Here is a 247,668-nt window from a genome sequence, read left to right on the forward strand (position 1 = left end):
TCCCCTCCCCTCCCCTTTCTTTTTTTGAGATGGAGTTTCGATCTTGTTGCCCAGGCTGGAGTTCAATGGTGCAATCTCAGCTCACCGCCTCCTGGGTTCAAGCAATTCTCCTGCCTCAGCCTCCTGAGTAGCTGGGATTACAGGTATCTGCCACCACACCCAGCTACTTTTTGTATGCAGAGATGTTGGCCAGGCTGGTCTCAAACTCCCAACCTTGTGATCTGCCCACCTTGCCCTTCCAAAGTGCTGGAATTACAGGCGTAAATAAGGCACTGCACCAGTCACAGTTTCCTTAAAAAGAAGGGCTACAGCTGTGCGCGGTGGCTCACATCTGTAATCCCAGCTCTTTGGGAGGCCAAGGCGGGTGGATCACCTGAGATCAGAAGTTCAAGACCAGCCTGGGCAACACAGTGAAACCCTGTCTCTACTAAAACTATAAAAAATTAGCCAGGTGTGGTGGCGGGCGCCTGTCATCCCAGCTACTCAGGAGACTGAGGCAGGAGGATCGCCTGAACCTGGGAGGCAGAGGTTGCAGTGAGCCAAGATCGTACCACTGCACTCCAGCCTAGGCAACAGAGGAGATTCAATCTCAAAAAAAAAAAAAAAAAAAAAAGAAGAAGGGTTATGGCTAGGTGTGATGGCTCATGCCTGTAATCCCAGCACTTTAGGAGGATGAGTTGGGTGGATCACCTGAGGTCAGGAGTTCAAGACCAGCCTGGGCAACATGGTGAAACCCCGTCTCTACTGCAAATATAAAAATTAGCCAGGTGTGCTGACGCATGCCTGTAATCCCAGCTACTCAGGAGGTTAAGGCAGGAGAATTGCTTGAACCCGGGAGGTGGAGGTTGCAGTGAGCCAAGATCACACCACTGCACTCTGGCCTGGGTGACAGAGCGAGACTCCATCTCAAAAAGACAAAAAACAAAAAAAGGGCTAGAATATCTCATCTCCTAAGAATGCTATTAAGATAGGATGGGGGTTGGAGGAAAGGGGGTAATGATGGACAAAGGGTACAAAATCTCAGTTAGACAGGAGGAATGCGTTTTGGAGAACTATTGCACAGCTTGGTGAATGTAATTAACAACAGTGTATAGTACATTTCTTTTTTTTTTTTTTTGAGACGGAGTTTCACTCTTGTTACCCAGGCTGGAGTTCAATGGTGCAATCTCAGCTCACTGCAACCTCCGCCTCCTGGGTTCAAGCAATTCTCCTGCCTCAGCCTCCTGAGGCAGGTGATCCACCTGCCTTGGCCTCCCAAAGTGCTGGGATTACAGGCGTGAGCCTCTTTTCGTGATGAATTTAAATGATGTATAGAAAACGTCTGCTGCAGTGGTCCCTGTATTTAGGAAGTCTTATATTTTGTAGAGACAGGGTCTCTGTCTTCCTCGCTGGAGTGCAGTGGCACAATCACAGCTCACTGCAGCCTCAACTTCCCAGGCTCAAGTGATTCTCCCCACCTAAGCCTCCTGAGTAGCCAGGACCACAGTTGGGCACACCACACCCAGCTAATTTTTAAAATTACTTGTAGAAATGGGGGGGGGAGCGGGTCTCAAGATATTGCTCAGGCTGGCCACAAACTCCTGGCCTCAAGCAGTCCTCCCACCTCAGCCTTTCAACGTGCTGGGATTACAGGCATGAGCCACCACGCCCCGCCCAGGAAGTCTTAATGAATAAAAACTCCTTTTACTTTGCTTCTGCTCATCATGCTTGTTATGGTCTATCCTGGGAAATCTCAGGATGGAAGACTTATCTGGAGAGATTAAATAACCAGTGGGAAACAGGAGAAGAAAACGCAGGGATCTGGGTGGCAGAGGCATGTAATAGACAAGCACCACCTCCTGGCTTCTGTGATTCTGAGACCCTGGATGCCCATTTCCAGCCCCCGTCTCCCTTTTCCCTTTCTCAGTCCCCTGAGCCCCAGCCCCAACTCTTCCTCCATGCTTTCCTGGACAGTGACTCGGAGACACTGACATGGCCCCCAACTTCCCTGGCAATAGCCCTGTATTCCCTCTCAGTACTGATGGGATTGAGATAACGGGATTAAAAACAGCAATGATTACTGCTGTTGTTATTACTGTTATTATTGAGACAAACCCTTACTCTTGTTGCCCAGGCTGGAGTGCAATGGTGTGATCTCGGCTCACTGCAACCTTTGCCTCCTGGGTTCAAGTGATTCTTGTGTCTCAGCCTCCTGAGTAGCTGGGATTACAGATGTGCACCACCACGCCCGACTAATTATTGTATTTTTAGTAGAGACAAGGCTTTACTATGTTGGCCAGGCTGGTCTAGAACTCCTGACCTCAGGCGATCCACCTGCCTCAGCCTCCCAAAGTGTTGGGATTACAGACTTGAGCCACTGCACCCAGCCTCAGTTGGTGAATTCTATCAAGAGCTTTGAACTCAGTCCCCAGCACCCACAGCCCAAAAGGAACCATCCCTGAAGGGAGAACATCAGAGTATGTAAGATTCATTTAAAAGAGATGTTCACACCAGACATGGTGACTCACTCCTGTAAACCCAACATTTTGACAGGCCAAGGTGGGAAAAGAGCTTAAGGCCAGGAATTCGAGACCAGCCTGGGAAACACAGCAAGATCTCCTCTTCACTAAAGTATTTTTTCTTTTTTTTTTGAGACGGAGTTTCACTCTTGTTACCCAGGCTGGAGTGCAATGGCACAATCTCAGCTCACCGCAACCTCCGCCTCCCGGGTTCAACCAATTCTCTTGCCTCTGCCTCCCAAGTAGCTGGGACCACAGGCCCCCTATACCAGGCTAATTTTTGTACTTTTACTAGAAAAAGGCTGGTCTTGAACCCCTGACCTCAGGAGATCCGCCTGCCTCGGCCTCCCAAAGTGCTGAGATCAATGGCATGAGCCACTGCACCCAGCCAACTATTTCAATAAGGTGTTTGCCCATCTTCCTTATTATACTGTAACCCACAAGAGCACTTACGTTGCCTGCAGTGTCCCGGGGTCCTAAGGCAACCCAGGGGGTATTTCTGGGAGGAACCAGCAGGTGTTGGCGATACAGTTCTGAGTGCGACCACCAGGAGGCAGGGCTCCTCACACTTGTCCTGGAGACAGAGGCAGGACCCTCACCTTGAGGACTTTTCCCTTGGGTGGGTTTGGATGTGCACCTGGGAATACTGTCCTCTCTCCCTGAGGTGTGAGTGAGGATGCTTCCAGCTCTGGGAGACACAGCTGTGGTGTCGCTGGCCAGGGTACAGCTTTCTAGAGAGGAACCATTTTCAGCACCTCAAAGTTCAGACCTTTCCTTTCCCTCTTCCAGGCTGGGGTGAGCGACCACCCAGCCCACAGTGTAGAGAGGGGTCTCATGTTTTATGCTCTTCATTTGGACTTTTTTTCTTTCTTTTTTGAGACAGAGTCTGGCTCTTTCGCCCAAGCCTAAGAGTGGCACAACCTCGGCTCCCTGCAACATCTGCTTCCTGAGTTCGAGCCACTCTCCTGCTTCAGGCTCCTGAGTAGCTGGGATTGGAGATGCACACCACTATGCCCAGCTAATTTTTGTATTTTTAGTAAAGAGGGGGTTTCACCATATTGTTCAGCCTGGTCTCGAACTCCTGGCCTCATGTGATCTGCCTGCCTTAGCCTTCCAAAGTGTTGGGATTACAGGCGTGAGCCACCACACCCGGCCCATTTGGACTTTAAAAACAAGCAAACATAGGATCTGGCCCAGGTCCCCAGGCTGGAGTCCAGTGGTGCCATCATAACTCACTGCAGCCTCCAGCTCCTGGGCTCAAGCAATCCTCCCACCCCAGCCTCCTGAGTAGCTAGAACTACAGGTTTGCTCTACCACACCCAGCTAATTTTCCTATTTTTATTTTTTGTAGAGGTGGGGTTCTCACTACATGGCCCAGGCTGGTCTTGAACTCCTGGGCTCAAGAGAGTCTCCTGCCTTGGCTTCCCCAAGTGCTGTGGTTACAGGCATCAGCCACTGTGCCCAGCCTTTACTCTGACTTTGAATGGGTCCTGTTTGCAGCCTGCTCCGCGTCTTCACCCTCTGGGGTGCATGTTTCCTCCAATCCCAGAGCCTTTTCCTCCTTGACTCCTCTCCCGAGGCGTGTCTGTCTATGCAGGAGGTGGGCTCAGTTTTGCTCTGCCAAGCTTTGCCATTAGTAATGTTTCTCCTGACACTGTGTGGGCATCTCTCTTCTACATTCAACTATATTCATGTTCCCTTTATCTTGGTGGGGTTAAGCCAAAAAGGGAGAGGTAGGGGGCTGAATGCAACAACTCATGCCTGTAATCCCAGCCAAGGCAGGAGGATCGCTTGAGCCCAGGAGCTTGAGACCAGCCTGAGCAATATAGCAAGATCTCATCTCTACACAATAAAACAAAACACAAAAAAATTAGCTTGGTGTGGTGGTGTGTGCCTGTAGTCTCCACTACTCAGGAGAATGGCTTCAGCCCAGGAGTTCAAGACCAGTCTGGGTGACAATGAGACTTTGCCTCGAAAAAAAAAAACCAAAAAAATCTCATTGTGGGTTGAGATAAGATGCAGTGGGGACCATGTGTGTGCCAAATCAGTTTCTTACAAGCTCCTCAGTAGGTTTCAGGAGAAGCTTCAATGTCACATCAGATTCTGGGGACAGTTGCAGCTTTGGCATAATGATTATTGTGAAGCAGCGGGATGGAGACAGAAGCAAAGGTGGTGCAGCTGGTCCACATCCTTGCAAGTGCAAGCGCACAAACCATGCCAGACACACATCGTGCCTGTAATCCAGCACTCTGGGAGGCGGAGGCGGGCGGATCACCAGAGGTCCGGAGTTTGAGACCCACCTGACCACTGTAGAGATGGGAGAAAGCCATCTCTACCAAAAATACAAATTTAGGCCGGGCGCGGTGGCTCAAGCCTGTAATCCCAGCACTTTGGGAGGCCGAGGCGGGTGGATCACGAGGTCAACAGATCGAGACCATCTTGGTCAACATGGTGAAACCCCGTCTCTACTAAAATTACAAAATATTAGCTGGGCACGGTGGTGCATGCCTGTAATCCCAGCTGCTCGGGAGGCTGAGGCAGGAGAATTGCCTGAACCCAGGAGGCGGAGGTTGCGGTGAGCTGAGATCGCACCATTGCAGTCCAGCCTGGGTAACAAGAACGAAACTCCGTCTCAAAAAAAAAAAAATACAAATTTAGCTGGGCGTGGGGGAGGGTGCCTGTAATCCCGACTACTTGGGAGGCTGAGGCAAGAGAATTGCTTGAACCCAGGAGGCAGAGGTTGCAGTGAGCAAAGATCATGCCATTGCACTCCAGCCTGGGCAATAAGAGCCAAACTCCGGAGAGGGAAAGAGAGAGAAATAAAGCTTTTGTGTAAGTCAACTGGCAAGAACACAGGAGATGCATAAATCTCCCTTTCCCAGCTGGGGGGGCTGTGTGAGATTTTATAAGTTTAGGATTTGATTGGATCTTGCAATGAAGAATGATAAGAGGTGTGATCTGACTGGATCCTGCCATGGGGTGATACCAAAACTCAATCTGATTGGTTCCTGGCTCCTGCCGTGGGGAGTCCGCTTCTTAAAGGGATCCCGTCGCGTCTCCTCAGCCCGAGCTCTTAGGTTCCAGTCCGTGGTTGTATGCTTGGTTAATCTGGGCATGCTCAGGGTATGTGACCTTCAACCTGGGAGTCCATGGCAATTGAAAAGCAACTGACAACTTTATTACATCAAAGTTGAACTGAGGCCTGGAGCGGTGCCTCACGCCTGTAATCCCGGCACTGTGGGAGGCTGAGGCTGGTGGTTCACCTGAGGTCCAGGGTTCAAGAACCTGAGGTAAGGAGAGACGGGGTTTTGCTAAAAACGGTGAAATCCCATCTCTATTAAAAATACAAAAATTACCCATGCGTGGTGGCGCATGCCTGTAATTCCAGCTACTCCGGAGACTGAGGCAGGAGAATCTCCTGAACCCGGGAGGCTGAGGTTGCGGTGTGTCGAGATCGCGCCATTGCCTTCAGGTTTCGCTCCGTGGTTGCACGCTTGGTTAATCTGGGCATGCTCAGGGTACCGGGAGATTGCAGTGAGCTGAGATCTCGCCATGGCACTCCAGTCTGGGCGACAAGAGTAAAACTCCATAAAAAAAAACCAACAAAAAACACCGGTTGCGGCCGGGCGCGGTGGCTCACGCCTGTAATCCCAGCACTTTGGGAGGCAGAGGCGGGTGGATCACGAGGTCAAGAGATGGAGACCATCCTAGTCAACATGGTGAAACCCCATCTCTACTAAAAATACAAAAAAATATTAGCTGGGCATGGTGGCGCGTGCCTGTAATCCCAGCTACTCAGGAGGCTGAGGCAGGAGAATTGCCTGAACCCAGGAGGTGGAGGTTGCGGTGAGCCGAGATGGCGCCATTGCACTCCAGCCTGGGTAACAAGAGCGAAACTCCGTCTCAGAACAAACAAACAAAAAACGCCAGTTGAACTAGATTTGGTCTGATAGAGTTACCCATTTACAAACTGTGCCCCCAACCCCCTGCCAACGTATTCCACTCCTCATTCATGAGGGAAGAGGGGTGGAGGTCATGTTTCTGTATCTACTTCATGCTGACCAGGGGCACTGAGTCCCCTAAAATTAGAGGAATGAACTCTTGGGCTACTGAGTCCAGGCGAGTTTTGGAGTCCCCCGGAGTTGCTGGAAGGGCTGGTATTGTAATACAAACTGAAGATGGAAGTGTTGGCACCTGGAGGAAAAACAGCTTACCATCAGTTTAATATATAGGACTGAAAAGTGAAAGGAGAGGCCGGGGAGGCCGGGCGCAGTGGCTCACGCCTCTAATCCTGGCACTTTGTGAGGTCGGGGCAAGCGGATCACCTGAGGTCAGGAGTTTGAGACCAGCCTTACCAACATGTAGAAACCCTGTCTCTACTAAAAAATTAAAATTAGCAGGGCGTAGTGGTGCATGTCTGTAATCCCAGGTACTCAGGAGGCTGAGGCAGAAGGAATGGCTTGAGCCCGGAAGGTGGAGGTCACAGTGAGCCGAGATCGCGCCATTGTACTCCAGACTGGGCAACAAGAGCAAATCACTGTTTCAAAGAAAGAAAGAGAGAAAGAAAGAAAGAAGGAAGGAAGGTAAGAAAAGAAAAGAGAAAAAAGGTAAAGTAACAGGAGAACAGTGGCCACAAGGGGCCCCAGCATAGGAAGAAACCAGGTAATCTCAGTGGTTGGCTGGACGTGGTGGCTCATGCCTGTAATGCCAGCACTTTGGGAGGCCAAGGCAGGCAGATCACCTGAGCTCAGGAGTTCCAGACCACCTTGGCCAACATGATGAAGCCCCATTTCTACTAAAAGTACAAAAATTAGCCAGGCCTGGTGGTGGCATGTGCTATAGTCCTAGCTATTCAGGAGGCTGAGGCAGGACAATTGCTTGAATCTGGGAGGTAGAGGTTGCAGAGAGCTGAGATTGCACCACTGCATTCCAGCCTGGGCGACAGAGCGAGACTTCATCTCTAAATAAATAAATCAGTCTCAGTGGATGAACTACCTTTGATATGGTTTGTCTCTGTGTCTCCACCCAAATCTCATGTGAAATTGTAATTTCCGATATTGAGGGAGAAACCTGGTGGGAGGTGATTGGCTTGTGGGGGCCGACTTCCCCCTTGCTGTTCTTGTGATAGTGAGTGAGCGCTCATGGGATCTTGTTTAAAAGTGTGTGGCCCCTCCCCCTTCACTCTCTCTCCTGCTCTACCATGGCAAGACGTGCCTGCTTCCCCTTTGCCTTCTGCCATGATTGTCTGTTTCCTGAGGCCTCCTGGGCCACGCTTCCTGTACAGTCCCCAGAACTGTGAGTCAGTCAAATCTCTTTTCTTCATAAATTACCCAGTTTCAGGTAGTTCTTTATTGCAGTGTGAAAAAAGAGGAACGGAGGCTTCTGGTTGAAGGAATGCAGCCATTCTGCTTGTTTGAACATTTCCTTTACATGAACCTCTATTTCCCGGGAGGTGTTTCTCCAAGTGCAATGGGAGGTATTGGTGACCGCACACACCCCTGTGTTCTGCTAGTGAAGAGTAAGGTTGATCAGCGATCTCCTGCTTTTTCAGTCTGGCCTGGAAAAGCGCCTGTGTAACTGGTGACGGTATCAGTAAGCACCAGGGGGTATGGAAATCCTCCAGGAGCCGCAGGCATCACACTGAAGGCCATTTGCCAGTATTCCCTGGCGTGGTTCTTCTGAAGTGTACTGCCTTGGCCAAAAGAGATGTGGGAGAGGCTGGAGACAGTGGCTCATGCCTTTAATCCCAACACTTTGAGAGGCCAGGGTGGGTGGATCATTTGAGGTCAGGTAACAGTCTGGCCAACATGGTAAAACCTCGTCTCTATTAAACTACAAAAATTAGACGGGTGTGGTGGTGTGTGCCTGTAATCCCAGCTATTCAGGAGGCTGAGACAGGAGAATCACTTGAACCGAAGAGGTGGAGTTTGCAGTGAGCCAAGATGGCACCACTGCATTCCAGCCTGGGTGGGGGGGGGAAGAGAGAGAGAGAGAGAGAGAGAGAGAGAGAGAGAGAGAGAGTGAGAGTGAGGGGGAGAGGGAGGGAGGGAGGGAGGGAGAGAGAGAGAGAGAGAGAGAGAGAGAGAGAGAGAGAGAGAGAGAGAGAGATTCTGATGATAGACACAGTGGTCAGCCGCTTTATCTATTACATTGTTTCCTTTCATCATGGGGTGCTTATAATGCCGACAGCAAGCTGTGTCCTGCCGCCTTCCCGTAGTGTAAGGAGTCATGGGCATCTTTTACAATAACCCGTTTCACATTTGCAGGCACTCATATCCTGCCTCTTCTATTTAGGGGCCACCTTATGGAACTCAGGTGATGTCTATCTCCAGTGGCTTTTAAAATGCCCCAGGCAGGGACAGGTGCAGTGGTTCACACCTGTAATACCAGCAATTTGGGAGACTACAGTGAGTGGATCACTTGAGGTCATGAGTTAAAGACCAGCCTGGCCAACATGGTGACACCCATCTTTACTAAAAATCCAAAAAGTTATCGGGGTGTAGTGGCAGGCGCCTGCAATCCCAGCTACTTGAGAGTTCCAGGCAGGAGAATCACTTGAACCTGGGAGGCAGCCATTGTAGTGAGCTGCGATACCCCATCCCACTCCAGCCCGGGGAACAAGAGTGAAATTTTGTCTCAAAAGAGAAAAAAAAGAAAGAAAAAAGAAATTGGTCAGTGGAGTACCTTGCCTTATTTTATAAAGAGCTACTGAAGGACGCAGAGACATTTGGAGGACTTCCCCACCCGTGCAGCTGTCTTGGCCATGGCTACTGAAATTTGCTATTTCAGTCACCCCGCTGATGACCTTGGCAATGGACTGCAGTTACCTGTTTAGGCCTTTCCGCGGCCCAAATCAGTGCCAGTATTTCTGTTGCACCTTTGATTCCATGTTATTTGCATTTAGAAGGCTCCCCCATCCTTTTTTTTTTTGAGACAGAATTTTGCTCTTGTTGCCCAGGCTGGAGCCCAATGGCACGATTGTGGTTCATGGCAACCTCCACCTCCTGGATTCTAGGGATTCTCCTGCCTAAGCCTCCCAAGTAGCTGGGTTGACAGGCATGTGCCATCATGCCTGGCTTATTTTGTATTTTTAGTACAGATGGGGTTTCTCCACGTTGGTCAGGCTGGTCTCAAACTCCCAACCTCAGGTGATCGGCCCTGCTCAGACTCCCAAAGTGCTGGGATTACAGGCATGAGGTCCCCTTTATTCCAGATCGTCCCATGGGCATGGACCACAGAGATTGCATCTTGTGAGTCTGCAGAAACAGTAAAGGCCTTGTCCTGTCTTAGGTTCAGGGCTCGGGTTCATGCAGATTTTCCCGGCCCTCTGTACTGAAGTCCCTGTGGGAGGCTCTGGGCTGGTTTCCTGTAGGTAGAGAGCTTCACGTCCTGCCCTTCACTGGCCTCTTTTCACGAAGCTCCTGCCGTCTACAGACCATGGCTTCCTTTTCTTCTTCAGCCACATGTCTGTTATTAAAACTCTGGAAGTCAGCCGGGCGCCGTGGCTCATGCCTCTAATCCCAGCACTTTGGGAGGTCGAGGCAGATGGATCACTTAAGGTCTGAAGTTTGAGACCAGCCTGGCCAACATGGCGAAACCCTGTCTGTAATATTTACAAAAATTAGTCAGGCATACAGATGGGCACTGGTAGTCCCAGCTACTCGGGAGGCTGAGGCAGGATAATCGCTTGAACCCGGGAGGCAGAGGTTGCAGTAAGCTGAGATCACAATACTGTACTCCACCCTGGGCAAGAGAGCAAGTCTCTGTCTCTACAAACCAAACCAAAGCAAAACCCTAATTTGGGATTAGCCTTCTCTTCTAATTTTTAAAAAAAATTAGGAAAAAAGTAGACGTAGCTGCTATGTTGCCCAGGCTGGTCTTAAACCCCTGGCCTCAAGTGATCCTCCCTCCATAACCTCCAAAAGTGCTGGATTATAGGTGTGAGCACTGTTTCCAGACTTATGTTATTTCTATATAAAAAAAATACAGAATTATCTTCCAGAGCCAATAAATATATTCAAATAACCAAAACCTCATTAAGGAAAAATGTCACTTGATGGCAAATAAGCAATCTGGAGCAATCTGATCGCACTCACTGTGAAGACGAGAAAACTTCATGTTTACTAGATTTCCCAGGAGATGCACAGGTTCCCTTGAAAACACACAGCTCATGGCCTCCTTCAAAACACACATCCTCTTCAAGGTAATTTACAAACAGGTCAATAGAAGGTAAAAAATTACATCTGAATTCTCACATTTCAAATCATACACTAAACATAAAATCCAAATTTATTTTTACAAGCATTTAGGGGAACTACCACTTAGCTATACAGGTAATAGATATATTAAGTAAGTATCATAGATAAAAAGAGGGCCCACGTCAGGAGCACGTGTAATAACAGATAAAAATGTTGGCAGATAAAAGCTTTAGGATAGAAAGAATCCTCTCTTAAAAAGGAAAACAAAATTGTATTTATATATACGTAATGGCTATAACACCCATCACACAACTTTATAGAAACAGCATCTATTCAAAAACAGTATTTCCAAACTCTTTAAATAAATGTAGTAATAATTCTATGCCCATCTTTTTCAAAATAAACCAATAAAATGTATAGTATATATTAAACATATTACAATATATCTAAGACATGTTAAAAATCACCACTGAATTCTCACAATTCAGTAACTAACACTAAACAGGAAATAAAAATTTCTATTAGAAGATTTACGCGAACAACCACATAGCTATAAATATAATAGACTATCATGTAAGTATCATAGATAAAGAGTGCTCGCTTCAGGAGCACATATCATAATAGATAAAACAATTTAATAAAAGATTTAGGATAAACAGAATTCTTTCTTAAAAAAAGAAAACTATATTTCTGTATATGTAACAGCTATAATTCTCATCAAAAACTCTACAGGAACAGCAAGCTTTCAAAAGTAAAACAATTTCCAAACTATTTGAAATAAACATAGGAATAATTCAATGGCCAACACTTCCAAAACCACAAAAATGCATAGTATGCATGAAGCTACCTGTTACAATCCGACGGCACTCATACTTTACAAATAATTCTGTGCCAATCTGAGCGCCTGTACTGTGCCCTCAGATGCTCCTGGAGAGGCTGGAATTCAGCAATATAAAAAGGGAGGTGGTGCCGCAGGAAGGGGTGGAACCAGAAACACCCCTGGTTTCTCACTGTCCTCCACAGACTCCTAGAAGTACCGTCTCCCCGCCCCTCCACCCCTAGGAGGACAGCGTGGTCACGCTATTGAGGTCTTTCTAGAACAGTCCAGGTTCTTCTAGATGATTTGCACAAATGGCTCCTCTCCTCCTTCCTGGTGTCTGTCTGTCATTAGCATTGGAATAAACTTCGTGCTGAAAATCCGCATCTCCCCGGGCCCGGTGTTCTGGAAGTGAGAGAGAGGAGGTCAGGCTTCAAGGAAGCAGTTCTCTAGGAAGGTCATTTGTGTCTCATGTCAATTCTAACTAGAGTTCAGAGTGATTGATCAATCCAGTTTCATCTCCTGCCCTTCATTCTCTAGCCTGCTGTTCAATTGTGATATGCACACTTTGGTGACCCCGACTCCAAAACTCACTTAATACACCCAAGGCCATCCCCAGTTATCTATTTCCTTGCTGGGACTTTGTGTGGGTCTGCCCAGGGAGTACAGCACCCTCAGACAATGAGGCTTTAGACTTCATCACATGTGGGCCTTTCATGTCACTTAAGATCTAAACTGGTAACCAGGCTTAGTTCTAATGTGACAACATCACGAACCACGAGTCCCGGAGCCTAATCCATAATCCTACTTCGTAATGTTGAAGTCTCATGCTGAGTCCTCAACGTGGTTAGCTGCACAAGATGTAAACCGAATCTTCACTGAATCCTCAACCCAAATAGGTCATTCAAGTGTGTCAGTCCTAATGAACTTCCTGGAACTCAGTATTTCTGATGAATTTTGAGACAGGGTCTCACTGTGTCGACCAGGCTGGAGTACAGTGGCAGGATCAGGTCTCCCTGCAGCCTCAGTGTCTCAGGCTCCAGCGATCCTCCCTCCTCAGCCTCCTGAGTAGTTGGGAATAGAGATGCCTCCCACATCACCCAGCTAATTTGTGAATTTCTGTGGAGAGTTGATCTCGCCAAGTTGCCCAGGCTTGAAGCTACATCAAGCAATTGGGTTCCTCGGATTTCCTAAATAGACACAATATTCTGCCTTGACTCTGGGGGATGCAGACATACCTTCTCTCAGGCCGATGACCTCAGGCCTCCACGGTGCTGTAGTTCTATAAAAAGTTGGCACGATCTCGTGCCCACACCCAGTGCTCTGGGTCATAAGCCTGGATCTGCAAAGACAAATGCCCCTTGAGAAAATGGGGACCCCTCCAGGATACCCCTCCATCCCCTCATCCAGCCTCCAACCACCAGATTCCTCTCCACCTCCCCACACCCACCCACCTCCTCTAACTCCTCCGGGGAAACCCAAGCCCTGCAGCGCATGGAACAGAAGAACTGGAACCGAAGCTTCTGGAATAATCGTTGCTGGGAGCGGTCCTTCCCATACAGGAAGTAGAAGATGGCTTGTTTGGGGCCCTGGTTGTCCTCCTCCATGTCATTGGCCAGGTAGCTGGGGACAGAAATCAGACTGCTGCTCAGGGGCACCACCAGGAGAGACCTCTGGCTGAGGTCAGCTTCCCAGAGAGGAGGGCGGGGGACCTTAGGTCAGGATTGGCACCCACCCTGCAGAGAGCCATGCCTTCCTCAGGAGGGCCCTGCTGGACAGATGCCTGCTGAAGGGTGCCCCTCACACCTTCGGGATGGAGACAAAAAGCCAACTGGTGGCCAAGAGTGGTGGCTCAGGCCTGGAATTTTAGCACTTTTGGAGGCTGAAGCGGGTGGGTGACATGAGGCCAGGAGTTTGAGACCAACCTGTTGAACATGGCAAAACCCCATCTCTACTAAAAATACAAAAATCCCCTGGTGTGGTGGCACACACCTTAGTCCTAGCTACTCCAGAAGCTGAGGCACAAGAATCACATGAACCCAGGAGGCTGAGGTTGTAGTGAGCTGAGATAGGTCTGCTGCATTGTAGCCTGGGAGACAGAGCGAGACTCTCTCTCAATAAATAAATAGGATGGGAGTGGTGGCTCATGCCTATAATTCCAGCAATTTGGGAGGCTGAGGCAGGTGGATCACCAGGTCAGGCGATTGAGACCATCCTGGTTAACACAGCGAAACACCGTCGTCTGTACTACAAATACGGAACATTAGCTAGGCCTCGTGGTATGGGCCTGTAGTCCCAGCTACTCAGAAAGCTGAGGCAGGAGAATTGCTTGAACCTGGGGGGCAGAGGTTGCAGTGAGCCAAGTTGGTGACATTGTACTCCAGCCTGGTTGATAGAGCGAGGCTCCATCTCAAATATATATATAATTTAATAAATACCTAAGTAATTGTCCAAGTGTGATGGCACAGCCCTATAGTCTGAGCTAATCAGGAGTCTGAGGTGGGAGGATCACTTGAGCCCAAGAGATGGAGGCTGTAGTGAGCTCTGATCTCACCACTGCACTCCAGCTTGGTGGACAGAGCGAATTTCTGTCATGAAAAAATAAAATAAATAAAATACATTGATATTTTTCCAAGATCCTGCCTTCTGTAGGCATCTAGTCTAATGGCACTGGGAGAAATCAGGGCAAAAAACCTTATCCCAGTGTCACATTATAATAGGATGTCACTGGTGTGTTATGGGCATACAGAGGTGGGAAGATAAGGGAAGGCATCACAGAGGCTGTGGGGTGAATTGATGTCAAGGAATGGGTGCTTCCCTTCAGAACCACACGTGTGCAGGACCCCAGACAGAAAACACAGATGCAAAGTCGAGTGGCGGGCGTTTGGAAGGAGCGGTGAGACCAAGCCAGGAAACACCAGGATGGGGAGCCTGTTTGGCTGCAGAGAGAGTGTAGAGAGGGTGGAATTGGCACTGTGGCCCTGGCCTCGGTTTGAAAAGACATCAGCTAGGGAAGCTGTTCAGGTGGGCAGTGGGGGTCGGACCTGTGCTTTGGAGAGATGTTCCGGCTGCACCAGGAAGCCCCCTGGCTTGGGGACAGGCTCCAGGAGACCCCAGCAGGGAGCATTTGTCAGTGGATTGGAGTGAAGCGAGGGGGCCTGAACCGTGGCCTCTGTCATGGGAACCCGGAGGAGGACGATGAACCATTGCATGTGGGGTTGATGTGGGAAGGAGAGAGACAGAAGAACCAGAAGTGGCTGTGCTGGGGGAGGCGTCGTGTCTGCTCCTTTTTCTCTCCCCTTAGGAGGGGTGGATGGTTCCTTTGGTTTTATTCTTTTACTTTTAAACTGGCATTTGAGTTTGGTTTTGCTTTGAGAAAACATCTTGCTTTTTCACTGAGGCTGGAGTTCAGTGGCTTAATTAATCGTAGCGTACTGCAACCTCTGCCTCCTTGGTTCAAGCAGTTCTCCTGCCTCAACCTCCTAAGTAGCTGGGATTACAGCTTCACACCAGCAGCCCCACCTAATTTTTTTGGTTTTTTGAGACATAGTCTTGCTCTGTCACCCAGGCTCGAGTGCAATGGCGTAATCTTGGCTCATTGCAACCTTTGCCTCCCAGGTTCAAGCGATTCTCCTGCCTCAGCCTCCTGAGTAGCTGGGATTATAGGCACATGCCACCACACTTGGCAAATTTTTGTATTTTTAGTATAGGCGAGGTTTGACCATATTGTCCGGGCTGGTCTTGAACTCCTAACTTCAGGTGATCTGCCTGCCTTGGCTTTCCAAAGTGCTGGGATTACAGGCATGAGCTACCGCACCTGGGCTGAGTTTGTTTTCAGAAGGAACAGTCTAAGAACGCCATTGTATAAACCTATCTTGTTTATACACAGAGTAAAGAGGACAAATAAATGAAAGAACAGGGCCGGGTGCGGTGGCTCACGCCTGTAATCCCAGCTACTTGGGAGGCTGAGGCAGGAGAATTGCCTGAACCCAGGAGGTGGAGGTTGCGGTGATCCGAGATCTCACCATTGCACTCCAGCCTGGGTAACAAGAGCGAAACACCGTCTCAAAAAAAAAAAAAAGAATAAACGAGAGGTTGGAATCCGACTTGCCCTGCTGTCCCAGGGTGTTGGATATTGACGGATAGGAGGGAGCAAAGCACTCACAGAGCCAGGAAGAAATGAATGCGTTCGTACTGCCAGGAGAAGAGGCCGGCGCGGCTAAAATATGCTATGACCATGGCCAGCAGGTACTGATGGAGAGAAAGGAACACAGAGAGGGAGAGGTCACATCTTGGAAAAGGCAGATTGTGCAATGGGGAAATGGGGGCAGGGGAGGGTTTGCCTATCAGAGAAGGCACCTCAGCGTTGGGGTGACTGTGCTCATTGGGAAATAGTGAGGTGGAGGGGTATTAGAAGGTCGGATACAAATCCGAGAAGCTGGAGGAAAGGATGTCGGTGATGCTCCCAGGATGGTGAGCTCCCATGGGACCTTTGCAGGGAGTGTGTCTAGGTTGGCTGGCGTCAGGAGGGTCTTGTGTGTGCGAGGCAGAGAAATGTCCCAAAGAGCTGAGAGTGGAGGGGCCGGGAGCTTCAGGGCTGCGGCTAGACTGCGGCCCAGGGCTCAGATCCCTAAGGACTCCTGCAGGGGCCACTTACTCTGCAAGAAACCAGCAGAGTCCTGAGGGAGATGCTGACAAATCATAAAAAGACCAAGAATAGCTGGGAGTGGCGGCTCAAGCCTGTGACTCCAGTACTGTGAGTGGCTGAGACAGGAGGATCACGTGAGCCCAAATTTGAGAACAACCTGGGCAACATAGCAAGACCCTCTTTGTCCAAAAATTACAAAAATTAGTCGAGCATGGTGGTGGCATGTGCCTGTAGTTCTAGCTACTCAGGAGGCTGAGGCAGGAGAATTGCTTGAACCCAGGAATTAGAGGCCACTGTGCTTTATCCTAGAGAGCAGAGCTAGTCTCTGTCTCAAAAAAAGCAAAAAACAAAAAGCACACACAAAAAACCTGGGTTGGTGCCAAGACTCAAGACCATGGGAGGGAGCTGGGCACAGTGGCTCATGACTGTATTAACAGCACTTTGGGAGGCCAAGGCAGGTGGATCACCTGTGGTCAGGTGTTCAAGACCAGCGTGGCCAACAGGGCAAAACCCTGTCTCTACAAAAAACACTAATATGAGCCAGGCATGGTGGTGCACGCCTGCAATCCCAGCTACTAGGGAGGCTGGCAGGAGAATCGCTTGAACCCTGGAGTGGGAGGCTGCATTGAGCCAAGATCGGGACACTGCCCTCCAGCCTGGGCAACAGAGCAAAACTCTGTCTCAGAATAAAATAAGACTGTGGAGCATCAGGTGGGAGCTGGTGGAGGAGAGGGGAGTGGAACTGTGGGTGTGGAAGCTGTGCCCTCCCCCAGGCTGTGTGTTGGAACAGGAACACAGTTTCGTGGAGAATGACCTTACCTTGTCGGATGCCAGCAGATATGTGTCCCAGGCCAGGAATTTTTTCACGACAGGATCCTCTGTGATTAGAGAGCAGATGTTAGTGTGAGAAGCAGAAAGGAGTTTCCATGGGAGAAACAGGGCAGCCAGGAGAACTGCGCCTCCCTGGGGAAAGTCTCAGGATGGTGGCCGCAGGTGAGGTGGATGGGAGAGGAGAGAATGACTTTCACTGGGCAAGGGAGAGAGGCTCCGGCTCTGAGACTGCCCTGAGAAGAGGCCAAAGGAGGCCCTGGGTGTGAGAATCTACTGGCTGGAGAGCTGGGAAGAAGACAGGATGCCCTCCCCGCAGACACGCAGGGACCCCTGCAGAGTCAGAAAGTCATTCCCATCGTTTCCTCCTGAGACAGTCACCGCAGGGTGTGACCATGGCCTTGGCATCCCCCTCTAGGGATGGAGATACTTAGGTTCAGAAAAGTCAGCAACAGACATTACGTTTCTGAGGGCACAACTGAAACTGCTTTCTTTGTTTTTTGATCTTGTTTTTCTTTATTTTTTAAATTTCTTTATTTCATATGGCGTCTTACTCTTTTGCTAAGGATGGAGTTCAGTGGTGTGATACTGGCTCACTGCAACCTCCCCCTCTGGGGTTCAAGCAATTCTCCTGTCTCAGCCTCCTGGATAGCTGGGATTACAGGCATGTGCCACCACACCAGGCTGAGTTTTGTATTTTTAGTAGAGACGGGGTTTTGCTATGTTGGTCAGACTGAACTCCTGACCTCCTCAAACTCCTGACCTCAATAGATCCACCTGCCTCGGCCTCCCAAAATGCTGGCATCACAGACTTGAACTACTTACTGTTCCCGGCCTTGGTTTTCCTTCTTTGACAGGGTTTTGCTCTGTCACCCAGGCTGGAGTGCAGTGGTGCCGTCATAGCTCACTGCAGCCTCAAAGCCCTGAGTTCAAGCGATCCTCTTGCCTCAGCCTTTCAACCTCCTGGGATCTCAGGCATGAGCCAGGCGCCTGGCCTGAAAGCAAGCTTTCTGACCCCAATCGCAGACCTTGATCAAGTCTAGCTGAATCGTCTATGGCTTCCTAAGTCCCTCATGAGTGATCACTTCTGAGTCCTCCCACATGGAGAGCTCACCCACTGGGGGGCATATATTTCCCACGGGAAAAGTATGGTTACGGGAAGTTTCCTCTTTTTTGAAAGAACGGGATGGGGTGTCCTCCTACCAAGCAGCCTGTTGAAGGCCTGGTGATGCTCAGGGAGCACGGTTGACACTCGCCGCCGCTTAATTTTCATCTTGAGCCCCTGAAGCCTCTCCAGCACCCAGGTCTCCTCAGGCTCGGGGGTGCGCTCCTTCCCTGTCTCCTCCTCGGGATCCTCCTCAGATTCGTCTGACCACTCCCTCTTCCTTTTACGGCAAAGGATCCAAGGCGAACTGGGACCTTCCCAAGGACATGAGTAAAGAAAGCAGGCAACCGTGTAATGCTTCTGCAATTGATCACCGTAGACCCTGACCCAAAACCCCAAAGCACTCTCCATCCTCCCCGGCCCCGCAGACTCTTGGCTTTCCCTTGCTGAACCCCATGTGCCTCTCCTCCTCCTCCCCATTCTTCCATCTGTCTGTCTTCAGAACGCTTCCTCATTTGCTTCTCTGGTCCCTGGCTCTCTGACCCTGTCCTTTTTTTTTTCTTGAGGCTGTCTTGCTTTGCCACCCAGGCTGGATTGCCCATTGTTGTGGTACAATCTCGGCTCACTGCAGCCTCCGTCTCCTGGGTTCCAGTGATTCTCCTGCCTCAGCCTCCCAAGTAGCTGGGATTACAGGTGCCCACCATAATGCCTGGCTCTATTTTGTACTTTATTAGTAGAGACGAGGTTTTACCATGTTGGCCAGGCTGGTCTCATACTCCTGGCCTCAAGTGATCCTCCTGCCTTGGCCTCCCAAAGTCCTGGGGTTACAGGTGTGAGCCACTGCACCCGGCCCTAGTCCCTCCTTTCTTCCCCCACACACTCCCTCAGATGTTCCTTCCTGACTTCTGGGTCATTCTTTCTTTCTTCTTCTTCTTTTTTTTTTTTTGAGACAGGGTCCCACTCTCTCAACTAGATTAGAATGCAGAGACGCAATCTCGGTTCACCGTAACCTTTGCTTCCCAGGCTCAAGAATTCTGCTTCAGCCTTCCAAGTAGCTAGGATTACAGGCATGCACCAATACTGCCTGGGTGATTTTTGTTATTTTAGTAGAGACAGGGTTTCACCATTTGGGCAGACTCATCTCGAATTCTTGACCTCAGGTGATCCAACTGCCATGACCTCCCAAAATGCTGGGATTACAGGCATAAGCCACCGTGCCCAGCCCCCTCTCTTCTTCTTGGTCAATCCTCTGCCATCTCTCCTTCCTCCAGTCCCCTCGCCTGATGGTCCTGGCAATCCTTGTCCACCACCTCCGGGAGGAGTACCCTAAGGTGCTAGGCTGGGGGGCTCCTCTCCTCAACCTGGGGCTGAGGTTGACAGCTGGCCATGATCTCTCCCAAATTCTGTTCCCTCCCATGAAACCTGGTCCCTGTTCTGTCCAAAGCCTTCATCCAGCCTGTACTAGGACCTAGAGGAGTGCATTCTCTAGTCTCAAGGCTAAGGAGAATTCGGGCATGGAGAACAGCTCTGAGAAGATGCTGTTGTCCACTTGAGCTCCCAAGCACCCACGGAGGTCAGTCCTTCCAGTAAGGAAGTTTGGAATTGCAGATGTCTTTGATCATTCCAACCTGGCCAACAGTTTGAAGAAAAACATAGAGGTGAGGCACGGTGGCTCACACCTGTTATCCCAGCACGTTGGGAAGCCGAGGCAGGCAGATCATGAGGTCAGGAGTTGGAGACCATCCTGGCTATCACAGTGAAACCTCATCTCTACTAAAAATACAAAAAAATTAGCCAGGCTTGGTGGTGCTGGCCTGTAATCCCAGCTATTCAAGAGGCTGAGGCAGAAGAATCGCTTCCACCTGGGAGGCAGAGGTTGCAGTGAGCCGGGATTGCATCATTGCACACTAGCCTGGGCGATAGGGCAGGCTCCTTCTCAAATGAATGAATGAATGAATAAATGAATGAGAAAAGTCAGCAAGGGACATTAAGTTTCAGACAGGACAGCTAAACTGCTTTCTTCATTTTTTTGATTTTGTTTTCCTTTCTTTTATTGTTATTTATTTTTTGGAGACAGACTCTCACTCTGCCACTAAGGATAGAATGCAGTGGCACAATCTCGGCTCGCTTGCAACCTGTGCCTCCTGGGTTCAAGCAATTCTCTTGTCTCAGCCTCCGGAGTAGCTGGGATCACAGGCATGCACCACCATGTGCATCTAATTTTGTATTTTCAGTAGAGATGGGATTTCACCATGGTAGTCAGGCTGGTCTCGAACTCCTGACCTCAGATAATCTACCCACCTTAGCCTCCCAAAGTGCTGGGATTACAGGCATGAGCTTCTGCACCTGGACTTGGTTTTTCTTCTGAGACAGGGTTTTGCTCTGTCACCCAGGCTGGAGTGCAGTGGTGCAGCCATAGCTCACTGCAGCCTCAAAGTCCTGAGTTCAAGTGATGTTCTTGCCTCAGCCTCCCAATGTGCTGGGATCTCAGGCATGAGCCACCATGCCCGGCCTGAAAGCAAGCTTTCTTATCCTATCACTGACCTTTATCAACTCTAGTCAAATAGTCTGTGGCCTCCCAAGTGTCCCTCAGTAGTGATGCTTTGGATCCTGAGTCCTCCCACATGGAGAGCTCACCGACTGGGGTGCATTTCCCACTGAGAAAGCATGGTTATGGAAACTGTCCTCTTTTTTACAAAAACAGGATTGGAGGTGCTTTCTGGGGTGTCCTCCTACCAAGCAGCGTGTTGAAGGCCTCATAGCGCTTAGGCAGCACGGGTGACACTCGCTGTCGTTTGAGCTTCATCTTGAGCCCACACAGGGTGTCCAGCACCCAGGTCTCCTCAGGCTCAGGGGCCCGCTCCTTCTTTATCTCCTCCTTCAGCTCCTCCTCAGATTCGCCTGACCAGTCCCTCTTCTTTTGCCAAGAAAGGAAATTAGGCGGGCTGGAATCTACCCAAGGAGATGAGTAAAGAAAGCAGGTCACCGTGTAATACTTCTGCAACTGATCACCTTAGACCCCAACCCAAAACCCCAATGCACTCTCCATCCTCCCCAGCCCCGCAGACTGTTGGCTTCTGTGAGCCATTTTTCCATCTTTCTCCCTTGCTGAACCCGATGTGTCTCTCCTTCTCCTCCCCATTCTTCCATCTTTCTGTCCTCAGAATGCTTTCTTTCCTTCCCTAGTCCCTGGATCTCTGACTCCCTCCTTTTTTTTTTTTTTTGGTGAGACAAAGTCTTTCTCTGTCACCCAGGCTGGAGTGTAGTGTTGCCATCTCGGCTTGCTGCAAACTCCATCTCCCGTGTTCCAGTGATTCTCCTGCCTCAGCCCCACCAGGTATCTGGGATTACAGGTGCCCACTACAATTCCCAGCTCATTTTTGTATTTTTTGTAGAGACAGGATTTTACCATGTTGGCCAGGCTGGTCTCAAACTCCTGGCCTCAAGTGATCCACCCGCCTTAGCCTCCCAAAGTGCTGGGATTACAGGTGTGAGGCACTGCGCTCTGAGTCCCTTCTTTCTTCCCTAATACCCTCCTCAAGTGTTCCTTTCTGATGACTGGGTTCTTCTGTCTTTTTTTGTTTTTTTTCCACACAGGGTCTCACTCCCTCACCAAGACTGGAGCGCATTCTCAGCTCACTGCAACCTCCACCTTCCAGGCTCAAGCGCTTCTCCTGCCTCAGCCTCCTGAGTAGCTGGGATTACAGGTGTGCAGCAGTATTACCAGGATCATGTTTGTGTTTTTAGTAGAGATAGGGTTCCACCGTGTCGGCCACGCTGGATTCAAACTCCTGACCTCAGGTGATCCACCCACCTCAGCCTCCCAAAGTGCTGGGATTACAGGTGTGAGCCACTGCGCCCGGCCCCCTTCCTTTATCTTAGTCAATCCTCTTCCACCTCTTCTTCCTCCAGTTCCCTCACCTGATGGTCTGGGCACTTCATCATCTACCACCTCCAGAGGGAGCACCCCAAGGTGCTAGGCTCGGGGCTCCTCTCCTCAACCTGTGGCTGCGGTTGACATCTAGCCATGATCTCTCCCAAACTCTGTTTCCTCCCATGGAACCTAGTCCCTGTTCTATCCAAAGCCTTCTTCCAGACTCGACTAGGACCCAGAAGAGTGCATTCTGTATTCTCAAGGCTGGGTAGCAGTCGGGAGGGAGTGGAGAACAGCTCTGAGAAGATGCTGTCGTCCACCTGAGCTCCCAAGTGCCAACAAAGTTCAGTCCATCAGGAAGACTGGAATCTCTCATGTCACTGGTTATTCCAAGCTGGCAGCCAGGTTGAAGACAAACATAGGAGGTGGGCATGGTGGCTCATGTCTGTAATCCCAGCACTTTGGGAAGCCGAGGCGAGCGTGAGGTCAGGAGTTCAAGGCCATCCTGGCTACCACAGTGAAACCTCATCTCTACTAAAAATATAAAAAATTAGCCAGCGTGGTGTGATCCTGGCCTGTAATCCCAGCTACTCGGGACGCTGAGGCAGGATAGTCGCTTACATCCAGGAGGCGGAGGTTGTAGTGAGCCAAGATCACACCATTGCAGTCCAGCCTGGGTGATAGGGCAAGACTGCCTCTAAAAAGCAAATAAAGTCAGCAAGAGACATTAAGATTCAGAGCGCACAGCTGAAAGTGCTTTCTGTGTTTTTTTATTTTGTCTTTATTTTTATTTATTTTTTGGAGACAGAGTCTCACTGTGTCACCCAGGCTGGAATGCAGTGGCACCATCTCGGCTCACTTGCAACCTCTGCCTCCCTGGTTCAAGTGATTCTCCTGCCTCAGCCTCCTGAGTAGCTGGGATTACAGGCTTGCGCCACCACACCTGTCTAATTTTCTATGTTGAGTAGCGACAGGGTTTCACCATGTTGGTCAGGCTGGTCTCCAACTCCTGACCTCAGGTGATCTACCCACCTTGGCCTCCCAAAGTGCTGGGATTACAGGCATGAGCTACCGTGCCTGGCCTTTGTTTTTCTGAGACAGGGTTTTGCACTGTCACCCAGGCTGGAGTTCAGTGGTGCAGTCATAGCTCACTGCAGCCTCCAAGTCCTGAGTTCAAGCGATGCTCTTGCCTCAGCCTCCCAATGTGCTGGGATCTCCGGCATGAGCCACAACGCCTAGCCTGAGACCAGACTTTCTTATCCCAATCACAGACCCTTATCAAGTCTAGCCGAGTCCTCTATGGCCTCCTAAGCGTTCCTCATAAGTGATGCTTCGGAACGTCAAGTCCTCCTGCATGGAGAGCTCACCCACTTCGGGGCATGTTTTTCCCATGTGAAAAGTGTAGTTATGGGAAGCTTCTTTTTTAAAAGAACAGGATTGGAGGTGCTCTCTGGGGTGTCCTCTTACCAGGCAGCCTGTTAAAAGCCTTGTAGTCCTCAGGGGGCACGGGTGACACTGGCTCTTGCTTTAACTCAATCTTGAGCCCAGACAGGGGGTCCAGCACCCAGGTCTCCTCAGGCTTCTTGTCTGTCTCCTCCTTGGGCTCCTCCTTAGATTCGTCCGACCACTCCCTCTTCATGTTCCGGTAAAGGAACTCACTCGGGGTGTCGGGATCTACCCAAGGGATTGAGTAAAGAAAGCAGGCCACGGTGTAATTAACGATTCTGCAGTTGATCACCTTAGACCCCGACCCAAAACCCCAAACCGCTCTCCATCCTCCCAGCCCCACAGGCTGCTGGCTTCTCCCTTGCTGAACCCCATGTGCCTCTCCTCCTCCCCATTCTTCCATTTCTCCTCAGAATGCTTCCTCATTTCCTTCCCTGGTCCCTGGCTCTCTGAGTCCCTCTTTTTTTTTTTTTTTTTTAAGACAGAGTCTTGCTTTGTCACCCAAGCTGGAGTGTAGTGGTGGCTTTTTAGCTCACTGCAGCCTTCATCTCCTGGGTTCCAGTGATTCTCCTGCCTCAGCCTCCCAAGTAGCTGGGCTTACAGGTGCCCGCCATAACACCTAGATCATTTTTGTGCTTTTTGTAGAGACGGGGTTTCAATATGTTGGCCAGGCTGTCTCAAACTCCTGTTTTTAAGTGATCCGCCTGCCTCAGCCTCCCAGCGTGCTGGGATTACAGGTGTGAGCCACTGGGCCTGGCCTGAGTCCCTCCTTTCTTCCCACACACCCTCCTCAGGAGCTTCTTCCCAACTTGTGGGCCCTTCCTTTTATTTGAAACAGGGTCTCAGTCTTTCACTCAGACTGGAGTGCCTTGGCGCGATCTCGGCTCACTGCAACCTCCACCTCCCAGGCTCGAGCGATTCTCATACCTCAGCCTCCCAAGTAGCTGCGATTACAGGCACGCACCACTACCGCCCAGCCAATGTTTGTATTTTAGTAGAGACAAGGTTTCACCATATTGGCCAGGCTTCTCTCTGACTCCTGACCTCAGGTGATCCACCCGCCTCATCTTCCCATACTGTTGGTATTACAGGTACGCGCCACCTCGCCCGGCCCTCTTCCTTCTTCTTAGTCAATCCTCTCCCATCTCTTCTTCCTGCAGTCCCCTCACCTGATGGTCCGGGCACTTCATCATCTACCACCTCCAGAGGGAGCACCCCAAGGTGCTAGGCTCGGGGCTCCTCTCCTCAACCTGTGGCTGCGGTTGACATCTAGCCATGATCTCTCCCAAACTCTGTTCCCTCCCACGGAACCTAGTCCCTGTTCTATCCAAAGCCTTCTTCCAGACTCGACTAGGACCCAGAAGAGTGCACTCTGTATTCTCAAGGCTGGGTAGCAGTCGGGAGGGAGTGGAGAACAGCTCTGAGAAGATGCTGTCGTCCACCTGAGCTCCCAAGTGCCAACAAAGTTCAGTCCATCAGGAAGACTGGAATCTCTCATGTCACTGGTTATTCCAAGCTGGCAGCCAGTTTGAAGACAAACATAGGAGGTGGGCATGGTGGCTCATGTCTGTAATCCCAGCACTTTGGGAAGCCGAGGCGAGCATGAGGTCAGGAGTTCAACCTGAACTCAGCTGAGGCAGGAGATCACACCATTGCAGTCCAGCTGGGTGATAGGGCAAGACTGCCTCTAAAAAGCAAATAAAGTCAGCAAGAGACATTAAGTTTCAGAGCGCACAGCTGAAAGTGCTTTCTGTGTTTTTTTATTTTGTCTTTATTTTTATTTATTTTTTGGAGACAGAGTCTCACTGTGTCACCCAGGCTGGAATGCAGTGGCACCATCTCGGCTCACTTGCAACCTCTGCCTCCCCGGTTCAAGTGATTCTCCTGCCTCAGCCTCCTGAGTAGCTGGGATTACAGGCTTGCGCCACCACACCTGTCTAATTTTTTATGTTGAGTAGCGACAGGGTTTCACCATGTTGGTCAGGCTGGTCTCCAACTCCTGACCTCAGGTGATCTACCCACCTTGGCCTCCCAAAGTGCTGGGATTACAGGCATGAGCTACCGTGCCTGGCCTTTGTTTTTCTGAGACAGGGTTTTGCACTGTCACCCAGGCTGGAGTGCAGTGGTGCAGTCATAGCTCACTGCAGCCTCCAAGTCCTGAGTTCAAGCGATGCTCTTGCCTCAGCCTCCCAATGTGCTGGGATCTCAGGCATGAGCCACAACGCCTAGCCTGAGACCAGACTTTCTTATCCCAATCACAGACCCTTATCAAGTCTAGCCGAGTCCTCTATGGCCTCCTAAGCGTCCCTCATAAGTGATGCTTCGGAACGTCAAGTCCTCCTGCATGGAGAGCTCACCCACTGCGGGGCATATTTTTCCCATGTGAAAAGTGTAGTTATGGGAAGCTTCTTTTATAAAAGAACAGGATTGGAGGTGCTCTCTGGGGTGTCCTCTTACCAGGCAGCATGTTGAAAGCCTTGTAGTCCTCAGGGAGCACGGGTGACACTGGCTCTTGCTTTAACTCAATCTTGAGCCCAGACAGGGGGTCCATCACCCAGGTCTCCTCAGGCATCTTCTCTGTCTCCTCCTTGGGCTCCTCCTTAGATTCGTCCGACCACTCCCTCTTCATGTTCCGGTAAAGGAACTTACTCGGGGTGTCGGGATCTACCCAAGGGATTGAGTAAAGAAAGCAGGCCACGGTGTAATTAACGATTCTGCAGTTGATCACCTTAGACCGCGACCCAAAACCCCAAACCGCTCTCCATCCTCCCAGCCCCACAGGCTGCTGGCTTCTCCCTTGCTGAACCCCATGTGCCTCTCCTCCTCCCCATTCTTCCATTTCTCCTCAGAATGCTTCCTCATTTCCTTCCCTGGTCCCTGGCTCTCTGAGTCCCTCTTTTTTTTTTTTTTTTTAAGACAGAGTCTTGCTTTGTCACCCAAGCTGGAGTGTAGTGGTGGCTTTTTAGCTCACTGCAGCCTTCATCTCCTGGGTTCCAGTGATTCTCCTGCCTCAGCCTCCCAAGTAGCTGGGCTTACAGGTGCCCGCCATAACACCTAGATCATTTTTGTGCTTTTTGTAGAGACGGGGTTTCAATATGTTGGCCAGGCTGTCTCAAACTCCTGTTTTTAAGTGATCCGCCTGCCTCAGCCTCCCAGCGTGCTGGGATTACAGGTGTGAGCCACTGGGCCTGGCCTGAGTCCCTCCTTTCTTCCCACACACCCTCCTCAGGAGCTTCTTCCCAACTTGTGGGCCCTTCCTTTTATTTGAAACAGGGTCTCAGTCTTTCACTCAGACTGGAGTGCCTTGGCGCGATCTCGGCTCACTGCAACCTCCACCTCCCAGGCTCGAGCGATTCTCATACCTCAGCCTCCCAAGTAGCTGCGATTACAGGCACGCACCACTACCGCCCAGCCAATGTTTGTATTTTAGTAGAGACAAGGTTTCAGCATATTGGCCAGGCTTCTCTCTGACTCCTGACCTCAGGTGATCCACCCGCCTCATCTTCCCATACTGTTGGTATTACAGGTGCGCGCCACCTCGCCCGGCCCTCTTCCTTCCTCTTAGTCAATCCTCTCCCATCTCTTCTTCCTGCAGTCCCCTCACCTGATGGTCCGGGCACTTCATCATCTACCACCTCCAGAGGGAGCACCCCAAGGTGCTAGGCTCGGGGCTCCTCTCCTCAACCTGTGGCTGCGGTTGACATCTAGCCATGATCTCTCCCAAACTCTGTTCCCTCCCACGGAACCAAGTCCCTGTTCTATCCAAAGCCTTCTTCCAGACTCGACTAGGACCCAGAAGAGTGCACTCTGTATTCTCAAGGCTGGGTAGCAGTCGGGAGGGAGTGGAGAACAGCTCTGAGAAGATGCTGTCGTCCACCTGAGCTCCCAAGTGCCAACAAAGTTCAGTCCATCAGGAAGACTGGAATCTCTCATGTCACTGGTTATTCCAAGCTGGCAGCCAGGTTGAAGACAAACATAGGAGGTGGGCATGGTGGCTCATGTCTGTAATCCCAGCACTTTGGGAAGCCGAGGCGAGCATGAGGTCAGGAGTTCAAGGCCATCCTGGCTACCACAGTGAAACCTCGTCTCTACTAAAAATATAAAAAATTAGCCAGCGTGGTGTGATCCTGGCCTGTAATCCCAGCTACTCGGGACGCTGAGGCAGGATAGTCGCTTACATCCAGGAGGCGGAGGTTGTAGTGAGCCAAGATCACACCATTGCAGTCCAGCCTGGGTGATGGGGCAAGACTGCCTCTAAAAAGCAAATAAATTCAGCAAGAGACATTAAGTTTCAGAGCGCACAGCTGAAGCTGCTTTCTGTGTTTTTTTATTTTGTCTTTATTTTTATTTATTTTTTGGAGACAGAGTCTCACTGTGTCACCCAGGCTGGAATGCAGTGGCACCATCGCGGCTCACTTGCAACCTCTGCCTCCCCGGTTCAAGTGATTCTCCTGCCTCAGCCTCCTGAGTAGCTGGGATTACAGGCTTGCGCCACCACACCTGTCTAATTTTTTATGTTGAGTAGCGACAGGGTTTCACCATGTTGGTCAGGCTGGTCTCCAACTCCTGACCTCAGGTGATCTACCCACCTTGGCCTCCCAAAGTGCTGGGATTACAGGCATGAGCTACCGTGCCTGGCCTTTGTTTTTCTGAGACAGGGTTTTGCACTGTCACCCAGGCTGGAGTGCAGTGGTGCAGTCATAGCTCACTGCAGCCTCCAAGTCCTGAGTTCAAGCGATGCTCTTGCCTCAGCCTCCCAATGTGCTGGGATCTCAGGCATGAGCCACAACGCCTAGCCTGAGACCAGGCTTTCTTATCCCAGTCACAGACCCTTATCAAGTCTAGCCGAGTCCTCTATGGCCTCCTAAGCGTCCCTCATAAGTGATGCTTCGGAACGTCAAGTCCTCCTGCATGGAGAGCTCACCCACTGTGGGGCATATTTTTCCCATGTGAAAAGTGTAGTTATGGGAAGCTTCTTTTTTAAAAGAACAGGATTGGAGGTGCTCTCTGGGGTGTCCTCTTACCAGGCAGCATGTTGAAAGCCTTGTAGTCCTCAGGGAGCACGGGTGACACTGGCTCTTGCTTTAACTCAATCTTGAGCCCAGACAGGGGGTCCAGCACCCAGGTCTCCTCAGGCTTCTTGTCTGTCTCCTCCTTGGGCTCCTCCTTAGATTCGTCCGACCACTCCCTCTTCATGTTCTGGTAAAGGAACTTACTCGGGGTGTCGGGATCTACCCAAGGGATTGAGTAAGGAAAGCAGGCCACGGTGTAATTAACGATTCTGCAGTTGATCACCTTAGACCGCGACCCAAAACCCCAAACCGCTCTCCATCCTCCCAGCCCCTCAGGCTGCTGGCTTCTCCCTTGCTGAACCCCATGTGCCTCTCCTCCTCCCCATTCTTCCATTTCTCCTCAGAATGCTTCCTCATTTCCTTCCCTGGTCCCTGGCTCTCTGAGTCCCTCTTTTTTTTTTTTTTTTTTAAAACAGAGTCTTGCTTTGTCACCCAAGCTGGAGTGTAGTGGTGGCTTTTTAGCTCACTGCAGCCTTCATCTCCTGGGTTCCAGTGATTCTCCTGCCTCAGCCTCCCAAGTAGCTGGGCTTACTGGTGCCCGCCATAACACCTAGATCATTTTTGTGCTTTTTGTAGAGACGGGGTTTCAATATGTTGGCCAGGCTGTCTCAAACTCCTGTTTTTAAGTGATCCGCCTGCCTCAGCCTCCCAGCGTGCTGGGATTACAGGTGTGAGCCACTGGGCCTGGCCTGAGTCCCTCCTTTCTTCCCACACACCCTCCTCAGGAGCTTCTTCCCAACTTGTGGGCCCTTCCTTTTATTTGAAACAGGGTCTCAGTCTTTCACTCAGACTGGAGTGCCTTGGCGCGATCTCGGCTCACTGCAACCTCCACCTCCCAGGCTCGAGCGATTCTCATACCTCAGCCTCCCAAGTAGCTGCGATTACAGGCACGCACCACTACCGCCCAGCCAATGTTTGTATTTTAGTAGAGACAAGGTTTCAGCATATTGGCCAGGCTTCTCTCTGACTCCTGACCTCAGGTGATCCACCCGCCTCATCTTCCCATACTGTTGGTATTACAGGTATGCGCCACCTCGCCCGGCCCTCTTCCTTCCTCTTAGTCAATCCTCTCCCATCTCTTCTTCCTGCAGTCCCCTCACCTGATGGTCCGGGCACTTCATCATCTACCACCTCCAGAGGGAGCACCCCAAGGTGCTAGGCTCGGGGCTCCTCTCCTCAACCTGTGGCTGCGGTTGACATCTAGCCATGATCTCTCCCAAACTCTGTTCCCTCCCACGGAACCAAGTCCCTGTTCTATCCAAAGCCTTCTTCCAGAGTCGACTAGGACCCAGAAGAGTGCACTCTGTATTCTCAAGGCTGGGTAGCAGTCGGGAGGGAGTGGAGAACAGCTCTGAGAAGATGCTGTCGTCCACCTGAGCTCCCAAGTGCCAACAAAGTTCAGTCCATCAGGAAGACTGGAATCTCTCATGTCACTGGTTATTCCAAGCTGGCAGCCAGGTTGAAGACAAACATAGGAGGTGGGCATGGTGGCTCATGTCTGTAATCCCAGCACTTTGGGAAGCCGAGGCGAGCATGAGGTCAGGAGTTCAAGGCCATCCTGGCTACCACAGTGAAACCTCGTCTCTACTAAAAATATAAAAAATTAGCCAGCGTGGTGTGATCCTGGCCTGTAATCCCAGCTACTCGGGACGCTGAGGCAGGATAGTCGCTTACATCCAGGAGGCGGAGGTTGTAGTGAGCCAAGATCACACCATTGCAGTCCAGCCTGGGTGATGGGGCAAGACTGCCTCTAAAAAGCAAATAAAGTCAGCAAGAGACATTAAGTTTCAGAGCGCACAGCTGAAAGTGCTTTCTGTGTTTTTTTATTTTGTCTTTATTTTTATTTATTTTTTGGAGACAGAGTCTCACTGTGTCACCCAGGCTGGAATGCAGTGGCACCATCGCGGCTCACTTTCAACCTCTGCCTCCCCGGTTCAAGTGATTCTCCTGCCTCAGCCTCCTGAGTAGCTGGGATTACAGGCTTGCGCCACCACACCTGTCTAATTTTTTATGTTGAGTAGCGACAGGGTTTCACCATGTTGGTCAGGCTGGTCTCCAACTCCTGACCTCAGGTGATCTACCCACCTTGGCCTCCCAAAGTGCTGGGATTACAGGCATGAGCTACCGTGCCTGGCCTTTGTTTTTCTGAGACAGGGTTTTGCACTGTCACCCAGGCTGGAGTGCAGTGGTGCAGTCATAGCTCACTGCAGCCTCCAAGTCCTGAGTTCAAGCGATGCTCTTGCCTCAGCCTCCCAATGTGCTGGGATCTCCGGCATGAGCCACAACGCCTAGCCTGAGACCAGACTTTCTTATCCCAATCACAGACCCTTATCAAGTCTAGCCGAGTCCTCTATGGCCTCCTAAGCGTCCCTCATAAGTGATGCTTCGGAACGTCAAGTCCTCCTGCATGGAGAGCTCACCCACTGCGGGGCATATTTTTCCCATGTGAAAAGTGTAGTTATGGGAAGCTTCTTTTTTAAAAGAACAGGATTGGAGGTGCTCTCTGGGGTGTCCTCTTACCAGGCAGCATGTTGAAAGCCTTGTAGTCCTCAGGGAGCACGGGTGACACTGGCTCTTGCTTTAACTCAATCTTGAGCCCAGACAGGGGGTCCAGCACCCAGGTCTCCTCAGGCTTCTTGTCTGTCTCCTCCTTGGGCTCCTCCTTAGATTCGTCCGACCACTCCCTCTTCATGTTCCGGTAAAGGAACTTACTCGGGGTGTCGGGATCTACCCAAGGGATTGAGTAAAGAAAGCAGGCCACGGTGTAATTAACGATTCTGCAGTTGATCACCTTAGACCGCGACCCAAAACCCCAAACCGCTCTCCATCCTCCCAGCCCCTCAGGCTGCTGGCTTCTCCCTTGCTGAACCCCATGTGCCTCTCCTCCTCCCCATTCTTCCATTTCTCCTCAGAATGCTTCCTCATTTCCTTCCCTGGTCCCTGGCTCTCTGAGTCCCTCTTTTTTTTTTTTTTTTTTAAGACAGAGTCTTGCTTTGTCACCCAAGGTGGAGTGTAGTGGTGGCTTTTTAGCTCACTGCAGCCTTCATCTCCTGGGTTCCAGTGATTCTCCTGCCTCAGCCTCCCAAGTAGCTGGGCTTACAGGTGCCCGCCATAACACCTAGATCATTTTTGTGCTTTTTGTAGAGACGGGGTTTCAATATGTTGGCCAGGCTGTCTCAAACTCCTGTTTTTAAGTGATCCGCCTGCCTCAGCCTCCCAGCGTGCTGGGATTACAGGTGTGAGCCACTGGGCCTGGCCTGAGTCCCTCCTTTCTTCCCACACACCCTCCTCAGGAGCTTCTTCCCGACTTGTGGGCCCTTCCTTTTATTTGAAACAGGGTCTCAGTCTTTCACTCAGACTGGAGTGCCTTGGCGCGATCTCGGCTCACTGCAACCTCCACCTCCCAGGCTCGAGCGATTCTCATACCTCAGCCTCCCAAGTAGCTGCGATTACAGGCACGCACCACTACCGCCCAGCCAATGTTTGTATTTTAGTAGAGACAAGGTTTCACCATATTGGCCAGGCTTCTCTCTGACTCCTGACCTCAGGTGATCCACCCGCCTCATCTTCCCATACTGTTGGTATTACAGGTGCGCGCCACCTCGCCCGGCCCTCTTCCTTCTTCTTAGTCTCCCATCTCTTTTTCCTGCAGTCCCCTCACCTGATGGTCCGGGCACTTCATCATCTACCACCTCCAGAGGGAGCACCCCAAGGTGCTAGGCTCGGGGCTCCTCTCCTCAACCTGTGGCTGCGGTTGACATCTAGCCATGATCTCTCCCAAACTCTGTTCCCTCCCACGGAACCTAGTCCCTGTTCTATCCAAAGCCTTCTTCCAGACTCGACTAGGACCCAGAAGAGTGCACTCTGTATTCTCAAGGCTGGGTAGCAGTCGGGAGGGAGTGGAGAACAGCTCTGAGAAGATGCTGTCGTCCACCTGAGCTCCCAAGTGCCAACAAAGTTCAGTCCATCAGGAAGACTGGAATCTCTCATGTCACTGGTTATTCCAAGCTGGCAGCCAGTTTGAAGGCAAACATAGGAGGTGGGCATGGTGGTCCATGTCTGTAATCCCAGCACTTTGGGAAGCCGAGGCGAGCATGAGGTCAGGAGTTCAACCTGACCTCAGCTGAGGCAGGAGATCACACCATTGCAGTCCAGCTGGGTGATAGGGCAAGACTGCCTCTAAAAAGCAAATAAAGTCAGCAAGAGACATTAAGTTTCAGAGCGCACAGCTGAAAGTGCTTTCTGTGTTTTTTTATTTTGTCTTTATTTTTATTTATTTTTTGGAGACAGAGTCTCACTGTGTCACCCAGGCTGGAATGCAGTGGCACCATCGCGGCTCACTTTCAACCTCTGCCTCCCCGGTTCAAGTGATTCTCCTGCCTCAGCCTCCTGAGTAGCTGGGATTACAGGCTTGCGCCACCACACCTGTCTAATTTTTTATGTTGAGTAGCGACAGGGTTTCACCATGTTGGTCAGGCTGGTCTCCAACTCCTGACCTCAGGTGATCTACCCACCTTGGCCTCCCAAAGTGCTGGGATTACAGGCATGAGCTACCGTGCCTGGCCTTTGTTTTTCTGAGACAGGGTTTTGCACTGTCACCCAGGCTGGAGTGCAGTGGTGCAGTCATAGCTCACTGCAGCCTCCAAGTCCTGAGTTCAAGCGATGCTCTTGCCTCAGCCTCCCAATGTGCTGGGATCTCCGGCATGAGCCACAACGCCTAGCCTGAGACCAGACTTTCTTATCCCAATCACAGACCCTTATCAAGTCTAGCCGAGTCCTCTATGGCCTCCTAAGCATCCCTCATAAGTGATGCTTCGGAACGTCAAGTCCTCCTGCATGGAGAGCTCACCCACTGCGGGGCATATTTTTCCCATGTGAAAAGTGTAGTTATGGGAAGCTTCTTTTTTAAAAGAACAGGATTGGAGGTGCTCTCTGGGGTGTCCTCTTACCAGGCAGCATGTTGAAAGCCTTGTAGTCCTCAGGGAGCACGGGTGACACTGGCTCTTGCTTTAACTCAATCTTGAGCCCAGACAGGGGGTCCAGCACCCAGGTCTCCTCAGGCTTCTTGTCTGTCTCCTCCTTGGGCTCCTCCTTAGATTCGTCCGACCACTCCCTCTTCATGTTCCGGTAAAGGAACTTACTCGGGGTGTCGGGATCTACCCAAGGGATTGAGTAAAGAAAGCAGGCCACGGTGTAATTAACGATTCTGCAGTTGATCACCTTAGACCGCGACCCAAAACCCCAAACCGCTCTCCATCCTCCCAGCCCCTCAGGCTGCTGGCTTCTCCCTTGCTGAACCCCATGTGCCTCTCCTCCTCCCCATTCTTCCATTTCTCCTCAGAATGCTTCCTCATTTCCTTCCCTGGTCCCTGGCTCTCTGAGTCCCTCTTTTTTTTTTTTTTTTTTAAGACAGAGTCTTGCTTTGTCACCCAAGGTGGAGTGTAGTGGTGGCTTTTTAGCTCACTGCAGCCTTCATCTCCTGGGTTCCAGTGATTCTCCTGCCTCAGCCTCCCAAGTAGCTCGGCTTACAGGTGCCCGCCATAACACCTAGATCATTTTTGTGCTTTTTGTAGAGACGGGGTTTCAATATGTTGGCCAGGCTGTCTCAAACTCCTGTTTTTAAGTGATCCGCCTGCCTCAGCCTCCCAGCGTGCTGGGATTACAGGTGTGAGCCACTGGGCCTGGCCTGCGTCCCTCCTTTCTTCCCATACACCCTCCTCAGGAGCTTCTTCCCGACTTGTGGGCCCTTCCTTTTATTTGAAACAGGGTCTCAGTCTTTCACTCAGACTGGAGTGCCTTGGCGCGATCTCGGCTCACTGCAACCTCCACCTCCCAGGCTCGAGCGATTCTCATACCTCAGCCTCCCAAGTAGCTGCGATTACAGGCACGCACCACTACCGCCCAGCCAATGTTTGTATTTTAGTAGAGACAAGGTTTCACCATATTGGCCAGGCTTCTCTCTGACTCCTGACCTCAGGTGATCCACCCGCCTCATCTTCCCATACTGTTGGTATTACAGGTACGCGCCACCTCGCCCGGCCCTCTTCCTTCCTCTTAGTCAATCCTCTCCCATCTCTTCTTCCTGCAGTCCCCTCACCTGATGGTCCGGGCACTTCATCATCTACCACCTCCAGAGGGAGCACCCCAAGGTGCTAGGCTCGGGGCTCCTCTCCTCAACCTGTGGCTGCGGTTGACATCTAGCCATGATCTCTCCCAAACTCTGTTCCCTCCCACGGAACCTAGTCCCTGTTCTATCCAAAGCCTTCTTCCAGACTCGACTAGGACCCAGAAGAGTGCACTCTGTATTCTCAAGGCTGGGTAGCAGTCGGGAGGGAGTGGAGAACAGCTCTGAGAAGATGCTGTCGTCCACCTGAGCTCCCAAGTGCCAACAAAGTTCAGTCCATCAGGAAGACTGGAATCTCTCATGTCACTGGTTATTCCAAGCTGGCAGCCAGGTTGAAGACAAACATAGGAGGTGGGCATGGTGGCTCATGTCTGTAATCCCAGCACTTTGGGAAGCCGAGGCGAGCATGAGGTCAGGAGTTCAAGGCCATCCTGGCTACCACAGTGAAACCTCGTCTCTACTAAAAATATAAAAAATTAGCCAGCGTGGTGTGATCCTGGCCTGTAATCCCAGCTACTCGGGACGCTGAGGCAGGATAGTCGCTTACATCCAGGAGGCGGAGGTTGTAGTGAGCCAAGATCACACCATTGCAGTCCAGCCTGGGTGATAGGGCAAGACTGCCTCTAAAAAGCAAATAAAGTCAGCAAGAGACATTAAGTTTCAGAGCGCACAGCTGAAAGTGCTTTCTGTGTTTTTTTATTTTGTCTTTATTTTTATTTATTTTTTGGAGACAGAGTCTCACTGTGTCACCCAGGCTGGAATGCAGTGGCACCATCGCGGCTCACTTGCAACCTCTGCCTCCCCGGTTCAAGTGATTCTCCTGCCTCAGCCTCCTGAGTAGCTGGGATTACAGGCTTGCGCCACCACACCTGTCTAATTTTTTATGTTGAGTAGCGACAGGGTTTCACCATGTTGGTCAGGCTGGTCTCCAACTCCTGACCTCAGGTGATCTACCCACCTTGGCCTCCCAAAGTGCTGGGATTACAGGCATGAGCTACCGTGCCTGGCCTTTGTTTTTCTGAGACAGGGTTTTGCACTGTCACCCAGGCTGGAGTGCAGTGGTGCAGTCATAGCTCACTGCAGCCTCCAAGTCCTGAGTTCAAGCGATGCTCTTGCCTCAGCCTCCCAATGTGCTGGGATCTCCGGCATGAGCCACAACGCCTAGCCTGAGACCAGACTTTCTTATCCCAATCACAGACCCTTATCAAGTCTAGCCGAGTCCTCTATGGCCTCCTAAGCGTCCCTCATAAGTGATGCTTCGGAACGTCAAGTCCTCCTGCATGGAGAGCTCACCCACTGCGGGGCATATTTTTCCCATGTGAAAAGTGTAGTTATGGGAAGCTTCTTTTTTAAAAGAACAGGATTGGAGGTGCTCTCTGGGGTGTCCTCTTACCAGGCAGCGTGTTGAAAGCCTTGTAGTCCTCAGGGAGCACGGGTGACACTGGCTCTTGCTTTAACTCAATCTTGAGCCCAGACAGGGGGTCCAGCACCCAGGTCTCCTCAGGCTTCTTGTCTGTCTCCTCCTTGGGCTCCTCCTTAGATTCGTCCGACCACTCCCTCTTCATGTTCCGATAAAGGAACTTACTCGGGGTGCCGGGATCTACCCAAGGGACTGAGTAAAGAAAGCAGGCCACGGTGTAATTAACGATTCTGCAGTTGATCACCTTAGACCCCGACCCAAAACCCCAAACCGCTCTCCATCCTCCCAGCCCCACAGGCTGCTGGCTTCTCCCTTGCTGAACCCCTTGTGCCTCTCCTCCTCCCCATTCTTCCATTTCTCCTCAGAATGCTTCCTCATTTCCTTCCGTGGTCCCTGGCTCTCTGAGTCCCTCTTTTTTTTTTTTTTAAGACAGAGTCTTGCTTTGTCACCCAAGCTGGAGAGTAGTGGTGGCTTCTTAGCTCACTGCAACCTTCATCTCCTGGGTTCCAGTGATTCTCCTGCCTCAGCCTCCCAAGTAGCTCAGCTTACAGGTGCCCGCCATAACACCTAGATCATTTTTGTACTTTTTGTAGAGACGGGGTTTCAATATTTTGGCCAGGCTGTCTCAAACTCCTGTTTTTAAGTGATCCGCCTGCCTCAGCCTCCCAGCGTGCTGGGATTACAGGTGTGAGCCACTGGGCCTGGCCTGAGTCCCTCCTTTCTTCCCACACACCCTCCTCAGGAGCTTCTTCCCAACTTGTGGGCCCTTCCTTTTATTTGAAACAGGGTCTCAGTCTTTCACTCAGACTGGAGTGCCTTGGCGCGATCTCGGCTCACTGCAACCTCCACCTCCCAGGCTCGAGCGATTCTCATACCTCAGCCTCCCAAGTAGCTGCGATTACAGGCACGCACCACTACCGCCCAGCCAATGTTTGTATTTTAGTAGAGACAAGGTTTCACCATATTGGCCAGGCTTCTCTCTGACTCCTGACCTCAGGTGATCCACCCGCCTCATCTTCCCATACTGTTGGTATTACAGGTGCGCGCCACCTCGCCCGGCCCTCTTCCTTCTTCTTAGTCAATCCTCTCCCATCTCTTCTTCCTGCAGTCCCCTCACCTGATACTCCTGGCAGTTCATCATCTGTCACCTCCAGGAGGGGATACCCCGAGATGCTAGGCTGGGGGCTCCTCTCCTCAAGCTGCGGCTGCAGTTGACAGCTGGCCATGGTGTCTCCCAAACTGTGTTCCCTCTTACGGAACCTGTTTTCTGTTCTGTCCAAAGCCTTCTTCCACACTCTATTAGGACCAGTAAAAGTGCGTTATCTATTCTCAAGGCTGCGGAGAAGTCAGGAGTGGAGAACAGCTCTGAGAAGATACTGTTGTGTACCTGGGTTTCCGAGCGCCCACGGAGTGCAGTCCAATCAGGAAGGTTGGAATCTCTGATGTCATCGGTCATTCCAACTGGGCAACTAGTTTGAAGAACAACACATGTAACTGCCAGGCTGGTCTCTTTTCCTGGACATCCAGGGTCAATAGTGTCTGGATCTCCTGGGGTCAGTGGTGTTGTGGGGTTAATGGTGTTTCCTGCCACTGTCCCAACCTCAGAGCATTATCCAAAAGCATCTTCATGGTCTCCGCATCCCTCTTTCCCTGTCCCAGCTCACACCTCTAATCCCAGCACTCTGGGAGACTGAGGCAGGTGGATCACGAGACCATCCAGGCCAAGATGATGAAACCCTGTCTCTACTAAAAATACAAAATTAGCTGGGCATGGTGGCATGCGCCTGTAGTCACAGCTACTTGGGCGGCTGTGGCAGGAGAATTACTTGAACCTGGGAGACGGAGGTTGCGGTGAGCTGAGATCCTGCCACCACTGCACTCCAGTCTGGTGACAGAGTGAGACTCTGTCTCAAAAACAAACAAACAAAAAAACAAGGTTGTGTTAAAGATGTAGAGGACCTTTGTGACCTGACCAAGGATAAAGAAGTTTAGCAGCCTTCCGCCAGGCAGCAGCAGCCTTAAATCCCAGCTCTTGGAGGCCGAGGTCAGGAATTCGAGACCACCCTGACAACATTGTGAAACTGTGTCTCTAGTAAAAATACAAAAATTAGCTTGGTGTGGTGGTGGGAGCCTGTAATCCCAGCTACTCGGGAGGCTGAGGGAGGAGAATCACCTCCACCGGGAAGTAGAGGTTACAGTGGACTGTGATTGTGCCACCATTGCACTCCAGCCTTTGGCGGCAAGAGCAAAACTGCATCCCAAAAAAAAAAAAAAAAAGGAAAAAAAGTTTGTCAACCTCCTCGGACTCCCACGAAAACCCAGATTCCCGCCAGCACCCAGATGTCTGTGGTGACCAGTTGCCTCCTGACCTCAGCCCTCTCCTTGTTCCCCTTTCCCCAATATCAAAGGAAGCTTGAGATTCATGCCTTTTTTTAAGTTTATTTTTATTTTTTTCTGGCTCTGTCACTCAGGCTAGAGTACAATGGCGTGATCAAAGGTCACTGCAACTTCTGCCTCTCAGACTCGAGTGATCCTCCTGCCTAAGCCTCCCGAGTAGCTGGGACCACAGGTGCACGCCACCGCGCCCAGCTAAGTTTTGTTTTGTTTTGTTTTTGGTAGAGGCAGGGTTTACCCATGTTGCCAGGCTGGTCTCAGACTAATGGGCTCACATGATCCTCCCAGTTTGGCCTCCCAAAATGCTGGGATTACAGGCCTCCACATCTGGCCTCTATATTAATGCCTGTTTTTTTTTTTTGGTTTGTTTGTTTGTTTTTTTTTTTGGTTTGTTTGTTTTGAGACGAAGTCTTGCTCTTTTACCCAGGCTGGAGTACAGTGGTGCAGTGGCATGATCTCCGCTCACTGCAACCTCCCCATCCCCGGTTCAAGTGATTCTCCTGCCTCAGCCTCCTAAGTAGTTGGGATTACAGGCATGCGCCACCATGCCTGGCTAATATTTGTATTTTTAGTAGAGACGTGGTTTCCCCATGTTGGCCAGGCTGCTCTCGAACTCCTAATCTTGTGATCCGCCTGCCTGAGATTCATGCCTTTTAAGATGGCTAAGTAGGACATCCACCTGTCATGTTCTTGGTTTGCTGGCTCTCCAAAATGAAGTCACTTTTCTTTCTCCAGATTTCTTGGAGGCAGTGTAGTGAGCAGAATGATTTGGACTCGGTTCCACTCTGGCCCCACAGCACCCAGCACCCCTGCAGCAATGTGCTGAGCTTCCTGGCAGGGAGGAAAGGGAATGTCCTTTTGGCTCCAGGAGGCACCAGGGCAGGGTCAGGTGTTTCCCACACCATCCAGGTGGCAGTGACAGGTGCTGAGTCTGGAGAGGTGAACAGCAGTCATCACCTAACCATGACCTAGAATATGAGTGTCTAAGGACAGACGAGAAAATGACATCAGAGAAAGGTTACCTAACTTGCCAGACACACAGACATTCCTTGCAGATGTATCCATGCAAATCTATGCTCATCCCCAGGGAAAATGTACTACTGGATTCCATGGGGTTTAATTTTTGCCTATCTTTAAGAGGACATACCTTTCAGGTGTGTTTGTTCACAGTATTTTACATTGTCATTTTCTTTTAAAAATCCTTTTGGGATTTGTGTAAGAATGGCATAGTGGATCTGTCATTCATGTATTCTTTGAGAGTGCATTTTTACGGTAAAATATATTGTGCTCATTATCCCGTCTGCTTTATTTGTTTATTCATTTAGAGGCAGAGTCTCCAAATAAATAATAATTCAGGTCTCCATCGCATCACTCGAATGCACTGCCAAATGCTCCCTCCTGGGGTCTCGTGGAGCCTGTCCCCAAGCCAGGGGGCTTCCTAGTGCCACCTGAACGTCTCTCCAAAGCAGCACAGGTCTGACCCCCGACTGCCCACCTGAACAGCTTCCTTAGCTGATGTCTTTTGAAACCGAGGCCAGGTCCACAGTGCCAATTCCACCCTCTCTACAATCTCTCTGCAGCCAAACCGGCTCACCATCCTGGTGTCTCCTGGCTTGGTTTCACTGCTCCTTCCAAATGCCCGCCACTCGACTTTGCATGTGTGTTTTCTGTCTGGGGTCCTGCACATATGTGGTTCTGAAGGGAACCACCCATTCCTTGACATCAATTCACTCCACAGCCTCTGTGATGCCTTCCCTCATCTTCCCACCTCTGCATGCCCACAGCACGCCAGTGACATCCTATTATAATGTATATTGGGATGAGGTTATTTGCCCTGATTTCTCCCAGTCCCATTAGACTAGATGCCTGTAGAAGGCAGGATTTTGGCAAAATATAAATATGTTCTATTTCTTTTATTTTTTGGGGACAGAGACTTGCCCTGTCCCCCAAGCTGGAGTGCAGTGGGGAGATCATAGCTCACTGCAGCCTCCATCTCCAAGGCTGGAGTGCAATGGTGCTATCTCACTGCAACCTCTACCTCCCAGGTTCAAGCCATTCTGCTGCCTCAGCCTCCTCCCTAGTAGCTGGGATTACAGGCATGTGCCACTGCATCTGGCTAATTTTTTTTGTGTGTGTATTTTTAGTAGAGACAAGAGTTCATCATGTTGGCCAGGATGGTCTCGATCTCTTGACCTCAGGGGATCCACTCACCTCTGCCTTCCAAAGTGTTGGGATTACAGGCATGAGCCACTGTGCCTGGCCTGCAATATTATATGTAGAAACATATTTATTTTACTTTTACCAACTTTTTGGTTATTGCTATTTTGACTGCATGGATTTCCTTCCTTTGTTTTTCCCTTCCTCTCCCTTCCTTTTCTCCCTCCCTCCCTCCCTCCCTCCCTTCCTTCTTTCTTCCCAAAGTTTATCTGTATCTTATTTGTCTCTCTCTGTTGCCCAGGCTGGAGTGCTGTGGCACCATCTCAGTTCACTGCACCTCTGCCTCCCATGTTCAAGCGATTCTTGTGCCTCAGCCTCCAGATTAACTGGGACAAAAGGATATACCACAATGCCCAGCCAATTTTTGTATTTGTAGTAGAGACTGGGTTTTCCCATGTTACCCAGGATGGTCTCAAACTCCTGGGCTCCAGCAATCTGCCCGCCTCAGCCTCCCAAGGTGGTGAAACTACAGATGTGAGCCACAGTGTCTGTCCCTCACTGTATGGATTTTCTAAAAAGAAAACAGAAAATTAGACTAAATTTGTCTTATTTGCCATAAGGGAAATTGACCTTTTCTCCTCTCCTTTTTATTTTATTTTTTTCACAGCTTAAAACGATAAACATTTATTACTTCACACAGTTTCGGTGGGTGAGGAGCCTAGAAGTGACTTAGCTGAGTGTCTCAGGCTCAGCATCTCTGATGGGATTACAGACAAACTATGAGCAGTCATCTGAAGGTTACCCAGGGCTGGAGCGTCTTCCAAGATGGTCATCCATGTAGCTATTGGCAGACGTCCTCAATGCCTTGCCACATGGGCCTCTCCATGGGGCTGCCTGGCTGTCCTCACAGCACAGCATCTGGCTTCCACCTCAACTTCTGTATTTATCCCATCACTGGCTGATAACAAAACATCACAGACGGGCACCAGTTCACAGGCAACACTTTAAGAAACCCCGAAAGGAATATAGGATGGAGCTCCAAAGATTAGTATTTTATATGCTGCTTCTGGAGTTCTCCCCAAATATATAACCATGGAGCATCCAACAAGGAAGGCAGCATTTGCTTGCTTTCTCTGACCAGAGCTGGAAAAATGAACAGTTTTCTTCCTTAACATTGTAATAGACTTCAATTTCTTATTTATCTTGCAACAATATCTGTGAACCATTGTCAGATTGAGTGGTCCAAAACCTGTGTAGAAGTTCTCATATTCAAGTTCATTATCTATACTGAAATAATGTACATTTGATGCACTCTTTGGTCTGCTGTAGAGATTGGCAAAACAAAGGCGGTCGGTGATGTCCAGGTACACATCGTCCTCGGGGTCCAGGCGGTGTGGGTCCTGCCGCGCGGAAATGCGGCTTTTCTTCACGCCCGGTGAGGTCGATGAGCAGCGCCGCGAGCAGTGGGGTGAGGTGGCCCAGGTCTACCGCCCTCGCTCTTTCGCTTCACGGAGGCGGCCACGGCCTGTCAGGGGGCCACGACCATGGCCCTGCGCGCCTGCCCGCCGAGACTCTCGCCAGCCTCGCTCCGGCGCTCCCTCCTCTCCTTTTTAAAGGGTATTTCTGGCCAGGTGCAGTGGCTCTCACCTGTAATCCCAGCACTTTGGGGGCCCAAGGCAGGCAGATCACTTGAGGCCAGACATTCCAGACCAGCCTGGCCAACATGGTAAAAACCCATCTCTACTAAAAACACAAAAATTAGCAGGATGTGCTTGCTTGACCACAGGAGGGTGGAGGTTGCAGCCAGCTGAGATCGAGCCACTGCACTCCCCTGGGTGACAGAAGGAGACTTCATCTCAAAAAAAAGTACATTCACTCATCATTTGAGTGCATTATTTTGTCTACAGCCAATAGCTCAGGCTTTTAAATTGTTATTTAGATCTGATCGTTTTTTTTTAGCCGGAGTTTCACTCTTGTTACCCAGGCTGGAGTGCAATGGCGTGATCTCGGCTCACCGCAACCTCCGCCTCCTGGGTTCAGGCTATTCTCCTGCCTCAGCCTCCTGAGTAGCTGGGATTACAGCATGCCCACTGTGCCCAGCCTGTTACTTAGATCTTATATATCCTTGCTATTTTTTGTATTCTACATCTTAGTTTCTAAAAATGGTATTAAAATCTTTTACTATGGTGATGGCTGGGCACCGTGGTTCAGGCCTGTAATCACGGCATTTTGGGAGGCCAAGGCAGGTGGATCACTTGAGGTCAGGAGTTCGAGATCAGCCTGGCCAACATAGTGAAACCCCATCTCTACTAAAAGTACATAAATAACTGGGTGGTAGTTGTGGGCGCCTGCAGTCCCAGCGACTTGGGTGGTGGAGGCAGGAGAATCACTTGCGCCTGGGAGGCAGAGGTTGCGGTGAGCTGAGGTCACACCATGCACTCCAGTCCGGGAGACAGAGTGAGACCCTGTATCAAGAAAAACAAAAAATATCTTTTACTGTGATGGAGGATGTATTCGTTTCTCTTTCTTGTGTCTTTTTGGTTCTGTATTCATTTGCAGCGCACTTGCTGTGGACATGCACTTGCTGATGCTGACCTGAGATGAAATTAACATCTGTTTGTTGCATTGCTTCTTTGCAGTGGGTTGTTTTCTCTCAGTTTCCATCTCTGGCCTTTTTTTTTTTTTTTCTGGAAGGCTAGATGTGCATAGGACAACAGTAGAGACTAGGACATGGGCTGGTTCTGCTGAGCTGTTACTGTGTAAGGAGCAGGGAGGCCCGGAGGGTGATTGAGCCGGTCCAGCCAGGAGTCGAGTGGGAGGTGGGCTTGTCACCATGGTTACCACAGTGGACCACCAGCTTCACAATTCCCTAGCAAGGCTTTGTGCTGTAAGTGACCTTCCTCTCTTAACCCCCTCCTCCTGTTGACGGCTGCTGTTTGCATCTCCAGGCCTGTGGGTGGACAAGTTCTCTTTGTTGTCTCAGTCCTAGGTGGGCCCTGGGTCTCTTAGTTACAGTGATCCTGTCCCTCCCCTGGTGTCAGGAGATCTCCAAGTCAGAGCCCAGGATATATTCCTGCCCTGTTTGAGGGGGAAAGCACAAGGTCTCGCCTCTGCTCTGGGGGCAACAGGGTTGACTGCCATTCCCCTGGCAGCTTGAGGCTTTTGTTCCTCAGAAGAGTTCTGGAGAGGTCTTTGTGTGTTTCCCTTGGCACACGGCAGCCACATCTCTTCACCAGACCTTCACTCCCAAGGAAGTCTCTCTGGTCTACCCAGCCCCAGTCTTTCTCGTGAGCACCCACGGAACATCTGTATTAATTTTATTTATTTTTATGTTTTTTTTTTTTGAGATGGAATCTTGCTCTGTTGCCCAGGTTAGAGTGCAGTGGTGCCATCTTGGCTCACTGCAACCTCCACCTCCTGGTTCAAGCAATTCTCCTGCCTCAGTTTCACGAGTAGCTGGGATTACAGGCGCTAATCAGCATGACTGGCTAATTTTTGTATCTGTATTTCTATTTTTTTGGGGGGACAGAGTTTTGCTCTTGTTGCCCAGGCTGGAGTGCAATGGCACAATCTCAGCTTACCGCAACCTCCACCTCCCAGGTTCAAGCAATTCTCCTGCCTCAGTGTCTTTGAGTAGCTGGGATTACAGGCATGCACCACCACGCCCAGCTAATTTTATATTTTTAGTAGAGACGGTATTTCACCATGTTGGTCAGGCTGCTCTTGAACTCCTGACCTCAAGTGATCTGCCCACCTCAGCCTCCCAAAGTGCTGGGGTAACGGGTGTGAGCCACCACACCTGGCCAGTCCCTTCATTTTTAAAGCCAGAAACAGAGCATGAACTTAGTCTCGTGTTGCAGGCTTCTGACGTTCCCTTCTGCCACCGATTGGTTTCTCTCCATCAGCGGTAAAGGTATCCTGCTAGTGTCTTCTCTTCCCCCTGTAGAGGCGGGGTCTCTGTTGACGAGGCTAGTCTCGTACTCCTGGCCTCAAGCAATTCTCCTGCCTCAGCCTCCCAAAATGACAGGTTTGCTAATATTTTCTTTCTTTTCTTTTTTTTTTTTTCTTGAGACGGAGTTTTGCTCTTGTTACCCAGGCTGGAGTGCAATGGCGCGATCTCAGTTCACCGCAACCTCCACCTCCTAGGTTCAGGCAATTCTCCTGCCTCAGCCTCCTGAGTAGCTGGGATTACAGGCATGCGCCACCATGCCCAGCTAGTTTTTTGTATTTTTAGTAGAGACGGGGTTTCACCATGTTGACCAGGATGGTCTCAATCTGTTGACCTCGTGATCCACCTGCCTCGGCCTCCCAAAGTGCTGGGATTTCAGGCATGAGGATACATGTATATTCTTATGAAATATTTGCACATGAAACAGGGAGCACCAATTTATCATTTAATAAATTAGAAAATACCAATATATTAAGAAAAAATATCCGTCCAGTGAGGTGGCTCATGCCTGTAATCCCAGCACTTTGGTGGATTGAGGCATGAGGATCACTTGACCCTGGGATTCAAGACTGGCCTGGGCAACACAGTGAAACCCCGTCTCCACAAAAAATTACAAAAGTTAGCCAGGAATGTTGTTACATGTCTGTAGTCCCAGCTACTTGGGAGGCTGAGGCTGGAGGATCACTTGAGCCCGGGAGGCAGAGGCTGCAGTGAGCTTTGAAGGTGCCACTGTACTCCAGCCTGAGCAACAGACTGAGACCCTATCTGAAGGAGGAAAAAAGCCCAACCAAACATCCTACCATGCAAAGATAATCACTGCCAATAGTCTGTGTTTCTTCAAAATCTTTTTTTTTTTTTTTTGAGATGGAGTTTTGCTTTGTTGCCCAGGCTGGTGTGCAATGGCACAATCTTGGCTCACTGAAATGTCCACCTCCTGGGTTCAGGTGATTCTCCTGCCTTAGCCTCCAGAGTAGCTGGGATTACAGGCATGAGCCACCATGCCCAGTTAATTTTGTATTTTTAGTAGAGATTGGGTTTCACCATGTTGGCCAGGCTGTTTGAACTCCTGACCTCAAGCGATCCACCTTCTTTGGCCTCCCAAAGTGTTGGGATTACAGGCATAAGCCACTGTGCCTGGCCCAGGATTTTTATTTATAGATGTATGTTTACAGACTCATTACAGGTGCTATAGCTTGTAGTCAATGTATACAAACAAGAAACAGGCCACTCACAGTGACTCAGGCTTGTAATCCCAACACTGTGGGAGATAGAAGCGGGAGGATCATTTGAGGCCAGGAGTTCGAGACTAGCCTGAGCAACATAGCCGAACCCTGACTCTGCAAAAGGCGCGCGTGTGCGCGCGCACACACACACACGTTTTGTTTTTTTTAGACAGAGTCTTGCTCTGGTGCCCAGGCTGGAGTGTAGTTGTGCAATCACAGCTCATTGCCACCTCCGCCTCACAAGTTCAAGCAGTCCTCCTGCCTCAGCCTCCCAAGTAGCTGGGATTACAAGGGTGAACCACTGTGCCTGGCCTCTACAAAAAAAAAAAAAAAATAGGCTGGGCATGGTTGCTCACATCTGTAATCCCAGCACTTTGGGAGGCTGAGGCAGGTGAATCACCTGAGGTCAGGAGTTTGAGACCAGCCTGGCCAACGTGGTAAAACCCTGTCTCTACTAAAAATATAAAAAATTAGCCAGACATGATGGTGTATGTCTGTAATCCCAGCTACTTGCGAGGCTAAGGCAAGAGAATTGCTTGAATTCGGGAGACAGAGGTTGCAGGGAGCTGAGATTATGCCCCACTACTGCACTCCAGCCTGGGCAACAGAGCAAGACCCCATCCCCCCCAAAAAGTTTTCTATATATGTATATGTATATATATATTTTTTTTTGAGATGGAATGTTGATCTATCACCAAGGCTAAAGTGCAGTGGCGCGATCTTGGCTCCTTGCAGCCTCTGCTCCCCAAGTCTGCTGCCTCAGCCTCTTGAGTAGCTGGGATTACAGGCATATGCCCTGACACCCAGCTGATTTTTTTATTATAAGGAGAGATGGGGTTTCACCATATTGGCCAAGCTGGTTTTGAACTCCTGACCTCAGGTGATCCACCTGCTTTGGCCTCCCAAAGTTCTGGGATTACAGGCGTGAGCCACCGTGCCCGGCCTGTTTCTTCAGAACAAATTTCTATTAATTACATTTCTGGGGCAATGGGTGGGGGTTGGAGTAAATTGCACACTGACTTCTGAGACACAGATACACATATTCATTAAGAAAAAAATCCAGTCAGACATGGTGGTTCACCGTGTAATCCCAACATTTTAGGAGGCTGAAGCGGGCACATTGCTTGAACCTAGGGGTTTGAGACCAGCCTGGACAATACAGTGAGACCCCATCTCTACCGAAAAATTTAAAAATTAACTGGGCATGTGACATAGTCCCAGCTTCTTGGGAGACTGAGGTGGGAGGATAGCTTGAGCCTGGGAGTCCAAGGCTGCAGTGAGCCATGATTGCACCACTGCGTTCCAGCCTGGGTGAATGCAGTCACCCAGAGTGAAACCCGGTCTCAAAAAGAAAACAAAAATCCAAGTCAGGCCTCATAAGCTTGAGTCCCTATCACATTTCCAAGGCGAGGGCTTTGCTCTGGTAATGGGGATCCTTCAGAGAAGGCTTTCACCCACCAGTGCCCCGGGGTGGGGAGAGCGGTGGTGGTGGGGAGGGGGGAGGCAGTCCCAGCAGTTGATTGGGAGCCCCCGGGCAAGCGTGGCCTCTCACATTCTGTCTCCCTACCCGATGTCTGCCTTCACAGGTGTCTGCTTTCTGAGAACAGCAGAGAAGAACCATGTCCCAGGTGAGTGAGGCGTTTCTTTCAACCACACTTTGTTTTCAGCAGGGATTCGGGATGCTCATAAGAACGTGTCAGATGAAAGCTGGGCACCATGGCTCACGCTTGTAATCCCAGCACTGTGGGAGGCCAACGTGGGTGGATCATCTCAGGTCAGGGTTTTGCCACTAGCCTGGTCAACATGGTGAAACCTTGTCTCTACTAAAAATACAAAATTAGCCAGATGTGATGTGGGGATGGGTACTTTTAATCCCAGCTACTCGGGAGGCTGAGACAAGAGAATTGCTTGAACCTGGGAGGCGGAGGCTGCAGTGAGTGAGATCGCACCACCGTACTCCAGTCTGGGTGACAGAGTAAGACTCTGTCCCAAAAAAAAAAAAAAAAATGTGTCTGATAATACACAATGCAAACAGAAGTCAGGATCAGTGAAAACAGGAAGAGAACAGAAGATCGAGGCTGTGGGAAGGGCAGGGTGGAGACACTGTAGAGGCTCCCACAGTTGTGAGATACCTTGCATATATATATATACAATTTTTTTTTGGAGCTGGAATCTTGCTCTAGCACCCAGGCTGGAGTGCAGTGGCATAATCTTGGCTCACTGCAACCTCTGCCTCCTGGGTTCAAGTAATTTTCGTGCCTTAGCCTCTTTAGAGGCATGTGCTACCACACCCAACTAATTTTTTTTATTTTCAGTAGAGATGGGGGTTTCACCATGTTGGCCAGGCTGATCTTGAACTCCTGACCTCAAGTGAACCGCCCACCTTGGCCTCCCAAAGTGGTGGGATTACAGGTGTGAGCTGCCACGCCTGGCCAGATGCCTTGTAAATTTATGCCTGACGTTCCTGTCACTTCAAAAAGGCAGGTGGATTCCATCTAGTATATGACTTGTGTTGTCTGTTTTGGACAACCGTGTCTACTTCTCAGGGGAAATAAAGCTCTTTAGGGCATTTAGAAATATATTTGATCTTTGTATTCAAGATATAGCAGGCCCCTTCCTCAATCACAGCCACCTTGAAAGAAACACACCACCAATCTCTTGTGACTTTTCTCCCCCCGTGTAGAAACAGCAGGTATTATGCCAAAGCAGACATCTGTGACTGTGGTTGTTTAGTGATGAACAGTCAGGTCTACAGGGATAGCCTTATGTGGCTCCACGTGACCTGGATGTAACACGGCATTATCTAGACGAATGAATGAACTGTGTGTTCCTGAAATGACTTGCCATGCCTACCGCCATACCACCCTGAAGTACCTGATCTTGTCTGAAATTGCTTTCCATGATGGTTTATTTATTTATTTACTTACTTGAGAAGGAGTCTCACTCCATCGCCAGGCTAGAGTGCAGTGGCTCGATCTCGGCTCACTGCAACCTCACCTCCCAGGGTCAAGCAATTCTTCTGCCTCAGCCTCCTGAGTAGCTGGAATTACAGGTATGTGCCACCATGCCCAGATAATTTTGTTTTTTTTGTTTTTGTTTTTTTTTGAGATGCAGTCTTGCTCTTTTACCCAGGCTGGAGTGCAGTGGCACAATCTTGGCTCACTGCAACCTCTACCTCCCCAGTTCAAGCGATTCTCCTGCCTTAGCCTCCTGAGCAGCTGAGACTATAGGTGTGTGCCACCATGCCTAGCTAATTTTTGCATTTTTAGTAGAGACAGTGTTTCACCATATTAGCCAGATGAGTCTCTAACTCCTGACCTCAGGTGATCCGCCCACTCTGAGTGCTGTGATGACAGGCATAAGCCACTGCTTCTGGACTTCCTTTGTATTTTTTGTTACTTGGCTGTTAGCTTTCTTTGCCCGTGAGTGACATCGGTGTTTTCCATCAGTCTGGAAGCATTCTCCTTCTGCTCCTCTTCACTGCACGTTCTAGGGATGTGTGAATGTGGAGTGTACTGGTCAGAAGTTATAATCCTTGAAGTTGTAAGAGCCAGAACTCCAACTAGAAGTAGGTTAGGATTTTTTTTTAAAGTAGTAATTCTAGAACTTTGGGAGGCTGAGGCAGGAGGATTGCTTGAGACCAGGAGTTCAAGACCAGCCTGGGTAATGTGGCAAGACCCTGTCTCTACAAAAAAATACAAAACTTAGCCAGGCGTGTTGGCATATGCCTGTAGTCCCAGTTATTTGGGAGGCTAAGGCAGGAGGATCACTTGAGCCTAGGAGGTCAAGGCTGCAATGAGTTGTGATTGTGCCATTGCACTCCAGCCTGGGTGACAGAGGGAGAGCCTATTGAAAAAAAAAAATCTGCAAGGCAGCACCCAAGCCATGAGAAGAGCAGGTTTGCAGTCAGGCACCGGAGGCAGCCAGCAACCCAGGTATCGTCAGGTATCTTGTTCCTGCTTCTGTGACTTTCTTCTCACGTGGACTTTGTCCATGTGGCCAGAAGTAGCATGGCCACAGCTCCTCTTCTCGCGTCTGCAAGTTCTGCCGTGATCAGGGGCTGAATCTCTTTTCCTTGGTCCAATGTGAAAGCTCTTCAGGGAAGATTCCGTTGGTCCAGCCTAGCCCAGGTGTATTAGGCCCTCTCTCCAGGCAGCTGTGCACATGGCAGAGGGGCAGGAGCGGGTTGGTCCTAAAGGAAGATGAGGCCTCGTGAACAAACATTACCACTCCCACTCCAGGAAGGAAAACGTTCACAGGGCCTGGGCTTCTTTGTCAGGGCTTTGTGAAGCCAAGGATGTCTCGGTGTTTCACACCAGAAATATCTCAGCAGGAGAGGCTGGAACAAGGTGGCGAGCCACACCTATCCTGTCCATGAAGCTGTAAACTAGAGTCTTCACTTGCTGTCTTTTCATGGAAGCCACTGTTTTTTAGGAAGCCAAGTCTACTGGGAATGCCTCCCTGTTAGGGCAATCTGTGCACTGAAGATAACAATGGTTTTAAATGCTGCCTGTCCAGCACTTTTGTTTTGGTCTCTGTACTTTTTATATATTATTTCATAAATAAACCCATGGGAAGTATATCTATAGAAATGGTATATTTACATGGAAATTATATATGAATTACATAGAAATTACATAGACATATTAACTACGTAGACATTGTGTATAAACTAGACATGTATGTAAACTACATAGATGTGTGTATGTATATACTATGTAGATACTAGGCGGGTTAGCTTAGCTTATGCCTGTAATCCCAGCACTTTGGGAAGCTGAGGTGGGAGGATCACTTGAGCCCAGGAGTTTGAGACCAGCCTGGGCAACATAGGGAGACCCCGCCTCTACAAAAAGTCAAAAACTTAGCTGGGTGAGGTGGCTTGTACCCGTGGTTCCAGCTATGCTGGAGGCTGAGGCGAGAGGATCACTTGAGCCAAGGAGGTCGAAGCTGCCGTGAGCTGTGATTGCACCGCTGCACTCCAGCCTGGGCCACACAGTGAGATCCCATCTCAAAAAAAAAGTCACTGGCTTCAGCAGCCTTTAGCTTGGTCATGAGTCTTCTAGAGGTGAGAGTGTTGCCTGAAAGAGAACGCAGGCTCCTTAGGGTGACTGGGGCTCTGGGTTTCTTTGTGGATTGCCTCTTCCTACTCCCACATAGCTCCCGGTCCCGGCTGCTGCCCGCAGGCTGTGCCCTGCTTCCTGCCTCTCCTCTGCACATGCTTGCCCCACTGTTGGAGACACTTTGGATCACCCGTTTGGCTATAAACATCCCTCACCACTCTGCTGAAGCAGCATATGTCGTGGGGACCCATCCAAGCACTTTCTGCCAGCATTCTCCCTTGATCTCTGCTGCAGTGACGAAAGCCCCCCAACCCTCACATACCTTTTTAAGATAGTCTTGCTCTGTCACCCAGGCTGGAGTACAATGGCACAATCTCAGCTCACTGCAACCTCTGCCTCCTGGGTTCAAGTGATTCTCGTGCCTCAGCCTCCTGAGCAGCTGGGATTACAGGTGCCCTCCACCATGCCTGGCTGATTTGTTTTGTATTTTTAGTAGAGATGAGGTTTCACCGTGTTGGCCAGGCTGGTCTCGAACTCCTGACCTCAGTGATCCTCCAGCCTTGGACTCCCAAAGTGCTGGGATTACAGACGTAAGCCACTCTGCCCAGTCTCATTCCCATTATTTAAACTTTCATTAAACAAAACGTAGTGAGACCTTATGTCTACAAAAAATTTAAATAAAATTAGCCCAGCGTGGTGGCACATGCCTGTAGTCCCAGCTACTGGGGTGGGGTGGGGGGCATCGAGGTGAGAGGCTTAGGTGAGCCATGATCACACCACTGCATTCTAGCCTGGACAGAGTGAGACCCTGTCTCAAAAAAAGAGGAGCGAGCTCTCTCTGTATATATATGTATCTAGCTAGCTGTATATATATATACACACATACATGTACACATATACATATATACACATATATGTACTTTCATACACACATATACACATATCTAGATATACCCTCTTGTATTTTCTTCTAATAGGTATAAATTGAAAATATTTAAATGGGGGTCTCTAATTCATGGAGCGAGGGGATGGGAGGGATGAAGCAGGCCCAGCCTGGTCCTGCATCTGTGGAATCCCTTCTCTGCATTTCCCTTGCTGCTGCCTTAATGCTGAGCACTATCTTACATCGAGGATTAGAATCATGTGCTGATCTTCTGTTATCCTCCCTTCTGGTGGCTCTCACCTTTTTCCACATCAGATCATCTGTAGTTCCCTTCCTTAATTATCATGATGTGGGAATCCCCATTTCCTACACAGTCACTTCTGTGAGCTGCTCATGGGCTCTCTCCCTCTCCCACACACCCCTTATACCCTGCATTTCATTCTCTTCCTAGTTCCTACCAGACTTTTCTGTGCCTCCTTTGCTCATGCCATGTTTCTTGCTAGGAATATCCTTCAGACATCAGATCACGGTTTATCTTTGATTCTGCTCACCCATGACCACCTAGGAAACTTCACTTGACGTGAGTACATTGGATCTGGAAGCTATCTTCCTCGTACCCATTCTGTATGTAACTGCATGTCTACCACCACCTTCAGTGTAGTCGGGCCATACAGCTGTGTTCTGTGTTCATCTGGCAGCAGCACATTTAAGCACCTTTAGAACAGTAACAATTTGTGTTCAGCCCTTGACCCCAAGCGCCTAGTAGAACACCAGCAGCATGCCAGGTCCTTGGAAGATGCTTGATCACTGAAGGAATGAATGGAGATCCAGTAATGAGATTTTTTTTTTTTTTTTTGAGATGGAGTCTCACTCTGTTGTTCAGGCTGGAGTGCAATGGCAGGACCTCAGCTCACTGCCACCTCTGCCTTCCAGGTTCAGGCGATTCTCCTGCCTCAGCCTCCTGTGTAGCTGGGATTGCAGGCACCTGCCACCATGCCCAGCTAATTTTTGTATTTTTAGTGGAGATGGGGTTTTACCATGTTGGCTAGGCTGGTCTACGAACTCCTGACCTCAAGTGACCCGCTCGCCTCAGCATCCCAAAGTTCTGGGATTACAGGCATGAGCCATTACACCTGGCTGAGATTTTTTTCTAATCTTTTTTTTTTCTCTCCCACAAAATGTAGTACAAAGTTAGGGGTGTACTAAGCTTCCCATATTACTTAACATGGGGAAAGTGACCTTGGAAGGCGGTAAGGTCTATTTCTTCTATGCCTTTGCCATGGTACCCATTGCTAACCGCTGAACATTAATCAGCCATGTGCTGTTCCAGGGGTCACTGTCCTTTGGGGATGTGGCTGTGGGCTTCACCTGGAAAGAGTGGCAGCAGCTGGACCTGGAGCAGAGGACCCTGTACCAGGACGTGATGCTGGAGGCCTGCAGCCACCTGCTCTCTGTGGGTGAGGAAGAGTTCCTAGTGCTCCTCGGGTTACATGACCTCTTTCCTTTCTTAGTTGTATAAAACTGGGAAGCCTCTCATGCACTCAAAGTGCTAGGCTAGGTGTGGTGGCTCGTGGTTGTGATCCCAGCACTTTGGGAGGCTGAGGTGGAAGGATTGCTTGAGGCCACGGGTTCAAGACCAGACTGGGCAACATAGCAAGGCTCAGTCTATACAAATTAAAAATAAAAAATTAGCCGGGCATGGTGGCATGTGCCTGCAGTCCTGGCTACTTGGGAGTCTGAAATGGAAGGATCGCTTGAGGTCCAAGTTGAAGACTAGCCTGGGCAGCATAGCAAGACCCCGTCTCTACAAAAAAATTCAAAACTTGAGCATGGTGATGCATGCCTGTAGTTCCAGCTACTCGGGAGGCTGAGGCAGGAGGATTGCTTAAGTGCAAGAGGTTGAGGCTGTGGTGAGCTGTGATAGTGCCATTGCACTCCAACCTGGGCAAAAAAACAAGACCCTGTGTCAAAAATAAAAGGGCTTGGCCTTGGGTTTCAGAGTCAAAGAGTCTGGATCTCACTTGGAGTCTTTGTGGAGTTACCTCCCAAGTGAATCAGCTTTTCCGGGGCTGAGATGCCCACCTTTGCTTTGCAGGCTGAAGTAACTGTCCACTTGCTGGGAAGGCCCAGCTGGCTCAGCACAAATCCGTTAACTGTTTCTCCAGAACAGGGTGTCAAGACGGCAAACCAGCTGTGATCTTCAGGTTGGAGCAGGAGAAAGAGCCATGGATGGAGGAGGAGGAGGAGGAGATGGGCACGTGGCACTTCCCAGGTGAGCGGGCGGCCTGCACGGGCGTGGGGATGAGGCTCCTGGAAGTCTACAAAAGCAGAACTATGAGTGTTCTCTCGTTTTGAGAACGAGTCTTATTCTGTCACCCAGTTTGGAGTGCAGTGGTACAATCTGAGGTCACTGCAACCTCCACCTCCCGGGTTCAAGCAGTTCACCTGCCTTAGGCTCCCGAGTAGCCAGGTTACAGGTGCCCGCCACCACACCCAGCTAATTTTGTGTTTTTAGTAGAGGTGGGGTTTTCACCATATTGGTCAGGCTGGTTTCAAACTCCTCTCCCCGAGTGATCCACCCACCTCGGCCTCCCAAAGTGCTGGGATTACAGGTGCGAGCCACCACACCTGGCTCGATGTTCTCTTGCTTCAGGCAACTGTTCTTAAAAGCCTGGGATCTTGGCCCAGCGTGGTGGCTCATACCTGTAATCCCAGCGCTTTGGGAGGTCAAGGTAGATGGATTACCTGAGGTCAGGAAATCGAGACCATCCTGTCCAACACAGTGAAACTCCATCTCTACTAAAAATACAAAAATTAGCTGGGCATGGTGGCATGCTACTCAGGAGGCTGAGGTAGGAGAATTGCTTGAACCTGGGAGGCAGAGTTTATCATAAACCGAGATTGCACCATTGCACTCCAGCCTGGGCGATAGAGCGAGATTCTGTCTCAAAAAAATTTGTTTAAAAAGCCTCAGATCTTTGCAAGCAGCTGAGATCTTTGTTTAAGACATTCGACCCTAAACGTTGAGATGCTCAGTGATCCTGCCACTTGCACACATCACTATACAATTCCTTTCCTGTTCCTGGATTTTAGAGAAAGGCATAGTCTATTTTCTTTTTTTTTTTTTTTTTTGAGACAGAGTCTGGCTCTGTCGCCCGGGCTGCAGTGCAGTGGTGTGATCTCGACTCACTGCAACCTCTGCCTCCTGGGTTCAAGCAATTCTCCTGCTTCAGCCTCCTGCTTAGCTGGGATTACAAGTGTATGCCACTGTACCCAGCTAATTTTTGTTTTTTTGTTTTTTAGTAGATATGGGGTTTCTTTATGTTGACCAGGCTAGTCTTGAACTCCTGACCTTAGGTGATCCTCCCACCTTTGCCTCCCAAGGTGCTGGGATTGCAGACTTGAACCACTGCACCTGGCCCTCTTTTTTCTTGGTCTTGCTCTGTCATCCAGACTGGAGTGCAATGGAGTGATCATAGGTCACTGCAGCCTCCAACTCCTGGTCTCAGGTGATCCTCTTACTTCAGCCTCCTGAGTAGATGGTACTACAGGCACACGCCTTCACACTGAGCCAATTTTTAAATTTATTTTTGTAACGATGGGGTCTCCCTATGTTGTCCAGGGTGTTCTCGAACTCCTGGGCTCAAGGGATGCTCCTGCCTCAGCCTCCTGAGGTGGGACTACGGGCATGATCCATATGCCCGACCGTCTGTGTTCATTTGTCCTTTTATTCTGCTCTGCTGTCCCCACTGACCTTGGTTGCTAAGTCTTCCTGTAGGATCTTCAGTCTTTTCCCTGTGGTTATAAAACAGGCTTTCTCTTGTGTTCAGAGATTTCATTTATCTCCCCTGTGTTAAAATAGCTGTTATTTTGTGCCATTTGTTTTACTTTTCATCTTTTTCTTTCACCATGAAATGCCCCAAAAACATATTTGCTACATGTATAATTCAGTCCCCATTCTCTTCATCACACCCGCAAACTGGAATGGTGAAAGCCATTCCTGTCCTTTAGCGTAACTTGATGACTTGATTTTTTAAATGTCTTGTGAGATGGAGTCTCACTGTTACCAGGCTGGAGTGCAGTGGCACCATCTCGGCTCTCTGTAACCTCCGACTCCTGGGTTCAAGTGATTCTTCTGCCTCAGCCTCCCGAGTAGCTGGGACTACAGGCATGTGCCACCATGCCTGGCTAATTTTTGTCTTTTTAGTAGAGACAGGGTTTCACTGTGTTGGCCAGGATGGTCTCAATCTCTTGGCCTTGTGATCTGCCCACCTCGGCCTCCCAAAGTGCTGGGATTACAGGTATGTGCCACCACACCTGGCCAACTTGATGACTTTAAATCACTGCTGTCTCCCTCCCAGCTCACCCTCAGGTGACATTGATTCATGCTGATCAGCAAGTTTCTGCCCCAGAAAACAAAGGGGCTGGGTTATCTGGAGCTGATACTGTCTATCCTATTAAATGCTCATTCAGGGGCCAGGCGTGGTGACTCACCCCTGTAATCCCAGCACATTGGGAGGCTGAGGCAGACAGCTAGGAGTTTGAGACCAGCCTGGCCAACATGGCAAAACCCCATTTCTATTAAAAATACAAAAATTAGCCAGGTATGGTGGCATGCACCTGTAGCCTCTTCTAATCATGGGGCTGAGCAGGGAGGATCACTTGAGCACAGGAGGTTGGGGCTATAATGAGCTGTGGTTCCTCCAAGTTTGGGCAACAGAGCATAACCCTGTCTCACAAAAAAAAAAAAAAATAAAAATTAAAAAAAAAAATTGAATATCAGCTAGCACCAGTAATGGAGTCAAATAATTAAACCCTCCAGGCATGGCAGCTGTCACTTGTAGTCCCAGAACTTTTGGCGGCTGAGGCAGGAGGCTCACTTGAATCCAGGAGGTTGAGGTTGCGGTGAGCTATGATCATGCCACTGCACTCCAGCCTGGACGACAGGGCAAGACCCTGTCTCTAGAAAAACAAACAAACTTGGCTGATCTTCGAGATTTTTTTTGTAGAGATGTGGTTTCACGACGTTGCCCAGGATTGTTGAACTCCTGGGCTCAAGCAGTCCTCCCATCTCCCAAAGTGCTGGGATTACACGTGTGAGTCACTGTGCCCAGCTGATCTTACATGTTAATTTCAACTTTGTCTACTTCATGCATCTGATTACTATCCAGCCTAGTATGTTACCTTGTTTATAACTTTTAAATGCCTTTTCTTTCAAAACCATGTATTATGGCTCCATTCTGCCTAATGGGCTGTACTCCCATAGGCAGTATAACCCCATGGAGAGAAGAGCTGTTGTTGTTTTGAGACAGAGTCTTGCTCTTGTTGACCAGGCTGTAGTACAAGGTGCACTCACTACAACCTCTGCCTCCAGGCTCAAGCAATTCTCCTGTCTCATCCTCTCAAGTAGCTAGGATTACAGGCACGTGCTACCATGCCTGGCTTTTAGTAGAGATGGGGTTCCTAGATGGGGTTTCACCATGTTAGCCAGGCTGGTCTCAAACTCCTGACCTCGTGATCTGCCCACCTTGGCCTCCCAAAGTGCTGAGATTACAGGTGTGAGCCACTGCACCCGGCCAGAGTTGTTACTTCATTTGTTCATGTTTCTTCGAGAAGCTCTGGGGGGCACTCCTTTAATCCCTCTTTGATCAGGTCAAGGATTCTTTGTCAGCATTTGTTCAAGGCACTGCTAATTAATTGGTGATCCACAGCAAAGTCACTTGGGGAGCTTTAAAAATAGCCCTGGCTGGGTTTCACCATAGAAATCTGATGGCAGAGATGAGCAGGTGGTCTTTGCTTCACAGGAATTCGGCTGTTCAGCTCCAGAACTTTTTTTTGTTTTTGAGACAGAGTGTTGGTTGCTCAGCCTGGAGTGCCGTGGCATGATCTCAGCTCACGGCAACCTCTACCTCCCAGGCTCAAGCAGTCCTCCTGCCTCAGCCTCCCAAGTAGCTGGGATTATAGGTTCATGCACCATGCCTGGCTAATTTTTGTATTTTTAATAGAGTTGGGGTTTCACAATGTTGGCCAGGCTGGTCTCAGACTTCTGACCCCAGGTGATCTGCTTGCCTTGGCCTCCCAAAGTGCAAGGATTACAGGCATGAGCCACCATACCTGGCCAGGAACTTCTAACCCCTAACAGAGGAGTGACACCCTTGACTGGACATAAACGCCAGAGGTGAGGCAGAAGGTAGCATCTTTGGTTTAAAATGCAAATGAAGATACACCAGGTGTGGTGGCTCATGCCTGTAGTCTCAGCATTTGGGGAGGCTGAGCCAAAAGAATAGCTTGAGGCCAGGAGTTCGAGACTAACCTGGGCAACATAGTAAAACTCCATCTCTACCAGGAAAAAAAAAAACCAAAAACTAGGCATGAGCCACCATGCCTGGCTAATTTTTATAATCCCAGCTAACTGGGAGGCAGGAGGATCACTTGAGCCTGGAAGCTCAAGACAAGCCTGGGCAACATAGTGAGACCCCCATATCTACAAAAACAATTTTAAAACCTAGCTAGATATGGTGGCATGGTCCTTTTGCCCTAGCTAACTGGGAGGCTGAGGTGGGAGGATTGCCAGAGCCTTGGAGTTTGAGGCTGAAGTGAGACCCTGTTCCCAAAACAAAATCATCAAAGTGGTAATACAGGCATCAGGAGACAGCAGGGAATCCGACTGAGGCCAGGATGACTTGTGTGTACTCTAGCGTTGTTCTGCTGGACATCATAAAGATCCGTAAGTACACGTGAGAATAAGTCACTGCAGAAAAGACCTCTAGCTCTAAGGTAATTTCCTTAACAATAAGGACCTATGGCCTGGTACGATGGCTCACACCTGTAATCCTAGCACTTTGGGAGGCTGAGGTGGGTGGACTGCCTGAGCTCAAAAGTTCGAGACCAGCCTGGGCAACATGGTGAAACCCCATCTCTACTAAAATACAAAAATTAGCTGGGTGAGGTGCCATGTGCCTGTAGTCCCAGCTACTCAGACGAGATCAGGTACATTCAGGGTGGTATGGCCGCAGACAGTCCCAGCTACTCCGGAGGCTGAGGCAGGAGAATTGCTTGAACCTGGGAAGCAGAGGTTGCAGTGAGCTGAGATCACACCATTGCACTCCACCCTGGGTGACAGTGAGACCCATCTTCAAAAAATAAATAAGGACTTTATGGCCGGGTGTAGTGGCTCATGCCTGTAATCCTAGCACTTTGGAAAGCCGAGGCGGGTGGATCACCTGAGGCCAGGAATTGGAGACTAGCCTAGCCAACATGGTGAAAACCCATCTCTACTAAAAATAGAAAAAATTAGCCAGGTGACACGGTGTGTGCCTGTAATTCCAGCTACTCCTGAGGCTCAGGCTTGAACCCGGGAGGTAGAGGCTGCAGTCAGCCAAGATAGCATCATTGGGCTCCAGCCTGGGCAACAAGAGCAAAACTCTGTCTCAAAAAAAAAAAAAAAAGGACCTCATGCTTTGAGAAAATCCAGTCAGTAAACAGAATGAAAGGGAGCATAAGGTGGGGAGCGCGAAGGAAGTGCTGATCATGAAGGCCTTTGTGTAACCTCGGCCTCAAGGGAAGGACCAGGTACTTGCCTTTACTACTTTTTGGGACAGAGTTTCACTCCATCACCCAGGCCGGAGTGCAGTGGTGTGATCACGGCTCACTACAGCTTCAACCTCCCAGGCTCAAGCAGTCCTCCTGCCTCAGCCTCCCGAGTAGCTGAGATTACAGCCAGTGAGGCTTGAAATCACAAAATGAATCTTCCCTTCAAGGCTTTCTGCACTAATTGTGTGATACAATACTGAGTATTATATGATTAATAAGTGTATGGCGGGTGCGGTGGCTCACATCTGTAATCCCTGCACTTTGGGATGCGAGGCGGGTGGATCACTTGAGGTCAGGAGTTCAAGAACAGCCTGGCCAACATTGTGAAACCCCAACTCTACTAAAATACAAAATTGAGCCAGGTGTGATGGCTCATGCCTGTTATCCCAGCTACTTGGGAGGCTGAGACAGGAGAAGCACTTGAACCTGGGAGGTGGAGGTTGCAGCCAGCTGAGATCGCGCCACTGCACTCCAGCTTGGGTGACAGAGCCAGACTCCATCTCAAAAGGCAACAACAGCCGGGCGTGGTGGCTCACCCCTGTAATCCCAGCTCTTTGGGAGGCTGAGGTGGATCAGGAGGTCAAGGGATCAAGACCATCCTGGCCAACATGGTGAAACCTCATCTCTACTAAAAATACAAAGAGTTAGCCTGGCGTGGTTGCGGGCCTCTGTAGTCCCAGCTGCTTGGGAGGCTAAGGTGGAAGAATCGTTTGAACCGGGCAGTTGGAGGTTGCAGTGAGCCAAGATTGTACCACTGCTCTCCAGCGTGGTGGCAGAGCAAGATTCCATCTCAAAACAACAACAACAACAAAGTTTGTGTTATTTTTTTTAGAAGAAGTTTGGCAAGTTGTTACCCAACCAGATAGACAACAGCAACACCAAGACCAACATTTGAGTGATGCTGTCTTTTAGATGAGAAAGACTGGACCCAAAATGGGCTTCATGAATATAAGCAACTTGGGGGAAAACATCAGAACACAAACCTCGTTCCCTCTGAACAGGAGGTCACACCTGTGACTCGTGTGGAAAGTCCACCTGGACCTCACGCCTAAGGCCTACCTGGCAAGGAGGAGATTTGAGTGTGACAGCCATGGGAACTTGTTTCTCTATTCGAAGCTTGAAACTCCACCTTCAGGAGTGAATCCACTTGAATGTAACCGGTGTAGAAAAGCTTTAAGCTGTAACACAGGCCTTCAGGCAGGTCAGGGAGCCAGTAGTGAGAAACCCCACGCAGGCACAAAGTGTGGGAAAGCCTTCGCCTGCAGATTGGATCTCAGGGTACATCACGGGGTCCACACTGGGGAAGATATCCTTTGCATGCAGTGAACGAGGGGGTAGTTTCAGGAAAAAGGTTTGCCCCAACAGAAAGGGAACTCACACAAAAGAGAAACCCAGTAGAGCCAGCAGACGTGGTAAAACGATCTTCCAGAAGCCAGGCCTCTCTGTCCTTGGGACCGCCCATGCCGCAGCAAAGCATTACCAGTGTTTGGAGTGTGAGAAAACCTTCCCCCACAAGTCACGCCTCATCGAGCACCAGCGCTCCCACACGGGAGAGAAACCCTATGGCTGCAGGGAATGCGGGGGTGGGGTGGTCCCTCTCCCAGAAATCATGCCTCATCATCCACTACAGAGTCCACATAGGAGAGAAGCCCTATGGCAGCAGCAACTGTGGAAAGGCCTTTTTCCAGAAATCATACCTTATCCTGCATCAGAGGACTCACATGGGGAGAAGCCCTACAGATGCAGAGAGCATGAGTAAGCCTCCTCCCAGAACTCCTGCCTCATCACACACCAGCGGGCTCACATCACACCAGCGGACTCACATCACACACCAGCGGACTCACATCACCCACCAGCGGACTCACATCACACACCCAGCGGACTCACATCACCCACCAGCGGACTCACATCACCCACCAGCGGACTCACATCACATACCAGTGGACTCACATCACACACCCAGCGGACTCACATCACCCACCAGCGGACTCACATCATCACACACCCAGTGGACTCACATCACACACCAGCGGACTCACGTCACACACCCAGCGGACTCACGTCACACACCCAGCGGACTCACGTCACACACCCAGCGGACTCACGTCACCCACCCAGCGGGCTCACGTCACACACCAGCGGGCTCACGTCACATACCAGCGGACTCACGTCACACACCAGCGGACTCACGTCACATACCAGTGGGCTCACGTCACCCACCCAGCGGGCTCACGTCACACACCAGCGGGCTCACGTCACACACCAGCGGGCTCACGTCACACACCCAGCGGGCTCACGTCACCCACTCAGCGGACTCACGTCACCCACTCAGCGGACTCACGTCACACACCAGCGGGCTCGCGTCACACACCAGCGGACTCGCGTCACACACCAGCGGACTCACGTCACACACCAGCGGGCTCACATCACACACCAGCGGGCTCACGTCACCGATCCAGCGGGCTCACGTCACCGATCCAGCGGGCTCACGTCACACACCAGCGGGCTCACATCACACACCAGCGGACTCACATCACACACCAGCGGGCTCACATCACCGATCCAGCGGGCTCACGTCACACACCAGCGGGCTCACATCACACACCAGCAGGCTCACATGGGGAAAAAGCCCTACCAGTGCTCACACTGTGGGAAGACCTCCCAGAAGGCAAACCTCACCCGACATCACCAGCTCCACACCAGAGAGAAGCTGCGTGGGTGAGGAGGAGACGGCGGGACTGTCACCAAGTCACATCAAGCAGCCACCAAACATCCAGGAGGGACATCAGGGAAGAGCCCTCCACCAAAACTACGATGCCACCTAGGCAGAGGTTCCATATCAGGATGAAATTCTGCCAATTTGGTGGCTTAAGGAAAGCATACTCAGCTGAGCGAGGTGGCTCACGCCTGTAATCCTGGCACTTTGGGAGGCCAAGGCAGGTAGATCCCCTGAGATCAGGAGCTTGAGACCAGCCTGACAAACATGGAGAAAACGTCTCTACTAAAAATACGAAAAATTAGCTGGGTGTGTTGGTGCATACCTGTGATCCATACCTGTGATCGCAGCTACTTGGGAGGCTGAGGCAGAAGAATCACTTGAACCTGGGAGGTGGAGGTTGCAGTGAGCCAAGATAACACCATTATTGCACTCCAGCCCAGGCAACAAGAGCAAAACCCTGTCTCAAAAAAAGAAAAAGAAGAGAGACCAGCCTAGCCAACATGGCGAAACCACGTCTCTACTAAAAATACAAAAAATTAGCTGGGCATGGTGGCATGTGCCTGTAATCCCAGCTACTCAGGAGGCTGAGGCAGGAGAATTGCCTGAACCCAGGAGGTGGAGGTTGCATCGAGCTGAGATGGTGCCATTGCACTCCAGCCTGGGTAACAAGAGAGAAACTCCGTCTCAAAAAAAAAAAAAAAAAAAAAAGCAGTCTGTTTAAAACTAAAGCTGGAAGGGTCATGGTGTACTAGAATGATCTATTTTTGTAGGATAATTTTTATTTTTTTGAGACAGATCTTACTCTGTCACCCAGTCTGGAGTGCAGTAGTGCGATCTTGGCTCACTGCAACCTCCACCTCCTGGGTTCAAGCTATTCTCCTGCCTCAGCCTCCTGAGTAGCTGGGACTACAAGCATGCGCCACCACACCCAGCTAACTGTTGTATTTTTAGTAGAAACAGGGTTTCACCATGATGGCTAGGCTGGTCTCGAACTCTTGACCTCATGATCCACCCACCTCAGCCTCCCAAAGTGCTGGGATTACAGGATTGAGTCACTGCGCCCAGCCAGGATATACTTAAAGACAACTGTGGTAGGAAGCTTTTTCTTTCTTTTGAGACGGAGTTTGATTCTTATTGCCCACTCTATGGGAAGAAATGAAATCATTAAGACAAATGGATCTAAAAAGCCTCAGAACCACGCCAGAGGGACACGGGGGTGTTTTCCTGACTGTGCCACAGACAGGTAATTTTTGTTTTTGAGTTGCACTGGTGAACAGAACACAACTGTGAATTTGTAGACATATGTCACAATATGTACAATATCTATGGAGGCTTTGTATACTAAATTATACCCTTCTGTGTTTGTGATATATGGTGAGAATAAGATGAACGTATTATTAAACCAGAGGTCTGCTGCAGCACCTCACTCCACTGCTTCTGTTGTTTGTTGTCACATATTACAGAATTCCTGAGCCTGGAAGCTAACAACTTCATGACATCTGGTAACTCGAAATCAACTAGTGGGTAAGTTTTATTTCCTGCTGGGCGCGGTCACTCATATCTGTAATCCCAACACTGTGAGAGGGAGGTGGGTGGATCACCTGAAGTCAGGAGTTCAAGACCAGCCTGGCGAAAACCTGTCTCTACTAGCCAGGCATTGTAGCGGGCATCTGTAGTTCCAGCTACCTGGGAGGCTGAGGCAGGGGAAATCTCTTGAACCCAGGAGGCAGAGGTTGCAGTGAGCTGAGATCGCACCCCTGCACTCCAGCCTGGGTGATAGAGCCAGACTCCATCTCAAAAGTTCTGTTTCCATGTTGGGACTCCCTTTTCTGGCAATACAGTGGACTGTCTAAAGTGAAAATCACCGGGGCAGTGGCTCATGCCTGTAATCCCAGCACTTGGGAAAGTCAAGGTGGATACTTGAGCCCAGGAGTTTAAGACCAGCCTGGGCAACATGGTAAGACCCTGTCTGAACCACCACCACCACCACCAAAGCAGCTAGGCACTGCGGCACATGCCTGTAGGCCCAGCTACTCGGGAGGCTGAGGTGGGAGAATCACTTACCCTTTGTCACCCTTCTATACCCTTTCACATTCAAGCTTCTAAGGAAACAAAATCAAACCCATGGAACAGCTACAGCGTCAACTCACAAACTTTATTTCTGGCTTTCGGTACCCTCTACATAGCTGGCACCTGGAAACTTACCAGGAGGTTGAGGCTGCAGTGAGCCATGGTCACGCCACTGTACACCAGCCTGGGTGACAGAGCGAGACCCTATCTCAATACACAAAAACGAAGTGAAAACCTTTCCACCAAAAACAAGCAGCCATGAGGAACCACCACCAGTGACTTCCTTTTAGATGCGTAACTCAGCTCTCGGGAAAGTAAGTTTCCAGGTGCCAGCTATGTAGAGGGTACCGAAAGCCGGAAATAAAGTTTGCAAGTTGACGCTGTAGCGGTTCTGTGGGTTTTCCTTTACTTAGAAGCTTGAATGTGAAAGGGCATGGAAAGGTAACAAAGAAGACCTTGGGGACTGCACAAGACAGAGAAGTGGCTGTGAAGTAACTCATAAGTGCAGAACTTTCTGCACAAGCTGTACTTCCAGGGAGAAGGCAGACTGGAGACAGAAAGCTGGTCTGTCTCTCCTTGGGCTCTGGGCAGGGCAAGAGTTTACCTGGCTGGGTCCATATGCACTGACCTGTATCTCATCTAAATTAGAATTTGAACTGGCCATATTCATATCCCAGTTAAGAAATGGAACAATCAGGCTGGGTGTGGTGGCTCACACCTGTAATCTCAGCACTCTGGTAGGCTAACGTGGGCAGATCATCTGAGGTCAGGAGTTCGAGACCAGCCTGGCCAACATAGTGAAACCCCGTCTCTATTCAAAATACAAAAAGCCAAGTGTGGTAGCACACGTCTGTAGTCCCAGCTACTGGGGAGGCTGAGGCAGGAGAATTGCTTGAGCCCGGGAGGTGGAGGTTGCTGTGAGCCGAGATCGTGCCATTGCACTCCAGCCTGGGTGACAGAGTGAGACTCTGTCTCAAAAAAGAAAAAGAAATGTGTCATCGTCTTTGAAACAGGTTTTAGAAGCAAAATATCTTGGAAAGACAGACTCCTTCAACCCATGTTTCTCAGGAATCTGACATAGATAACCTTAATGAGGTGCATCTTATTTAGGGATGGGGTAAATGGGATGTCTCTGTACCTTCCTCTCAATTGTGCTGTGAACCTAAACTGCTCTAAACAATAAAATCCTTAAAAAGAGCTGTCCTAGGCCAGGTGCAGTGACTCATGCCTGTAATCCCAGCTCTTTGGGAGGCCAAGGCGGGCAGATCTCCTGAGGCCAGGAGTTTGAGACCAGCCTGGCCAACATGGTGAAAACCCCGTCTCTACTAAAAATATAAAAAATTAGCTGGGTGCCATGGCGGGTGCCTGTCATCCTAGCTACTTGGAGGTTGAGGCAGGAGAATTGCTTGAACCCAGAAGGTGGAAGTTGTCGTGAGCTGAGATTGTGCCACTGCACTCCAGCCTGGGCAACAGTGCAAGACTCTGTCTCAAAAAAAAAAAAAAAAAAAGCTGTCCTCAATCTCTCTCTTAGGGGCATTTGCATCCCACATACCTGTTGCATTTGGGGGAAGGTTGAGAGGCTCTCCTGCCCCAGGGCTGGGGCTTGTGTGTTTCATGTTCCCAGACACAAGCCTCAAGCCACAGATAAGGATGGAGATGGTATGAGAATAGACTCTTCCTCTTTCCAAGACTTCGGAGGCCATTGACAGCTTCCTTCTTGGTGCTCCTCGCTGGCATAGACATAATTCTTCCCAATCAGCCCTGACAGGTGTGCACGTTAGCCAGCCAGGTTAGGTAGGCAGAGGTTACCTGCACTGACCGTGCCTCTGAGGTTTCTGACTCCTAAATGGGCCCTTCAGGAGGTACTTTTTTGTTTTGAGACAGGGCTTTGCTCTGTCACTCAGGCTGGAATACAGTGCTGTGATCATAACTCACTGTAGCCTCCACCTCCTGGACTCAAGCAATCCTCCTGCCTCAGCCTCCCACCTAGCGGAGACTGCAGGCACACAGCATTACACCCGGCCAATTTTTGTGGAGACGGGGTTTCACTGTATTGGGCAGGCTGGTCTCAAACTCCTGGACTTGAGATCCTCCTTCCTTGGCCTCCCAAAGTGCTGGGATTACAGGCATTAGTCACCTCACTCAGCCCAATAACATTTTTGATCATCACGGGGAGGAGTGAGGTGGAGGATGCCAGTGGCATTCAGTGAATAGAGAAAGACCTAGGATGTGGCTGAGCATCTTATAATGCATCGGACATTCCCCAATAGCAAAGAACTATCCAGCACAAGACATCTGCAGAGGCAGCAGTGCTAGGCTAGAGTTGGATTGGTGGTACTTGAGTGCCATACACTTAGGATTATGTCCAGTAGGGTCGGGGAGGTTCAGATGGCTCTGGAATGGTAAGATTCCCCCACCCCCCTCAGTGGGGGAAATCTCAGGACAAACACCACCTGGCACCAGCATCAGGCGAGATCCTCCTGGTGGCCCCTCCCCGGGGTCCTCTGGCGGACCGCGCATTGCAGGGCCCCCCGCATGTCCCGGTTCTGCAGCGTGTAGATGGCCGGGTACAGCAGCGGGGTGACATTGATGTAGATGAGCGAGACCATCTTGTCCTCCTCGAGGGAACGGCTGCTCAGGGGCCTGGCGTACATGGCTATGGCACAGCCGTAGTGGAGCACGGCCACAGTGAGGTGGGTTGCCACCGTGTTGAAGGCCTTGCGGTGGCCCGCGGCCCCCGCCGACACGCAGGATGACCACCAGCACCTGGATGTAGGAAAGCAGGATAAGGAGCAGGGGCAGCACCAGCAGCAGCAGGCAGGCTGCCAGGAGGACGCGTTCCTGCAGGGCCCGGGACCTGCAGGCCAGCACCAGCACGGCTGGGAGGTCGCAGAAGATATGATTGACCAGGCCACCGTGGCAGAAAGGCAGCTGGAAGATGGCCATGGTGAGGCCCAAGGCCAGGATGGAGCCACCCATGCAGCAGGCAGCCAGCAGGCCCCAGCAGACACCTGTGGTCATGAGCTGAGGGTAGTAGAGTGGGTGGCAAATGGCCAGATAGTGGTCTAGGGCCATGGAGGCCAGCAGCAGGCACTTGGAGCCCCCCAGGGCCACGAGTAGCTGGGTGTATAGGCATGCACCACCATGCCTAGCTACTTTTGTATTTTTAGTAGAGACAGGGTTTCCTCCATGTTGCTCGGGCTGGTCTTGAACTCTTGACCTCTGGTGATCTGTCTGCCTCAGCCTCCCAAAGTACTGGGATTACAGGCATGAGCCACCGCGCCCAGCTGTTTTTGTTTTTAGAGATGAGGGTCTTGCTATGTTGCCCAGGGTGGACTTGAGCTTCTGAGCTCAAATGATCCTTTTATTTCAGCCTCCCAAGTACCTGGCACTACAGGCATGTGCCACCATGCCTAGGATTTAATATTGTTAAGATGCCAGTTCTTTCAAAAATTATTTACAGGGTCAACACAATTCCTGTCAAAATTCTGACTGTAGTTTTATGAAAACTGACAAGCTGGCCCTAAAATTCCTATGAAAATTAAGAAACCTGGAATAGTTAAAACAATCTGGAAAAAGATGTACCAAGTTAGAGGTCTCACAACTTCTGAGTTTTAAAGCTTACTACAAAGCTACGTAATTGCTGGGCACGGTGGCTCGTGCCTGTAGTCTCAGCTACTCGGGAGGCTGAGGCTGGGGAATCGCTTGAGTCCAGGAGTTCTGGGCTGTAGTGTGCTATGCCAATCAGGTGTCCACATTAAGTTCGGCATCAATGTGGTTACCTCCCGGGAGCAGGGGACCAAGTTTCCTAAGGAGCGGTGAACTGGCCCAGGTCGGAAACAGGAGCAGGTCAAAACTTCTGTGCTAATCAGTAGTGGACCGCCCTGTGAATAGCCACTGCACTCCAGCCTGGGCAGCATAGCAAGACCCTGTCTCTAAAAAAAAAAGCTACAGTAATCAAGACAGTGTATTACTAGCATAAGGATAGATATTAGATCAGTAGAATAGAATCAAGAGTCCAGAAGGAAGCCCTTATGTTTTTGACAAGTGTTTCAAGTTGAGGGGGAAAGAATTGCCTTTGCAAAAAAATAGTGCTGGGAAAACTGGATCATGACCATCTTTTCTGATAGTAACTCAGCTGTTAATTCTATTGAAGGTTATGACTAATTACATACTCATTGTATGTAATGAGTCACCCTTTTCTTGATGCTTTTATGATTCTCATTGACTTTCAACAGTTTGACTATTATGTGCCTAGTTGTGGATTGTTTTTTAGTTTATCCTATTTGGAGTTCATAAAATTTTTCAAACATTTAATTTTTTTTTTTTTTTGAGACGGAGTTTTGCTCTTGTTACCCAGGCTGGAGTGCAATGGCACGATCTCGGCTCACCGCAACCTCCGCCTCCTGGGTTCAGGCAATTCTCCTGCCTCAACCTCCAGAGTAGCTGGGATTACAGGCACATGCCACCGCGCCCAGCTAATTTTTTGTATTTTTAGTAGAGACGGGGTTTCTCCATGTTGACCAGGATGGTCTCGATCTCTTGACCTCATGATCCACCCACCTCAGTCTCCCAAAATGCTGGGATTACAGGCTTGAGCCACCGCGCCCGGCCTGTGATCATTCTTAACATGGGATAATTCTACTTCTGGCCACAAGAGGCCACCAAGGCCCAGCATATAGGACCCAAGTGGGCCCTCCTAGGCGTGGGCTCCCCTCTTGGGAGGCCGGGATGGCACTATTGTTCTAGGAAATATCTCAGGTCCAGTCGTCAGGAGTAAGGGAGTGAGACTGACAGGGAAGGAGTGGACAAGAGGCTGCGCATGTCAGAGAAGGGCCAGGTTGCATTTCAGACCTGGTGGTCAGCTCCTGGAAATTCGAGCCCTGAACATTTCTGTGATTAAAAATGCATGGCAGTTAAAGCTGCCAGTCATCATTACGGTAGCAGCGGTAGCAGGTGTGCCCCCAAACGCACTTCTTCCTCTGCTGTGCATGTGCGCGTGTACACACACACGATACAAAGACATAGAGATGTGCTCTCTCTCTTTTTGTCGGTATGGTTATATATATTTTCAGGGGCTTTTTTTTGGTTAATTGAAGTCTAATTTACGTACAGCAAAATTCACCTGTGTTATGTGTATAGTTCAATAATTTTTTTTTTTTTGAGACGGAGTCTTGCTGTCACCCAGGCTGGAGTGCAGTGGTGTAATCTCTGCTCACTGCAGCCTCCGTCTCCCAGGCTCAAGTGAAAGTGATTCTCCTGCCTCAGCCTCCCAACAAGCTGGAATTACAGACTCCCGGCCACCACACCCGGCTAATTTTCGTATTTTCAGTAGAGGCAGGGTTTCATCATGTTGGCCAGGCTGGTCAAGAAGCAATCTGCCCACCTTGGTCTCCCAAAGTGGTGGGATTACAGGCATGAGCCACCACGCCCAGCCTAAACCATTTTTTTCAATTGTGGTAAGACGTACGTAACATAAAACTTACCATTTGCAGGTACACAGCTCAGTGGCACTAAGTAAATTTGCTGTGTTGTGCAACAAGGCAGGTGTAGTTTACTCAACAGGAAACTGCCGAACTGTTCTCCTGAGAGGTTATGCCACCGGGTGGGTAACTTGGGAGGAAGGGCAGGGGTGGGCCAGCCTTCCCTCCAGCAATGCATTAAAGTTCCCATTACGGCTCACGCCAGTAATCTCAGCACTTCGGGAGGCCGAGGCGGGCAGATCACGAGGTCAGGAGTTTGAGACCAGCCTGGCTAACATGGTGAAACCCCGTCTCTACTAAAAATACAAAAAAATTAGCTGGATGTGGTGGCAGGCGCCTGGTAGTCCCAGCTACTCGGGAGGCTGAGGCAGGAGAATCACTTGAACCTGGGAGGTGGAGATTACAGTGAGCCGAGATCGCACCACTGCATTCCAGCCTGGGCGACAGAGTGAGATTCTGTCTCAAATAGTAATAATAATAAATCAAAAGGAGTGAACTACTGATGGCCACAACTTGGATGGATCTCAAACACATCATGAGGAATCTAGAATGATTCCATTTCTAATAAGTTCTAGAATAGGCCAAACTAGTCAGAACGGGCAGTGGAGATTGGAACAGGCATGATGGAACTTTCTGGGATTCTTTTTTTTTTTTTGGAGACAGGATCTTGCTCTGTCACCCAGGTTGGAGTGCAGTAGTGCAGTGGCACGATCATAGCTCACTGCAGCCTTGACCTCCCAGGCAGGTGATCCCCCAACCTCAGCCTCCTGCCTAACTGGGACCACAGGCACACCACCAGGCCTCACTAATTTTTGTAGCTTTTGTAGAGACAGGGTCTTGCCATGTTGTCTGGGCTGGTCTCAATCTCCCGGACTCAAGCAGTCTGCCTGCCTTGGCCTCCCAAAGTGCTAGGACTACAGTCATGAGTCACTACGCCTGCCCCATCTTTTCTTTTTCTTTTTATGCATTTCAGAGTAGCTGGCAAACATCACGATGAGCACTTCAGCATGCATATCATTAGCTGGAGTTGAATATGTGTTTACGGCTTCTTTTTTGGCAGGCGAAATTTACACAGTGAAATGCACAACTCTTTAGTGAACATTCACTGATGGCTAACAACCGCAGACACATGTGTGAGCCAAAGCCCCTTAGAGAGATATAGAATCAGGCGGGCATGGTGGCTCACTCCTGTCATCCTAGCACTTTGGGAGACCAAGGTGGGCGATCAACTGAGGTTAGGATTTCAGGACCAGCCTGGCCAACATGGTGAAACCCCATCTCTACTAAAAATAAAAAATTAGCCGGGTGTGGTGGCGGGCACATGTAATCCCAGCTACTTGGGAGGCTGAGGCAGGAGAATCTCTTGAAACTGGGAGGCAGAGGTTGCAGTGAGCCAATATCACACTACTGCACTCCAGCCTGGGCGACAGAGTGAAACTCCATCTCAAAAAAACCCAAAAAAACTATGTATATATAATCTGGCTGTCCGGGTGCAGTGATGCATTCATGCTTTGGGAGCACTTTGGGAGGCAAAGGTGGGTGGATGGCTTGAGGCCAGGAGTTCAAGATCATCCCAGGCAATGTGGTGAAACCCCATCTCTAGTAGAAATACAAAATATTAGCCGGGCATGGTTGCAAGACAGCACCACTGTGCTTCCGCCTGGACACAGAGTGAGACCCTGTCTAAAAAAATAAAAGGACTGATGAATGGATAAAGGGACAGATAGATACATGATGGGACAATTAGGGTCAGATGCCAGTAGTAGCATCTGGGAGGCGGCTATATGTGTGTTCATGGTACAGTTCTGTTAAACTTCTCTGAATGCTTGAAAAAGTACCAGATAAAATTGTTGGCAAAATTAATTGCCAGTGATTTCTCTTTCTGCCTTTTTTTTGTTTGTTTCTGTATAGAGACAGGGTCTGGCTCTGTTGCTCAGGCTGGAGTGCAGTGGTGTGATCTGTAGCCTCGACATCCTGGGCTCAAGTGATCCTCCTGACTCAGCCTCCCCAGTAGCTGGGATTAACACACCCAGCTAATTTTAAAAATTTTTTGTAGAGCACTTTGGGAGGCCAAGGTGGGTGGATCACTTGAGGTCAGGAGTTCAAGACCAGCCTTGTCAGCATGTTGAAACCTCACCTCTACTAAAAACACACACACACACAAAATTTAGCTGGGCATCATGGCACACGCCTATAATCCCCAGCTACTTGGGAGGCTGAGCCAGGAGAATTGGTTAAATCTGGGAGGCAGAGGTTGCAATGAGCAGAGATCATGCCACTGCGTTCCAGCCTGGGTGACAGCAAAACTTCATGTCAAAAAAAATTTTAAAAAAAAATTTTTTTTAAGAGATGGGTCTTGCTCTGATTCCCAGGCTGGTCTCAAACTCCTGAGCTCAAGGGATCTACCCGCTTCGGCCTGCCAAGGTGCTGGGATTACAGATATGAGCTACTTTGCTTGGCCTGATTTCTCTTTCTTAGTAGTACCTAAGAGAAATGTGCATCTTACAGGTGATAGTGTCCTAGGTGTGATGAAATATGATATTATCGTCAAGAAGCTCAGCCAGGCTGGGTTTGGTGACTCACACCTGTAATCCCAACACTTTGGGAGGCTGAGGCAGTTGGATCACTTGTGATCAGGAGTTTGAGACCAGCCTGGCCAACATGGTGAAACCTCGTTTCTACCAAAAATACAAAAAATTAGGTAGGCATGGTGGTGCACACCTGTAAACCCAGGTTCTGGCAAGCCTGAAGCATGAGAATCTCTTGAACCCGGTAGGCAGAGATTGCAGTGAGCCGAGATTGTGCCACTGCACGCTAGCCTGAGTGACGGAGCAAGACGACTCTCTCAAGCAAACAAACAAAAAGGGCCGATCTCGGTGGTTCATGCCTGTAATCCCAGCACTTTGGGAGGCTGAGGCAGGCAGATCACAAGATCAGGAGTTCGAGACCAGCCTGGCCAATACGGTGAAACACCAACTCTACTAAAAATACAAAAATTAGCCAGATGTGGTGGTGCGCTCCTGTAGTCCCAGCTGCTTAAGAGACTGAGGCAGGAGAAACACTTGAACCTGGGAGGTGGAGGTTGCAGTGAGCCAAGATCACACCACTGCACTCCAGCCTGGGTGACAGAGCCAGACTCCATCTCAAAAACAACAACAACAACAGAGTAAGATCAGCAGCCAGGAACCAGGATCCTAGACACTGCCCACGGTGGCCACCACCTACTCCTTTTCTTTGAAAACTCTGGTCTCTGTCTCCTGGAATCTCCATTCTCTGATCTCCCAAGTCAACGTGGAACCCCCAGCTCCTGCCCTAAATGGCAGCATCACCTTCTTGGAGCACCCATGCCACATCCTCCTGTGGCATTGAGTATGTGGTTCCCCTACTTCCTCGCCTCCCCAACACCTGGAGGACAGAGGTCAGACTCCAATCCCAGGAACCAGAAGGATGCCAATTGCACCACACTGCTGCATGCGCTGAGCCTTTGTAGGTGCTGGCATTTTTGTTTGGCTTTTTGCTGTTGTGTTTTTTAGATAGCGTCTCACTCTGTCGCCCAGGCTGGAGAGCAGTGGCTCAGTCTCAGCTCACTGCAACCGCGGCTTCTTGGGATCAAGTGATTCTCGTGCCTCAACCTCCCAAGTAGCTGGGATTACAGGCGTCTGCGACCATGCCTGGCTAATTTTTTTTTTTTTTTGAGACAGAGTCTCACTCTGTGGTTTAGGCTGAAGTGCAGTGGCATAACCACAGCTCACTGCAACCTCCGCCTCCCGGGTTCAAGCAGTTCTCCTGCCTCAGCCTGTAGCTGGGACTACAGGCATGTGCCACCACACCTGGCTATTTTTTTTGTATTTTCAGTAGAGACGGAGTTTCACTGTGTTAAGCAGGATGGTCTCGATCTCCTGACCTCGTGATCCTCCTACCTTGGCCTCCCAAACTGCTGGGATTACAGGAATGAGCCACTGTGCCCGGCCTAATTTTTGTATTTTTGGTAGAGACCAGTTTTTGCCATGTTTGCCAGGCTGGTCTTGAACTCCTGACCTCAAGTGATCTGCCTGCCTCGGCCTCTCAAAGTGTTGGGATTACAGGCAACTGCCACCATGCCTGGCTAATTTTTTTATTTTTGGTAGAGACAGGGTTTTGCCATGTGGACCAGGCTGGTCTTGAACTCCTGACTTCAGGTGATCTGCCCGCCTCAGCCTCCCAGAATGCTGGATTATAAGTGTGAGCCAGCACACCTGTCCACAGGTGCTGTTGATGCTGTTCCCTTTGCTTGGAATGCACTTACCTACTTGGCTGCCTTTTTCTCACCTGCTCCCTCTTGCCCTCCTGCCTGTCTTCCAGCCATCTTGAAAAGACTCAGCTAGAAGACATCCCTGACTTCCTTCAGACCCTAATGCCCAGGCAACTTTGTTTCCCCATCCCGAGGCCACTCCTCCCTCCCCCAACAAAGACACTCTCCTTGGCCAAACTCCAGCCAGGCCCCTCTGAGCCCTTTCTTGGCTGGGCCTTGGCCTTGGCCCATAAAGACTTGAACAAACATGAACCTCGCTTTCAGCAGCTCAAGGCTGAAACTCTAGGATGGTCCCTGTCCCTCGTAAAGTGCCTGCCAAGAAAACTCAAGGCTGCCAGAAGTTACAGTTTGTTCCAGCAGCACAGGACGAGAGCGCCCCTGTGTCCCAGCCTCCATGGGAGGGCAGGAACCTATGATAAGCACCGTTAGCAAACGGGTTCACGTGGACCAAGGCCCGCTTCATGCGTTTTGTAACTTTTCACTCCCCAATCCTGAGTCCCCAGCCAACCCCTCCCTTTTCCATCTTTCTCCTTTTAAAACAATTTATTTATTTTTTTGAGACAGTCTTGTTCTGTTGCCCAGGCTGGAGTGTAGTGGCTCGATCTTGGCTGACTGCAACCTCTGCCTCCTGGGTTCAAGCGATTCTCCTGCCTCAGCCCCCAAAGTAGCTGGGATTATAGTTGCACACCACCACGCCCGGCTAATTTTTGTATTTTGGGGTTTCACCATGTTGGCCAGGCTGGTCTTGAACTTCTGAACTCAGATGATCCCCGTCTCGGCTTCCCAAAGTGCTGAGATTACAGGCATGAGCCACCATGTCCGGCCTTTAAATTTATTTTTTTAGAGACAGGGTCTTGCTCTGCTGCCCAGGATGGAGTGTGGTGGCACGATTGTAGCTCACTGCACCCTCAAACTCCTGGGCTCAATGGATCCTACTTCAGCTTACCAAGTAGCTTGGACTATAGGTGTGTACCCACCACACCTAGCTAATTTTTAATTTTTTGTAGAGATGGGGTCCCGCTATGCTGCTGGTCTTGAACTCCTGGCTTCAAGTGATCCTCCCACCTTGGCCTCCCCATGTGATGGGATTACAGGTGTGAGCCACCATGCCTAGCATGCTTGCAAAACTTTCAAGTGCCACGAACCTGGCCCTGGTGGCTACTGGTGCTACCTCGATACGTTGAGCAGATGAGGAACAGGGACGGAGGGGGAGGTTTTTTTTGAGATGGAGTCTCACTCTGTTGCCCAGGCTGGAGTGCCGTGGCACAATCTCAGCACACTACAACCTCTACTTTCCGGGTTCAAGCGATTCTCCTGCCTCAGCTTCCTGAGTCGCTGGGATTATAGGCGCACATCACCAATGCCTGGCTAATTTTTGTATTTTTAGTTGAGACGGGGTTTCACCGTGTTTGTCAGGGTGGTCTCGAACTCCTGACCCCGTGATCCACCCGCCTTGACCTCCCAAAGTGCTGGGATATCAGGCGTGAGCCACCGCGCCTGGCCTGAAGGGAGAGTTTTCGCTAGGTGAGGTTGATGGGGCTGATGTACTCAGTGTGAGTTGCCCCTGAGACAGGGGCCTCGGTTTCCACCTGGAGACGGCACGGCCACCCACTCTCAGAGGTAGTGGAGAGAGTCTTAGGTGACCAGGCTGGGCCAAGCTGGAGCCCACAGAGGTGGCAGGAGGCCAGTGTGGCTGAAGGGAGACAGAGTCATTAGGAACTCAGTCAGGTGAGCTCTATCAGGTGAGGGGGTGGGGGAACACTCCTTTCTGGAGGGGCGGACCTGCTGCCTACCCTAGGCCTGTCCCCAGCTGCTGCCTGCCCCAGCCCCATCCCCGCCTCCTGCCTCATCCCACTCCAACGCCACCTCCTCCTGAGCAGGAGTCAGGCCCTTGGTTGCCATAACAACTGGATCCCGGCAGTAAAAATAGTAACTAATTTTTTATTCAACTTCTTTTGCTCTTGGAGAAGAAGAAAATCCATTTCTGGGCTTGAGTTTCACTTTGGGGGTCCCCTCTGGGGCCCTGAAATTTCCACTGCCAAGGTCTGCTTAAAGGTCAACAGCAGGCTGGGGCTGGGAGGAGGGCAGCAGGCCATGGGGCCTGGACAGGTCCAGCCCCAGCCTTCTGGGAGCTGTGGTTACTACCAGTGGCAGCCTGGGCCTGGCCAGGGCAGAGGTGTCACTGGTACCTGGGGACAGGTGTGTGTCCCGGTGCAGTGGACAGTGAGGCCTGGACCTGCGGGGTCAGAGCAAGGGTCGTAGATGTCAAGGTCAGGGCAGAAGCATGGCGCGCAGGGCTTGGCTTGTCTTCCTTCTGTTTGACTTCTGTCTCCTGGAGGTGTGAGAAATCACCAGAACAGGAGTTCTGTGTCGGGAAATCAGCCTAGAGCCCAGAGAACTGGGCTCAGGGCAGTCCTACCCCCACAGGCTCTGTGACCTTGGGAAGGACCCCTAGCCCATCAACCTCAGTTTCCCTCATCTGCAGGAGGGCATAGGAGGCATTCATCTCTCCTATCCGAGGTCTCACTGGTTTTGTGACTTGTGATGCCCAGCAGGGAACTCATTACCCATCCTGGCTGGGACACATACATGCAGATGCCAGACACACAACAGAAACAAGACTTCAACAATGTGACTGCTCCTTACTATGCACCAGTGCTCAAAAGGCCATTTCTTCTGTTTCATTTCACTGTTTTTCTTTTTTTTTTTTCCTCTTTTTTCTTTTTTGAGACGAAGTCCTGCTCTGTCACTCAGGCTGGAGTGCAGTGGCACAATCTCGGCTCACTGCAGCCTCCGCCTCCTGGGTTCAAGCAATTTTCATGCCTCAGCCTCCTGAGTAGCTGGGATTACAGGTGTGTACTACCACACCTGGCAAATTTGTTTTATTTTTAATAGAATTGGGGTTTCACCATGTTGGCCAGGCCAGTCTGGAACTTCTGACCTCAGGTGATCCACCCGCCTTGGCCTCCCAAAGTGCTGGGATTACAGGTGTGAGACATGCACCTGGCCTTTTTCTTTTTATTAGAGATGGGGTCTTACTCTATGGCCTAGGCTGGAGTGCAGTGGTCCCGTCACAGCTCATTGCAGCCTCCAACTCCTGGGCTCAAGTGATCTTCCTGCTTCAGCCTCCTGAGGAGCTGGGACTGAAGGTACATACCACCATGCCCAGCTAATTTTTAAATTTTTTATATAGATGGGGGGTCTCACCATGTTACCAAGGCTGATCTTGAATTCTTGGCGTCAAGCGATCCTCCTGCCTCAGCCTTCCAAAATGCTGAGATTATAGGCATGAGCAGTGGCTCGCCCCAGCTGTTTTTTTTTTTTTTTTTTTAAAAAGATAGATGCTGGGCACAGTGACTCACACCTGTAATCCCAGCACTTTGGGAGACCTAGGCGGGCGGATCACAAGGTCAGGAGTTCAAGACCAAAATGGCCAACATGGTGAAATCCCGTCTCTACTAAAAAATACAAAAATTAGCTGGGCATGGTGGCGCGGCTTGTGCCTGTATTCCCAGCTATGTGGGAGGCTGAGGTAGGAGAATTGCTTCAACTGGGACCCGGGAGGCGGAGGTTGCAGTGAGCAGAGATCACGACACTGCACTCCAGCCTGGGCTACAGAGCGAGACTATCTCAAAAAAAAAAAAAAAAGATAGATATGTGAGAGAGGATTTATTTGGAGAATTGACTCTTGTGATTATGGAGGCTGGGGTTGGAGGCTGAGATGTCCCACAGTAGGTTTTCAGCAAGATGGAGGCCCGGGGATGCTGGGATCATGGTTCAGTCCCAGTCGGAAAGCCTCAGAACCAGAGAAGCCAGAGAACCAGAGAACTAGTGTAACTCTGGGTCCAAGGCTGAAACCCCGGGGGACATGCCCCCAACTTTGCACTCCACCCCCCCCACTTCCCAGTTCATTCCCACTCCCCCTACTACCACTTCCTATTGCCTACTCCAGTAGCCCCCCACTTTCCCCCTCCCAGCGAGGGCAAGGGGAAAGGGGGCCAGGAACAGGGCCGCCCCGGGCCTGGGCGATTGGTGGCTCGAGCTCGCGCGGTCAGGACGCCCCCCCACCCCGTCCCGCCCCGCCCCAACCCCTTACGCCCACTTTCTTATCCCTTCCTCCCCCATCCCCTTGTCCAGCCCACCCTGCCTCTCCCCGGTAGAGGCGGCGGGGTCGCGGGAGGGAGGGGGCCGGGCCCAGGCGATTGGCGGCGCGCGCCCCGGAGCCCCCCCGCGCCCCCCCGCCTGCCCGTCCGCCCCGCCCCGCCCCCGCCACCATCTGCTAGGGATTTGGCGTCGGCGGCTCCGGGCGCTTACAGCTCCGGCTCAGGCTCGGGCTCCGGCTCCGGCTTCGGGTGCCGACCCAGTCCCTTCGGCCCCCGCTGCGCGCCCTCCAACCTGCTGCTGCCGCCGCCGCATCCCCCAGGCTCTGCCAGGCGCCCGCGCTCTGAGCCCGGGGCCGGATTCCCATGGAAGCGCCGCGATGTTCGCCCCCCGGCTGCTGGATTTCCAGAAGACGAAATACGCGAGGTGAGCGGGGGCCGCGGGGGTCCCGGGGAGGGGGTGCCCACGGCGGTGGCAGGGACCGAGGGGCCGCCTTGGCTCCTGGGCCCTGCTGCCCAGAGCACTAGAGGGGATCAGCGGACCCCTGACCCCCGCCTGAGGAAACCAGGACCCAGGCAGCCTTGTCTTCGTGCTGGAATGGAGTAACTGGGGCGCCCGCGCCTCTTCCCTCCGCGGGGTGCCGTTGGGCTAGTCGCTTCACTTCTCTGAACCTCATTTCCACGTTTGCAAAACGGGGGTTATGCGAGTCCCCGTGACCCGGGCCCCCGTGAGGGTGAAGCGAGCTAGTCCTTGCAAAGCACTTTGCACAGCGCCTGGAGCCCAGTTCCGCTCGGTCACTTACGCTCGGTCTCTCTTGGGCACTCTTGTTCAAGGGAAAAGGCGTTGGTACCACCTCTGTCCACCCTTCAGCAAGTCAGAGGAAAGAGTAAGGGCTCTTTTCAGATGGAGAAACTGAGGCTCAGGGCTCAGGATGGGCGGGGGGCACCTGTATATCCTGGTCTTTTCATAATGTGAACTCTGCGGTCCCCTCAGAACCCGGGTTTTGTAAAATGATAATAGCAGACGCTGTGATCTCTAAGCAGAAGTGAGGCTCCTGTTGCTTGGTATTCCAGCTAAGGGGGTGGGCGTGGGGATGGGCGTTTCTCCTGACTACATTTCTTTCCTTCTTTCTTAAAATCGGAGTTTCACTATTTGTTGCCCAGGTTGCAGTACAATGGCCCAATCTCTCAAAAGGCTCACCACAACCTCTGGCTCCTGGGTTCAAGTGATTCTTCTGCCTCAGCTTCCCGAGTAGCTGAGATTAAAGGCATGCACCACCATGCCTGGCTAATTTTGTATTTTTGGTAGAGAGGGGATTTCACCATGTTGGTCAGGCTGGTCTCAAACTCCCGACCTCAGGTGATCTGACTGCCTAAGCTTCCCAAAGTGCTGGGATTACAGGCATGAGCCAAGGCGCCCCGTCCCTTATTACATTTCTTTAAGATTTTGTTGGGAGGTGTGCTTACCTGGAAGTTGGCATGAAAAATCCCCTCCTAAAGTTGCTCCTCGGTCCCCAGTGGTCTTTGGGGAGTACAGACTGTTCTGGTGGAAGCAGCCCCCAGGAACTCTTTGGAGGGTGCACCAGTCTGTCCTCCAGGTCACCTTCCCCCCCTGCCACCTGGGGTCCCCTGCCTTCATGAACAGAGGGGCCTGGTGTGTACTGAGGTTCCAGGGATGGTGAGTTGGAGATGGGTTGGCAATATTTTTTCTACTCACATCAGTTTGGCTTGTCACTTGCAAGTGGTTGTTGAGAGTCCCTAGTGTCCTTGAAGTCTCTACAAGTTCTGGTCCGATTGAGCACAGCTTGACAACAGAAGCACAGGGCGAGGATGGTGTCCAGGGTAGCGAAGTCTGGTGGACAGGACTGAGCCCTTCCTTCCCCGTCTGTCTCACCCTCTGTTTCCCCCTGGGGGACATTATGAGCATGTCTTCCATAAACTTGGGGAATCCCACCTGGAAATATGATGCACTTGGAAAGGACCTGAGGATGGGTTCCTGCGGATTTTCTTGGCCAGACGGTGGGACTGGACTTACTTTTTTTTTTTTTTCTTTGAGACAGGGTCTCGCTCTGTCACACAGACTAAGGCTGGAGTGCAGTGGCATAGTCATGGTTCACTACAGTCTCAAACTCCTGGGCTCGAGTGATCCTCCTGCCTCAGCCTCTTAAATAGCTGGGATTGCAGGTGTGGAATACCACTACGCCCAGCTAATTTTTTTGTTTGTTTGTTTTGAGATGGAGTCTATCACCCACTCTGGAGGGCAATGGCACGATCTTGGCTCACTGCAACTTCTGCCTCCCTGGTTTAAGCAATTCACCTGCCTCTGCCTCCCGAGTAGCTGGGATTACAGGCGCCCGCCACCACGCCCGGCGAATTTTTGTATTGCTGGAGTCTTGCCATGTTGCCCAAGCTGGTCTCGAACTCCTGGCCTCAAGTGATCCTCTCACCTTGGCCGGCCAGAGTGGGCCCTTGGACTTGTAAAGACTGGTTCCAGGGGATTTTGTGAGATGTAAGTTGGTGGACTGTTCACGGGAAAGGGAGGAGCCCTGGGCTGAAGGCTGTTAATGACGACATGAAGGAAAGGAGCTCTGAAGTCTCTGCAGCCAGCCTGTGCCTGCCCCACACGTGCTGTGTGACCCTGAAAGATGTCTCAACCTCTCTTGACCCCAGCAGGTTGATCTGTGAAGTCAGGAGAGCTGGTTTAAATGATCTCTAGATTTGGACACTCGTGCTGCCTGCTCTGGAATTGGAATGGGGATCTGGAGCTGGGGCGTGGGCCAGCCTGTGACACTTGGGCTGATGTGGCTTCTATGAGCGATGGTTCCAAGGAGGAAATGGATCACATGGATCAGTCCTATTTCTGTTCCCTTCCTCGTTGTGAACCCTTACCACTGTACTGTCCGTAAATTAGGTCTGTAATACAGGCTTCTTGATGAAGTGTTTTTTTTTGTTTGTTTTTTTTTTTTGAGATGGAGCCTCACTCTGTTGTCCAGGCTGGATCTTGGCTCACTGCAACCTCTGCCTCCGGGGTTCAAGCAATTCTCCTGCCTCAGCCTCCTGAATAGCTGGGATTGCAGGCTAGCACCACCAGGCCTGGCTAAGTTTTGTATTTTTAGTAGAGATGGGGTTTCACCAAGTTGGCCAGGATGGTCTCGATCTCTTGACCTCCTGATCCACCCGCTTCAGCCTCCGAAAGTGCTGGTATTACAGCTGTGAGCCACCGCGCCCAGCCGTGGTTTTTTTTTTTTTTTTAAAAGATAGGATCTTACTCTATTGCCCAGACTGGAATGCAGTGGTATGGTTATAGCTCACTGCAGCCTCAAACTCCTAGGCACACATGATTCCCCTGCCTCAGCCTCCTGAGAAGTTGAGACTACAGGTGTGCACCCCCAGGCCTGGCAAATTTTTTAAAAAATATTTGTAAAGATGAGGTCCCACTATGTTGCCCAGGCTGCTCTTGAACTCCTGGGCTCAAGCGATCCTCCTGCCTCAGCCTTCCAAAGTGTTGGGATTACAGGCATGAGCCACTGCACCCAGCTGATTGAATGAATTTAGTGGTATAATCCAGGGCTGTCCATGAGAAATATACAAGCCACAGATGTAGCTTTATTTTATTTATTTAGTTTTGAGGCGGCGTCTTACTCTGTCACCCAGGCTGGAGTGCAATTGCACAATCTCGGCTCACTGCAACCTCCGCCTCCTGGGCTCAAGCGATTGTCCTGCCTCAGCCTCCCAGAAAGCTGGATTACAGCCACATACCACCATGCCTGGCTAATTTTTTTTTTGAGATGGAGTCTCGCTGTTGCCAGTCCAGACTGGAGTACAGTGGCGGGATCTTGGCTCACTGCAACCTCAGCCTCCCAGGTTCCAGCAGTTCTCTTTCCTCAGCCTCCCAAGTAGCTGAAATTATAGGTACCCGCCACCACACCCAGCTAATTTCTGTATTTTTTAGTAGAGACGGGGTTTCACCATGTTGGCCAGGGTGGTCTCAAACTCCTGACCTCAGGTGATCCACCTGCCTTGGCCTCCCAAAGTGCTGGGATTATAGGAGTCAGATACCGTGTCTGGCCAGCTTTAAATTTTCTAGTAGACATTCAGTTTAACGTGTGCCTAATATTCCATCTTGTTATAAGAAGGTAAAAATAAACAGGTGAAATTATTATAATTTTTAGAATATATTTTAGTTAACTCTTTATTCCAAAGCATTATTATATCAACATGCAATGAATATGAACAAATTATTTATGAGGTATTTTGTATTTTTTTCCACCACAAGCCTTCAGCATCTAATGTGCATTTCATACTTACAGCCCATCTAATTTGGACTTGTCAATTCCAGGTACTCAATAACCGCATGTGGTTCGTGTCTACCATATTGATATCTTCTGTGGTGAGAGTATTCCAAATTAATGCTGTGTGACATTGCAAAAGATGCTCTCCTTGGAGCCTCTGTTTCTCAATGGATGGATGGGCCAGCTAATTCCTAGGTTCTGTCCCAGAGTATTTGATGTAAGTAACCATCTGGTCACCTGGAATGCTTTTTGTACATAAAGAAACATTCATATGATAAAGCTGTAAGAATTAAGACAGTGTGGTGTTGGTGCATGGGTGAGCAAACTGACCAGTGGAGTAGAATAGAGAGGCCTGAAACAGATTCATGCATGTAAAGGCATTTTAAGCTGTGTGTAGTGGCACATGCCTGTAATCCCAACTACACTTGAGGCCAAGGCAGAAGAATCACTTGAGGCCAGGAGTTTGAGAACACTCTGGGCCTCGTAGCAAGATCCCATCTCAACTTTTTAAAAGGCATTTTATTTTTACGAAATATGGTGTTGTTGATAAACCTAGGCAGGGATGATCTACTCAGTACATGGTACTGAGACAGTTCTCTGTTCAGATGAGAACAGTGGAACAGGAGCCCTACTTCACACCATAGAGAAAATACACTTCTAGAGGGATGAAAGATGTAAATGAAATAAATAAAAAACTTGAAAATTTTGAGAATCTATAAAAGAATAACTTTTGACTTCAGGATAAGTAAAGGTTTCTGAAGGTACTTGAAGTACAAATTGTTTAAAAAAAGATTGATGAACTTGATTACATTAAAAATTAAGTTTCAGACTGGGGAAGGTGGCTCATGCCTGTAATCCCAACACTTTGGGAGGACGAGATGGGAGAACTGCTTGAGCCCAGGAGTTCGAGACCAGTGTGGGCAACATGGCAAAATCCCATCTCTACGAAAAATACAATTAGCTGGGCTTGGTGGATCGTGCCTGTAGTCCCAGTTACTCAGAACGCTGAGCCTGGGGATTGAGGATGCAAGTGAGCGGAGACTGCGCCCTGCACTGCAGCCTGGGTGACAGAGGGAGACCCCGTCTCAAAAAGAAAAAGAAAAGGAAAAAGAAATTCAGTTTCTGTTCATCAAAAATGCCATGAAGAGAGTAGAAGACAAGCCACAGTGTGAAGGACATATTTGCAACACATTTAATTAATAAGTAATGAATATCCAAACTATATGGAGAATAAGAAATAGAAAAAAACCAACCCATTAGAAAATGTAAAATACATGAACAGAGATTTCTTGGAAGAGAACACAGGTGAGCATGTGAAGAACTGCTCCCTCTCAGGGGTAACGAAGACAGTGCACAATGAGATACCATTTTAATATTCGGTGCATAAGAAGTCTAACATTCTAGGTGCGACAGCTCATGCCTGTAATCCCAGTGATTTGGGAGGCTGTGATGGGAGGATCTCTGGAGGCCAGGAGTTTGAGACCAGCCTTGGCAACCAAGTGAGACCCTCCATCTGTACAAAAAGAAAAAAATTAGCTGGGTGTGGTGGTGTGTGCCTGTCGTCCCAGGTACTTGGGAGGCTAAGGTGGGAGGATCCCTTGAGCCCAGGAGTTCAAGGCTGCAGTGAGCTATGATTGTGCCACTGCACTCTAGCCTGGGTGACAGAGAAACTCCATCTCTAAAAAAATACAGTAAAATAGGCTGGGCACGGTGGCCCAGCATTTTGGGACGCTGAGGTAACCCCAGCATTTTGGGACGCCGAGGTGGGCGGATCATGAGGTCAGGAGATTGAGACTATTCTGGATAACACAGTGAAACTCTGTCTCTACTAAAAAAATACAAAAACTTAGTCAGGCGTGGTGGCACGTGCCCGTAGTCTCAGTTACTTGGGAGGCTGAGGCTGGAGAATCGCTTGAACCTGGGAGATGGAAGTTGCAGTGAGCCGAGATCGCGCCATTGCATTCCAGCCTGGTGACAGAGTGAGACTCCATCTTAAAAATAGTAATAATAATAATTAATAAAATAAAAGGCAAAATATATAAATTTAAGATGAATAACTAAAAATTTAAAGTCCAAAGCAGTTCAATAACATTGAAATATTTTATGGAAATGAGACTGAATTGCATGAAAAGGAAGTCGCTCAAGCCGAGGGTTCAATGTCCATGTAGTTGCCAGTGTAAATAATTGCAATTGTCTTTTATGCAAGTCATGTCTAGCCCAATACCTGCATGAGTTCAGGAGTTGTAGGAATGTGTTGATATTGACAGAGTTTACAGCTGCCCTGTGCACCTGTTGGAAGTAGCCAAGGCAGTGCTGACCAAGACAATTCCCCACCCTCCTGGAGCTCACATTCTTGTGTGGGAAGCAGAAAACAGATAATAGCTATGTGATAACACTTCAGACAGGAATATGGCCAGGCGAGGTGGGCAGCTGTAGGGATGGATGAAAGAGGGATGAAGATGCCCTCTTCAGCTGGGCATCATGGTCATGCCTGTAATCCCGGTGGATTGCTTGAGGCTAGGAGTTCGAGACCATGTCTCAAAATAAGCAAACAAAATACACTGGGTGCTTACGCCTGTAATCCCAGCACTTTGGGAGGCTGAGGCAGGTGATTCACTTGAGGCCAGGAGTTTGAGACCTGCTTGGCTAATGTGGTGAAACCTCGTCTCTACTAAAAATACAAAAATTAGCTGGGTGTGGTGGCAGGTGCCTGTAACCTCAGCCACTCGGGAGGCTGAGGCAGGAGAATTGCTTGACCCCAGGAGGCAGAGGTTTTGGTGAGCCAGGATTGTGCCACTGCACTCCCTCCAGCCTGGGTGACAGAGCAAGACTGTGTCTCCAAAAAAAAAAAAAAGGATTCTCATAAGGAGCATGCAACCTAGATCCTTCACATGTGCAGTTCACAATAGGGTTCAGGCTCCTAGGAGAATCTGAAAAATAAGCTGGGCCCAGTGGCTGATGCCTGTAATCCGAGCACTTCAGGAGGCCGAGGCATGTGGACCACAAGGTCATAGATTGAGACCAGCCTGACCAACATGGTGAAACCCTGTCTCTACTAAAAATACAAAAAAAATTAGCTGGGTGTGGTGGCGCGCACCTGTGGTACCAGCTACTCGGGAGGCTGAGGTAGGAGAATCGCTTGGACCTGGGAGGCGGAGGTTGCAGTGAGCCAAGATTGTGCCACTGCATTCCAGCCTGGTGACAGAGTGAGACTCCATCTCAAAATAAAGAAATAAAAATAAAAAAGAATGCCTATTTGGTAGATCGACTGTGAGGAAATGCACGCAGAATGGCATACAGTAGGTGCCAAATAAGCAATGGGCTGATACTATGCAGTGTTGGGGCAGTGGCCTCTGTGCCTATGCCCAGGGGAGCTGTCCTTTCAGTAGCAGCAGGTCTCAGTGTGTTTCCTCCTTGACTGAAAAGCTGAGTTGACAAATGTGCAGGGAGAAGTAGGAAGTGAGATTTGCCTGGAAACCCCAGCAGTGCAGAAACACATCTTCAGGTTCATCCAGGCACAGCCCACCCTTCCAGGCTTATCCCAAGTGCCAGGCCTCTCAGACTTCAGGAATGAGCAGGGGATGGCCCCACAGGTACTGCACCTTTGCACACCTCTCCCCAGCCAGACTGCAAGCCCCTCAGAGCAGGAATGGGCTGGGGCTGTTCAAACCCTCTTGTGTCCCACAAGGGACCAGCATGGTCTGGCGTGTGGTGAGCGTCCCTGCCTTGTCCACTACCCACACCTGGTTAGTTGCTTTATTGATGTATTCCAAAACCTTGTTGAGGCCAGGCATGATGGCTCATGCCCGTAGTCCCAGCACTTTTGGAGGCTGAGCTGGAAGATTGCTGGAGCCCAGGAATTCAAGACCAACCTGGGTGACATGGTGAATCCTCATCTCTACAAAAAAAAATAATGCAAAAAATTAGCTGGGCATGGTAGCACAGACCTATAGTCCCAGCTCTGTGGAAGGCTGAGGTGGGAGGATTGCTTGAGCCCAGGAGTGTAAGACCAGTCTGGGCAACATAGCAAGACCCTGTCTCTACAAAAAAATAAAAAATTAGCCAGGTGTGGTGGCTCATATCTGTAGTCCAAGCTACTTTGGAGGCTGAGATGGGAGGATCACCTGAGCCTAAGAGATCGAAGTTACAGTGAGCCATGATGGTGCCACTGCACTCCAGCCTGGGTGACAGAGGGAGACCTTATCTTGGGGAAAAAAAAATGAGTGGGGCTAGATACTGGATGACCAGAAACCACAGGTGTCCATGACAGGACAGGACCAGCCTCAGAGGTTGCAGCATGTAGGTTGGGTTCTTCAGGATGAATAGGAGTTTTCCAGGGCGAGGGAAGGACATTTCTGAAGAATGAGGGCATTATGGGGTGAAGTGCAGGGACCAGAACAGGATCTGGTGAGGCTGTAACACAGGCCGGGCATGGAGAGGATCCTGAGCCTGGTCCCGATGGGCCCTTGGCGCACCCAACCACTGTCCCATGGGCTCTATGGCACCATTAAGGGCTTTTAAATTGAGAGTACCATAATTTGGGCTCCAGAGGGAAGGAAATAAAGGGACAGAAGTGACTTTTGAGGCTGCCATCACAGTTATCAAGGGAGTAGCTCTCTGGGATTCCAAGGGCAGGGTGGAGCTGCAGGTGCCTCGTGGAGTGAGGGCTGCCCTTCACCTCCTGGACTATGGGAGTTACCTGAGGACGTTCATTATGCTAAGTGAAATCAGCCACAAAGGGACAAATACTGTATGATTCCACTTACCGAGGTCACTTGAGGAGTCAAATCCAGAAACAGGAAGGGGAGTGGTGTCTGCCAGAGGTGGGTGGGGGCGGGTAGGGAATGGGGCATTAGTGTTTTGTTTTGTTTTTTTTCTTTTTTTTTTTTTAAAGAAAGAAAGAAAGAGAAAGAGAAAAGGGGGAGAGAGAACAGGAGTCTTGCTCTATTGCCCAGGCTGGAACGCAATCTAGAAATAGGTATTAAAAACCCCTTTTATGCTGATGATTGTGCTTAACAGTGGAGACAGGAAGGAATAAGGAAAGAAAATAACAAACAAACAGCCAACCAATATTTCGTTTAAATCTGTGACATGCTGTGCAAGTGCTGAAGAGTGATTTGCTTCCATTTGTGTGGTCACTTTCAAAATATGTGTAATGTGATACTAAAAAAAAAAAATGTATGTTCTGTGGACCTGGGGTGAAGAATTCTGTAAATATTCACTAGTTTACTTGTTCCAGGTCTGAGTTCAAATCATAAATGTCTCTGTTAATTTTCTATCTTGTTGATTCGTCGAATATTAACAATGTGGTGTCAAAGTCTCCCGCTATTAGTGTGGGAGTCCAAGTCTCTTTATAAGTCATTGAGAACTTGTCTTATGTATCTGGGTGCCCCTATATTGGGTACATATATATTTATGATCATTGACTCCTATTGTTGCATTGATCTTTTTATCATGATGTAATGTCCTTCTTTGTTTCTTTTAGTCTTGGTTACTATTGTAGTCTATTTTGTCAGAGACGAAAGTTACAACTCCTGTTTTGTTTTTTGTTTGTTTGTTTTGTTTTTCTTTCCTGTCCATTTGATTGGTGAGTCTTCCTCCAACCTTTTGTTTTCAGTCTTTGTGTGTCCTTGCTTATGAGATGGATCTGGATACAGAGTGCCGATGTGTTTTGACTTTTTATTCAGTTTACATGTCTGTGTCTTTGATTGGGGCATTTAATCCATTTAAATTTTGGATTAATATTGATATTTGTGAGTTTAATATTGTCATTTAATGCTGGCTGGCTATTTTACCCATTAGTTGATATAAATACTTCATTATGGAGATACTCTTTACCTTTTGGTGAATTTTTGGGATGACTGATACTGGTCATTCCTTTCTCTGTGTAGTGCTTCTTTCAGAAGCTCTTGTAAAGCAGGCCTGGTGGTGATGAAATCTCTGAGTGCTTGCTTGTTCGTGAAAAATTTAATTTTTCCTTCATTTATAAAGCTTAGTTTGGCTGGATATGAGATTCTGGGTTGAAAATTCTTTTCTTTGAGGATATTGAATATTAACCCCCACTCTCTTCTAGCTTGTAGGGTTTCTGCTGAGAGAACTGCTGTGTGTCTGATAGGCTTCCCTTTATGGGTAACCTGACCTTTCTCTCTAGCTGCCCTTAGAATTTTCTCCTTTATTTCAACCCTGGTGAATCTAACAATTATGTGTCTTGGGGTTGCTCTACTTGAGGACTATCTGTGTGGTGTTCTCTGTATTACCTGGAGATGAGTATTGTCCCACCTTACTAGGTTAGGGAAGTTTTCCTGAATAATATCCTGAAGAATATTTTCCAGCTTGGATTCATTCGCTTCATGACATTCAGGTACACTTATCAAATGTAAATTAGGTCTTTTCATATAGTCCCATATTTCTTGGCGACTTAGCTCATTCCTTTTTACTTCTTCTTCTCTAATCTTGTCTTCTCGTTTCATTTCATTAAGTTGGTCTTCAACCTCTGATATCCTTTCTTCTGCTTGATCAATTTGACTGTTAAAACCTGTGCATACTTCTTGGAGTTCTCGTGTAATATTCTTCAGTTCCATTAATTCACTTATAATCCTCTCTAAATTGTCTATTCTCATTAGAATTTCGTCAAATCTTTTTTCAAAGTTCTTAGTTTCTTTACATTGGGCTAGAACATGTTCTTTTAACTCACAGAAGTTTCTTATTATCTACCTTCTGAAGCCTGATTCTGTTAATGGAATGCACTCATTCTCCATCAGGCCTTGTTCCCCTGTTGATGAGGAACTGTGATCCTCTGTAGAGGGAGAGGCATTCTGATTTTGAGTATTCTCAGCCTTTTTACACTGGTTTCTTCCCATCGTTGTAAATTTATCCACCTGTCATCTTTGTAATTACCAACTTTCAAATTAGGTCTCTTAGTGGACATCCAACTTGTTAATTCCCAGGGCCGAAATCTAAGCAACCCACTGTGCCGGCTAAAACAGCGGCATCAAGATTCTTGGTGCTTTTCTGTCTGGGAGTCTCCCGTCTGGCTTCCCTCCTGAATCCCTTCTTCAATCAGCTCCAAACGTCGGCCAAAAGGTGAACCAGTCCCGTTTACTCTGCACCAAGAACCACTGCGCCGGGGCACCAGCAAAACCACAGCACCGGTTGCAAGAGTTGCGCTGGTGACCTGTGTGGCTCCTCCACTGGGAATCTCCTGGTCCTTGAGCAACAAAAATTCGTCTGAAAGTGTGGCGTCCTCTCGTTCTCTGCGCTTTCACTGGGAGCTACAAGACTGAGCTGCTAGTGGTCGGCCATCTTGGATCTCTCTCTGGGCATTAGTGTTTAATATGGACAGGGTTTCAGTTTTGCAAGATGAAAAGAGTTCTGGAGATGGATGGTGGTGACAGTGGTGTAAGAAGGTGAATGTACTTAATGACAGAAAACTGTATGCTTAAAAATGGTTAAGTATATTTGATGTGTGTTTTATCACAATGAAAAAATTATTCTAAAAATACCTAGCTGGAAATGGTAGCATAGGCCGGTCATTTATTAACTGTGAGAGGAATTGGTGGGGAAGAAAGGAAATCTGACATTGATGCAAAAGTGTGATCAAATTGCCTTAGCCTGTTCACACTGCTCTTAGAAAATGCCATCGTGCTATTCAGCCATAAAAAGACTGAGAGTCTGTCATTTGCAGCATCGTAGATGGAACTGGAGATCATTCTGTTAAGTGAAATAAGCCAGGCACAGGAAGCCAAACACTGCATGTTCTCACTTATTTGTGGGATCTGAAAATCAAAGCAATTGTGGCAGGTGTGGTGGCTGATGCCTGGAATCTCAGCATTTCGGGAGGCCGAGGCCGGCAGATGATGAGGTCGGGAGGTTGAGACCATGCTGGCCAGTGTGGTGAAACCCCATCTCCACGCACAAAATAATTAGCCAGGCATGGTGGCACGTGCCTGGAATCCCAGCTACCTGGGATGCTGAGGCAAGAGAATCGCTTGAACCAGGGAGGCCAAGGTTGCAGTGAGCCAAGATCATGTCACTGCACTCCAGCCTAGGCAACAGAGTGAGACTCCATCTCAAAAAAACCCAAAAACCCAAAGCAATTGAATTCAAGGGCATAGAGAGTAGAAGATCATTACCAGAGGTTGGGAAAGGTAGTGGGCAGGTGGGGAGGAGGTCAGGATGGTTAATGGGTACCCAAAAACCGATTGAATAAGTAAGGCCTGATGTTTGGTGGTACAGCAGGGTGACTATAGTTGATAATAATTTAATTATATGTGTGTGTGTGTGTGTGTATATAGAGAGAGAGACAGCAGGGTGACTATGGTTGATAATTTAATAATATGTGTGTGTGTGTGTGTGTGTATATATATAGAGAGAGAGACAGCAGGGTGACTATAGCTGATAATTTAATTATATGTGTGTGTGTGTGTGTGTATATATAGAGAGAGAGACAGCAGCGTGACTATAGTTGATGATAATGTAATTATGTGTGTGTGTGTGTATAGAGAGAGAAAGACAGCAGGGTGACTATAGTTGATAATAATTTAATGATGTGTGTGTGTGTGTGTGTGTGTGTGTGTATGTATATATATATAGAGAGAGAGACAGCAGGGTGACTATAGTTGATAATAATTTTATTATGTGTATGTGTGTGTGTATATATATATAGAGAGAGACAACAGGGTGACTATAGTTGATAATAATTTAATGTGTGTGTGTGTGTGTGTGTGTGTATAGAGAGAGAGAGACAGCAGGGTGACTATAGTTGATAATTTAATAATATGTGTGTGTGTGTGTATATATATAGAGAGAGAGACAGCAGGGTGACTATAGCTGATAATTTAATTATATGTGTGTGTGTGTGTGTGTATATATAGAGACAGCAGCGTGACTATAGTTGATGATAATGTAATTATGTGTGTGTGTGTGTATGTATATATATATATAGAGAGAGAGAGAAAGACAGCAGGGTGACTATAGTTGATAATAATTTAATGATGTGTGTGTGTGTGTGTGTGTGTGTATATATAGAGAGAGAGACAGCAGGGTGACTATAGTTGATAATTTAATTATGTGTGTGTGTGTGTGTATATATATATATATATAGAGAGAGAGAGAGAAAGACAGCAGGGTGACTATAGTTGATAATTATGTGTGTGTGTGTGTGTGTATAGAGAGAGAGAGACAGCAGGGTGACTATAGTTGATAATTTAATAATATGTGTGTGTGTGTGTATATATATAGAGAGAGAGACAGCAGGGTGACTATAGCTGATAATTTAATTATATGTGTGTGTGTGTGTGTGTATATATAGAGACAGCAGCGTGACTATAGTTGATGATAATGTAATTATGTGTGTGTGTGTGTATGTATATATATATATAGAGAGAGAGAGAAAGACAGCAGGGTGACTATAGTTGATAATAATTTAATGATGTGTGTGTGTGTGTGTGTGTGTGTATATATAGAGAGAGAGACAGCAGGGTGACTATAGTTGATAATTTAATTATGTGTGTGTGTGTGTGTATATATATATATATATAGAGAGAGAGAGAGAAAGACAGCAGGGTGACTATAGTTGATAATTATGTGTGTGTGTGTGTGTGTGTGTGTGTGTGTGTGTGTGTGTATATAGAGAGAGAGAGACAGCAGGGTGACTATAGTTGATAATTATATGTGTGTGTGTGTCTGTGTGTGTGTATATATATATATATAGAGAGAGAGAGAGAGACAGAGAGAGAGTCTTGCTCTGTTTTCCAGGCTGGAGTGCAGGGATGCGATCTTGGCTCCCTCCACCTCCAGGGCTCAAGTGATTCTCCTTCCTCAGCCTTCCGAGTAGCTGGGGTTACAGGGGCTCATCACCATGCCTGGCTAATTTTCATACCTTTAGTAGAGACAGGTTTCGCCATGTTGGTTCAGCTCACTGCAACCATCTTTTGTACAAGAGAATACAAAAATTAGCTGGGCATGGTGGTGCACTGCTGTAGTCCTAGCTACTCTGGAGGCCAAGGTGGGAGGATCACCTGAGTTTGGGAGATGGAGGCTGCAGTGAGTTGTGACCATGGCACTGCCCTTCAGTCTAGACTAGGTGGCTTATAAACCACAGAAATTTATAGAACCTCAAAAGAATTTTGGAAAGAAAAAGAAACCACAGAAATGTATTTCTCACAGTTCTGGAGGCTGGAAGTCAAGATCAGAGTGTCAGCACAGTCAGATTTGTTCCCAGGTGGCAGATAGCTGACTGCTTATAGCCTCACATGCCAGAAAGAGCTCTCTGGTCTCTTCTTCTAGGGGCACTAATCCCATTTGTGAGGGCTCCTCCCTCATCACCTCATCACTTTCCAGAGGCCCCGCCTCCTAATACGATCACATTGATGAGTAAAGATTTCAACATACAGATTTTGTGTGTTTGTGTGTGTGAGATGGAGTTTCACTCTGTCACCCAGGCTGCAGTGCAGTGGTGCGATCTTGCCTTACTGCAAACTCTGCCTCCTGGGTTCAAGGGATTCTCCTGCATCAGCCTCCCAAGTAGCTGGAATTACAGGTGCATACCACCGCACCCAGCTAATTTTTGTATTTTTAGTAGAGATGTGATTCTCTCCCAGGCTGGTGTCAAACTCCTGACCTCAAGTGATCTGCCTGCCTCGGTCTCCCAAAGTGCTGGGATTACAGGTGTGAGCCACCACACGCAGCCTAAACTGCTTTTCTTTACGGATGACGCAGCCTCGGGTATTCATAGCAGTGCTACTTGAGCTGTAGTCCCAGCTACTGGGGAGGTGGGAGGATCCGTTGAGCCAAGGAGTTCGAGGCTGCAGTGAGCTATGATTGCACCACTGTACTCCAGCTTGGGTGACAGAGCCAGACCCTGTCTCTAAAAATAAGAAAGAAAGACAAGGAGAATTAAAGGCCATGTGGTGTACATCATCTTACTGGAAGATACCTAGTAGAGCTGCTTCCCCTGGTGCCAGGTTGCTCTGTGGGGGCTCTAGGGTAGCCCCTGAGATGATACTGAGCTGCTTTTCAGCATCCTGGTACTTAGCAGCCTCTCAGCCTATACGGGTCTTAGAATCCATTGGTTTTCATTGTCTGAATCCTTTGTTTCACTTGAGGTTGCAACTTCGTACTTTTTCAAGATCCTCCCTTAGTGAAGACTCTGCACTCCACCCACCTCCAGCATCCTGGACTCGGATTTTTAAAGTACTTGGATTTTCTTTCTTTCTTTCTTTCTTTCTTCTTTTTTTGAGACAGAGTTTCCCTCGTTACCCAGGCTGCAGTGCAATGGCATGATCTCAGCTCACCGCAATCTCCACCTTCTGTGTTCAAGCAATTCTCCTGCCTCAGCCTCCCGAGTAGCTGGGACTACAGGCGTGCACCACTATGCCCAGCTAATTTTTGTATTTTTAGTAGAGACGGGTTTCACCTTGTTGACCAGGATGGTCTCGATCTCTTGACCTCATGATCCACCCGCCTTGGCCTCCCAAAGTGCTGGGATTACAGGCCTGAGCCACTGTGCCCAGCCGATGGATTTTCATTATTAGTTTAGATAAAGCCAAGGTTTCATTTCTTTCAGAGAAAGGCCCCAGAGGGAAATGAATCGATCAGTCCATGTTTGGAGCGTGGCTATTCTTAGGATGTGTGGATGGAGTTTCGGCTGTGTGAAGCTCCTGGAATTGTGTGCACAGGGTGGTGTGTGTGTGTGTGTGCGCGTGCGCGTGCACGCACATTTTGCCCATGGAGGTGTAGGTCTCCAGAGGAATCTTCTTTGAGCTGGCAGCTGCATTGCTTAGGAATGAATGCTGAATTCTGGTCTTTGGGAAAGGAGTTGGGCTGGAAACTGGCCTGAACATATTTCAGAGCTCTCTGCTTTGGAATTTTCACTCCTCTGTCCTGAAGGAAAGAAGGAAAGGGGCTAGGCTCACACCCATAGTTCGAGCCCTCTTTGAGGCCAAGGAGGGCAGATCATTTGAGGTCGGGTTTGAGACCTGCCTGGGCAACATGGTGAAACACTGTCTTCACTAAAATTACAAAAATTAGCCAGGAATGGTGGTGTGCACCTGTAATCGCAGCTACTTACGAGGCTGAGGCAGGAGAATCATTTGAATCCTAGAGGCAGAGGCTGCAGGGAGCCAAGATTACGCCACTGCATTCCAGCCTGGGTAACAGAGTGAGGTCTCCAAAGGAAAGGAAGGGAGAAAGGGGAGGAGGGGGCCGAGTGGGGTGGCTCACGCCTGTAATCCCTTTGGGAGGCTGAGGCAGGCAGATCACCTGAGGTCAGGAGTTCAAGAGCAGCCTGGCCAACATGGTGAAATCCAGTCTCTACTAAAAATACAAAAATTAGCCAGGTGTGGTGGTGCACGCCTGTAAACTCCAGCTACTTGGGAGCCTGAGGGAGGAGAATTGCTTGAACTTGGAAGGCAATTCTGGAGGCTGGAAGTCAAGAGGTTGCAGTGAGCCAAGATCTCGCCACTGCACTCCAGCCTGGATGTCAGGATGAGATCTCCAAAGGAAAGGAGGGGAGAAAGGGGAGGGAAGGAAAGAGAGAGAGGAAGAAGAAGAAAGAGGAGGAAGAAGGAGGAAAGAAAAAGAAGAGGGAAAGAAGAAGGAAAGGAAAAAGGAAAAAGAAATGTGTTGGTATCAAGGAGTAGGAAAGAAAAAGAAGAAAAGAAGAAAAAACAGAAGAAAGAGAGAGAAAAAAGGAATGTATTGGTGTTTAGAACTGAAAAGACTGGAAGTAGCCGGGGTGCAGCAGGACCCGAGAGGCTGTCTCTCTCCTGTTCTGGGCTCTGGGATGGTACATCGGACCCATGGCCACTAGCAGGGCTGGACTATTTTGGTGGAGAATGGCCATTCCAAGGCCTCCCCCATCTTCCACCAGTCCTTTCGCAGGAATAGTAGAAGTGCTGAGAGGGCTGAAAAATGGAGAGGAGGCCGGGCGTGATGGCTCACACCTGTAATCCCAGCACTTTGGGAGGCTGAGGTGGGAGGATCACGAGGTCAGGAATTCGAGACTAGCCTGGCCAACATGGTGAAACCCCATCTCTAGTAAAAATACAAAAAATTAGCTGGGTGTGGTGGCCCACGCCTATAGTCCCAGCTACTCTGGAGGCTGAGGCAAAAGAATTGCTTGAACCCGGGAGGTGGAGGTTGCAGTGAGCTGAAATTGCACCATTGCACTCCAGCCTGGGCAACAAGAGTGAAACTCTGTCTCAAAAAAAAATAAAAGGTATAGACAGGATGAAAAGTGTAATGGGAATTAGAAATGGCCTCCTAGGGCTGGGCATGTGGCTCATGCCTGTAATCCCAGCATTTTCAGTGCCCAAGCCAGCATGATCACTTGAGGCCAGGAGTTCAAGACCAGCCTGGGCAACATAGCAAGACTCCATTTCTAATTATTATTATTATTTTATTTTTATTTTTTCTAATTTAAAAAAATAAAATAAAATAAAAAAGAAAGAAAGAGCTTGTCCTCCCAGGCAGAGCCAGGTGGCTCACACCTATAATCTCAGCACTTTGGGAGGCCAAGGCAGGAGACTCACATGAGGCCAGGAGTTCAAGACTAGCCTGGGCAACGTGACCAGACCTCCCAGCTATAGAAAAATTAAAAATAAAAAGGCTGGGCATGGTGGCTTAGGTCTGGTGGCTCATGCCTATAATCCTAGCACTTTGGTAGGCCAACGTGATAGATCACCTGAGGTCAGGAGTTTGAGACCAGCCTGGCCGACATGGCAAAATCCCATCTCTACTAATAATACAAAAATTAGCTGGGCATGGTGGCACATGCTTGTAGTCTCAGCTACTCGGGAGGCCAAGGCAGGAGGATTACTCGAACCCAGGAGGTACAGCTGCAGTGAGCTGAGATCGAGCCACTGCACTCCAGCCTGGTGACAGAGTGAGACTTCATCTCCAAAACCTATAAGATAAATAAATAAATGAATGACCTCCCACCAGCACCAGTAATGTTGCACCACAAATGTATCTTGAAAGTGTCCTTGGCATGCAGATTATTTTGTCACCCCAAAGACAATGTAAAGATACATTTGTGGTGCAACATTACTGGTGCTATTAGGAAGACATTGATTTCTTTGAGTCAGGGACACCAGACCCCCATGACATGTAACTTTCCTACATAACAAACTTGTGCATTTAACCCTGAACCTAAAATAGAAGTTTTTTTTTTTTTTGAGACAGAGTCTTGCTCTGTTGCTAGGCGCCAGGCTGGAGTGCAGTGGTACGATCTTGTCTCACTGCAACCTCTGCCTCCCGGGTTCAAGCAATTCTTCTGCCTCAGCCTCCCAAGTAGCTGGAACTACAGGCACACGCCATCACACCCAGCTAATTTTTGTATTTTTAGTAGAGACGGGATTTCACCATGTTGGCCAGGATGGTCTTGATCTCTGGACCTGGTGATCCGCCCACCTCGGCCTCCCAAAGCGCTGGGACTACAGGCTTGAGCCACCCCGCCCGGCCTAAAATAGAAGTTTTTAAGAGTATAAAAAAGAAATAATAAAATGCATTATTCAACTGTTAATATAAAGTGTCTTTTTTTTTTTTTTTTTTGAGACAGCATTTTACTCTGTTGCCCAGGCTGGAGTGCAGTGGCATGATCTCGGTTCACTGTGCCCTCCGCCTCCTGGATTCAAGCAATTCTCTTGCCTCAGCCTCCTGAATAGCTGGGATTACAGGCATGCAGCACCATGCCTGGCTCATTTTTGTATTTTTATTAGAGACGGGGGTTTCATCATGTTGACCAGGCTGGTCTCGAACTCCTGGCCTCAAGTGATCCACCTACCTTGGCCTCCCAATGTGCTGGGATTACAGGTGTGATACACTGCGCCGGGTCAGAAGTGTCCTTCTTCTGTTATTACCTGAAAATTTACCAACTCTCAAAGTAAGGCTGCCTCTGACCTTCCAACCTGAGACACTCTGATTGGCTGCTGGTGAGGTTACAGGAATCTCTGGGAGATGATTGGTGGGTGACAGCCCCAGGTCAGGTGGAAGGAGGGCTTAATGGTTAGGGCTGGTGTCTGTGTCCTGTTCACAGACGCAGACCCAGGAGCTAGCTGAGGACAAACAGGGGCAAAGTGTTCCCCATCTTTGTTGGGGTGACCCCTCCTTCTAAACCCACTCAGAGCAGCCAGCAATGACCATGTCCTTTTTTACCTGATAGCATCTGGGAGCTTCCTGAGGCTGGGAAGATGGTCCTGGGAGATAGGAGATGCAGACCCTTATCAACCCATAGGGGAAGAGATTTCCTGGGGAACCACAGGGTGGATGCCGGGGCTGGGAGCTGGTCTCAGATCTGTTGGGTCAGTACCCCCAGGCCCAGGGGGCCATTCACATGGGATGCCACTCACAGTGCACCTGCCCGGGCCTGGCCCAGGGGTGCTGCTCCTGCAGATCACGCCAGAGTCCCCCAACTCTGGCACGAGATGCGAGCCCAGGCCTCTTCCACCACTTGCTCAGTTTCCCCTTCCTGTTCCCATCGCTGTCTGCTCCAGGATTTTATTTCATGACCATTCCCTGGTGGCACCTGCCCAAGGACTATTTCCCAAAGACTGAGCCAAGATACCACCAGCCTTTCAGGAGGAGCCTTGAATTCATGAATGGACACAAAGAAGCAACCAGAGCCAAGCGGAGATGGGGAGACGCTTAGCACGGCCGGGGCCGGCTTGGTCCTGCGTGGTCCTTTGCCTCTGTAGGACAGACACACAGAACACCCTTTGTGTAGGAGCCTGGGCAAGTCTCTCTAGTTTTGTCCAAGGGACTCAGGGTCGCCACCAACAGGCAGCAGCCCAGCTTGGGAGGGGTGGCTACAGCCTCATTCCCGTGCCTGGGCTCATTAATGAAAGGGGGTGGGCTCTCTGGGGGGCGGGGCTGCAGACCCCAGCTGGGTCAGTCCCGAAAGACAGCGAGGAATTGCAGAAGTCGAGCCCTGAGGCTGGGCCTGGCTCCTGCCAGACTTCAAACGAGGGAGCAGGGGGAGCTGAGGTGTGCCGGACCCTGCACCCAAGTCAGGATCCTCAACACGCTGGGACCTGGGGACCCCTTCACAGGACCCCTGTTAGTCCCTCCTCAACACCGTCAAGGGCGGCTACTCTCCTGGCTTTTGTCATCAGACCTGTGTTGGCTGTTCTTGAAGTTTATAGAAATAGATTGGGCCAGGCACAGTGGCTCACGCCTATAATTCCAGCACTTTGGGAGGCTGAGGCAAGCAGATTGCTTGAGGTCAGGAGTTCAAGACCAGCCTGGCCAACATGGCGAAACCTCTTCTCTATTAAAAATACAAAAAAATTAGCTGGTATGGTTCTGTGTACCTGTAGACCCAGCTACTTGGGAGGCTGAGGCAGGCAGAATGGCTTGAACCTGGGAGGCAGAGGTTCCGGTGAGCTGAGATTGTACCAATGCACTCTAGCCTGGTGACGGAGTAAGATTATAGCTTTAAAAAAAACAAAAGAAAGAAATAGATTGGAAGTGTATGTGCCGCCATTTGACATTTGTCTGCAATCTGCAGTGCGTCCTTATTTCTGCTGAAAGCTGTAATTCATTCGCATTACTATCTAGTGTTCCATTGCGTGAATATTTCCATTCTAATTCTCCCATGGGTGGGCACTGGGTAGTTTCCGGGACTTTTTTTTTTTAAGACAGTGTTTCTGTCTGTCCTCCAGGCTAGAGTGCAGTGACACGATCATAGCTCACTGCAGCCTCAAACTCCTGGGCTCAAGCCACCCTCCTAACTCAGCCTCTTGGGCAGCTGAGACCACAGTTACACACCACCACACCTGGCTAATTTAAAAAAGTTTTTGTAGCGAAAGGGTCTTGCTATGTTGCCCAGGCTGGTCTTGAACTCCTGGCTTCAAGCAGTCCTCCTGCCTCAGCCTCCCTAAAGTGCTGGGACTACAGGCATGAGCCACCAGGCCCAGCCTCTGGGATTCCTTTTACCTAGCACCGGCCCTCCTCAACTTTTTTTTTTAACTTATTTATTTATTTATTTTTTGAGACGGAGTTTCACTGTTGTTACCCAGACTGGAGTGCTATGACACGATCTCGGCTCACCGCAACCTCCGCCTTCTGGGTTCAAGCAATTCTCCTGCCTCAGCCTCCCGAGTAGCTGGGACTACAGGCGCACACCACCATGCCCAGCTAATTTTTGTATTTTTAGTAGAGACGGGGTTTCACCTCGTTGACCAGGATGGTCTCGATCTCTTGACCTCGTGATCCACCCGCCTCAGCCTCCCAAAGTGCTGGGATTATAGGCGTGAGCCACTGTGCCTGGCCGAACTTTTTTTTTTTTTTTTTAAGATGGAGTCTTGCTCTGTCACCCAGGCTGGAGTGCAGGGGCATGACCTTGGCTCACTGCAACCTTCATCTCCTAAATTCAATTTATTCTCCTGCCTCAGTCTCCCTAGTAGCTGGGATTACAGGTGCCCGCCACCACACCAGGCTAATTTTTTGTATTTTTAGTAGAGACAGGGTTTCACCATGTTGACCAGGATGGTCTCGAACTCCTGACCTCAGATGATTCGCTGGCCCTGGCCTCCCAAAGTGATGGGATTACAAATGTGAGCTGCCATGCCCAGCCACCCCTCCCCAACTTTGATGCAGCTTGTTTGAGGTCATCTGGCCTTGAGCGTTGATTTCAAAACTTGACTTTATCTAAAACATTTTTTATTTGATTAGATTTTAAAAAGATCACTGACATTGTAGCTCGTTAAGTAACACCGAAATATAAAGAAAATAAGATTTCTCATGCCTGTCTCTCCTCTGCTACAGCCAGCAACAAGGTTGACTTTGCTTACTTTTTTTTCCCCCCTGAGGCGGAGTCCCTCCCTGTCGCCAGGATGGAGTGCAGTGGTGCTCACTGCAGCCTCCGCCTTCTGGGTTCAGATGCTTCTCGTGCCTCAGCCTCCCGAGTAGTTGAGACTACAGGCACATGCCACCATGCCCGGCTAATTTTTGTATTTTTTGTAGAGACAGGGTTTCACCATGTTGGCCAGGATGGTCTTGATCTCTTGACCTCGTAATCCTCTAGCCTCACCCTCCCAAAATGGTGGGATGACAGGCGTGAGCCACCTCGCCTGGCTGGCTTTGTTTTCTTTCGTACTTTCTGTCTTTCCAAGTCAACAACCTGGCCTTGCCCTTGCTGTGTTTCAAATGTGTGTCTCTTCCAAAACTCATTCTGAAACTTAATCCCCATTGTAACAGTATGAAAAGGGTGGGAAATTTGACTGTGGTATTTGGGAGGTGGGACATTTGGGAGGTGATTAGGATTAGCTGCGGTCGTGAGGTTGAGGCATTAATGGCTTTAGAAGAGGAGAGAGACTTCAGTGAGTACCTACAGGTGTCTCACCAAGAGATGCCCCACACTACCTCCAGATTCTACAGCGTTCCCAGAAGCAAGAAGGGCCCCGAAAGATACCGCTCCTAGGCCCTGGACTTTCCAGCCTGCAGAACTGTAAGAAATTAAATCGTTTTCTTAGGATCAGGTGCCTGTAATCTCAGTGCTTTGGAAGGGGGAGGATTGTTTGAGGCCAGGAGTTTGAGACCAGCCTGGGCAACAATAGCGAAACCAATCTCTACGAAAAAATGTTAAAAAATTAGCTGGATGTAGTGGTGCCACCCCATAGTCCTAGCTACTCAGGAGGCTGAGGTGGGAGAATCACTTGAGCCTGGGAGTTCGAGACCAGACTAGGCAACGTGGCAAGACCCTGTCTCTACAAAAAATTAAAAAGTTATCTGGGTGTGGTGATGCATGCCTGTAGTCCCAGTTACTCAGGAGGCTGAGGCAGGAACATGGCTTGAACCCAGGAGTCGGAGGCTGCAACGAGCTGTGATTGTGCCAGTGCATTTCAGTGTGAATGACAACGAGAACCCCTCTCTAAAAATCCAAAACAGCAAAAAATAATGTATAATTTATAATATTTTCTTTTTCCTTTTTTTTCCTTTGAGACAGAGTCTTGCTGTGTTGCCCAGGCTGGAGCACAGTAGTACGATCTCATCTCACTGCAACATCCACCTTCCGGGTTCAAGCAATTCTCCTGCCTCAGCTTCCTGAGTAGCTGGGATTATAGGTGTCCGCCATCGTGTCTGGCTAATTTTTGTATTTTTAGTAGTGACAGGGTTTCACCATGTTGGCCAGGCTGCTCTTGAACCCCTGACCTCAGGTGATCCACCTGCCTCAGCCTCCCATAGTGCTGGGATTACAGGTGTGAGCCACCACCTCCTGCCTGTAATAATTTCTTTATAAATTACCCAGTCTCAGGTATTCCAGCAGAAGATGGACTAAGACACCCTTTAAAGACTGCTTGAGGCCAGGCAAGGTGGCTCATGCCTGTAATCCCAGCACTTTGGGAGGCCGAGGTGGGCAGATCACCTGAGGTCAGGAGTTCGACACCAGCCTGACCCACATGGTGAAATCCCATCTCTACTAAAAATACAAAAAGTTACCTGGGTGTGGTGGGAAGCACCTATAATCCCAGTTGCTTTGGAAGCTGAGGCAGGAGAATTGCTTTAACCTGGGAGGCAGAGGTTGTAGTGAGCTGAGATCGTACCATTGCACTCAAGCCTGGGTGACAGAGTGAGACTCTGTCTCGGTTTTTTTTTTTTTTTTTGAGACGGAGTCTCGATTTGTTGCCAGGCTGGAGTGCAGAGGTGTGATCTCAGCTCACGGCAACCTCCGCCTCCTGGGTTCAAGTGATTCTCCTGCCTCAGCCTGCCGAGTAGCTGGGACTACAGGCACTTGGCACCACGCCTGGCTAATGTTTTGGTTTTTGTGGGGTTTTTTTTGTATTTTAGTAGAGATGGGGTTTCATCATGTTGGCTAGGATGGTCTCGATTTCCTGAACTCATGATCCGCCTGCCTTGGTCTCCCAAAGTGCTGGGATTACAGATGTAAGCTACTGCACTCGACCTTGAGACTGCCTCAAAATATAAAAATAAAATATTCTATGGCAAACATTTCCTGTAGAATTTTAGCATTTTTTTTAGGCTGGGAGTGATGGTACATGCCTGCAATCCCAGCTCTTTGGGAGGCTGAAGTGGGAGGATTGCTTTAGCTCAGGAGTTCAAAACCAGACTTGGCAACACAATGAATCTCCATCTTTACAAAATAAATTAATAATGAAATAAAGTACGGACATTTTGGCTCACGCCTGTAATCCTAGCACTTTGGGAGGCCGAGGCAGGTGGATCATGAGGTCAGGTGATCGAGACCATCCTGGCCAACATGGTGAAACCCCGTCTCTACTAAAAATACAAAAATTAGCCGGGCGTGGTGGCGCATGCCTGTAGTCCTATGGCTACTCGGGAGGCTGAGGCAGGAGAATTGTTTGATCCCAGGAGGCGGAGGTTGCAGCGAGCCGAGATCAAACCACTGCACTCCAGCCTGGGTGACAGATTGAGACTCCGTCTCAAAAAAAAAGAAACAAGACTAATACTTTTATTGTAGTTATATGAGTAAAACTTGAATATGACCTCATAAAGATTCAAATAACACAAGTCAAATGAAAGACCCTTTATCTCCCACCCAATCCTAAAATTTAAAATATAAGGGAGGGGGCAAAGTCCTCTGAGACCAGCACCTCCAAACTCACCAGTCCCTCCATTTTCCTTCAAGTCTGTTTCTGTGTATTTATGTTCCTAAAATGTTGCGGTTTGTGTGTTTTATACTAATTAAGTCATGTTGTGGATATGATTTTATCACTTGATTTTTTCATTTGATTTTGATGAACATCTTTGTGTTGTATGTGGTTACACTTAAAAAATTTTTTCCTATTTTTTTGAGACAGAGTTTCATTCTTGTCACCCAGGATGGAGGGCAATGGCGCCATCTCAGCTCACGGCAACCTCTGCCTCCTGGGTTCAAGTGATTTTCCTGCCTTAGCCTCCTGGGTAGCTAGGATTACAGGAGCCTGCCACCACGCCTGGCTAAGTTTTGTATTATTATTATTATTATTATTATTGTTATTGTTATTGTTATTGTTATTGTTATTTTGGAGTCAGAGTTTTGTTCTGTCGCCCAGGCTGGAGTGCAGTGGCACGATCTTGGCTCACTGCAACCTCTACCTCCCAGGTTCAAGCCATTCTCCTGCCTTAACCTCCTGAGTAGCTGGGACTACAGATGCCTGCCACCATGCTGGCTAATTTTTGTATTTTTTGTAGAGACCAAATTTCACCATGTTATTCAGATGGTCTCGATCTGACCTTGTAATCAGCCCACCTCAGCCTCCCCAAATGTTGGGATTACGGGGTGAGCCACCATGCCCAGCCTTATTATTATTATTTTTTGAGGCAGGGTCTCACTCTGTGGTCCAGGCTGGAGTGCAGTGGCGTGGTCATAGCTCACTGCAGCCTCGACCTCCTGGCTCACATGATCCTCCCACTTCACCCTCCCACTTCTCCCTCCCCAGTAGCTGGGACTACAGTCATGCACCACCACTTATGACTAACTTTCTTTTTCTTTCTTTGAGACAGAGTCTTGCTCTGTCACCCAGGCTATAGCACGGTGGCCTGATCTCAGCTCTCTGCAACCTCTGCCTCCTGGGTTCCAGTGATTCTCCTACCTCAGCCTCCTGAGGAGCCAGAATTACAGGCATGCGCCACCAAGCCCTGCTAATTTTTGTATTTTTAGTAGAGACAGGGTTTTACTATATGGGCCAGGCTGGTTTTGAACTCCTGACTACAGGTGATCCACTCACCTCAGCCTTTCAAAGTGCTGGGATCACAGGCGTAAGCCACCACCTCACCTGGCCTTAAACCATATTCTTTATGACACCTGTAGGCTACGTAATATTACTCCCTTTTCCTTCCCCAGAAGGTGCAGCCCAGAGACGTTAAGTAATTTCCCCCCGTTCACACAGCAGCTAACTGCCCTTGCAGGCATTTTCCACCCGACAGTGCCTGGCCCCAAAGCCTGTGCAGCCTTAGTTCAGGGTGAGAATTCAGCATTCTCTCCTCATCTCCCGCCAGTGTCTGGCGCTGCATCCTGGCTCAGTTTGGGAGTCCTCCACAAAGCCATGGCCGTGTGGTCATCTAAGCAGTAAGGATTGGCTACAAAATGAGGATTCTGTTCTCCAGGGAGGAGGAAGAAAAGCCCACTTCTCTCCTTTAGTTTAACCAGTGACAGCCCGCTAGCAACGTCGGCTCTTTCAAGAGAAGTTTCCCACTGTCAAGGCTGCCTCTCTGACTGCTGGCTCTGTTCTCACACAGTCTCAATTTTATCTATGCATTTCATTTGTTAAAAATGCATCCTGACCAGGCCCAGTGGTTCACACCTGTAATCCCAGCACTTTGGGAATTAAAGGCAAGAGGATTGCTTGAGGCCAGCAGTTTTGAGACCAGGCTGGGCAACATGGTGAAACGCTTTCTCTACTAAAAATATATAAAAAAAAAAAAAACCCAAAACCCAAAAAATTAGCTGGGCGTGATGGTGGAAAAAAAAGCATTGTGAGCTGGGCGTGGTGGCTCATGCCTGTAATCCCAGTACTTTGGGAGGTCGAGGGGATAGGATCACCTGAGGTCAGAGTTCGAGACCAGCCTGGCCATCGTGGCGAAACTCCGTCTCTACTGAAAATACAAAAATTAGCTGGGCATGGTGGCGTGAGGCTGTAATCCCAGCTACTTGGGAGGCTGAGGCAGGAGAATCTCTTGAATCTGTGAGGTGGAGGTTGCAGCGAGCAACCTCTGGAGTGGGTCGCACCACTGCACTCCACCCTGGCACTGGGCAGAGGTTTCAGGTGCAAAGAGGGGGGCAGGAGAGAATTCTGAGGCATGGTAACCTTTTTTTTTTTTTTTGAGATGGAGTCTCGCTCTGTTGCCAGGCTGGAGTGCAGTGGCATGATCGCGGCTCACTGCAACCTCTGCCTTCCACGTTCAAGCAGTTCTCCTGCCTCAGCCTCCCAAGTAGCTGGGATTACGGGCACGTGCCATCACACACAGATAACTCTGTAGTTTTAGTAGAGATGGGTTTTCACTGTGTTGGCCAGGCTGGTCTCAACTCCTGACCGCATGATCTGCTTGCCTCGGCCTCCCGAAGTGCTGGGATTACAGGTGTGAGCCACTGTGACCAGCCCGGTGGCTATTTGTCTTGATGATGGTGGTGGCAGTTATAGGACTCTCCACATTTGTCAAATCTCATAAAACTATAGCAAAAAAAGAGGAAATTTTACTTTTTGTAAATTAAAACACAAATGAAAATATGAATTCATGATTTTCTTAAAATTCTCGACTAGTGGTTTATGGAGGAAAGAAAGGAGGTCACAAGGAGTTAAAGGGAAAGTGCTCGGGTCTTCAGGGTGGTGGGAACGCTCTTTCTTGGTAGTTTGCCCGTGGCCCTGTCTCCGGGCCTCCCTCTCCCCTCTCTACCAGCATTCAATGGCCACAGTGACTGAGAGACAAGGAGAGTCTTGTGGAACCCAGAAATAAATAAATAACTGCCTGTCTCAGGTTGCCACGGCAACCGTGATATCATCCTGGGACCCGTGTGGCTGGCACCCTTGGTGGCTTGCTGGTGTTTGTTACAGGAGTAAGGGGAGCCAGGGCCGCAGGCCCGCGCCTGGTGGCAGGTGGAGGGGGAGACCTCAGGGGGAGAATGGGTTTCCCACTGTGGAGACCGGGGCGAGCCGCACCCTCACAATTGGTATCGGGACACCCTGCCCTGTTAGTAGAAGCGTAGATTGGCCTGGCTTTCTGGAGGGCTTTGGGCAGAGTCTCTAGATGAATACTGTGAGGCTGGGTGTGATGGCTCATGCCTGTAATCCTAGCACTTTGGGCGGCCAAGGAAGGAGGATCACTTGAGGTCAGGAGTTCGAGACCAGCCTGGCCAACATGGTGAAACCCCGTCTCTACTAAAAATACAAAAATTAGCTGGGTGTGGTGGTGTGCACGGCTGTAATCCCAGCTACTCAGGAGGCTGACACAGGAGAATCGCTTGAATCTGGGAGGTGGAGGTTGCAGTGAGATGAGATTGTGCCACTGCACTCCAGCCTGGGAGACAGAGCAAGACTCTCTCAAATTAAAAAGAAATAAAAATAAAGAACAAAATAAGCATCACATGCACCTGTGTTTGTGTCCAAGCGCTGCGATCACAGATGACACACACCAGGCGGTTTACAACAGCGGCTATTTATTCTCTCACAGTTCTGGTGGCCAGAAGGCTAAACCCAAGGTGCGAGCAGGGCTGGCTCTCCTGCAGGCTCTGAGGCCCAGGCTCTCTCATGGCTTTTGGTGGCCGCCAGCAGTCCTGGGTGCCACTGGCTGGTGGATGCATTGCCACAACCTCTGCCTGCACCGTCATGTGGTCATCCTCCCCCTGTGTGTCTCTGTCTTCATTTACCATTGTCCTCTGTGTCTCTCTCGTCGTTTTTTTTTTTGAAACGGAGTCTTGCTCTTGTCACCCAGGCTGGAGTGCAATGGTTCAATATCGGCTCACCACAACCTCTGCTTCCCAGGTTCAAGCGATTCTCAGGCCTCAGCCTCTAGAGTAGCTGGGACTACGGGCGCCCACTACCACACCTGGCTAATTTTTTTATTCTTTTTTAGTAGAGATGGGGTTTTACCTTGTTGGTTAGGCTGGTCCTGAACTCCTGACCTCAGGTGATCCCCCCGCCTTGGCCTCCTGAAGTGCTGGGATTGCAGGCCTGAGCCACCATGCCCGACCTGTCTTGTCTTCTTAGGGAACCCTAGTCACCTTGGATGGGGCCCCACACTACTACAGTCTGGCCTCATCTTAACCAATGACATCTGCTCCAATCCTGTTCCCAAGTGAGGTCCCCTTCTGAGTACTGGGAGTTAGGGCTTCGATGTGTGAATGTTGGGAGGACATGGTTCAATCATATCACTATTTTTGTTGTTATTACTTACTATTTAATGAGCCAGTCTTGGCCAGGCATGGTGGCTCATGCCTGTAATCCCAGCACTTTGGGAGGCTGAGGCAGGCAGATCATGAGGTTAGGAGTTCGAGACCAGCCTGGCCAACATAGTGAAACCCCATATCTACTAAAAATACAAAAATTAGCCGGGTGTGGTGGCACACACCTGTAGTCCCAGGTACTTGGGAGGCTGACACAGGAGAATCGTTTGAACCTGGAAGACAGACATTGTAGTGAGCCAAGACAGAGGCATTGCATTCCAGCCTGGATGACAGAGCAAGATTGCATTTCCAAAAAAAAGAAAAACAAAGACTCCATCTCAAATAATAATAATAATAATAATAATAACAACAATAAGCTAGTCTTGGCTACAGGTAGCTTCCTGGCCCACCTCGAGGAAGGTGGGTGGATGTACGGCATGTTCTGGTCTCCTGGGGAGGCTTCAGTGGAGTCTCCAGGGTGGGTCCTCCATTTTCTCTTGCTGCTTAGGCCATGGGAGATGGGGTGCTGGTGTCTCTTTGGCTTAGTTCAGAAGCCTGGCCCCTGCGCTCTTAGTTTTCTCACCTGTCGAATGCGCTTGGCATGGCCCTGGTGTTGAAGTCACTTGACTGACTGTGGATTCATGTGACCATGGAATCCCAGCTGGATGCAGGCAGAGGGCAGTCACCTGAACCGCTGGACCCCTGGGCTCACCCTGGCACCAAGTGTCCCAGGGCAAGCCACAGTGTCCGTGCCTGGCAGACTCCCCTGCCCAGCCTTCACTCCTGCCCTGCCCATACCAGCGTATGTGAAGCCAGCATACACGATGTGCTCCATAAATGCTCCCTGAACTGTGCTAGCATAGAGCCAGCACACAGAAGGTGCTCAATTAATGCCCCAGGGTCCATACTAGCATGGAGGCAGCACACAGAAGGTGCTTAATAAATGCTCCATGAACTATACTTAGCATGCAGGCAGCACACAGAAGGTGCTTAATAAATGCTCTATGAACTATACTTAGCATGGAGCCAGAACACAAAAGGTGCTTAGGAAATGCTTCATGAGCTGTACTTGGCATGGAGCCAGCACACAAGGTGCTTAATAAGTGCTCAATGAGCCATATTTAGCATGAGGCCAGCATACAGAAGGTGCTCAATGAGTGCTCCATAACTGTACTTAACCTGGATCCAGCATGCAGGAGGTGCTTAACAAGTGTTCCATGAGCTGTCTTTAGCATGGAGCCAGCACACAAAAGATGCTTAATAAATGCTCCATGAACTACACTTAGCATGGAGTCAGCACACAAAATGTGCTCAATGAATGTTCCAGGGTCTTTACTAACATGGAGCCAGCACACAGGAGGTGCTTAATGAATGCTCCGTGAACTACTGGTATGACATCAGCATACAGAAAGTGCCCAATAAATACTTAGTGACTCATACATACTTCATGGAGCAATTCGTTCTGAGCCATACACTCATTTGTTTGGGGGGCAGTCTACAAAGTAATCATTGGACCTCAGGGGGACAGTTTTTGGTGTGTTTAGTGGAGTTGAACCCCATTGGGTGGCTGCTGCTTGGCAACGTCCAGGTGAGCTGTCCACTCACTTGATTCTGAGCCTGTGTGGGCCGAAGAGATGCACGCTGCTGTGGTCCCGGCTGCTGGTCTGACAGCCAGGTGTGTGCAGACCTTACCCCCAGCTCTTGGATGCCTCTTCCCTGCCCAGCCAACCCTTGTCTGTCTGCCCAGCCTGACCTAAGTCCCCCAGCACAGAGTCGTGTCAAGGCAGGACCAGAGGTTGCAATCCACCAGGGCTGGGTTGAGTCCCATCCCACCCAGTGATCTGTTTCCTTCACCTCCCTGCCCTGTAGCTTCTCCATCTATAAAATGAGTAATAGCTTCACATGGTGCTCCCGTGAGGCCTAAACACAGGTGATGATGTTTTGTAGATTCTAAAAAGACACCAAAACATCAGGATTTTTTTTTTGGTGTGTTTGAGAATGAGTCTCACTCTGTTGCTCAGGCTAGAGTGCAGTGGCATGATCTCAGCTAATTGCAACTTTCACCTCCGGGCTCAAGCGATTCTCCTGCTTCAGCCTCCCAAGTAGCTGGGATTACGGGCCGGTGCCACTACTCCTGGCTGTTTTTTAAAATTTTTTTGGAGATGGAGTTTTGCTCTTGTTGCCAAACTGGAGTGCAATGGTGTGATCTTGGCTCACTGCAACCTCCGCTTCCTGGGGTCAAGCAATTCTCCTGCCTCAGCTTCCCGAATAGCTGGGATTATAGGCATGTGCCACCACGTCCAACTAATTTTTTATATTTTTAGTAGAAACGGGGTTTTACCATGTTAGGCTGGTCTCAAACTCCTGACTTTAGGTGATCTGCCCACTCATGCCGCCATGCCTGGCCTTTTTTTTTTTTTTTTTTTTTTTGAGGTGGAGTCTTACTCTGTTGCCCAGGCTAGAGAGTGCAATGACATGATCTTGGCTCACTGCAACTTCCAACTCCCAAATTCAAGCGATTCTCCTGCCTCAGCCTCCCAAATATCTAGGATTACAGGTGTGGGCCACCACACCCAGCTAATTTTTTATTTTTAGTAGAGATGCGGTTTTGCCATGTTGGCCAGGCTGGTCTCGAACTCTTGGCCTGCAGTGATCCACACACCTTGGCCTCTTAAAGTGCTGGGGTTACAGGCATGAACCACCGCACCTGGCCAGGAATGTTTATTTTATTTTTTTAATTTTGTTTTTTCAGATGGAGTCTCATTCTATCACCCAGGCTGGAGTGCAATGGCTTGATCTTGGCTCACTGCAACCTCTGCCTCCTGGGTTCAAGCTATTCTCCTTTCTCAGCCTCCCAAGTAGCTGGGATTACAGCCACACACCACCATGCTTGGCTAATTTTTGTATTTTTACACTATATTGTAGACAGGGTTTCACTATATTGGTCAGGCTGGTCTCAAACTCCTAACCTCAGGTGATCCACCTTCCTCAGCCTCCCAAAGTGCTGGGATTACAGGTGTGAGCCACCGCACCTGGCCAGGAACGTTTATTTTTAACATAAAGTCATTTAGCAATTTCACCTGAGCCCAGCAGAAATAATCACGTGTTCAACAAAAAATGTGCAGAAAATGTTCATGGGCCGAGTTATCCATGATACCCCCAAGCAGGAGTGTCCACCCGCAGTGGATTGGGGAAATCACTCGTGGTGTGTCCACCCAGCAGAATACGATACAGCCATGAAAACTACCAATTGCTGTAGGCCAAAAGGCGGATGAATCTCACAAAAATCATGTTAAGCAAAAGAAACCATGCTCAGGTGTGCACCACCACGCCCAGCGAACTTTTGTATTTTTAGTAGGAAGAGGTTCTGCCGTTGGCCAGGTTGGTCTTGAACTCCTGAACTAAAGTGAACCACCCGCCCTGGCCTCTTAAAGGCGAAACCTCATCTCTACTAAAACACAAAAATTAGCTGGGCGTGGTGATGTGTTTCGTCTGAGTTCACTGAGCAAGTGCAGGAACAGGGGAAACAAATCTAAGATGACAATGGCCCAGGTGGTTTCCCTGGGGAAAAGGGACCCATGGGAGGGGGCACTGGGCACTTTCTCGGGGGTGAGAAGTGAGCTGTAGCGCTTCCTGGATGGTGATTGTGTGGGTCTACGCATCTGTAAAAATCTTTCAAGCTGCCCCTTTGCAGAGCTATAGTGTGTGTAAGTTATATTTAGAGAAATAAAAAACAGGAAATGAAGCTGGAAGTGGTGGCTCACGCCTGTAATCCCAGCACTCTGGGAGGCCGAGGCGGGCAGATCACAAGGTCAAGAGATTGAGACCATCCTGGCCAACGTGGTGAAACCCTGTCTTTACCAAAAATACAAAAATTAGCTGGGCATGGTGGTATGCACCTGCAGGCTCAGCTACTCGGGAGGCTGAAGCAGGAGAATCGCTTGAATCCAGGAGGCAGAAGTTGTAGTGAGCCGAGATGGCGCCACTGCATTCCAGCCAAGTGACAAAGTGAGACTGTATCCCAAAGAAACAAATTTAGCCAGGCATGGTAGGTCATGCCTGGTAGATCGTGCCTGCAGTCCCAGCATCTCAGGAAGCTGAGGTGGGAGGATGGCTTGAGCCCAGGAGGTGGAGGCGACAGTGAGCCATGATTTCGCCACTGCACTCCAGCCTGAGTGACAGAGTGAGAACCTGTGTCAAAAAAAAAAAAAGAGAATGTAACAAACACCACATTGGGGATTAGGCACAACATATTGGACAATTCAAAACCATTTAATGATTGGAAAGAGGGAGGTACTGAGAGGGAAGAGGGGAGAGAGGGGGGATGGGAAAGGGAGAAGGGGGTGCTGTTCTTTTCCTAATGATTGGAAAGAGGGAGGGGGGGAGAGGGGAGAGGGGGGAGATGGGAAAGGGAGAAGGGGGTGCTGTTCTTTTCCTAATGATTGGAAAGAGGGAGGGGGGAGAGGAGAGAGGGGGGAGATGGGAAAGGGAGAAGGGGGTGCTGTTCTTTTCCTAATGATTGGAAAGAGGGAGGGGGGGAGAGGGGGGAGATGGGAAAGGGAGAAGGGGGTGCTGTTCTTTTCCTAATGATTGGAAAGAGGGAGGGAGGGAGAGGGGAGGGGGGGATGGGAAAGGGAGAAGGGGGTGCTGTTCTTTTCCTAATGATTGGAAAGAGGGAGGGAGGGAGAGGGGAGAGGGGAGAGAGGGGGGATGGGAAATGGGAAAGGGAGAAGGGGGTGCTGTTCTTTTCCTACCAGCAGTGGGTGAAGTCTTTAGGCCTCCAGGGAATTCGGATGGCATCTCTTCCCCAGCGGGGCTTCCTGGAATTCTCCCTCTCCTTCCAGGTTCATGAACCACCGAGTCCCTGCCCACAAGAGGTACCAGCCCACAGAGTATGAACACGCGGCCAACTGTGCCACCCATGCTGTGAGTTGGCTTTGGGGGATCTAAGGGCTGAGATGGGGACACTTATGGGGAAGGGGGTGGGGGAAGGCACCTCCTTCACAGATGTCCTAAGTGGCCTGTTCCTTGGGTCTTCTGTGGCCCTCAGAAGAGTAAGTGGACTGTGGTGCTGAGCATGCATCTCTCTTGCTCTGAGAACCTTGCGTGGGGCTGGACGTAGTGTCTCACGCCTGTAATCCCAGCACTTTGAGAGGCTGAGGCGGGTAGATCACCTGAGGTCAGGAGTTCGAGATCAAGCTGGCCAACGTGGTGAAACCCTGTCTCTACTAAAAATACAAAAATTAGCTGGGCGTGTTGGCGGGTGCCTGTAACCTCAGATACTCAGGAGGCTGAGGCAGGAGAATCGCTTGAACTCAGGAGGCAAAGGTAGCAGTGAGCTGAGAACATGCCATTGCACTCCAGCCTGGGTAACAGAGAGAGACTGTGTCTCAAAAACAAACAAACAAAAAAGAACCTTCGATGGCTCCCTAGTACCTACTACAGCATCCTGTCACCGTAGCGAGCTCCTAGCCCATCTGTCCACGCACCTCCCGCCACTATGCTCTTGTGCTCAGGCTCAAGCCCTTGAATCCCTCCATTTCCTAAAGAGAAGGCATCACTCCATGCCTTTGTACGTGCTGTTCCCGCTGCCTGGAATACTTGTCATCTCCACTCTAGCTCTGCCTATGAAACCCTTTTCAGCATTCACAAGCCTTGCTGAAATGTTCCTCAACAAAGCCTTCCCCTCTGCCCAGATGCTGGGAAGCTGAGCCGGTGCCTACCTCCCCAGCCACCCTCACTGCCTGTACCATGCTAGCTGGAATGTACCTGTCCATCGCACATTCATTCAGCAGACAGTTCCTGGGTACCCTCCAGGCACTTGCGATGTAGACGTGAGTTCACACAGAATCCCTGCAGGGTTCTCTGGTATCTCAGGACATCTCAGCATGCCTGGCACAGGGAGGTGCCCAGATATGTGTGGAGTTGAATTGAATTAATTCTCAACCCCCACCCCACCTGTTAGTCTCTGGGGGCCAAAAAGTAGTGGCTGGTGCTGATTTGAACTTTGTGCGTGCCTGGGATCACACTAAGTTCTTCCCCCCACTACCAAAGATAGTCTTGCTCTGTTTCCCAGGCAGGAGTGTAGTGTGCCATCTCAGCTCACTGCAACCTCTGCCTCCCAGGCTCAAGCAATTGCCCTGTCCTGCCTCAGCCTCCCAAGTAGCTGGGATTACAGGTGCCCACCACTGCACCCGGCTAATTTTTGTATTTTTAGTAGAGACGGATTTCACCATATTGGCCAGGCTGGTCTCATACTCCTGACCTTGTGATCCTCCCGCCTCAGCCTCCCAAAGTGCTGGGATTACAGACATGAGCCGCCATGCCCAGTCCACACCGGCTTCTAAGTTTGCATTTTCTTAGCCAGTCCCTTCAGAGCAAGTGCTCTGCTGAGCAGAAACTGGTTCTTACTGGCTCACCTCTGAAGCCCCGTGCTGTGTGCACAGTAGAGGCTCAGAAAATATTTGAGAATGGCCACATGACTCCCTCTTTTGCAAGGGAGGAAACTGAGGCTTGGGTCAGAGAATTTGCCCAAGGCTGCAAGCCAACTCATCAACACAAGCCTGCAGCGCATTCCAGAAAGTGAAGCTCTAGCAAGAGAAGACCTGCCTTTCAATCCCAGCTCCATTATGTAGTGGCCCTGAGCCTCAGTTTCCTTATCCGTAGCATGAGCATCGGAAGAGCCACTCCCAAGGGTGGCCGTGAGGGTTGCTCAAGGCACCTTGCTGGCACAGCATAGGCACAGTGACAAGTGTGTTTCCCTTCCAGCACACTCTTGGGGAAAGAGGTGCTGAATTGGCCGGCCAGTGGCTCATGCCTGTAATCCCAGCACTTTGGGAGGCCAAGATGGGCAGGTCACAGTTCGAGACCAGCATGGCCAACATGGTGAAACGCTGTTTCTACCAAAAATACAAAGATTAGCTGGGCATACTGGTGCGTGCCTGTAATCCCAGCTATTCAGGAGGCTGAGGCAGGAGAATTGCTTGAACCCAGGAGGTGGAGGTTACAATGGGCCAAGTTCATGGCACTGCACTCCAGCATGGGTGACAGAACAAGTGAGACTCAGTTTAAAAAAAAAAAAAAAAACACCTGTAATCCCTGAATTGATCCTGCTGTCACACCTGGGAGAAGCTGTGAGGCTGGGGACAAAACCCTATTTATTATCTCCTCTGGGCACTCATGCTGTAAACCCAAGGCACATTCATAGTCCATCAGACTCCAGAAAGGGAGTAACTGAGTCACGGGTACCAGGCCCCCGCTGTTAACTCACTCATTTATTGGATGGACCCTCAGTTAGTGCCTATGGGCATAGGGTGAGGGCAGGGCGATGGGCATGTATCATTTCATTCCTGAGGGCATGTCCTGTGCTCACAGGTTTGTGGAATGAATGAATGAGTGAGTGAGCAACTGAATGAATACTAGGCATGGTAGGTGATCACGAAACAGCACAAAAGAGGAGCTAGGTGCAGTGGTGTATGTCTGTAGTCCCAGCTTCTCCGGAGGCCAAGACGGGAGAATCACGAGCCCAGGAGGTCGAGGCTGCAGTGAGCTATGATTGTGCCACTGCACTCCAGCCTGGGCAACAGAGTGAGACTCCATCTCTAAAAAATAAAATGAAATATTTTAAAGTAGCATAAAATATAACTGGAATCTACAGCCTAATGAGAAGGATGTCCCCAAATTATGAAGTAGCATGAGATAGTTGCTATTATTTATTTATTTTCTGAGATGGAGTCTTGCTGGGACTACAGGCGTGCACCACCACACCTGGGTAATTTTTTTATTTTTCGTAGAGACAGGGTTTCACCCTGTTGGCCAGGCTGGTCTCAAACTCCTGGCCTTAAGTGATCCACCCACTTCAGCTTCCCAAAGTGCTGGTATTACAGGCATGAGGCACCGTGCCTGGCCAGTTGCTATATATTTTTTAAGATGATATAATAAGATTAACTGAAGTGATTTTATTTTATTTTTTTTTGAGACAGTCTCGCTCTGTCACCCAGGCTGGAGTGTGGTGGCGTGATCTTGGCTCTCTGCAACCTCCACCTCCCAGGTTGAAGTGATTCTCCTGCGTCAGCCTCCTGAGTAGCTGGGACTACAGGTGCCTGCCACGACACCTACCTAATTTATGTATTTTTATTAGAGAGGGGGTTTCACCATGTTGGCCAGGCTAGTTTTGAACTCCTGACCTCAAGTTATCCTCTCGCCTTGGCATCCCAAAGTGCTGGGATTACAGGTGTGAACCACCACACCCGGCCAAAAGTGATTTTTTAAAGTTTATAATTCCATCCCCTTCAGCAGGCGCCTGTCTTTCCTGTTGGTGTTCAGTCTGCCATGTGCAGATGGACTGTGGTGGCTGATGGGCCTCTTAATAGGAACCATCCCATTCTGGTGCTTTGCTGTTGAACTGTCCCCATCCCGTCCCCAGCCTGGATGTCAGGGAGGCCAGCAGGACACCCCCTTTCTTTGGGACTCACCTGGGCTGATTTTGCAGACAGATTGCTTTTCAGTGATTCCTAGAGGATGCACATCGTTGGCGCTAACTCCCCATCTGCCTACTTCAAAAAAACATTTTTTTAAAATTATTTTTTTTGAGATGGAGTCTTGCTCTGTCACCCAGCCTGGAATGCAATGGCATGATCTCGGCTCACTGCAACCTCTGCCTTTCAGATTCAAATGATTCTCCTGCCTCAGCCTCCTGAGCAGCTGGGACTACAGGCATGCACCAGCACACCCAGCTAATTTTTGTATTTTTAGTAGAGATGGGGTTTCACCATGTTGGCCAGCATGGTCTCGATCTCTTGACCTTGTGATCCACGTGCCTCGGCCTCCCAAAGTGCTGGGATTACAGGCATGAACCACTGTGCCTGGTGTGTATTTTTTTTTTTTTAAATAGAAATGGGGTTTCATCATGTTGGCCAGGCTGGTCTCAAACTCCTGATCTCAAGTGATCCTCCCGCCTTGGCCTCCCACAGTGCTAGGATTACAGGCGTGAGCCATCATGCCCGACCCCACTTGCCCACTTTCCTCTTTAGGCTCTTCCAGCATTTCTTCCTTCCTGCCTACCAGCCTGTCTTCAGTGTATATTTGTCTAGGCACCCATCCTGTGCAGCTCATGTTGTGTATGGGAAATAACAATCATGTAAGTCTATCATATAAGATGTGGGGCTGCTGGGGAGAGAGGGCACCAGGTGCTACAAGAACAGACAATAGAAGAGACCTCTGTCAGACAAAGGACAGAGCAGGTGCTCCTGCCAGAGTGATATTAACCAACTCCTGAATGATGACCGGGAGCCAGCCTCCCAGAGAGTTAAGGGAACGACATGTGCAGAGGCCCTGAGGCAGGAAAATGTTGGGACACTGGATGAAGGCCAGGAAGGCCAAGGCATGGTGACCTGGGGCAGGGAGAGTAGGGAGAAGCAGAGTAGGAGGACTGGCCAGGCGCGGTGGCTCATGCCTGTAATCCCAGCACTTTGGGAGGCCGAGGCAGGCGGATCACGAGGTCAAGAGATCGAGACCATCCTGGCTAACACGGTGAAACCCTGTCACTACTAAAGTGACAGGCCACACCCCTATAAAGGCAGAGGATTTGGCGATTCCATTTTCTACAGTGAATCCTGGCGGACCATCCACTATTTAAATCTCTTTACAAGCTGAATGGTACCTGGGTGCCTGTGCTGCTCAGGGCTGGCCTCTGCCTTCAGGGCAGTCCAAGTAGGTAAGGTCAGGACATCAGTGATGATGGTGTGTGACATGTGGCACATCAGACTTCTCTGTGTGCTGGCCCAGGGAGGGCCTGGGGCATGGTGGGGTCGGCTACTCCCTGGGACATGGTCTTTGACCGTTTCATACATGAACCCCCTTTGAGAATCGAATCAAAGATCTAGACCTGCACTGTCCAGGTTGGCAGCCACTGGCCCCACATGGCTGTTGAAATTGACACCTGAAGCTGGGCGTGGTGGATCACGCCTGTAATCCCAGTCTTTTGAAGGCCAAGGTGGATCGCCTGAAGCCAGGAGTTCAAGACCAGTCTGGGCAATATAGCCAGACCTCGTCTCTATAAAAGATGTTAAAACTGGCCAGTTGTGGTGATATGAACCTGTAATCCCAGCTACTTGGGAGGCCAAGGTGGGAGTATCACTTGAGCCCAGGAAATTGAGGCTGCAGGGAACCGTGACTGGACCTCTGCACTCCAGCCTGGGTGATGAGACAAGGCAGGAAGGGAGGGAGGGAGGAAGGAAGAAGAGAGGGAGGAGGGAGGGAAAGAAAGAGGAAAGAAAAAGAGAATGAAAAGAAAAAAAGGAAAGGAAAGAAAAGGGGAAGGGGAAAAGGGAACTAATGGAAAGAAGGAAGGAAAGGAGGGAGGGAGGGAGGATGGAAGGGAGGAAGGGAGGGAAGAAGGAAGGAATGGAGGGAGGAAGAAAGGAAGGGAGGGAGGAAGGAAGGGAAGGGAGGGAGGGAGGGAGAAAGGAAGGAATGGAGGGAGGGAGGAAGGAAAGGAAGGAGGGAGGGAGGAAGGGAGAGGGAGAAAGGAAAGCAGGAAGGAGGGAGGGAGGGAGGGAGAAAGGAAAGAAGGAAGGAGGGAGGGAAGGAAAGAAATTTACACTTTAATCAATTAAAGTAAAATAAAATGATTCCGCTCTTAAGCGGCACTGACCACATTTCAAGAGCTGAGTGCACCACGTGGGGCATCTCAGCCGGAGCAGGGGCGGAAGGCATGCTCTGAGCTGGCCAGCTGCTGCACCTGTCCCTGCTGTCCCTGCCCCTCCAGTTCTGGATCATCCCCAGCATCCTGGGCAGCTCCAACCTCTACTTCTTGTCGGATGACGACTGGGAGACCATCTCTGCCTGGATCTACGGCCTCGGCCTCTGCGGCCTCTTCGTGGTGTCCACCGTGTTCCACACCATCTCCTGGAAGAAGAGCCACCTCAGGTGCCTCCTGCCCAGAGGACCCATGCCGGGTGGGGGCCTGGGGCAGGGGGGCCCACAACGGTCCCAGGGGTGAACCAGGACACCAGGTCTGCCTGGGGACATTCTCCGCTGAGCTGGGAAGGGCTGGGGTGGGTGACCCACGGGATGGCTTTGCAGAAGGCACAAGCCCTGCCTTATTTAGGCTGCAGTTGGGTCTCTTCTGGGCAGACCACCTCGCCCACAGGAGCCTGGTTTGCTTACTTCTTTTTTTTTTTGCCTTGAGATGGAGCCTCGTTCTGTCCCCCAGGCTGGAGTGCTGTAGCCTGATCTCAGCTCACTGCAACCTCTGCCTCCTGGTTCAAGCAATTCTGCCTCAGCCTCCCAAGTAGCCGGGATTACAGGCACCCGCCACCCTGCCTGGATACTTTTTATGTTTGTTTTTTTGTAGAGATTGGGTTTCACCATGTTGGCCTGGCTGGTCTCAAACTCCTGACCTCAGGTGGCCTGCCCACGTCGGCCTCCCAAAGTGCTGGGATTACAGGCATGAGCCACTGCACTTGGCCAACTTATTTATTTTTTTTCTGAGACAGAGTCTCAATCTGTTGCCCAGACTGGAGTGCAGTGGTACAGTCTTGGCTCACTGTAGCCTCTGCCTCCAGGGCTCAAGCGATTCTTCTGCCTCAGCCTCCTGAGGAGCTGAGACCACAGGTGTGTGCCATCATGCCCGGCTAATTTCTGTATTTTCTGGAGAGATGGGATTATGGGATTTCACTATGTTTCCCAGGCTGGCCTCCAGCTGATGGGCTCAAGCAATCCACCCGCCTCAGCCTCCCAAAGTGCTGGGGTTACAGGGATGAGCCTTCATGCCTGGCTTGGTTTGCCTGCTTCTGAGAGGACCAGGAGAAAAGGCCTTGCTGGCTGAGGCCGGCTCCTCTCCAGGCCTTGTTCCAGGTATGCTGCAGGTGCCATTTTCTCATCTTTTCAATAATTCTGCAATGTGGGGATTCGAATCCCTGAGTTTTATGGTTTTGATTTTTTTTTTGAGATGAGGTCTCACTCTGTCTCCCAGGCTGGAATGTGGTAGCATCACCTTGGTTCACTGCAGCTTCCGCCTCCAGGGCTCAAGTGATCCTTCTACCTCAGCATCCTGAGTAGCTGGGACTACAAGCATGCACCACCGCATCTAGCTAATTTTATGTATTTCTTGTAGAGATGGGGTTTTATCATGTTGCCCAGGCTGGTCTCAAACTCCTGGGCTCAAGCAATCTACCCTCCTTGGCCTCCCAAAGTGCTGGGACTACAAGTATGAGCCACTGCGCCCATCTAGTTTTGATATATATATGAAAAAAAAAGTACAGTGAAGCTGGGAGAGGTGGCTCATGCCTATAATCCCAACACGTTGGGTGGCCGAGGTGGGAGAATCACTCGAGGTCAGGAATTTGAAACCAGCCTGGTCAACATGATGAAATCCTGTCTTTGCTAAAAATAAAAATATTAGCCAGGCACAGTGGTGCACACCTGTAATCCCAGCTACTTGGGAGGATGAGGGACGAGAATCGCTTGAACCTGGCAGGCAGAGGTTGCAGTGAGCCAAGATGGTGCCACTGCACTCCAGCCTGGGCAATGGAGCGAGACTCTGTCAAGAAGGAAGTAAGGAAGGAAGGAAAGAAGGAAGAGAGGGAAGGAGGGAAGGAAGGAAGGAAGAGAAGGAAAGGAAGAGAGGGAGAAAAGGAAAGGAAGGAAGGAAAGAAGGAAGAGAGGGAGGGAGGGAAGGAAGGAAGGAAGAGAAAGAAAGGAAGAGAGGGAGAGAGGGAGAAAAGGAAAGGAAGGAAGGAAAGAAGGAAGAGAGGGAGGGAGGGAAGGAAGGAAGGAGAGAAAGGAAAGAAACCTTATTGCTGAAGGTTGCATAGCAGCCAAATGCAACGTGAGCTGACTCCAGGAATCCAGCCCCCCATAAAGCTGTGTGCTGCCCCCTTTAATTTCTATGAAGATATGCAGTTGAGCCATGCATACAATCATTGGTCAAATTTGTTCAGGGCTGCAGTTTGCTAGACAGAACAACAGTTGTATTGGTCAGGGACTGCTGTGTAACAAAGTATCCCAGAACATCGCGGCTTAAATAAGGAGAAACACTTAATCTCTCTCAAAGCCTCAGAGGGTTAGGAATTTGAGAGCTTTAGCTGTGTAGCTCCAGTTCGTGGTGTCTCCCGTAGTCAGAGGTTGGCTGGGGCTGTTGTCAGCTGTCATCTAATGGCTTGACCAGCACTGGAGGTCTAAGCCCACTCACAGTTAGTGCTGGGTTGTAGTGCGGCTGTCTTCACAGCCACATGGGAGCTTGTTTGCCTCAAACTTAGCGACTTAATTGAACAAGGTGGAAGCTCTAATGTCTTTTATTATCTGGCTTCAGAAACTAGACACCATCATTTCTGCAATGTCCTACTGGTTTCCTGAGTTAATCCTAGTTTTTTCTGGGAGGGGAGGGTCCCAAGGTGTGAATATCAGGAGTGTGGCTTATTGGGCAACATTGTGGAGGCTGGCACCATGCCAGTCCCATGTATTGAGGGTTATTGCTCACTATACAAAGTGAGGTCATCATAAAAATGGCTGGTGTTTATTGACCACTTACTATGTACTGTGCTGTTAGCTAATTTAATCCTCCCCACAGCCCTGCATTGGTTTGCTGGCATCCTCTGTATTTACAGAGGAGGAAGCTGAGACCTAGAGTGAATAGGTAACTTGTTCAAGTTGTGCACTCCTGAAGCATAGAGCTGGAATTCAAACCCAGGCCTTCTGGCTCCAGAGCCTGGATTCCAGCTACTAAGTTCTTCTAACACAGAATGTCAGCTCCCAGACTCTTTTGAGGAGGACATAATTTAGTAGTTTTTGATCTTTTTTTTTTTCTTGAGACAGGGTCTAGCTCTGTTGCCCAGACTGGAGTACAGTGGCACAAACATGGCTTACTGCAGCCTCAACCTCGCAGGCTCAAGAGATCCTCCTGCCTCAGCCTCCTGAGTAGCTGGGTCTACAGGTGCACACCATTATCCTGGCAGATTTTTTTAACTTTTAGTAGAGATGAGGTCTCACTTTGTTGCCCAGGCTGGTCTCCAACCCCTGAGCTCAAGCAATTCTACCTCAGCCTCCCAAAGTGCTGGAATTACAGGTGTGAGCCACTGCATCTGGCTGTTTTTGCACTTTCTCCACAGAATTATTTCTCCATTTGAAATCTTTGCAAAAACCCCATATATAAAGCCGAAATACACAATGGCTCAGCTTAATGTAGGGGAGGATGGCGGGGCATGATGGCTCACACCTGTAATCCCAGCACTTTGGGAGGCCAAGATAGGTGGATCACGAGGTCAGGAGTTCAAGACCAGCCTGGCCAACATAGTAAATACCAAAAATACAAAAATTACCCAGGTGTGGTGGTGAGCATCTGTAGTCCCAGCTACTCGAGAGGCTGAGGCAGGAGAATTGCTTGAACCCAGGAGGTGGATGTTGCAGTGAGTTGAGATCATGCCACTGCACTCCAGCCTGGGAGACAGAGCGAGACCTTGTCTCAAAAAAAAATGGGGAGGAGGATGTACGATCCTTACCTTCAGGGGTGTAAGGCCTTCAGTGGGACTCCCAAGGCAAGGTGTCTCCATGCAGCCTCTAGGGTGATAAGGAGCCTGGTTTGGAGACTGCTGCCCTGGTCACTTACAGATAGGGATTCTAGGGCCAAGGGGTCCTGGCTGGATAGAGGAGCCCACCCCTGCTAACCTGCAGGCAGGTGCGATCAGCCCAGGGCACGGCTCTGGGGGCTCTGGCCCTTCCCTGCCACGCAAGGGCCATGACCGCTGGCTTCTCTGCTGCCCTAGGATGGTGGAACACTGTCTGCACATGTTCGACCGGATGGTCATCTATTTCTTCATAGCAGCCTCCTACGCGCCCTGGTGAGTACCATCCCGCCGCCCAGCAAATGCTCGGAGGCCTTTCTTTTCATCGTTTGAATTTATTTTTCTATTTGGCTGGGTAATATGTTGACTTGGCACAGAGGAGTCAGGGGAAAAGCTTCCTGACGCCCTTTTCTCCTTCCTGGAAGCAGCTACTTATACCCACTTTCTTGTGTGTCCTTCTTGAGTTATTTTATTCAGAGAAAAGAAAAATGCACCTTTTTTTAAATTTTTATTTTTTTTAGAATTCTGAGACAGAATCTCACTCTGTCACCCAGGCTGGAGTGCAGTGGCACAATCTCGGCTGACTGCAACCTCCGCCTCCCAGGTTCAAGCGATTCTCCTGCCTCAGCATCCTGAGTAGCTGGGATTACGGGCTTCCACCACCATGCCTGGCTAATTTTTGTATTTTTAGTAGAGATGGGGTCTTGCCATGTTGGCCAGGCTGGTCTTGAACTCCTGACCTCAAATGATCTATCTGCCTTGGCCTCCCAACGTGTTTGGATTACAGGTGTGAGCCACTGCACCCATCCAGAAAAGCAAATATTAATATGTAATATTTGTCTCTCTATATATAGACATATGCATATTTGCAATAGACATGTTATATGCATATGTATATAGACATGTATATGCATGTGTCTATATATACATATAAATGTGTAACAGACATAGACATGTGCATACATATATACTTATATTTATTTACTTAATATATTATTTAATATGGCTTTTAAGTTTTTAATTGTTCTTTTAGAGACAGGGTCTCACTCTGTTGCCTGTGCTGGAATGCAGTGTTGTGAACATAGCTCACTGCAGCCTCCAACTCCTGGGCTCGAGTCATTCTCCCTCCTCAGCCTCCCAAGTAGCTGGGACTGCAGGTTGCTTGGCCGCTATTTTTATTTTTGCAGGTTCTCACTACGTAGCCCAGGCTGGTCTTGAACTCCTGGCCTCAAGCCATCCTCCTGCCTCTGCCTCAGCCTCCCAACGTATTGGAGTACAGGCATGAGCCATTGTGATGGCCTCATTTTATAAATATGTGTTCATTTTGTTTTTATTTTTTTGCTTTGTTTTCGTTTTTGAGATGAGTCTCGTTCTCTCCCCCAGGCTGGAGTGCAGTGGCTCAGTCATGGCTCACTGCAACCTCTGCCTCCCAGGTTCAAGCTGTTCTCCTGCCTCAGCCTCCTGAGTAGCTAGGATTATAGGCAGGCACCACCACACCTGGCTCATTTTTGTATTTTTAGTGGAGACAGGTTTTCACCACGTTGGCCAGGCTGGTCTCAAACTCCTGACCTCAGGTGATCCACCCACCTTGGCCTCCCACAGTTCTAGGATTACAGGCATGAGCCACCATGCCTGGCCTGGATTTCTCTTCTTTAGCCCTGGCTGTGATTGATTAGGCACTGCCCTGTGCCAGGCCCTATGCTGGTATCTGAGGGCATTATGACCAAAAAAAGCCCAGCTTCCTCTCCTTGTGGGAAAAAAAAGAAAAAGAAAAAAAGGCTACTGAAAACCAAATACTGAAAGTTTTGTATAATCAGGGAGAATACAGACATATTAAAGCAATCAGAGAGAAGCTGATAAAAATGAAAGACAGAGACAAATTCTTCAGGCTTCAAGACTGAAAAAATAAATTATTTGCACAGTGAAAAAAGAAGCTGGCTTCTGAACATGGCCACAGCACCATTTAATGCTGACACACAGTGTAGACGCTTCTAATAATTTCCCAAAGGTAGACTTAGAGGAAACATCAAGCGTGATTATAATGCACACGTAAAAACAACAGGCACCATGTCACACATGAAAGAAGTCCAAGAGGCTGGGCGCAGTGGCTCATGCCTGTAATTCCAGTGCTTTGGGAAACCGAGGCGGGCGGACCACCTGAGGTCAGGAGTTCAAGACTGGCCTGGCCAACATGGCAAAACCTGGTCTCTACTAAAAATACCAAAAGTTTGCCGGGCGTGGTGGTAGGCACCTGTAATCCCAGCTACTCTGGTGGCTAAGACAGGAGAATTGCTTGAATCTGGGAGGCAGAGATTTCAGTGAGCCAAGATCAAGCCATTGCACTCCAGCACAGGCAACAAGAGCGCAACACCGTCTAAAAGAAAGCCAAGAATACAGTACCCATGAGGAGTTTTTTAAAGAAACTAGTTTGTGATGGCACATGCCGGTAGTTCCAGCTACTCAGGAGGCTGAGGCAGGAGGACTGCTTGAGCCCAGGAAGTCGAGGCTGCAGTGAGCTATGATTGTGCCACAGTACTCCAGCCTGGGGTTTAAAGTGAGAACCTGTCTCTAAAAAAACGAACTAACAAAAAACCGGAAACATGTAATTTAAAAAATTCAACTTTCTTTTTTTTTTTTTTTCTGAGTGTTTTGCTCTTGTCGCCCAGGCTGGAGTGCAATGGAGCAATCTTGGCTCACTGCAACCTCTGGCTCCCAGGTTCAAACAATTCTCCTGCATCAGCCTCCCAAGTAGCTGGGATTATAAGTGCATGCCACCACACCCAGCTAATTTTTGTATTTTTAGTGGAGATGGGGTCTTGCCATGTTGGCCAGGCTGGTCTGGAACTCTTGACCTTAGGTGATCGACCTGCTTTGCCCCGCCAAAGTGCTGGAATTACTGGCGTGAACCACTGTGCCCAGCCGAAAATCCAATTTTCTTGTGCTTTACATAATTTATCTTCAGAGTCAAAGTGAATTTTATGGTGAAGAAACATTTGTTTGACGTTTAGGAAAACTTTCAGGTGTCCATTTTCTTCTTTTAAAGTCAAGTTAAAATTAAATGTAATACTTTTAACTAAAAATGATAAGTTAATTCTCACCCCTCTCCTTTCCCTTAATCCCATCCTATCCTACCCAGTGGCCTGTTTTTAGCTTGGAAGGGTATGTAGAATGATGTTCACTGATGGTTATTTTGGGTAATGAGATGGGTTATTATTTTTTACCCTTACACTTTTCAATGTTATTTAACTTCTTTATAGTGACAGACTCTGAGCAGGTCACTTTTTTTTGGCAGAAGTTTACATAAGACATTCTCATTTCAGAAATTCATTTCAGGGCAGGCGCAGTGGCTCAGGCCTATAATCCCAGCACTTTGGGAGGCCAGGCAGCCTCCTGAGGTGGTGGGAGGTGGATCGCCTGAGGTCAGGAGTTTGAGACCAGCCTGGCCAACATGGTGAAACCCCGTTTCGACTAAAAATACAAAAATTAGCCAGGCATGGTAGTGGGCGCCTGTAATCCCAGCTACTCAGGAGGCTGAGGCAGGAGAATCGCTTGAATCTGGGAGGCGGAGGTTGCAGTGAGCCCGAGATTTCGCCACTGCACTCCAGCCTGGGCGACAGAGTGAGACTCTGCCTCAAAATAAATAAATAAAATAGTAAAATGACGTAATAAAGTAAAACAGCATTGCCGGAACTGCAGTGACCAAGAATGCACAGGTGCCCTCCAAACAGGCTTTACTCGTTCATAGTCCCACCAGTTTGAGGCGCCCCTTACCTTTTCTCCTAGGTATTATCAGTTTTGCTAATTTTCCTCTAACTGTTCCTTGCTGTTTTAGTTTGTCTAGTGCCCTTTCTGCCTGTTCACCCGTCTTCCTGTGAGCGCCCCCATCCCAGCCGTGAAGCCACAAGTGACAGGGCTTCCCTGGGATCTGTTTCCTGTGACAGGCCGGCCCTTGAGGGCAGGGGTCCTGGTGGGCCCCGCCTCAGGCCATGGCTTTGGCTCTCTCTCTCTCAGGCTAAACCTCCGGGAGCTGGGCCCCTGGGCCTCCCACATGCGCTGGCTGGTCTGGATTATGGCTTCCGTGGGCACCATCTATGTCTTTTTCTTCCACGAGAGGTAAGCTAGGCTGAAGAGGGGGCTTCAGGGAGGCGGGCTTCAAGGAGGCGGGATTCTTTTTTTTTTATAAGAGATGCTTGGGCCTCCCCAGTGCTCCTGGGCACCCGAGAGCCCAGGATGATACCATAATCATGAGAGCCTAGCTCTGGCTGGCATGCCTTTCAGGCTCAGGGATGGCCACCAAGTCTTGCAGCCCCTGGGGTCAACCTCAAGTTGTCAAAAAGACATCATAGGTGGCCAGGCGCGGTGGCCCACACCTGTAATCCCAGCACTTTGGGAGGCCAAGGAGGGTGGATCACTTGAATTCAGAAGTTTGAGACCAGCCTGGCCAACATGGTGAAAACCCGTCTCTATTAAAAATACAAAAATTAGCCAGACATGGTGGTGGGTGGTGGGTCCCAGCTACTCAGGAGGCTGAGGCAGGAGAATGGTTTGAACCTGGGAGGTGGAGGTTGCAGTGAGCCAAGATTGCACCATTGCACTCCAGCCTGGGCGACAGAGTGAGACTCTTATCTTTAAAAAAAAAAAAAAATCATAGGTTCCTAGCCCCACTGAATGGGCGGGTGGGGGGGGTGTCACATGCCACCTGCCCTTCTTAAACTCTTAGCAGATGGAGGGGAGAGGTCCCGAAAGAGTCACAGTCTCTGTACCCCATACTGCCGAGTGATGGGGATGGAAATAATTCAGTGGAGAAAGAAACAGGATAATAGAAGCAAAAGAGAATATAACAGGCTTCCACAGTCTCAGAGCCCAGAATTTCCGGAAGTCATTTAGTCCAGGGACAGCAGAGAGGCTTCAGTTGCTGCAGCAGCCCAGCTCGATTGGAAGTGGCTGATCCGGCCCTGTGGGAAGAGATGCTAGGACTGGATAGTGATGGGGCCACAGGCTGAGCATTGGGAGTCCCCACATGTGTGCTATGCTCAATGTTTGCCATCCCTTCTCTGGCTCCTGCATGCATTTTACAGAAGTGGAAACTGAGTCTCAGGGAGGAAAAGTGCCCAAGGTCACACAACTGCCAGCACCTGTTGGATGTAGCTGGGTGAAATCTGAGCCAAGGCTAGACAGAGAAAGCATCTTTTTTTCTCATTTTTCTGGCCAGAGTGTTCCCTCTTCCCCAGGAACAGGGAGCTCTGTGTGGCTTCCTCATAGGGAGGCACGTCCTAAGGCCAGCATGCCTTGTCTTTCTGCCAGGTACAAACTTGTGGAGCTTCTCTGCTATGTTGTGATGGGTTTCTTCCCTGCCCTGGTCATCCTCTCCATGGTAAGTGTTGGCTGCCCTGTGAGGATGGGTCCTTGCAGGGGACCAAGAGTGTCCAAGTTGGACATAACTGTTGAGATTGTCATAAACTCTCTCCTTTGGCAGATGGGGAAACTGAGGCCTGGCATGACGTGTCTAAAGAGGCAGTAGGGCAGGCGCAGTGGCTCCTGCTTGTAATCCAGTCCTTTGGGAGGCTGAGGTGGGAGGATAGTTTGAGTCTAGGAGTTTGAGAGCAGCCTGGGCAACATAGCAAGACCCATCTCTGCCAAAAAAAAAAAAAATAGCCAGATGTGGTGCACACCTGTAGTCTCAGCTATCCTGGAGGCTGAGGCAGGAGAATCACTTGAACCCAGGAGGCAGAGGTTGCCATGAGCCGAGATCGTGCCACTGCATTCCAGCAGGGACAACAAAAGTGAAACTCTGCCTCAAAAAAAAATTTTTGTTTGTGGAGGCAGGGTCTCCCTGTGTTGCCAAGGATGGTCTCGAACTCTTGGCCCTGTGAGGTCTTGGCAGGTTCTTCTTGCTCGATCCCCTCCTGTTCTACAACTGTTTCTCTCTCTCTTTCTTTCTTTCTTTTTTTTTAGAGATGGGGTCTCACTGTGTGGACCAGGCTGGTCTTGATCTCCTGGGCTCAAGCCCACCTTGGCCTCCCCAAGTGCTAGGATTACAGGCGTGAGCCACCGCCCCTGGCAGAGAGTTTCTTTTACTAAGAACAACTCGTGTTAATAGTACCACATCTGGGGACTAGGACTACTACTTCTTCTTACCACGTTTTTTTCTCTAAATATTTTTTGCCATGAAGAAAACAATTTTTGTTTTCTCTACTTTTTTTTGCCACGCCATTACTTTAAACATTTGTGGTAAAATCTTCAGTTCAGTGGCACATTCACTGTCATGGAACCGTCAGCACCATCCATCTCCAGAACTTTTTGCATCTCTGCAAACTGTAACTCTGTCCTCATTTTTTTTTTTTGAGATGGAGTCTTACTCTGTCACCCAGGCTGGAGTACAGTGACATGATCTTGGCTCACTGCAACCTCCACCTCCTGGTTCCCGGTTCAAGCGATTCTCCTGCCTCAGCCTCCTAAGTAGCTGGGATTACAGGAGCACACCACCATGCCCAACTAATTTTTATATTTTTAATAGAGACGAGGTTTCACCATGTTGGCTAGGCTGGTCTTGAACTCCTGACCTCAGGTGATCTGCCTGCCTCAGTCTCCCAAAGTGCTGGGATTATAGATGTGAGCCACTATAACAATAGCTTTTCTTCCCCCTTGCCCCAGCTCCTGGCAACCACCATTCTGCTTTCTTCCTCTCTGAATCTGACAACTCTAGGAACCTCATATAAGTGGAATCATACAGTATTTGTCCTTTTGTGACTGACTTATTTCATTCAGCCCAATGTTGCCAAGGTTTACGTATGTAACATGCATTAGCATTTCTTTCCTTTTTAGGGCTGAATACTATTTCATTGTATGGATTGAGCTCATTTTGTTCGTTCATTCCTTGGTAGACACCTGGGTTGCTTCCACCTTTTGCTGTTGTGTTTACGCTGTGATGAACATGGGTTTGCAAACATCTGTCAAGACCCCACTTTCAATTCTTTGGGTATATACCCAGACGCATTATAGGTGTACCAAAGATAAGCTATAGGGCGGGGACAGTGGCTCACACCTGTATTCCCCAGCACTTTGAAAGGCCAAGGTGGGTGGATCACCTGAAATTAGGAGTTTGAAACCAACCTGGCCAACATGGCGAAACCATCTCTACTAAAAATACAAAAATTAGCTGGGTGTGGTGGTGCACGCCTGTAGTCCCAGCTACTTGGGAGGCTGAGGCAGGAGAATTGCTTGAACCTGGGAGGTGGAGGTTTTAGTGAGCCAAGATCTCACCACTGCACTCTACCTGGGTGACAGAGCAACTCTGTTTCAAAAAAAAAAAAAAAAAGAAAGAAAGAAAGAGAGAGAGAGAGAGAGAGAAAGAAAGAAAGAAAGAAAGAAAGAAAGAAAGAAAGAAAGAAAGAAAGAAAGAAAGAAAAGAAAGAAAAGAAAAGTTATAAAAAATGTTACTTGAGGCTGAGTGTGGTGGCTAGCACCTGTAGTGCCAGCACTTTGAGAAGCCCAGGTGGGAGAATCACTTGAGCTAGGAGTTTGAGAGCTGCCTGAGCAACATAGTGAGCCCGCCTGCCATCCGCCCCCGTCTCCAAAAATAAAATAAAATTAGCCAGGCATGGTGGCGTCATGGGACGTCTGTAGTCCCAGCTACTGGGGAGGCTAAGGCAGGAGGATCACTTCAGGCTTTGGAGGCTGCAGTGAGCTACACCTGTGCCACTGTACTCCACCTGGGGCGACAGACCAAGAACATGGCTCAAGAAAAAAAAAAATGGTGAGATTTTAATAGAAACGAAAATGTCTGTCCTCTGAGAACTAGTCTGCGGAGAATTGCTGGTGTATCAGTGTGAAGGCTTCCCACCTAGGAGTCTGGGCTGGTTTGCCATCTGTGTGTCTTTTGGTTTTGGGGAATGGGGACCAGCTGATGCTTCCAGACACACTGGCTGCTCTTCTGACCTGTGCCCCACCCTTGTCCTTGCCGACAGCCCAACACCGAGGGCATCTGGGAACTGATGACCGGAGGGGTCTTCTACTGCCTGGGCATGGTCTTCTTCAAGAGTGACGGGAGGATCCCCTTTGCCCACGCCATCTGGCATCTCTTTGTGGCATTTGGTGCTGGTACCCACTACTATGCCATCTGGAGGTACCTCTATCTGCCCAGCACCCTGCAGACCAAGGTGTCCAAATGAGGTGACCCAGACTCCAGAGGTCGTTTGGGCTTCAGGAGCGGAGCACCACAGGAAGCGTTTCTGCGAATGTTAACCCAGAGCACAGCACCAAGGCCTGTCTTCCCTTCACTGGGTAGAGTTCTTCATGGTTCTCAGGTGACTTTTGGTGCCAGCCAGATCGGCCCTCGAGTCCCCAGCGAGAAAAGAAGCATTTAGCCATTCTTACAGAGAAGAAATTAACCCTGTAATGTGTTTCTATTTTAGATGAGTGTTTCCTAATACAAGCAACATTAACATCTTTAGGAAAGGAAGCAGGCGTGGTCCTGGAAAATTGGGGAATGGTGAGCCAATCTGTTTCTTAAGATCCTGAGGAATCTGGCAAGGAGTCCTGTGGGTTGTGTATACCTGGTGGCCAGAGCCTCCCTCTCTGCTACCAAAGTCCAGGCTGGGGAATTGTCTCCAGTTCAGGGAAAGGGGACAGCCCAGCTTGTAGATGAGGGATGGTGAATGGCTGTGACCATGGCAGACATCACCAATCAAGTGCAGCACGTGGGTGATGTCAGAATTCTTCCCAGTACAGTGTTCTGGGCAGCCAGTACCAATCAATTTGGCACTCACTATGGAACCTCTTTGCCCTTCCTATCTAGTATGCTGTAAATGGGATCTTGGCCAGAGTAACTGAAAATCTCCGTATGGAGATTTGCATGCCTACCTCCTCATCTCCCCCTCCCTTTTGGGAAGCTCCTGGAGTAGGCAGTTTGGGGGCAGTAGAGGGAAACTGAGGCACACACCCATGCAGCCCGTGACATTCTGTTCCACCGTATTTGGTTCTCAGTATAGTTGGGGATGAGGATGCTGTTACTTGGCCATTTCTTCCCATCTCCCAAAATCCAGAGACGTTACAAGAGCCAGTCTTTTATAATATGGGGCAAATATAATAATATGGGGCACTTGCTCCCTGCTCCATACTTAAGGTTGGTGATGCAAACATTTGGATTCTGTCTTGGTGCCAATCAGTGGCTGTTAGAGGTGACTCAAGTGTGCCCCAGAGGGAAGTCACACGGATCTGGGGAGACTGTTCCAGATCCCCTCAAACTCCAAAGTGCCCAGTAGCCCAACAACAAGACTTCCGAGGGTCTATTATTTAGTCCCTGTCAGGGCGGGGCCAGCCTCTCTGTCCAATGCTGCCTGGATGTTTACTGGGGAGGTGAGTAGCAGTCCCAGCTCCGAGACCTGAATTGGAATCTCAGATTCTCTGGATAAAGAATTTGTCTCCAATGGACAAGGTGGCTCACGTCTGTAATCCCAGCACTTTGGGAGGCCAAGGTGGGCGGATCATGAGGTCAGGAGTTCGAGACCAGCCTGGCCAACATGGTGAAACCCCGTCTCTACTAAAAATACAAAAATTAGTTGGGCGTGGTGGTGTGCCCCTGTAATCCCAGCTAGTTAGGAGGCTGAGGCAGGAGAATCGTTTGAACCCAGGAGGCAGAGGTTGCGGTGAGCCAAGATTGTGCCACTGCACTCCAGCCTGGGCAACAGAGCAGTGAGACTCTGTCTCAAAAGCAAACAACAACAACCACAAATCTGTCTCAAGTCAGGAGGTCCTCATTCAGAGTGGGGTGGGCACAAACAGGATGCCTTATGCCTATCTCTTGCACATTCCAGGGGGTTCTGGGGCTCCTACACCTGGAATCCTGTGTATCCAAGCCAGTGTTAAATCATCTCGACACATTCCATAGACCAGATGGCTTCTGAGCTGGGAGATGCTGTGTGAATAGCTTTTGTCTTCCTGCCCATTTGTGTCTGTGTATATGGTGCATGTGTATGCACACGTGTGCCTACACAGTCACTCCTAATGCCTGGAAGCTGTCTTCAGTAAGCCTGCCCTGTGGAGCTCACCAAATATTTCCTGCCAGCTGGGGTCAGGGCTGGAGGTCAACAGGGAAAGTTTTTCAGGGGAGGGCTGACTGGGGAGAGACTTGCTCCCAATGGGGACAAAAACACTGAAAACTTGACCTCTGCCTGGGCCTGGGGCTGGGAGAGGGGGTTCTGTGGGTTCTGGGGTGCTGTTTAGGAGACCTCCCAAAGCATGCCAGGCTAAGATAAAAATCCTGTCATCAAGATGCTGATGGAGGCCAAAGCACCTTCCTGGGACCAGTGAATTGGGACTCCTCCCTCCCTCCCTCTCTCCCTCTCTTCCACCCTCCCTCTCTCCCTCTCTCCCTCTCTTCCACCCTTCATTCCTTCCCCCTCCCCTTCCTTCCTTCTTTCCTCTTCCTCCTTCACTTCTTCTTCTCCTTCTCTTTCTTCTTTTCTTCTCCTCCTTCATCTTCTTCCCCCTTTCTTCCCCTTCTCTGCTTTCTTCTTCTAAGATACTTTGACTTATTTCCCTATCTGGATGACTTAGGACTTCTTTAGTGACTCCATAGCCACTGCTGACTACTCTGCCTGGCACCTGCGCTTCCTGTGCCCCCTCCTGCTGGGCATCTGGGCTTGCATTTTTCCCCAGGACAGCCTGCCCCTTCACGCCCCTGGATCTTTGGAGGTGCTGGTCCTGCTGGTGGGAACTCTATTGTTCCTCTTGTCCACCCAACTTGCTCCTACTCATCCTTCAAAACCCAGCTCAGGCATCAGCACTGGGGAACTTCTGGCCTTCCTCTGACTTGGGGGCACCTCCTCTGCTTCCTGCCAGGCTCCTGCCCTCCTGCATCACGGCTCGGAGCCCCGTCCTTCATCACACAGGTACTTGAGTCGGTCCCAGACCTGGGAGCTCCTGGAGGGAGGGACTGAGTCTTGCTGTACTTGGAATCGAATCCAGCATAACTCCAGCATTTAGACAGTTTCCTAACCTCTCTAAGCCTCCGTGTTCTCAACTGCTAAATGGGCATAGTAAGGCAGCACTTTGCCGGCTGCTTGAAGATGCAGCAGGATAAAAAATGCACAACACCAGCCTGCTCTCCCTATTAGTTCTGTTGGCTTTCCAATAGAAAACAACCCCGATCCTGAAGATGACACATTTTCAGGGGTGTTGGCCAAAGGAATGAATCACTAATGGTGGAATTTCCAACTATAGCTAGTCTGGTGAGAACATGAAGGGCATTCCGAAGGGTTTTGGCCACATTTTCCCCCCTCACTCCAATTCAGGACATGCTTCCCATGAGCCTTTTCTCTTTCCCAGCATCATTCTGGAAGAGATTTTCCCAGGATTCCATTTTACCCAAGCCCAGACCCTGGATGTCCTCCGGAGGCTTTGGAAGGTAGTGCAGGAAAGGTAAAGAAGTTTTCCTAGGCCATTCTCTCCCGTGGGCAAGTCCCCGTCCTGGCAGCATTCTAGGCTGTGCATGGGGTGTGTGACATAGAGAGGGGTGCCGAGCATGGTGGCTCACGCCTGTAGGGCTGAGATGGGTGGATCACCCGAGGTCAGGAGTTCGAGACCAGCCTGGTCAACATGAGGAAACCCCATATCTACTAAACATGCAAAAATTAGCTGAGACCAGACGTGGTGGCTCATGCCTCTAATCCCAGCACTTTGGGAGGCTGAGGCAGGTTGATCACCTGAGGTCAGGAGTTCGAGACCAGCCTGACCAACATGGTGAAACCCTTTCTCTACTAAAAATAGAAAATTAACCCGGTGTGGTGGTGGGCACCTGTAATTCCAACTACTTTGGAGGCTGAGGCAGGAGAATTGCTTGAACCCAGGAGGCAGAGCCAAGATCATGCCACTGCACTCCAGCCTGGGCTACAAGAGCCAAACTCTTGTCTCAAAAAAAAAAAAAAAAAAAAAGTGAGGGTGCCCACTGGAAATTCAGACAGTAGCACTCTCTCCTTTCCGTCCCCGGGGCCGTGATGTTCCTGGTGACCCAGCAGAGCTGTGATCATGTCTTAGGAAGGCAGCAGGCTGGCCTGTGTGACATTCTGGGCTTGCCAGCATCTGCACCCGTGCTCAGTGCGCACTCCCAGGGCAGGATGAGTGATGACTGGCAGGAGTGGGGCAGGGTCCTGCTCAGCGGACTCACATTTGGGAGGGCAGCTGAATTAGTGGCCCCGGGAAACACACCTCCCATTCCCTGGCCGCGTGCCCAGCTGGGAGGACTTCCCTGTAAGGCCCAGATAGAGCTTGGCTAGGGCTGTCCCCAGGGTTGACAGCCTTCTGGTCAGGGAAGGGTTTGAGTCAGTGTCACAGACCAGAGCTGCCTTTCCCACTGGATTAGAAGCTGAAGGTGCAGTTTGAGCTGTGCTGAGCCTTCTCTGTTCCATCAGCATCAGGCTCCGCTGGGGAGAATCCTAGGATAGCGCTTGAGGGTGGGGAGTGGGAAGCAGAGATGGAAATTGCGAGTGGGCCCAGACTGGAGACCTAAAGCCACCTTGGTAGTGGACGGGACTGTGCACAGTGCATGGTGGGATGACAGCACTGAAGGCTTGCAGAACACTTTTACAGTCCCTGGTTTTCTGTTTCCCAAACTAACTTCCCTTCCCTCCCCTCCCCTCCCCTCTCCTTTCCTTACCTTTCCTTTTTTTGATGGAATCTTGCTCTGTTGCCCAGGCTGGAGTGCAGTGGTGCAATCTCGACTCACTGCAATCTCTGCCTCCTGCATTCAAGTGATTCTCTTGCCTCAGCCTCTTGAGTAGCTGGAATTACAGACATGCGCCACCACGCCCAGCTAATTTTTGTATTTTTAGTAGAGACGAGATTTCACCATGTTGGCCAGACTGGTCTCAAACTCCTGACCTCAGATGATCCACCCATCTCAGCCACACAAAGTGCTGAGATTACAGGCATGAGCCACCACACCCCAAATTCTCTGTCCCATGTCAGTTTGCAAAAGCTACAGAGCCCTTTCCTCTGTAGCCGATGCCTGAGCTGCTGCTACTGGGCTCAGGAAGTGGGAGGTGGGGGCAGTTTGGGCTGCTAAGTGTGCCCACTGGCTTCATGCACTGCAGGGGATGAGAAGGTGCAGGTGGAGCTCAAAGGGTCAAGAGATAGGCACTTACCAAATTTGCCACCATGTACAGTGTAACCAGATGCTGAAATGCAGGCTCTGGGGACAGCATCTGTAGGATTCAGAAAGAGCAGTGACAATCCCAGCAGCCACTCCCAGTGAGCATGCTGACGTCACAGGCATGGTGTTCAGCAGGTGTGAAGAGAAAGAGCTGGAAGCTGGAGCAGGCAGAGGCTCACCTGTCTGGGTCTCCTCCAGGGTGCCGGTCTTCCTTGGTGGTTTTATAGATGCTCTCTTCACTGATTCACACAGACTCCCCCATGGAGTAAGGATAATTTGCCGATATTAAAAAGCAAGAAGCCAAACCCCAGAGAGGTTTGGCGATTTTCCCAAAGGCACCCAGCTTCTAACCAGCAGAGCAAAGCAATGAAGCCAGGACTGTCTAACACCCAAGCCTCCTGCCCTTGGCCAGACCTGGCTGCTTGCAAGGAAACCCACTGCCTCCAAATATTTTGCCCAGGGAGGAAAATTGACCTTCAAAAAAAATTAAAGAATCTTTTTTTTTTTTGGCAGGGCACAGTGGCTCACACCTGTAAGCCCAGCACTTTGGGAGACCAAGGTGGGAGGATTACTTGAAGTCGGGACTTCGAGACCAGCCTGGTCAACATGGCGAAACCCTGTCTCTATCAAAAATATAAAAGATTAGCTGGGGTTGGTGGCGCATGCCTGTGATCCCAGCTACTCAGGTGGCTGAGGCAGCAGAATTACTTGAACCTGGGAGGCAGAGGTTACAGTGAGCCAAGATCACGCTACTGCACTCCAGCCTGGGCGACGCGACAGAGTGAGACTCTATGTAAAAAAAAATAATAATAATAATAATAATGTGTTTTAAAACCTCTGGTGTGTAGCATTGCCAGTTTCCATGGTGTAAACACTCATGCCAGGGCCAATTCTGTGCAGCCGCAGAGGCATCGCTGAGGATGAAAAGGGACGTATATAATTGACAGTCGCAAATGCTGCAAGCCAGGTGCAGGCTGCTGCTGCTCCGCCACCTCCCAGTCATACCTCTCACGAAGCCCGGCCAGGGAAGTCAGGTGCAAAGTTGGTGACAACAAATCCAGCCCCAAAGGGTCCCTGTGTGGGGCCAGTTCTGTCACTGAGACGCTTAGGAACTGCATCGTAGGCGTCCAGAGTTTGGTGCCAGGTGGACCTGATCCAAATCCAGCTCTCCATAGACCAGTGTGCAAGACCCTTGGGCCAGTCCCTTATCCTCTCTCTGCCTCAGTTTTCTGATTTATGAAATGGAGATTACCATCCACAAGTGCTTTACACACAGGGTTTGAGTTTTTCTGTTTGGTCTTTATTTATTTATTTTTTGAGACAGAGTCTCGCTCTGTCACCAGGTTGGAGTGCAGTGGCATGATTTCGGCTCACTGCAGCCTCCACCTCCTGGGTTTAAGTGATTCTCCTGCCTCATCCTCCCAAGTAGATGGGACTATAGGCATGCGCCACCACACCCAGCTAATTTTTATATTTTTAGTAGAGACAGGGTGTCACCACGTTGGCCAGGCTGGTCTCGAACTCCTGACCTCGTGATCCGCCCACCTCAGCCTCCCAAAGTGCTGGGATTACAGGCGTGAGCCACCGTGCCCAGCCCTTATTTGGTTTTTAAAATTTTATTTGTTTATTTATTTATTGAAGCAGATTCTCTGTCACCCAGGCTGGAGTGCAGTGGCATGATCTCAGCTCATTGCAACCTCTGCCTCCCAGGTTCAAGAGGTTCTCCTGCCTCAGCCTCCCAATACCTGGGACTACAGGTGCCCACCACCATGCCTGATTAATTTTTGTATTTTTAGTAGAGGTGGGATTTCACCATGTTGGCCAGGTTGTTCCCAAACTCCTGACCTCAAGTGATATGCCCACCTCGGCCTCCCAAAGTGCTGGGATTACAGGTGTGAGCCACCGTGCCCAGCCTGTATCCCACTTTTAAAGTATCTTTTCATGTTATTTCAAGCTCTTTGTAAAGCTTATTTTAAAAGTTTACATTAAAAAAAAAAGTTTACATTGAATGGATGTGCCACAATTTATTTTGCCATTTTTGTAATTCAGGATGTATTTGTATATGTGTGTAGATAGTCTGTAATGAGGATATTTTGATATGAAGCCGATCCCTCCATTTTTTTTTCCCGAGATGGAGTCTTGCTCTATCCCCTAGCCTGGAGTGCAGTGGCATGATCTCAGCCCTCTGCGACCTCCGCCTCCCAGGTTCAAGCTATTCTCCTGCCTTAGCCTCCTGAGTAGCTGAAATTACAGGCATGAACCACCATGTCCAGCTAATTTTTTGTATTTTTAGTATAGATGGGGTTTCACCATGCTAGCCAGGATGGTCTCGATCTCCTGACCTTGTCATCCACCCACCTTGGCCTCTCAAAGTGCTGGGGTTACAGGTGTGAGCCACCGCACCCTGCCCAACCCTCCATATTTAAGGTATTTTTCCTAGGGCACATTAAGAAATTAGGTATAACTTGACTTCTGCTGACTGTACCCCCAGCCAGGGTTGCCATTCCGCCTGCTGTCACTGGACTGACCATTCTCCACACTTAGCACTTGTCTGCATTCCTGTGGAGTCTGGACATTCAGGGAGCTACTGCCAGAGAGCTGGTTTATCTGGAAGATCTAGAACAGTTAACTCTGGCACCAAGAGCAAGGTGTGGAGGGGAGGAGGCAAGAGGACTCCTGCCCTTGTCCTACTGCTGACCTGGTGGGCGGCAAAATAGGGAATATGGGTTGTGGAGGGGACTCTGCTGGAGGGAGAGCCACGAGGGGTTTATGTGAGGAGGATATCCCATCCTGTCTCACGTTGCTTCACTGCTAGGGTGGGAAATGAGGAGTCATTGAAGGTATCAGTGTTCTTACATCCTTAGGATGCCCTGGAGACCGATTGTTACATATTCGGGCTTTAAAGTCATTAAAGGACTGGTAGGATGAAATTAACCAGGGTGCGAGTATTTACACCATGGCGATTTGCGAATGCTACACATCAGAGCCTCGTGTTTTTGGAGAGCTAATTTGCAGGCACACCACATGCTGTACCACATGCTCACGTCTCTGCACACCGTCCTCCTGACTAGTATAACAGATAATATATGCACTCATGAACATGCACACATTCACATCTCTGTTCTTGTATTTTGCTCTTCCAAAACCTGGCAAGATGAAATTGCCCTTTTATTTGTTTATTTATTGAGATAGTCTCACTCTTTCGCCCAGGCTAGAGTGTGATGGCACGATCTTGGCTCACTGCAACTTCCACCTCCTGGATTCAAGTGATTCTCCTGCCTCATCCTCCTGAGTAGTTGGGACTACAGGCATCCACCACCATGCCTGGCTAATATTTGTATTTTTAGTAGAGACAGGGTTTCATCATGTTGGCCAGGCTGGTCTCAAACTCCTGACCTCAAGTTATCCACTCACCTTGGCCTCCCAAAGTGCTGGGATGACAGGCATGAGCCACTCAGCCGAAATTACTGTTTTCCTGCTACATGAGGACACTGTGGTTGCTCAGCCAGGGAAGTGACTTGTCCAGGGTCATCTAGCTGGTGCAGGTGAGGCCTGGAATTCAGCTCATGGTCCTTGGGAGTCGCATGCTTCTTCTTTCCACAACACCAGGCTTGTTTGCTCCCAGATAGGCAAGCAGGTAAAAGCCATTTCCCTAAGTCCTCCTAGCAACCTGTGTCCTGATTGCTGGATCCCTGATTTTGTCAGTTCTTCCTGAGCTGTGAGAAGTCTGAGGATACAAACGCTGATGTTCTCTGCCTGTGCCTCCCATCAAGCCACCGCAGGGAACTGGAAAAGGCTGGAAGTCTCTCTGGTGGGCAAGGACACTTTGTGCCCAAAGCCTCCTGTGCAGCCTAGCAGCCTTTGCAACCTGAGCTCTGGGAAAGCCTTTTGTTTTGGGGGCTTGACTGGGCAGAAAGGAGGCCGTGGACCGTGGGTCTGTCTCCTATAGCATCCATCTCTGTGCAGAGCTTTCTCCACCAGCACCCACATGATAAAGGGCATTTAAATACCTTAACAAGGCTATATCTATATATCTATATCTACATCTCTATATATATTTTGAGATGGAGTCTCGCTCTGTTGCTCAGGCTGGAGTGCCATGGCCAAATCTCAGCTCACTGCAACCTCCACCTCCTGGGTTCAAGCAATTCTCTGCCTCAGCCTCTCGAGTAGTTGGGATTACAGGCGCACACCACCACGCCCGACTAATTTTTGTATTTTTAGTAGAGATGGGGTTTCACCATCTTGGCCAGCTGGTCTTGAACTTCTGACCTCGTGATCTGCCTACCTTGGCCTCCCAAAGTGCTGGGATTACAGGTGTGAGCCACCATGCCTAGCCGGCAATATTTTATTTAAAGACTTATGAGTGTGTACATAGAGAAGTGAGTGTTTTTATCCCTTGGGCATTTTGGGATGAGGATTTGGGACTCGGCGCAGCCATGACGGGTTATCACAGGTCTGTGAGCGGAGGTCCCTCTGCTCACACGCCTGCAGCTTGTCCTGACAACTTTCGCTTTGCAAATCTGGCTTCCTGATGGACATTCAAATGGGTTTTTGCCCTTGTTGCTGTGTTTAAAAAGGAGGGTGCGGCGGGTGCGGTGGCTCACACCTGCAATCCCAGCACTTTGGGAGCCCAAGGTGGGTGGATCACCTGAGGTCAGGAGTTTGAGACCAGCCTCACCAACATGGCGAAACCCCGTCTCTACTAAAAATACAAAAATAGCTTGGTATGGTGGCACATGCCTACAATCCTAGCTACTCAGGAGGCTGAGGCAGGAGAATCGCTTGAACCTGGGAGGTAGAGGTTGCAGTGAGCCGAGATTGTACCACTGCACTCCAGCCTGGAAAACAAGAGCAAGACTCTGTCTCAAAAAAAAAAAAAAAAAAAAGAAGGTGCTACATCTTGGCTGGGCCAGCAGCCCTTACAGGGTAGGTGTTGGGTTTATCTGTATATCATGTGACTCGCCCATTTCATCACCTGGGGTTCAGGTGGCAAAGGTCAGCGTCTTCTGTTTACTACCATAGGGCAGTGTTCTTCAAGCCTTTTTGATGAAGAACCATACTAAGAAATAAATTTTCCAGACTGGGCACAGTGGCTCACGCCTGTAATCCCAACACTTTGGGAGGCCAAGTCAGGCAGATCACAAGGTCAGGAGTTCGAGACCAGACTGACCAACATGGTGAAACCCCATCTCTAGTAAAAATACAAAAAAAAATTAGCTGGGCATGGTGGCACACACTGTAATCCCAGCTACTCAAGTCGCTGGTAGGAGAGTCGCTTGAACCTGGGAGGCGGAGACTGTGGTGAGCCGAGATCGTGCCACTGCACTCTAGCCTGGTGACAGAGTGAGACTATCTCAAAAAAAAAAAAGAAACAGGGCTGACTTCGGTTTTGGTGATGTGCTCTGATATTTGCTGTCTTATCCTGTCCTAGCCTCATCTATTTTGGGTGCTACAACCAAAATGCCATAGACTGGGTGGATTATAAACAACAGGAGTTTATTTCCTATGGTTTTGGGGGTTGAGAAGTCCCAGAACAAGGAACTGGCAAGTTCAGTGTCTGGTGAGGGCTGCTTCCTGGTTCAAAGGTGGTGTTTTCTCATTGTGTCCTCCCATGGCCAACACAATGGGCAAAGCAGCTCTCTCAGGCCTCCTACGTAAGGGTGCTAGTCCCATTCATGAAGGTGCAGCCTCCCTGACCTAATCACCTTCCAAGGGCCTCCCTCCCTCCCTCCCTCCCTCCTTTCTTTCTTCTTTCTTTCTCTCTCTTTCTCTCTTCCTGCCCGTCTCCTTTCCTTTCCTTTCCTTCTTTCCTCCCCTCTCCTCCCCTTCCCTCCCCTCCCCTCCAAGTCTCACTTCATCGCCCAGGCTGGAGTGCAATGGCACAATCTTGGCTCAACCTCCGTCTCCTGGGTTTAAGTGATTCTCCTGTTTCAGCCTCCTGAGTAGCTGAGATTGCAGATGTGCGCCATGGCACCCGGCTAATTTTTGTATTTTCAGTAGAGATGGGGTTTCACCATGTTGGCCACTTCAAGGCTGGTCTTGAACTCCTGACCTCAAATGATTCACCTGCCTTGGCCCCCTCCCAAAGTGCTATGAATATGCCTGGCCCAAACGCTTCGTTTCTTAATACCATCACTTTGGAGTTCGGCTTTCAACCTAGAATCTGGAGGGACACAAACCCTAGCACCATCCAGTCTTATCCTATCCTATCCCATCGTATGTCATTGTTTCAAGTTGCTGGTTGCAACCCACCAAATTGCTCTGATGCCCCATGAGCGGGTCTGAATCCTCAGTTCTGGAAGCTGTTCTTGGTGGTACATTCCCAGAAAGCCACAGTTGCTGATAATAGGTGCTTAGTGTCTATTTGCTGCGATCAGCAGGGCTCAACATGGTGTCATACCTTGTGAGCCAGAGGGCCCCCAGGCCATATGGGGACAGGTAAGGAGAAAGAAATTAGGAGCTTCCAAGAATCTGGTTACCTAGAAGCCTGACCCCACTGGGAGGAATACAGGGTCACATTTTATGGGCTCTTGTTTCGGTGTTGGCTACATTCATGGGGGACCTTGGGGCTGAGTGGTCCTAGAGACTCAGTGGGCTGCGTGGCCCTGAGCCTATACCAGCATTAGGTCAGGAGGGTTGAGAAGGCAGGAGAAAGAGATTAAATAGGCCAGGTGCGGTGGCTCATGCCTGTAATCCCAGCACTTTGGGAGGCTGAGGTGGGCAGATCACTTGAGGCCAGGAGTTCGAGACCAGCCTGGCCAACATGGTGAAACACCATCTCTAGTAAAAATATGAAAATTAGCCAGGTGCAGTGGCAGGCACCTGTAATCCCAGCTACTCAGGAGGCTGAGGCAGGAGAATCACTTGAACCGGGGAGGCGGAGGTTGCAGTGAGTTGGGATTGAGCCACTGCACTCCAGCCTGGGTGACAGAGCGAGACTCCCTCTCAAAAAAAAAAAAAAAAAAAAAAAGAAAGAAAGAGATTAAATACACTGGAGAAAGGAGGGCACCCAATTTTGGAAAGGCTACTCTGCCTCCCCAAGCATTTTCAAATTTCAGGCTCTGGCATTCATAGAATGCACTGCCCACCAGTCCTGTTTACACTGCCAGTTTCCGCTAGGAGCTCTTCCACTTCTGCAGGTGCAGGCCTTGCTGCTTCTTAAGGCCTTTCTCTGGGGTGGGGGGACGCAGAAACTATATGATTGTCTTTCATATTCACTTTTATAGACCTGTGATATCTACAACGTCTGAGCGTGGCATTTGCAGCATGACTTTTAAAAAATCCTGCTGGTGTTGGACCTTTTCTGTGTTTGTGAAATTGCTATTTTGTATTAACACAGTATTTGGTAAACATTTGTATTAAGAAGAATAATCCCTCTGCTGAATGTTATTGTTTCCAATGGAGTAGAAAGAACTTAAATTTAAAAAAAAATCAAGATGTTTCACTCTTGCCTAATAGTCTTTTTAAAAAATATATAGAAAGGAAATAAAAAGATTTATAAAAAGAGAAATCTTTTTATAAAAATGTTCTCTGTTCATTGTAAGAAAATGGGATGATTGAGGTTGGGTGTGGTGGCTCACGCCTGTAATTCCAGCACTTTGGGGGGCTGAGGCGGGGGATCACCTGAGGTCAGGAGTTCTAAACCAACCTGGCCAACATGGCAAAAGCCTGTCCCTACTAAAAATACAAAAATTAGCTGGGCTGTGGTGGTGTGCACTTGTAACTGCAGCTACTTGAAAGGCTGAGGCAGGAGAATCACTTGAATTTGGGAGACGGAGTTTGCAGTGAGCCAAGATCGAGCCACTGACTGGGTGACAGAGCAAGATTCTGTATCAAAAACAGAAAGAAAAAGAAAGAGGAAAGGAAGGGAGGGAGGGAGGGAAAGAGAGAGAGAGAAAGGAAGGAGGAGGGGTAGAGAGAGAGAGTTATTGCCGAAATATATGGGGTAAAAAAGAGAAAGAAAAAAGGAAAGAAACTGGAATAATTATTGCCGAAAGAAATGGGGGTGGACTAACACTAAAGAGAATGGGATATGTAGAAAAGACAAAGTGAAAACTCCCGTATTGGCTTCAAACAATAGTCATCCATGTGTTTTGTGGTTTTCACGTGCCAGGAATTAGAGCCTGGGCCTCGGCTAGAGGAGGTGGACGTGAGGCTGGAATCACTTGAAGGCATGTTCTTGCACGCATCTGTTGGTTAATGCTGGTGGCTGACTAGGAACCCAGCTGGAGAAGTTGGCCAAACACGCTGTTTTAAAATGTAGGTTTCAGGCCGGGCACGGTGGCTCAAGCCTGTAATCCCAGCACTTTGGGAGGCCGAGGCGGGTGGATCACGAGGTCAAGAGATCGAGACCATCCTGGTCAACATGGTGAAACCCCGTCTCTACTAAAAATACAAAAAAAAAAAATTAGCTGGGTATGGTGGCGCATGCCTGTAGTCCCAGCTACTTGGGAGGCTGAGGCAGGAGAATTGCCTGAACCCAGGAGGCGGAGGTTGCGGTGAGCCTAGATTGCGCCATTGCCATCCAGCCTGGGTAACAGGAGCGAAACTGCTTCTCAAAAAATAAATAAATAAATAAATAAATAAATAAAATGTAGGTTTCAGCTGGGTACAGTGGCTCATGTCTATAATCCCAGCACTTTGGGAGGCTGAAGCAGTCAGATCACTTGATCCGAGGAGTTCAAGACCAGCCTGGGCAACATAGTGAGACTCCCATCTCTACAAAAAATAAAAATAAGTTAGCTGGCATGGTGGTGCCCACCCGGGGTCCCAGCTAACTTAGGGACTGAGGCGGGAAGATTGCTTCAGCCAGGGAGTCTGAGGCTGCAGTGAGCCGTGATTGTGCCACTGCATTCTAGCTTGGTGGTAAAACCTACATCATCATCATCATCACCATCGTTGTTATTATTTGAGATGGAGTCTCACTCTGTCACCCAGGCTGGAGTGCAGCGGTGCAATCTTGGCTCACTGCAACCTCCACCTCCTGGGTTCAAGCGATTCTCCTGTCTCAGCCTCCTGAGTAGCTGGGATTGCAGGTGCACGCTGCCACACCCAGCTAATTTTTTGTATTTTAGCAGAGACAGGCTTTCACCATCTTGCCCAGGCTGGTCTCGGACTCCTGATCTCAGGCAATCCACCCACCTTGGCCTCCCAAAGTGCTAGGATTATAGGCATGAGCCATGGCCTGACCTATTACTTATCTTTGAGACAGGAAAGCAAGACCCTGTCTTAAAAATAAATAATAAACATGTAGGTTTTACCATGAATCAGGTATGGCGAGACCAACAGATCGTGCAACAAGCGCCACTGAAGACACAGTTTGTTACTGTTGGAAATAGAAGTTGGAAACAGATGCTCGGTGCTGCAAAGAAAAGTTAGCACTGAGACAAAGGATCTTTCAGCAACACAGTTTTTACTTCCTGGGCTGCAGAAAGGGCACTCTCACTAGCCATCTTGCCACGAGGGTACCAAAAACAAAGGAAAACACACATATTTATCCCTTACCCATTTGGGGTCGTCCTTACTGCTGTTTCTGATCTCCATTGGCTGGAGCCAGACCTCACAATCTAAACTAAAACCTGATTGGCTAATAACTTAAAACTTTTCTAAACAGGTAAAAGTAATGGAGAGCTGGGACATGCCTGTGAGCACGTCCAGCACAGATACCTTGGTTAAAGTACAAGGATATAGAATGTACTACGTGCCTGTAACCATGTCTAATAGCTACATAGGATAGGGCTTAACAAAGATATTAGCACACTTATAATTTAACAAGAAAGGAAACTTGAAAAAGGAACTTTTCAACTTCCCACAGTTACTCACAGATCCCAAAAGGAGGGGAGCACATCAAACAGGCAGGCCATTTGGGGAAGCACCAGGCTTGGTCAGGAAGGAGTGATGGAAGAGCACGGGCAGGAGCCTTTGTCATGATTTCCCAGGAAGGAGTGGGCAGGGTATGGTAAACAGATTTAGGAATTGCTCGTTGAGCAATTTAATCAGGTTCTGGGAGTGTAGAGGTTGACCTGATAATACAGAAAGCCTTGGCTCCTAAACTCCACCCTCAAGCCGGAACCTCAGCCCTAAGTCAAAACAGCTGACCCCGTGTTTCCACTCTCCTCCAACACGCCCCCCCCCCCCGCAAATAATTGCCATTTTGGCCCACCTCACCCCTCTCCTGTGCCCATAAAAAGCCTTCAGCTGGTCAGGCGCGGTGGCTCATGCCTGTAATCCCAACACTTCGGGAGGCCAAGGCAGGCGGATCACCTGAAGTTGGGAGTTTGAGACCAGCCTTGCCAACATGGTGAAACCTGTCTTTACTAAAAATAGAAAAATTAGCCGGGTGTAGTGGCTGGCTCCTGTAATCCCAGCTACTTAGTAGGCTAAGGCAGGAGAATCGCTTGAACCCGGGAGGCGAAGGTTGCAGTGAGCAGATTGTGCCACTGCACTCCAGCCTGGGAGACAGAGCGAGACTCTGAAGAAAAAACAAAAAAAGACTTCAGCTGGCTGATGCAAGTGATTAGAGATGCAAGCAGCTGAGCGTCAGAGTCGACAGGTAGATGAGGCTAACTTCAGATGGAGCAGCTTCAGGGAAGATCACTTTCTTCCGCTGAGAGCCACATCCATCACCCAATAAAATCCTCTGCATACGCTATCCTTCAACCTGTATTGGTGACCTGATTCTTCCTGGACATGGAACAAGACCCTGGTGCCGAGAGGGCAGGGGCATGGACGCTGCTGCAGGGTTTGCACAGAGCCTGCTCCCACCGGAGGGAAAGGACTGGCCGGTTCCAGCGTTCGTTCCCTCCGGTTTCTGCGCTTGCTAGCTTGCACGCTCCTTCTCTTGAGGAGTGGCCAGGGGCGGGCTGAGTGAAACAACCCATTCCAGTTCCCACCCACGAAGGGGGTTAAGGTCAAGGGAACTATCCCATCTCACTGAGATGTCTGGTGCCTGGCCCTGGGGTGATTAGGATGGGGGAATATTGGCCTGTAATCTGGTAGCCCCATAGAGGGGGTGGAGGGGGTGAGCTGGGATTGCTTGGTTTGCATATGAAAGGCACTCTTAAAAGCCCCTGTGTTACTTTCTCTAGGAATTGACTAGCTCTGGGAGGGACAGTCCCTCCAGGATCAGAAAGGCCCCAGATGTGCAAGCAGACTTTTTATTTTAACAGAAATAACTGCTGGGCGTGGTGGCTCAGGTCTGTAATCCCAGCACTCGGGGAGGCCGAGGCGGGTGGATCATCTGAGGTAGGGAGTTCAAGACCAGCCTGACCAACATGAAGAAACGCTGTGTATACTAAAAATATAAAAATTAGCCGGGTGTGGTGGCGCATGTCTGTAATCCTAGCTGCTTGGGATGCGGAGGCACGAGAATTGCTTGAACCTGAGAGGCAGAGATTGCAGTGAGCCAAGATTGTGCCAGACATGGTGGTTTATGTCTGTAATCCCAGCTACTCAGGAGGCTGAGGCAGGAAAATCACTTGAACCCGAAGGCAGAGGTTGTGGTGAGCTGAGATCATGCCATTGCACTCCAGCCTGGGCATCAAGAGTGAGACTCTGTCTCAAAATAAAAAAAAGAAAGAAAGAACTAAAAAGAGATGCTTGATATACATTCACATGTGACTTCTCCATGTGGCCTGGACTTCCTTACAACATGGCTCGCTCCTAAGGCAAGTGTCTCAAGAGACAGAAATAGCCAGGTGGGAGACGTGTTGCCTTTTATGACCTAGCCTTGGAGGCTGCGCATCGTCATTCCTGCCATATTCTTTGGTCAGAAGCGTTTGAACCAGAGGGACTCCATCTTGTATAGGGGCTGGGTGAAATGAGGCTGAGACCTACTGGGCTGCATTCCCAGGTGTTTAGGCATTCTAAGTCACAGGATGAGATAGGAGGTCAGCTTAAGATGCAGGACACAAAGACCCTGATGGTAAAACATGTGATAAAGAAGCCTACCAAAACCCACCAAAACCAGGATGGTGAGGAAAGTGACCTTTGGTCGTCCTCACTGCTTACGTTAATTATAATATATTAGCATATTAAAAGACACTCCCACTGGCGTCACAACATTTGCCAATGACATGGCAATGTCAAGAAGTTACCCTATATAGTCTATAAAGGGGAGAAACCGTTAGTTCTGGGAATTGATCATCCTTTCCTGGAAAACTCATGAGTAATCCACTCCTTGTTCAGCATATAATCAAGAAATAACTAGGCTGGTCGCGGTGGCTCACGCCTGTAATCCCAACACTTTAGGAGGCTGAATCAGCTGCATCACCTGAGTCAGGGGTTCAAGACCAGCCTGACCAACATGGTGAAACCCTGTCTATACTAAAAATATAAAAATTAGCCGGGTGTGGTGGCGTATGTCTGTAATCCTAGCTGCTTGGGATGCAGAGGCACGAGAATTGCTTGAACCTGAGAAGCAGAGGTTGCAGTGAGTGGAGATCTTGCCACTGCACTCCAGACTGGGTGACAGAGCAAGACTCCATATCAAAAAAAAGAAAGAAAAGAAAGAACGAACCATAAAAATAGCCAATCAAAAATGAAAAAAATAAAAAGAAGGAAAAATAAAATAGCCAACCAGCAGCCCTTGGTGATGCTCTGGCTATGGAGTAGACATTCTATTAATTATTTACTTTCTTAATAAACTTTCACTTTACTCTATGGACTCCCCCTGAATTCTTTTTTTGCACGGAGTCCAAGAACCCTCTCTTGGGGTCTACATCAGACCTTTCTGGTAACACTTTTACTCAAGGTGGCTAAAAAGGTCCTCCCAGTTTCAAGGGGAGGGAATGTAGACCCCATTCTCTCACACCTGATAGAGGTACATCCACTCCTCTTATAGCAAGAAGAGTGTATGCAATGGAATCTGTGTACTGAGGTGGCTAACTTCAGAAATAAATTGCAATCAGTTGGCTGGGTGTGGTGGCTCACACTTATAATCCCACCACTTTGGGTGGGCAGATCACAAGGTCAGGAGTTTGAGACCAGCCTGACCAACATGGTGAAACCCCGTCTCTACTAAAAATACAAAAAATTAGCTGGGCATGGTGGTGAGTGTCTGTAATTCCAGCTACTCAGGAGGCTGAAGCAAGAGAATCACTTGAACGTGGGAGGCAGAGGTTGCAGTGAGCTGAGATTGCAACATTGCTCTCCAGCCTGGGCAACAGAACGAGACTCTGTCTCAAAAAAAAAAAAGGCCGGGCGCGGTGGCTCAAGCCTGTAATCCCAGCACTTTGGGAGGCCGAGGCGGGTGGATCACGAGGTCAACAGATCGAGACCATCCTGGTCAACATAGTGAAACCCCGTCTCTACTAAAAATTACAAAAAATTAGCTGGGCACGGTGGCGCGTGCCTGTAATCCCAGCTACTCAGGAGGCTGAGGCAGGAGAATTGCCTGAACCCAGGGGGCGGAGGTTGCGGTGAGCCGAGATTGCACCATTGCACTCCAGCCTGGGTAACAAGAGCGAAACTCCGTCTCAAAAAAAAAAAAAAAAAAAAGAAGAAGAAAAAGAAATTACAATCAGTCATAAACTCCATCATGCAGAAATTAACACTGTTAGTATGTTCTCCATATCCTGGTTTCACATATTTTAATTAATTGTTCTGATTTATTTATTTATTTGGAGCAGATTCTCGATTTGTCACCCAGGCTGGAATGCAGCGGCGCAATCTCGGCTCGCTGCAACCTGTCTCCCAAGTTCAAGTGATTCTCCTGCCTCAGCTTCCCCAATAGCTGGGACTATAGGCGTCTACCACCACGCCCAGCTAATTTTGGTATTTAGAGATGGGGTTTCGCCAGATTGGCCAGGCTGGTCTCGAACTCCTGACCTCAGGCGATTCACCTGCTTCAGCCTCCCAAAGTGCTGGAATTGCAAGCATGAGCCACTGCTCCTGGCCTTGATTTATTTTTTATTTTGTTCTTTTAGTTCACAAATAAAAATTGTGTATATGTATCATGTATAGTGTGATGTTTTGAAATGTATATACACGGTGGAATGGCCCAATTGAGCTAATTAACATTTGCATTATCTCACTTATGTACCATATTTTGTCGTGTGAACCAAAAGTATCTGAGACAGGTTTCAATCAATTTAGAAAGTTTATTTTGCCAAGGTTAAGGATGTGCCCATAACACAGCCTCAGGAGGTCCTGACAACATGTACCCAAGATGGCTGGGGTACAGCTTGGATTTATACATTTTAGGGAGATATAAGACATCAGTCAATATGTGTAAGATGGACAGTGGTTCAATCTAGAATGGTGGGACAAGGAGGGGTGCTTCCAGGACACAAGTAGATCAGAGACAAACAGTTGCTTTTTTTTTTTTTTTTTTAAAAGATGGAGTTCCACTTTTGTCGCCCAGGCTGGAGTGCAGTGAAGCAATCTCCGCTCACTGCAACCTCTGCCTCCTGGGTTCAAGCGATTCTCCTGCCTCAGCCTCCCGAGTAGCTGGGATTATAGGTTCCTGCCACCACACCTGGCTATTTTTCTGCATTTTTTGGTAGAGACGGGGTTTCACAATGTTGGCCAGGCTGGTCTCAAACTCCTGTCTTCAAGTGATCCACCTGCCCCTGCCTCCCCAAGTGCTGAGATTACAGATGTGAGCCAGCACGCCCAGCCTCAGTTGCATTCTTTTGAGTCTTTGATCAGTCGTTCACCGGATATGCAATTTACATGTGAGAGTGCGGTAGAGGAATAGTCATTTTTGCTTCAGACTGGCTTAGGGAATGTGCATTTTTATTAATACATACTAGGGCAGAGGAAGCAATCTGATATGCATTTGTCTTCGATGGGCAGAGGGATGACTTTGTGTTCTGTCCTTTGTCCCTCGTCTGTGAAGGTCAGCTATCAATTTACATTGCCAGGGTGAAATTCAACAGAACTGTTTTAGTGTAAAGATCTTGAAGCCCACAAGGTATTTTCTTATGGACAAATTGTGAGGGAGGTATGTAGCTTTTTTTTGGTTTGTTTGTTTTTAAATCTTTTTAGCTATCTTATTTAGGAATAAAATGGGAAGCAGGTTTACCTGATGCAGTCCCCAGATTGACTTTTCCCTTTGGCTTAGTGATTTGGGGGTCCCAAGATTTATTTTTCTTTCACAGTGGTGAGATTGCACATCTTTTAAAAAACATCTTGGCCAGTGCAGTGGCTCACATCTGTCATTCCAACACTTTGTGAGGCTGAGTCAGGAGGATCACCTGAACCCAGCAGTTTGAGATCAGTCTGGGCAACATAGCTAGGCCCCCATCTCTACAAACAAAAAAATTTAATTGGGTGTGGTGGCGCATGTCTGTGGTCTCAGCTACTCAGGAGCCGAGGCGAGAGGATTGCTTGAGCTCAGTGGCTTTGATTGCGTCACTGCACTCCAGCCTGCGTGACAGAGTGAGATCCTATCTCTGAAAAAACAAAGTGGACGGACATAATGATGTCCACCTCACAGAGTGGCGGTGGTGCGTTTACTTCTCTCTGCAGATTGTATGATTTGTTCACACATCTTTCTTCGTCCTCATCGCAGACATGGCTGCTTACCACCTGGAGAAGAGCATCCTATCCTGACCCCTGGACGTTGGACTTAGCCATGTGATTTGTTGCTTTTTTGTTTTGTTTTGTTTTTGAGGCAGAGTTTCGCTCTTGTTGCCTGGGCTGGAGTACAATGGCACTATCTTGATTTACTGCAGCCTCCACCTCATGGGTTCATGCAGTTCTCCTGCCTCAGCCTCCTGAGTAGTTGGGATTACAGGCATGCACCACCACGCTCAGCTAATTTTATATTTTTAGTAGAGAAGGGGTTTCTCCATGTTGGTCAGCCTGGTCTCAAACTCCCGACCTCAGGTGATCTGCGCACCTCAGCCTCCCAAAGTGCTGTGAACCACCACACCCAGCCTATTTTGTTTTTTGAGACAAGGTCTTGCTCTGTCACCTGGGCTAGAGTAGAGTGATGCAATCACAACTCATTGCAGCCTCCACCTCCCAGGCTCAACTGATCCTCCTACCTCAGCCTCCCGAGTAGCTGGGGCTACAGGTGTACACCACCACTTCTGGCTAATTTCTGTATTTGTTGTAGAGACAGGGTTTCACCATGTTGCCTAGGTTGGTCTTGAACTTCTGAACTCAAGTAATCCAACTTCCTTGGCCTCCCAAAGTGCTGGGATTATAGGCATGAGCCACTGCACCTAGCCATGTGATTTGTTTTGGTTGATGAAATGTCGGTGGATATAACATTAGAAGATGCTTTAGGTAAACTTGTGGCTTGGCCCCTTGCATCTGCCAGCTATCATGAGAAGACTGTGCCCTGGTAAGTGCTGCTACCAGAATACGAAGGCATGTGGAGCAGATCTGAGTCCAAACCTTGCCAATTCAAACCCAGCTCTCTAGAGCCACAGGCAACCTGCAGAGCTTACCCACTCTCCATTTTTCAAAATAAACTTTGAAATTTTAGAATGTTTTCAGATTTGGAGGAAAGATGATGAACCTTGTTGGAAGTAGAAAATTTCCTTTTTAAAGTTTCCTTTGTTGTTAAAAAAATAAGTGTGCTAATAACTTTGTTAAGCCCTATCCTATGTAGCTGTTAGACATGCCATGCTTACAGGCACGTAGTATGTTCTATGTCCTTGTACTTTAACCAAGATATCTGTGCTGGATGTGCTCACAGGCATGTCCCAGCTCTCCATTGCTTTTACCTGTTTAGAAAAGTATCAAGTTATTAGCCAATCAGGTTTTAGTTTACATTGTGATGTCTGGCTTCAGCCAATGGAGATCAGACACAGCAGTAAGGATGACCCCAAATGTGTAAGGGATAAATTTGTGTGTTTTCCTTTGCTCATTGTACTCTCATGGCACGATGGCTAGTGAGAGTGCCCTTCCTGCAGCCAGGAAGTAAAAACTGCCTTGCTGAAGGATCCTTTGCCTCGGTGCTAATTTTTCTTTGTGGCATGGAGCATCTATTTCCAACAAACCTCAAAAATGATGCCAAGGGAAAGAATGTAGACACAAAAGGTCACATATTCTATGACTCTACTTATATGAAATATCCACAAGAGTTGTAACCACAGAGACAGAAAGTGGATTGGTGGTTGCTGGGACCCAGGGGCAGGAGGGAATGGGGTGTGCCTGCCTAGCTGGCATGGTCTCTCCTTTGAAGTCTCACTCTTTCACCCAGGCTGGGGTGCAGTGGTATGATCTTGGCTCACTGCAACCTCCACTACTCGGATTCAAGCGATTCTCATGCCTCAGCCTCCCAAGTAGCTGGGACTACAGGTGCACACCACCACATCCAGCTAATTTTTGTATTTTTAGTAGAGACAGGGTTTCACCATGCTGGCCAGGCTGGTCTTGAACTCCTGACCTCAAGTTATCTGCCCACCTCTGCCTCCCAAAGTTCTGGGGTTACAGGTGTGAGCCACTGAGCCTGGCCAACAATATTTTAAAACTAGACAGTGGTGATGATTGCATAACACTGTGAATGTCCTAAATTCCACAGAATTATACACTTTAAAATAGTTATTTAAAATGCTCTGTTCATCAGAGTGTAAGTTCCTTGAGGGTTCCTGCTCAGCTCTGTAACTCCCTGTACCCTGTACATTATCAGTGATGAGAGGACCTACATTGTTGGGTGAAAATTGCTCCTCATAAGACACAGGAAGAAAAATAATTGCTGAGTTTGGGCTGGGTGTGGTGGCTCACACCTATAATCTAAGCACTTTGGGAAGCCAAGGCGGGAAAATCAACTCGAGCCCAGGAGTTTGAGACCAGCCTGGGCAACACAGGGAGACCCGTCTGTAAAAAAAAAAAAAATTTATTAGCCATGCGTGGTGGTGCATACCTGTAGTCTAAGCTACTCGGGGGGTTGAGGCAGGAGGATCACTTGAGCCTGGGAGGTTGAGGCTGCAGAGAGCTATGATGGTGCCACTGCATTCCAGCCTGGGCAACAGCGTGAGACCCCATCTCAATAAAAGAACAAACAAGGCCGGGCGCAGTGGCTCACGTCTATAATCCCAGCACTTTGGGAGGCCGAGGCAGGTGGATCACAAGGTCAAGAGATCAAGACCATCCTGGTCAACATGGTGAAACCCCGTCTCTACTAAAAATACAAAAATTATCTGGGCATGGTGGTGCGCGCCTGTAGTCCCAGCCACTCGGGAGGCTGAGAAAGGAGAATTGCTTGAATCCGAATGGTGGAGGTTGCAGTGAGCCAAGATCATAACACTGCACCCCAGACTGGTTAACAAGAGCGAAACTCCATCTCAAAAAAAGAAAGAAAAGAACAAACAAACAAAAACACAAACAATTGCTGAGTTTGGGGCTTATGAGTTTACAAAGAATGGGCAAACCCAAAGCACTGCTATTTTTTTGAGACAGAGTCTTGCTCTGTCACCCAGACTGGAGTGCAGTGGTACGATCTTGACTCACTGCAGCTTCCACCTCCTGGGTTCATGCAATTCTCCCACCTCAGCCTCCCATGTAGCTGGGACTACAGGTGTGTGCCACCATGCCCAGCTAATTTTTAAATTTTTAGTAGAGTCGGGGTTTCACCATGTTAGCCAGGCTGGTCTCAAACTCCTGATCTCAAGTGGTCCTCCTGCCTTGGCCTCCCAAAGTGCTGGGATTACAGGCATGAGCCGTAAGCACTGCTATTTATAGGTGTGGAGGGCCTGAAGAAGGGAATGGAAGTATTAAATCACTTGTTCTGCCAGCCCCATCTAGGGATACAGGATGTAGCAGTCTGGAAAGGAAAGGTTGGGATCTAATGCTCCCCAGGTACCTCCTAAGGCCTGCCTCCTCTCTCCCCTGGGCTCTGAAAGATCCCAGTCTCTTTGCCCCTGGATGGCCATTTCTTGGGCACCAAATGTTGGACCTTAACCAGATCCTTTCCCTCTGGGCTCAAGTCTTTTCCTGGAGTCAGTTCCAGGATTCTGTCCCTCTCTGGTGGCCAAGCAGGACAGCTCAACCCTCCATTTTTGCCCAGTGGATTTCCAAAGATACTTAACCCGACAGTTCAAAACCTGTCCAGGACCCAGGCTCCAGGATATGGAGATAAATACAGCTTTGGACTTTCCCTGGAGGGAGGGGGTGACAGTGGAAGGAAATCTATTCCATTCCTTCATCTACTCATTTAACAAATATTTATTGAGCACCTGCTAGGTGCCAAGTATAACAGTAAACAAGACACATGAAGCCCTTGCCTTCCAAGAACACAAATTCTAGTGTATGTTGAATACATAAGCAAGTACGCTGACATGGTGATAAAGTCTGTGAATTAAATAAAACAGGTGGCCAGGTGTGGTGGCTTACACCTGTGAGCCCAGTGCTTTAGGAACCGAGATGGGAGGATCACTGAAGGCCAGGAGTTTGAAACCAGTCTGGGAAACACAGGGAGACCCCAATCTCTACAAAAAATAAAAATAAAAAAAATAGCCAGACATGTAGTCCCTACTGCTCAGGAGACTGAGGTGGGAGGATCACCTGAGCCTGGAAAGCAAAGGATGCAGTGAGCTGTGATCATACCACTGCATTACAGCCTGGGCAGCAGAGCAAGACTCTCTCTCTTTCTCTTTCTCTCTCTCTGTTGTATGTGTGTGTTTATATATATAATTTACATATATATATATATATATATATATAAATTTAACAGATAATAAAATAGAGAACGACTCAGGGGTGATAGTCAAGAGGTGATCAGAAGACAGGAAGGGAGATGAGTCTTTGCACTGGGTAGGGGCCCAGCATGAAAACACAGAGGGGAGGCTGTGGGGTCAGGGAGATCAAAAGAGAAAAGGTCTCAGAGAAGGGAGATGACCTCAGTGTGCATGAAAAAAGAAGTTCCGAGCGGCTGGAGTGCCAAGGCCACGGAAGAGAGTTGCTGGAGCAGGGTTTTGCAAGCCCTACTTTATTCTAAGTGCAAAAGGAAAAGTCCTTAGAGGGTTATAGGTGGAGGAGTAATAACATCTGGCTTATGTTTATGGAACATAGTGTGATTAATGTGGGCTTGCTTAATAAAAAGGTAACAAAATCAGACTGTGGGAGCATAGAAGAGGGCATGTAGCCAAGACTAGGGGACAGGAAGATCTTCCCAGATAAGGGGTATTAGTTATCCATTGCTGCATAACGAACTACTCTGAAAACTTAGTAGCTGAGATCAATAATAAACATTTATCAGCTGGTGGAGTGGCTCATGCCTGTCATCCCAGCACTTTGGGAGGCAGAAGTGGGCAGATCAGCTGAGGTCAGGAGTTCGAGACCTGCCTGGCCAATATGGCAAAACCCCATCTCTACTAAAAATACAAAATTAGCCGGGTGTGGTGGCATGCGCCTGTAATCCCAGATACTTGGAAGGCTGAGGCAGGAGGATCACTTGAACCTCGGAGGTAGAGGTTGCAGTGAGCCGAGAGCGTGCCATTACACTCTAGTCTGGACAACAGAGTGAGCCTTCATCTCAAAAAACAAAAACAAAAACAAAAAAACATTTATCATCTCATAGTCTTTGAGGGTTGGGAATTTGGGAGTAGCTTTGCTGCAGGGAGGGGGAGATATTTTGGCTCAGAGTTCTTCATTGGAGTCCAGTTAGGATGTCAGTCACCTAAAGTCTCCTGGGGCTGGAGGACTCACACGATGACATGGCTGACATCGGTGGCGAGTTGGCCTGGCTGTTGGTGGATGCCTTAGCTTCTCGCCATATGGACCCCTGTAGAGCTGCTTGAGTGTCCTCCCAACATGGCAGCTGGCTGACCTCAGAGCCAGTGCTCTAAGAGAGAGCAAGGGCAGAAGCCCTTGCTTCTTTCATTATCACGTTCCGGCAGTCATAATATCATTTTGGCAACATCTTACTGGTTACACAAGTCAGCCCTATTCAACCTGGACCTACAGAGGAGTGTGAAAACGAAGAGGTGGGAATCACTGGGGCCCATCTTGGAGTTTGGCTTGTCTAAGTCTCAGAGGATGAGTACAAATTAGCCAGGAAATGAAGGCTGCTGTTATGGTCTGAATTTTGTGCCCCTAAAATTCACGTGTTAAAGCCCCGACCCCTCACACCTCAGAATGTGACTATACTTGGAGACAAGGCCTTTAAAGAGATGATTAAGTTAAAATGAGGCTGTTAGGATGGTCCCTAGTCTAATCTGACTGGTGTCCTTATAAGAAGAGGAGATTGGGCCAGGAGTGGTGATGGTTCATGCCTGTAATCCCAGCACTTTGGGAGGCCAAGGTGGGAGGATCACCTGAAGTCAGGAGTTCAATACCAGCCTGGCCAACATGGTGAAACCCCATCTCTACTAAAAATACAAAAAATTAGCTGACGTGGTGGCAGGCGCCTGTAATCCCAGCTACTCGGGAGGCTAAGGCAGGAGAATCACTTGAACCCAGGAGGTGGAGGTTGCAGTGAGCCCAGATGGCGCCACTGTACTCCAGCCTGGGTGACAGAGCAAAACTCTTCTCAAAAAAAAAAAAAAAAAAAAAAAAGAGGAGATTGAACACACAGAGAGACAGCCAGGAGGTGCACACTCAGAAGAAAGGCCATGTGGGGACACAGCCAGAATGTGGCCATCTGCAAATCAAGGAGAGAGGCCTCTGAAGAAGCTGAACCTGCTGACAGCTTGACCTTGGACTTCCAGCCTCCAAACTGCAAGACAATTCATTTCTGTTTTTCAAGCCACCCAATCTGCCATTTTGTTGTAGCAGCCAGGGCAATCTCATACAGTTGGGAAACGTGTTTCAAGGTCAAGGGACTGGCCTGAGCAAAGATATAGAGGTGTGAAACATCATTTTCATACAAAGATATATATATATCAGCATTACTAGATCCAGAAGGAATTCACAAAATTTTTCTATAGAGGGCCAGATAATATTTTAGACATTTGGGGCTGTAAAATCTTGGTTGCAGGAAAGCAGTCATAGATAATATCTAAATAAATGAGGGTAGCTGTGTTTGAATAAAACTTTATTTACAACGACAGAAGGCAGCCCAGATCTGGCCCATGGGTTGTAGTTATCTTACCCCTGTGGAGGAAGGGTGTGGGAGTGTGGGCGATGGGCCAGGGCAGGGTGAGGAATATTTCAGGAGGAAAACCCTGGCCAGAACCCAGGCTCTTCTTCAGCTCTGACCATTTTGTCTCTTCATGTGTTCCTGAATTGAAATATGCAAGCATGTCATTCCTTTCAAGCATCCCGTCCCAGGGCAGGTAATGAGGTTGGGGTGTTTACAGAGGGTCCTGTATTCCTGGCTCAGTTCTTGGCTCCACCTCCAGCAGCCTGACCTCTCTGCACCACTATTTTCTGGTCTGAAAAACGGGAATATTACCAAACAAAAGGGTTCCGTGCTTGCTGTGCTAGAAGCCAATCTTGGCCAGGTGCAACAGCTCACGTCTGTAATCCCAGCACTTTGGGAGGCAGAGGTGCATGGATTACCTGATGTCAGGAGTTCAAAACCAGCCTGGCCAACACGACGAAACCCCGTCTCTATTAAAAATACAAAAATTAGCTGGGCATGGTGGCAGGTGCTTCTAATCCCAGCTACTCAGGAGGCTGAGGCAGGAGAATTACTTGAACCTGGGAGGCAGAGGTTGCAGTGATTGTGCCATCACACTCCAGCCTGGGTGACAAGAAGGAAACTTCATCTCAAAAAAAAAAAAGCCAATCTCACTGCACTGTTTTTGAGACAAAAGCTTTTATTGTGAGTCGATCAATAAGGAGACAGGAGCCTGGCTCAAATCTGTCTCTCTGTGCTGGCTTTAAGGCAGAATTTTTATTAGAAAATGTTCAGGAGGTGGATTTTAGGATTAGCAGGTGATAGGTAGAGGAAAGGGGAGGGCTGAAAGGTCTCAGACATCTCTGTCTCACAAGAATTGATGTGAGCATTAAGTGAGGTGGCCGAGGTTGCCTAGGGCCTGGCACATGGAAGGTTGTCAATGTTTATTCACAAACCCATCAAGTCCCTTTCTACCTCCATTGTCAATATGGGGTCATTACTACTGGAAATCATACCATAATAGCTGTCCACAAAAAGGTCCACTCCTGGGCTAGGGGCAGTGGCTCACACCTGTAATCCCAGCACTTTGGGAGGATGAGGCGGGCGGATCACGAGGTCAAGAGATTGAGATCATCCTGGCCAACATGGTAAAAACCTGTCTCTACTAAAAATACAAAATTAGCTGGGCGTGGTGGCGAGCACCTGTAGTCCCAGCTACTCGGGAGGCTGAGGCAGGAGAATCGCTTGAACCCAGGAGGCAGAGGTTGCAGTGAGCAGAGATTGTGTCACTGCACTCCAGCCTGAGAAACAGAATGACATTCCATCTCAGGAAAAAAAAAAAAAAAAAAAAAAGGTTCACTCCCAGCGCCTGGGTTCTGCCTATTGATTCCAAGCCACCTGAATCTCCCAGTTCCAGCCCACATTCCTCAATGGGAAAATCCCGGCCAAAGTTCTGAGGACACAGCTGGTTTTTAAACAAGTCCCCAGGGAGGGTAGTTGGGGCCACAGCCCAGAGCTGACCTGGCGTTTTTTTTGCATCATTGTAAGCAGGAGTGCCATGACATGATTTATCTTTTAAAACTCTGGGTGAGAGACAGATTGTAGGGGAGAGGGAATTTCTCCCTTCTTCATTTTCAGCGGCTTAGATGTTCATTAATTGGGGGTCACGGCTCTACCCTCCTCTACACCCAATCACTGGGCTACTAGAAACTTAGATCTCGAAATAGCCCACCCAACCGCGGAAGCCCAGAGCCTACAAGCAACTCAGGGACAAAGAACCGGCCCCGCCCTTCCTGCAGGGACACCCCTCTTTAAACTGCTGTCAGGTGGGCTGTAAACACCCCCCCCCTCCCCGCCTCTCCACAATCAACCTCACCCCTTCCTTCAAAACCCCGCGGTGAGGCCTCGCCCCCTCGAGGCCGCATCCCCGTCCATTGGGTGGCCGGCAGGAGGCGCCAGAGTACAGCCCGCCTTTACTAGTATGTTAGCCCCGCCCCCCTCCTCGGGGCCCCGCCTCCTCGAGGCTTTGATCTGCCTATTGGAAGCCGAGGCCCAGCTCCAGCCCGCCTTTTTCTCGCCCGCCCCTTCCCCTCAGGACCTTGTTTCTGCCTATTGGGCGCCGAGGTGCCCGCTCCTCCTTTGGTGGCCCCGCCCCCGCGAGGCCCCAGTCTGTCCGTTGCGCGGCCGGCAGGAGGCGCAGCGGCACGCGCGGGTTTGGGCGTCAGGCCCGGCCAACCGCGGGTGGGAGCAGCGAGATAACGTGGTGGCGCGGCGGGCTGTGCCTGAGGTGAGTGCGGGGTGCGCGAGGAGTGACCGCGGAGGTGGGGGGGTTCTCAGGGGGCGCTGCTTGACCGCTGCCGGGGGCGCGGGGCGCGGAGGCCTCAGGGCGCGCTCCGGCACCCTCCTGGGCGCGGGTCGGGGCGCGGAGGGCAGGCTTGCTCCGTTGCCATGGAAACCGACCGGCTCACGGGCCCCGGCCTGGTCGAGGGGGCTGCATTCGGAGGCAGACGAGCCGGGGCAAGGGCTGCCCAGACTTCGGGGGTCCGGGGATCCGCGCTGCCGTCCTCCGCAAGCCCCTGAGTCTGGCCGTCCGCGCTGGCCCCGGACCCTGAACTCCAGGGGACTCTCGGCCCTCAGTTTCCCCAGCTGTGCCCTGGAGGGGGACGTTCGTCTCAAGGTTGGGGGGCGCCGTGAGGGAGCGGGCCTCAGGGTTCTGCGCGCTCTCGCACCCGAGCCGCCGAGAAGCCCCCAGCACGCACCCCTTCGCGGTTGCAGCCAGATCCCCACCCGTGCGCCAGCTCAAAGCCTTGTTTCCCGGTGGTTTCTGTACCATTTCCAGCCCCTCGACAAATAGTGCATTCAAGAAAACAGATGCTGAGCCGAGCCCCTGTGGCCCCGCAGGAGGAGCCCATTGGTGGGGTTGGCAGGACCGTGGCGGGGCTGCGGACCTGCCTGCGCTGCCCTGTCGCCTGTCAAGTGTTTGGCTAATCTGAATTGCACAAAAGAATTTGATTGTTCAGGTCCCCGGGTTAACATGGGCCACCTCTTGTGAATTCCAGACAGGAACCAGTCTTGAAAGTCCCTTTTGCTGGGGGGGGGCAAGTCAGTCCCCTCCGCCGCACCTAGCAGGTCAGCGTTAAATCTGATGGAATTACGTTTGCGTTTGAAAGCGTAGCTCCGGCTGGGGCAGTAAAGATAGGATTCATGGAAGGAGGGCAGAGGGCAGGGTGGGTGAAGTCTGCTCTTGGTTTTCCCTCCTGCTGGAAATCATAATGGGTTCCACATTGTCCTGTTGGAGAAGAGAGGTCACTCCACCCATGTCGTCAGCGCAGCCCTGACCTCACTCCCTGGACTCGCGGCTAGGACTTGAGCTTGTTTTTCATCAGAAACTGGACCCTTCCTTCAGAACAAGAGAAAACATTCTCTAAGAGCAGCACTAGCCAGGGCCCCACACCCTCGCTGTCCTAGCCCTGAGCTTTCCCCAAGTATTTGTGTCACAGAGAAGCAAATGGGGCAGAAGAGGCTGGTCGCACTTCCAGAAAAACAGATCTGGTTACTTAGGGTGTGCTCCGCTCTCTGGGTCGGATTTTCCTGCACTCTTGGCCTTTTAAAAAAACGAGTTCATCCCATTCTCACAAACAGGCCAGGCCGGCCTTCGGGGAATTCGGAAGCTGGCTGCATGTGAGCAAGGGGGCACCCTCTGGCCTGGTGAAGGGAGGATGCCCACACGGGGAGAAAGGCTTTCTGTAAACCCCAAAACAGATAAGGTTTGTGTGCACAGGGACTTCTGGGGGCTTAAGAAGGAGTTACTGAAAAGGAGTGAATCACGTTCTCTCTGCTTACATTTTCTTTATTTTTTATTTTTTTTAAGATGGGGTTTCACCATGATGGCCAGACTGGTCTTGAACTCCTGACCTCAGGTGATCCACCCACCTCAGCCTCCCAAAGTGCTAGGATTACAGGCATGAGCCACCGTGCCCGACCTCTGCTTACATTTTCTCCTGTCTCATGATGCTGCTAACTCTGCCTCTGCCTTCGAATCTCGCTCGAGTTTTCAGAGAAACTGCTGGAAAAGTGGGGGGTGGGGGCATGCAGGGAACGACACTGGAAGTTGAAGCTTCCAAGGCTCTGGGAGGGGACCTAGCAGTCGTGTGTTTGTAATTTTCCATTTGTTTTTTATTAAGGAAGAATTGTGTAAATGTCAGACCTTACAAAACCTATATCCACCCCTGGGCCCCCAAATATCAATTAATTTCTCCATTGTATTTGGGGGGCCTTTTTATAATTTTGGTCTTTTTTTTTTTTTGAGATGGAGTCTCACTCTGTTGCCCAGGCTGGAGTGCAGTGCTGCGATCTCGGCTCACTGCAACCTCCGGCTCCTGGATTCAAGCGATTCTCCTGCCTCAGCCTTCTGAGTAGCTGGGACTATAGGTGCACACCATGGCTGGCTAATCTTTTACTTTTATTTTCTGTAGAGATCAGGATCTTGTTGTGTTGCCCAGGCTAGTCTCAAACTCCTGGCCTTAAGCCATTCTCCCGTCTTGGCCTCCCATCTTGGCCTCCCATCTGCCTTTGCTTTTCATTACTTTTCTGTGATGTGGGCTTTCTCCTGCATGGAGGGGGCTTCCCCAGTTTTTGGTGTCATGTTTACATCAGCATTCAGACTTCATTGCCAGAGGCAGAGGTTTCCTGAGCCACAGTTGCCTGGTGGCAGAGGCTGTACCGTCCACCACCTGGAGTTTGGCTTGGCACCCTGTGGAAGGCACCTCCTTTGGAAATGTCCACTATGAGAAGGCCGTGGCTGATCCTCTAGCAGTGTGTGCTGGCTGGAGGCTTCTAAGCCGGAGCGTCTGGAGAAGCGCTTGCGGGCGCGTTTGTGCAGCTCTCATGGGAAGTAAATAAGTGCTGGCTGGAGAGGCTCTTTGAGGGGTTTTGTTCTCTTATTCCAAGTACTCACTTTGAAAACTGACCACAGGAGGCTGAGGTCAGACTCGAGGGCATTTTGAAGCCGCCGGTGTGGTGTGCCCAGGCAAAGCCACACATTTGTGATGTGAGCACTGTCTGAAAATGCTTTTGTTGTAAATTAAACCGAGGCCTTTGACGAGTCCGTTGGGGAAGCTGCAGCCGGTGCTGAGCTTCTTAGGATTTGACAAGGAGCCTTGTTGCACCGTCCTCAGAGGAAGAGAAACAAAGATTTTCCTCCTTTATGGCCTGTCTTGCTGGGGCCAAAGAGAACCTGCAGGCTGCGTCTATCTCCTCATGACCTGTACTGCGATCTCCATGACACCTATTATAGCAAGTTCACGTCTTCGGAAAGCCAGGCTCAGTGAAAGGCTTTGCCACGGTGAACTGTCAGCAGTGGGCTGTGGGAACAGAAGAAGTGGCAGCCACCCACCCTGCAGGGCAGATGTCCGCGTTCACAACCCAGTCTTTGGTGTGCGAAGCTGTTGGAAGTATATTTGAAGAGTCCAAGGTCCTTGGAGAAAGTGCAGCTGCTGGCTGACCTGGGCTGGTTCTGGAGGAAGCGCATGGTGGTCTGATTTCAGGAGTCATCCATGACAGCTCTGGTTAGCAGTGAGAGGCTCCGAAAAAGATGACTGATGCCTTGGCGATATTTGAGAGTCCAGTCTTCAGTGTCAGCTTTGGAGGCTGGGATGGTTCCCGTATTTAGTTCCCTAAGGGAGAGTGTGACTCCTTGTCTTTGGAGGGGTTCCTGGTGCTTCCTCCAGCCCTTGGCAGCCACCGTCCTTTCTAGAAGCCTTCTGCAGTGCCCACTGCGCGAGGAATGAGTCAGGCCTGGACAGTGTCAGTTGATTGCTGCCGAGTTTAGTGCTGACCCGGGTCTCAGTGGCAGGCGACCAGTGACCTGGTCCACTCTTCCCAGAGCTTTTCAGAAAACAGGCTTTCCTCCAGGCTCTTTTGTCTGCCACCTTTGTCTTTGGTGAAAACCTGAGCACAGAAGTGGGCTGCAGGAATCAGGAGATGTGCGCTGTTTTCCAGCATTTCCCTGCATTGCGTTCAAGCCTCACCTTTTGCAAATCGGAGACCTGCCTTCCTTTTTCTCTGCTCTCCTGCCCCCACAGAGGTTCTGGAGGGAGACTGAGAAACCCTCTGGAACTCCTGGCCCTGGGCACACTAAGGACATTGGAAGTGTGATTGTATGACACGCCAACGTGTCCCAAGACTGTTTTCTAGTTTCCCCAGGAGACTGCATCTCTGTGGCCTGGAGCGCTGGGCATCCCGGCCTGTGGTGGGCGGGACGCATGCATTCCAGCCATGCCTGTACCAGCTCTAGAGGGGCCCTTTGTGCCCGCTGTGCTTGTGAGGCCACTCAGCGCTGTGGTCCCAGAGAGTGTCTCCTTCAAGCCAGGACAGGTCTCTTGTCCAGAGAGGCAGATTCTGGGAGTTTGTGTCCGGAATGTCTGATGGTTGGTTCTGTTAACGTGGTTGCAATTTGCCAGTTTTCCTGGCTCCACTGTGTTTGCGATCCATTTCCTGCATTGCAGCCTGTGGTGGAGGAGACATGGGGTTTGTGGAGAAGTGAAGATTTGCCCTCGGGCTGTCTGCTGCTCTTCTGCGGCTGTGGTGGTGCCGGGGGTGGCTCCGGGTGGGACATTCCTTGATGCTCACCGCACACAGGCATTGCACTTAGCACTTCCCAGAAATCCAAGCCCCACAGTGGAGTGTATCTTACTGTGGCGACCTCATCGCATTTCCCACTAATGGCTTTCCTTGAAGGACATCCAGCCTGTTGAGACCTCTCTGTCTCTGGTGGCCCTGAGAGCTCCAACCACATCCTTTACTCAGGTGCTCTGTGAGGACTGGGCCCCTGGTGGCAGGTCTGTGGGGCCAGGATGCCCACGGCCTGTTATGACCATTAGGTTTTCAGATGTGGTCTTGCTCTGTTGCCCAGGCTTGAGGGCCGTGTTCGATCATAGCTTGCTGCAACCTTGAACTGCTGGGCTCAAGCCATCCTCCAGCCTCAGCCTTCAGAGCAATGGGTACTACAGGTGCACGCCACCACACCTGGCTAATTTTTAAATTTTTTGTAGAGATGGTGTCTTACTATGTTGCCCAGGCTGGTCTGGAACTCCCAGACTAAAATGATTGTCCTGCCTTGGCCTCCCAAAATGTGGGGATGACAGGCAGGAACCACCACTCGTGGCTTCATTTGCTATTGGTGCTTGTGATGGGTGGCGCTAACCTCTCTCACTTTTTCTCCCAGGCCACAGCTCCCTAGCATCCTTTGGCTGAAGCCCCCAGTCTTTGTCCATGAAGCGTCACCCACCATGTTTTATGGGACGCACTTCATCATGTCCCCGCCCACCAAGAGCAAGCTGAAGCGACAGAGCCAGCTGTTGTCCAGCATGCTGTCCCGGACGCTGAGCTACAAGTACCGGGACCTGGACTCCACCTTCTCCAGCCTGGGCGCCAACGACGACCCTGCTGAACTCTCCACCCAGCTCTCGGCCCCTGGTGTCCTGAAGGTGTTTGGGGACAGTGTCTGCACAGGAGCTCACTACAAAAGCGTCCTGGCCACTGGCACCTCCAGCGCTCGTGAGCTGGTGAAGGAGGCACTGGAGCGGTACGCCCTGGACCCTGGGCAGGCCGGCCAGTACGTGCTATGTGACGTGGTAGGCCAAGCCGGTGACGCTGGACAACGATGGCAGGCCCAGTGCTTTCGGGTTTTTGGGGACAGTGAGAAGCCCCTCTTGATCCAGGAATTATGGAAACCCCGAGAAGGTTTATCCCGGAGGTTTGAGCTGAGGAAGAGGTCGGACGTGGAGGAGCTGGCAGCCAAGGAGGTGGACACCATCACGGCAGGTGAGAAGGGCGGCAGGTTTGGGAAGAGCCTTGGGTCTGAGTGCTGAGGCCAGTTGGGGGAGGGGCAGAAGGAGTGGCACAGGGATGCTCCTGGGGCAGGCTCTGCGGGAGGCAGTTGGAGCCCGTGTCTTGGATGTTTGAAGGCTTCCTCTTTTGTTTTCTGAGACAGGGTCTTGCTCCGTTACCCAGGCTGGAGTGTAATGGTGCAATCACAACTCACTGCAGCCTCAACCTCCTGGGCTCAAGCGATCCTCCTGCCTCAGCCTCCTGAGTAGCTAGGACTTTAGGTACATCACTACACCCAGCTAATCTTTTTGTTTTTTGGGATGGAGTCTTGCTCTGCCTCCTGGGTCCAGTGACCATGCCCAGCTGATTTTGTATTTTTAGTAGAGACAGAATTTCACTATGTTGGCCGGGCTGGTCTCGAACTCCTGACCTCAAGTGATCCGCCCACCTTGACCTCTGAAAGTGCTGGGATTACAGGTGTGAGCCACCGCGCCTGGCACTAATTTTTTACTTTTTGTAGAGATAGGAGTCTCAGTGTGATAGCCAGGCTAATTTTGAACTCCTGGCCTCAAGTGATCCTCCTACCTTGGCCTCCCAAAGAAGGCTTCCTCTTGAACTCACCATTTTCACCTCAGCTGTCTGTGAAGTCGTGGTTTGTTTAAGTGGCAGGAGGCTGGCTGGTGTTCCTCGGCAGCTCCTGATATATTCTTGCAACGTTTGAGGCTGTATCTGTTCTTTTATCTGATCAGATCATTGTCCATCTCTCCAGCAGTCATCTCACTGACCACAGCAACCACGTGAGCCTTGTTCAATACAGGGTCACGGCGAGTCCCTTAGCACCTGTGACCTTGTTGGGGAGTTTTTGGGGCAATCAAATGAAAAGACAATCAAGGAAGCTGTCCCAGGGGAAAACCTATGTGGCATTGCAGGGTTGCAAGGTCTCCAGAGGTGACCAGGTTGCACTTGGCATGCCACGGGTCTTTGGGTACCTGGGCGGTCAGACGCCTTCCTGAGGAGGGCCCAGCCACGGCAGCCGGTCATCATCCAGTCCGAGGGTGCCGAGAGTGGGAGCAGCTTTGGGTGCCTGCTCCAGGCTTGAGAGCCCCATGACCTGGGCCCCTTGTTTGTGCCTGGTTATGTATTCAATGGTGGAAAGCAGTTGATTATCTTAATAGGTATGTGTCGTAAAAAATAATTCTAGCCTCATGTGGCAGCTCACACGTGTAAACCCAGCACTTTAGGTATTGCAAAGTAATTACAAAGGGATCACACCTGTAATCCCAGCAAATTAGCCAGGCATGGTGGTGCGCACCTGTAGTCCCAGCTACTCGGGAAGCTGAGGTGGGAGGATTGCTTGAGCTGTGGAGGCAGATGCTGCAGCTAGGATCACACCACCACACTCCAGCCCAGGCAACAGAGTAAGACCATGGCTCAAAAAAAGAAAAATAAAAAGAGTAACTTCAGGGTGCTTTAAGTATAGGTCTTAAAGTCTGCTCAGAGAAGCACCCTCAGCTGTCTGTACCTGGGGGCCCTTCCTCCATCCCAAAGGCCGCTGCTTCTGGGATTTGGTTTTCATCCTGTCCCTGCTGTATCATGATCCAGTGGCATCTTGGAGGGACCAGTTATCCAGTGGCAGAGAAGGGGTCCCTCCCCTCCTGATTCAAAAAGACCTCCTGTGAGGCCGGGAAACCTGAATGGGAAGAGATGCGTGCTGGGATGTATTCTGCACAGAAACAAAGGGTCTTCAGTGTCAGACACAGAATTTTAGTCCTTCTTCTGCCCTGTGTTGCTGCTGCCAAGAGGAGGGCAAAGAGTGAGTGGGACAGGGCCATCTCAGAGCTGCAGAGTATGGGCCGGGGCTGCTGCTCTGTGGTCGGGGGTCAGCCTGGCCAGTCCTGAGGCCATTGCGTTCTGCATCACTGGGTGAGGAGGAGCTCTGGGGAACCCTGCCTGCTGGCACCGGTGATGGGTGATTGCCATTGTAGGATGGGCGGGGCCAGACTGCACATCAGAGGAGAAAGGAGCTTGTCTGAGGTTCATGCGCTTCTTTTTTTTTTTTTTTGATGGAGTCTCTGTCACCCAGGCTGGAGTGCAATGGTGTGATCTTGGCTCACTGCAACCTCAGCCTCCCGGGTTCAAACGATTCTCCTGCCTCAGCCTCCCAAGTAGCTGGGATTACAAGTGTGAGCCACCGCACCTGGCCAAGCTCACGCATTTCTTTTGGAGTCATTCCTGGCATGTTATTCAGGGCAAGCGAAAGTGCCCCTGCTCACAGCCTGTCTAACCTATTGCTGGTTTTCAAAACCTGCCAAAGAGTCCATCAGGTTGCCCAGCCGTACTAACACACTCGTCTGGGCTGGGGCGGGTTGTGTTACCTGCCCAGAGCCAGCCCCCTAGGCCCTGGGGACTCATCCTTCCTTGCCGACCTTCTTCTCTGGCTGTGGCCTGGGGACTCCTGTGCCCCCATGGCGATGCCAAGAAGGTTCACAGAGGTGGCTGGATTGTTTGAGATGGAGCAGCTGGTACAGGCATGCACACATGCTTCGCTCATACAGAAAGGTTGCTGAGCCTCTGCATGGCACTGGGGAAAGGCTAGACTCGGGGATCCCCATGTGGCTAAGCCAGACTTCGCTGGGGAGGACCCTGCACAGACCCCGCTACCGCCGGACACTCCTGCCCCACGCCCAGAACCTTTGCACTAGAGCATGTTTGGTTGTTGTGGTGACACATGGGTACCCAGACATGGAAATGTCCACAGAAGTGCGCACACACTCGAAGTCTCCCACTTGGAACTGTTCCCGCGTGAGGCACCTGTGCGACCTTTCTGTGGATTGGAGGTGGCCTCTGTACGCATCCCGGGAACCTGCCTGAGAAGTCTCTCTCATTGGCTTGGAGGCACGGAATGGGGAATGCTGAGCTGTTGTGTCGTGTCAGCGTCCCCCTCAGTGAGTCTGCAGCTGGCGCTGTGTGCTTCCTCCCTCAGTGCTGAGCCATTGTGTTGTGTCCCGCGTCCCCCTCAGTGAGTCTGCAGCCTGCGCTAGGTGCTGCCTCCCTCAGTGCTGAGCTGTTGTGTCATGTCCTGTGTCCCCCTCAGTGAGTCTGCAGCCTGTGCTAGGTGCTTCCTACCTTGCACCTCTCAGGGGAACGAGTGAGAGCCAGAGAAGGGGAGGCGGTGAGAAGCCAAGGGGTTGTTCACTGTAGCAGCTTCTCCAGCAACCGTGGGCGCCACCTGCCTCAGGTTGGAGTGATGTGGAAGAATCCTGTGGGGGGGCGGTTTCTGCCGTGTCCTTTCCTTTACATACCCCCAGTGATGGGGAGCTCTGCACCTCCCAGCAGCCATCTGTCCTGTGCCTCCTTGGGCCCTGATGGGGCTGATGTGGTGTGTGTTTGTCCTGAGAGCGGCCCTCAGCGTGGGGCATGTGTTGCTGCAGAGGGCGGGGGCCTGCAGTGAAACAAATCCTACTGAAGTGGGTGCTGTAGTTTCAGGACAGCAGGACGGCATCTGCCTCTGCAGGCAGGCCAGGCCAGTGAGGTCCTATGCATGCCAGGGCCCCTTTATCTCCTGCATTCTTTCCCCAGAGGACCCAGCATGGGGCTGTCCCTGCTCTCTGGTGAGAGAGCAGTCCATCTCATCTGGAAAAAGTGGCAAAAAAGGGGAGGAACCTTTGGCCTATGCCTGTGGTGTGCGCGTGTGTGTATGTGTGTGTGTCTGTGTGTGCAAGTGTGTGTGTCCAGGTGGTGTGCACATGTGCATGTGTGCGTCCGTGTTCGTGTGTGTGAATGAGTCTTCCCCAGTTGCTGAACACGGTAACACTGTTTTTCTATAATTTCCAGTTATTGGTTCTATGGTGAGAGTCACTTGGCCAGGTACAGTAGCTCATGCCTCTAATCCCAGCACTTTGGGAGGGTGAGGCCGGCAGATCATTTGAGGTCAGTAATTTGAGACCAGTCTGAGCAACATGGTGAAACCCCATCTCTACTGAAAATACAAAAGAATTCGCCAGGCATGATGGTGCGTGCCTGTAAGCCCAGCTACTTGGGAGGCTGAGGTGGGAGAGTCACTTGAGCCTGGGAGATGGCGGTTGCAGTGAGCCAAGATAGCACCACTGCACTCCAGCCTGGGTGACTGAGCGAGACTCTGACTCAAAAAGAAAAACAGGTCGGGCGCGGTGGCTCACACCTGTAATCCCAGCACTTTGGGAGGTGAGGTGGGTGGATCACAAGGTCAGGAAATTGAGACCGTCCTGGACAACATGGTGAAACCCGTCTCTACTAAAATACAAAAACAATAGCCGGGCGTGGTGGCACATGCCTGTTGTCCCAGCTACTCAGGAGACTGAGGCAGGGGAATTGCTTGAACCCGGGAGGTGGAGGTAGTAGTGAGCCGAGATCACGCCACTGTACTTCAGCCTGGTGACAGAGCAAGACCCTGTCTCAAAAAAAAAAAACAAGTCATGCTGGTCTGAGCTGGGCTAACAGGTGGCACCATTTCAGAGGAAGCATTTTGCAGAGCCTCTCAGGCCTCTCCCCTGCCCCTTCCCTGGGACTCCCCTGCAGAGTCAGGTGGGGAGGGTGAGTCAGCCAGGGGCTTCCTGCCGGAGGTCAGTCATCATTTACTTTACTGCTGCCCACCTGTAGAAATGCACACAGGTACTTTGGTTGGTTGTTCTCCATAAACATTGCCCTTCATAGCTGCCAGGCTCCCCCAGGTTTCCAGAGTCACAAAACCTAGAGGGTCTCTTCCAGGAGGGGGCTCGTGCCGGAAGAGTGAGTGGGCTGGAAGTGGTTCTCACCCTCTTTTCCCAGAAGGCTGGTATTTAGGGCTGGTGCCTCTCGAGGAGAGGGCCTGGGTCCCGTCATGGAGATAAGACAGCAGTCACTTAGGCATGCTGGGGAGGGGCGATGGCAGGGCCATGTGTCTCTTGTCAGGGTTGGGGAGGGGTGAGGGGAGGGTTGGTTTGCCTTTGTAGCAGAAGTGAGAGTCCTGGGAAGGCTGTCCTTCCTTGCTTTCTCCCTTTCTCCTGTTACATTTTAGGTTGGGGCATCTTTGCTGAGGGAGGTGTTCGTGGTTGCAGAGCATTGAACCGTGTGCCTGGATCCTGTGCCCCCACCCCTAAGTAGTAACAACCAAAGATATCTGCAGACATGGCCAGCTGTTCCCTGGGGATAAACCTTCCCTCCGTTGAGAGCTGCAGTCTTGGACCTGGCTGCCTGGACTCGGCCACACCAGCCCCTGCTCACTGGGGCCATGTGGCTGAGTGCCCGCCCCAGGCCCTGAGGCCTGATCCACAGTGGCAACACTTGTCTCTCCTGGGCCACTCTTGGATGGGCTGGGGTGCCTGGGAAGCCCAGGGTCTCAGGGATAGTCACGTGCAGTCTCAGCATTCTTGCCTTCCTGGAGATTGAGACATCGCCGTGGCTTTGGATGTCCCCTTTGTAAAGAGGCATCCTAGAGTTTGTTAATCAGCCGGAGGAGGTTTAGCTGGGAATGTTCAGGCTAAACAAAGCCTTGGGACACCACTACAGCACTCACTGGGCTTTTGACTAGAAAACAGTCCACCTGCTGTCTGGCAGAGAGTAGGCGCTCATTAAATACCTGTGGAAGGGTTGGTGCCCTGAGGCAAGGAGGCGCCTCTGTGGGTTTCAGCTCCCATGTGTCTGCCAGACTGCAGAGTGGGGTCTGTTTTCTCTGTGTGTGTGTGTGTGTGTGTGTGTGTGTGTGTGTGTGTGTGTGTGTGTGGCGCGTAGGGACTGTGTGGCCATCCAGGAGTGTGGATGTGGCTTGAGTGACAGAGGAAGCCACAGCCCTGGCCACCTGGCAGCATGGTGGGCTGCCCTCCTGCCCCCAGCTCTGCGATGGAGCTGGCAGGCAGCAGGTCTCTGTTGTCGCTGAGTGCCAGCTCTGAGTTTGTGTTTGTCATCCCACCTTGTCATTCGGGACAGGCAGGAGGACTCAGCCTCCCTGATGACAGCCAGCGGTGTTCAGGCTGCAGGGACTGTTGTGTGCATGCAGGAAGCGGCTGCTGCCTTCCTCTGCTGGCTTGGTGCCGTGAGTTCTGTCCTCCCATGTCCCCAAACCTTTCTGTGGTGGTTTTCATTTGAAATATTTTTCTTCCGCTATGACTCCGACTTTAAAATAACTCTTATCTTAGGAAGATGGAGGTGAATGGATTGCTTTTCCTCTTTTTACTTGGGAATAACTCACTGCCGCCTGACTGGGACTTCCTTTCCAGTGGATTCCCAATGACAGAGTCACCGTGGGAAACGTTCATTTTATGTGGTTTGGCTAAAAACAAAACAACCCCAAAGATTTTTTCACCAGCCTAAAACTAGAAAAATGATTGAACTTTTAAGACATGTGTGAGCATTTCCAGTTCAAAGAGAAAATAAAGTCGAATGGTTAGTTGTCAAAGCCAGTTGCATCCTTAAGTTTACCACTTAGACTTTAAAACAATCAGTAACCTTCCATTTTATCACAGAAGCACCATTAGCAGCCCTGTTGTCCCCTGAGCTGAGTGAGTCCCGGAGTGGCAGCGTCTCCTCTTACTCTAGAGACTGGGGTGACGTCCAGCCTCATTCCATAAGGGGCCGCTGACAGAGTTTAGCGTTAACACCAAAAACAGAGGGATGTTGTCACTAGTGTGATACGTTTGAAAGACATAAAACAGAAGACAAGTGGTAAAGGTGTGGGCGAGGCGGACCTTACAGGGCAGAATTTTAGCCAGCGTAGGAAGCATGTAACTGGGGAGGGGGAGGGGCTCCAGACGTCCCGCCCCTGGGTTGTTCAGGCACAGGCCTCCCAGAGAGCCATTTAGGCATCAGCCTGAAGGCACAGGTGCGAGGAGTGGGGAAGAATCCCAGAGGTTTCTCAATCCCTACATTCTGTGATCCCAAGTTCAAAATTCTTGATTTTCCTTAATGTTTCGCCCCAAATTGGGGTACCCAAAATGTCAGTATATGTTATGAAGAACCAGTGATTTTGTTAACTAAAACAGCACTGAACTCATATTTTTCAAAACCTCCTTATTGTTTTACTAAAATTGATTTTTAAATTCTAGAAATATATTTTAAAGAATTTATTAGCTAGCATGAATTGTTTAGTTAGTGCAAGAGCGTGACCTGTTTCTGGATACGCTTTTGTGTTGTACCAAATATCTTCCTTTTTTTTATTTTTGAGATGGGGCCTGCCTCTGTCACCCAGGCTGAAGTGCAGTTGTGCAATCTCAGCTCACTGCAGCCTCCACCTCCTGGGCTCGAGTGGTCTTCCTACCCCAGCCTTTTGAGTAGCTGGGACTACAGGCACGCACCACCATGCTCGGCTAATTTTTTGTATTTGCTGTAGATATGGGGTTTTGTTTTATTGCCCAGGGTGGTCTGGAACTCCAGTCCTCATCTATCCACCTTGCCCTCCCAAAGTGCTGGGATTACATGTGTAAGCCACCATGCCTGGCTGCCAAATTTCAGTAAAATGAATAATCTCTTCAAAGCTGTCTTCAAACAGGCAAATATAAAAGCAGAATTTTGAATTTGGTTAAATGGAAATAGAGATTCTATTTTGTCCCATCAACAATGTGAAGCATTTCCAAGAAGTACTAACATATTAGCTGTATTACTCCTAACATGTAAACCATGTTGGCCAGGTGCAGTGGCTCATTCCTGTAATCCTAGCATTTTGGGAGGCTGAGGCAGACGGATCACTCGAGGTCAGGAGTTCGAAACCAGCATGGCCAACATGGTGAAACCTCATCTCTACTAAAAATACGAAAAAATTGGCCAGGCTTGGGGCTGAGTGCCTGTAATCCCAGCTACTTGGGAGGCTGAGGCAGGAGAATTGCTTGAACATGGGAGGTAGAGGTTGCAGTGAGCTGAGATTGTGTCACTGCACTCCAGCCTGGGTGACAGAGCGAGACTCCTTTTCAAAACAAACAAAAAAACATGTTAATATCTGTTGGTTCCCAACAGTGACCTATAATGTTGGTTGAAAGATGTTTGGGGATCTGTTTAAATCATATTGAGTAGTGTCTCTGTTGGTTTTAGAGAATATGCTAACATAGAGAATGTTAACTATCAGAGTATCTTTCGTTTTGATGTTTTAAGTGGCAGAAGAGTTTCCAGAGATTTCAGATATAAACAGACTGAAAGAAGTAAGCTCGACCTGCGTGCTCCTTCTCTGCTGTGCTGTCCTTGAAAGACTTGGTGTCCATCTTTGTTGTTGTTGTTGTTGTTTGAGACAGGGACTAGCTCTATTGCCCAGGCTGGAGAGCAGTGGTGCGACCATGGCTTGCTGCAGCCTCAAACGCCTGGGCTCAAGCGATCCTCCCACCTCAGCCCCTCTGAATAGCTGGGAACACAGGCATATGCCACCACACTCGACTTACTTCTCTATTTCATTTTTTTGGTAGAGATGAGGTCTCATTATGTTGCCCAGGATAGTCTTGAACTCCTGAGCTCAGGTGATCCTCCTGCCTTGGCCTCCCAAAGTGCTGGGATTTCAGATGTGAGCCCACTGCAACTGGCCTGAGTGTCCATCTTTGTGAAAGAGTCAGATTCTCGAATGCCTATGATAGATTTGAACAAGACAAGCAAAGATGGGAAGGATTGACCTTATTAGTCTTGAGACATATCTTAAAGCCATGGTGATTGAAATTATGTGGTTTTAGGGGCAGGAAGAGTCAAATAAACCAATGAAACAGTATAGAGAGTGCAGACACAGACCAAATACCCTGTAGGAATTGGGTGAGCTACAGCATGCATCATAAATCCTGGGGAAAGGATTTTGTAAATGACAGGATAACTGACTTCAGCTATATGGAGAAAAAGGAAATGGATCCTTCCTCCAAATGCTTCAAAAACCTAGATGTCAAAAGTAAAATTATATGGCCAAATGAAAGATTTCATAAAGAGGGCTTAAAAAGTACAAACTGGTTGGACATGGTGGCTCACACCTGTAATCCTAGCACTTTGGGAGGCTGAGGTGAGAGGATCACTTGGGCCAGGAGTTGGAGCCCAGCCTGAGCAACATAAGAGACTCTGTCTCTACAAAAAAATTTAAAATTGGCTGTGTATGGTGGCTTAGGCCTGTAGTCCCAGCTACTCAGGAGGCTAAGGTTGATCCCAGGAGGTTAAGGCTGCAGTCAGCTGTGATCTGTGAGCTGTGATCATGCCACTGTACTCCAGCCTGGGCAGCAGGGCAAGACTTCATCTGTTTTGTTCTGTTTTGTTTTGTTTTTGAATTGGAGTCTCACTCTGTTTCCCAGACTGGAGTGCCATGGCGTGATCTCAGCTCACTGCAACCTCCACTTCCTGGCTTTAGGCCATTTTCCTGCGTCGGCCTCCTGAGTAGCTGGGATTATAGGCACCACCATTTTTGTATTTTTAGTAGAGATGAGGTTTCACTGTGTTGGCCAGGCTAGTCTCGAACTCCTGACCTCAAGTGATCCACCTGCCTTGGCCTCCCAAAGTGCCGGGATTACAGACATGAGCCACTATGCCCAGCCTGTTTTTTTTTTTTCAAGTACAATCTGTAAGAAGAAAAAGTAGATAGATTTGACTGTATCAAAATTGAAAATTTCTGTTTGACCAAGGACACCATATAGATAAAAGATAGGTGATATACTAGAAGAAAATGTTTGGAATATCTAAAACTGCTGTGATGAATAACTAGAATAAAGTAATGAATGTCTACAAATCAGCAAGAAAACAGCAAAACACTCACTAGAAAACATGAAGCTGGTACAAGTTTGCAGCAGCTGGAAGAAGGTGAAGCCAGCGTGGCTAACACACACGAGAGGGGAGGCCAGCCTCACTAATGCCATTGCCACCCATGGTTGGCTCTGGCTGCACAAAGCTGGACAAAGATTTTGGCTCTGCATCCTCTAATACAAGGCAAAGAAGTTGTGAGGGTTGGGGATAACTAATCCACTGGCTGCCACATGTATACATATATATTATTTAAAAAACAACAGAGGCGCAGTGGCTCACGCCTGTAATCCCAACACTTTGGGAAGCTGAGGTGGGTGGATCATGAGGTCAGGAGTTCAAGACCAGTCTGGACAAGACGGTGAAACTTTGTCTCTACTAAAAATACAAAAATTAGCTGAGTGTGGTGGCGGATGCCTGTAATCCCAACTACTCAGGAGGGATTGCTTGAACTCGGGACATGGAGGTTGCAGTGATCTGAGTATGCCACTACACTCCAGCCTGGGTGACAGGGCAAGACTGTCTCAAAAACAAACAAATAAACACGGCAGTTCATTTCTCCAGAATAAGAAACCAATGATGTCAAAGTCTAGGTTATGAAAGTTAGTTTGTCTGTCCTGCAGCCATGACCGAATGCCTAATACAAGGCAACCATCTTACTAATGTGGGGAACAAGTAAGTGCCAAGAAAGGGCTGCACAAGCTTCTATCTGCTGTGTGTGGCCATCATGTGCCAATCTTCTGACACATGCTCTGGGGGATGGATAGGATCATTTTCTCTTTTCATTGCCATTCTGTCCTTGGGAGCCCACTCTATGTACTAATGAATACCATTCTAATTTACCTTTCATATGTTCGGATTCATATGTATCCTTAGGACATAAATAATATTTTGTATATGTTTAATTTACCTAAGTGGGATTGTGCTATAAAGCCCATTGTTTCTTTTGTAACTCACGTTGTGTTATTTATTTTAAAAATAGAGACAGGGTCTCACTATGTTGCCCAGCCTGGTCTCAAACTCCTGGGTTCACTCCCAGGAGTGGAGTGAACCTCCCAAATGCAGCCTCCCAAAATGCTGGGATTACAGCAATGAGCCACTACACCTGTCCTCACATTATGTTTTTAACATCTACCCATGGTGCTCTATTCAGTTAACTGCTTTTGACTGATGCATAGTTTTGCATTCTGTGCCTATACTACGTATTCATTCCCCTAAGTACAGACACTCAAATTGTGTATAGCTTCTTCCTACTGAATAATGGTATTCATTAATAACTATGCCATTGTTAGGTGTGTCTAACAATGATATATCTAACATGACGTTGTCAGAACATACTAGAATGACTTACACAAACCTAGATGGTACAGCTTGCTACATACACAGGCTGTATGGTATAGCCTGTTGTTCCTAGGTTACACACCTGTACTGTATATTTCTGTATCGAATGCTAGGAGTAATTTGAACACAACGGTAAGTATTTGTGTGTCTAAACATATCTAAACAGAAAATAAACAGTAAAAATACAATATTATATTCTTGTAGGGCCATCATTGTATATATGGTCTGTTGTTCAAAACATCATATGTGGCACATGACTGCAACTACACATTGTTTTATGTGCTAGGAAAAAGAAGCACAGCTGCTAATTTAGAATGAGGGTTAGGAACATTCTCTCTGAAGAGGTGAAATGTAAGCCAGTCTCAAAGATGACAACACACCAACCAGGTGGAGAGCAGTGGGCAGTTGGTGGGGCAGGAAGAGCATTCTGGGCAGAGAGAACAGCATTGTGCAAAGACCCACGGATGAGAGAGAATGAAGCATAGGCAGGCACTGCAAGAAGGTCTTTGAGCTGGTGCAGAGGGGAAAGTTGCGGAAGGTGCAGCCAGACAGATAGTTGGGGGAAAGAGCAACCTGGCTTGTTAAGTATTTTGGGTTTTACACTGTATATAATGCGGGGTCACTGGAGGGATTAAAAGACTTTAGCTCCTAGGTAGAGAATACTTTGAGAAGGTCAGTAATAGGAGATTAATTCAGTTGTTGTAGAAGTCAAAGTGAGAGTTGATGGTGGCTTGGACTAGAGTTATAAGGGAATGGGTAGAAAGCAGTAGAGGGATTTTAAGTATATTCTGGAGATGAAATCAACAGAACTTGTAAATAATTGGATGCTGAGGATGCAGAAGAGGGAGGTATCCAGAATGACTCCCAGATTTCTCCTATGAAGAGTTGGGTAGGAAGAGATGCCATTTCCTAAAATGGAGACTATTGAGAGAAAAGCAAATTATGGGAGGAAGAGTTAGAGTTCTCTTAAACTATGTTTAGTTAGAGACATCCAAATATAGGTGGCAAACATGGGCAGTCAGATAATATGGATCTTGAGTTCAGAAGAGAATCTGATCAAAAGTATTTGTTTGTAATTAATTTGTAAGTAGGTGATATTTAAAGCTGTGGGAAACCAGTAGATTAGGTAGTGAATGTACAGCCAGTGAGGAGAAATGAGGGCTTAGATGGAAACTGGAAGACCTCCAACATTTAGAGGTCAAATAAAGGAGGAGGAATCAGCAAATCCGACTGAGGAGTGGCCAGACATGTAGAAGACAACATGAAGAGTGTGGTGTCACAGAGGCCAAGATGAAGTTACGATAGGTCAAAAAGGATGGAAATCATTGGGGTCTTGGATTGGGCAACATGGAGGTCACCAGAGACTTTTCTGATAGCTGTTTTTGAGCATGCAAGCCAATGTTGAAATGGGTTGAAAAGAAGGTATTTATACTTCTGGCAATATGTGGGATTAATTATCCTGGAAAATCTTTCTATGTAAAGTATCTGAAAATGCTGGATAAATATAAGAAATCATTTGTTAATGCATAGCTGAGTACCCTCGAAAATAAAGGAAATCTCTAGGAGTGGGAAAAAAAAGAGTGATACCTTGAAACCTCAGAAATTTAGCAGATTCTGAAACTAGAATTGCCCTAGAAGCATTTGCCAGTCTTAGAAACTGAGAAACTTGAGTTTAACAGCTGTCCAAGAAGAGACAGAAAGCCCTTGGGACCTTAAAAGGCAGGGAATTAGAACTGAGACCCCTCCAAATACAGTTGGAATCCTTGAACAGTGACACAGTGAGTGAAAAATTGGAATAGGAAGAATCTGCTACCTCGTGAAAGGAGGTGACAAAGAAAGTTCTCTCTCATGACCTGTGTGGGAAAAACTAAAGACTGTTCCTTAGAATTGAAAACCACATGTCCTCTCACATGTATTTGGGGTTCAAAACTGCACCACCTACATGTTGTAGATAATCCCTGGATAAGAAATTACATTGTATGCAATTTGATAGTGTACAAGAACATCTGTTGGAAACAAAGCAAATCCTCTTTGGAAGGACACATCCTCTATAAAGGCATTCCAAGTCACGCCAGAAATGAGCTCACAATCTAAAATTACAAGACACAATAGGTAATGCCACTCTGAGTTCTTAACAACAAACTATAGATTTCTCAAGAGCATTTGAAATTGGAATCATTAGTTATAGAATACTAAATAAGTATGTTTAACACTTTTAAAGAAATAAAAGATGGGAAAAAGCAGAGAAGCTTGGAAAAGAACAAAATAGTGTTTCTAGTAATAAAATAGAAGGATTTAAGTGGATATTTCCATGATGTTTAAACAGCAGGCTAAATATAACTGAAGAGAGGACTTGGTGGTAATCTGGCATCACCCAGAAAGACACATGGTTTAAGAGACATGTAGGACAGAGTGAGAAGGTTGACCACGTGTCTAAATGAAGAGAATCAGGAGACAAGTAGGAGAACATATTCCGAGGAAGTGCCTGAGAAGCTTCTGGAGATCATGAAAAGCATGACTTCTGATTTGCGAATTATAGTGTATCCTGGGTAAGATTATTAAAGAGAAGTCTACCCCTGGACACACAGTGGTGGGATCACAGGGCACTAGGGACAGAGACTTTTACAGCCGCCATAAGACAGACAAGCAGCACTTAACCCAGCTACTGAATTCTCAATGGGAACTAGAGGACAGCAGAATCATGCCTTTAAAGCATGGCCAGAACAGAGCTGTCGACCTCGAATGCTGCCCCAGCTAAAACAACGTCCTCAAAACAAACGGCTCAAGAAACAAGACAGGAACTGCTTTCCACCATTGAGTTCCCACTGAAGGGGCATCTGGACATCCAAGGATGTATGCGAGGGTGAAGAGGGCTGAGGGTGCCCTCAGAAAGGATGCACATCTGAGATGTCAGGAGACTTGGGGAGCAAAGAATTAGATGGGTAAAGCTGGGCAAATACATAAAATAGTGGTAATAAAGGGTTGAATTTGGCCGGCTATAGACCACTTGAGCCATGCCCACCCACGTCATGAGCCCACCGCGCAGTTGGGGGGCCCAGCCAGAAGGCCGTGGCTCCCGTGAACCCTTGTACTGGCTGCCGGTGCGCAGGCGCCCGCGCGTGTGCCGTCGGTTCTGGAACGTGGACACCGAGGGGCCTGGCGCCATGTTGGGGCCGAGGGGGAGGAGGGGAAGCGCTTGAATCCGCGGGGCACACAGCGGGAGCCAGAGTGGGGTCAAGACCAGGGCTGCTAGGAGCCCTGCCCTTCCCACCTCAGCGGATCATGACCCGGTCGGGGTGGTGGGGGACGTGCCCTGGCGGGGCGGGTGCTGAAAGATGATGCCGTTTCCCGTGACAACTCAGGGAACACCGCAGCCGGCGAAGCGCTATGGCATCTCCGCGCCGATCAGCTTAGCGGTCCCCAAGGAGACGGACTGCCTCCTCACCCAGAGGCTAATAGAAACCCTCAGGCCCTTCGGGGTCTTCGAAGAGGAAGAGGAACTGCAGCGCAGGATTTTAGTTTTGGAAAAATTAAATAATCTGGTAAAGGAATGGATACGCGAAATCAGTGAAAGCAAGAGTCTTCCGCAATCTATACTTGAAAACGTTGGAGGAAAGATTTTTACATTTGGCTCCTACAGATTAGGAGTACATACGAAAGGCGCAGATATTGACGCCTTGTGCATTGCACCAAGGCATGTGGATCGAAGTGACTTCTTCACCTCCTTCTATGCTAAGCTGAAACTACAGGAGGAAGTAAAAGATTTAAGGGCTGTCGAGGAGGCATTTGTGCCAGTTATCAAATTGTGTTTTGATGGGATAGAGATTGATATTTTGTTTGCAAGATTAGCACTACAGACTATTCCAGAAGACTTGGACCTAAGAGATGACAGTCTACTTAAAGATTTAGACATTAGAAGCATAAGAAGCCTCAACGGTTGCCGGGTAACTGATGAAATTTTACATCTAGTGCCAAACATTGACAACTTCAGGTTGACTCTGAGAGCCATCAAATTGTGGGCCAAATGCCACAGTATCTATTCCAATATACTAGGTTTCCTCGGAGGTGTTTCCTGGGCCATGCTAGTAGCAAGAACTTGTCAGCTTTATCCAAATGCAGTAGCGTCAACTCTTGTACGGAAGTTCTTCTTGGTATTTTCTGAATGGGAATGGCCAAATCCAGTGTTACTGAAAGAGCCTGAAGAACAGAATCTTAATTTGCCAGTATGGGACCCAAGAGTAAATCCCAGTGATAGGTACCATCTTATGCCTATCATCACACCAGCATACCCACAGCAGAACTCCACATACAACGTGTCTGTTTCAACTAGGATGGTCATGATTGAAGAGTTTAAACAGGGGCTTGCTATCACACATGAAATTTTGCTGAATAAGGCAGAGTGGTCCAAACTCTTTGAAGCTCCAAGCTTCTTTCAAAAGTACAAGCATTATATTGTACTTCTGGCAAGTGCACCAACAGAAAAACAACATTTAGAATGGGTGGGCTTGGTGGAATCAAAGATCCGGATCCTGGTTGGGAGCTTGGAGAAGAATGAATTTATTACACTGGCACATGTGAATCCACAGTCATTTCTAGCACCCAAAGAAAATCCTGGTAAGAAAGAATTTCGTACAATGTGGGTGATTGGGTTAGTGCTAAAGAAGCCAGAAAACTCTGAAATTCTCAGTATTGATCTCACCTATGATATCCAGTCTTTCACAGATACTGTTTATAGGCAAGCAGTGAATAGTAAGATGTTTGAGACGGGCATGAAAATTGCTGCAATGCATTTAAGAAGAAAGGAACTTCATCAGCTGCTGCCTCATCATGTGCTTCAGGAAAAGAAAGCACACTCTCCAGAAGGTAGAAGATTGACAGATTTGAATGACAGAAGCTTTGACTTGTCTGCAGGTGGTGAAAACAGCATTTCTGTGCCTTCATCTACTAGCACTATGAAGACAGGCCCATTGATTAGCAGTTCTCAGGGTAGAAACAGTCCTGCCCTGGCTGTAATGACAGCATCTGTGACGAACATACGGGCTACTGAAATTTCCTTGCAACAGGTGAATACCAGTGAAAGTTCAGGGGCTGCATTAAACGAAAGTATTCCTCATGCTGTCTCTCAGCCTGCCATTGCTCCATCACCAAAGCCCATGGTCACCAGAGTTGTTTCTTCGACATGTCTCATAAGCCATCCAGACCTTCAGGAAACGCAGCAACAAACATATCGAATCCTATAGTTGGAGTCTAGAGGATATTCTTGCTTCATAAAGAAGAAAGGACCAAGAAAACCTAAACAGGAAAAACTCAACACAAAGACAAGTACAACTCCATTAGAAGCAATTCAGACAGCATCTTCTCTGTTGGCCTCTCAGCGAACTTCAGTACAGATCTTTCCAGTATCCCCGTTCTCCCTGCTAACCAATTCCTGTTATCAAGAATACAGTAAAACAGGTTGAATGGATAAAAACAACCACAAGGGTCCATCAACAGTATCTGCTAACTCAGCCTGTTGTCTTCAAATACTAAAGAAGGAGAATGAAGGATACAGGACTAGATATGACTTGAAGTGGATTTGGGCTCATTTAGTAACTTCCTTTACTGGGCTAGTCTTGATCAGAAGTCCAAATTAATATGTGACAGCTAGAGATGCTGTTATTAATGTGTCAGCAACAGTTACATTAACTATTTCAAAACTGCCCTTAAAAAGAAAAAACTGTCCAGTTATATTTATACCCGTGACTGACATCTGGACTGGATTTATGTTTGATGCATTGTTGGGAAAATTTGAATACAAGCTGGTATCAGAATTCCTTACACTGATGATGTACTTTATATTTTTTGTTAGAAAGTAGAACTAATTTTAGATTTTTCAAATTGGTGAATTTTATTTTTCCCTGAAGAGGTTTCTTCACTATTAATCTTAAAATTGGATACCATTGTGCAGTGGTATACTGTACTTCAGAGAAAGCAAAAAAGTTCATCTGGCTCAGTCCCCATGAGGTAGCTTAACCTTTTAAAATGAAATGTCAACTTTTAGGTATGTATTTGACATCAAAACAATCATTAGTAGGTATTTGGTTCTGATGGCACACCATGGAGAAATGACACACTGGTTTTATCTGTAGAACTGTTTTAGAGAGTCATCAGCAATCAGATATTTTCTCTGAGCTGAGAAAGCTCCATATTGTCTTGGCCTCAATCATTAGTCCTAAAACAAAAAGGCTTTTTGTCTCCCCCTTTTCTCTTTGCTTGCATGCACAGAGTATGCTTATGTGTCATTACACACACACACACACACACACACACACACATACAAAGCAATAATTTTCTAAACCATGATGTGAAACTGACAATCCTGTGGCCACATGGTACAAAACGCCAAATTTTGGTTACCACAAAACTCCACATTGTAGCAAAACTTAACTAAATATAATGCCTCTGAGATGTGTTTCTGATCTTGGAGGACCATTGGATCTCTATATATGAGAAGTTTTGTACATTCCACAGAATACCTCCTGATGGGAAAGTTAATTTCCAGTTTCACACATAAGCAAAAAGGCATTTTCTCCAAGAGTTTTAAGCACATTTTTATTTTTAAATGACTTATCAAAACTCATCTGTAAGTTTTACATGTAGAAACATATAAAAGTAATTTTTAGCAAAACCGTGACATCTTACTGGCTTTCTGCTCTTCTGTTTTAGTCTACAAAAGATCAGCAATACTTTAAGTGGAAAAAAGAAGATCCCTCGTAATTAAGCAGTAGAGCATCGATGTTTAGGAAATATGAGGGACAACAGATGTGGATGAATGAAAGTTTAGTCTTTCTTAATCTAGACAGCAAACTTAACAGTCTTTCCAGTTAGCCTTGCTTTAACCCCTTCCCTCCCTCCTCTAATTGCAGTTTCATGTTAAACTGCAATTACGGAAACTCTTTTCCTGTCCTATGGATTAATTTTCTAAAGTTGAAATATAGTCATTTCCTATTAGGCTGTACATTACTTGAGACTTTTCTTTCACCATTACCTTCTGATGTCTAGTATACAGTATTTCTTTTTTTCACGTCTTTGCCCTTTCACCAGAATAATAAATTGGGTGAAGTGTGCACAATATCTGTATTTTGAATGGCTATGGTGTTAGGATGAAATGGCCAGGCACAAATTTAATCTGATCATTTTGTTTTCACATTGGGAAAAAATTAGTTTATTAAACATTACCTGTAACTGTACCTGTTTTACCAAGCTGGATCCTTGGGACTTTTTATTTCTAATTTTTATTACCTGAATGTACATAGTGAGTGGAGTTTGCTTTGTTATATAGTATCTATACTCCTGGTATTTTCAAGCACTGCTTTGAAAACAGATGACTTACTTCTCCGTTAAAAACGCAATAAAAGTAAATGGCAAACAAGTAAAGTGAAACTAAAATACTAGACAATAGTAGCATTTAAATCTGAGATCTGGCCGGTGCCGTGGCTCAATCCTGTAATCCCAGCACTTTGGGAGGCCGGGGTGGGTGAATCACGAAGTCAAGAGATTGAGACCATCCTGGTCAACATGGTAACCCCGTCTCTACTTAAAAAAAATACAAAAAATTAGCTGGGCATGGTGGCGCGTGCCTGTAATCCCAGCTACTCAGAAGGGTGAGGCAGGAGAATTGCCTGAACCCAGGAGGCGGAAGTTGCAGTGAGCCGAGATCGCGCCATTGCACTCCAAGCTGGGTAAGAAGAGCAAAACTGCGTCTCAAAAAAAAAAAAAAAAAGATCTGAGATCTGAATTCAGATGTACTTACATTGAAAGAGGGTAGAGACACTGATGAACGTTTCGACCTTACTAAGTCTAGAGTGTAATAATGTTTAGGGAAACATGAAAAGATTAAAATTTCATATCAGTAAAGGTGAAAAATAAAGCTAAGCTGAATCCAAAAGAAGGCAAAAAAGAAAGGGGGAAGCGTACCAAAAACTAAGGTAAAAAGAAAACACGAGCTATAGTCATGGAAATGAAACCAAATATATCTGTCACTACTACAAATGGACCAAACTTCCTGACTAAAAGGCAGAGATTGTCAGATTCCACGGGAAAACCAAGTCCAACTCTATGCTTTTTTACTTCTGAGAGACACATCAAAAATAAAATAATGGAAAAAAGGCATGTTAAGAGAAAAGAAGCTGGTATAGTAACAGTATCATTTAAGTAGGTGTTAAAGCAAAAATAATTATCAAGGACAAAAGGACCGTGGATTGAGATAGAAGACCTGCTGCATCAGGAACACTGAATGATTTAAAACTTGTCAACAAAGATGAACAGAAATTGCTAAATGTGTTGTTATCATAGAAGATTTCAAAACAGCTCTTTCGTTAATTGATATCAAGTGGATAAAAATAGAAGGGAAACAGTTTTTGAACACAGTCCAGTGTAGTGGTTGGTGAACTTTTCCTATCAAGGACCAGAGAGTAGCTGTCTTCAGCTTTGTGAAGCCATACGGTCTCTGTCACAGCTACTTAACCCTGCGTTTGTAGGGTGAAATCAGTCGTAGACGATATGCAAACAGATGGCCAGGGCTGGATTTGTCACCCATCCCCCTCAGCCATTGTATGCCATCAATGATCTAGTGAACGTTTATCATAGAACCTTCTGCCCAACCATTGGAAAATGCATATTATTCTCAAGTATTGGGCATGTACAAAAATTAACCTCGTGCTATATCAAAAGTAACATTTAACATACTTCAAAGTATCTGATTTATAGGACATGTTCTCTGAGCACAGAACAGTAAGGTAGAAGTTAAGTAACAAATAGCACAAAGAAGACACAAAAAAGCTTAAGCCATGAAAAGAGAGATTGGTACAATTATGAGATTTTGTTCATCAAACAATGAACAGTGAGAAACTGAAAAACAAGCCTTAAGCTGGGAGAAGATTCTGTGGTAACATGAAACTGACAAATGTTTACTATCCAGAATTTATTAAGGATGGCAAAGGAAAAAGTCTGTTTAAAAAGATCAATAGGCTGGGTGCAGTGGCTCATGCCTGTAATCCCAGCACTTTGGGAGGTCAAGGTGGGTGGATCACTTGAGGCCAGGAGTTTGAGACCAGTCTGGGCAACATGGCCAAACCCTCTATTTACTAAAAATACAAAACAGTTGGGTGTGGTGGCATGTAACTGTAGTCCTAGCTATTCCGGAGGTGGAGGCAGGAGAATCGCTTGAACCCAGGAGGTGGAGGTTGCAGTGAGCTGAGATCCTGCCACTACACTCCAGACTGGGTAATGGTCTTAAAAACAAAACAAAGCCGGGTATAGCGGTTCATCCTTGTAATCCCAGCATTTTGGGAGGCTGAGGTGGGCCGATCACTTGAGGCCAGGAGTTTGAGACCAGCCTGGCCAATGTGGTAAAACCTAACCTTTTGTATTTTTTTCTACTAAAATATAAAAATTTGCCAAGTGTGGTGATTCGTGCCAGTAATCCTAGCTACTTGGGAAGCTGAGGTATGAGAATCACTTGAACCCAGGACACAGAGGTTGCAGTGAGCCAGGATCATGCCACTACACTCCAGCCTGAGCAACAGAGCAAGACTCTGCCTCAAAAAAGGAAAATAATAAAATCTCCAACAACCCAGTTTAAAAAGTGGGCCAAAGAAATGCATAAGCATTTCACAGAAGAGGAACTAGGAATGGCCAATAAACATGAAAAGATGCCCAATCTCATTAGTCATAAGGAAAATACCATTTAAGACCAGAGAGGTGTTTTTCATTTCAAAAATAAAAAAGTCTAACAGTGTCTAGGTTTGTCGAGGATGAGGACCAGTGGACGTTCTAACATGGTGCCACTGAGAGTGAAAACTGTTTGGCCCCTTTGGGAACCAGTTGGGTCTTATCTAGCAAAGTTGACAGGCCTACACTCTGTGTTCCAATTATTCCACTCGTAGGTCTTCATTACCATCCAGTGGGACACTGATGGACTTAATCTTACTGATTTCCTTAGTCTTTGGGGTGACCAGAGTCTGTGGGACCACAGCCATGTCCAGAACTCTACACACCTAGTTTACCTCCAGCATGCCATTTAAATACCATAATGTTCTATAAATGTCGTGGTGTTAGAAAAGTCAGGAAGCACTTGGAGACGAGTATGAGAGTGTTTATGTCCATATTTTGTAGTGGTCTAAAGTTCAAGACAATCCACATAGCCACCAATGACAGAATGGCTGGATGTTGGCATATTCATGCAATAAATAGTATAAAGTTGTGAAATTAAACAATAGCTGCCTGCGTCAATGTAACTGTGTCTTGTGATGTGGAGAGGAAAAGCACATTGCAGAAAAATGCAGGATGTGATACCATTTATATAAGGTTTCAAAAACAGCAAAGTAGAGCAGTATAATTTAGGGTTCCAAACGTGTGGTAGAACTATAAATGAAAAATAAGGCCATGTTAAACACACAATCCAGAAGAGTGATTCCCTGTGGTAGGGCGAGAGGTGGGGACAGGCAGGAAGATGTGTTTGGGAGAGGTGATGTGAGCCTGGAAATAAATAGTCTATTCTTTTTAGATTGGATGGTGGATGAGACGGTGTTCATTTGTTATTAGTCTAAGTTATAAATGCTTTCATATGCGTGAAATATAGTTGAATAACCAATACCAAAGTGATATCTTAACCTCTTTGTTAGCAATGACAAAAAACAAACACCACCCTCCCCCAAAGTAAAAGCAAACAAACAGAAACCCCACGTCATGCCTCTTCATCAGTTAGGAATTGCATTTGACCAGGTTAGAGTAGCCTGGGCACAGTACAGGTTTCTTTTGTCTAACAGTAAGTTCAGGGCTGGTAACTTGGCTTTCCTGGTCACCAGGGACCAGGCTTTTCCTACTTTCGGCCCCATCATTCTAGGTCTTGCCTTCCATCTTCAAGGTTACCTCAATGTGCAGGATGGTTATGGGGGCCACTGCCATCACATCTTCATTGAAGGCAGGAAGAAAGAAGGAAGATGGGGAAGGGCAAAGGTGTCCCTGCAAACTGTCCACCTATGGAGCTTTCCAAGAAGTCCCAACAGCGGCATCCCCTCATCTTTCACTGACTGCAACTTAATCACATGGCTGTGCCTACCTGCAAGGGAGATGGGAAAATGTCGCTTTTCTTAGCTGGGTACATCACCTCACCAATAGGACAGGGCTTATGCTATTAAGAGGAAGGAGAGAATGTCTAGTAAAAGGCAATGATAGCCTTCTCTTTGACAGCACACATATATTTAGAAGTTCCAAATCACTTTTTTTTTTTTTTTTATACGTAGTTTTGCTCTTGTTGCTCAGGTTGGAGTGCAATGGCACGATCTCGGATCACTGCAGCCTCCGCCTCCTGGGTTCAAATGATACTCCTGCCTCAGCCTCCTGTGTAGCTGGGATTACAGGCATGTGCCACCACACCCGACTAATTTTGTATTTTTAATAGAGATGGGGTTTCTCCATGTTGATCAGGCTGGTCTTGAACTCCTGACCTCAGGTGATCTGCCTGCCTTGGCCTCCCAAAATGCTGGTATTACAGGCATGAGCCACTGTGCCCAGCCTACCCCCAGCATCTTCAAGTGAGCAGTAGCATGTCAGATCTCCATCATTTTTTGAGTATTTGACTTCCTTTCTGCTTTTTTTTTTGATGGAGTCTCGCTCTGTCGCCAGGCTGGAGTGCAGTGGCACAATCTCAACTCACTGCAAGCTCCGCCTCCCAGGTTCAAGCAATTCTCCTGCCTCAGCCTACTGAATAGCTAGGACTACAGGCGTGTGCCACCATGCCCAGCTAATTTTTTTATTTTTTAGTAAAGATGGGGTTTCACCATGTTGGCTAGGATGGTCTTGATCTCTTGACCTTGTGATCCACCTGCCTCGGCCTCCCAAAGTGCTGGGATTACAGGTGTGAGCCACCACACCCAGCCCCTTTCTGCTTTTTAAAAGGCCCATGTGTTTACGTTAGGCCCACCTGGATAATCTCCCTTTTGATGAACCCAGAGTTAACTGATTAGTAAACTTATTTATGTATCTGTGAAAATCTCTTTTGCCATACAACAAAACGTAATCATGGAATGACATCATATAAACAGTTCCCAGTCATGCTCAAGGTTGGACGGCAGATTATGCAAGGCAAGGGTCATTGGGGGTCATCTTAGAATTCTGGCTTCCACAGTCTGTCCTCTGGCCTCCAGTGATCCATAGTTACACCCGAATGCAAAATACACTCACCCCATCTCAAGGTCCCCCATTCTTATCCTATTACAGTATCAGCTCAAGTCTGAAAATCTCATCATCTTAATCTAAATTAGGTGTGAATGGGACTTCTGGATTTAAACCGTTAAGTAGAACTCTTGGGGCACAATTTCTCTCCATCTGTGGACCTGTGACACTAAGACACAAGTATCTGCTCCAACCCTCCCAACTTAAAAGGGTGGGACAGGCATAGGATAACAGTTAGTCACTCTGGTTCAAAATTGGGGAAAATGGGCCGGGTGTGATGGCTGATGCCTATAATCCCAGCACTTTGGGAGGCCAAGGTGGGAGGATCACTTGAGGTCAGGAGTTTGAGATCAGCCTGGCCAACACGGTGAAACCGCATCTCTACTAAAAATACAAAATTAGCAGGGTGAGGTGGCTCATGTCTGGAATCCCAGCTGCTTGGGAGGCTGAGTCACAAGAATCACTTCAGAGGCAGAGGTTGCAGTGAGCCAAGATTGTGCCACTGCACTCCAGTCTGGGCTACAAAGTGAGACTCTGTCTTAAAAAAAAAAAAAAAGGCAGGGGAGAGGGGAAATGATTATGCCTGTAATTCCAGCGTTTTGGATGCTGTGGTGGGAGAATGGCTTGAGGCCAGGAGTTCAAGACCAGTGTTGGCAACATAGTGAGACCCCATCTCTACAAAAAATAAATTATTCAGGCATGGTGGCACACACCTGTGGTCCCAGCTACTCGGGAGGCTGAGATGGAAGGATTGCTTGAACCTAGGAGTCTAAGGTTGCAGTGAGCTGCGATCATGCCACTGCACTCCAGCCTGTACAACCCTGTCTCAATAAATAAATACATAAATAAATAATAGGAGAAAACGGAAGGCAAGAGGGTGCCACTGGTCTGGCCCAAAGCATTTTTGAACTCTAGTGAGGCAAATTGCAGCAGAAGTTCTTTGGTTCAGTTCCAAGGCCTGGGAATAGTCTTTTGGCTCCGCCCTCTGTACTCTTGGTGCCACCCTCTGGGATCTTGGCTTCGTCTTCTGAATCATCTTTCCCTCTACATGGACGGCAGCATGTTTATCAGCCACTTCCTGTCTGTTTTCCCCCTTCATTTTTCAGTCTCTCTATTCCTTTCATTCTAGGCCAGCAGTGTTTCTGCTGGTATAATTTTCTGAAGAGCCTGTGTGCTGGATGAGGATTTCATGAGATTTCACTCCATTAGAAGCCACATCCACAAATATCTCTGAGATAATCCCTTCACTACTTTTAGCTTCTGGTGCGATGGTAGAGGGACAGTGCTCTTGAACTTCCTTGAGGTCCTCTGTTTTGACTAAGAAATATATATGAGAAATACCCTTACTCTACTGGAAGAGTCTTTTATGTGGCCAAGTACTCTGACCTTTTGGTCTTGGGTTTCAGCAGAGGGTTGTTCAGGCACACATGTGGTTTTTCCTCTGTGCCTCACATCAGAAGCCATTTCTGACTTTTGGTATCTCTTGACATCCAGAGAGGCTGCGCGTTTTCAAACTTGTCCAGTCCTGGTTCTTTTTTTGCTGAACAGTTTTTCAATTTCTCTCTCTCCTGTTGCCTCTCACCATAAGCAGCAAGAAGAAACCAGGTGGCACCTTCTACACTCTGCTTGGAAACCTCCTTGGCCATGTCTTCAGGTTCTGCATTTGCAAACTCTGCTTTCCAGCAACGGCAGGATGACAATTACAATGAGCTCCCTGCCCTCACATCACAAGGACCCTCCTTCCTCCAGTTTCCAATAACATGCCCTTCACTTCCTTCTGACCTTTGCTGGCAGCATTGTGAGCATCTAGGTTTCTGCTGTTCGCAGTAAATTTGCCTTTCTCTGAGGTGATTTAGGAAAGTTCTCACTTTATTCTGAGGAACAAGCAATGTCTTTACTCTGCACATTTACTAACAGCCTGTTTAAGGCAATGTAGACTTTTTCCATCCTGCTTCTGAGAGTCCTTCCAGCCTCCACCCATTGCCTGATTACCAAAGCACCGTCACATTTTAGGTATTTGTTATAGTAGCACCCCATTTCCTGGCACTAAAATTTGAACTTTTCTTTCTTTTTTTTTTTTTTTTGAGACAGAGTTTTGCCCTTGTCACCCAGGCAATGGTATGATCTCGGCTCACTGCAATTTCTGCCTCCCAGGTTCAAGCAATTTTCCTGCCTCAGCCTCCTGAGTAGCTGGGATTATAGCCATGTGCCACTACACCTGGCTAATTTATTTGTATTTTTAGTAGAGACGGAGTTTCACCATGTTGGCCAGGCTGGTCTTGAACTCCTGATCTCAGGTGATCCACCCGCCTCAGCTTCCTAAAGTGTTGGGAATACAGGCGTGAGCCACAGCACCTGGCCCTGAATTTGTTTTCTGTTGCTTGCAACTACAAGTGTAGCTACAAGTGCGGCTTAAAACTACAATTTTTAAAACTATCCTAACTCACAGTTTCCATGAGTCAGGAGTCTGGGCATGGGGGAGCTGGACCCTCTGCCCAGGTCTCACACAGTTGCACTCAGGATATTGGCTGAGCTGCATTCCTCTCTGGAGCTCAGGGGCCCAGACTTCCAAGGTTGTTGACAGAGTTCAATTCCTTGTGGTTGTAGGACTGAAGCCTCTGTATCTCTTCCTTCCTCTCTCATTGGATTACAACTGGGGACCACTCTCAGCTCCCAGTGACTGCTCTCAGGTTGCCCCATGGTGCCCTGGAGAACTGCCCTGGCATCACAGCCTTCTCACACTTCAAGCCTCTCTGACTTCTCTTCCGTGACCAGCTAGAGAGAATGCCTGGCTTTGAAGGAGCACACTTAATTAGGTTCGGCCCAGTGAATAACTTCTATATCTTAAGGTCAACTGTTAGGCATCCTTAATTTTATCTGCAGAATCTCTTCTGCCATGCATCATCATCACAGAGTGAGCCCAGGGGGCAGAGATCATGGAGCCAGCTTAGAATTCTGCCTACCATAGTGACCTTCCATGCCTTTTCTGTGCTTATATTATTCTTCAAGGGACTTCTTACACACATGTATACATACATACAGGGCTCTTTTGGTCAAGGTTTTTTTTTTTTTTTTTCTTTAGACAGAGTCTTGCTCTGTCACCAGGCTGAGTGCAGTGACACGATCCTGGCTCACTGCAACCTCTGCCTCCCAGTTCAAGCAATTCCCCTGCCTCAGCCTCCCAAGTAGTTGGGACTACAGGTGTGCACCACCACACCCAGCTAATTTTTTTGTATTTTGGTAAAGACAGGGTTTCACCATGTTGGCCAGGATGGTCTCCATCTCCTGACCTCATGATCTGCCCGCCTCGGCCTCCCAAAGTGCTGCTGGGATTACAGGTGTGAGCCACCATGCCCAGCCAAGTGTTTTTTTTTTTGTTTTTTTTTTAAATGGGATCATCTGTGTAGTGTGGGTAAAAGGAATGAAGAAAAAAAATGAAAAAAATGGGGGATCATATACTTACTTTTCCATATTTTTCTTACTAGATCCTCTCTGGAAATTATAGTACTTAAGCTATGTCATATCTAAAGATTTATCTAAACACAGATTTTGATCTGTATTCATTTTGTGCATACACAGAAAGGTATGCAAGAGTGAAATGAATTCAGAATCTAATCTTTTCGAATCAGAGCCGTCCCTGTTCACATTCTCCACACAGTATCATTTTCTTTTTCCTGGAGAGGATTGGTGATGTGGCATCCCCTGCTGTCTCTAACTTTCTTCCAAGCCACTTGCATATTCAGTCTGCAAGTTTGTCGCAGAGAACAGCTGGAAGGTATGTTCATTCTTTGCATGGTCCTGAATTAACTGAAATGTTGCAGAATCTTGCCCCAGGCAACAACAACCAAGTTCTCCTCACAGCTGCAGCCGGGCTGACATTCCACAGGATACAGGATACCTTGTAGTTCCAGAGATGTTAGAATATAAACACGTGTGTTTAGGAATTGATGCAACTGAACCTATGAACATTTATTCATTCTTGCAGTAGACTGAAAATATGTACACTTAAAATTTTTTCCTTATTATAATCAAAGTTATACATATATGCACAGCGAAAGCAATACTTTCTTATTACTACTTAAAAGCAAAACAGCAGTTCTCTGTCATAGCCGTTCCTTGTCCCAGTTTGGAACTCCCTACAAGCACTTTCAACTGTGAACTGTTTCTTTTTGGCATTTAATTCCCTATCTTTAATAACAAATGTATCCTACTATGTCTTGATTTTTTTTAAATTTCAGACATTTTCTTTTCTTTTTTCTTTTTTTGAGATGGAGTTTCTTTCCTGTTGCCCAGGTTAGAGTGCAATGGTGGGATCTTGGCTCACTGTAACCTCCACTTCCCAGGTTCAAGTGATTCTCCTGCCTCAGCCTCCAAAGTAGTTGGGATTACAGGCCCCCATCACCATGACCGGCTAATTTTGTATTTTTAGTAGAGATGGGGTTTCTCCCTGTTGATCAGGCTGGTCTTGAACTCCCTAGTGCAGGTGATCCGCCTGCCTCAGCCTCCCAAAGTGCTGGGATTACAGGCATGAGCCACCACACCTGGTCAAATTTCAGAAATTTTCTAGTGACTTCCTTCAGTGGAAAATGAGAACATAGGTCTTTTCACCAACGCTCTCTCCAAATTTCCAATTCCTATTGCCCGATCTTCTCAATATAACCATTTTTTTTAGATTAGTAGTCAGGATTTACATTTTTATGATCATGTATAGCTTTTTATAACTGAAGATTGTCTATATAAAGATTGTTTCTCCTTCCTGTCCAACCTTTAGTTTGCTTTGTAGTTAATTATTGTCATTCTTGCTTGTCCATTCTTTTTCTTTGTACTTTTCATATTTCAGCATTCCCTGAACACTGCTAATTGTCTTACCTCTTTTTAAGATGTTCAGGTATTTTCGATATCTTATCAATTTCAGCTTCTTGGAGCCATCTTCTTTGATTCTGTTTGGACTAGGGGCTTAGAACATAAAGAAATGTATTTGCTGGGTTTAAAAAAATATTTTATTATGAGATATTTTTATACCATAACATTTACCTGTTTTTAGTATACAGTTGAATGAATTTTTAGTAAATTTACAAAGTTGTAAGATCATCATCACAGTCCAGTCTTAGCATCTTTTTTTTGTTTGAGAAGAGGTCTCACTCTGTCACCCAGGCTGGAGTGCAGTGGTGCAATCTCAGCTCACTGCAACCTCTGCCACCTCCCAGGATCAAGCAGTCCTCCCAATTCAGCCTCCTGAGTAGCTGGGACTACAGATGTGTGCCACCATACCTGACTAATTTTGTATTTTTGGTAAAGGCAGGATTTTGTCATGTTACCCAGGCTGGTATCGAACTCCTGAGCTCAAGCAGGCCGCCTGCCTCGGCCTCCCTAAGTGCTGGGATTACAGGCAAGAGCCACTGTGCCTGGTCGGCACATTTTCATCACCAAAAGATCTTTTATGTCCGTTAGCAGTCAGCTGCTCCCACCCTCAGACCTAAGCAGCCCCTAATCAGTTTTCCGGCTCTAACATTGACTTTTTCCAGCTATTTCATATAAATAGAATCAGACCTATGTTTTTTTGCATCTAGCTTTTTTCACTTAGCATAGTATTTTTGAGGTTCATCCATGTTGTAAAAGGTATCAGTATGTTGTTCTTTATCATTGCTAAACAGTAGGCTATCATATGGATAGATTTAGTTCATCCATTCGGTGTGGGATGAACGTTTGGATTTTGGATTATTTCCACTTGTCAACTATTCTGGATAGCACTGCTATGAACATTTGTGTATAAGCATTTGTGTGGACATGCGTTTTTTTACTTCTCTTGTGCATATACCTAGGAGTGGAACTGATGAGTCACAGGCAAATTCATGTTTAATTTTTTTTTCTTTTTCTTTCTTTCTTTCTTTTTTTCTTTTTCTTTTTTTTTTTGAGCTCTGTCACCAGGCTGGAGAGTAATGGCATGATCTTGGCTTACTGCAACCCCGCTTCCCGGGTTCAAGCAATTCTCCTGCCTTAGCCTCCTGAGTAGCTGGGATTACAGGTGTGTGCCACCACACCCAGCTAATTTTTGTATTTTCAGTAGAAACGGGGTTTTACCATGTTGGCCAGGATGGTCTCGATCTCTTGACCTTGTGATCTGCCCATCTCAGCCTCCCAAAGTGCTGGGATTACAGGCATGAGCCAGCGCACCTGGCCTCCTGTGTAACATTTTAACACATCAACAAGCTGTTATACACAGTGGCTACAGCACTTGACTTTCCACCAATCCTGTATGAGTCCAGTCTTTTACACTCTTGATATTGTTTACCCTTTTTGTCGTTTGATGAGACGAAGTCTTGTCCTGTTACCCAATTGCAGTGCATTGGTGCAATCTCAGCTTACTGCACCCTCTGCCTCCCTGGTTCAAGCGATTCTCTTGCCTCAGCCTCCCAAGAAGCTGGGATTACACGCATGCACTACCACACCCAGCTAGTTTTTGTATCTTTAGTAGAGACGAGGTTTTACCATCTTGAACAGGCTAGTCTCAAACTCCTAATCTCAAATGATCCACCCACCTCGGCCTCCCAAAGTGTTGGGATTACAGACATGAGCCACCGCGCCTGGCTTGTTTCCCTTTTTTATTATAACCATGGCAGTGGATGTCAAGTGGTGTCTTATTGTGGTTTTCATCTGCATTTCCCCAACGACTGATGTTGAGCATTTTAGTATTTTAGTGTACTTATTGGCCATGGGTATTTTTTCTTTGAAGAGATGTTTATTCAAATCCTTGCCCATTAAAATATGTGGTTGTGGCCAGGCATGATAACTCATGCCTGTAATCCCAGCACTTTGGGAGGCCGAGGCAGGTGGATCACCTGAAGTCAGGAGTTTGAGACCAGCCTGACCAACATGGTGAAATCCCGTCTCTACTAAAAATACAAAAATTAGCCAGGCATGGTGGCACACACCTGTAATCCCAGCTACTTGGGAGGCTGAGGCAGGAGAATTGCATGAACCCATGAGGCAGAGGTTGCAGTGAGTCAAGATCGCACCACTGCACTCTGGCCTGGGCAACAAGAGTGAGACTCTTGTCTCAAAAAAAAAAAAAAAAAAGACAGATGCAGGGGAGGGAAGGGAGTTTGAATCATTTTCTACGTGGGAAGGGAAGACTCCCCCACCAAAGTTAAGACTCAAAATACTTAACAATAGAAGATTATAGCTCTGGAACAAAAGAGCCAGTTCTCCCACCCATTTCACAGGAGACAAAAACGTAGTGGTGTCTGAGATGAAACAGCACCCTCCATAGGGCTATTGGTGTTGGTGGTATGCCTAGCACCGTGCTGGATGTGGTGAGCCGGGGCATGCTTCGCTGGTCACCATGCCCCTCTCTAAGAAAGGACTTGGCTGGGCATGGTGGCTCATGTCTGTAATCCCAGCACTTTGGGAGGCTTAGGCGGATGGATTACAAGGTCAAGAGATCTAGACCATCATGACCAACACGATGAAAGCCCATCTCTACTAAAAATACAAAAAGTAGCCAGGCTTGGTGGCACGTGCTTATAGTCCCAGCTACTCAGGAGCCTGAGGCAGGAGAATCGCTTGAACCAGGAGGCGGAGGTTGTAGTGAGCCAGGATCACACCACTGCACTCCAGCCTAGGTGACAGAGTGAGACTCCTTCAAAAGAAAGAAAGAGAGAGAGAGAGAGAGAGGAGAGACACAGAAAGACAGAAAAGAAAGAAAGAAAGAAAAGAAAGGGCTCACAGGCTTCCCAGGGTAACTGGCTACCGCCCTTGGTTTTGGCTAGAGAATGTTCTCGGTTATGCAACATTGTTCCTTCCTCTGCACAGTCCCGGGAGAGCTCCATTTCCATCTGTGTCTGCCTAACAAATGGCTTAAGTATTTTATCTCCTCAGTTACCCATTATCTTAATTAGGTTTTCAGTTGCTTCTCAGAGAGGGCGATTGTTGTTTCCTAAGACTCTAATTAGTATGAGGTGGTCCAAGTTTCATCATGGAAATAATCCTCTATAGTATGTAAAAAAATAATTTCTTCTCCCTCTAAAAAAATGGAACCTCTCGATTGCTGAAAATTTGGAAACTAAGTGACAGTATAAAGAAGGGAGTAAAAATCACCTCTCAGGTCACCTCCTGGAGAGAATAATCTTCAATGTTTTGGTGCTTATTATTCTGGTGTTTTCTTAGTGTATGGGTTCCTTTACTTCATTTATTGATTGATTAGAGATGGGGCTCTGGCGTTTTCTCAGAATATGCCTTTGTTTTCTTTCTTTATTAGAGAGGAGGTCTTGCTCTGTCATCCAGGCTAGAGTGTAGCAGTACAATCATATCTCACTGCAGCCTCGATCTCCTGGGTTCAAGTGATCCTCCTGCCTCCACCTCCTGAGTAGCTGGGAGTAAGATGTGTCCCACCACATCTGGCTAATCTTTGTATTTTTGTGGATTCAGGGTCTTGCTGTGTTGCCTAGTCTACTCTCAAGCTCCTGGCCTCCAGTGATCCTCACGCCTCACCCTCCCAAAGTGCTGAAATTACAGGCGTGAACCACCATGACTAGCCTACATTAGCTTTCTTTAGGGTTTTTTTTTCCCCGCAAGATGGAGTCTTGCTCCCTTGCCCAGGCTGGAGTGCAGTGGCACGATCTTGGCTCACTGAAACCTTTGCCTCTTGGGTTAAGCAGTTCTCCTGCCTCAGCCTGGGTAGCTGGATTACAGACGCTTGCCACCACACCTGGCTATTTTTTGTATTTTTGTATTCACCATGTTGGCCAGGCTGGTCTTGAACTCCAGACCTTGTGATCTGGCTGCCTCAGCCTCCCAAAGTGCTGGGATTATAGGCATGAGCCACCCCTCCTGGCCAGGTTAGGGTTTTGAAGTATTCTGCAAATATATAATTGTCATATACAGGACACCCCTGGCTTATTTCCTTCCTTCTTTCCTTCTTCCCTTCCCTCCCCTCCCCTCCCCTCCCCTCCCCTCCCCTCCCCTCCCCTCCTCCTCCCCCTCCCCCTCCCCCTCCCCCTCCCCCTTCCTTCCTTCCTTCCTTTTCCTATGCAGATCAAATTCTAACATCCCTCACTTCTTTTTTTTTTTGAGACGGAGTTTCACTCTTGTTACCAGGCTGGAGTGCAATGGCGCAATCTCGGCTCACTGCAACCTCCGCCTCCTGGGTTCAGGCAATTCTCCTGCCTCAGCCCCCTGAGTAGCTGGGATTACAGGCACGCGCCACCATGCCCAGCTAATTTTTTGTATTTTTAGTAGAGACGGGGTTTCACCATGTTGACCAGGATGGTCTCAATCTCTTGACCTCCTGATCCACCCGCCTCAGCCTCCCAAAGTGCTGGGATTACAGGCTTGAGCCACCGCGCCCGGCCCATCCCTCACTTCTTAATTGGTCCCTTTCCTCGATCCTAGCATTCAGGGGCCACATGTGGTTGACTCCTCAGTCATGAATCTGACATGATTTGCTTCTAATCTTTAAAAATATTACTGGCCAGGTGCAGTGGTTTTTACTCATAATCCCAGCACTTTGGAAGACTGAGGCGGGAGGATTGCCTTAGGCACAGGTGTTTTCGACCAGCCTGGGCAAAATAGTGAGAGCCTGTCTCTACAAAAAACAAAATGAGCTGGATGTGGTGGTCTGCACATGTAGTCCCAGCTGCTTGGGAGGCTGAGGCAGAAGGTTGCTTGAGCCCAGTAGGTGGGGCTGCAGTGAGTTGTGATCACACCACTGCACTCCAGGCTGGGTGACAGAGCAAGACCCTGTCTCAAAACAAAACGCAACAGCCTGAATTTTGCTTATTCACCACATCTAGTCACCTTGCTGAATTCACTTGTTAATTGTAATATTTTTTCCATAGATTCTTTTGTGTTCCCTACATGCACAATCATATCATCTGCAAAATAATGATAATTGAACTTCTTTCTTTCAATCCCGTATCTTTCCTCTATTTTTTCTTGCCTGTTGTACTGGCAAGGACCTAGTCCAATTCTGAATAGAAGTGGTTACAGCAGGAATCCTCACCTTGTTCCTGATGGCAGAGAGGAGGTTGCACATACATTCTCCTTAGAATTGTTTCCCTAATGGTAGAATTGGTTCCAAAAAAGTGAGGCTACTATGTTCCTGTCTAGCCACAGTTCCTTTGTAGGGCTTTGGTTTTTTTTGTTTTTTGTTTTTTTGAGACAGTGTCTCACTCTGTCACTCAGGCTAGAGTACAGTGGCATGATCTTGGCTCACTGTAACCTCTGCCTCCCGAGTTCATGCAGTTCTCCTGTCTCAGCCTCCCAAGTAGCTGGGATTACAGGCGCACGCTACCATGCCCAGCTAATTTTTGTATTTTTAGTAGAGACAGGGTTTCACCATGTTGTCCAAGCTGATCTTGAACTCCTGGCCTCGGGTGATCCATCTGCCTTGGCCCCCAACTGCTGGGATTAGAGGTGTGAGCCATGCCCAGCCTTTGTAGGGTTTCTGTAATGAGAATAAAATGGAATTAGATGGAAAATGCCCAGAATCAAGCTGGTCGTGGCATACAGATGTGCTTACCAAATTATGCCTAAGCAGTTCTTTTTTGTGCATTTGAAATGGTTTTCCTTCAAGGACTGCTTGATGGTCTTATGGCTCTGTGTCCTTTACTAGCTTAGAAGAGGGTGTTTCAGCTCAAAGGAGACTCGTTTCAGGCCCATCAGACCTCTGTGTTTTGCAGCAGTGACTGCAGTTTTTTTAGCAACACATCCCCAGCTGTGACTAGGAGCCACTTTAAAATCATCTCCTGGCCAGGTGCAGTGGCTCACACCTGTAATCACAGCACTTTGGGAGGCCAAGGCAGACAGATCACTTGAGGTCAGGAGTTCAAGACCAACCAGGCCAACATGGCGAAACCCTGTCTCTACTAAAAATACAAAAAAAATAGCCAGGCGTGGTAGTGGGCGCCTATAATCCCAGCTACTTGGGAGGCTGAGGCACAAGAATTGCTTGAACCTGTGAGGCAGAGGCTGCAGTGAACTGAGATGGCATCACTGCACTCCAGCCTGGGCGATAGAGCAAGACTCCATCTCAAAAAAAAAAGTCTCTTGTTGGGCATGGGGGTGTGCACCTGTAGTCTCAGCTGTTCTGCAGCCAGAAGTTCAAGGCTGCAGGGTGTTATGGTGCCCACGCCTGTGAATCCACACTGCACTCCAGCCTAGGCAACACAGCAAATAAGTACAATGGTCTCCTGTTCCCCCATAGTGGTAAAGTTCCCCAGTGCAGGCACGTTTCATTGCCTCCTCTGTCTCCAGTCATAGGCACCTCATCTCTGAGGCCCAGGAGTGGGGATGAGCAACAGAAACGGTTCCAAGTTGTATATATCTTTATTCCAAACCATCGGAGCCAGGGAGGGAAGAGAAAAGAGGATCGGGAGGTGAAAGCTGCCGGCTGAGTTTATAGAGGAACTGAGTGACGTTCAGGAAAAGCCTGTGTTTTTCTTTCCAGGGCTGTTCAGAGCCCGTGAGAGCTGGTGATGGTCTCCAGCTGCTGTCCAGGTTCCCTGTGCATCCCCAGCATGCAAAGCCCTGCCCTCTCTTTCAGCAGTGGGTCACTAGGCACCGCCTTCTTGAGGAGGGGAAAGGGGTGGCCTAGACAAGAGCCGAGTGGCCGTGGCTGGGGGCTACCCCCTCGCCACTTCCTCCAGCTGTGAGTACCCCACCTGGGAGATGAGGCTGTGCTCACCAGCTCGGTTCTGCCCCGGCTGGGGAGGAAGGCTGCTAACAGGGCTTCAGGGACACGGAGCTCAGCACTCCTTTCCTTAAGGCCTCTGCTGTGAGAGGAGAGGAAGGAAGTCAAGGACGACTGTCCCATTCCATCTTCCCATCGCAGCGGCGCCCTGCACTTTCTACTCCTTCCATTCCAGTGTCAAAGGCAAACATTTCATGGCAAGGCTGGGCCTGTCTGTGAATCATGATCCCTTAGGAAGTGTGCAGTGCTATTCCAGGCTCTGGCCTTGTTTTGTGTTTTTTGTTTTTTGAGATAGGATCTTGCTCTGTTGCCCAGGCTGGAGTGCAGTGGCACAATCATAGCTCACTGCAGCCTCTGCCTCCTAGACTCAGACCATTTCAGTCTCCCGAGTAGCTGGGAGTGCAGGAACGTGCCACCATGCCCAGCTAACTTTTATATGTTTTGTAGAGATGGAGTCTTTGCTATGTTGCTCAGGCTGGGCTTGAACTCAAGCCCTCCTCCTGCCTTGGCCTCCCAAAGTGCTGGGATTAGAGGCCTGAGCCATTGTGCCCGGCTTTGTGTTAAAATGTCAAGAAGTATACATTTTGCTTCTGAGGCTTGGACTCCGTGTATTAGCAGATGTTTAGAGCCAGACAGTTCCCTGCAGGTTGCTGAGGGTGAAGCAGGGCTGCTCACCAAGGTCCTAGTTACCCAGTCCCTCCCTCATTCTTGAGCGGATCAACAAGGGGCAGCAGGGGTCCCCTGCACCCATCAGCCTCCTCTGCAGGAACCGACAGACACTTATCCCGAGAACGATCAAAATCAACACCAACTGGAGGTCACCAGCAAGCTCTCCCCACACTTGTGGGTGTCCCCTTCTCCCCTGGAAGGAATCGCTGTGGACAGGGCTTTGGGGGAGGGGGAGTGCTCTGGCAGTGGCTCCTCTACCTGGCTGCTGTGTTCTAGAACCTTCCAGATGGCATTTACCAGTACAGATTCCTGGGCATCCCTCAAATCTCTATAACACCTCTGATCCCAGTGAACTCAGTCATGCCAAGGCATGAAGAAGATGAGGGAGCTCGGGCCACAGCTGACCTCAGCTAAAACCAGGTGGCCTGTCTCATCCCTCACATGGGGCAAGCACCAAAGATACGGGCATATTCTGGCTTCCAACCCCTTCACCCACACCAGGGTCTAGAGCTTTATTTAAGGAGCATAACTTTCCATCTAAAATGACAGTTAGAAAAGGCTGTGACCATCGTGCCATTTTGCTTGATTAGAATTCATTTGTTTTGAAATAGTGGTTTCTTGATGATGTATTTCTCACTGAACTATTGCATGTTCGCAGAAGCTCCCATTGCTTGCATGGGGGCCTCTGGAGTGACCTTGCTCTTGGGAAAGGCCATGCCTGTATAAGACCCCCAAACCACTGGGCGTGGTGGCTCACGTCTGTAATCCCAGTACTTTGGGAGACCTAGGCGGGCACATCACCTGAGGTCAGGAGTTTGAGACCAGCCTGGCCAACAACGGAGAAACCCTGTCTCTACTAAAAATACAAAATCACCTGGGCGTTGTGGCACGTGCCTATAATCCCAGCTACTTGGGAGGCTGAGGCAGGAGAATTGCTTGAACCTGGGAGGTGGGGGTTGCGGTGAGCTGAGATCACGCCATTGCACTCCAGCCTAAGCAACAGGAGTGAAACTCCCTCTCAAAAAAGAAAAAAGACCCCCAAACCAGGCAGTCCCTGCAATTGCAAATGCCTTGGCCTCCCCTTCCTCAGCAGTGTGCTGTCAGTCTGAGAGCCTTGAAAACACCACGATCTGTGTCTAGTGACGGCGCCATGTGATGCTTCTGAAGGTGTCTGGGGTCAATGTTGCCAGTGATGCTCTCTGTCACCTTCTACCCAAAGGCCAAGTGGGGTGGTTCTGTCCCAGATTAGGCAGATCTGCCCTGGGTCTGGGCACCACTGAGACCTCGGGTGACAACAAAGCTGTACCCAGTCAGGCGCAAACAGGACAAGATTGCAGCTCTCTGTGAGAACTGGGGAGGCCACGTAGACCCCCAACAAGCCTGACCGCTGACACCCTGGGAATGCAAGTACTAGGGTCGCATATCCTGCAGCCTCATCTTGGGACAGGGCCAAGTCACAAAGCCACACATGAGCAAGAGGCCTTTCAAACTTCTGTGATTTTTACTCTAACAAAAGTTTTTAGGCTGGGTCCGGTGGCTCACACCTGTAATGCCAGCACTTTGGGAGACCGAGGTGGGTGGATCACTTGAGGTCAGAAGTTTGAGACCAGCTTGTCCAAGATGGTAAAACCCCATCTCTACTAAAGATTCAAAAATTAGCCTGGCGTGATGACACACACCTGTAATCCCAGTTACTTGGGATGCTGAGGCAGGAAAATTGCTTGAACCTAGGAGGCAGAGGTTCCAGTGAGCTGAGATCTTGCTACTGCTACTCTAGCCTGGGTGACGGAGTGAGACTCTGTCTCAAAATAAATAAATAAACAAATAAAAGTTTTAAAAAGTAAAGTATAATCAGTTACATTTGCCTGACACCTGGGTTTTTATCTCCCAGATTTTACAGGTAAAGATTTTTATCATATTTGTTTGGAGTTTAAAAGAAATGAAATAAGTAAAATATGATATAAAGTTATGATAATATATGTATTATAAATTATATATAACATATATTCTGTTACATGCTGGACACTACATTAAATCCTATGAAATTGAATTCATTTCTTCCACTACCCCTAGATTTCCCCTGCACCTGTTGAGGACAGCCTCCATGTGGTGAGTTCACTGTGTGTGTGCATTGCTGTTTTGAAAAACAGCTCTACATTGGGCCAAGGCTTGGTGGTTCACACTGTAATCCCAGCATTTTGTGACGCCGAGGCAGGTGGAGGGTGGATCACAAGGTCAGGAGTTCGAGACCAGACTGACCAACATGATTAAACTCCATCTCTTAAAAAATAGAAAAATTAGCCAGGCTTGGTGGCAGGTGCCTGTAATCCCAGCTACTCAGGAGGTTGAGGCAGGAAAATCACTTGAATCTGGGAGGTGGAGGTTGCAGTAAGCTGAGACTGTGCCGCTGCACTCCAGCCTGGGCGACAGAGTGAGACTCTGTCTAAAAAAAAAAAGCTCTACATTGACCACACATTTGATCATAAAACACATTTGTTTGAATTCTCAGAGCGTGGTTATGCCAACCACACTCTCCAACCCCAGCCCAATAAAAATAGAAATCAGCACTAAGAAGATTGCTCAAAACTGGACAATTACACGGAAGTTAAGCAACCTGCTCCTGACTGACTTTGGGGTAAAAAATAGCTTTGCCTGCACATATGTAGAAACCAGACGTGAGGTACGGTGCTGTTTTAGGTGCTTTTAAGAAAACTGAGCCAATGAGTCATGTCATATGTTAAGCTGCAGTTTGGTCTTTCACCCTGTGGTCATGTGCATGGCTGGCTGCAGGCTTCTCTCTGCAGAGCTGTCCTCCTGTGATGGTGGCTCCCTGCAGGGGCTGACTGGGTGGGTCCTGGGCTTTGCTAATTGAAGCGGTGCTGAATGCGTGCGTGCACATGTGCACGGGTCCTGCCGGCTCTCCCATGGCAGGGGACTGAGGAACAGAGTGCCGTGGTCAGTTGCTGTCCACACTGGCCATGCCCACAGCCGTGCCAGTGTCAGCAGTGGATGCTGCTGCTGCCTCACCCTTTCACCTGCACTCAGAGGGAGGCTCTGTTGTGCTTGTGGCCTTGGGTGCAGGGACGGCACTGCTGCCCAGAGGAGAGGTTCACCTCTGGCTCCTTGTTGAAGGCTGGCAGCCTGGCGCTTCTGCATTCGTGTGGGCCTGCCCAGCACAAGGAAGAAGATCTTGGGAGTGGCCCCTGAGTGTCAGCGTTGGTTCTGCAGAGAGCGCAGCCCTGGGCCTGAGGAGGCTGTGGGGCCTTTCGTGGAGGAGCAGGGTACACTTAGCTGTGAGCCACTTGCCTGGGGCTGCAGTCCCAGGGGATGCAGGCCTGGGACATCCCGTGTCACAGTTGTGGTTAGGCCCTCTGGGAGCCCCTGGGAATCTAGGAGGAGAAGCCCTCCCTGCCCCATGGCCCTGGGACTTCTAGAAGGTCACCCTGAGGTCATCTCCTGCAACCCACCCCCAGATTTGGGAGAAACTTGGGGGCTGGAGCATAGTTTGGGGCTGTTTGTGTTCTTCTTTCAGATCTAGCCCCACAGTTGTGCAGTGAGTCTGAGCTGTGGGGCCGGCAAAGCTTGTGGGAGTGGTGGGTGGGATGGGGTCAGGGAACCAGGCCCCACCTGATGGGCACCTGCCGCCTGCCAGGCTGGGCCGGGTTCTGTGGCCGGCAGGAGCACAGGGGCAGGAGCACGGCGGCGAGCAGCCAAGCCCAGCAGCCTCGCACTGCGGCTGGGCAGCCTCCCTCGCGCCCCGGCCCCCCGCAGGCTGCAGATGCACAGGCTGCTGGTTGCCTTGGGAAGGACCACGGGGCCGCCAGCGCTGGTAAGGGGCGTCCTCTGCCAGCTGCCGCCTCCCTCCGTTCGGCTTTTGTTTGGTTTTATTGGGAATGGCTGGAGGAAAGGCTGCCACAGATGGGGAAGGATATTAACCTGAAAGACTGCATACAGGAAACTCAGCAGAGAGCTCAGAAAAGACAGCGCCGGGTCAGCTGGGGACTGGTGAGTGGTTTTCATCTATCGTAGCCGACTGGCTTTCCCAGAGCACGCATTTAGAGAGTGTGTCTGTATTTATGAGATTTTAAGTCTTAAGGGTGTGTGTTATCTCTGAGCTGTGTGTACATGTGTGTGAACATGTATGTTTTATATGTGTCTTGGTGTGTGTGCACATGTGTGCATGTATGTATGCATGTATGTCTTTGTGTGGGTGCCTGTGTATTTGTGACATGTGTGTGCACGTGCATGTGTGTTTGTGTGTGTGTGTGCGCCAGCTTTGACTTGAGGATGTCAGAGACAGGCTTGGGAAGGAGGCAGTCATGCTGTCGCAGAAGCAGGCCATCGGCAGCCCTGTGGGCTGGGGTGACGTGGCACCCCCTCCTTGTAAAGTGGGGGCAGGATGATGACCATTCCATCTCATCTCATCAGAGCACCCCCCAGGGGAGTTTCACCTGGTACACAGATGGATGGGGCAGGGTTCTGGAGGTGGCGTGGTGACCCTGCAGAGGCTGATGCTGCCATGGGAAAGCGTTTGTGGTTTGAGGCCCTTTGGGCCATGGTGCCGGCTGGTTGGGCAGGCCGAGGTTCAACCCTGGGCTGCTACAGGGCAGGCGTGGTCCCCTCAGCCTGAGGGTCTGACAGGCAGGCTGCTGGCTCTGAGACTATCCTGCCACAGTGGTGCCAAAGCACTACCCAGTTTTTTGAGGGGCTTGGCTAGAGGGGAGAATCCTTGAGCCTCTGCCAGACCTGCTTTGACAGAACAGTGACAGGCATTAGGAGGTGTGGCTTAGTGGGGTTTGAACTCAGAAGGACCTGGAACATGGGTGCTATTAGACTTTTTTAGGGAGATGGAGTTTTGCTCTTGTCACTCAGGCTGGAGTACAATGGCATGATCTCGGCTCACTGCAACCTCCACCTTCTGGGTTCAAGCAATTGTCATGCCTCAGCCTCCCGAGTAGCTGGGATTATAGGCGCCTACCACATATTTTCGTATTTTTAGTAGAGATGGGGTTGTTGGCCAGGCTGGTCTCGAACTCCTGACCTCAGGTGACCCACCCACCTTGTCTTCCCAAAGTGCTGGGATTACAGGTGTGAGCCACCGTGCCTGGCCCTGGAGCTATTAGACATCTAACTGTTCACCCTGTACTGCTTCTGTTCCAGGGATAAACGCCCAGGCCCGGAGACTACAGCGGAGCCGTGCCAAGGGAACCCCGGCCCTGGCCCTGGAGGATGCCCGGAGCTCCCCTCCACCCCTGTTGCGCCGCACGGTCAGCGAGACCAGCCTGAGCCCAGCAACCGCCCTGCCTGCCACTGCCCACGGCCCCGAGGAGCCTGGCCCGGACGCCATGCGGTACTCGCTGTACCAGTCCCCACACCTGCTCCTTCTGCAGGGCTACAGCCAGCAGCATGTGAGCCTCCCTCCTGGCACCCACTGCCCAGTGCTGCTGGGGGGATAGCACACAGGACTCAGAAGTCAAGGCCTCCTCCTGCCTTTAACCCAGTCGGCCACGAGCTCTGTGGCTGCAGCCCCTCTGGCTGTGCCAAGGCTGTGGAATGGGGCGTTGGGGGTGCGTGTGGGATCCTCCACATTTTCCCTGTCCAGGCCACGGCAGGCAGCAGCAGGGGCCCCTTACTTCCCCAGTCCCAAAGTGGGTGCCTTCAACACCAGGCGCCTTCAGGGAGAGCTCCTCACGCCTTTCCGGGCTGTATCTCCCGCCCGGCTCCAGGGAAGGGCATGGGCAGGTGGCCAGGGCCAGTCTGCTTCCCGCTGCAGGCGAGGGGGTGCCAAGTCACCACTTGGTGACCATGTTCTCTGAGGGGCACTGGGAAAAGGCCCCACCCACCCCCATCTACCCAGAGCTGCTTCACACCACTTCCATCAGAGCAGACGGGCAGTCACCTGAGCAAATGCCAGGAGCACTGCTGCCTTGCCTCACCTTGCCTGACACTTGCTCTGCCCAGCAGCTGTTCTTCCCACCCTTGCTTGCCCCACCCCCACCCCTCCTGTGCAGCCAGATCCTTTTTTGCTCATTTCCGTGAGCACTTTACAGCCTTTGGGCTCCTGTGCCCAGGCCTCAGGTGGCCTCTTCTGTCAGGGCACTGCTCCCACACAGTTTTGGTGATGACCCGGAGGAAGCTGGGTAGTGCTTGGCCCAGTCTGTAACAGCAGTGCCTGTTTCCCAGCCAGCCCTGACCTTGCCTCTCGCTGTCTCAAAGCTGGGTCTCTTGTGTGCCCCCAGGGTTCCTCTGGGAAACCACCTTTCCTGGGATGGGCCCAGACATCGAGGGATGGGTTCCTGTTAGCCACCAGGGCTCTGGTGTGGGGGAGGCCAGGGACATGGAGAGCCCGGGGGACAGCGTCCCAACCACACGGCTTCAGTAACCAGTGATGAGACAGGCGGCCTTTCGTGTCTGCCACTGGTGTTTCACCTGCCCTAAGTGGAGTCTCTGTTTCAGGACAGCCTGGTGTATGTGCTTAACCGGGACCGGCACACTGTGGGCCAGCGGACCCCATCCAGCAAGCCCAGCATCATCCTCTCGGCCCCGGACATCCTGCCCCTGCACTGCACTATCCGCCGCCACCCACTCCCGGACAGCGGCCAGGCAGGGGGGAGGCTGGTCCTGGAGCCCATCCCCGGGGCGCCCATCTCCGTCAACTTCTCTGAGGTGGGGCGCCGGACTGTGGTGCTGCACCATGGGGACCTGCTCTCCCTGGGGCTCTACTACCTGCTGCTGTTCAAGGACCCCGAGCAGGCCCAGCCCCTGCCTGCCCACGCCTTGGCGCGCCTCCGGGCCATGCCGCAGAGCTGCCGGCTGTGTGGAGCTGTGCTAGGGGCCCGGGGAGCCACCTCCCCCACGCAGGCCGCCCTGCCCAGCCGCCAGCAGCTGCTCCTGGAGTTTGAGCCCCAACTGGAGGACATGCTGCTGCAGAGGATCATGACGCTCATCGAACCGGGGGGCGACAACCACAAGCTGACCCCCGCCTTCCTCCTGTGCCTCTGCATCCAGCACTCAGCCACCCACTTTGAGCCGGGCACGTTCGGGCAACTCCTGCTCAAGATAGCCAGGCTCATCCGCGAGACCGTCTGGGTCAGTGTGCTGGGGTGGGCGGTCTGTCTCTTGTGCCAGGCTGGGGGAAAGGAGGGCCTGGAGCTGGCCATGGCAGGAAGGCAGGAGCCCCTCTGTCTGACCCCCATGGTGCTGTGCTGCTGAGCGCAGGGAGGCCCTTCCCTGCCTGTTGCTGCCTCCCAGCCTCTTAGGCCACCAGGAGCCCCCCTAGAGCCCAAAGCGTCAGCTGCAGCACTTTGCCCCTGAGGATGGGGCTGGTGTGGGGTCCATGGTCACCTCCTGAGCTCTGGGCTTGTACCCTCCCTGGGGTCCCACTGGGCCCAGAGCTGTCATGTGCCAAGAGCAAGGTGCCCCCGAGGTGCAAGGCTGAGGTGATGTTGGTAGCTCTCACAGGCCCCTGCCCAAGCACCCCAGAAGCCCCCGTCTGTGCTGGTGCCCCATGCTTGCTGCCGGGGCTGGTTGAGCAGATGCCCACGGGAGTCATCCCCCATCCTTGGAGGTGCAGGGCTGGTCGGCTTTTGTGTGCTGAAAAACTTTCCTGCAGGCCAGTGTCTCTTATCCCCGGCCCTGTGGACACTGGCAGGAGAGTTCCTTGCTGTGGGGCTGGCCTGGCCTTCACCCCTAGAGGCTGGTCACCCCCCGATGCTCCGCCACACGTGCACACAAGCGCGCATGCACACACACACACACACACACACACACACACACCAATGGCTCCAGGCATTGCTAGTGACCCCACCAGTGGGCTGTACTGCCCCTTGAACCCATGAGCACTGGAGCAGGCATCACACAGTCTGGCCTCCCTGCCGGGCCTCGCCCCACAGTGACTCAGCTCCCAGGGACCCAAAGGATAGCTTGTAGTTGTTCAGGTTCATTTAGAGACCCTCAGACCCTCACTAGTCTGGGCCATGCTTATCCACGACAGGCATGGGAAGGGGGAACCACTTGACTGTGTAGAAATCTCATCAGTTTCTCATATCGAAATTCACATTTTATATGTCCGAGGCTTTTAAAAAGTAAAAGCCAGCTAAGGCTGCCCTGTCCAAAGGTCGGTGGGAGCCATCTCTGCCTTATGGGTGTTGTGACCCAGGTGTCTGTGCCTCACCCCCTGGGTTCCCGGTGTGGGATGTGGTAGGAGTGCCATTGCGACATGCCCATGTCCCCTCCAGTTGTGGGCACAGAGCCAGGTGATGTCCATGTAGTGTGCGCCCACATCACTGCCGCTGTGACCCAGAGTTACCTGCTGGCCAGAAGTCATGGGTTTTCACGCGATCATCGTCATTTCCGAGTCTCGTCTACGCTAGGCACTTACTGGCAAACCAAATGCCGTTTGATTTCTTTCTCACAACCACCCTGACGATGTAGATGCCACATCCTACGTCATAGCCAGGGAAACTGAAGCCAGGGGTTCGTAAGTCACTTGCTAAGGGAGCCAGGTTCCCGCCTGCGTCTCAGCCACTTGGGGCTTGCTGTGCACTGGCCCACTCCTGGCAGTGCACCAGGGCTCACCCTGCCCCTATTCTATAGGCTCCGAAACAGAGGCTCCCAGATGTGACCTGTCTGGTCCAGGGATTGAGCTGTAGACATCAGACAGAGCCCCAGTCCACCTTTTCCCCCTGCACCCACTGTAGGAATCCAAAGCCTCCTCGAGGTGCCGTCCAGATCCCATGTGAATGTCATTTGCTTGTTTGTTTCCTGAGAATGAGCAACTACCCTGTCCTCCCGCCACTGCCCTGTCCTCATTTCTTACCAAATATATAGGCAGATACTTAGAGTCTACGCACAGTCAGCGCCAGGGTTACATTTAGCCGGTAATAACTTACTACGAAGGCAAGAGTAATTCTTTTTTGTTTGTTTTTTTTGAGGCGGAGTCTCAGTCTCTTGCCCAGGCTGAAGTGCAGTGGTATGATCTGGTCTCACCACAACCTCTGCCTTCCGGGTTCAAGCTATTGTTCTGACTCAGCCTCTTGAGTAGCTGGGATTACAGGTGCGTACCATCACACCTGGCTAATTTTTGTATTTTTAATAGAGATGCGGTTTCACCATGTTTTCCAGGCTGGTCTTGAACTCCTGACTTCAAGTGATCCACCAGCCTCAGCCTCCCAAAGTGCTGAGATTACAGGTGTGAACCACAGCATCCGGCCAAGAATAATTTCTTGGTTAAAAGTGACAACAGGGCGAGGTGCTGTGGCTCATGCCTATAATCCCAGCACTTTGGAAGACAGGACGACCATTTGAGGTCAGAAGTTAGCAACAAGCCTGGGCAACAGAGTGAGACCCAGTCTCTACAAAAAAAAAAATGTTTTGAATTATCCAGGCATAGTGGCATGTACCCATAGTCCCAGCTACTTGGGAAGCTGAGGTGTGAGGATCAGTTGAGCCTAAGAGTTAGAGGCTGCAGTGAGCTATAATTGGTCACTGTACTCCAGCCTGGGAATACAGCAAAATCCTTTCTCTAACAATAAAAAAATAAAATAAAAAATACAGTGACAGCAACACAGAAAATGTTAGCTAAGCCTGAGTCCCTGTTGAGAAGTTCAAATCTCTCTATAAATATTCAGGCACGTATGCATCTACTTATGATTACTGTGCTGGCATTTCCAAATGTCTGTTCAGCTTAACAATGAGAGTATTAGTAGAATCTTCATTCTGGTATTTGTAAAATGTTTGGCCTATCGCTACTATTTTATTTTATTTTTTGAGATAGAATGTTGCTCTTTTGCCCAGGCTGGAGTGCAGTGGTGTGATCTTGGCTTACCACAACCTCCACTTCCTGGGTTCAAGTGATTCTCCTGCCTCAGCCTCCTGAGTAACTGGGATGACAGGCACCTACCACCATGCCCGGCTAATTTTTGTATTTTTAGTAAAGACGAGGTTTCACCAATTTGGTCAGACTGGTCTCAAACTCCTGACCTCAAGTGATCCACCCACCTTGGCCTCCCAAAGTGCTGGGATTACAGGGGTGAGCCACTGTGCTGGCTGTACTATTTTTTAAGCAGCCGGTTGTTATGTAAGCTAGAGAGCTGTGAGATATTCTATTGTAGGAAACTTGTAGGTCATACTTGGTAATGAAACGGGAAGATGTCTAAGTTACATGGAAAATGTCCTTTCCAGCACAGCTTGAATAAATAGTCAGCGTCACACAGGATGCCTGGGACAGCGTGGCTTCTTTTCATGTCAATGGTATAATGTGTATTTGAGTGTGTCCCTGAGTTAGCCTGTTCTTCTCACATGCTTTTTCTCCTGCTTTGTAATTGTAGGAGAAAACCAAAGAACTAGCAGAGAAGCAGGCGCCACTGTGAGTATGACCCAGTTACTGTACCCGCTTCTTACCCAGGTCCTGGGGGCCCTCACTTCCTGGTGGAGCCAAGTCCCAAGGGGGCCTCCCCACGCCTTGGGGTCAGCGCTGGGCTGTGTCCTTCCATCTGAGCCACCTTTTTTGCTTCTTTAGTCATCTACCCTGGGAAGCTCTGAGTTGGGAAATTGCTTCAGGGCACCCTTAAGACTGAATGGGTGAAGTCCTCTTTTTTTTTTTTTTGAGAGGGACTCTCACAGTGTTGCCCGGCTGGAGTGCAGTGGCGTGATCCGGGCTCACTGCAATATCTGCCTTCCAGGTTCAAGGGGTTCTCCTGCCTCAGCCTTCTGAGTAGCTGGGATTATGGAACCCGCCACCAGACGCCAGGCTAATTTTTGTATTTTTAGTAGAGATGGGGTTTCACCATGTTGGCCAGGCTGGTCTCCAACTCCTGAACTCAAGTGACCCGCCCACCTTGGCCTCCCAAAGTGTTAGGATTACAGGCATGAGCCACTTCGCCTGGCGTTTTTTTTTAGGAGAATCTTTACAATTGTATTAATTTGTTTATTTTTCACTTTTATTTTAAGTGCAGGGGTACAAGTGCAGCTTTGTTACGTAGGTAAACCTGTGTCTGAGGGGTTTGTTGTACAGATAGTTTCACCACCCGGGTATTAAGCCTAGTACCCATTAGTTATATTTCCCGATTCTTTCCCTCCTAGCTTCCACCCTCTGAAAGGCCCCAGTGTGTGCTGTTCCCCTCTCTGTGTCCATGTGTTCTCATCATTTAGCTCCCATTTAGAAGTCAGAAGGTATTTGGTTTTCTGTTCCAGCATTAGTTTGCTAAGCATAATAGCCTCTAGCTCCAACCAGGTCCCTGCAGAGGGCATGATCTCCTGCCTTTTTATGGCTGTGTTAGAACTGACCTGCTCCTTCAGGGAAAGGCGTAGCCCCTGGGTTAGAGGCAGGGCTGTGCACCGCCACTCTCCAATGGCTGTTTGCACAGAAAGCACTATCTCTACCCTGGACTCTGCTGGGGCACTTGGGAAACTATTTGTGTGGATATGATATAGATGTGCAGCCCCTGGGGCCCACAATCCATTCTTGAGTGGACCCTAGAGAGCCACCTGCTCATGGAGAATAACGTGTCTGCACGGGAGCTGAAGCTGCCACGTGTCTCCTCCAGACACAGGGCTCAGCGGTGGCAGGGAATGACCTCAGCCACTGCTCTCTCAGTGCAGCTGAATCTAAGACAATGCTGGGAAAAAGTGCCCAGCACAGTGTCTGTGATATTAAATGTATGTGCGTGTGTGCGTGCATGCACACACACACACACACACACACACGTATGATATTCACAGCCAAACCATTCTATTTAAGATACACATGTGAGATGACACTGACGAAGGCAGAGTGGAAGGTGGTGGTGGCCACACTGGGCAGTGAGGGAGGGGAGGCATCTTGGGGGCTCAGGCTGCATGGCTGGCAGCACCCCCTTAAGCCAGGCTTTGGTACACAGAGCTTTGTGTGATTCCTGTTTGTGCCTGTATTAATCTGTTCTCACGCTGCTAATAAAGACACCATGCCTTGGGGGTAGGTCCCAGCCTCTGAGGTCTGTGACTGTGTGGGGGACCCAGGCTCTACCTCTCAGCTGGCAGGAGGGGGCTCCAGACAGCCTGGAAGTGTGATGGACAGCCTGACCGATGGCGAGGAGGTGGCCCAGGCCGGGACTCCCACGGTGATACCTGATGTCTTGTGGGCTTTCAGTATTGAGGAGAAGTGTGTGTGGGAGTTGGGACTGGGCCCAGCGATGGTGGGTGGCCTCCCTCTGGGGCTTTGCTCTAGGACAGCTGGAGTTCTAGGGTTGAGGCAGGATGTGGAGGGGATAGGAGTGTACCCAGCCCTCATCCGGGTCCCTTCCACCCCAGCACCTGTTTGTTGGGCGGCCCTCTGTCTGAAGCACACATCTGGGTGGACCCAGCTTCCTCGTTGATGGGAAGGCCCGGGCCCTCCCTGCCAAAGCCGTGTGCTCACGCTGTGTGCCCTCTGGGATCGTCATCGTTAGGGCCTAAAAACAGCCCCGTTTCTATCCTTCATGTGTGCCTGGGGGCTTTTTCCTTTGTAAAATAATGACTCACTTCCAAAACACAGAACAGTACAGAATCTGTCACTCACCCATGAAGCCACACCTGAAACTGACGTGATGGTGATGATGATGATTTGGGATTTAATATTCATTTTGCCTTGTTTGCCTCAAACCTTTGTGCTCTGTGTTTCAAATTGTGGATGACCATTGAATTTGACTAAATCATTTTCTGCACCTGTGATCATCATATTTTCCCCCTTTGATCAGTTAATGTGGGGTGCTACGTTCCTAGGTTTTCTTTCTTTTTTGAGACATGATCTCATTCTGTCACCTAGGCTGGAGTGCAGTGGTGCGACCTCTGCTCACTGCAACCTCCACCTCCTGGGCTGAAGCAATTCCTGCACCTCAGTCTTTAAGCAGCTGGGACTACAAGTGTGCACCACTATCTCTGGCTAATTTTTGCATTTTTCATGCCCAACTAGTTTTTGTATTTTCTGTAGAGATGGAGTTTCACTATGCCCAGGCTGGTCTTGAACTCCTAAGCTCAAAGCAGTCCTCCCGACTCAGCCTCCCAAAGTGTTGGGATTACAGGCATGAGCCACTGCGCTCCGCCTAGATTTTTAATATTTTGAGGGGCCTCCATATTGTTTTCTGTAATGGCTGTGCTAATTTGTATTCCCACTAACAGCATGCAGTCCTTGCATAATGGCCGTTCCAACAGGAGTGAGGTGGCATCTCGTGGTTTTGATTTGAATCTCCCTGATGATTAGTGGTGTTGACTGTTGATCTTTTAATTAGGATTTTCCCATCTGAATTTATTGGTAAAATTGGTCTATGAAGTTTTTTTTGCATTGTCCTTATCTGATTTTAGTACCAAGTTTCACAGCACATGAGTTGGGGGCTTTCTCTGTTTCTTAGTTCTCTGATTCTGTTCATATGAGGTGAGGACTGACCCGGAAAGTTTTCAAGAAAAACATCTGGGGCAGCGCCCTCTGGGAGGGAGACCCCTGTTTGCTGAATCCCTGTCTTTAATAATTATTGGTTTATTTCTTTTGTCTTTCTTCTCTTTTCTTTTCTTTTTTTGAGTTAGGGTCTCACTCTGTTGCCAGGCGGGAGTATAGTGGCACAATCCCATTTCACTGCAACCTCTGCCTCCCAGGTTCAAGCAATTCTCCTGCCTTAGCCTCCTTAATATCTGGGATTACAGGCACCCACCACTGCACCCAGCTAATTTTGTATTTTTAGTAGAGATGGGGTTTCACCATGTTGACCAGGCTTGTCTTGAACTCCTGACATCAAGCAATCCGCCCACTTTGACCTCCCAAAGTGCTGGGATGACAGGCACACTTCCGGTCTGTCCTGATGATTCTTACCGCCCTAAAATCTTCCTTTCCCTGGGGGAGCACCACATCTGCTTTCACTGGTTTACTAATCGCCTGATGAGTTTCTTCCATGCCCGTACATGAGACTATGGAAGTTTACATTCACCCTGTGTCCTGTTGTTTTATTTTTTGAAAGCAATTGTTTATTCACCTGGCTTATCTTTGTTAACAGGCAAGTTGAATCTTTGTTGCCACTCCTGATGTCTTTGGCCACATTTTTACCATCTGTTTTGCACTATTTTCTGTGCCTTTTGCCTTTAATTTTAATACTTTTCTGTCTGATTGGATTTTTTTTTTTTTTTTGAAACAGAGTCTGGCTCTGTTACCCAGACTGGAGTATAGTAGCATGATCTCAGCTCACTGTAATCTCTACCCCCAGGGTTCAAGTGAGTCTCATGCCTCAGCCTCCTAAGTAGCTGGGATTATAGGCACATGCCACCAGGCCTGGCTAATTCTTGTATTTAGTGGAGACGGGGTATCACCATGTTAGCCAGGCTGGTCTCGAACTCCTGACCTCACGTGATTCACCCGTCTCGGCCTCCCAAAATGCTGGGATTACTGATGGGAACCACTTTACTGCAGCTTCTGATTGGATTTTTAAAAATCCCTCCCTTTCCTCCTTTATTAGTTTCAAAGTAATTCTGAAAATACGAATATCTTCATCTTTTTGTGGAACACTAGATCTTAGGATGTTTCGACCCCCATCTTCACTTCTGGGATTTCATTTTATTACTTATCCTATTCCAACTTTGGCTTGCTTTTAACACTGTGGTGTCCCAAATCATTCTTTGTTTCTACTTCATTTAATTTAATTAATTGTTATTATTTTTTGGGATAGGGTCTCACTCTGTTGCCCAGGCTGGAGTGTAGTGGTACAGTCACAGCTCACTGCAGCCTCAACCTCCTGGGCTCAATTGATCCTCCCACCTCAGCCTCCCGAGTAGCTGGGATTACAGGCATGCACCACCATACCCTGGCTAATTTTTTTTTTTTTATTTTTGTAGAGACAAGACTCAAGTGATCCTCTTGCTTTAGCCTCCCAAAGTGCTGGGATTACGGATGTGAGCCACTGCACGTGGCCCCCAAAGAGCACTTCTAACAGCTTGTTACAAAATAGTCACCATTTCATTTCCCTTCTTTTTTTTTTTTGAGATGGAGTCTCACTCTGTAGCCCAGACTGCAATACAGTGGTACGATCTCGGCTCACTGCCACCTCCACCTCCCGGGTCCCAGTTCAAGCAATTCTCCTGCCTCAGCCTAACGAGTAGTTGGGATTACAGGAATGCGTCACCCTGCCCAGCTCATTTTCATATTTTTAGTAGAGAGGAGGTTTTACCATGTCGGCCAGGCTGGTCTCAAACTCCTGGCCTCAGGTGATCCACCTGCCTCAGCCTCCCAAAGTGCTGGGATTACAGGCGTGAGCCACTGCACCCAGCTTCTTTCTTTCTCTCTTTCCTCTTTCTCTTTCTTCCTTTCTTTCTGGGTGTGATGGCACTGGCTGAGCTGTCTGTGGTTTGCTTTCTCACTCACGACCTCTCCAGGTGGGTGGATGTGGCTGACCTGCTTTTTGGGGCACACCATTCCCTGGTCCTCTCCTGATGGAAGCAATAGGCATGGGCTGGCCATGGCTGGCCACCCACACTCTCGTCTCTGTGTTCCTTGTGGGCCGTGTGAGTGTTTCCATGGCCTCGGCTCCCAGGATGGGGACTCCAGTGCCACATTCCCTCCCTCCGCCCACAGGAAATGCCCATACCCTGACTGGCCTGCCCCAGCCAGCTGCGCCTGTTCCTCCTACCAGGCTGTGCTGTCCCCACCCGACTGCCCTTCCCTCTGCCCTTTTCTAGGACAACTTATATATTCCTTTTCCACCAGACCTGCTCCTCCGTCCAGACAAGCCTGGATAGGATGGGCTGGATCTTCATCATTCCCTGGGCCCCCACTCACGTGGCCCCAGGGTGGCAGGTGGGGGGCATGCAGCGCTGACCTGGCCTGGGTTTGATCCTGAAACTCCAGCTGCAATGTCTGGTTGTTTGTTTTCCTGGAGAGGCCTATCTGTCCTCTGGGTTCCGGGGAAGATTGAGAAGGACAGTAAATGTTGAAAACAAGATGGAATTAGTCCCCGAAGAGCCCAGCGAATCCTTCTTTAACTGCATAAAGCTCCTTCTGCCCATCCGCAGACACACATGTCCTTCAAGCCAGTGTCCAGAATGGGCAAAAAGGAGCAGGACTTTGAGCTGTGCCAGATACACGAGCAGGCAGCAGACCTGCTTAGCTGCCAAAACAAGGAGAGACGGTCTCAGGCCGGTTTCTTCCCTCCCGCAGTGCGAGCGCACGAGAGAGAGGTCAACATTGTTTGTGGACAAAAGTGAAGTGACATCAGAGAGCGCAGACAACACTTTGGGCACCACGGAGAATCTGGGACGCAGCCTGGGCTTCCTTTCTCTGCCCTTCTTGGCTGCCCAGCTGGGGAAAGAACAGGAAGGAAAACAGGGCCTCAGCCCTTCTCAGATGCCCTTACTAATGGCTGCCTGAAGGTCCTGCTGACTTTTCCTGTGGGTTTGGCACCTTTTGAAGGACCCCAGGCTAGGTTCACACACCTGGGACCGTGTGCGTGATGGTCACTCTGACAGCCATCCAGCCTGGAGCCTGGCTGTGCCCTGGGCCTGGGGGCAGGCACTGGGCTTGCACCATGCTCTGAGACCAGCAGAGTGGCAGTCACCTGGCTCGCCCTTTAGAATCCCCCCAGTAAGGGACACAGGTGACGAGGGGTCCCTGGGCCGGCAGCGGGACCGCCCTCCACATCCCAGGCAGACCCGAGTCAGATCTGCATGGTTTGTCTGTTTGCAAAAGGATCCCTTCTGCTCACCGAGCAGGGGCGCTCAGCTGTTTGCGTCTGCCAGGTGCAATTGTGGAGGCTTATGGATGAATGTGTCCTCTGAGCTGCTGGGACCCCTGGGCGTCCCAGGCAGCCTGTCCAGTAGCTTAGTGCTGAGCTGGTACATGGACCAGATGAGGAACCTGTGAGAAAGATGTGTAGCTGGCATTTTAAATGAGGAATTACCCAGGGACCTCAGTGCAGCCTTACTGTATCCACCCCTCAGATGTTACAAGAGGCCAACTGAGGACACTAGAAGGCAGTTTCAAGTCACACCAGACCGACACATCCTGGGGCTGGTTCCCAAGAGATGCAGGAGAAAGGGTTTGGGAGCTCTGAGCTTGGAAGCCAGCCTGATGGTGGAGGCTGTCACCGAGGATGGAGGCGGCCCTGATGTTGCCGTCATCCCCTGAAAAGGGAGCACTGAACCGGGGAGGCAGCAGGCCTGGGAGGGAAGAGCCTTCCACCCCTACCTGCATCAGGCTGGCGAAGGAGGAGCCTGAGCTACTGCTTTTGTTACTCAGAGTAACAACCAACTCCATGGATCCAGAAGCAAGGCCAGGCATGGTGGCTCATGCCTATAATCCCAGCTCTTGGGAGGCCAAAGCAAGAGGATTGCTTGAAGCTAGGAGTTAAAGAGCAGCCTGGGCAACATAACAAGACCCCGTGTCTAAAAAAAAATGTTTTTCAGTAATTAGCCAAGGGATGGCAGTGCATGCCTATAGTCCCAGCTACTTGGGAGGCTGAGATGGGAGGATCGCTTAAGCCCAGAAGTTGGAGGCTGCAGTGAGCTGTGATTGCACCACTGCACTCCAGCATGGGTGACAGAACGAGACTCTTGTCTTTAAATAAATAAATAACTAAAAAGAAAAGACAATAAATAAATATTTTTAAAAAAACAAGAAAAATAAATAAAAAGAAAAGAAAAAAGAGACAAAGAGACTGTGCCAAGCAGTTTGTGGTAGAACCTGGCCCAGCCCCTTCCCCATACAGATCTCAGAGGCAACCTTGATGAATCGTGTCCAGTGTCCAGTTTTTTTGTTTTGTTTTGTTTTTTTGAGACGGAGTCATGCTTTATCTTCCAGGCTACAGTGCAATGGAGAGATCTCAGCTCACTGCAACTTCTACCTCCCAGGATCAAGTGATTCTGTTGCCTCAGCCTCCTCAGTGGGTGGGATTACATGTGCTCGCCACCACACCAGGCTAATTTTTGTATATTTAGTAGAGACGGGGTTTTGCCGTCTTGGCCAGGCTGTCTTGAACTCCTTACCTCAGGTGATCCACCTGCCTTGGCCTCCCAAAGTGCTGGGATTACAGGTGTGATCCACTGTGCCCGGCCTCAGTTTGGGTTTCTAATGATTGCCTCTGGGTCTTCAGCTCTCATGCTTTGCCTGCTACACCGTGATTCATGGACTTTTCGTGACTTCCTGCTTTAATAAAGTAGCGGTTCATCTTGCCTTGTCCACCTCCGAAAATGGCTCTGTTATTGTTTATTTCCTTTGGTAATTACCTTGTTAACTTAAATAATATAATGGAACTGACATTTCTTGTTCTAAAAACCATGGGCCCATCTCCTACCCCATGCAGGCATACAGGTGAGCACGCATACAGGTGAGCACGCACACAGGTGAGCACGCACATATTTGCACGCATTCTCTCTTAGCATTCACAGCTACTACATGACCTCATTTCTAAAGAAAAGGCATGCAAACTGTTTACTTACAAAGGTTTTTTACCAGTGGCTGTGGCGCCTGGCTGTCTCCCCTGCCAGGTTTGTGGGGGCCTCTGGCTGTTGGGTGTTGTGGGCAGGTGCCCGGTGGGTACATATATTGTTGAATGTCCCCACCCAGCAGTGTCAGGTTGATGGTTGCAGTTGTCAGTGTCCCATGAAAATGTGTGTCCTTTTGTAGACAGAGTGCTAGGTTCAGCCTCCTGGGTGTCAGGTCCCCATATAACTCTTAGTCTTTCTGTGTTGGTAGCCAGGAGCCCTTCTCACCGGCCAGCTGCGCCATGACTGACCTGGTTCCAGACCTGCAGCCCATTCTTTTCTGGATGTCTAACTCCATCGAGCTCCTGTACTTTATCCAGCAGAAATGCCCACTCTACATGCAGAGCATGGAGGAGCAGCTGGACATCACAGGTATGGCTGGCGCCCCAGGCAGGGGAGTTTGGCAGCTCCTCTCCATCCTCGGGACTGAGTCGGCCATGATAGCAGGGATGGACTCATGCTGGGGGCTTCCTTAGCCCCTTAGCGGTGCGTGTCAGACCCTCAGGGCGGCCTATGAGGCTGGTGCAGGTGGTGTGGACTAGTCAGGCACCTCCTGCCCATAGCACCTTGGCGCTCAGGCTGTCCCCATCATCCCGTGTGCTCCATGTGGTGGTGTCCCCTTGACTGCAACCTCACTCTTCTGCTTGCAAGAGGTCCTGGGGAGGCACACAGGTCCGTAGGGGAGACACAGATGCCACTGTGAACCAAATGCAAGGGGTGGTGGAGAGAGCATCGGCCGTCAGCCACCACCTCTTCCAAGATGCACCGTTTTTCCAGAAGAATGGACGTTGCCAATTCTCGTTGTGAAACTGTAGATCATGTCGGTTTCACAGATTATGATGTGGGAAATATACATCTCAGGATTTCTTTTTTTTCTTTTTTTTTTTCTTGAGACGGAATCTCACTCTGTCGCCCGGGCTGGAGTGCAATGGTGTGATCTTGGCTTACTTTAACCTCCGGCTCCCAGGTTCAAGCAATTCTTGTGCCTCAGCCTCCTAAGTAGCTCGGATTACAGGCACCTGCCACCTCGCCTGACTAGTTTTTGTATTTTTGGTCGAGATGGGGTTTTACCGTGGTGGCCAGGCTGGTCTTGAACTCCTGACCTCAGGTGATCCTCCCGCCTGGGTCTCCCAAAGTGCTGGGATTACACCTGTGAGCCACTGCGCCCGGCCAACATTTCAGGATTTCTGAAATGCAGTAGGAAGTGTTCTGAAAATACTAAAGAAGAGGAGTTCTGATGGGGCAGTTGGTGGCGGCGGGGGCGGTTTGTGGGAAAGGCGGTGTGGGGCCAGCCTGGAGGCCAGGGTAAGATTTTGGCTGGCGAGTCTGCCAAGGGCTGTGTGGGGCCTGGAATAGAGCCAGGTGGGGCAGTAGGACTGTGCCGCTGTGCTTCGGAAGTGACGAGCGGGCACCCAGGGGACTGGGGCCAGAGCAGCTCGTGAGGGGCTTTGGTTCTAACCCCCACAGCCATGCTATGCGCCCTCTGCCCACACACCTGTGGGGTGTGCTGTCAGGCGGGCCCAGGGCCATAGAGTCCTGAGTGGCCGTGGCCTGGTGGCCCTGACTCTGGAGGGCCCGGGTCAGTGAGTGGCACATTTGGAGCTGCCCCAGGCTGTGTCTCTGAGCTGCGAGGGAGGCCTGGGCCAGGTCCACAGGGATGGGTGCTCCCACGGGCGCGGTCTACCAGACGCTGCAGGGTCTCTGTGTACTCAGCTGTGTCCCTGTCCCGAGAGGGGGCTGTGGCTGTGGCTGCATCTGAAACAGCCCCTAGTACACAAGGCTAGACGAGGTCCCAGCCGGGCTGAGTTGGGTGCTGGGGCCCTGCCGTGCCCCCCATGCCTGAGGGGCAGGTTTTCTGAGAGGAGAGGCTCTTAATGGTGAGAGGGAGGTCCCAGGGCGTCTGCACAGTGACCCAGTGGTGGGACAGGCTCTCACATTGTGTAGGGACCCAGTCCTCAGCCTCCAGGTGAGGGCCGGGCTGCAGAGACTAGGCTGGACTGAAGATGCATGGAGGAGGTCAGGCCAGCCCTGGCCGTGAGGTTGTAGGGCAGGGTCCCCACTCCTGGGGGAGGCAAAGCCAGCTGGGATCTGTCCGCATTCCTTCCTGCTGGCCATGGTTCCTTCTCCCCTCCTTCACAGGGAAGGGAATGTGGGGCCCTGCCAGGGACTCCCTGGCCTGGGAATTGGGGCTGCCTCTGATATGTGGGGGTAGCGTTGACCCCTCCTGGCCCCAGTGGGCTCCAGGCCTCTGGCCTGCGGCCTTAACCCCCATGTGACGGGGCAGCCCCTGCCTGTTCACGGAGCCTGGGTCTAGGGCAGACCTTTCCTCTGGCTTTCTCCTGGAAAGTGACATAAACGACTGTGTGTCCTTAAGCCTCCACGAAAGGTCCCCACGTCCAGCTGCCTGGCGCAGGCCTCCCCTGGGGGCCCGGCCTCCTGGGACTCCAGCACCTGTCGCCTCTCCCAGCACACCTGACTCCGGCATCCTCCAGCGCTGGAGTCATAGCTGGCAGGCGGGCCCTGGGATGAGGAGGCTCTGGGATTGCAGCCCGCCAAGGGTGACCCTCGATGACCTTGCAGTGCACTTGGTCCTTCCGTGTGACACAGGGATGGGGGCAGGTTAGGGGCCCCTTTTGTTCTGGCCCCCACAGAAAGACTCAGCTCTGGGACCTGTGACTTTCGGGCTCTGCATTCCTGGTGAGTCTCTGGCCAACTTTCCACGTGGCTTTGTGGCCGCCTGGGTTTGGTGGCCTCAGGCAGCTGGGTCCATGTGGTCCCCGTGTTGGCTGCTCTTCATGGGAAAAATTGCTCTGGGCTGACGGAGCTGCTGCCTTTGGTCTTGGGAGGAAGTTATTTTTGGTCAGGGGCCTGGGTGGCTTTTGGCCCAGCGATGGGAGTGGGGCCCAGGGACACCGGCAGGCTCTGGGTGTCGAGGGCCAGGCAGACGCCAGGGAATGGAGTGGGAAATAGCCCCAAGCAGGAGCTGGTGTGGGTGAGGAGGTCAGAGCCGGGACCAGGCTCCCGACCCTCTGCAGGAAATGTCTGTGGGAAGAATTGGGAAAGCAGAGCTGTTGCTTCCCGAGAGCGAGTCACGTGGCTGTTGTCCTTCCCCAAACACTGTTTGTCCAAAGCTGTGACCCAGGCCCCTCCCTTGCCACCTCACAACTTCTTCATGTGCGTCTAGGATTCTCCCATCTTCTCTCTTCACGGCTGAGGCTCAGCACCTTCTTCTTTAGGGACAGGGCCGGCTTCCTCAGGGGTCCTGGGGCTTTGGGGACAAGCCAGGGGCACTGGCCAGTGTGCCCCCTTAACGGCCTGTGGGCTTGGAGCTCTTCAGAAATTCCCACCGGCCGTGGCACCACAAGCAGAGATGTCTCGGGGCGGGGGTTAGAAACGGAGTCTCAGGGCCAGGCTCATGCCTATAATCCCAGCATTTTGGGAGGCCAAGGTGTGCAGATCAGTTGAGGTTAGTAGTTCAAGACCAGCCTGGCCAACATGGTGAAACCCCGTCTCTACTAAAAATACAAAAATTAGCCAGGCATGGTAGTAGGTGCCTGTAATCCCAGTTACTCAGGAGGCTGAGGCAGGAGAACCACTTGAACCTGGGAAGCAGAGGCTGCAGTGAGCTGGGTTTGTGCCATCGCACTCCAGCCTGAGAGACAGAGTAAGTCTCCGTCTCCAAAAAAAAAAGAAAGAAAGAAAGAAATGTAGGCTTGGGGCCAGGTGTCGTGGGGGGTGCATGTCTGTAATCCCAGCACTTTGGGAGGCCAAGGCAGGCAGCTCTCCTGAGCCCAGGAGTTCCAGACCAGCCTGGGCAACATAGTGAGACACCCATTTCTACCAAAAATAGAAGAAGAAATGGAACCTCAGGCCCTTGGGGGGTGCTTGGAGCCTGCTCTGTGGTTTTGTTCCGCATAGTCCCTGCTGCCTCCTCCTCCTCCCCATCATTCCCACGGCCCCGTTTCCCTCTTCCCACCAGTGCCCTGCCCTTGTGCAGGGAGTGGCATGGGGCTGGGCTCTCAGACTTGGTAGCCTGAGGCAGCTGGGGTCCAGGGCACCAGGACAGGTGGATGGGTCAGAGCTCAGCTTCCTGTCCTGCCTCCCTGCTGCCGTGGTGTGAATATCCTCGGCTGGCACTCACTGTGGGCACCATCGGGCCACCTTGCACATCTCCCAAGCGTGGAGGCTTCTGGGCACAGTGTCGAGGTTGGCAGAGCCTAAGAGCCCCTCACTGCCCCAGACCCTGGGGTCCCTCCAGCTGCCCTGTCTGGGTCCCAGATGTGACCCCATGGGCCAGGCACTAGGGGTGCCTCACAGGTTCTTGGGGAGTGGGCTTGGGGGGTGGGGGCCAAGTAGCCCCGAGCCCCTGAAGGAGGAGGAGCACCACCCAAAGTGGAGTGAAAGTGATGGGGGCTTGTCCAGGGGCTTGATGTAGCATTGTCCTGGTGGTGAGTGGGCTGGCCCCTGGTACAATGAGGCCAGCCCCTGGTGCAGTGTGCCTGGCAGAGGGTCGGCGGGGCCCATGCTTCAGGGAGGCCAGCATCAGGGTGATTGTTGGCCTGGCTCACCAGGCACCACCCACGCAGCCCCAACAGGCAGCCCTGATGGTGCTGCCCCTCTGCCCCTCCTGTAAGGAGGCCCCACTGGAGGGAGAGGAGGGGAGCTGTGACCTTCTACCCGGCTGCACTAGGAACACCACCATGGCCTCCCCTCTGCAGTCCTGGGAGAGAATGAAGGTGCCCAAAGGTAGATGTCCAGGGTCCTGGCCCCTTCCCTGGGTGCTGATGGGACCCCCAGTCGCTGAGACCACTAGATGCCCCCAAGTCCCCGGGGAAGGCTTCACCCTGTCGGGGGCCTTTTGACTTCACAAGAGCCCCACCGAGAGGGCAGGAACCACCCAGTGACCACCGTCACCGCTCCCCCAGGGGCAGCTCCCCCAGCTGACACCCAGGGGTGGGGGTTAAATAGGTGATTTGGGCTTTTTCTTCCTGAAAGACCATTACGATTCCATGGCGTGGTGGCCACACACGGGCTGCTGTCAGAGTCCTTTGACCTGTGTTGAGAGCAAGAAGCGACCTGTGGGGAGGGGTTAGGACCTGCTATTTTGGGTGCAGTTGGTTGTAACAGAAAACTCATCCAAAACATGGGAGTGAATGAGCGCTTGGGCTGGGCTGGGCGTTGTGACATTGGGTGTCCGGACCCCTCCTGCCCACTCCCCAGCATTCCTGGCCCCAGGTAAGGACAGTGGCAGGTTTGCTGCGCTCCTCCAAGCCAAGGCCCAGAGTCCCTCGGCTGTTTCATCACATCTGCACCCCAGATGGGCACACTGGGTATAGCTGGTGGCCAGGAGGGAGCTGGCAGCTGGCTGAGTCACCACTGTCCACTGTGCCCCTTGTGACTGTTGGTGTGGCTGTCTCCCTGCAGGCTCAAAGGAGTCGCTCTTCTCCTGCACACTGACAACCAGCGAGGAGGCCATGGCAGTGCTGGAGGAGGTGGTGCTCTATGCCTTCCAGCAGTGCGTCTACTACATCTCCAAGGTGCACGGGACGGGAACTGCTTCTGCACTCAGGCAGCTCCTGGGATGAAGCAGGACATAGGCTTGTGCCTGTGGCTCTCCTAGGGGCCTTCTGGGGGCTGAGGGAGGGGGCTGTGACAAGCTCCACTTCAGCAGGGAGCAGTGGCTGCAGGTCCTGCACAGGCCCGGCTGCACCCCAACACCCCACACCCACTCTTCCCCAGGTCAAGCAGAAACCCTAAAACAATCCTGGCTCCCTCTTTCCCATGCCTTGAAACACTTGCCCTTCCTGCCAGTGTTTTCAGGTTCAGTGATGAGGTGGGGGAGGCCCCAGCATGGGAAGTGAGGGATAAGGTCGGGGAGGCCCCAGCATGGGGTTCAGGGGACGTGGTACTGTTACCACCCTGAACCCATGGGTGCCAGAGGTGCTGCTGCGGGTCCCTCTGTGGCCCTGGCCAGCTTGGGGTGCATCTGGGGTGCAGTGAGCCACTTTCCTGGGGAGTGGCGGCTGTCCCGTTATCACCCACGGGTGTCTCCAGCCCCTTCCTTGGAGCCCATCCCCCCAGGTGCCACCTCTGTGCACCTTCTGAAGTCATCTGTGCCTTGGACAGAAGCAGATCCCCCTGAGCCCCCCTGCACCCCACCTCTGCTCCCAGCAGCCCCAGGAGGCATCTCCTGCACCCCACACCCCGCACTGGACATTTGCAAAGCCGTGGCCTGTCCAGCCATCGAGGCCGGGTCCCTGTGAGAAGTGCATGGGTAGGAAGCTGGCTGGGTTAGGCCCGAGTTTGGCCACCAGCACTCCTGGAAATGCTGGCTGCTGTTCTCCTCTCACCCCCCACCCAGTCCCTGTACATCTGCCTCCCGGCGCTCTTGGAGTGCCCCCCGTTTCAGATGGAGCGCCGCGAGAGCTGGTCCTCGGCCCCTGAGCTGCCCGAGGAGCTGCACCGTGTGGTGTCCGTGTACCAGGCGGCCCTGGACCTCCTGCAGCAGCTGCAAGTGCACCCCGAGGTGGCCTCACAGATGCTCGCCTACCTCTTCTTCTTCTCCGGGACCCTGCTCCTCAACCAGCTCCTCGACAGGGGTGAGGCTCTGGTGCGGGGCTGGGGGCCGGGGGCTCACATTCCTGGATATGACAGCTGCCAGCCCCTCCCTCACCGCTCCTGAGGATGGCTCTGCCCTCCTGGGGCTCCTGCTTCCTGAGCATCTGGTACCCCTGGGGAGTGGGAGGCCAGGGGGTGGGGGGACAGATTGCCACAGTGCATTCCGTAGGAGCCAGGGTCCCATCAGGGTTTTAGAGAAGCCACGGCCGAGAGATCTGCCCGGGCCCCTTGCCTGTGACAGGGAGGGAATGGGCTCAGGGCATCACCGGACTGTCCCAGAACTGCCCAGTGGACATTCAGAGCCAGGATGGAACCCAGGTCTGTGCAGCTGTAGACTGGTCTTGGACCCTGCCTCCAGGAAGGACTTCCTCCATCACCTGCAGGGTCCAGGGATATTGGTCACTCCCAGCCAGGGCCACTGTGGGGACACAGGGAGACCCTGGTGGGGGCAACCCCCCAGCACATGTGTGTAGGGGTAGGAAGGGTCCCAGCCAGGGGCTGTGCTGTGGAGTCAGTGGCTCTCACAGCCCACCTTGCCCTGCTACATTCATCTCCCACAGCACCCCACTCCAGAGAGGGGTTTGAGGCTGATGAGTTGCCTTGGAAACCTAGGGAAGGTCTCCTGCTTGTCATGGAGCTGTGATGTCCTCAGTGGCCTGGAGCCAGGCCTGTGTCTGTGTCCCCAGGGAGGACAGCCCGGGCATCACCCTTCTTCCCTCCCTACACAGGCCCATCGCTGAGCTGCTTCCACTGGCCCAGAGGCGTCCAGGCCTGTGCCCGCCTGCAGCAGCTCCTGGAGTGGATGCGGAGCACTGGCTTCGGGGTGGCTGGAGAGCACTTCTTCCGCAAGCTCTCCTGCACCCTCAACCTGCTGGCCACACCCAGGGCCCAGCTCATCCAGGTAGGGGGGGCACATGGGAGGCGGGGAGGGGCGGGGCCACATGCTATGGGTCCCTGGCTCACAAACCAGGTCTGCGGTAATTAGCAAGGTTGCTTCCATTCCATGGCTGTCTCCAACTGGAGTAGGCAGGATAATGGCCCAAAAGATGTCTGAGACCTGTGACCCCGTTACCCCGAAAGGCAAAGACGACTCTGGAGATGTGACTATAATTAAGACCTTGAGATTCAGAGATGACCTGGGTGTCTGGGTGGCCCAGTCCACTCAGAAGGGCGGCTCAGAAAGAAGCGGAAGAAGAGGGGATGTGGCTCTGGAGCTGGAGGAGGGACCAGGAGTCGAGCAGTGCAGCGGCCTCTAAAAGCTGGAGTGGCCCCAGCTGACAGCCAGTCTAGAAACGGCACTTCAGTCCTACAACCGCAGGAACTGAATTCTGGCAGCAACCGGAGGAGCAGGGAGACAGGTCCTCCCCCAGGTCTCTCCTCTTACCATCCTCTCTGTGAGACCTGGCTGAGCTGTGGAGCCACAGAGCTGTGAGAGCGTGCACTGGTGTGTCTGAGACTGCCCCGCATGTGAGCATGTGTCACAGTGGCAGTGGGAAACCAACATGCCCCTCCCTGCCTCCCTCGCCACTCACCACCCCCTTCCCAACACAGTCATTAATGGAAATGAACCGATGGTTTCACATGCTGTAGGGTGATGAGAAGAGTGGCCACAGGGCGAATTGCTTGAACCTGGGAGGTGGGGTTGCAGTGAGCCAGATCATGCCACTGCGCTTCAGCTTGGGCGGCATAGTGAGACTCTGACTCAAAAAGAGAAGAAGTGAAGCATTTTTATTGACTATAGAAAATTTGGAAAATGAGGACGTCTGGATTCCATGTGTGGTAGATTGAACACATGAGGTTAGTTAGCTTCTCCTACGGTATCACTGAACAAAAGTAAAGTGATGCTTTTTCATGGCACACACCCATGAGGACAAAGTCGTAGAGGAGACAGAAGCAATGCTGTCTTGGAAGGCAGAAAGCAGATGGGTGAGGAGCACCTGCCTTAACAGACTGAAGAAAGCTGACTTGGCCAGGCACGATGGCTCATCTGCCTGTCCTCCCAGGGCTGTGGGAGGCTGAGGTGAGAGGATCGCTTGAGGCCAGGTGTTTGAGACCAGCCTGGGCAGCATGAGACCCCATCTCTACAAAAAAAAAGAAGATAAACTGACTCCCGAGAAGCCACTCCGTTTACATGAAGCCTCCAAAAGGCTCAGGAATTGGTAGTGCCAGGTACCTCTGGATAGTGATATCGAGATGGGGCTGAGACAGGAGAACATCTGATCGACATTGTGGAAAGCACTGGGGCTTGGATGGAGGAGCTGAGCCTGCAGTTCCACTGAGGACAGTTCACACAGCCGGAAAGAAACAGTCATCGGTTGAAAGGCGTGAGAGCTCCTGAAGGATGAGGAGAGGGCAGACCGCAGACGGTGAGCCTCACAAAGAGCTGACCTGTGGGTCCTGTTGCTATTCCCTGGGGACATTGGCTGTCTTGGGAGCAGGTTTTGGTGTGAGGCTGAGAATCCAGGCTTTGTCCAGGCAGAGGCCACTGCTGGGGAAACAGAAACCCGAACAGCACAGCACTGGCCATCTCATAGGTGAGAGATAATAAGCTCAGAGACTTCAGGGCATGAAATGCACGCCTGGCTTTTCCCTGAGACACTTGCAGCTTTCTGAATCTCCAGGGAGTGGCTTTAAAACTAAACCAGAAACTTTGAAAAGAAGAGTATAGGCCAGGTGTGTGGCTCATGCCTGTAATCCCAGCACTTTGGGAGGCTGAGGCAGGCAGATCACAAGGTCAGGAGATCAAGACCATCCTGGCTAACACAGTGAAACCCTATCTCTACTAAAAATACAAAAAATTAGCCAGGCGTGGTGGCACGTGCCTGTAGTCCCAGCTACTCACTCACAAGGCTGAGGCAGGAGAATTGCTTGAACCTGAGAGGTTGCAGTGAGTCGAGATCTCCAGCCTGGGTGACAGAGCGAAACTCCATCTCAGAAAAAGAAAAAGAAAAGCAGAGCAGAATCTGTCGTGGTTTCACAATGCAGAGGAGACAGAGATGAAGAGTCCAGGACCCCTTGGGAATTAAACACCAGACCCTCAGTGGAAACCCTGGGGTGAGAGGCAGGCATGGGGCAGGCATTTGAGGCAGCCATTTGAGTCCAGGAATTCAAGGCTTCAGTGAGCTATGATCACACCACTGCACTCCAACCTGGGCAATATAGGAATATCCCAACTATAAGAAAGAAAAAGGGGCCGGGCACGATGGCTCACACCTGTAATCCCAGCACTTAGGGAGGCCGAGGCAGGTGGATCACAAGGTCAAGAGATCGAGACCATCCTGGTCAACATGGTGAAACCCCGTCTCTACTAAAAATACAAAAAATTAGCTGGGCATGGTGGTGCGTGCCTATAATCCCAACTACTCAGGAGGCTGAGGCAGGAGAATTGCCTGAGCCCAGGAGGTGGAGGTTGTGGTGAGCCGAGATCGTGCCATTGCACTCCAGCCTGGGTAACTCCATCTCAAAAAAAAAAGAAAGAAAAAGGAAGGAAGGAAGGGAAGAGAGGGAGGGAGGAAAAGAAGGAAGGAAGGAACAAAGAAACAAACAAACCTTGGGGTGAGGACCGCTCAGAGGCCCTCTGAGCCTTACCAAAAGCTTGTCAACCATAGCTCAGCATTAAGCTCATCAGCAACAGTGAAGATACGAAATATCCAAACCTGTGGGCTGCAGTTACAGCAGTTTTATGAGGAAAAGTTAAGCCTCATATGTATATATTAGAAAACAAGGAAGGCTAAGAATGAATAATCTTGAGGCAAGAAAGAGAAGGACTAATCAAACCCAAGAAGAGCAGAAGGAAATGACAAATGAGAGCTAAAAATCATTGAAATAGGAAACAAATGTGGTTAAGATAAGCAATAAAGTCAGGGGTTGGTTGTGTGAAAGTTGAATAAGAGTCTGAGCGCAGTGGCTCATGCCTGTAATCCCAGTATTTTGGGAGGCTGAGGTGGGTGGATCACCTGAGGTCAGGAGTTTGAGACCATCCTGGCCAACATGGTAAAACCTCATCACTACTAAAAATACAAAAATTAGCTGGGTGTGGGGGTGTGTGCCTGTAATCTCAGCTACTTGGGAGGCTGAGGCAGGAGAATTGCTTGAACCCTGGAGGTGGAGGCTGCAGTGAGCTGAGATCACCCCACTCCACTCCAGCCTGGGTGACAGAGTGAGACTGTCTCAAAAAATAAATAAATAAAAATAAAAATAGAAAAGTTGAATAAGAGAAAACACAGTTGCTAGTATCAGAAATGAAATGGAGAACATCACTCAGATTCTACATTAAATATTAGTAGAAAGAGGAGATCATAACCAACTTTTTGGTGATAAATTTGACAATTTAGATGAAATGAATAAATAAGAAAAAGAATACTTATTGAAACTGATTCAACAGGAATTTAAAAATCTGAATGGTCCTGCATGTGTTAAAGAAACTGACAGGCCAGGTGCGGCAGCTCCCACCTGTAATCCCAGCACTTTGGGAGGCTGAGGCAGGAGGATCCCTTGAGCCCATGAGTTCAAGACCAGCCTGCACAACTTGGCCTGTCTCTACAAAAAGTACACACAAATCTACATCTCTACAAAAAATACACACACAAAAAGTAGGCAGGCATGGTGGTGAATGCCTGTGGTCTCAGCTACTTAGAGGGCTGAGGCAGGAGGATTCCTCGAGCCCAGGAGATTGAGGTTGCAATGAGCTATGATGGTGCCAATGCACTCCAGCCTGGACATCAGAAATGAGACCTTTTCTCAAAAAAAAAAAAGGAAATTATTATTTTAACACTTTCTCATGCAGAAGATTCAAGACCCAGATGGTTTCGTTGGTGAATTATTTTAAACCTTAAGAAATAATACCATTAGTACCCAAATTCTTAGCAGAAACTAGAAGAAGAAACGCTATCTCACTTTAAAACACCAGTAATTCCTTGATGCCAAAACCTGAAAAGGGGGTTGTAGGAAAGGAAAATGACACATGAGAGATGGACAGCTGTATTTGTCACGGAAACGCAGTTCAGACTCTGTTTGAGGCTGGCCTGAGCGCACTGGTGTTTATAATGGATTTATCACAACCAGATACAGATTTTGTTGTTTCTTCACTCCCATTGCTTCACTTGACTAGCCTTAAAAAACAAAAACAAAACCTTGGCCTTTTTTTTTTTTTTTTTTTTGAGACAGAATCTCACTCTGTTGTCCAGGCTGGATGGAGTGCAGCGGTGCCCTCTCGGTTCACTGCAACCTCCACTTCCCGGATTCTAGTGATTCTCCTTCCTTGGCCTCCCAAGCAGCTGGGATTACAGGGACATGCCACGATGCCCGGCTAATTTTTTTATTTTTAGTAGAGACGAAGTCTCAGCATGTTGGCCAGGATGGTCTGGAACGCCTGACCTCAGGTGATCTGCTCCCCTCGGCCTCCCAAAGTGCTGGGATTACAGATGTGAGCCACCGCACCCAGCCTAATCGCAGTGTTTTAAACACTGAACACATCAAAATGGTTGAGATAAAGAAAGGCAGTCCTGGTGAGGAGGTGCAGTGGTTTGAACCCTCAGGTGTTCCTGGTGAGGTTGTAAATGAGCCTCACCACTTTGAAAGCTGAGCGAATGCACGTGCTGTGATTGAGCAGTTCCTTGGAAGGAAATGCTTCTGTGGGTCCCTCGCCACTGCCTGCTTAGGGATGCTTCCAGTGGCACCACTTTTAACTGCACCAGCCTGGGAAAAACCCATATAATATTTATCAACAACATGAGGGATGAGCAAAGCGCTATCTTCAGTACAGGGAAATACGGCAGAGCAGCGTGACTGAGCAAACTCCTTCTGAGGAGCCACGGGCAAATCTCAGCTGTCAGCTGGGCACTTTGGGAGGCCAAGGCAGGAGGATCACAAGCCCAGGAATTCGAGACCAGCCTGGGTAACATAGTGAGACCGTCATCCATCTTTACAAAGAAAGATTTCTTAATTAGGCAGGCATGGTGGCACGCACCTGTAGTTCCCAACTACTTGGGAGGCTGGGGCAGGAGAATCACTTAAGCACGGGAAGTCTGCAGTTAGCTGTGATCGCGCCACCGCACTCCAGCCTGGGTGACAGAGCAAGACCCTGTCATAAAATAATAAATAAGGCTGGGCACGGTGGGTGACGCCTGCAATCCCAGCACTTTGGGAGGCCAAGGCAATGGATCACCTAAGGTCAGGAGTTTGAGACCAGCCTGACCCTGTCTCTACTAAAAATACAAAAATTAGCCAGGTGTGGTGGTGCATGCCTGTAGTCCCAGCTACTCAGGAGTCTGAGACACATGAATCACTTGAGCCCAAGAGATGGATGTTGCAATGAGCTGAGATGGTGCCACTGCACTCCAGCCTGGGCAACAGAGCAAAACTCCATCTCTATATAAATAAGTAATATAAATAAAATAAGATATAAAATTCTCCTGAAAGGGGAGGTTGACCTGATGGAGTCAGGTGCAGTGAGCACGCCTGCAGGGCTGGAAGTGGGTGGGGACTGCCATCGTGCTGGTGGGGCCTGGGGCCGCTGAGCTGCTGCCGCCCATGTTCTGGTTCTGGTTCTTGGAGCTGGGTACACAGGTGTGTTCTTCTGGGAGAACTCGCTGAGTTGTGTGTGTCAGGTGTGTAGTTTTCTGTGTACACAGAAAGGAAGCAGCAGCAACACTCAAGATCTCTGCCTCCCCCTGCACAACTGGGTGGGGACATTTCTAGAACCTTGAAAACAGTTCTGCTGGCTGGGGAACCTAGGCCAAACTAAGGGCAGGAACCCCATCCTGGAAAGGGGGCCCCAGCCTCTTACCCCACTTGGCAGCCAGTCCTGAGCACCCCTTCGGGAGATGGGCAGGGTCGAATCAGCAGTGACAGCTCCTGTTGGGCGGGGGGAGCGGGGAGGGGAAGGAAGGCACCAGGGATTTTTCAGAAGCGGCCTGGCCACCCCACACTGAGGCTGGGAAGCGCCCTCCCTGTACCCCACGCCCTAACATAGCGTCTAAAGGAGATGCGCTGGTGGTGTGGGAAGGAGCAGCCCAGGGCCCACAGGCTTCTTCTCTGAAGGGCCAGGCTGTGAGGACTTCGGGCTTTGTGGTGGCCTTGTCTCTGTCCCATCTCCTTTGTTTTTTTTTTTTTTTCGAACCCTTTCAAATGTGAAAACCTAGCTTGGGGGCCGTATAAAAATAGGTCTCGCTGGGCCTAGTTTGATGACCCCTGAAATGAACAATTCAGGGAGAATCTTAGTGAAAAAGCCATTTATAGCCTCACAAAAATAAGAGAAGAAATAGTATCCATAAAATAATAATAAGATTCTGTCCATGAGAGAACAAGAGGAGTCTTGGAAAATAAAACTGTAGAAGCAGAAATAAAACGCTGTGTAGAGGGTGGGAAGCAAAGGTCCCAAGGCCAGAGACCACCAGAGAGGAAGGCGGGGAGCAGCGAGAGAGGGGTGGAGGGATGGGGGAGGGAGGGCAAGGAGCAGGGAGAGAGAGGGGCAGAGGGATGGGGGAGTGGGGGTAAGAAGGGAGAAAGAGACAGGAAGAGAGAAGGAGCGGGGAGAGAGAAGAAGTGGGGAAGGAGAGGGGGAGAAGGGAAGAAAAGAGGAAGAGGGAGGAGGAGGGGAGAGAGATGGAGGGGGGAGAGATGGAGGGAGTGGGGAGAGATGGAAGAAGGGTGAGGGAGGAGGAGGGGAAAGAGATGGAGGTGGGAGAGATGGAAGGGAGAGAGATGGAGGGAGGGAGAGAGAAGGAGAGGGAGGAGGGAGGGAAAGAGAGACAGAGGGAGGGAGGGAGAGAAGGAGAGGCGGGAGGGAGGGGAGAAGGAGGGTTCTGTTTCCTTGAAGTTGATCTCTTGGCCCTGACAGCTGGCCCCCTCTGACACTAACCCTGGACCAACCACAGAAGTGAGAATAGACACAGTTCTAGGAACTCACAATTAAACAGAACCACCCCCGGGCAAACCAGAGGCTTTCTTGAACTGGAGTGTGTGTGGGTGAGGGTGGTGGCGGGTGGAGGTGTTGAAGGAGGACCTTCTGAGGCGGGGTGGTGGTGCTGTGCCCTCGCCCCTCCCACACAAGGCTCTTGACACTGACTGTCCATCAGCATGGACAGTTGGTAGCCGCAGCCCAGGCCCCTGGATGTTGGCAGTAAAACTTGGGAGAGAAACAGAGGAAGCAAAGGTGAGAACAGGGAGGCCCCATCAACGAGGCCGGCATGCAAACAGTGGGAGTCCAGAAAGAGCCACAGAGAGGGTGAGGCCCTGGAGGCTGGGCCAGGCCAGGGTTTGCGCCCAAACTCTGAATCCCAGGAGTACAGGATGCTGGGCACAGAGAACCACAGGCTTCCAGACAGGAATCAGTGCAAGGCCCATCCTGAAGATTTGCACTCAGGATGCTTTTGGCAGAGCAGTGTGGGAGTCCCAGGACAAAGTGGTGCCTGCAGAATCCAAACGGTGACACCCTCCAGCCTGGAGTTCTGGGCCAGCCAGAGGACCGGTCCAGGGTGGGGATGAAGACTCCAGGCACTCGGAGCAGTGGTTTTCCTGTGAGTGCCCCTTTCAAGAAGCTACTAGAAGATCTGTTCCATGGAAACAGGATAAACCAGAGAGCTGAAGAAGTGCATTCCAGAAAATAAGAACCAGCTGGGAGCCGGGAAGGGAACCCCAGCAGGACGATGATGGAAGTCCCAGGGGGAGCACAGGCTGTTTAATTTCATGGGAGGAATTCCCCCTTTCCTTACGGCAGTTGCTTTTTTACTTGCCTGGAAAGTTTTCCCAGGCCAGGCGCAGTGGCTCACACCTGTAATCCCAACACTTTGAGAGTCTGAGGCAGGAAGATTGCTTGAAGCCAGGAGTTTGAGACCCACATAGTGAGACCCCCATCTCTACCAAAAAGAAAAAAGAACCAGCAAAACTAATTAGCTGGACATGATGATGCATGCCTGTGGTCCCAGCTACTCAGGAGGCTGAGGTGGAAGGATCACTTGATCCTGGGAGGTCAAGGCTGCAGTGAGCTATGACGGAGCAACTGCACCCCAACCTAAAACAACAAAACAACAACGAAATGCTTTCCCTGCCTCCTGTCACCTGGGTGATGAATGTTCCTGCCTTCCGGTCAGGGCTTTAGCCGACCTGACTTCTTTTCCGCTGTTGGAGGTAGGAATCGGATTTCACTGTTCGTTTCCCAGCCGTGGTTTCTCTGGTTGGCAGCTGCAGTGTAAGGTGGGCACTTGCTTAAGATGGGGGTGGGTTCCCTGGGCAGGGGCTTCCTGATGGCACCTGCCAGCCTCTCCCTGGAGCACCTACCAGGAAGTGCCAGGGTGAACTGCTGCTGTGACACTGTCCCCCTCACAGATGGCCCCTGGTGGGAGTGAGGGCCACAGTGCCCCTCAGCTAGCCACCCCCGTGGAGGCTGCCCCTCCCTGGGCTGGGGTCTGCCCCCAGAGGCCTGTGACCATGAGCTCCTTCTTATCACCCAGATGAGCTGGGCAGCTCTTCGGGCTGCGTTCCCTGCCTTGAGCCCAGCACAGCTGCACCGGCTGCTGACTCACTACCAGCTGGCCTCGACCATGGGCCCCATGAGTGCCTGGGAGCCAGGGACCCAGGATAGCCCCGACGACTTCAGGTCAGGTAAGCCCCACCACAGGGCAGGAAGGGGCCGGGGACTCGGTGGGAGACTCGCTCCCAGCTGGACGGAGCCTGGAGGCAGCCTGAGCTCTCATCTCATCTGAAGTGAGTGTGGAAGCCCTTCCTCCTGGGGATCTCCCTGGAGGAGCCTCCACCTGGAAGACCCCCTGCCCCATCCCCCACCTGGGGACCTCCACAGCGGAGGGTCAAGAAGCCAAGAGTCCTTGCCCAAGTTCCAGTCTCCAGGCTCAGGTCCCGGGTCCCCTCATTCCTCCTGAAGCTGGAGGATGGGCCTCCCTGGTTGCATGGCTGCCCAGGAAGGGAGTAGAGGCGGCACACGGCCATGGGGAGGCCTCCCTGAGCACCTGTGCTGTGTACATGCACATGCAGGCTTCCACACGGAGGGGTCTGTGTGGGTATATATGTGTACACGCATTCATATGGGTGCATTGTATTTATTTTATTTTTTGAGGCAGAGTCTCACTCTGTCATCCAGGCTGGAGTGCAGTGGTGCAATCTTGGCTTACTGCAACCTCCACCTCTCAGGTTCAAGTGATTCTCCTGCCTCAGGCTTTCAAGTAGGTGAGTTACAGGTGTGCGCTACCATGCCCAGCTAATTTTTATATTTTTAGTAGATACAGCGTTTCACTGTGTCGGCCAAGCTGGTCTTGAACTTCTGACCTCAGGTGATACGCCTGCCTTGGCCTTCCAAGTGCTGGAATTACAGGTATGAGCCACCTGGCCCAGCCAAGGGTAAATTTTATTTATTTATTTATTTACTTAGTTACTTACAGAGATAGTCCTGCTCTGTCACCAAGGCTGGAGTGCAGTGCTGCAATCTTGGCTCACTGCAACCTCCGCCTCCCAGATTTAAGGCATTCTCCTGCCTCAGTCTCCCAAGTAGCTGGGACTAGAGGTGCGTACCACCATGCTCAGCTAATTTTTGTATTTTTAGTAGAGACAGAGTTTCACCATGTTGGCCAGGCTAGTCTCGAACTCCTGACCTCAATTGATCTGCCTGCCTTGGCTTCCCAAAGTGCTGCAATTACAGGCGTGAGCCACCGCGCTTGGCCAGGGGTGCATTTTAATGTGTAGATTATTCACACATTTTCCTTCATTAGCGTTACATGTAAACACATCCACAAGACAGAACAGGATGGCAGAGGCAATGGGGCCTTGGATGCTGTCCCACAGCCCCAGGTCACCTGGCACTGGGCGTGGGCATTCTCCCTCCTGACTGAGTCATTTTTGTGGCCTGCTATGTGGCAGGCTGTGCTGGGAGTTCGGAGCTCAGTGTGCGCACAGTTCTTCTGCCACCTGAAAGGCGCCCGTGTTCCCAGGGACAGAGAGCAGCCTGGATATAGGCCGTTCAGGTCCCACGAAGCCTGCAGGGAGGCAGTCGGTTCCTGCCCTGGGAGGAGCTTGTGTCAGCTCAGCGGGGCCAGAGGAGTTCCAGTTACCTGGGGTCTCCAGCAGGGCAAAGATAGGCCCAGGTACAGAGCAGCTCAGCGGGGCTGGAGGGTTCCTGGCGACAAGGCCCTATTCTCAGTCCTGAGATGCTTGGATTTCATACCAGGTGGTCAGTGGGGATTCAGAAGGGATGAGAGCCAGGGTGGGACTGGTCACTGTGGCCAGGATCCCAGCCTCCTGTGTCCACAGCTCAAGGGACTTGGCTCCATCTGCTGGTCCCTGGGTTCCCACAGCATTGGGCGGGGCAGCCTGGTGAGGGAGGCAGCTTCACCCATCATGGGCGTCCTCTCTCCCCTACAGAGGACGTCCTGGAGTCCTATGAAAACCCCCCACCCATCGTCCTGCCCAGCGAGGGCTTCCAGGTAGACTTGGAAGCTGACTGCCTGGACGCCAGCATCTACCAGCACCTGCTCTACATCCGCCACTTTCTGTGGGGCCTGCGGAGCAGAGCCAGCCCTGGCAGCCCTGGCAGCAGGGCCCCCCAGCCAGCCTGCCCCGAGGTACCTGGGGAGGGACCCAGCCAGCATGCCCCAGGTACCCGGGGAGGAGACTCAGCTAGCGTGCTCTGAGATTCCCAGGGAAGGGTCCCAGCCAACATGCCCCGAGGTACCCAGGGAGGGGCCCAGCCAGCGTGCCCCCAGTGCAGGAGGACAGGAGGGGGCCTGGAAGCTGGGCTGGGGACAGCAGGCAGAGGAGCCACCTGGGCTCTTGCGCCATGTCAGGCTGCATGGGCTACCAGGAGTGCTTTTCTGACTCTGCCCCCGCCTGACGGCCCTTCTGCCTGCAGGCTGCCCCTCAGTCACCCGAGTGCTCTGCCCACCTGGCCACCCCTCCTCTACCTGAGCTCTTGCCCTTCCTCTACCCAGGGTGTGCACCATGCTGTCCCTGAGGGGCACCCGGAGGCCCCGAGCTGCCCCCTGGCTTCCAGGGACCCTGGCCCAGCAGCCCGGGAAGCTGCCTCGGAGCATACTCTTCCCTTGAGGGGGGCTCCCTGGGCACAGGCCCCATCTGGAAGGCAGCCTGGCTGTAGGGGCTCCCAGGCTGGCCCCCCGCACAAGGACTCGTCCTGTTTGCTCACGCCTCCCAGCACTCCACTGGGCCCTGAGCCTGGGGACCCTGACTGGCCAGTGCTCGGTGGCCCCTGTGGCAAAGCGCTCCCAGAAAGGCAGAGGAACGGACCCAGAGGACTCCCGGGTACAGCTTCGGAAGGTGAGGCCTGCCTAACACTCAGGTGACCACCCATCCCACACCGTGTACGGCACCCTGATGGCCAGTCCCCTCAAGGTCATTCCATCCTCAGGGTCCTGGGTTTCAGCACCCTCCCCATGGACACCTGCATCCTGGAATGGGGGCCAGATGGCGAGGACTCGGGACAGCTCAGCCACACCGCCGCTGGGTTGAGCGGTTGCTGACATGTCTGTGATCTGGGAGGGAGAGGGTCTAGAAAGTGCTGAGTCACTCCAGCACCTGGTGGAGGAAGGGATGGCTGAGCCAGTGGAGAGGATGTGCTGAGGGGGAACCCAGAGGTCTTCAGGGAGGAGGTGGAGCTGGAACCCTCTGGGGCAGGGCCTGTGTGTGTGTGGATAGGTGTGTTCAACATGTGCATGGGTGTGCTTGTGCATGTGCATATGAATGTGTGTGCTTGTGTGTGTGTGTGCGCATATGGGTGTGTACATGAGTGCGCATGGGTGTAAGTGCATGTGTGTGCATGAGTGTGTGCAGCTGGGCTAGGCTAGGGAGGGCATTGAGGGTGAAGTATACCCAGCTGGCCCTGGCCCCTGGTGAGGGCTTGGGTATGCCCTGCAGGAGCACAGTGTCTTGGGTGTGTGTGCAGAGTCCAGAGTGTCCCCTGTGGCTTGAGGCCACCTGGCCGAGCTGTGTCCCAGGCAGGCCACCTGCCCAGGTGCTTATCTCTTACCCAAGCGCCCCCACGGCAGGATTGCCATTATGGAGAGGGTGATCTTGGGGCAGGTGATTGGGCTGGGCTGGGCTAGGGCCTGGGGTCCAGGTCTGGTCAGTGGTGGGAACCCTCAGGTGCACATGGTCACATCTGGGTGTGGAGGGAGGAGGAGGAAGGGCAGAGAGTGCTGAGGAGGCGGCATAGAATGCATGGGGCCCTGGAGCCCAAAAACAGCCATCCCAAGAGGGGCAGTGTCAGTGTCGTGGGGCTGTAGGAGGCAGGGACTGAGGCGCTCCTTCAGGACACATGGGGGTGTCACCCACAGGCGGACCCCAACCCTGTTGTCTGGGTTGCCGTTTGCATTCTGCCTGAACGGTATCTCCTGGGAGCCATGGGAGGCCTTCCTGTCCCTGACCCCCGGCAGAGGCAGCCCGGCCAGGACATCCCATTCCTCATCCTGACTCCTGGTGCCTCACTCCCACCCAACTTTCCTGGTCCCCACCCAGGAGACTCTGCAGCCCCCAAGGACGAGTCGCCTCCAGCCCCCTCCAGCTGCAGCTCCAGCACTGAGGATTTCTGCTATGTCTTCATGGTGGAGCTAGAACGAGGCCCCTCAGGGCTGGGAATGGGCCTGATCGATGGGATGGTGAGTGGCCCGGGCCCCTGCCCCACCCCTATGCAAGCTGCCTGGCTCCATTCACTGAAGCTTGGCTGCAGCTTGAGTGGCCACATGGCCACACGAAGGCCTTTGGGGAGGAGAGTGGGGTGGCCCCCTGCAGCTGGGATGGAGGACCCGGCCTGTCCAATGGCCACACCCCCTGGGCCTGCTGTCTTGCTTCTGTCCTCAAGCCTTCAGGGTCTGTCCTGGGCCTGTGGGATGGTGGTGTCCACTGCTTTTCTGGAGGACCACGTGACAACCATGAGTGGGCCTGGCTGGATGCCACGGGGACCTGTTGGTGACAAGGGAGGGACTGCGGGGGTCCTCGCTGGGGACAGCGAGTGTCAGAGGCTTGCAGAGAACCCCGAGGCCTCTGCTTGTCCCCAGCACACGCGCCTGGGCACCCCAGGGCTCTACATCCAGACCCTGCTCCCGGGCAGCCCTGCAGCGGCCGATGGGCGCCTGTCGCTGGGGGACCGCATTCTGGAGGTGAACGGCAGCAGCCTCCTGGGCCTTGGCTACCTGAGGTACCCCCACTGCTTGCACGCCCCGCTGCTCCTCCCAGACACCCTGCTCAGGGGAGGGGACCTGGGGTGGCAGGAGAGGCCGGGCTGCACCCCGTGGGGCCTCCCTGTTGCCCCCCTGCCCAGCCTCACCTCTGGCGTGGATTTCAGAGCCGTGGACCTGATCCGCCATGGGGGGAAGAAGATGCGGTTCCTGGTCGCCAAGTCTGACGTGGAAACAGCCAAGAAGATCCATTTCCGCACACCCCCTCTCTAGGGGGTCTGCAAGGACACCCCTGCACGCCCAGTGCCCTGTCCCACCTGGTGACACCGGGCTTCCTCCCGTCTTTGTCCCTGTTTTGTAACTGACCAAGTTGGGTGACGGGGTGGGCAGCCTCACCCTGGGGACGTGCCTATTGATAACCAGCATCTCAGTGGACGTTTTATTTATATGGTAGATGATACAAAGTTGTGATGTTTGTTACAGAGCTTTTATGTTTAAAGACTTTAATGGAGAAAGTACAGATTCAATAAACTATTTTTCTTGTTGTTTTTTTTTTTTTTTGAGACGGAGTTTCATCTCGTTGCCCAGGCTGGAGTGCAATGGCGCGGACTCGGCTCACCGAAACCTCCGCCTCCTGGGTTCAGGCAATTCTCCTGCTTCAGCCTCCCGAATAGCTGGGACTACAGGCACACGCCACCATGCCCAGCTAATTTTTGTATTTTTAGTAGAGACGGGGTTTCACCAAGTTGACCAGGATGGTCTCGATCTCTTGACCTCGTGATCCACCTGCCTCAGGCTCCCAAAGTGCTGGGATTACAGGCGTGAGCCACCGCGCCTGGCTTTCTTGTTCTTAGAGGGTGAACTGCTGGGATCTCATCTCGGGCAGCAGGTGCAGGCCGCTCAGAGGGGCTGCAGGGGCTGGCTCCCTGTGTCCTCTACCTGCCAGTGCGGGAAGATGCGGTGACAGCTGTCATCAGGATCATCTAAACTGACTCTCCCTACTCCCGCCCCAGGGCACAGCAGGAAGCAGCCCCAGCAGCCCCTCCCAGCCAGCGCCGGGACCAGACCCGCCATAGAGGCTGCTGGGCTTCTAATCCTGCTGCTCAGCACAGGCCCCAGAGAAAGGTCTAGAAGCCCAGGGGTTGGAAAGTGGACGGGACTGATGGTCTCTGAGGCACTGAGCCCACCTTGGACCTTGCCTCCTCTCCCAGAACTGCTGCTTGATCCCAAGTGCCTCTCCCCAACTAAAGCCACCAGTTTGGCCCTAACCAGGCTGCTGGCCCCAGGCTCTTATCCTCGCTGGCGTTCCCCTGGCCACCAGCCCTAATGAGGTGAGGAGGCCGGCCTCCCTCTCTACCAGCCGGCTGACCATGCGCAGGGCCCTGCTGTCCTCATGGTGACTGGGCATCTTCAGCAGGGTTAGCAGCTATGTGGCCCAGCTCCCACACCCTCCTCACTGTGGTAGAGCTGGTAGCCCAGAGTCATCTTTGATACCAAAAGAAAGGCCCTGGGGAAGAGGGTTCCTGCCAGTCAGTTGCAGATGCCCCCCTCACATGGCCAGGGGTCTGCACGGGGTCACCAAACTGGTGTCCTGGGCCTGTTCCAGGCACGGGGCCTCGTGCAGCTCCACGCTGCCTTCTAATGTGCACTATGGCAAAGTGCAGTGTGTCTGCCTGGCGCCTTTTGCGGACCTGGCAGTTCGTAGCTCCACGTTGCGCCTGGCTACAAATGGCTGCCCACTGTCAGGTTCCTAAAACACTAGACCAAAAAAAATAATAATAAATATATATATATATGTGTGTGTGTGTATTTGATATATATTTATATAAATATATATTTTACTATATAAAATATAAATATATTTGTTTTTTTTTGAGACAGAGTCTCATTCTGTTGCCTAGGCTGGAGTGCAATGGTGTGATCTCAGCTCACTGCAACCTCTGCCTCCCAGGTTCAAGCAATTCTCCTGTCTCAGCTTCCCGAGTAGCTGGAATTACAGGTGTCTGCTACCATGCCTGGCTAAATTTTTTATTTTTAGTAGAGACGGGGTTTCGTCATGTTGGCCAGTCTGGTCTTGAAGTCCTGACCTCGTGATCTGCCCTCCTTGGCCTCCCAAAGTGCTGGGATTACAGAAGTGAGCCACCTTGCTCGGCCCGTTTTATTATTATTTTCTTTTTTTACTGTCCTCTGATGAGAAGAAATTTGGATTAACCATTTTATTATTTTTAAAGACAAAGTCTCCCTCTCTTGCCCAGGCTTGGAGTGCAGAGGCACAATCACAGCTCACTGCAGCCTCGAACTCACAGGCTTAAGAGATCCTCCTGCCTCAGCCTCAGGAGTAACTGAGAGCACAGGCGCCCGCCACTTTGCCCTGCTAACTTTTTAATTTTTTGTAGAGATGGAGGTGGCGGCGGAGGGGAGGGGGGTCTCATTATGTTGACCAGACTAGTCTCGAACTCCTAGCCTCAAGTGATGTGCCCGCCTCAGCCTCTCAAAATGCTGAGATTACAGGTGTGAGCCACCATGACCAGGCACATTATCTTATTTGATGCCCACTACAATCCTATGTAGAGAATAGTACATCTTAATTTACAGATTTGGAAATCGAGCCTCGAAAATAATAATCTATTTGCCAAGCACTAGATCTGACACTGGAAACGTCCTTGTTTCTCCAAGGTCCATGCTTTCTGGGTTCCTGGGACAGGATTGTCCCTTAAATGTATTCATTCAACAGTACTTTGACACACCCCTCATGCGAACTAAATAGGCCTCCTTTCCCTCAGAGAAGTTATAGTAGGGGAGATATTTAAATATCATTAGAAGGCTGGGCTCAGTGGCTCTCACCTGTAATCCCAGCACTTTGGGAGGAGTGAATCACCTGAGGTCCGGAGTGGATCACGCTGAGGTGGGTGGATCATGAGACCATGAGTTCGAGACCAGCCTGGCCAACATGATGAAGTCCTGTCTCTATTAAAAATACAAAATTTAGCTGGGTGTGGTGGCAGGTGCCTGTAATCCCAGCTACTTAGAAGGCTGAGGTGGGAGGATCAATTGAGCCCAACAGGTGGAGGTTTCAGTTAGCCAAGATTGCATCACTGCACTCCAGCCTGGACAGATGACAGAGCAGAAGAAAAAAAAGGCCAGGCATGGTGACTCACGCCTGTAATCCCAGTACTTTGGGAGGCTGAGGCAGGTGGATCACCTGAGGGCATGAGTTCGAGATTAGACTGGACAACATGGTGAAACGCTGTCTCTACTAAAAATGTAAAAATTATCCGGATGTGGTGGTATGCCCTTGTAATCCCAGCTACTCGGGAGACTGAGGTGGGAGAATTGCTTGAACCTGGGAGGTGGAGGCTGCAGTGAGCCGAGATCATACCACTGTACTCCAGCCTTGGCAACAGAGTGAGACCCCCGTCTCAAAAAATAAAATAAACACATAAATATAATTAGAAACTCAGGGGTATGACAAACACATATATGGAAGTCATCCAACCTAGATTTAAAGGACAGGGACTGTGTTGTTGAGAAGGCTCCCGGAAGAGATGAGACTTGAAGTTTGACTAAGTAGTCCAACAGGATGAAAACACTACATGGGAAGGGCTTGGGGAGGAGGGTGTGACCTGATCAAAGAACTCTGTATTCAAAGTGGAAATGCAGACAGACACAAGACAAGATTTGGCAGGCGAAACAGGAGGTGGCAGATCAAGCTGGGTGCTGTTACACAAGGAGCTGATCATCATCTGATTATTGTCCATAAGAGCAATGGTCTGCCATTGAAGACAGATGGGAAAATGGAGTGATCCTATGAGTGCCTAAAGAAGGTAATTCTAACCATAGGGTCAGGAACGCACTGGAAATCACTGATGAAAGGATGGTCTTTTCAATAAAAGCCCCCTACCTCACACCATATCCAAAAATTAATTTGAAATAGATTATAGTCCTAGATGTGAGAGGTAAAAACAACAAGATTGCTAGAAGGAAGCGGGAATGCCTTGTGATTTTGGGATAAACAAAGTCATCTAGACACGTACTTTAAGGCAGGCATGTTGGCTCGTCCCTGTAATCTCTACACCTTGGGAGGCTGAGGCAAGCAGATTGCTTGAGGCTAGGAGTTTGAAACCAGGCTAGGCAACATAGGCAAACCCACTCTCAGCAAAAATACAAAAATCAGCCAGGTGTGGTGGTCTGGGCCTGTGGTCCTAGCTCCTCCAGAGGCTAAGGAAGGAGGATGGCTTGAGCTTGGGAGTTTGAGCCTGCAGTGAGCTACGATCGCGCCACTGCACTCCAGGCTGCGCAACAGAGTGAGATCCTGTGTCAAAACAAAACCAGTTCTTTAAAAAGTGCTAATCACAAAATGAGAGATTGGCCTTCATCAACGTTGAGAAAAATGGCCCGTTCATCAAGAGACCATTAGGAGAGGATGACAAGGCAAGCCTTAGGAATACGTAGGTTTGCAACATATGTTTTTGACAAATGACTCACACCCAGAACTTCTACACGTCAATAAGAAAAACATAGACAGCTCTTTTTTTTTAACTAGGCAAAAATATATGAACACAAACACTTCACAAAACAAGACATCACAATGGTTAACGAGCACCTGAAAAGGTGATTATCATTAATACTCATTAAGAAAATGCAATTAAGGCCAGTCGTGGTGGCTTACTCCTGTAATCCCAGCATTTTAGGAGGGTGAGGCAGGCAGATAACCTGAGGTAAGGAGTTTGAGATCAGCCTGGCCAATATGCTGAAACCCCGTCTCTACTAAAAATACAAAAATTAGCTAGGTGTGCTGGCGTGCACCTATAATCTCAGTTACTCTGGAGGCTGAGGCAGGAGAATTGCTTGAACTCAGGAGGTGGAGGTTGCAGTGAGCTGAGACTGCACCACTGCACTCCAGCCTGGGCGACAGAGTGAGACCCTGTCTCAAAAAAAGAATGATTGAGAGGATCAATTTCTATGTTTATTCAGAGAAACCATAAACATCAGTTCCATGGGATAACTGGGCTTGTTCCACCTAAAGAACTAAACCCTAAACCCTGGGCCTCCTTTACTGGTGGCCAAGTCATCTAGTTTTTTTGTTTTGTTTTTGTTTTTTAGGCAGAGTCTTGCTCTGTCACTCAGGCTGGGGTGCAGTGGTGAAATCTTGGGTTATTGCAACCTCTGCCTCCTGGGTTCAAGTGATTTTCTGCCTCAGCCTCTTGAGTACCGGGACTTCAGGCGCACGCCACCATGCCTGACTAACTTTTTTGTATTTTTAGTAGAGACAGGGTTTCACCTTGTTGGCCAGGATGATCTCGATCTCCCAACGTTGTGATCCACCTGCCTCAGCCTCCCACAGTACTGGGATTATAGGCATGAGTCACCACACCCGGCCTCACTTGTCCAGTTTTTGTCTCACTGCTCTATCATCTGCGTGATATTGGGAACGGCTGGAGGGTGTTGTTGGAGAGCAGGCTGGGTTTCTGCCAGGGACGTGACCTGTGTGTGACTCAGGAACGCACCTGCATGTCTCGGCTCACCTGGAGACAGCATCAGCTGACATTCCTGACGGCGTGGAGGGCAGGAAGGATGCTCAGGGGCTTCTATCACCGCTTTGGGATTCCTCCAGGTGACTGGCCCGATGCCAAGCTCAGAGAGGAGACCTGCTTTCAACCTGACAGTGGAAGCATCATCTGCAGGTTTGTGGAGTCTCCTTATGTGCAACCGTTGGAGCTAGCAATCCTCCCACAGACAAGTGTATCCTAAATAAACTTGTGGGATAAACAGCTGGCGTGGAGGAGGGAACTAAGGACAGGAGTGAAAGGGCACATGAGATGAGGCAGTGGGGGAGGGGCTAGACATGCAGAATACCCAAATCGGACAGGTGTATTGGGGTTCAAACCCTGGCACAGTTCTCAGGGGGTATATGACCTCATATCAGTCACCTAACCTCACTGAGCGTCAGTCTCCCCTCCTCTCCCCTCCCCTCTCTTTTTTTGAGATGGAGTTTCGATCTTGTTGCCCAGGCTGGAGTGCAATGGCACCATCTCGGCTCACTGCAGCCTCTGCCTCCTGGGTTCAAGCAATTCTCCTGCCTCAGCCTCCTGAGTAGCTGGGATTACAGGCACGCACCACCATGCCCAGCTAATTTTTTGTATTTTTAGTAGAGACAGGGTTTCACCATGTTGACCAGGATGGTCTCGTTCTCTTGACCTCGTGATCCACCCGCCTTGGCCTCCCAAAATGCTGGGATTACAGGCGTGACCCACTGCGCCCGGCCAAAGACACCGTGTGCTAAGTGCTGAACATGCAGTTCCTTTTTTTTTTTTTTTTTTTTGAGACGGAGTTTCACTCTTGTTACCCAGGCTGGAATGCAATGGTGCGATCTCGGCTCACCGCAACCTCCGCCTCCTGGGTTCAAGCAATTCTCCTGCCTCAGCCTCCTGAGTAGCTGGGATTACAGGCACGCACCACCATGCCCAGCTAATTTTTTGTATTTTTAGTAGAGACAAGGTTTCACCATGTTGACCAGGATGGTCTCGTTCTCTTGACCTCGTGATCCACCCGCCTTGGCCTCCCAAAGTGCTGGGATTACAGGCGTGAGCCTCTTTTCGTGATGAATTTAAATGATGTATAGAAAACGTCTGCTGCAGTGGTCCCTGTATTTAGGAAGTCTTATATTTTGTAGAGACAGGGTCTCTGTCTTCCTCGCTGGAGTGCAGTGGCACAATCACAGCTCACTGCAGCCTCAACTTCCCAGGCTCAAGTGATTCTCCCCACCTAAGCCTCCTGAGTAGCCAGGACCACAGTTGCACACACCACACCCAGCTAATTTTTAAAATTACTTGTAGAAATGGGGGAGCGGGTCTCACTATATTGCTCAGGCTGGCCACAAACTCCTGGCCTCAAGCAGTCCTCCCACCTCAGCCTTTCAACGTGCTGGGATTACAGGCATGAGCCACCACGCCCCGCCCAGGAAGTCTTAATGAATAAAAATTACCCAAATCGCAAGATGTCCTGACTCCTTTTACTTTGCTTCTGCTCATCACATGCTTGTTATGGTCTATCCTGGGAAATCTCAGGATGGAAGACTTATCTGGAGAGATTAAATAACCAGTGGGAAAGAGGAGAAGAAAACTCAGAGATCTGGGTGGCAGAGGCATGTAATAGACAAGCACCACCTCCTGGCTGCTGTGATTCTGAGACCCTGGATGCCCATTTCCAGCCCCCGTCTCCCTTTTCCCTTTCCCAGTCCCCTGAGCCCCAGCCCCAGCTCTTCCTCCATGCTTTCCTGGACAGTGACTCGGAGACACTGACATGGCCCCCAACTTCCCTGGCAATAGCCCTGTATTCCCTCTCAGTACTGATGGGATTGAGATAACGGGATGAAAAACAGCGATGATTACTGCTGTTGTTATTACTGTTATTATTGAGACAAAGCCTTACTCTTGTCGCCCAGGCTGGAATGCAAGGGCGTGATCTTTTTGTTTTTCAGCCTCCCAGCTAATTAATCAGAGTCAATAACACTATTAGCAGCGCTTTAACAACGCTTACCTTGTGCTTCCTATGTTTTTTTTTTTTTTTTTAATTGCATTTTACGTTTTAGAGATATAGACCAATGGAACAGAACATAGGCATCGGAGGCAACACAACATTTACAACCATACAATCTTTGTTTTTTTTTAAGACGGAGTTTCACTCTTGTTGCCCAGGCTGGAGTGCAATGGTGTGGTCTCGGCTCACTGCAACCTTTGCCTCCTGGGTTCAAGCGATTCTTGTTTCTCAGCCTCCTGAGTAGCTGGGATTACAGATGTGCACCACCACGCCCGACTAATTATTGTATTTTTAGTAGAGACAAGGCTTTACTATGTTGGTCAGGCTGGTCTAGAACTCCTGACTTCAGGCGATCCACCTACCTCAGGCTCCAAAGTGTTGGGATTTCAGACTTGAGCCACTGCACCCAGCCTCAGTTGGTGAATTCTATCAAGAGCTTTGAACTCAGTCCCCAGCACCCACAGCCCAAAAGGAACCATCCCTGAAGGGAGAACATCAGAGTACGTAAGATTCATTTAAAAGAGACATTCACACCAGACGTGGTGACTCACTCCTGTAAGCCCAACACTTTGAGAGGTCAAGGTGGGAAAAGAGCTTAAGGCCAGGAATTCGAGACCAGCCTGGGAAACACAGCAAGACCTCGTCTTTACTAACATATTATTTATTTATTTATTTGTTTGTTTGTTTGTTTTGTTTTTTGA

The 247,668-nt window shown here is 49.9% G+C and overlaps 6 protein-coding genes and 1 long non-coding RNA gene across 23 annotated transcripts; 4 read left to right on the forward strand and 3 right to left on the reverse strand.

Moving 5' to 3' along the window:
- Positions 1–5,565: 5,565 nt before the first annotated feature.
- Positions 5,566–62,756, forward strand: LOC118151649 (putative protein ZNF815). The gene is given in 10 exon segments (XM_078358376.1): positions 5,566–5,788; positions 21,692–39,898; positions 47,340–47,381; positions 52,262–52,276; positions 53,027–53,153; positions 53,867–53,968; positions 60,122–60,192; positions 60,195–60,310; positions 60,312–60,387; positions 60,389–62,756. Coding segments are annotated over 8 exon segments (594 nt in total). The 5' UTR covers positions 5,566–5,788; positions 21,692–39,898; positions 47,340–47,372; the 3' UTR covers positions 60,467–62,756.
- LOC118151643 (putative speedy protein-like protein 3) lies at positions 10,638–25,821 on the reverse strand. Of its 2 annotated transcripts, XM_035292006.3 has the most exons (8): positions 23,436–25,821; positions 20,831–21,046; positions 18,193–18,408; positions 16,981–17,039; positions 15,679–15,764; positions 12,968–13,136; positions 12,752–12,855; positions 10,638–11,918 (listed from the first exon to the last, which is right to left on the reverse strand). In XM_035292006.3, the coding sequence occupies exons 1-7, from the start codon at positions 23,815–23,817 to the stop codon at positions 12,796–12,798; spliced, it is 1,188 nt and encodes a 395-aa protein (XP_035147897.3). In that variant the 5' UTR covers positions 23,818–25,821; the 3' UTR covers positions 10,638–11,918; positions 12,752–12,795. The 2 variants fall into 2 exon arrangements, with proteins under 2 accessions (XP_035147897.3, XP_078214465.1); XM_078358339.1 differs by lacking the exon at positions 23,436–25,821 and having other exon boundaries at positions 20,831–21,878.
- Positions 28,395–37,419, reverse strand: LOC144580593 (speedy protein E3-like). The gene is made up of 5 exons (XM_078358348.1): positions 37,148–37,419; positions 36,004–36,222; positions 33,436–33,642; positions 31,007–31,213; positions 28,395–28,645 (listed from the first exon to the last, which is right to left on the reverse strand). The coding sequence occupies exons 1-5, from the start codon at positions 37,254–37,256 to the stop codon at positions 28,395–28,397; spliced, it is 993 nt and encodes a 330-aa protein (XP_078214474.1). The 5' UTR covers positions 37,257–37,419.
- A 13,017-nt stretch (positions 62,757–75,773) lies between the features above and the next one.
- LOC128930338 (uncharacterized) lies at positions 75,774–79,003 on the reverse strand. Its single transcript, XR_008478282.2, has 2 exons — positions 78,167–79,003; positions 75,774–76,184 (listed from the first exon to the last, which is right to left on the reverse strand). It is a non-coding gene; the product is annotated as an uncharacterized LOC128930338 (long non-coding RNA).
- MMD2 (monocyte to macrophage differentiation associated 2) lies at positions 78,131–142,312 on the forward strand. Of its 13 annotated transcripts, XR_013530513.1 has the most exons (10): positions 78,131–78,379; positions 111,930–112,011; positions 117,854–118,014; positions 121,851–121,925; positions 125,661–125,762; positions 126,954–127,023; positions 129,617–129,955; positions 130,064–132,541; positions 132,978–133,070; positions 135,313–142,312. XR_013530513.1 is itself a non-coding variant. In XM_078358373.1 (9 exons), the coding sequence occupies exons 4-9, from the start codon at positions 116,198–116,200 to the stop codon at positions 129,818–129,820; spliced, it is 639 nt and encodes a 212-aa protein (XP_078214499.1). In that variant the 5' UTR covers positions 78,131–78,379; positions 82,292–82,461; positions 111,930–112,011; positions 116,118–116,197; the 3' UTR covers positions 129,821–142,312. The 13 variants fall into 13 exon arrangements, 5 of the variants coding, with proteins under 5 accessions (XP_078214499.1, XP_035147958.1, XP_035147959.1 ...); XR_013530515.1 differs by adding an exon at positions 82,292–82,461 and having other exon boundaries at positions 130,064–142,312; XR_013530516.1 differs by adding an exon at positions 116,118–116,224 and having other exon boundaries at positions 130,064–142,312.
- Positions 142,313–158,926: 16,614 nt separating this feature from the next.
- RADIL (Rap associating with DIL domain) lies at positions 158,927–239,973 on the forward strand. Of its 4 annotated transcripts, none has more exons than XM_008983780.6 (15): positions 158,927–159,047; positions 163,986–164,584; positions 205,365–205,612; positions 206,661–207,293; positions 210,533–210,570; positions 218,887–219,047; positions 224,100–224,212; positions 225,037–225,274; positions 226,022–226,194; positions 234,746–234,896; positions 236,664–236,863; positions 237,230–237,572; positions 238,770–238,909; positions 239,309–239,448; positions 239,596–239,973. In XM_008983780.6, exons 2-15 carry the CDS (start codon positions 164,050–164,052, stop codon positions 239,699–239,701), a joined length of 3,219 nt encoding a protein of 1,072 aa, XP_008982028.3. In that variant the 5' UTR covers positions 158,927–159,047; positions 163,986–164,049; the 3' UTR covers positions 239,702–239,973. The 4 variants fall into 4 exon arrangements, with proteins under 4 accessions (XP_008982028.3, XP_035147884.3, XP_035147882.3 ...); XM_035291993.3 differs by having other exon boundaries at positions 239,331–239,448; XM_035291991.3 differs by lacking the exon at positions 158,927–159,047 and adding an exon at positions 159,254–159,437.
- On the forward strand, positions 178,795–183,068 carry PAPOLB (poly(A) polymerase beta). The gene has a single exon (XM_035292040.3). It carries the CDS (start codon positions 178,966–178,968, stop codon positions 180,868–180,870), a length of 1,905 nt encoding a protein of 634 aa, XP_035147931.3. The 5' UTR covers positions 178,795–178,965; the 3' UTR covers positions 180,871–183,068.
- Positions 239,974–247,668: the final 7,695 nt, after the last annotated feature.

This window comes from Callithrix jacchus, chromosome 2 (assembly GCF_049354715.1).
Source record: "Callithrix jacchus isolate 240 chromosome 2, calJac240_pri, whole genome shotgun sequence".
Classification (NCBI taxonomy): domain Eukaryota; kingdom Metazoa; phylum Chordata; class Mammalia; order Primates; family Cebidae; genus Callithrix; species Callithrix jacchus.

What these genes read in the sequence shown, in the direction of transcription:
- LOC144580593 (XM_078358348.1), bottom strand. Translation starts at nt 37,256, where the DNA reads ATGGCCAGCTGTCAACTGCAGCCGCAGCTTGAGGAGAGGAGCCCCCAG. An exon ending in TGAACTGCCAGGAGTATCAG is followed by an intron (nt 36,223 to 37,147) that starts GTGAGGGGACTG and finishes TTCTTTACTCAG; the next exon opens with TCCCTTGGGTAGATCCCGGC. An exon ending in GGCTTTCAACATGCTGCCTG is followed by an intron (nt 28,646 to 31,006) that starts GTAAGAGGACAC and finishes TCCCTTGGGTAG; the next exon opens with ATCCCGACACCCCGAGTAAG.
- MMD2 (XM_035292066.3), top strand. Translation starts at nt 78,333, where the DNA reads ATGTTCGCCCCCCGGCTGCTGGATTTCCAGAAGACGAAATACGCGAG. An exon ending in CCAACTGTGCCACCCATGCT is followed by an intron (nt 112,012 to 117,853) that starts GTGAGTTGGCTT and finishes CTGCCCCTCCAG; the next exon opens with TTCTGGATCATCCCCAGCAT. An exon ending in GCAGCCTCCTACGCGCCCTG is followed by an intron (nt 121,926 to 125,660) that starts GTGAGTACCATC and finishes TCTCTCTCTCAG; the next exon opens with GCTAAACCTCCGGGAGCTGG.
- PAPOLB (XM_035292040.3), top strand. Translation starts at nt 178,966, where the DNA reads ATGATGCCGTTTCCCGTGACAACTCAGGGAACACCGCAGCCGGCGAAG.
- RADIL (XM_008983780.6), top strand. Translation starts at nt 164,050, where the DNA reads ATGTTTTATGGGACGCACTTCATCATGTCCCCGCCCACCAAGAGCAAG. An exon ending in AGGGCTACAGCCAGCAGCAT is followed by an intron (nt 205,613 to 206,660) that starts GTGAGCCTCCCT and finishes TCTCTGTTTCAG; the next exon opens with GACAGCCTGGTGTATGTGCT. An exon ending in GGAGCAGCTGGACATCACAG is followed by an intron (nt 219,048 to 224,099) that starts GTATGGCTGGCG and finishes GTCTCCCTGCAG; the next exon opens with GCTCAAAGGAGTCGCTCTTC.
- LOC118151643 (XM_035292006.3), bottom strand. Translation starts at nt 23,817, where the DNA reads ATGGAAGAATGGGGAGGAGGAGAGGCACATGGGGTTCAGCAAGGGAGA. An exon ending in ATCTGCTGGCATCCGACAAG is followed by an intron (nt 15,765 to 16,980) that starts GTAAGGTCATTC and finishes TCTCTCCATCAG; the next exon opens with TACCTGCTGGCCATGGTCAT. An exon ending in ATTCATTTCTTCCTGGCTCT is followed by an intron (nt 13,137 to 15,678) that starts GTGAGTGCTTTG and finishes TTCTGTCCCCAG; the next exon opens with CTACCTGGCCAATGACATGG.